The following is a 229,215-nucleotide window of genomic DNA, read 5'->3' as shown; positions in this document are numbered from 1 at the left end:
GTTTCCCTGTAACTCTGTAGGTTTCATCCAGATCCTTCAGCTTCCTCCTACATCCAACACTATGCAGGTTAATGAGTTAATCAACTGCTGTAAACTGCCCCCTGGGTGTAGATGGTGGTGGAAGAATCTGGATTGGGAATGTATGTGGAGAAACACCGCTGGCATTGCTGTAAGAGCCAGCATGGACGTGATAACACCATAAGACACATGAGCAGAATGGGCGATTCGGCCATTGAAGTCTGGTAATTGCCCATTGAAGTCTGCTCTACCATTCCATCATGGCTGATTTGGTATCCCTCTCAACCCCATTCTCCTGCCTTCTCCCAATAATCTTTGACGCCCTGACTGATCAAGAGCCTATCAAGCTCCACTTTAAATATACCCAATGATTTGGCTTCCATAGCTGTCTGTAGCAATGAATTCTACGGATTCACCACCCTGTAGCTAAAGAAATTCCTCCTCATCTGTTCTGTTCTGAGATTGTGCCCTCTTGTCATAGACTCTTCACTATTGGAAACATCCTTTCCATGTCCACTCTCTCTAGACCTTTCAACATTCAGTAGGTCTCAATGAGATTTCTCCCTCATTCTTCTAAATTCCTGTGAGTACAAGCCCAGAGCTATTGAACATAAATCCTTTCAGTCCTGAAATCATTATGAACCTCATCAGGACCTGCTCCAATGCCAGCACACCCTTTCTTCAATATGGGGCCCCCTTTATGGCCTAGTGGTCACCTGCTACATCACAAGAGTATGTGCGAAACACAATCTTCACCATTGACAAGGTGTATTTATAAACTAACTTCAATGCCCAACATGGCAAGGAACCATTGGCACTGACTGTCACGGAGGTGCAGACAGCAGGTGATGGAGCTGGCCAGTGGAGGAGACATTTACTGGAAAGTGCAGTAACTTGGGTTGAAAGAGTAGCACGAGGGTGGTGATACAGGGAAGTAGTAGACCACAGGGAGAGTAAGAGCAATGGAAACCTGTACAGATCTGCATGTGTGATGGGTGCCTGGGACTGAACTGTGGCTGTGCACGAGGATCCAGCCAGGAGACTGAAACATTTACAGATAACAGAAGCCTAAATAAGGACTTTGGCATCTAAACTGGAGGTGTGCTGGACAGTGAAGAGGCTGTCTGATTACAGCAGGATTGAGAACAATTGGGAAATTGGGCCAAGGAATGGAAGATAGATTTTAACTCTGAGTCTGGAAAGTTAACCAAGCCAGGACTTGCACAGTAAACAACAGAGCCCTGGGGAATGTTAGAGAACAGAGAGCTTGGGGTACACCAAAAGTGGTGACACAGGTAGTTAAGGTTGTGAAGAAGCCTTACCTTCACTAGCAGAGGCATTGAGTGAAGCAGTGATGTGTGATGTTGCAGTTGTACTGTATTGATCAGACTGTACATGGAGTATTGTGTGCAGACACCACAGGAAAGGTGAAGAGGGTGCAGGAAATATTCATAAATGTCACTGGGACTGGAGTTAAGAGGAGAGACTGGACAAGCTGGGACTGTTTTCCTTGAATGGAAGGAGACTGAGGGTTGACCTTGTAGAGGTTTATAACATCACGAGGGGCAAAGAAAGGGTAGATAGAAAACCCTCCCCCCCTTTCAATTCCCCACTGCTTCTCACCTGCCTATCACCTCACTCTGACATCCTTTCCTTTCTCCCACAGTCCAATCTCCTCTCCTGTTGTATTCCTTCTTCAGGTTACCTCACATCTTACACCGTCCTCCTCTTCCCTCTCACCTGTCAGCTTTTACTCCTTCCCCTCCCCCTGCTGCCTTGTTCTGTCATCTTTCCATAGGTGCTGCCTGACCCACTGAGTTCATCCAGCATCTCTGGAATCTTCTGCAGGTAGAAAACAGTCTTGTTGGTAGGGTAGGGAGATTAAAACTAAAGAGCAAATGTTTAAGTTGGGAGGGGAAAGGTTAAAAGGAGACCTAAAGAGAAACTTGTTTGCATGGAGTGGTAGGTTTATGGAATGCCAGAGGAAGTATTCAGGCAGGTACAATTACATTATAAAAATATATTAGGATAGGTTCCGAGGAATCTGGGCCAAATGGGACTAACCGGGATGGGTATCTTGGTCAACACAGATGAGTTGGGCTGAAGTGCCTGTTCCTCTGCTGTATAACTGACATGGTTGCCATGGTACTGTTGGAGATGTGTGTCTGCCTTTGCAGTATGTGAGGGATGCTCACCTCAGTTAAGTCCCACACAGAGGTTTGGCCTCAGACAGGTTACACTAAGCCCGAGGGGGGTGGGGATCAGGGAAGAATAAGTGTGATGGGATTGAAGATGATTACTCCAGATTCCCTGGGGAAGGATTGATGGGTGATCTGTTGGCCTTTGTGTTTGGAGGTGGGTGAGCATTGCAATGTATGAGGCTAAATGAATGAGAAGCCGGACAGGTACCCAGGATACCAGTGGGAAGGTTTGCTAATGCTGCACGGTGGGGTTTAAACTAGAGTTGCAGGAGAATGGGAGCCAGCGTGCCAGAGCAGATAGTGGAGAAATTGTGGAGGCATTTGTTGGAAAGACCTCAGAAAAGTCAGGAATCAAAAGGTCATAGGAAAGGCAGATGAGATCAGGGTATGGATCAACACCTGGAATTGTGATGTAGCCATTAGGGAGGGGTAGGACTGACAGCTCAATACTCTGGGGTTCTGTTGATTTAGATGTGACAGAGTGAGAGGTATTAAAGTGGGGGGGAGCGGTTTACTAGTCAGGGAAAATGTCACAGCAGTGCTCCATCAGGACAGAATTCAACTAGTGAGGCGTAATGGGTGGACCTGAGAAGAAAGGTATGACTACATTAGTGGGGCTAAGTGACAGACCACTCAACAGTCCTAGGGATTTAGAGGAACAAATTTGTAAAGAGATGATGAACTGTCGTGAGAAGCAAGGTTGTTATAGTAGGTGATTTTTAACTTCCTACGTATTGACTGAGAATCCAATAGTGTAAAGGACTAAATAGGATAGAGTTTGTCAAATGTGTTCAGGAAAGTTTCCTTCATCAATACAAAGAAGCTCCAATGAGAGAGTGCAATACTGGATCTATTACTGGGGAATGAGATGGGGCAGATGTCAAAAGTTTATGTAGGGGAACACTTTGCATCCAGTGACCAGAATGTCATTAGTTTACAGTAAATATGGAAAATGGTTGTTCTGGTCCACAGGTTGAGATTCTAAATTGGAGAAATGGCTAATTTTGATGGTATCAGAAATGATCTGACAAGCATGGATTGGGACCAGCTGTTTTCTGGCAAAAGTGTACTTAGTAAGTGGGAGGCTTTCAAAAACAAAATTTTGTGAGTACAAAGCTTGTATGTTGTGCCTGTAAGAATAAAAGAAAAAGTGTGGGGAACCTTGGTTTTCAGGAGCTTTTGAGGCCCTGGATAAGAGGGGGAAAAAAGGTATAGGCAGTAGGAACAAAAGAGGTGTTTATCGAGCATGAGGACACTTAATAAAAATCAGGAAGGCTAAAAGAAGGCATGAAGTTGCCTTAGTGGACAAGATGAAGGAGAATCCTAAGGGATTCTACTGATACGTTAAGAGCAAATAGATTGCAAGGGTCAAAATTATTCCTCTGGAAGACCAAAATGTGTCGAGCCCAAACAGATGGGGGGAGATCTTTAATTCCTTGCATCTGTATTTACTCAGGAGATGGATACAGAGTTTATAGAAGAGGCAAAGCGGCATCAACTTCATGGACCCTGTACAGATTGCAGAGGAGGTATCTGATATCAAGTCAAGTCACTTTTATTGTCATTTCGACCATAACTGCTGGTACAGTGCATAGTAAAAATGAGACAACCATGATGCTACATGACACAGTACAAAAAGCTAGACTGAACTACGTAATTAAAAAAAAAACACAGAAAGCTACACTAGACTACAAACTACACAGGACTGCATAAAGTGCACACAAAAAAGTGCAGGCATTTACAATAAATAATAAACAGGACAGTAGGGCAGTAAGGTGTCAGTCCAGGCTTCGGGTATTGAGGAGTCTGATAGCTTGGGGGAAGAAACTGTTACATAATCTGGTCGTGAGAGCCGGAATGCTTCGGAGCCTTTTCCCAGACGGCAGGAGGGAGAAGAGATTGTATGAGGGGTGCATGGGGTCCTTCATAATGCTGTTTCCTTTGCGGATACAGCGTGTAGTGTAAATGTCCATGATGGCTGGAAGAGAGACCCCGATGATCACAGCTGACCTCACTATCCGCTGCAGGGTCTTGCGATCCAAGATGGTGCAATTTTCGAACCAGGCAGTGATGCAGCTGCTCAGGATGCTGTCAATACAACCCCTGTAGAATGTGATGAGGATGGGTGGTGGGAGATGGACTTTCCTCAGCCTTCGCAAAAAGTAGAAACACTACTGGGCTTTCTTTGCTATGGAGCTGGTTTTGAGGGACCAGGTGAGATTCTCCGCCAGGTGAACACCAAGAAATTTGGTGCTCTTTATGATCTCTACCGAGGAGCCGTCGATGTTCAGCGGGGAGTGGTCGCTCCGTGCCCTCCTGAAGTCAACAACCATCTCTTGTTTTGTTCACATTCAGAGACAGGTTGTTGGCTCTGCACCAGTCCATTAGCCGCTGCACCTCCTCTCTGTAAGCTGACTCATCGTTCTTGCTGATGAGACCCACCACGGTCGTGTCATCGGCGAACTTGATGATGTGGTTCAAGCTGTGTGTTACAGCACAGTCATGGGTCAGCAGAGTGAACAGCAGTGGACTGAGCACGCAACCCTGGGGAGCCCCCGTGCTCAGTGTGATGGTGTTGGAGATGCTGCTCCCGATCCGAACTGACTGAGGTCTCCCAGTCAGGAAGTCTAGGATCCAGTTGCAGAGGGAGGTGTTCAGGCCCAGTAGGCTCAGCTTTCCAATCAGTTTCTGAGGGATGATTGTGTTGAAAGCTGAACTGAAGTCTATGAACAGCATCCGAACGTATGTGTCTTTTTTTTGTCCAGGTGGAGGGTGGTGGCAATGGCGTCATCTGTTGAGCAGTTGGGACGGTACGCATACTGCAGAGGGTCCAGTGAGGGGGCAGCAGGGTCTTGATATGCCTCATGATGAGCCTCTTGAAACACTTCATGATGATGGATGTAAGTGCAATGGGACAGTAGTCATTTAGGCAGGACACTGAAGACTTCTTCGGCACGGGGACAATGGTGGCGGCCTTGAAGCACGTTGGAATGGTGGCGCTGCTCAGGGAGATGTTGAAGATGTCAGTGAGAACATCTGCTTGCTGGTCTGCACATCCTCTGAGCACTCTACCAGGGATGTTGTCTGGTCCAGCAGCCTTCCGTGGGTTGACCCTGCATAGGGTTCTTCTCACGTTGGCCATGGTGAGACACAGCACCTGGTCATTCGCAGGAAGGGTGGACTTCCTCGCCGCCATGTCATTTTCCGCCTCAAACCGGGCATAGAAGTTATTCAGCATATCTGGGAGGGAGGCATCACCTGCACAGTCAGGTGATGTTGTCTTGTAATGGGTGATGTCTTGGATGCCCTTCCACATGCGTCGCTGTCCTGAAAGTGGCTGTGGATTAGCTGGGCATGTGCACGCTTTGCCCGTCTGATGGCTCTGGACAGTTTGGCCCTTGCTGTTGTTAAAGCTGCCTTGTCGCCTGCTCTGAAGGCGGAGTCGCGGGACCTCAGCAGCGCATGCACCTCCGCGGTCATCCATGGCTTCTGGTTGGCACGTATAGTGATGGTCTTAGACAGAGTAACATCATCAATGCACTTGCTGATGTAGCTGGTCACTGATGCTGTGTACTCCTCTAAGTTGGTAGAGTCGCCATCAGTTGCAGCCTCCCTGAACATGTACCAGTCAATGTTCTCAAAGCAGTCTTGAAGAGCAGAGATGGCTCCTGCTGGCCAGGTTTTCACCTGCTTCTGAACTGGTCTGGAGCGCCTGACGAGCGGTCTGTATGCTGGGATTAGCATAACAGAGATGTGGTCTGAGTAACCGAGGTGGGGGCAAATATCCTGAGCAAATCAGGGTGGATAAATACCCAGGGCTTGATAAGTTGTTCCCTTGAACCCAACAAGAGGCAAGTGCAGAAATTGCTTGAGCCCTAGCAGAGACACTTAAATAACCCTTAGCAACAAGGGAGGTACCAGAGAATTGGAGAATGGTCAATGTTGTTCTGTGTTTTTTTTTAAAGGTTCTAAACCTAAACCAGGAAACCATGGGCTGCTGAACCTGACATCAGCTTTGGGAAAGTTATTCAAAGGCATTTTAAGGGACTGGATATACAAGTATTTGGATAGACATGGACTGACTAAGGATAATCAACATGGCTTTGTGCATGATAGGTCATGTCTAACAATCGTGGAGATTTTCAAGGAAAGTGGATCAAGGCAAGGCAGTGGGTGTTGCCTGCACAGACTTTAGTAAAGCATTTGTCAAGGTCCACATGGGAGGCTGGTCAAGAAGGTTCAGTTGCTTGTCATTCAGAATGAGGTAGTTAATTGGATTAGACATTTGCATTGTGGGAGAAGTCAGAGTGTGGTAGTGGAGGGTTGCCCCTGACTGGAGACCTGTGACTAGTGGTGTGCCATAGGATTCAATGCTGGGTCTGTTGTTTGTCATCTATATCAATGATCTTGATGATAATGTGGTTAACTGGATCAGCAAATTTGCTGATGATGCCAAGTTTTGGGGTGTAGCAGTCTGTGAGTAAGGCTATTATAGCTTGCAGAGGGATCTGCATCAGCTGGAAAAATGGCAGATGGAATTTAATGCAGACAAGTGCTAGGGTTTGTACTTTGGTAGAACCATCCAGGGTAGGTTTTACACAGTGAATAGTAGGGCACTGAGGAATATGGTAGAATAAAAGGATTTGCGAATTTGGGTCCCTAATTCGTTGAAAGTCTTTATGTACATTGGTTGACATTGACATTGGGCAGCATGATGGGATATGGGGAGAAAGCAAATTGAGGCTGAGAGAAAAATTGGATCAGCCAAGCTGCAGAGGGTGTAGCAGGTAAATCTCGGGATGCAGAGGGATTCTGCGGTCCCTCCATGCAGGACAGCATTGCAGGGGTGTTGGGGAGGATGGGTGGTCATGGTACTAGTGGAGGAGAGAGGAATTACCTTGGTGTGTAGTAGATACAGTGAGTGGCATTCAGGAACCTGCCAGTTTAACCCCTACTGCATTTTGGGGAAATAAGACATAGGAGCAGAATTAGATCATTTTGGCCCATAGACTGCTCTGCCATTTTGTCATGGCTAATTCATTTCAGACTCCATTCTCCTGCCTTCTCCCCATCATCTCTTATGCCCTGGCTGATCAAGAACCTATCACCCTCCACTTTAGATGTAACCAATGCTTTGGCTTCACAGCTGTCGGTAACAATAAGTCCATCACCCTCTGCCTAAAGAAATATTCCTATTCTATATGGGCATTCCTCTATTCTGAAGATGTGCCCTCTGCCCCTAGCCTCACCCACTATAGGAAACATCCACTCTATCAATATTTGATAGGTTTCAATAAGATCCCTCCTCAATCTTCTAAACTCCAGCCAGGACAGGCCCAGATCCATCAAATGCTCCTGATTTGTTAACCAGTTCATTCCTAGGAAAATTCTCATAAACCTCCTCTGGACCCTCTCTAATGCCAACACATCCTTTCTTAGATAAGGGGCCAAAACTGCACATCCACTCCCATGAAGAGTATCAGTGAATGATGGATTTATAAAACCCTGTTGTTTTCATGGTTGCCCATGTGAGGGTACTCCAAATGTAGAGTGGATGTGCAATTTTGGCCCCTTATCTAAGAAGGGATGTGCTGGCATTGGAGAGGGTGCTCCAAATATGGTCTTTATCCCTTACATGGTAATAACCATGAAAACAACAGGGTTGTGTAAATCCATCTTGTTCACTAATGCTCTTCAGGGGAGTGGATGTGCTGTCCTTGCCCAGTCGGGTCAATGTAGCTCCAGATCCTCCTCTGTTGCCACTCCACAGCTGTACCAGTACAATTTGTCAGACTGCATCGGTTCACCACCACAAGAGCATGATGAACAGCAATATTCTGATTCTAACAACAGATGGAGCATCAAAGTTTGAAGTTATATACAACCTTGTGATTCATTTTCTTGTGGACATACTCATTCCACTAACCATACTAGAATCCATGAAAGACTGCACCAACGGGATAGACAGTGTGGAAAAGACAACTGACTGCAAATGCAAAAAAAGAAAAAATAATAATAAATAAACAATAAATATCAAGAACCTGAGATGAGTACTTGAAAGTAAGTCCATAAGTTGTGGGAACATTTCAGTGAAGTTGAGTGAAGTTTTCCCCTCTGTTTCAAGAACCTGATGGTTGAGGGGTAGTAACTGCTCCCAAGCCAGATGATGTGAGTTCTGAGGCTGCTGTACCTTCTACCTGATGGCAGCGGTGAGAAGAGAGCATAACCTGGGTGGTGGGGGTCCCTAATGCTGGATGCTGGTGACCGCTTTGTGTAGATGTGCTCAATAGTGGGGAGGGATATACCCATAATGCATTGGGTTATATCTACCATGTTTTGTAGGATTTCCAGTTCAAAGCTGTTGGTGTTTCTATTACAGGCTATGATGCAGCCAGTCAATATACTCTCCACCACAGCTACAGAAGCTTGTCAAAGCTTTAGATGTCAGTACGCCTAAGGAAGTATAAGTGCTGCCGTGCTTTCTTTGTAATTGCAATTGCATGCTGGGCCCAGGACAGGCCCTCTGAAATGATAACACTGAGGAATTTAAAGTTACTGACCCTCTCCACTGCTGATTTCCCCAATGAGGACTGGCTCATGGACCTCCAGTTTCCACCTCCTGAAATAAATAATCATCTCTTTGGTCTTGCTGACATTGAGTAAGAGGTTGTTACCTCTAACTCAGTTAGATTTTCAATCTCCCTCCTATATGTTGATTTGCCATCACCTTTGATTCAGCCTACAACGGTGGTGTCATCAGCAAACTTGAGTATGGCATTGGAGCTGTGCTTAGCCACACAACAAAAGTGTAAAACAAGTAGAGCAGGGAGCTAAGCACACAGTCTTGTGGTACTCCTGCTGGAGATCGTGAAGATGTTGCCAATCCAAAGTGACTGAGATCTGCAAGTAAGGAAATCAAGGATCAAATTGTAAAAGGAGGTATCTGCTGTGGACATGTTGCGATGGTAGGCAAATTGGCATGGACCCAAGTTGCTTTACAGACAGGAGTTAATATGGTTCATTACCAACTTCTCAAAGCACTTCATCACAATGGATGTAAATGATACTGGAGGGTAGTCACTGAGGCAGATTACCACTTTCTTAAGTACTGGTATAACTGAAGCCTGCTTAAAGCAGGTGGGTATCTCAGACTGTTGAAGCAAGAGGTTAAAGATATCTGTGAACACTCCAGCCAGTTGATCAGCACAGGTTTTCAGTACTCAGCTAGGTACCCCTTCTGGGCTGGATGCTTTCCAAAGGTACTCCAAAAGTCAATAAACTATGTTGTCTTGTTGGCATTGAGGAAGAGGTTACTTGTACCCCTAATGATTTGAAAACTTATATCATGTCTCCTCTCATTCTACATCTACTTAGGCTAAAAAGATTAAATTCTTCCAATCTTTCTTCATAGCTCATATCCCACAGACCTAGAATGAGTCTAACTGACCTTCTCTGGACTCTCTCCAGTGCCTTCACATCCCTCACACAGTATGGAGACCAAAATTGTGCAGAATATTCAAGGTGTGGCCTTACAAATGCATAATACAGTTTAAGGAGAACGTCCCTCCACTGAATACGTTATATAGCCCAACGATCTATTAGCATTCCTATTCTAGGTGTGAAGTCTACCAAGGTGCCCAAATCCCTCTCACACAGCACATTTTCTAACTCAAGACCCCCTACTGTATAGTTACATCTAATATTTCTACTCCCCATATGTAATATTTTACATTTACTTACATTAAATTTTATCTGCCCTTTACCTGCCTACATCTGGATTTGGTTTAGATCTAACTATTGATTCTACCAACTGAATGTTATCAGCCCATCGCCCTAACTTTGTGTCATCAGTAGTAGCCCCAAAACCAATCCCTCTGGAACCCCACCTTTAACATCTTCTGCGTGTGACAGCCTGCCCTTACCTCTGTCATTTGTCCCGACGTGGACAATGACTACTGGATCCTCCCCAGTTCTGGCCAGAAGCTTATCTACTCGTCCAGGAAGATCTGTTGTGTTCTTGAGTAGGTTCCAAACCGTACCAGACTCCTTGTCAGTACACACCTGATTTTCAACTCCCGATAATTGAGTCCTCTACTATCATACCTTCCTTTTTAAGGGGTTTAGGTTTGCAATTAGAGCAGGTCCTATGGGGCTCCTCTGTCCTGCCTACCACCTCAGGTTTCATGGTCATTGTCAAGCATCGCTAGCTGTTCAAAATGGTTGGACATTTCCAACTCTTGAGTTGATAACCCCCGGACAGTGTGCACCTCTTACTCTGCACTTCCTTCCCATGTCCGCTTACTTCTTTCTTTCTGGTCCGGAGTTCTCGAGGTGTTGAATTAGCTAACATTTCTCGCATATGAACACTCCAGGGGAGCAAGTTTCTGAACACAAGGCAAGACTGACATTGCAGGGGCTGCATTAGGGAAGAACTACTGCAGATTCAGTGATAGTATTTAAATGCTGAAAAGTAAACACTTTGCGCTTGATGTACCAGATAGTGCCTAACGTGTGTTTGGACTTTCCCCGGACTTTCTAGATCTGTGTTCTCTAATCAATTCGCTTTCTCCACCGGTAAACTAGACCGCGAAACGACTCGGTCCTGCTTGTTAGGCTACAGCTACTTCACCACTATCTCATTATAGGCTCGCTTTTTCGTCGAAAACATGCTAAGCGCCTCTTTTACTACTAGCGCTAGCGAAATGCTTATGCAAGGGGAAAACAACAGCCACCCAAAATGAGGGAAATTCACGCAGAGAATGGTGAGTATTTGGAACGAGCTGCCAGAGGAAGTGGTTGTGACAGGTACAATAACAACAGTTCAGATACATTTGGATAATTCATAGTTAGGGGTTTAGATGGATACGGGCCAAACGTGGACACATGATCAATGTGGATGGTTTGGGCTGGAGGTAGTGCTGTCTTGTTCTATGACTGTTGTATACCCAGTTCTAGACTAAGGTGGCATTTCAGACACGTGACTATAGGAGATGGACCATGTGGTTAGCATAGGTTTTGTGGTCAGTTCCGGTGCTGTACCGTTCTATGTTGAAATCAATTCAATTAGTAATCAAATGGCTAACTAAAATAATCCCTTCTGCCTGCACAATTCCATTCACGTGCCTATCTGAAGGACTCATAAAGGTCTCTATACCACCACCCCAGACTCCTAGCATTTTCTGTGTGTTTAAAATAACTTGCCCCTCGCATCTCCTTTGAAATTACCTCTTCTCACCTTAAATGCATGTCTTCTAGTATAAGGCATTTCAATCCTTGGAAAAAAAAAAGACAGTGTGTCTGCTGCACCTATGCCTCTCATAATCTTGTGAATCTCTATCAGATCTTCTGCCAGGGAGCCTCGGCCACTCCAAAGAAGACAATCCAAGTTTGTCCAACCTCTCATTCTTGCACAATTCAGGCAACAATCCAATTCCAAATTTCATTGCTTTAGCTGTCAGCTACCTATCTGCTTTCTCCTTCACATAGTCCTTCTTTGACCATTTTCTGGGTCTCTCTGTCTCAGGAATTTCTCACCACAAATGTTCATTACAGCCCCATGGTTATCTCGGTGATTCTTCAATCCTGCCAATCTTTCAGTTCCTCTGACAACATGACATTTCGCACTGTCTTCCTTCCTGATCCATGGCTTCCTCTCTCTATGATGGACAGAGTCCTTCACTCTGCCCTTGCCTGGATCTGGGCCAGAACAGGATTCAGAGTTCCCGGCAGCCTCCACACTCAACAGACTATTCTTTGTGGTTTTTGACATGATTCCCACGTCAGACACATTTCCTTCATCTACCCGTTCGGCATTTTGAAGGGACTTCTCCATCTGTGACTCCCTGGTCAGGCCTTTGTATCCAGTTACATTATGTGTCTTTTGGCACTTTTCCATGCACCCAAGACAATGACACACCTGCGTTATCACCTCTTCCATCCCCCACTACCCAGGGACACGACACCTCCACCAGGTCAGCCAGATTTGATTGCCCTGCTTCCAATCAGGATGGAACACTATAGTACTGAAACAGGCCTTTTGGCCCAGCATGTCTGGACCAATCGTGATGGCATTTTAATCCCCACATCTGGACCAGTCGTGATGGCATTCTCTCTCTCTCTCCCCCCCGCCCCCCCTCCCCCTGGGTGATGTTATACGGCGGTTGGCACCCAGCTTAATGGTGCATTACCGCCACCTTCTGCTCCGGAGTATGCGATGGACTCACATTCTAAATCTCTTCACCCAATCGCACACACACACACACACACTAACCTACATTTTATCCTCCTATCTTTAGCCAACCTAGTACCCTATTCCTGTTCATCCATCATATCCTATAAAAAACCCCTGTACCCCTTAAGAAAGCTAAAAATAGCCTAACCTGTGCTCTCTCACCCATGCCCAGCAACCCTTTTAATGTGAATTCCTCCACCCCCAATTCCCTTAGATTAATTCTCATCATCTCTCTCTGTATCCCATACTTCCTGCAACTCAGAACTACATGTTCTATTGACTCCTCTTCCTGATATTCCTCACACAGTCCTGTCTGGTCTTTCCCTATCATTTTCAGTGTTTTGTTTAGTGCACAGTGTCCCAGCCTTAACCTAGTCTACACAGTTTCCTCTCTTCTGTATCCACTACCTACCCTAGTACCTGCAACACTTTTTTGTATTTGATATAAATGCCTCCCTTTCCTCTCCCTGTCCCATCTTTCTTGCTACATTTGGTTGATTTTTTTCCCAGATTACACACTTAACCTCTGCTTTACTGATACTAATGTGCATTTCTATATTTTCTTTCTTTAACGCTCTCTTTGCCAACTCATCCACCCTCTCATTCCTCTTCACCCCTACATGAGCTGGAACCCATAGAAATTTAACCTGACCTCCCTGATATGCAACTCTTGTGACTGACTAAAGGACTTAATGAAGTATATCTTCATTGTTTGAGTGAAAAGACCTTAAACTTGCTAGAAATGAGGATGAATCTGAGCATATCAACGCTTTGACTTGTCTAGCTTTCTCCACCCATCGCAACGCAACCAACACTGCCAGCATCTCTACTGTATACACCGCTAACTTATCAGATGTTCTGCTGATTGCAATTTCTTTTGCTGGTATAGCCACCCCAAACCCTGTTACTCCTGTTTCAGGTTCCTTAGCACCATTCGTATAAATCTAAGTATAATCGCTATACTTTTCCATCACATGTCAGTTTAATGCACTTACCAAATCAGTTTTACATTTTCCTTTCCTTTTTACCTCCAACAAATGCCAGTCTACGTCAGGCCATACAAGCTTCCATGGAGCTACAACCGGATAAACTACTGAAGGATTTATCCTTAGATCAAACACTCCACATGATCTCGCAATATCATTCCCTACCTGACTAAAGTTTTCCCTCTGAAACCTCCCATTTTCCCAGGACTCCTGCAACACTCCTTAAGCAGGGTGAGAATCATTGTGCCCCTGCAAATTAGCCCAGTAGTTTGCCATCAATTGCATCCTTCTTAATTCCAAAGGCCTTACTCCCATTCCTACCTGCAGGGCTGATACTGGTGATGTTTTAAAAGCCCCACTGCACACTCTCAAAGCCTGAACCTGAGCCTGAATCACATCCAGTTTCCTTATAAGAGACCTAGCTGCTGATCCATATGCTACACTTCCATAATCCAACACAGATCTTACTAAAGCCACATACATTCTCTTCAATGCTGAACAACTTGCTCCCCATTCCCTACCAGTCGAACATCTCATCACATTTATTACTTCTTTACATTTCTCCTCAACTTTCCTGATATGGTCTGCCCATGTTAATCGTGAATCAAATATAACTCCCAGAAATTTAAATGATCCAACTCTTTCTAATTCAAACCCATACATCCTTAACTTCTTCCCTACCTCTATTCTTTTCCTGGTGAAAAATACAGTTTGAGTTTTTCCTACTGAAAATCTACATCCCCAATCATAACCCCACTCTACCACTTCATCAATTACTCCTTGTAGTTTCCTGATCATATGCTCCATGTTCCTGCCTCTTTTCCACAAGGCCCCATCATCCGCAAACAGTGACCTACCTATATCCACTGGTACCTTTGTGATGGCATTTTAATCCCCACATCTGCACCAATCGTGATGGCATTTTAATCTCAACATCTGCACCAATCATGATGGCATTTTAATCTCCACATCTGCACCAATTGTGATGGCATTTTAATCCCCACATCTGCACCAATCATGATGGCATTTTAATTCCCTCATCTGCACCAATTGTGATGACATTCTATTCTCCACATCTGTCTGTGCATGATCCTTATAACCTTGTTTTGATGTTATTTATTTAGAACAGGGTTTCCCAACTATTGTCATGCCATAGAGCCCTCCATGAACCCCTGATTTAGAGATACAGGACACAACAGACCTTCCGGCCCAGCAAACCACCAATTGAACAGCCACTCTAATGAAAGGATCATTTACAATAAGCAATTAACCTTACAGGTACATCTCAGGACTGTGGGAGGAAGCTGGAAACATGTACACAGGAAGAACTTATAAACTTTCTTACCGAGGATGCCCCAAGCTTTAATAGTGCTGTACTAACCGCTACTCTACCGTGCTAATGGAACTGGATGTTTCTGGCTGTCAAACTATAGAGCAGTGCACTACAGTACAGACCTTGTGGCCCAGGATGTGCCAATTCTTTAACCTATTCAAAGATCAATCAAACCCAGGGGTTCTCAACTTTACTTAATGGTATTGGTCCAGGACATTAAAATGGTTGTGAACATCTGATCTAACTGTTCCCTTCTGGACAAATACTGTCTGCATTCACCCTATCTGTACCACCCATGATCTTATACACTTCAAAAGGGTCAAGGATAAAAATCTTTGCCTGTCCAACTTCTCCCTATAATTAACCCTTCAAATCCTAGCAACATCCTTGTAATTCTTCCCTGTGTTCCTCTTTCCATCTGAATGACATATTTCCTATAAAACAGCATAGGCAAAGCTGTCTGCAGTGTTCTAGGTTCAGCCTTGCTAATGTATTGTACATCTGCAAAATAACATTACAACCCCAATATTCAATGCACAACTCTGGGATCAAAAACATAGAATTCACGTCCACAGATCCCTTAAAGTAACTGTGCAAGATGACAGGGTGGTTCAGAAGGCATATGGTGTGCTAGCCTTTAAAGAGTTAAATCACTCCGTCTGCTCCTATTCTATTAGATTGCCAATACTAGTTGATTTTTTATCGGCCAAGGAATTACCTAAGAAAAGATGTGCTAGCAATGGAAAGGGCCCTAGAGGAGGTCCACAAGAATAATTCCAGGAATGAAAAGGATAAGGCGTGAGGAGTGTATGATGGTTCTGGACCTGTAGTCATGGAAATTTAGAAGAATGAGGAGGGATGTCATTGAAACTATTGAATTTCAAAAGGTCCAGATAGAGTGGATGCGGAGAAGATGTTTCCTGTTGTCTAGGGCCAGAGGTCACAGCCTCAGACTAGAAGGACATCCATTTAGAACTGAGATGAGGAGCTTCTTTAGCTGGAAGGTGGTGAATCTGTGGACTTCATTGCCACTGACGGCTGTGGAGGCCAAGTCACTGAGTATATTTAAAGCCGTGGTTGTAAGGTTCTTGATTAGTCAGGGTGTCAAAAGTTATGGAGAGAGAAAAGATGAATAGAATTGAGAGGAATAATAAATCAGCCATAATGGAGTGGTGGAGAAACCGTCATGGGCTTACTGGCCTGACTCTGCTACTATGTTTTATGGAATAGCAGAGGGAATTTAACTAGAGCAGTACAGAAATGGGCTTTTTGGCCCACCTAGTCTATGCCGACCTGCTATTTTGCCTCATCCCATCAATCTCTTACCTGGACCATAATAGCCCTCTAAAACCCTCTCATCCATCTATTTTGGGAAGTTAATCCAGGACACGATTTCCACAGTGAATGAGAGAACCTTGGGAGAGTTGTAGCACACAGACAGGAGTACAAGTTCAAGTTCTAGTTTATTATTATCCAAATGAAACAACATTCCACTGGACCATGGTGCACCCACAAAATATATAACACAATATTGCATAAACCAAAATATTACCATATTAAAATATGGTTATTTTAATATAACCATATAAATATAATATGGTTAGTAAAATATAATGCAAAGTGCATGTAGTGCACAGCACAGATAAACTGTAAACAGCTTGCTGTTCTAGTTGAAAGTTCAAGTAAATTCATTATCAAAATACATTTATGTCACCATATACAACCCTGAGATTCATTTTCTTGAGGGTATATCCAATAAATCCAAGAAACATAATAGAATCAATGAAAGACCACACCCAACCAATGTGCAAGACAACAAACTGTGCAAATATAAACAAGGAAAAAAGAAATGATAATAATAAATAAATAAACAATAAATATCAAGAACACGAGATGAAGAGTCCTTGAAAGTAAGTCCGTAAGTTGTGCAAACAGTTCAGTGATGGGGCAAATGAAATTACCCCACTGGTTCAAGTTTGAGGGTTAATAACTACTTCTGAACTTGGTGGTGTGGGTCCTGAGACTCCCATCCCTTCTTCCATATGACAGCGGCAAAAAGAGAGCATGACCTGGGTGGTAGGGTCCTTCATAATGGATGCTACTTCCCTGCGACAGTGCAGCTTGTAAATGTGCACAATGGTGGGGTGGGCTTTACCCGCGATGGACTGGGCTGTATCCACTACTTTTTGTAGGATTTCCTGTTCAAGGGCATTGGTGTTTCCAGACCAGGCTGTGATGCAGCCAGTCAGTATACTCTCCACCACACACCTATAGAAGCTTGTCAGAGTTTTAGATGTCATGTCAAATCTTTACAAACTTATAAGGAAGAGAAATAATTGAGCAGAATGTTTTCTAAATGGGGAGAAAATCCTAAAATCTGAGATGCAAAAGGATTTAGGAGTCCTTGTGCAGAACACCCTGAAGGTTAACTTGCAGGTTGAGTCAGTGAGGAATGCAAATGCAATGTTAGCATTCATTTCAAAAGGTCTAGAATACAAGAGCAGGGATGTGATGCTGAGGCTTTATAAGGCACTGGTAATGCCTCACCTTGAGTATTGTGAACAGTTTTGGGCCCTTCATCTTAGAAAAGTTGTGCTGGGATTGGAGAGGATTCAGAGGAGGTTCACAAGCATGATTCCAGGAATGAAACGAGGAATGTTTGATAGCTCTGGGTCTGTCCTTGCAGGAATTTAGAAAGTTGAGGGGATCTCATTTCCAATGTTGAAAGGTGTAGACAGAATAGATGTGGAAAGGATGCTTTCCATACTGGGAAATCTAGGACAAAAAGGCATAGCCTCAGGATAGAGGGGGCATCCATCTAAAACAGAGATTCGGAGAAATTAGTCAGAGGTTGGAGAATCTGTGAAATTTGTTACCACTGACAGCTGTGGAGGCCAGGTTGTTAAATGTATTTGAAGGCAGACATTGATAGGTTCTTGATTGGACACGGCATCAGAGGTTACAGGGAGAAGCCGGGGAGTGGGGCTGAGGAGAGGAGAAAAAAGAATCAGCCTTGTTTAAATGCAGAGCAGACTCGATGGGCCAAATGGCCTAATTCCGCTCCTATGTCTTATGGAAACACCAATGATTTAAAGGGAATCTGAAGGGCAGCATTTCCACGTAGAGGCAGTGATGGAGGCAAGTATGATTACAACATTTAATAGAGGTACAGGAGATTGAAAAGATTAAGATTGAAATGGTGTAGATGGGACCCACTCAGCTCACGTTGTGGCTGGCATTAGTAAATTGAGCTGAAGAGCTTGTTCCATGCTCTCTGAACTCAGAGGAGACTTGCTGTAGTTTTGAAGAATAATACCAGGATAATATCATGATTCCAAGTTTTGTTAGAGAAACGGGAGCATGTGGCTTCTTAAGACTGGAGGAATAAAAGCAAATACGGGTCTGAATGGTCTCATGTTACGATGGGTAGGTCTAGTATGGCAGGGAAGAGGCTGAATGGTCTCCTGCTAGTTCGGCGGGGACGGGCCGAATGAACCTTCTCTAGTGTGGGTGATGGTCCCCTGCATTTATAGTGGCGGAACCATGCTAGTACGAGTACAGAAGGGCTGAATTGCCCCTTGCACTCGGCCCTTTAAGAAGCGCCAGGTCGACAGCAAAGTATCGCGAGGCTTGCGCGGGCGTCAGCGCCGATTGGGTGGGGTGCCGCGGGCGGCCGATGCGGATTGGATGAGGGTTTTGGAGGGCGAGGATTGGCTGCGGCGGGCGGGCTGTAAGATGGCGGAGTGGGCACTTTAGACGGACGGAAACACAATAAGAGGGCGGGCGGTGGACTGTGCGGGAACTGTGGCGAGTGAGCGGTGCGGTGCGGTGGGTACCGGGACACTACGGCCGGTAGGCTCAGGTAAGGCTAGTCCGGGCAGTAGGACGTCGCCGGCCGGTGGGCGGACACTGCGGGAATGGCGGAACGGTGGCGCGGCCGAGCGCGGGCCCGAGCCTCGGGCTCTTCTATGGCGCGGGATCCAGCAGCGGGGCCACGGGCGGGAGGCCGCGCATTCCTCGGACGCTCACGGGCGATGCCTGTAGATGCTACGTTTTAGCGCGCTCGCTCCCTCTAAGCCACGGCGCCTGTTTGCGTGCGCGTTCCCGGCTGCACGACGCGCTGACGCCGACCCGGCGGTGGAGCGGCGGCGGGGCCCGAGAAACGGTGGCTCGGTGATAGGCCGCGGGCCTCCCTCGGTGAGTGGCTGCACCTCCTCTCCCGGGCCAGGCTGCAGGTCAGGGAGGGGCCCTGAGTCTCACTTAGAGGCAGATGCGGGTAGCATTCCCCTCACTGCCTCTGAGGCCTCTCCTTCGCCCCACGCCCCCTCTCCTCTATTTTCTCCCCCGCTTTTTTTCCTCTTCTCCCCTCTCCTTTCTCCAGCCCCGTTCTCCCCTGGAAATGGTCCCTATCAGAATCATGAAGCACCGCACCTCACTTGAAATGTCATTAATCTCAAATGTTAACTCTGTCTCCTTTTCATAGACGCTACCTGACTTGCTGAGTATTTCCAGCATTTTCTGTTTTTCTTTCAGGTTTTGAGCAGCTGTAGATCTGTTCTTAATTATTAGTTGTTCACATGTCACTTTCTGTCATTCCTACAACCCCAGCTCTGAACACCTGCTGAACATGTCCTACACCCCAGTGTATCATAGGCCCTACACTCATAGCTCCCATTTTCATCTGCACTCCAACAACCTTCACACTTCCCTGTTTTCTGTTGTATTCTCATTTGTGTCAGAATAATATGATAGAATTTTATCGTAATATGATGGAATTCTCCCTGATAATTGAGAAGGATAAGCTAAAGTCAGATGTATTGGTACTACAGTGGAGTAAAGGGAATTGCAGAGGCATGAGAGAGGAGCTGGACGAAGTTGATTGGAAGGGGGCAGTAGCAGGGATGTTAGCAGAATAGTCATAGCTGAAGCTTTGAGGGCAGTTTGGAAGGCTCAGGATAGATAGTATTCTAAAGGGAGGATGAGGTAATCAAGGGAAGAAAAAGACAGTATAAAAGCAAATGAGTGGACATCTAATAGGGCAAAAATTAGTGGGAAGTTAGAGGATTGGGAAGCTTTTAAAGAAGTAGCTAAAAAGCAGTAAGGAGAGAAAAGATGAAACATGAAAGGGATTTGGCTAATGACGTAAAAGAAGTTACCAAAGTCACATGCACCACGGTAGCAGAGTGGTTAGCACAGGGTTATTACAGCTAGGTGGGTTGGAGTTTGGAGTTCAGTCCCGACATCCTCTGTAAGGAGTCTGTATGTCCCTCCCAGTGAAATGCATGGCTGTCTCCCATTTCTTCCCACTGTCCAGGAAGTACTGGGTAGATGAATTGGTCATTGTAAATTGTCCTGTGATTAGGTTGAGTTGTCATGGGTTGCTGGTGGTGCAGCTCAAAGGACTGGAAGGGCATCTGAAGGCCCGTTACCTGACTTTAGTGGTTGAAAAGATGCTGGAGTTTGTTATGAGAGTTTGGGGTAATTGGGTACATATGATAAAGTCAGTTTTGGATCCTTAAGCAGAAACCTTGCCTGTCAGATCTGGAATTCTTTGAGGAAATAACAGGCAGGATATGCAAAGAAGAGTCGTGGATGTTGTTCATTTGGATTTTTAGAAGGCTTTTGACAGATTGCTTAACAAGGTAAGATGCCCATGGCATTACAGGAAAGATAGGAACATGGATAGAGGGTTGGCTGCTGGTAACCAGTGGTGTTTTGCAAGAGTCAGTGTTGGGGCTGTTTCTTTTCACATTATTTGTCAATGACTTGGATGACGGAATTGATGGCTTTGTGGCCAAGATTGCAGATAATTTGAAGATGGGTGGAGGGGTAGAGAGTGTTGAAGCAGCGAAGCTACAGAAGGACTTGGACTAGGAGAAACTATGCAAAGAAGTGGCAGATGGAATACAGTGGAGTGTACTCTGGTAGGTATCTCCAATTCAGTGAGATGCCCTTGTCTTTTCCTCTTATTATCATGTTCTTGTGCTTCTGCCATTCCTAGAACACAGAACAGTATAGCACATTACAGGCTATTTGGCCCATGATGTTGTGCTGTGCTTTAACCCACTTCAAGATCAATCTAACCCTTTTCTCCTACATAGCCCTCCATTTTTCTGTCATCCATGTGTCTAAGAGTCTCTTAAATGTCCCTAAAGTATTTGCTTGTACCACCACCCACAACCACTCTGTAATAAAAAAATAACTACCTCTGACTTCAAACTGTCCTTGCAATCATCTTAAAACAACACCCCTTGTCCATTTCTGCCTTGTGGCTGTGTACTCAATTGATGCCTCTGGTCTTGTGCATTTCTCACATTCTCCTGTGCTCATCAGTGTCCCCACTCTGACCATCAGTGCATCTTGTAATGTAGAATTGGAAGTGGGATGTGTGACCCCAAGCCTGCTTGGATATTCTGTGGCCTCTTCCAACACCTTGCTCTTTCCCACCTGACAGCATGGCAGACAGGAGCTTAAGTGAGGTGGTCACACCTGAGATGTTGTAGTTCGGGGGGGGGGGGGGGCAGGGAGAGTGCTGTGAGGAAAAGCAGAGGGAATAGGCAGAATGCACAAACCCATCGCTAACAAGCATCTTGTTTTAGACGGTTGGGGGGAGATCTCTTTTTGAGAAGAGCTGTGTTACAAGGACTGGCTCGTACAGTGGTTAAAGTTGGAGACGAGGAGAACTGTGCTGGGGGAGAAGGGGAGGGATTGGCATCAAATAAGTCTGTGTGGCTACAAGCAAAGCTCCATAGTGGTGCATTACCTTCCTGGTGTCACTATCAAGGATGACTCCAATTGGTTGCAGAACATTGAGGTGGAGGGTGAACAGCCACACGTACCAAAGAGTGAATCTAGGGAGTTAGAGCAGAACCTCGGTTTGTCGTCTCTGGGTTACTCTCTGTGCTCCAGACACTCTCACAGTTAAGGACATGTCAAACGAATGTGTGGCTGAGGAGCTGGTGCAGGGCAGAGATTACCTGTATCAGAGGAATAGAATGTAGACCAGTACAGTACAGGCCCTTGTGCTGACCTTTTGACCTACCAGGTGTTCCCAACCTGGTGTTCAAGGACCCTTTGCTTAATGTTATTGGTCCATGGCATAAAAAAGTTGGGAGCCCCTGTTCTAACCCTTCCCTCCCACGTAGCCCTTCATTTTTCTTTCATCCATATGTCTGAGTTTATTAGATGTCCCTAGTCTGCCTCTACTGCCACAGAAGAGGTTAGAACACAACGGTGCACTGAGGCCCTAAGTCCCACAACGGCTGAGCACAATGCCAAATTAAACTAATCCCTTCTGCCTGAATGGGAGCCATCTCCCCCCATTCCTGTACATTTACAGGCCTTTCGAAAGCCTCTTAAATGCTACAGTTTTATGTCTCTCTGTCACCACTACTCACTGTGTATGTTGCAGGCACCTTGAGACTTTCCCTGCAGTATTCTCTACTGTTGGACATCTTTGCCCTGGGGTATTGGTCTTTAATTTATTCTAGAGAAGCAATAGAGAGCAGGCCCTTCCGACCCTTTAAGCCTCGCCAGCAACCCCAATTAACCCCAACAGGATGATTTGCAGTGACCAGGTGACCTATTAATGGGCTGTGGAGGAAACCCTTGTGCACTTGGAAAGGAATGTGCTTACAGAGGATGCCAGAATTGAACTCTGGCACCCCAAGCTATGTAGTTCATGTCACATATACCAAGATACAGTGAAAAGCTTGTCATCAGATCATTGAGGTACAACAATAACAGAATGCAGAATAAAGTATAATAGTTACAGTGGAAGTGCAGTGCAGATAAACAATAAGGTGCAAAACCATAACGAGATCGAGTCCTTATCTTACAACAACTGGTGGGATGTGCTTTTGGGCTTTTGTATCTTTTGCCTGATGGGAGAGGGAGAAGCGTGAATGTCTGGGGTGGTCGTGGTCTTCAGTTACGCTTGCCACTTTACTGAGGCAGCAGGAAATGTTGGCAGTTTATGGAGGGGAGGTTGGTTCCATTGATGTGTTGAGCTTTGTCCACAATTCTGCAGTTGTGCGCAGTTGCCATATGTTGCTTTCTGTGGTGCAGCAATAAATATTGGTAAGAGCTGATGGGGCCGTGCTGAATTTCTTTAGCCTCCTGAGGCACTGGTGAACTTTCTTGTCTGTGGTTAGACCAAGACAGGCTGTTGGTGATGTTCAGTAACAGGAACTTGAAGCTCCCAAACTCAACACCATTGATGTAAACAGGAGCATGTGCACAGTCCTCACCTCACTGAAGATTCTCCCCCCCCCCCCCCCCCCCCCCCCCCCATTAACATTTGAAGGAAAAGGTTGTCATGACATCATGTCAATAATCTTTGTCTCCTTCCTGTACTCTGACTCATTGCTATTTGAGTTACGGCCCACTACTAATGGGAGGCTATTAAAAAGTAGAGCTTGGGGCAAGTTTGGCAGGATTGATGACTGATATAGATGCCTCCTTTTTCTGGTCAGGCCATCTATCAGGTAGAGGTACAGAGATAAAGTGAATCCCTCGAGAGTTGTAGGGAAATTAAGGGCAATAAGCTAACTGCAAATGACAAAGGAGCAGTTAGGAGCAAATGGGTGATGAGGGAAGGATGTGTATTTCTCATCTGTATTTGCTGTGTAGAAAGTTCAGAAACTCAAAGTGTTAAGGTACATGAATAAACACAGGAAATTTTTGACACTGGAGATCCAGAGCAACACACACGATACTGGAGGAACTGAGCAGGTCAGGTAGTTATGGAAATGAATATGCAGTCAATGATTTAGGCCAAGACCTTTCATCAGGACAAGGGCAGAAGTCAGAGTAACAAGGTGGAGGAAGGGGAGGAAGAAGTACAAAGTGGCAGATAATAGGTAAAACCAGGAGAGTAAAGAGTTGGAAAGCTGATAGGTGAAAGAGATAAAGGGCTGAAGAAGGGGATTCTGATGTCAGAAGACCATGGAAGAAAGGGAAGGGGGAGAAGCACCAGAGGGAGGGAATGGGTGGGCAAGGAGATGAGGTGGGGGGGGGGGGGGAGAACAGGACTGGTGAAGGAGAGGGCAATTACCAGGAGTTGGAGAAATCGATGTTCATGTTATCAGGTTGTTGGTGTCTCTGATCAGGTGAATCTCTGGGTCCTGATCAGGTGGGAAGCCAGGGAATAAATTTCCAAGGGCCTGGCAGGAATTGTATCAGTGCAGGGATACCAGAAGACTGGAGGATGGCTAAGCTGCCTGTATTTAATGCTGTGCCTACAGTCCTGGGAACTACAAGTTGGTGGACCTAAAGTCAGCAGTGGGAAAATTCCATGAGGCTTTTCTGAGCATCAGGATTTTAGTGCATTTGGAAAAGCAAGGACTTGGTAAGAGATGGTCAGCATGGCAGTGTCTCTCAAGTTTGACTGAAGTTTTTGAGAAAGATTGAAGGCTGGGTAGTAGATGTTTACATTACAGAGAGCCTTTTGACAAGGACTGGGGTAAACAAGTCTGGTGGTGAGATCTCATGGGATCCTGGGTGAGCCAGCTAATTAGATGCAAACTTTGCTTCCTAGAAGCAGGCAGAGGGTGCCACTGAAGAGTTGTTAGTAATTTTTGAGGCCTGTGATCAGCGTCAAAGGGATCAGAGATGGGTCCACCACTGTTTGGCATCTACATTAACAGTTTGGATGGCACAGTTGTTACCACGGGTAGTAAGTTTGTGGATGACACCAAAACTGAGGTGTGGTTAACAGGATCTCTGCACCAACTGAGTGGGCTAAGGGATGGCAGATGGAACTTAACCCTGATGAGTGAGGTGTGGCATCCAGGACAGGACTTGCACAGTAACTCACATGCCCTTTGGCACTTTTGTAGAATAGAGAGTTGGGGGGGGGGGGGGGTTGCAGATACATAGTTCCCTGAGCATGATGTCACAGGTGGACAAGGAGGTAATTTGGCATGCTCAGCTTCATTGGTCGGGATACTAAATACTGTAAATCATAAACATGAAGTTCTGCAGGTACTGGAAATCCACAGCAACGCACAGTCTATGGAAATGAATACAGTTGATGTTTTGGGCCAAGACCCTTCATCAGTAGTTGGGACATCGTGGTACAGCTCTATAAGTCATTGGTGAGACCACACTAGGGATGTTGAGCATAGTTCTGGTCATCCAGCTGTAGGAAGGATGCCATTAAACTGCAAAGGGTGCAGAAAAGATTCATAAGGATATTGAGGCTGCAGGTATAAGAGCCTGACCAGCTGGAACTGATTTAAGCCCATAAGATATAGGAGCAGAAGTAGGCCATTTGGCCCATGGAGTCTGTTCCACCATTCAGTCATGGGCTGATCCAATTCTTCCAGTCATCCCTACTCCCCTGCCATCTCCCAATATCCTTTGATGCCCTGGCTAATCAAGAATCTATCTATCCATCTCAGCCTTAAATGCACCCAATTACCACAGTTGCTCGTGGCAGCAAATCCCACAGATCTATAGTAATTTCTCCTCATTTCTGTTCTAAATGGATGTCCTTCAATCCTGAAGGCGTGCCCTCTTGTCCTAGACTCCCCTACCATAGGAAATAACTTTGCCATATCTAATCTGTTCAGGCCTTTAACAGTTGGAATGTTTCTATGAGATTCCCCCTCCCCACCCATTCTCCAAACTCCCGAGAATACAGCCCAAGAGTTGCCAGACTTTCCTCATACAGTAACCCTTTCATTCCTGGAATCATTCCCACGAATCTTCTCTGAACCCTCTCCAATGTCAGTATATCCTTTCTAAAATAAGGAGCCCAAAACTGCACACAAGTGTGGTCTCATGGGTGCCTTATAGAGCCTCAACATTACATCCCTGCTCTTGTATTCTGTATCTCTAGAAATGAATGCCATTCACCTTCTTCACTGACTCAACCTGGGTATCCTGCACAAGGACTCCCAAGTCCCTTTGCATGTCTGCATTTTGAATTCTCTCCTCATCTAAATAATAGTCTGCCGGTTTATTTCTTCCATGAAAGTGTGTGACCATATGCTTTCCAACATTGTATTTCATTTGTCACTTCTTTGCCCATTCCCTTAAACTATTTAAGTCTTTCTGCAGGCTCTCTGTTTTCTCAACACTACCTGCTCCTCCACCTATCTTTGTATCATTGGCAAATTTAGCCACAAATCCATTAATCCCTTGGTCCAGATCATTGACATACATTGTAAAAAGCAGCAGTCCCCTGTAGAACTCCACTGGTAACGGGCAGCCAGCCAGAATAGGATCCCTTTATTCCCATTCCCTCCTTTCTGCCGCTCAGCCTAAGCTCCACCCATGCTAGTAACTCCCTTGTAATTACATGGGCTCTTGTTAAGCAGCCTCATGTGTGGCACCCTGTCAAACGCCTTCTAAAAATCCAAGTACACCACATCCACTGCATCTCCTTTGTTTACCCTGCTTGTAATTTCCTCAAAAAATTGCATTAGATTAGTCAGGCAGGATTTTCCTTTCAGGAAACCATGCTAGCTTTGGCCTATCTTGTCATGTGCCTCCAGGTACTCTAATCTCATCCCTAACAATCGATTCCAGCAACTTACCAACGATGAGCCAGGAACCTTAGTGGTGAGATAGTAGAGCTATATAAAATCAGGTGGAACATAGATAAATGGATGGTCAAGGTCTCTTTTCCAGGTAGGAGAGTCAAACTAGAGGAATTGATTTAAGGTGAGAGGGGAAAGATTGAAAAAGGACCTGAGGGGAATCTTTCATCATGACCGGTATCTGGAACAAGCTGCCAGAAGTGGGCAAAATTACAATTTTAGGAGGGATTAAATCAGATGTACAGATATGGCAGGTGAGACTAGGTTAGATGGGCATTTGGGTCAGCATGGGTGGTTTGGGCCAAAAGGTCTGTTTCCTTGCTGTATCTTTCTTTAGTCCTTGATTTTCTTCTGTCAAAAATCAGCTTCCAGTCTTGGCTGTATTTGATGACTGATAGTCCCTGCTGCTTGCAGTAAATATCTAACAGTAGTAAATCAAGGCATCTGGACTTGCTGTATTGTCTGGAAGACATTTCACCACTCATCCAAGAGGCTTCTTCAGTTCTGATCCATGGTGGGTAGTTTTCCGGTTTATAAACTGAATTTAAAGGTATAGCAATCAGATGAGGGTTGTTAAAAGTCAAAGGTAATGAGAGGGTCATTAGTCTTTGCATGAATGGTGGTGAAAAGTCTTGTGGAGACACGGGGTAGAGATGATGGGACTACATTGTAAGTAGCTGATGGGTGGTGTCGTATCCACCCCTTCTGCTCAGGGATGGGTTTTCCAGTTTGACAAAGAAGACTTACCTAACCCCTCTCTCACAACCACTGGTCCAAAATGTGCACTTTGTTATCATCAAAGGAGTGTCCCTTTGATAACAAAACCTCTTCTAGACAACACAACAAGTCCATGACTGAGAACTTCCATAGACAAGTCTGCAGTAAAGAATTGTGAAGCTTCACAAACCCATAACTGTACCCCAGTTCTGTATCCCCCCCCCCCCCCCGAGTGAAACTTTCAGTGTCTGTTAAGATGCTCAGAATTTCATTTTGACAATATAAAGCTTCACATTTGACATACAAGTCCTATCCATTTTGTCCTGGGCAGCCATTTGTGTTTTTGCTGATACAGTTTTATAAAGTCGCCTTGTATTTGAGAATGAGGTGCCAGTGTTGTGCTGTGGCTGGTCTACTAGGATAGTCATCTTTGCATGTATAAAAGGATAAGAGGCCAGTCTGAGCTCTCAATACCTTGTCCAGTATGTCCCACATCGATTTGCCTGTCTTTAGTTGCATAAAATCTGCAAGTGTCTCAATTTAAAAAGAGCGACATGGCACAGACAGTAGGTAGGGATTTCGCAGTTCACGTCATTGTCTGAATGGTGTGATGTTTAGAGACCCATTCCTCAGAATGGGTGAGGGTGCTGTCACCCATCTGAATTTTATTTTGGTTTTAAGTATCTCCTGACATTTTTTTCCAACCCCTAAAAATCCTTGTGATGCGGTGAGTAAGATGTCATCTTCACAGTTCTCACCCAGCGAGAGTGTCTTACCTGGTGGGATGATGTCTTTAAACTTTCATCTTGCTGGAGAGTCTTGCACAGTGGAGTGGTATCTTTGTTGTAAGTTCTGTGCAACTGGGATGTCAGAACTTACACCAAAGCTAATGAGGGCTGGTTGACATAGTAACCAGCAGTTTAGCAGGAGTAAGCCTCCGTATTCCTCAAACCTGCTCTGACACTGTTTTTGTAACTTTGTGTTCCTATCAAGCCCTGATGAGTTTTCACCCCTTGCTCATCAAAATATCAATTTTACTCCCCCTTTCTGTTTTTGACCTTTTGACAATGAAAATGCCAAAGAACCACAACCTGCCTGAAACAAAATTCAGTTTTGTTGTGTAGGAGAGTTCATATTTCTAAATAGCATTAGTCCTAAACCAGGGCTTCCCAAACTCTTTTATGCCATTGAGCCCTACCATTAACCGAGGAGGCTGTGGACCCCAAGTTGAGTCCTCTGTCCTAGACTACAATGCTGACACGACCCTCAGAATCTTGTGTTTCAATCAATTTGTTAAGCAAATGCAGTCCTGGCCTGTGCAAGCTTTCTTCATGAGACAATGTGTCCATTGTCGGGATTCGTCTAACTTCCTGAGATGTTTCCAATACCTTGGCATCTAACTACACAGCTTGATACAATTTGCTGTGCTCCAAATGTACACTCACCTGTGCCCTATATAACTGAGACATAACCTACTTTTGTATTCCATGCCACTTGCAATAAAAGATAATGATGTTCGCATTCCTAATTACCTGGGGTACCTGTATGTAGACCTTTGCAGTTCTGGATGAAATACCTGAATCCGAGCTTTGTAATTTCTCACCAATTAGATAAAGAGCTGATTTCTCCTCCTCCCCCCCCCCCCCGTTCTGGGTCCAGTGTTAGTTGTAGTGGATGGCCATGTTGTCTTTAGTGCCTTGTCATGCCCTTTCCTCTCCATGAAACATTGTAATACTGTCTTCCTGGCTGTTGTACCTCACTCTAGATCTCATTTGCCCAGTCCACCAGAGGTGATTTTGCATGTTAGTTCGCAATGTCCCTGTCTCACCAGGGTATGACTTGTTTAGTTTGCCTACTGAAACTGAATACTGGGGTTCTAATACCCTTCCCTTGGACAACACTGGTGACGTGGAGAGGGGAGACTTGCAGCTTGGGCAGCTGCCGGTCTTCCATATTTAAAAAAAAACACCTTGCCCAGGCTTGCACCCTGAAAACTTTCCAAGGTGCAAATCCATGGCCTATCGAGACTAACAAAGACCTATACACTGGGGGTGTGGCTGCAGTCACATGTAAACAGCTACTTGGGCCATTAGTAAATTCATTCTTTGCATCTGTTTATTTGGAAGACAGATACAGTGTGTATAGAAGTGAGGCAAAGCAGCATCAACTTCATGGACCCTGTACAGATTAGAGGATGAGGTGTTTCCTACCCTGAGGCCAATGAAGGTGGATGAATCACCAGGGCCTGACAAGGTGTTCCTTTGGATGCTATGGGAGACAAGTGCTGAAATTGCTAGGGCCCTAGCAGAGATATTTAAAACATCCTTGGGGACAGGAAAGGTATCAGAGGATTGGGCAGTAGCCAGTGTTGTTCCGCTGCTTAAAAAAGGCTGTAAGCCGAAACCAGAAAATTATATGCCAGTGAGTTTGACATCAGTTGTGGGAAGTTATTGGAGAGTATTCTAAGGGACTGATATAAAAGTATTTGAATAGATATGGTCTAATTAAGCATGGGCAGTGTGGCCCATGGTCATGTCTAACCAATCTTAGATTTTTTGAGGAAGTTATCAGAATCAGGTTTAATATCACTGGCATGTGTCGTGAAATGTGTTCATCAGGAAGTTGAATGAAGACAAAGCAGTGGATGTTGATGTGGACTTCAGTAAAGCATTTGACAAGGACTCGCGTGGGAGGCTGGTCAGGAAGGTTCAGTCACTTAGCATTCTGGATGAGGTAGTTAATTGGATTAGACATTAGCTTTATGGGAGAAGCCAGAGTGTGGTAGTAGAGGGTTGCCTCTCTGACTGGAGGCCTGTGACTAGTAGTGTGGCATGGGGATCAGTGCCTGGTCCTCTGTTTGTCATTTATATCGAGTTGAGGATGTGGTTAACCAGATCAGCAAATTTGAAAATGACACCGATTAAAGGTGTAGGGACAGTGAGGAAGGCAATCCGAGGGATCTGCATCAGCTGGAATAATGAGCTGAAAAATGACAAATGGAATTTAATGCAGCCAAGTGCGAGGTTTTTAGGACCAAACAGGACAGGTCTTATACAGTGACTGGTAGGCCAACGAGGAGTGTGGTAGAACAAGGAGATCTAGGAATTTGGGGAGTGGTGGAATTCATTGCAATGGAGGCCAGGTCACTGAGTATATTTAATGTGGGGGTTGATGGGTTCTTGGCCATGAGAGAATTGTGAACAGACATGATCGGCTGAATGGCCTAATTCTGCTCCCGTGTCTTGTGGTCTAATCAAGGAAATGTTGAAAACATTAATGCCAGTGCTTGAGCAATCTCACTGACTTTACTTTTCAAACCATAGCCTGAAGTCCATCTGGACTGGGCCATACATGATGCACTCAGAAGAAAAAATGTTTAAACCATGTTGTATGTTGAGCTGCTGTAGCTAATGTGTTTAAATTGATGTTATAAACCCAGCACACAGAAAAGCTCAGTCTGCACTTTGGCACATGGCTGATGTGGCTGTGAACTCCTCTGCACCTACCTGCCTTTTCCCCCATAACCCTTAATTGCCCTACTGTGCAAAGATCTACCTAATATGTATTTACTAAAATAGCCTCCACTGCTTCATTGTGCAGAGAATTCCACAGATTCACCATTCGGTGGGGGGGGGGGGGGGGGGAAGCAGCTCCTCCTCATCTGTCCTAAATCTACTCCCTCGTATCTTGAGGCTATGTCCCCTAGTCACCTACCAATGAAAACAACTTTCCTGTCTCTATCTTGTCTATTCCTTTAATAATTTTATAGGTTTCTAGAAGATCTCTCATTCTTCTGAATTCCAGCGAGTACTGTCCCAGGCAACTCAACCTCTTCTCATGTCTAACCTCCTCATCTCTGGAATCAACCTATCAACCTGGTGAACCTCTTCTGCACCACCCCCAAAGCCAGTATATCCTTCCTCAAATAAGGAAACCAGATCTGCAAGCAGTATTCTGAGTGCAGCCTCACCAGTACCCTGTACAGTTGCAGCATCCCTCTAGCAATGAAGGCCAACATTCCATTTGCCTTCTTGATAGCCTGCTGCACCTACAAGCCAACCTTTTGTGATTCGTGCACAAGCACTCCCAAGCCCCTCTGCACAGCAGTATGCTGCAATTTTTTTTACAATTTAAATAATAATCTGCTCTTCTATTTTTCCTTCCAAAATGGATGACCTCGCATTAACACCATTGTACACCATCTGCCAGACCCTTGCCTACTCACTTAACTTATCCATATCTCTCTGCAGACTCACCGTATGTTCTGCATGATTTGCTTTTCCACTCAATTTAGTATCATCAGCAAACTAAGATACACTACAGATTGTTACTGAATATCATGAACAGTTGCAGGCCCAGCACCAACCCCTGTGGCACACCACTCATAATTACCAACTGGAGTAACACCCATGTATCCCAACTCTTTGCTTTCTATTAGACAATCCTCTATCACCCCCAACTCTATGCATCCTTATCTTACAGATAAGTCTTTTAAGTGGCATCTTATGGTTAACATGAGAGGGCACAGTTTTAAGGTGCTTGGAAATGGGTGCAGAAGGGATGTCAGGCATAAGTTTTTTTTTACACAGAGTGGTGAGTGCGTGGAATGGGCTGCTGGTGATGGTGGTGGAGGCGGATGCAACAGGGTTTTTTAAGAGACTCCTGGATAGGTACATGGAGCTTAGAAAGAGGGCTATGGGTAACCCTAGGTAATTTCTAAATTAAGTACATGTTTGGCACAGCATTGTGGGCCGAAGGGCTTGTATTTGTAGTTTTTCTGTGTTTCTCAAATGGTTCTGGAAATCCAAGTAAAGCCACCTGTTCAGGGTCCACGTCTCCCCTGCCCCATCCAAGGTCTATATTGCCCCTCCAGTCCCCGCCTCGTTCTTGGTCCATTACTCCCCCACCCCCAATCCCACTACCCCTGATAGCACATACTGGGTACCTAGCACTCTGTTTTTATGCCTTTTAAGTTTCCCCCTTTCTCCTTAAAGCTATGCCCTCCAGTATTTGTCAAATCTACACTGGGGGGAGGGGGGAAATATTCTGACTCACCCTATCCATGCTGAGCTGCTGCTGCTGCAGAAAAAACAATCCAAGTTTGTCTATGAATGTTTCATCCAGTTTACAAAGTCACCATGGATTTTGTGTGTTAAACTTGTGAATCAGCCTACCACGAGGAACCTTGTTGAAAGTTTTCCTTAGTCAAAGTATATGTATCCATTGTCCTGCCCTCAATATATCACCTCTCCTGTTGGGGAGATGGGAAGAGGGGGCAGGTTGAGAATGGAGGTGTATCCTGTGGCCCTCATAACTGCTTACTATTCTAATTATTTAAGCCCATCACCCCTACTGCCGCATAGGTCGCTCAATGGTTTCATTGCACGTCTGTATTTTGCACTGTTTAATGAACATTTTGGGGTTTTTTTGTACCTTAATGCTTACATTTTGTTTATCTGACTGAGCAACCTTGCAACACTAATTTCCTATGGGATAAATAAAGGTTTCTTATCTTGGGTCAGCCTTTTGCCTAAGATGAAAATATCAAATGCCAGAGGGTTTTCTGTGAGTGGGGGAAAGTTGAAAGATGTGCAGGGTAATGGTTTTAGAGTGCTAGGTCCCTGGAACGTGGTGGAAGCAGATACAGTAGCAGTATTTGGGTATGTGAACAGTCAGGTGGGATTAGTCTAAATTGGCATCTTGGTTGTCACAGACTGTATGCTCTGCTTTCAGGCTCTCCTCAATATTACTGTCAATCACCTGAACATGCTACAAGCTTTCCACTGTTCCTGGTTCCTTTTTCTGAGGTGGCTTCCTAATCAATGTAAGGTATTTAATTAAGTTCCTTCATGTGGCAAATTAAACCTGTCCACCCTCCTGAGCGTTGAACATTTTAACATTGTGACAGACCGAATAGTCATAGTGGAACATAGAATTTAACACAAAGCAGGGCAGAGTAAACATGCTCTCCTTTTAATTCTCAGTCCATTAAACAATCAGATAACCTGGTCAGTGCAAGGTCTCCATGTAGGTGGAAGCATTGAGATGTGGAGTGCTTTGGTTAATTGGTGCAGCAAGGCACTCTTGTGCATCTTTTCATGCACAAACTGTAGCATGTTTACTGAAACTCTTGAAAATCTGTCTTTGACATTTTTGTATTGAAAGCCTTTTAAGTAAGAAACATCTGAGAATTGCTATCTACTACGAAGTTAAACACAATTCTTGGACTGTTTAATTAGCAAGTACAGGAATCTAGAGCATGCAAATCACTTGTAAAAAAAAAACACAAAACTTTTTTTTGAAGGAGCAAGAAACTGGTTTATTCTAGGAGTTTATTGAACTCCTAGAAATCTAGGAGGTTAGAATCACAGAATGGTGATTCCGCAGGACAAGGCCATTCAGCCCACATAGTCTGTGCTTGCCCTTGTAAGTGGAGGAGTTGGGATATCATGTTACACTTGTATAAATCACTGGTTAGACCTCAGTTGGAGTATTATGCATTCTGATACCTTGCTGCAGGAAGCATGTGATTTCCAGTTTGTAATGCCCCTCCTTATTCTTCCTACCAAAATATAACATTTCTCATTCTCCATGATTTTTCATCTACTCATCCACCAGTTGCTTTGTACTGTTGTGTTGAATCTGTGGATTGTGCATTTATTTTCCAGCTTGTTGCTGAATTGTCCTCAATTTAAAGACTTCCCATTGCTAACTCTGTATCTGAACAGTGAAATGTTCTCATTATCATTGACTTCAGTACGTCATTTTTCCGTTTCTACTCATTCACCTTCCCTTATCAGCTGCTCTATAAAAGGGCAGCATGGAGTAACACTGTTTTATTTGGCTGTATTCATGTATGGTTGAATGACAATTAAACTTGAACTTGTGTATCGTAACACTTACTTACAGTGCCAGCAACCCACTGCTATCTGTAGGAATTTGTACACCCTCTCTGTACAAACCCATTCTCCATGTGGGTTTCCTTTGGATGCTCCTGCCTTTCCCAATCTGAGGATTTACCAGTAGGTAGGTTAAGCAGTCACATTGCGTGGCACAGGACAGGCTCATTGGTCAGTTACTGCACTGTATCTGTAAATAAAATGATACTTCCAATATTATAATTAGACATTTCTTCAAGACAGACCTTGATTAATTTCCCATGAAACTGATCTAAATGTGTTGGAGCCCCTGGGATTCGGGGCATATTGGAACCAAAGCTGGCTTGGTAATGATGAGCAGAGGGTGGAGAATTGCTTCAGTCTTTGAAAGCCTGTGACCATGATTACCATGGGTTGGTGGTGTTAACAATGAGGTCAGCACTCTTGCAGGATGATGTTAGTGAGGGGGGCAGAGCAGTGAAAGGTGAGATTTACTGATGAGTGAAGTACTTTGAAAGGATTAGTAAAGGTCAGACAGATGGAATGAAGGTTAACCCCTTTCATTCCCAGGATCATTTTTGTGAACCACCTCTGGACCTTCCATATGCCAGCACATTCTTCGTTGAAACAAGGAGCCCAAAATGGTTCACAATCCCAAGTGTGGTCTGACCAAAGTCTTATAAAACCTATGAATTTGTTTTTAAACTGAGTTACTGCAGCTTTTCTTTCAACAAGCATTTCACATTAAAATCCTGAGACTGATGCCTTGGGCCAGTTTTTTTTTACCATCTTTTTGCAGTCCTGTCTTTTGGGAACCCAGAAGTATATTGATCTTCAAGGAGTGTGGCTTGGATGAGGGGAATTGATATTAGCACATTTATTATGTTTTAATGTTTGTTAAACCTTTGTTTAGGATTACAGGTAAACTGTAACCATGAATAATTCATTGGATAACGCTATGTCGTTTGAAGAGTACATTCGGTTGAAAGCACGCACTATCCCCCAGCACAGAATGAAGGAGTTCTTGGAGTCACTGGCTGCAAAAGGGCCGGAAGCGTTGCAGGAATTCCAGCAGACCACCATGACTGTGTATCAGCAGGGTGGCAACTGCATCTACACAGACAGCACTGAGGTGGCTGGCTCCCTGCTTGAGCTTGCATGTCCGGTCACATCAACTGTACAACAGCAGGAGCACCAGATCCAACAGCAACCACAGCAGATCCAGGTATGGCTCAATGTACATTTCTACTTTATTTAGGACAATACAGGCCCCTTTGACCTTTTTAGTGAGCTAAATTGCCTAATTCTGTTCCTAAATTTTACGTTCTTTCATCAGCCATATATAGAGCCCAAGGGCCTCCAGAGGCAGAATAATGTGTGCAGCACTGTACAAGCCCTTCAGCTCATGATGTGCTGATCTCTTAACCTACTTTAAAAACAATCTAGCCCTTCTCTTCCACATACCCATTTTTGTATCATCCATGTGCCTATCTAAGAGTCTCTTAATGCATGTATCTGGCTCTAGCATCACCCTTGGCATTCCACAGACACCCACCACTGTGTGTGTGTATATATATATATATATATATATATTTTTTTTTTTTTTTTAAAGTCCTCACTTTCCTCCAATTGCCTTAAAATTAGCTTTTTCTCATTAGACATTGCCCCCTCATCCCCCCCCCCCCCCCCCCGGGACATGGTCAGTATAAAGAGGAGAGGGGGAGTAGTAAGGCAGGTGGAGGGGTGAGGGATGATGGATAGGTTGGGGGGGGGTGAGGTTGAGAGAGGGTGCGTGGTGGATGGTCATGGGGAAATGGAGGTAGTTGGCATGCGGTGGAGAAGGCAACAGGAGAGTAAAGGTGTTCAGCTGCTGAAGGGAGGTAAACATGAATACCAGTGTGACACTCTGAGGTGGTAATGGAACCATTTGGAGAGAAGTCAGTGGCAGCTAGAACCAAAACTAGATGGGGAAAGGAAAAAGAAGGAAACCTGAGAGTGAATTTTGCATGTAGTCGATGGTTGGAACAGGGAAAGAAGGCAGTTGTGTAATAGAGCTTTGACCAGTGGCCAGTCGGTATTTAGAATTGAATTAGTAAGAGCAGAGGTTCCGGTGATGTCATCGTCGAGAATGGCAGCTTAAGTCACTAGCTCCTCCAGAAAAATGCATATTAAGCCCTGTTAACCCATCAAATATAATATTTCTTGAAAAATATTTGAACTGAAAAGAGGGGCAAGAATGGGGAAAAGGAATGGAAATTTAAAAAGTGACACTGCGGAGCCTGCGACCGAGAGGAGTGTAGCGAGCGGCTCGCCGACCCGACCGTGTGCTAGCGAGGCGAACACTGGGCCTTGTTCAGGCGAAGCAGCGAATATGTTCGAAATCCTGAAAGAGATAATGAGGTAATCCAGAAAGATGTAAAACAGCAGCTCCATGATATTAAGTCAGAGCTCGCCAGCGTCAATCAAAAAATAGCAGTGGCAGAGACTCGAGTTGAGAAGGTGGAAGATCAAGTTCAAAACGTGGAATGGATACTGAATAAGACAATAAAAATATTACATCACCAAGAAGGTAAACTGCTTGACCTGGAGGGAAGGTCACGGCGGAAAAATATGAGAATCTACAATGTTCCCGAAGGAGCGAAGGGCTCGTCTATGACGGAGTTTGTCGGAAAGTTACTGCGGGACGTGCTGGATCTTCCCTCGGCTATGAAGCTGGAAGTCGAAAGAGCCCACCATGCGCTCGTCCCGAAACCTACCCAGGATAGAAAGCCACACTCAATAATAATCAAATTCCTTCGGTATAGCACCAAGGCGGAGATTCAACGAAGGGCCTGGGGTAAGAAGAGAGTGTTTTTGGATGATAAATTAATATATTTCGACCAAGATTACCCCCCCCCCCGGCGGTCCTGAGGAAATGCAAAGAATACTCCGAAGTAAAGTGAGTACTAAAGCAAAAGAAGATTAGATTTCAAACTCCGTACCCTGCTAAACTTTGAGTGTTTTATGACAATGGGACGCAGTTGTACCAGACAGTGGAGGAGGCGACTACAGACATGAAGGCCAGAGGGTTGCCCGTCAGCATGACCAAAATGAGGGAAAGCCTGACTGAGGAATTACCCCGCTCTGCTTGGGAAATAGTGCGAGAATCAAGAAGGCAGGAGATGGGAGGAGGCCGAGAGAAATATAATCAGGAAGAGACCGGGAGTTTCCCAAAGACAGTCCTCAACCCCTTCAAAAAAGCCATAAGGTTTAGCTAACTTTAAAAATGTTGAGGTGGGGACGTCACGTGATGACGTAGGGTCGAGACGTTGGAAATCCAGCTCCCTCGTAAAAAGTAATGAAATAGGGTTTAAATGAAGAAGAGTTAACTAATATCTATTAGAAATTACTTATAAGCAACTTGGGAATATCTTTTGATATGGCTCCTAAACTGAAACAGAAGAAAGCTATTACTTCGAAGACTGCGCAAATCGGTGGGGGAAAAAGGCCTAACCGCTTCGGTGAAGCATCAGACTCAAGTTGGATCTCCTCCCGGCGAAGTGCACGGTACTTCGGATGATGAGGGGAAGGAAGTTGTAGCAATGTCGGCGGTCTCTAAGAAGAAACGGAAGGAACGCATGTGCGAAAGTATCTATGGGAAGATATCAACAGAACTACAAAGCCTAACTATGGCTGGAAGTGAAATTGGATCGGAATCGGAAGGAGACACAGACTCTTTGGGAAATTCGGAGGAGGAAGAAAAGGAAAAGAAGAAAGAGATTAAAGGAGACATAAAAGATATCCTGAGATATATAATGAATGAATTAAAATCTATAAGAGCAGATATGATAAAAGAATCAAAAGTTACAAGAATAGATATGATGAATGAATTGAAAGCTACAAGAATAGATATGACGAATGAATTAAAAGCTATAAGAACAGATATAAAAAGGATACAGAATACACTTGATAATGTGGTGGAAAAACAAAAGAAGATGGAGAAAGAAGTTAAAGAGATGGAAGTAAAAGTGGAAGAAAATACTGAAAAAATAGAAAATGATAATTCTGTCTGGATAGCAGAAAGAAAACGGATGCTTGAAAAAATGGATGCGCTTGAGAACTCTAGTAGACGAAATAATATTAAAATTGTTGGTCTTATGGAAGGTACAGAGGGAGAAAATCCAATAAAATTCTTTCAAGATTGGATTCCGAAAATTTTGGAAATGAAAGAAGGAAGTCAAGAAATTGAAATTGAAAGAGCACACAGCTTTAAGACCAAGATCTCAACAAGATCAAAATCCAAGATCAATTTTGATAAAATGCTTAAGGTATCAAGATAAAGAAATGATCTTGAAGGCAGCTACTCAGGGTGCCAAAGAGAGAAAAGGGCCATTGATAATAAAAGGGAAAAGAGTTTTTTTTTACCCAGACATAAGTTACGATCTTCTGAAGAGGCGGAAAGAATTTAATCCAGTGAAAAAATCTTTATGGGAAAAGGGTTATAAATTTTTATTGAGCTACCCAGCAAAATTGATAATTTTTCTGGAAAATGGAGAAAAGTTTTTTTTGTTGACTACCGGAAAGCGGAGAAATTTGTACAAGAACTACCCGATGTTCATGAAGAGGGCTAATGAATTATAGAAATGAAATGGACATGATGAAGATTGAAATAAGGTTGGACTTGATGGACATTTATAAAGAAAAAATAGACGAGGAGAATTAATTGGGAGTAGAGATATTAATTATTTTCTTTTTTTTTCTTCATTAATATATATATATGTTTTTTTTTCTTTCTTTTTGCGGGGGAGCTGGAGGAGCTCCTGATCGACGGCTGCGAGTTTCACGTGAACAATCATGGCGATTGCCATGACCCGTAAGATGGGGGGGGGGTAATGTTGTGTTCTTTTCATTCGCAACATTAGTGGGGGGGTATTTTTTTTCTTATATATTAGTTATCTTTTTCATATTTTTCTTTTTTGCCTGGATGGTTGGGGAGAGACTCATAGCAACATGGAGAATTTTAAAGAGTTCCCAAGGTATTATGAATGACTAATTTGCTTAATTTATTAAGTTTTAATGTTAATGGAATTAATGGACCTGTGAAAAGAAAGAGTTTTAACATATATTAAGAAAATGAAAGGAGATATAGCTTTTTTTTTACAAGAAACGCATTTAGCAGAAACAGAACATAAGAAATTAAAGAGAGATTGGGTTGGAAATGTTATTGCAGCTTCATTTAATTCAAAATCGAGAGGAGTTGCAATTTTGGTTAATAAGTTTACCAATTAAAATACAAAATGTAATAATTGAGTCTGGGGGGAGATATGTAATTATACATTGTCAATTTTTTTCAGAATTATGGACTTTTATGAATATTTATGCACCAAATGAAAATGATACAAAAATTATACAAGAAGTCTTTTTGAAATTGGCTGATGCACATGATAAAATATTAATAGGTGGAGATTTTAATTTTTGTTTGGATCCAGTTTTGGATAGGTCAACTAAAGTTGCTACAAAATCAAAAGTAACAAAATTAACTTTATCATTAATGAAAGATTTAAACCTGATTGATATATGGAGAAAAATGAATCCAAGAGAGAGAGATTATTCATTTTATTCAAATAGACATAAAACTTATTCAAGATAGAGTGAAAAGTGTGGAATATAAAGCAAGAATACTATCAGATCATTCTCCCTTGATAATGACAATGATAATGATGGATAAGGAGGAATCGATTTATAGATGGAGATTTAATTCAATTTTATTAAAACATCAAGATTTTTGTGATTTTATGAAAAAACAAATTCAGTTCTTTTTGGATACACATTTACATTCAGTAGAGGATAAAATTGTATTATGGGAAGCGATGAAAGCATATTTAAGGGGTCAGACTATAAGTTATACATCTAAAATCAAGAAGGAATACGCAGCAGAAATAGATCAGTTGGAAAAAGATATAAAGTTAGAAAAAGAATCTCAAAGACACATGGCAGAAGAAAAACGAAGACAACTTGTTAACAAAAAATTACAATATAATACACTTCAGACATATCGTACAGAAAAAGTAATTATGAGAACTAAACAGAAATATTATGAACTAGGTGAAAGATCACAAAATTCTTGCTTGGCAGTTGAAAACAGAACAAGTTTCTAAAACAATAAATGCAATTAGAACAAGTGTAAATAAGGTTACTTATAAGCCTTTAGAAATTAATGAAACTTTTAAAAAATTTTATACTGAACTATATCAATCAGAATCAAAAAATAAGATTACTGAGATAGATAAATTTTTATCACAAATAACCCTTCCAAAATTAAATTTCGAAGAACAGAAAGGATTAGATATGCCTTTTACATTAAAAGAGGTTGAAGAAGCTTTAGGATCACTTCAGAGTAATAAATCTCCAGGAGAAGATGGTTTTCCTCCTGAGTTTTATAAAAAAATTTAAAGATTTATTAATTCCTCCTTTTATGGAATTAATATATCAAGTGGAAAGAATGCATAAACTCCCACAATCTTTTTTAACAGCGATCATAACTGTACTGCCAAAAAAAGATAGAGATCCTTTAAAACCAGCATCATATAGGCCTATTTCTTTGTTGAATACAGATTATAAAATAATAGCAAAAATTTTATCTAATAGAATATCTAAATATTTACCAAAATTAATACATATGGACCAAACAGGTTTTATTAAAAATAGACAATCAATGGATAATATAACCCGGTTAATTAGTATAATTCATTTGGCACAAAAAAGAGAGGAAATGAGTGTGGCAGTTGCTTTGGATGCAGAAAAAGCATTTGATAGATTGGAATGGGATTTTTAATTTAAGGTATTGGAAAAATATGAATTAGGAAAATCTTTTATACAATGGATTAAAATTTTAAATACTAATCCTCAAGCTGAAGTAGTTACAAATGGTCAGATTTCAACACCATTTTGTTTAACGAGGTCAACTAGACAAGGCTGCCCTTTATCACCTGCTTTATTTGTATTGACAATAGAACCATTAGCTGAATTAATTAGAACAGATTCAGATATTGGGGGCTTTAGAGTTAATCAAGAAGAATATAAGATTAACTTATTTGCTGATGATGTTTTGATTTACTTAACAAACCCATTGCAATCTTTGCAAAGATTATCTTTTAGATTGGAAGAATATGGGGAAGTATCGGGTTATAAAGTAAATTGGGATAAAAGTGAAATTTTACCCCTTACCAAAGGAAATTATAATCAATGTCGATTAGCAACTCAATTTTGATGGTCAATAAATGGGATAAAATATTTAGGTATTAGAGTTAATAATGATGTAAAAAAATTTATATAAACAAAATTATTTGCCATTATTAAAAACAATAAAAGAAGATCTTGATAAATGGATGATATTACCAATAACATTAATAGGTAGAGTTAATGTTGTAAAAATGAATATATTTCCTAGATTGCAATATTTATTTCAAACTCTACCAATACAATTACCTCAGAAGTTTTTTCAAGAACTGAATAAATATGTAAGGAAATTTCTTTGGAAAGGAAAGATGTCAAGAATATCATTGGAAAAATTGACATGTAAATTTGATTTAGGAGGGTTACAACTTCCAAACTTTAAGAATTATTATAAAGCAAATCAACTTAGATTTATTGCATCTTTTTTTGATGAAGAAAAACCGGCATGGATTAGAATAGAATTAGATAAGATAGGAGAAAATACGCCAGAAGATTTTGTATATAAATGGGAATCCAAATGGATACGGGGAAAAAAAGAATCTCCTATATTAAGACATTTGATTGATTTATGGAATAAGGTAAATATGGATGATGAGATAAAGAAATCTTTATTAGCAAAAAGGACTTTAATTCAAAATTGGCTTATTCCTTTCACAATGGATAATAAACTTTTACATAATTGGTTTCAAAAGGGGATTAAGTATATAGGTGACTGTTTTGAAGGAGGTACATTGATGTTGTTTGATCAATTAAAAAATAAATATAAAATATCAAATAACACTCTTTTCTGTTATTTTCAATTAAAAGCTTATTTACGAGAAAAGCTGGGACAAACAATGTTGATACCAAAACCTAGTGAAATAGAAATATTAATTCAGAAAGGAAAAATTAAAAAATTTACATCTTGTATGTATAATTTGATTCAAAAGCAGACAATTAAATTAGGAATTCATAAATCGACAAAAATGGGAATCTGATCTGAATGTTAAAATTGATGGAAAAAATTGGTCAAGATTATGTTCTGATAGTATGAGAAATACAATAAATGTTCGACTTAGATTAATACAATATAATTTTTACATCAATTATATATAACACCACAGAAAATAAAAAGATTAAATTCAAATATGACCAATGTTTTTGATGTAAACAAGAAATTGGTACTTTTTTACATTTTACTTGGTCTTGTTCTAAAATTCAACCATTTTGGATTAATTTAAGATTTTTATTGGAACAAATTATTGGAGTACAAATTCCACATACTCCATTGCTATTTTTATTGACATTGAAGGGACAATAATGAAATTTAAATTGAATAAGTATCAGAAAAAAATTATAAAAATTGCTTTGGCAGTAGCCAAAAAAGTTATTGCAGTAACTTGGAAATCTGATTTAAATTTAACTATGGATCGTTGGAATAATGAAATACATAGTTGTATTCCACTTGAAAAAATTACGTATAATTTAAGAAATGAATATGAGATATTTTTGAAAATTTGGTCACCATACTTACGAAAGATAGGATTAGATACATAGGTCCTTTGAAGATAAAATTATAGTAATTGGGGAAAGTGAAAATAAGTATCAATTATTTTGAACTCCATGGAACATGTGGGGATCCTCCGATATCCAGGCAATCTTTCTTCTCTTTTCTTTCTTTTTTTTTTCTTTTTCTTTAGATAAGGGTTAAGGGGGGAGGGTTAAGGGGAGGGGGGAGGGTTAATATACTTACCATTTCATTATTACATTTATTCTTGTAATTTCTAAAATTCAATAAAGAAATAATATTTTTAAAAATGTTGAGAAGCTAAATGAAAGCAGAAGTACACGGTGGTATACCTATCTCGAGAAATACTTATTATAATGTGGATTTTATATTACTTAGTTGTTATTTCTTATTTGCTCACTTACTCCTTTTTCCCCACCAAAATGAGAATATATATATGTATGTAATATGTGTGTGTGTGTGTATATATGTATGTATGTATATATGTGTGTGTGTGTGTGTGTGTGTATATATATATAGTACACAGGGAAATCTTTTCTGTGTAATGGATTTGTTCACTGACTTTTATGAATACTGCAATGGGGGCGCTCAACTCACAAGTAGGAGGGGTTATCCCCCACAGCTAGACATTTCCTCTAGCTCAACGCAGGGTCATCTACTAGAGACCTCAGCCTTGGAATCACACGTTCGTTGCCATTTTTGTTATTATTTGCGTTTCTTGGTTCTTATTTGTTCAGAGAGTAGATCGATTTAAATTTTATTCTAATTTCAATGATACATTGACAGATAAATACAGATGTCTAAGGACAAGGTAAAATTCATTTCTTTTAATGTAAATGGGCTATTAAATCCAATCAAATGTAAGAGAATTTTATCCAATTTGGAACAATTTGATTCATACTGGGAAAAATGGTTTAACTACATAATGCCTCATAGGCCTGATTTTATTCTCACAAATCAATGAATCTGTTGTAAAACAAAAAAATAAATCACTCCCTACTTGTACATAGTTCTTTCCTTTTGCTTGTTTTTTTCTTTCCACTCCTTTCTATAAGTGTGTTCCTCAGATAAATACTTTGTGGAGATTTGTGATGTATATGATATGATATATATGTACAATGTCTGAAATACATCTTATGGAAATGTTTGATGATGAACTTCAATAAAAAAAATTACCAAAAAAAAGAATTAGTAAGAGCAAATTAAAAGAAGGCAGGGGCAAGTGCAGTGGCTGTTAACAGATTGCAGAGACTCAGAAAAAGGCTTTAACTCTTCGAGGCTTCACTCAGAAAGCAGAGGAAAGAAAAGCTCAAGTTTTTCTCCTTCCCTTTATGTCTGCTCGGCTAGGACAGTAGAGATGTCGGGCAGGATAGTGCAATGCTCCTCTTGTGGGATGTGGGAAAGCAGGGAAAACTCCAGAATCCATGACATTACAACTGCAACAGGTACATCAAGCAGCAGCTTCTAACAAACCGCGTTAAGGAGTTGGAACTGGATGGACTCAATCATTTGGGAGGCTGAGGGGTGATAGATGGGACATGGAGGTAGTTACACCCAAGGTGCAGGACACAGGGTGTAACTACCTTTATAATCGTAAAAGGGTTAAGGAGCCAGTGCAGAGTGGCCATCCCCCTCAACAGCACTGTGGGGAAGAGGGGCAGGGGAGTGACCTAACAGAGGAAAGCCACAGTGGTCTGGTCTCTGGCACTGAGTCTACCTCTGTGACTCAGAAAGGAAGAAGAGGCATGCTGTAGTGTTAGAGGATTTATTAGTTACGGGAACTGACAGGAGATTCTGTGTGTGAGAACAAGATTCCCAGATGGTATTTTGCCTCCCAAGTGCCAGGGTCCGGGACATTTCGGATTGAATCCTCAAAATTCTTAAGTGGGAGAGTGAATAGCCAGACGTCATGGTCCATGTAGGTACCAATGACTTGGATAGGATGAATGACTAGGTTCTGCATTTGGAGTTCAGGGAGTTGGGTGCTAAGTTAAAGGGCAGGGCCTCCAGGGTTGTGATCTCAGGATTGCTACCCCTTCCTTGTGCTAGTGAGGCTAGAACTAGGAAGATTATACAGTTAATACCTGGAAGGAGGGCATAAGATTTTTTTGGATCATTGGTCTCTCTTCTGGGGAAGGTGGGACCTGTACAGAAGGGATGGTTTGCATCTGCAATGGAGGGGCAGTAATATCCTAGTGGGAAGGTTTGTTTATGCTGCATGGTGGGGTTTCAACTAGAGTTGCAGAGGAATTGGAACAAGAGTGCTAAGCCATTAGTGGAGAGATTATGGAGGCAGATGTTGGTAAGACCTCAGACCAAGTTGGGAATCAGAAGGCTGATCATAGTGCGACAAAATCTAAAGTGGTGAATACAGGACTGAAGTGTTGTATCTGAATGCACGCAGTATATGGAATAAGGTAGATGAACTTGCGGCACAATTGCAGATTGGCACGTATGTTGTAGCATCACCGAATCATGGCTGAAAGATTATAGTTGGGAGCTTAATGTCCAAGGATACTCAGTTGTTTTGAATGCATAGATAGGAACGCAGAGGGTGCAGCATTGCTTTGTTGGTTTAAAAAAAAAAGAAATCGAATCATTAGATAGTGGTGACATAGTGTTAAAAATTTTTGGGTAGAGCTAAGGAACTGCAAGGGTAAAAACTCCCTGATGGGAGTTGTATACAGACCCCAAACAGTAGTAAGGATGTGGTCTACAAATTACAATGGGGGATAGAAAATGCATGTAAAAGGGGCAGTTACAGTAGTCGTGGGGGACCTCAATATGCAGGTCAGTTAGGAAAATCGGGGTGATGCTGGGTTACAGGAGTGGGAATTTCTAGAATGCCCACAAGATGGCTTTTCAGAACAGCCCGCTGGAGGATCAGCTATTCTGGATTGGCTGTTGTCCAATGAACCAGAATTGATTAGAGACCCTAAAAAGGGTTAAGGAGCCAGTGCAGAGTTGTCTCCTTTGGGGGCAAGTGGTCAAATTCACCCTGAAATTTGAGAAGAAGCTAAAGTCGGATGTATCAGAATTACAGTAGAGAAAGGGAATCACAGAGACATGAGAGAGGAGCTGGCCACAATTGATTGGAATGACAGAGCAGCAATGGCTGGAATTCTGGAAGCAATTTGGAAGGCACAGGGTGTATACATCCTAAAGAGGAAGGAGTATTCTGTAAGAAAGATGATGCACCATAGCTAATGAGAAGTCAAAGCTGACATAAAAGCCAAAGAGGGCATATAATAGAGCAAAAATTTGTGTGAAGTTAGAGGATTGGGAAGCTTTTAAAAAGCAACAGAAGATAATTAAAATGTCATTAAGAAGGTAAAGATGGAATACAAAAGTAAGCTATCCAATAATACAGAAGATACCAGAAGTTTCTTCAGATACAGAAAGTGTAAAAGAGGAGACAGTGGATATTGGACCGCTGAAGAAGTAATGGGGACAACAAAATGGTGGATGAACTGAATATGTATTTTGCATCAGTCTTCACTGTGGAAAGCACTAGCAGTATGATGAAGCAGGTGTTGGGGGCATGATGTGTGTGACGTTACCATAACAAGACTGAAGGTTCTTGGGAAACTGAAAGGTCTGAAGGCAGATAAGTCACCCTGGACCAGATGGTGTGCACTCCAGTGTTCTGAAAAAGGTGGCTGCAGAGATTGTGGAGGCATTAGTAATGATCTTTCATGAATCACTAGAGTCTGGAATGGTTCTGGAAGATTGCACATGTTTCTCCATTCTTCAAGAAGGGAGAGGGGCAGAAGAAAGGAAACTATAGGCTAGTTAGTCTGGCCTCAGTGGTTGGAAAGATGTTGGAGTTGATTATTAAGGGTGAGGTCTCAGGGTACTTGGAGGTACACGAGAAAATCTGCAGATGTTAGAAATCTGAGCAACACACACAAAATGCTGAAGGAACTCAGTAGGCCAGGCAGCATCTATGGAAGAAAGAACAGTTGACATTTGAGCCAAAAGCCTTTGACAGGACTGGGTGGGGGGGGGGGGGGGGGAAGCTGAGTAGATTTAAAAGGTGGGGAGAGGAGAGAGAAACATTAGGTGAAACCTGGAGGGGGAGGGATCCAGCTCTTGACTTCACCCCTCCCCCTCCAGGCTTCACCTATCACTTGGTGTTTCTCTCTTCCCTTCCCACCTTTTAAATCTACTACTTCCCACCTTTTAAATCTACTACTTCCCACCTTTTAAATCTACTACTTCCCACCTTTTAAATCTACTACTTCCCACCTTTTAAATCTACTACTTCCCACCTTTTAAATCTACTACTTCCCACCTTTTAAATCTACTACTTCCCACCTTTTAAATCTACTACTTCCCACCTTTTAAATCTACTACTTCCCACCTTTTAAATCTACTACTTCCCACCTTTTAAATCTACTACTTCCCACCTTTTAAATCTACTACTTCCCACCTTTTAAATCTACTTCTCAGCATTTTTTCTCCAGTCCTGCCGAAGGTTTTCGGCCCGAAGCATCGACTGTTCTTTTTTTCCATAGTTGCTGCCTAGTCTGCTGATTTTAAAAATAGGCCATAGTCAGCATGGCTTCCTCAAGGGATATTCTTGCATGATAAATCTGTTGGCATTCTTTAAAGAATTAAGCAGGATAGACAAAGGAGAATCAGTTGATGTGTGCTTGGATTTTCAGAAGGCCTTTGATAAGGTGTCACACAGGAGGCTGCTTAACAAGCTACAAGCTGATGGTACTACTGGAAAGATTCTAGCATAGCTAAAGCAGTGGCAGGAGGCTGAGTGGGAATGAAGTACTAGCTGGCTGCCAGTGACTAGTGATGTTTTTACAGGGATCTGTGATGGAACTGATTCTTTTCACATTAAATGTCAATAATTTGGTAGAATTGATGGCAAAATTTGTAGATATGAAGACGGGTGGAGGGGCAGGTAGTTTTGAGGAAATGGAGAGGCTTCAGAAGTACTTGAACAGATTAGGAGAACGGGCAAAAAAATGGCAGATGGAATACAGTGTCGGGAAATGTACAGTCATACACTTTGGTAGAAGAAATGAAAGAGCTGACCATTTCTAAATGGAGAGAAAATACAAAACACTGGGGTGCAAAGGGACCTGAGAGTCCTTGTGCAGGATTCCCTGAAAGTTAATAAGCAGGTTGAGTCTTTGGTGCAGAAGGCAAATGCAGTGTTAGCATTCATTTCAAGAGGACTAGAATATGAAAGCAAGGGTGTAATGTTGAGACTTTGAAGCAGTGGTGAGACCTTACTTGGAACATTGTGAACAGTTTTGGGTCCCTTATCTTAGAAATTACTTGCTGAAACTGTAGAGGGTTCAAAGGAGGTTCATGAAAGAGATTTCAGGATTGAATGGCTTGTCATGTGAAGAGCGCTTGATGGCTCTGGGCCTGTATTCACTAGAATTCAGAAGAATAAAGGGTGACCTCATTGAAACCTATCGAATGATGAAAGGTCTAGATAGAGTGGATGTGGAAAGTATGTTTCCTCTGGTGGGAGAGTCTTGGACCAGAGGGGACAGCCTCAGAATAGAGGAGTGTCCTTTTAGAATGAAGATGAGGAGGAACTTGTTTAACCAGAGAGTGATGTATCTGTGGAATTCATTGCCACAGGCAGTTATGGAGAGCATGTCTTTATATTTAAGGCAGAGATTGATAGATGCTTGATTGGTCAGAGCATGAAGGGATACAGGGAGATCAAGGCAGGAGATCAAGGGTGAGTGGAAAATTGGATCAGCCATGATGAAATGGTGAACCAGATGTGATGGGTCAAATGGCCTAATTCTGCTCCTATATCTTGTGAGGGTTAAAGATGGATGATGAGGGTATGGGGGGGGGGCTGGAATGGGGACAATAGGGAGATGCCAGGGTGGGGAGAAGGAAGGGATATCTAAAATTAGAAAACTCCTCTGCCCCCATCCATCATATACCTGCCTCTGGGTCCCAACTCCTCCCCATCTCTGTCCACCGTTCACATTTGTCTCCTGTTTCATCATTCCCTCTCTCCTTTAATGAATAAGTACATTTGATGTCAGAGAAATGCACGCAATATACATCCCAAAATTCTTTTTCACGAATATGCACAAAAACAGAAATGTCCTAAAGAATGATTTACAGTTAAATGTTAGAATCCCAAAGCTCCCCCGTCCCCTACAAGCAGTAGCAAGGCAAAGCCTCCCACCCCCACCAGCAAAAAAGCATTGGCATCCCCCACCGAGCACTCTAGCATGCAGCAAAGCATCAATAAAGACACAGAGCTGCAGTACCACAAAGACTACTCATTCACCCCGTAATTCGACATACCACAGGCTCTCTCTCCCTTTAATAAGGGAGAGAGAGAGGTGTCCCCATTTCATAGCAAGAAGGGAGACATAACAAACATTTTGTTGATTTATAATATTAAGTCTGTTGTGTCGCTTTTTCCAAGGTCTACGTGACAGTTGATGCCAAGGGTCAAGTCTCTGGACACGGCCCACTGCTCCTGATGATCTGTGTTCTCCCACGACGCCTTAGTCAGGCGCATTGGCCTTGAATCAGCCTGTCTCTAGAGCCATGAAAATCCAGGATCCTGAAGGCGTGCTAGTCTTTCAGGTCATGTTCTTGGGATATCAAAAAGCGGCCTGGCCCATTCCTGCAAAGAACCAACATCAAAATGTAACTGCAGGTCAGGGTCTTCAGAAGAACCCTTGAAAGGGAAATGAAAGATAGGAACAGAGCTGTTTCTGAAGATGCAAGCAGAGGAGTCGTCATTTAGTGCCATCATCACTTTGCTCCGCCCTATTAAAAAAAAAGTACAGCAGAGAAACAGGTCCTCTAAATGGAGACCATACCAAACAATTGAAAATTCCTATTCCCAGTGACCTGCACCAGGACCGTAGCCCTCCGTTCTGCCATCCATGTACCTCTCCAAATTTCTTTTAAACATTGAAATTGAGCTTCCATGCACCACTTGTGCTGCCAGCTCATTCCACACTCTCACTTCCTGAGTGAAGAAGTTGCCCCTCATGTTCCACTTAAACTTTTTAACTTTTCACAACCCATGACCTCTTAATAGTCCCATTCAACCTCAGTGGAAAAAGCCTGCTTGTGTTTACCCTATGTCCCTCATAGTTTTGTATCTCTATTATTTCTCCACTCAGTCTTCTATAATTGACGGTATAAAGCCCTAACCTATTCAGTCTTTCCATATAAATCTGATCTTCCAGACCCAGCATCATTGTAAATTTTTTCTGTACTCTTTCAATCTTGCCTACGCCTTTCTACATCTTTCTTGTAGGTAGGTGACCAAAACTGCACAGAACACTCCAAATTAGGCCTCCCTAATTCTTGTACAGCTTCAACATAAATCGCATCTACTGTACTCAATACATTGTTTTATGAAGGACATTTGGCCAAAACCTTTCTATATGATTGTACCAACCTGTGACCCCACTTTCAGTGAATTCCCAGATGGCTTTTTTCTACCACACTACTCAGTGCCCTACCGTTCGCTGTTTAAGACCTATCCTAGTTGGTCCTACTAAAATATAATAACTTGCATTTGTCTGCATTAAATTCTGTCTGCCATTTTTCAGCCCATTTTTCCAGTTGATGCAGATCCCTCTGCAAGTCATGATGGCCTTGCTGATCCAGTTAACCACATTAACATCCAAAGCATTGATACAGATGACAAACAACAAAGGACCCAGCACTGATCCCTGCGGCACTCCACTAGTCAGGCCTTCAGTCAGAGAGGCAACCATCTACTACCTCCGACTTCTCCCTCAAAACCAATGTCTAGTCCAGTTTACTAACTCATCTTGAATGCCGAGCCCCTGAATCTTGACCACCCTCCCTTGTGGGACCTTGTCAAATGCCTTGCTAAAATCCATGTAAACAACATCCACTGCCTTGCCTTCATTCACTTTCCTGGTAACTTCCTTTGGGGGGGGGGGGGGGGGGGGAACTAAGATTGATTGGGCATGATCTGCCACTCACAAAACCATGCTGACTATCCCTAATCAGTCCATGTCTATCCAAATACATGTATAGTCACTCCCTTGGAAGTCCTTCCAATAACGTTCCCACTATTGATGTCAGGCTCACTGGCCTATAATTTCCTGCTTTATTTTAGAACTGTCCTTGAACAGTGGATCAACATGAGCTATCCTCCAATACTCTGGTGGTACTTTTATCTCTGCTAGGGCCCCTGCAATCTCTGCACTTGCCTCCTGTAAGGTCCGAGGGAACACCTTGTCAGGTCAGGCCTGTGGATTTATCCACCCTAATTTGCTTCAAGACAGCAAACACCCTTGTTTGTAGTCTGTACAGGGTACTTGAAGTTGATGCCATGTTTGCCTCACTTCTCTAGACTGTCTGTGTCCTGAGTTTTGGTTACTGCACTAATTTAAATTTATATTTTCATTATGTGTTGCCTAGTACTTATGCTGCAAAACAATACATTTCATGACATGCGCTGGTGATATTAAATCTGATTCCCTGTGCTGATGAAGAGTTTCAAACTGAAATACCAACATTTACAACCCTTTTGACTCCACGAGTCACATCTTAATAACTTGTATAGATTTTCGGAGATGGCAGTGGGTATATGGAATGTGGAAGTGGTGGAGGGTGAGCCCATTACATTTAAAAGGCATTTAGGCAGGTACATTGAGCTGAAAAGCCTGGAAGGAAAGGGTTAAACACACAAGTTGAACTAGCTCTGGGTGGGCATGGATGTCATGGACCGAAGGGCCAGTTTCAATGTTGTATAACTGTGAATTGCTACCACTTCACTTTATTGTCTGCTTCATCACTGATGATTGTTGTACATGTCGGTGTGAGTAAAAGGTTTGGGTGGAAAGGGAAGAAATTATTGCAAGTGGTGGCAGCTTTCCATTTCAGAATTCTTCTAATCCCAGCAGCCAGCTTCCATTTTATTGAACAACGGCTGTTAAAGTAATTAACTGGATCGCTTGCAGAATGAGCCACGTAATGGTTTAAGTTCTGCACTCGTTAAGAAATAGGAATATTTGTCTGTTTAATATTTACAAGTCAAACTCTAAAGAATGTTTGAATATCTAAAAAATCAAGAGTATTTTCTCAGTGATCAAAAAAACATTTATTATTAAAGTGTTTATGCTATAAGCGGCCTTGAGATTCATCTCCTTACAGGCAGCCACAAAACAAAGACGCCCATTAGAACCCATTTAAAAAAAAGACAGTCAAACACCCATGCAGAAAAACGAATTGTGCAAACAATACAAAGTAAACGAGTGCCATTCAGAACTAAAGTTCACAAAACTGAGTTCACAGCATGAAGCGAGTCACAGCTGGTCCTGTTGCAGGCCACAGTCTCATTTTAAGCATTAATAGAACAAAGAATTGAAAATGAGAGTAACTGCAGCAGAGCATAGGAGCAGGAGGAAGAGAGGTAAAGAAGGTGTCACCTCATGATCAGCTCTATTTATACTCAAAGATGAGAAACTGAGGTAATGTGGTGGCCTAGTGGTTAGCCCAACCCTTTGGAATACCAGCGACCCAAGTTCAATTCTGCTTATAAGGAGTTTGTAAGTTCCTCCCATGACCGTGAGAGTTTTGTCCAGGTGCTCTGATTTCCTTCCACAGTCCAAATATGTACAAATGGTAGGTTAATTGGTAAATTGTCCAGTGTTTAGGCTAGAATTAAATTGGGAGATTGCTGGGCAGTGCGTCTCAGGGTAGGAAGGCCTGTTCTGTGCTGTATCTCAATAAATAAGCATTCCAGTCAAATTTGTAGATAAGAGTTAACCAATCAGATACTCTCTTCAAATAATGTAACACCAGAGAGGTGATCTTGTTTATCCAGTATTTGTGTAACTGTAATTATGTAGCTGCAGAAATAGCTAACAATTTTTGTGTCAAAAGCATTTACTTGAACTTTGTATGAGCAGTAATGTATGCAAAATGGTAGACATGAAGATCTCTTCAATAAAGCTAGGAGGCCCAAATTTCCTTGGCCTTTGACTTCAACTTTCAAAAGTTTGGTTAAACCTGTGAACTGCTATTTGTGTCTGGAACACAGCAAAATAACTTCCACTGCCTTTTAAATTCAGTGATTTGAGTTTGTGGTAGGCTAGCCCAGCTTAGACTATGTGTAACCAGCATAAGATTGTTTCAGTTTTTCTGAAAATAAGTTTGACTAATTAGTAATTTTCAAGCCAGGCAACTACAGGCTGGACAGCCTGCCATCAGTAGTGGGGAAGTTACTGAAAGGTAATCTGAGGGAAAGGATCTTCTGATATTTGGATAGACAAACTCTGGGAGTGGGAAGTAGTTTTTAACAAACTTTTATTGAGATTTTTGAAGGGGTAACCAAAAGGGTAGATAAAGATAGCATAGTGAATATTGTCTATTTAGGCAAGCCTCTCTCAACCTTTTTGCCCTGAAGGAACCCTTGAAATTTTCAGCTTTCAGGAAACGCTTGTTTTTTTTAAAAAAAGTAAATTGTATATATTATATATAAAATATCATTAGCATGATTAGTAAGTTGTTAGTTTCTGTTTAAATCAAGAATTTTGTCACTTGAAGTCAATATTTTCTCTGGGGCGTTGCAGACACTTGTTCAACTGGTTGATATAAGTGTGGCTAAGTAGGCTAGTTTCTGTAGCCATTCTTCATCTTCAAAGCACTCAGCAAAATCTGGCTTAATATTTTCTTGAAAGTATTCCTGCAATTCACCTTTTAGCTCAAACACCCTGTTGAGAACTCTTCCTCTGCTAAGCCACTGGATTTCTGTGTGTAGCAGGAGTTTGCTGTGCTCTTTGTCCAGATTTTCAGTTTTTAAAAAAAAAACACATTCTTGAATGAACTGGTCTTTGTATGATAAAGTTAACCTTTTTTTTGTAGCATCATCTAGAACTTTTGCATTTCACCTCCAAGAGTTTTTGACATCAACACCTGAAGAAAGCAGCGTGTTGTGTCAACTTTTACAAAAGAAATGAAACCTCTCATGGAGCCAACCATTGGGGCACCATCGATACAGATGCCAGCACAGTTCCTCCAAGACAGACATTTTATTTACAGATATGAAGACAAAACATTAAATATATCTTGGCTTTTGCTCCTTTCCGCAGCTCTTTGCAACAGAAAGTTTTCTTGAATTTCACTGTTTACAAATCTTACAAATGTCATCTTGCAGCATGACATTTGAGTGAAATCTGTTAACTCATTAACATGGTTAGAAAAACTTTTGTTTCTCAGTTTATCGTACAAACCTCTTCTGTGTCATGTGACGTCATCAATACATAAACTTTTAGTACTGATTGAGAGTGAAACCTTTTCAATTTCTCATACTGCATCTTGTCCTAGCATTTTACCCACTGTTTACATGCTGATATTATTAGTTTCTCACCAACCGTGTGATTTCCCCCCCCCCCCCCTTTTCTGGGTAATAGGTTCTGATGAGTTATGACATGTTTTATATATTTTTTAAAAAATCACCTCTTTAGAATGAAAATTTCCCTCCAATAAGTCAGTCGGGGCTTGTAAGGGGAAGTTGGGGGAGGTAATTCAGAAGGGAGAGGCTGGCATCACAGCCCAAGTTGGGCACGTCCATTCAATGCTTGTAAAATGCACTTCAAGTTCCTCAAAGGCCTACAGTCCACCCCTCGATACAATGCAGCACTCATCAATTATTAATGGCCTCTCCCATCTTTCATCAAAAACTGAGAATGGACAACCAATTAATCACGATACTACTGTGCACTACCATACTGGGCTGAGAGACCTCTTGGTAACGTAACTGCTCGGTCACTGCCCACCATTGCGAGTGCTGGCATAGCATGTTGCGTGAAGTTCAAAAAACAATGCGTTTTTAAAAATTGTGACCTTTCATGGAACTCTGATTGAGAAACCCTGATTTAGACTTTAGCTAGGACTTCAAGGTCCTGCATAATCTGGAAGGTAAGGTCCCATGGTATCCAGGGAGATTCCAAATTGGCTTGGATGATAGAAACAGGGTGCTGGTTGAAGGTTGTTTTGCAGAATGGAGGCCAGTGACTAGTAGCATGTTGCAGGGGTCAGTGTTGGACCCTTGTAATTCATTATGATTTGGATGTAGATGCACAAGACTTAATCAGAAAGTTTGCAGATGCCATGAATTTAAGTTTTGTTGATAGTAAAGGTTATCATAAATTACAGACTGACCTTAATCAGTTTTGTAAGTGGCCCAAGGAGTGGCAATGGATTTCAATACAGATAAGTGTGCGGTAATGCGTTTTGGAAAGTCAAACCATTGTTGGATGTAATAATGAATGATAGGGCACTAGGGAATGTAATGGAACAGACGAACTTAGGAGTACATATGCATAGTTTGTTGAAAGCAGCAACACAGACAAGATGGTGAAAAGGGCATTTGGCATGTTGGCTTTCATGAATCCATAAGACATAGGAGTAGAATTAGGCCATCTGGCCCATCGAGTCTGCTCTGTCATACATGGCTGATACTTTTTTTTTCTGTCTCCTCCTCAACCCTGTTTCCTGGCCTTCTCCCCGTAACCTTTGATGCCGTGTCCATTCAAGAACCTATCAATTTCTGCCTTAAATACTCCCAACAACCTGGCCTCCACAGCTGCATGTGGCAACAAATTCACCACCCTTTGGCTAAAGAAGTTTCTCTGCATCTCTGTTTTGAAAGGGCGCCCCTCTATACTGAGGCTGTGTCTTCTTGTCCTAGTCTCTCCCACCATGGGAAACATCCTTTTCACGTTTACTGTCTAGGCCTTTCAATATTTGAAAGGTTTCGGTGAGATCCTGCCTCCCCACCCCCATCTTTCTGAATTCCAGTGAGTACAGACCCAGAGCCATCAAACGTTCCTTGAATCAAGGCACTGAGTATAGGAGTTGGGACATTATGTTGCAGATTTACTATGTAAGTGGTTGTTGAGACCACACTTGGAACACTGTGTCCAGTTGGTGTTATGGAGAGTTGTCATCGATTATGTGACATGGACTGAGAGTTCAATCTGGAGAAGTGTGAAATAATTCACTTTGGAAGGTTGAATTTGAAGGCAGAATACAGGGTTAATGACAGCATTCTTAGTGTGGAGAAACAGAGGGACCTTGGGATCCATGTCCATAGATCCCTCAGTTGTCATGCAAGTTTATAGGGTTGTTAAGAAGGCATACGGTATGTTGGCCTTGGATGGTCAGTGGATTGAGTTTGAGCTGTGAGATGATGTTACAGCTCTAAATTCCTGGTTAGACCACACTTGAACACCGCATTGTAGAAAGAATGTGAAAGCTTTAGTGCGAGTGCAGAGGAGATTCACTAGTAATGTGGCTCTGTTGGCTTTTCCTTATCCTGTTTTTGTTTTCCATTTTCCTCTTCTCAGCGCTGCAGAGGAGTTGGAAAGTGTTCAGTAGCAGGATTGTAGCCATCATGATCAAGGTGGTTCCATTGAGTAGTCTACTAGTCACTTAGTTCAGATGGACATGCTTTTGGATCAGAAATGGAGGGGCCCTTTGTGAGATGGCAGTTTTAGAAAATTGGAAGTGAAACAGGGCCTTTAGCTGAGGAGCTTCCATTATGCTCTCCATCTGTCTCACTGTCGCTGTCTTGCTCTCGCTTGGCCTGACATTGAGTTCCTGCAGTGTATTGCAGTTTGTAAATTGGTCTGGTTCAGACTGGATTGAATCTCTTCTATAATCTTTCAGGCAGTGCTGTTTAACCACACAAATCAATTTCTTTCTTTCTTTCTGCCAGTGGGTGGAATTACACAAAAGAGCTAATCATTAAACAAAGCTTTCAAAGTTACCAAGGTCATTGTAGAACTGCTGTTTAAATTTTTACTGTGCAGTGACTTGACTTGTTATTTCTCCACTATTATCCTGGCCTGGTTTTTAAAAAAAAAAAATAATAATAATAGACATAGATGTGCTGGGAAGTGCTGTTTTATAAAGTGCCTGTGCTTTTGTGGTCTTTGCAGGTCCAGGTTCAGGTGCAGCAGTCTCCGCAGCATGTGTCCACACAGCAGCTGTCTCCCCAGCTGCACCCATCGCCTGATCAGATTCCAGTGCAGGTGCAGTCACAGCCCGTGGCTGCCCCACAGCAGCCCTCACAGCAGATTCAGACCATGCACAGTCCCAACACGGCACAGCAGCTGCAGGCTGCCCAGATCTCTGTACAGCACATCCAGCCTTCCCAGCAAATGCAGACATCGGAAATATCCGAGGAGCACATTCAGCACCAGCAGATCCAAGCCCAGCTCGTCTCTGGCCAAGCTCAGCAGATACAGATTCAGACAGTGGGTACCCTCTCCCCAACTCAGCCACAGGGGTCTCCCCGTGAGGGGGACAGGCGATCCAGTACTTCAAACGTACTCCAGCCAGTCAAGAAGCGCAAGGTGGACATGCCAATCACTGTGTCTTACACCATTACTGGGCAGCCGGTAGCCACAGTGCTGACTATTCCACAGGGGCAGCAGCAAGGATATGTGTCTCTGAGGCCTGACCTTCTGACAGTGGACAGTGCTCATCTCTATACAACTGCAGCTGGTACAATCACAAGTCCTAGTGGGGAAACGTGGGCCATCCCCGTGTATTCCACACAACCACGTACTGATATCCAGCAGCAACAAACGCCCACACACGTTGCCATCCCTCAGGAGGCCTATAATGTGGTACACGTCAGCGGCTCACCCACCACTGTGGCCGCTGTGAAGCTGGAAGATGATAAAGATAAGCTGGTGACCTCTGTAATGAAGAACTCTCATGAGGAGGTTGTTCACACACTGGCCAACACCATCTTTCCGGCACAGTTCATGAATGGGAACATCCATATTCCAGTGGCAGTGCAGGCAGTGGGAGGCTCATACCAGGCTCAGGCGCAGTCTGTACAACTCTGGGACCCACAGCAACAACAGCAACAACAGCCGCAGCAACAGCAGCAGCCACCACAGCAACTACAGGTAAGGCAGAGTGACAGTGAGCTGTAGCTGACTGTGTATAATGGGCTGTAGGAAAGTAATTACCTCGCTCACCCGTTTCTTCCTGGTCTCTGCGGAGTCAGTTTTTCAGTCAGCTACAGCTTCTTGAATCGGTAACACACCTTACCACAGCCCCACGCCCCTCTACTTACTATCTCCAATTTCCTTTGGTAGCGTAGGAAAATGAGGGGAAGCTTAATAGAAGTAGACAAAATTGAGGGGAATTGATGAGGCAAATGCAAGCAGATTTTTCCATGAATGTTTGGTGAGACTACAGCTAGAGGTCACGGGTTAAGGGTGAATTGTTTAAGGGGAATGGGGGGGGGACTTCACTCAGAGTAAGAGCTACCAGCAGAAATGGTGGGTGCAGGAGAGATTTCAGTGTTTAAGAGAAATTTGGATACGTGGGTGGATGAGAGGGATATGAAGGGCTATGGTCCAGGTTCTAGTCAATGGGACTAAGCAGAATAATAGACATGGTCCAGATGGGCCGAAGGGCCTGTTTCTTTGCTGTAGTGCTCTATGACTCTGCTTCTGACCGACAAAAGAGAAATTAGAGAAGACAACAGACTGCAGATGCTGAACTCTTGAGAACTCAGTGGGTCAAGTGCATCTATGGAGGCAAAGGGTATACGTCATTGTATTGGGTTGAGACCCTGCATCACAGATGTTGAGATACTGAGACAGGTGACTAAGAGATTTTGTGGATTATCTTAAAGAGAGGAAAGATTTAAGGAAGCAATAACAATGAAAGGGAAATCACTGGGACTTGACTGTACCACCAGGTATTTCTCATTTTCATCACTAACCTTCACTGCTCTCGAAGTATTCCCAGTCCTCTCCATGTCTTGGTCAGAACTTTGAAAATTCCCTGTTCTTTGAACCATCCATAGTTGGAAGCAGCTTCTGTCTAAATGCCCTTTTAGCCAGTGAGGACCTTGTGAGCATCAAACAGATCTCTAACAGGACAACCCCTTTCACCTCTCCAATCTTGTAGGTGAAATCCCTCACCTTGCAACCTTTCCATGTCATTTCCTCCCTGACCTCTTTAGAACCTAAACTATTGTGACCAAAATTAGATATGGCATACCAGTCGGGGCTTAACCAATGATTGCGTTCAAAGCAGTCTTGCTATTGTAGTCCAACCCACTATTGTGAGTCCGTAGCTCGTGTTTTAACCGTTCATATCATGCTTAAAGGGCCATGCAAGGAAATCATTAGAGATGAAACTAGCATCAAATTTCAGAATTTCTGATAAATAACTAAACACATCAATTGTAGTAGAGCCACCAGTTTCCAGTTCAGCCTTGCAGTAATTGAATCCAAAGATTTGTTTATATCAAGAATCAACCTTGCATAAAATTACTAACTCTTAATTTAATTGAGGTTTGTTGGTATCATAGAATCATAGAAAATCTACAGCATGTTACAGGCCCTTCGGCCCACAATGTGCCAACCAGCTACTCTAAAAGCTGCCTAGAATTTCCCTACTGCATAGCCCTTTATTTTTCTAGACTCCATGTACCTATCTAAGTGTCTTAAAATACCTTATTATTTCTGCTTCTCCCACCTTCACTGGCAGTGCATTCCATGTACCCTCTACTCTCCGGAGAAAATCTTGCCCCTGACATCCCCCTTGTACCTACTTCGAAGCATCTTAAAACTAAGCCCCTCGTGTTAGCCATTTCAGCCCTGGGTAAAAAAAACCTCTGGCTATCCACACAATCAATGCCACTCATCATCTTACACACCTCTATCAGGTCATCTCTCATCCTTCATCGTTCTATGGAGAAAAGGTCAAGTACATGCAACCTATTCTCATAAGGTACATGCTCCAATCCAGGCAACAATCTTGTAAATCTGCTCTACACTCTTTATAGTATCCACATGTTTCCTGTAGTGAGGTGACCAGAACTGAACACAGTACTCCCAAGTGTGGTCTAGCTAAGGTCTTGCATACTGTAACATTACCTAATGGCTTTTGAACTCAGTTTCATGGTTGATGAAGGCCTATACACCATACGCCTTCTTAACAGCACCGTCAACCAGTGCAGCAGCTTTGAGTGTCTTATGGACATGGACCCCAAGATCTCGCTGATCCTTCACACTGCCAAGAGTCTTACCATTAATATTGTCTTCAAATTTGACCTACCAAAATGAACCACTTCACACTATCTGGGTTGAACTCCATTTGCCACTTCTCAGCCCATTTCTGCATCTTATCAATGTCGCGCTGTAACTTCTAACAACCTTACACAACACCCACCAACTTTTGTGTCATCAGCAAATTTACTAATCCACTCTTCTACTTCTTATCCAGGTCTTATATAAAAATCACAGAGGAGGGGTCCCAGAGCAGATCCTTGGAGAACAACACTGCTCACTGTCCTCCATGCAGAATATGAACCATCCACAACTATCTTTTGCCTTCTGTGGCCAAGCCAATTCTGGATCCACAAAACAAGGTCTCCTTGGATCCCATGTCTCATTACTTTCTGAAGGAGCCTCGCATGGGGGACCTTATAAATGCCTACTGAAATCCACATACACTACATTCACTGCACTACCTTCATCAATTTTATACATTTCAATAAGATCCCCCCTCAATCTTCTAAATTCCAGTGAGTATAAGCCTAGTCGATCCAGTCTTTCTTCATATGAAAGTCCTGCCATCCCAGGAATCAATCTGGTGAACCTTCTTTGTACCCCCTCTATGGCAAGAATGTCTTTCCTCAGATTAGGGGACCAAAACTGCACACGATACTTTAGGTGCGGTCTCACCAAGGCCTTGTACAACTGCAGTAGAACCTCCCTGCTCCTGTACTCAAATCCTTTTGCTATGAGTGCCAACATACCATTTGCCTTTTTCACCGCCTGCTGTACCTGCATGCTCACCTTCAATGACTGGTGTACAATGACACCCAGGTCTTGTTGAACCTCCCCTTTTCCTAATCGGCCACCATTCAGATAATAATCTGTTTTCCTGTTCTTGCAACCAAAGTGGATAACTTCACATTTATCCACATTAAATTGCATCTGCCATGAATTTGCCCACTCACCTAACCTCTCCAAGTCACCCTGCATCCTCTTAGCATCCTCCTCACAGCTAACACCGCCACCCAGCTTCGTGTCATCCACAAACTTGGAGATGCTGCATTTAATTCCCTCGTCTATATCATTAATATATATTGTAAACAACTGGGGTCCCAGCACTGAGCCTTGCGGTATCCCACTAGTCACTGCCTGCCATTCTGAAAAGGTCCCGTTTACTCCCACTCTTTGCTTCCTGTCTGCCAACCAATTCTCTATCCACATCACTAACATACCCCCAATACTGTATGCTTTAAGTTTGCACACTAATCTCCTGTGTGGGACCTTGTCAAAAGCCTTTTGAAAATCTAAATATACCACATCCACTGGCTCTCCCCTATCCACTCTACTAGTTATATCTTCAAAAAATTCTATAAGATTCGTCAGACATGATTTTCCTTTCACAAATCCATGCTGACTTTGTCCGATGATTTCACCTCTTTCCAAATGTGCTATTATCACATCTTTGATAACCGACTAGCATTTTCCCCACCACCGATGTCAGACTAACCGGTCTATAATTCCCAGGTTTCTCTCTCCCTTTTTTAAAAAGTGGGGTTACATTAGCCACCCTCCAATCCTCAGGAACTAATCTAGAATCTAAGGAGTTTTGAAAAATTATCACTAATGCATCCACTATTTCTTGGGCTACTTCTTTAAGCACTCTGGGATGCAGACCATCTGGCTGTGGGGATTTATCTGCCTTTAATCCCTTCAATTTACCTAACACCACTTCCCTACTAACATGTATTTCCCTCAGTTCCTCCATCTCACTAGACCCTCGGTCCCTTACTATTTCCGGAAGATTATTTATGTCATCCTCAGTGAAGACAGAACCAAAGTAGTTATTCAATTGGTCTGCCATATCTTTGTTCCCTATGATCAATTCACCTGTTTCTGACTGTAAAGGACCTACATTTGTCTTGACCAATCTTTTTCTTTTCACATATCTGTAAAAGCTTTTACAGTCAGTTTTTATGTTCCCTGCCAGCTTTCTCTCATAATCTTTTTTCCCTTTCCTAATTAAGCCCTTTGTCCTCCTCTGCTGGTCTCTGAATTTCTTCCAGTCCTCAGGTGTGCTGCTTTTTTTTTGCTAATTTATATGTTTCTTCTTTGGACTTGATACTATCCCTAATTTCCCTTGTCAGCCACGGGTGCACTACCTTCCCTGGTTTATTCTTTTGCCAATTTGGGATGAACAATTGTTGTAGTTCATCCATGTGATCTTTAAATGTTTGCCATTGCATATCCACCGTCAACCCTTTAAGTATCATTTGCCAGTCTATCTTAGCATGAAACTGACAAACACACAAACATAGTAAGCTACCTTTTCATGACTTGATGTCAAACTTCTGCAAACCAAGTTTACCGTAACTTTTTATTTATGGGAAAACTAAGCTGTAAGTGTTCTATAAAATGTCAAGTTATAAAGAAGTGCAAACCATGCTAAACCCCAGAGTGGCCCCACATTTGTTCAGTGCTTTCCAGAATGAAATGTAGCACACACCTATGTTTGCTTGCTTGTGTTTAGGCTTTTTATATTTTTGTGCTTGTTCATGGTGTCAGAGCATTGGAAATGTCTTGTCTTGTTTTTGTTGGGCACTAGGGTCAAGCAGTGCAGGTGGCTGAAGTGGAACCTCAGCCTCCAGCAGCTTCAGAAATGCTTTTGCCAAACACTCTGAAACCGGAGGAAGGCCTTGGCGTTTGGAAAACTTGGGCAGAGACCAAGAACGCAGAGTTTGACAAGGACTCTGAGAACAGACCAGCTCCCATTGGCCGTAAGTACTGTTACAGCTGAATAACCTGTTTAAAGAATGTCTCTGTAGGTAATGCATCAATGTACTGGGCTGTGAGATTTGATTAACTTCAATTCCAGAATATGAGGAAGTGGGGGGAGGAATATATGCAGTCAAAGTTGGTGTTTAGAAGTGGGGTCTATTGAAGAGTGTGACTCCGTCCATCAGATACTGAGATGTACAAGAACGCTTAAAACAAATCTGCTAGACAAGAGCATCTGCAGATGCTGGAAATATAGAGCATCACACGAAATGCTGGAGGAACTCAGCATCTATGGCAATGAATAAACTGTCGGTGTTTTGGGCTCGGACCCTTCAACAGGACTGCAAAGGAAGGGGGAGGATGCCAGAATAAAAAGGTCGGGGATGGGGATAGGAGGACCAGCTAGAAAGCGAAGTGAAGTGGGTGGGAAAGGTAAAGGGTGAGAGAAGGAATCTGATAAGGAGAGATGACTGGGGCATGGGGGGGAGGGGATAGGTGGGTGAGAAGAGGTATGAAGCCTGAGTGGGAATAGAAAGAGGGAAATTTTTATTGGAAGGAGAAATCAGTGATCATGCCATCAGATTGGAGGCTATCCAGACAGAATGAGGTGTTGGTCCTCCACCTTGAAGTGGCCTCATCATGGCAAATTAGGCTATGGACCAACATGTTGGTCTGGGAATGGGGGTAGGAATTAAAATATTTGGCCCCTGGGAAAATCCTCTCTTGGTAGATGGAGCAAATGTGCTTGACAAAGTGGTACCCCAATTTGCGTCTGGTCTCACCAGTGTAGCATTGGGAACATTGGAGACACTAGACCATCCTAATAGATTCACAGGTGAAGTGTTGTCTCGTGTGCAAGGACTGCTTCCAGAAATTTGTTTTTCTTTCTCTAGAAAAAGTTTGTCTAAGAATGTGTGATCACATTTAAGGATTAAGTTGAGCGCTGATATGCGCACTGAATGTGTTCATTTTCTTCATTGCATTAGGGTTAGGGCTATGGCTCAGTGTCTGCACCAGCCACCATGTACCCATCTATATTTATCCCATTTACTAATAATTGTCTGTACCCATCTGTGCCTCAGCAGTTCAACTACTTGTCTGGGTACTTGCATATGGTGAGAGTCTCTACCTTCACTACCCCCTGGCAAACAGTCCCAGATTCCAACCACATCTGAGTGATTCTTTGTACCCCCTCCAAAACTATGTGCTCTTGTTTTGGACACCTGTACTCTAGGGCTTGGAGAATCTGCTTCCTTTGTTCTACACCTCTGGTTCATAGTGTATTGCTTTGTTCACAGGTCAACGTGTTACTTGGTGTAATAGTATTTGATTCACTCGTATATAAAGTTATAAGCAGTGCAGTTGGTGCAGAGTTTAGTATTGATGGTGCTTCCTCAAATTAGGAAATGGTGAAATGGAAAAGTAATAAAGACAAGGTAGTTTTCAGATAAAATAAATATCAACTCTGTGGTGGTCAAATAGACCTGCTTGTGGCTTGGTTCTAAATTCTCCAGGTATGTGCCAGGGCAGTCCTATGATAGTCTGTCCTTTTTATGTGGTGCTTCTATTCAAACACTATTTCACCTGCTCTGTGTAACTGATGTGTTGGGTTAGTCCTGAGTCACAATGAAAGTGAACAGTGCTAGTATGCATGACTGTCATAGCTGTCAAGCATGTTGTTCAACTATTGTTATTTCAATGGGAGCAACTGAGATTAAAATAAACCAAATAGAAAATGCTTCAGGCACAGCACAATCTGCCTGTGCCCTGTAAGAATTAGGCCATTTAGTCAGCTCTGCCATTTAACCCCATTTTCTCACCACATCCCCGTAATACTGAACCTCTTTACCTATCAAGAGTCTCTGCCTTAAATACACTTATGTCTTGGTGGCAACAAATTCTTTATATTCACTGCCCTCTGGCTGAAGAAGTTCTCCATCTCAGTATTAAAGGACTTTTTATTTTAAGGCTGTTGCCTCGGTTCCTGGTCTCTTCTGCTACTGAACAGGTGCCAGGTTCAGGGATGTCTCGGATCATGTCCATGGCATTCTGGAGGCAGAGGGAGAGCAGCTATTTGTCTTGGAATATATTGGTACTGATGACAAAGGAAGAAAAAGCAACAAGGTACTGAAAAGTGAATTCAAGAGCTGGGCAGAAAGCTGAGAAGCAGGACCTCCAAGGTGGTAATTGGACTCTGGCATGGTGCCAGAGGACTGGAAAATTGCAAATGACGCTCCACTCTTTAAGAAAGGAGGAAGGCAGCGGAAAGGAAAAAATAGACCAGTAAGCCTGACCTCAGTGGTTGGGAAGATTTTGCAGTCAGTTGTTAAGGATGAGATTATGGAGTACTTATTGACCCAGGACAAGATGGGACAACGTCAGCATGGTTTCCTTCATGAGAAATCTTGCCTGATGAACCTATTGGAATTCTTTGAGGAGAATTCTTTGTAGGATAGATAAAGGGGATGCAGTGGATGTTGCATATTTGGATTTTCAGAAGGCCTTTGAAAAGGTGCCACACATGAAACTGCTTACCAAGTTAAGAGCCCATGGTTTTACAGGAAAGTTACTGGTGTGGTTAGAGCATTGGCTGATTGATAGTAGGCAGTGAGTGGAATAAAAGGATCCTTTTCTGGTTGGCTGCCTGTGATTAGTGGTGTTTCACAGGGGTCTGTACTGGGACCACTTCTTTTTGTGCTGTATATCAATGATTTAGATGATGAAATAGATGGCTTTGTTGCCATGTTTGCAGATGATACAAAAATTAGTGGAGGAGCAGGAGTGTTGAGGAAACGGGTAGGCTACAGAAGGACTTAGACAGATTAGTAGACAAGAAAGTGGCCAGTGAAATACAATGTTGGAAAATGCATGGTGATGCACTTTGGTAGTAGAAATAAATGGGCAGAGTATTTTCTAAGCAGGAAGAAAACCCAATAATCTGAGCTGCTGAGGGCCTTGGGAGTCCCTGTGCAGAGGAAGGTAAATTTCCAAAGGTCTAGAATACAAGAGCAGGGATGTGATGCTTTGGCTTTATAAGGCACTGGTGAGGCATCACCTTGATCATTGTGAACAGTTTTGGGGTCCTTATTAAAGAAAAGATGTGCTGGGGTTGGAGAGAATTCAGAGGAAGCTCATGAGGATAATTCTGGGAATGAAAGGGTTATCACACAAGGAATGTTTGATAGCTCTGAGTCTGTACTCACTGGAATTTAGAAAGATGAATGGAGATCTCATTGAAACCTTTCAAATTTGAAAGGCCTAGACAGAGCAGATGTGTAAAGGATGTTCCCCATTGTGGGAGAATCTAGGATAAGCCTCAAGGTAGAGGGGCATCCATTTGAAACGGATGCGGAGAAACTTATTTAGCCGGGGGTGGTGAATTTGTTAACACGGGCGGCTGTGGAGGCCAGGCATTGGGTGTATTTAAAGGAGAGATTGATAGGTTCTTGACTGGACATGGCATCAAAGGTTACAGGGAGAAGGCCAGGAAGTGGGGCTGAGGAGGGGATAAAGGATCAGCCATGATTGAATGGCAGAGCACACTCAATGGGCCAAATGGCACAGTTCTGCTCCTGTCTTGTGGTCTACTGGAATCTGGCCCTTTGGCCCAACTGATCCAATTTGACCAAGTTGTCCACTCAATCTCATCCCACTTGCCTGCAATTTGTCCCTATATCCCTCTAAACCAATGGGTCCCAACTTGGGATTCACAGATCCCCTTGGCATTTTTTTTTTAAAAAAAATGGTTGGGAACCCCTGCTCTAAGCCTGTCCTATCCATGTACCTATCCAATATCTAAATATTGTAATCGTACCTACCTCTACAAGTTCCTCATACAAATCGTCCAATATATCACCACCCTCAATGGGGGGAGAAAGTTGCCCTTTCCAGATTTTTCACTTCTGAAGACAGGAATAATGTTCATAGTACATTCCCATTATATCCTGCTGTTGGTCAGTCCCAAGGACAGGCTAGTTTTGACAGAATAAATTTGGAGAAGGTACATTTATGCAGTGCACCAGTGATGATGCTATCTTCTTTCTCGGCAAGGCCGCCAGCCACTGCGCTTCCAGGAAAACCTTCTGTCCTCAGCGGTGGCAGAACTGAACTACGGACTGTGCCTGATGCTGAAAGAAGCCCGCAACCCAGAGGGGGAAGCCTATGATCCAGACATGCTCTACTATATCTGTCTCTGCATTCAAAAGGTATGAAGATTGAGTAAATAGGTCAAAATTTCAAGCAAGCCTGATCTCATTGTGTGCAGTCTGTTTTCATGTAACCTATTGAAGTAAATAAAATACTGCAGAAGTTGAGATTTGGGGGGAAATACAGTAGGAAAAGCTGGAAATACTTGGCATTTGTTGGTAGAGAGAAACAGTCTGTCAAAAGTAGAATACTGAGAAAAGTGAGTTTAGTTGTGCAGAGTGGGAGAAGTTTGTCAACAAGTGGTTGAGTGTCCAGCTAATGAATCTGGGCCTGTAGTGTCCACTGAATTAAACAGTTTTGGATAATCATCCCTTCTGGTATGTCGGAATTGGTAATCCACCTGTAATATCTGTCCATTCCTCTCTCCAGATGCTATCTCACCAATTGTATATTTCCAACAACTTCTCTCCTCCCTCATAGAAACATAGAAAACCTGCAGCATAATACAGGCTCCTCAGCCCATAATGCTGTGCCAAACATGTACTTATTTTAGAAACTACCTAAGGTTACCCATAGCCCTCTGTTTTTCTAAGCTCCATGTACTTATCCAGGAGTCTCTTAAAAGACCCTATTGTATCCGCCTGCACCACAGTCACCAGCAGCTCATTCCACACTCTCATCACTCTGTGTATTAAAAACAAACATTCTCCCAACATCCCCGCTGTACCTTCTTCCAAGTATTTTAAAACTGTGCCCTCTGGTGTTAGCCATTTCATTCCTGGGGAAAAAGCCTCTGACTATCCACGCGATCAATGCTGTTCATATCAATTCTTGTACACCTCTATCAGGTCACCTCTCATCTTTCATCACTCCAAGGAGAAAAGGCCAAGTTCACTCAACCTATTCCCAATTGAGGCAACATCCTTGTAAATCTCCTCTGCACCCTTTCTATGGTTTCCACGTCCTTCCTGTAGCGAGGCAACCAGAACTGAGCACAGTACTCCAAGTGAGGTCTGACCAGGGTCCTGTACAGCTGTAACATTGCCTCTCAGCTCTTGAACTCAAATCCCATGGTTGATTAAGGCCAGTGCACTGTATTCCTCCTTAACCACAGAGTCAACCTGAGCAGCTGCTTTGAGCGTCCTATGGACACAGAACCCAAGATCCCTCTGATCCTCTACACTGCCAAGAGTCTTGCCATTAATACTATATTCTGCCATCATATTTGACCTACCAAAATGAACCACCTCCCACTTACATGGGTTGAACTCTATATGCCACTTCTCAGCCCAGTTTTGCATCCTATCAATGTCCTGCTATAACCTCTGACAGCTCTCCACACTATCCACAACAACCCCAACCTTTGTGTCATTTAGCAAATTTACTAACCCATCCCTCCACTTCCTCATCCAGGTCATTTATAAAAATTATGGGTCCCAGAACAGGTCCCTGAGGCACACCACTGGTGACCAACCTCCATGCAGAATACAACCTGTCTACAACCACTCTTTGCCTTCTGTGGGCAAGCCAATTCTAGTTCCACAAAGCAAGGTTCGCTTGGAATCCATGCCTCCTTACTTTCTCAATAAGCCTTGCATGGGGTACCTTTATCAAATGGCTTGCTGAAATCCATATACACTACATCTATTGCTCTACCTTCATCAATGTGCTTAGTCACATCCTCAAAATTCAGTCAGGCTCATAAGGCACCACCTGCCCTTGACAAAGCCATGCTGACTATTCCTAATCATGTTATGCCTCTCCAAATGTTCATAAATCTTGCCTTTCAGGATCTTCTCCAACCACTGAAGTAAGATTCACTGGTCTGTAATTTACTGGGCTATCTCTACTCCTTTTCTTGAATAAGGAGACAACATTTGCAACCCTCCAATCCTCCAGAACCTCTCCCGTCTCCATTGATGCAAAGATCATTGCCAGAAGCTTGGCAATCTCCTTTCTCTCCTCCCACAGTAGCCTGGGGTACATCTCATCCAGTCCTGGAGACTTGTCCAACTTGATGCTTTCCAAAAGCTCCAGCACATCCCCTTTCTTAATATCTATATGCTCAAGCTTTTCAGACCGCTGTAAGTCATCCCTACAATCGCCAAGATCCTTTTCCATAGTGATTACTGAAGTAAAGTATCCACGAAGTACCTCTGGTTTCATACGCACTTTTCCACTGTCACACTTGATTGGTCCTATTCTGTCACACCTTATCCTCTTGAGCTTCACATACTTGTAGAATGCCTTGGTGTCTTCCTTAATCCTGTCCACCAAAGCCTTCTCATGGCCTCTTCTGGCCCTCCTAATTTCATTCTTAAGTTCCTTCCTGCTAGCCTATAATCTTCTAGATCTCTATCATTAACTAATTGTTTTTTTAACCTTTTGTAAGCTTTTCTTGACTAGATTTCCAACTGCTTTTGTACACCATGGTTTCTGTACCCTACTGTCATTTCCCTGTCTCATTGGAACATGCCTATGCAGAACACCATGCAAATATCCCCTGAACATTTGCCACATTTCTGCTGTACATTTCCCTGAGAACATCTGTTCCCAGTTTATGCTTCCAAGTTCCTGCCTGTTAGTTTCATATTTCCCCTTACTCCACTTAAATGCTTTCCTAACTTGTCTGGTCTTGTATCTCTCCAATGCTATGGTAAAGGAGATAGAATTGTGATCACTGTGTCTAAAATGCTCTCCCACTGAGAAACCTGACACCTGACCAGCTTCATTTCCCAATACCAGATCAAATACAGCCTCTCCTTGTTACTTATCTACATATTGTGTCAGGAAACCTTCCTGAACACACCTAACAAACTCCACCCCATCTAAACCCCTTGCTCTAGGGAGGTACCAATCAATATTTGGGAAATTATAATCTCCTACCACGACAACCCTATTATTATTACCTTTTCAGAATGTCTCCTTATCTGCTCCTTGATGTCCTTGTTACTATTTTGTGTGTGTGTGTGTGTATATAAAAACACCCAGTGGAGTTATTGACCCCTTCCTGTTTCTAACTTCCACCCACAGAGACTCAGTAGACAATCTCCATGACTTCCTCCTTTTCTGCAGCTGCCCCCAATTCTTTTGCCTCCCTCCCTGTCCTTTCTGAAACATCTAAAGCCTAAATCTCATTGGCACTAAAGCCAGTCGTCAGCTGGACAATAGTCTGCATCCTATTGCAGTTACTTGCTGTTTTCCTGTCCTCTGCATCTTGTTTTCTCACTTCTCCAGTTCTCCTGAAATAACAGCTGTTTCTCTCTCTACAGAACCTGCTGAGTGTTCTGTTTTTATTGCGCACAATCATTTATTCCTTTGTGAATACAAAGTTGTAAGTTGATGGATCTATTTGGTGGGGGCAGTCGGTGCCTGTGGAGGGAAAAAACTAGGCTGCTTAATGAACTCTTCAGCTGTATACACATCATACTTGGGGAGCACAGTAGTGTAGTGGTTAGCATGGTAGTCTACAGTACGGGCAACGCAGGCTCAATTCCCGCAGCTGCTTGTAAGGAGTTTGTGTGTTCTCCCTGTGACTGTATGGGTTTCTTCCCGGTGCTCCAGTTTCCTCCCACAATCAAAAGACGTACCGGTTGGCTAGTTAATTGGTTATTATAAATTGTTCCATGAGTGGGCTAGGATTAAATTGGGGGATTCTGGGTAGAGTGGCTCGATGGGCCAGAAGGGCCCATTTTACACTGTATCTCCAAAAAATAAAATAAATTGTCAACCAGTTTCTTTGTGCCCGACTTGCTGGGTGCTTGCTGCTTTTTGTTTCAACTTTCCATCATTTGCAGAGATTCAATACCTGATTTAATGTTAAATTGAAAATTTCTCTAACTTTTTTGCAGTATCTATTTGAAAATGGCAGAGTAGATGATATATTTTCAGATATCTACTATACAAAGTTCACTGAAAAACTGCAGGAAGTGTTAAAGGACTGGCAACCTCAGGTCAGCTCTCTGGGTAAGTGATGCTGTAGGTTCTTCACTACAGCCACATGTGTTTAACCGTTGCCTTATTTTTAGAAACGGGTTGTCACTTGAAATAGTGTATTGCTGTGACATGGAGGGGCTGTGTTCTAACTGAAATTTTCTGTAACGTGATCCCTCTTCTCCAGTGGGTGTACAGATGACAGGCAAGGAAATTCTAATTGTAGGTAGAAGAGAAAGGGTTGTAATTTTAATTACTAGATTGACTTGCAGCTGTTCCATTGCTGGATAAAGTATTGTTGTACAACTGTCAATAGAAGAGATTGCCTTGTCAATTGCCAAAGCAAATCCCTTAAGTGGCTTCCTGCTGTGAACTGGCAGCCTGCAATCATTGCTCTTTCCAAACCAGTTCTTGTACATTTGTGAAAATAAATTTACATAAGAGTGAATTTTACTCAATACTCAATGTTTGGTGTTTTTGTGAATTCTGTAAGTGATTTTTTTTTTTAGCTGTTTTATAACCTTAGTAATCTTATAAATATCTACAAGGTCTCCCCTTGGGATCTGCTTCTCCAAAGAAAATAATCCAAGTTTGTAATCTCTCCTAATAAGCACATGCCCTCTAATCTAGGCAGCATCCTGGTAATTTTTCTCTGTGCTCTCCAAAGCCTCTATGCACTTCCTGTAATGGGGTTACCAGAATTGAATGTAATGAGGCTTAATCAGTTTTATAAAGCTGCAATGTAACTTCTTGACTCTTGAATTCAGTGCCTTGGCTAATGAAGAAAGTACATGTGCTGTGTTTACCACTGTCTATCTGTGCAGACATTTTCAGGCAGCTGTTGACATAAATGTCCACAATGTTCAGCAGAACACCACAAACCAACAAAAGAAGTCCTGTTATTACCCACCCACTCACCCATAATCATGGGCAGTCCTCCAGCTCCAGGACAGATCTCCAGGCTTTGGCAATTGGGTTTCAACTTCCTTTGCCCTTTGGTCTCTGATCTTTGATATCATCCCCAGGGCTAGCTGCTGACAGGACCCGAACTCTAGGTGCTCTGACTGTGGTCCTTGTGTTGTACTTGTTTAGGACCTTGCCCACATCCTCTGCCTCCAGGCATGCTTCCTCCTTTATCCTTGAATGGTCCTGATCCCTCTGTCGTTATTCCTGAATGATAATCATTGCTGACTTACTACCAAAGCATTTAATGTTACCCCTCACTCTCCTATCACCAGTCCTCCACACCATTGTGGGCTTACTGCCCCAGCATTTAGTATTACTCCTCATTCACTTGTCCTGTCACCAGTCGTCCGCAGTCTGGTTTCACATAAACTAAATCATTTTCTGTCTTTGGATGAAAATATACTTTTCCAGAAAGACCACCTGACTACCAGATCCTCGGTTCCCAACTACGTCTTCCATTTTATCTCTCTTCTAAAGTTAACCATCCAGGAACATTCTTGATCTTGGTCACTTTGCAGCTACATCCCTGCAATCATTATTGGATTGCCCCATTCAATTCTATTTGTGAAATTAATTCACCTGCCTGCTTATAAATCGTTTTTTAATTCATGCATTAAAACTGGCCAGTTTGCCTCATTGATTTTTAAGTTTTGTTAAACTTTTGGTTTTAAGCTTTTAGGTGCACTCTACTTCCTATAATTTGTACTTTTGAAAAGTTTAGAAAACAGCTAGATGTTAAAATGTATATCCTGCCTAAATTTTTATACTTCAATCTTTACCAATTTTTTATTTCTAAAGCTTTTTTGATTCATTAGGTTCTATTGTTTCATCCTATCTATGGAAGGGCAAACGTTCCAGACTTAATAAAGTTCACCTTCAAAAACCTAAAAGGGAAGGTGGTCTGGCCTTGCCCAATTTTTGTTTATATTACTGGGCAGCCAACATACGCTTTCTTACTTTTTGGTCTTTCTTTCATAATCAGCCTGACTGCCCAAAATGGGTGGCAATGGAGCTGAATTCTAGTAAGGATTTTTCCATTTCTGCACTTCTTGGATCCGCACTTCCTTGTCATTTGCCTAGACTAATTGTTAGTCCTCTTGTTAGATGTTCTTTGAGAATAAGGGCTCAGTTCAGAAGATGTAATGGCCTTCACGGTTTCTCTCTTTCTAGTCCTATTTTACATAACCATCTTTTTTGACCTCCTATGCAAGACTTAACATTTCATGACTTGTACAGAAAGGGCATTAGGTGCATTGAAGATCTTTTCATTGATAATCGTTCTGCAACTTTTGAACAACTCTGCAAAGTTTAACCTACTTAATACTCATTTCTTTAGATATCTTCAAATAAGACACTCTACTTGCCCTTTAATATCAAACTTTCTTGAGATGCCCGAGAAAAACGTTGTGGACTTGTTTCTTTGTATAAACCCATTGGGCAAAGGTTTAATATCTACTATTCGCGATAGGTTAGTGACCTTGAGGTGTGCCCCCTTTGATAAAATCAGAACTGTCTGGGAGCGTGATTTAAATATTTCTCTGTCCAATGAGGCTTGGGATTCAATTCTTAAATCAATTAACTCAACCTCTTTATGTGCCTTTTGCAGTTCAAGGTTGTACATATGACTCATAGGTCTAAAACTAAATTATCGCGGTTCTATCCTGATATTAGTCCCTTTTGATAAGTGTAAAGGGGGCGAGGTTTCTCTTATTCATATGTATTGTGCCTATCCTAGTTTGGAGAAATTTTGGAGAGATGTTTTTTAACTTTATCCCATATTCTTAATTGCCATTTAGAACCTAACCCTTTGCTCTTTTGGCACCTTAGGTGAAGTTGACATGCATTTGAGTCCGACTAAATGTCAAACATTATCTTTTTCATCTCTTTTGGCTAGACGTTTAGTTCTTGGGTGAAGAGATGTTGCCCCACCCACTCATGCTCAATGGCTTAGAGACATTATGTCCTGTAGAAACTTATTTAAAAAATTAATAAAAAAGAAACGAAAACAGCTAGATGGCAGATGTGCTGAATGGGACATGGGAAGCTTGTTTTACATTGACTACCATTGCTGAGTTCTGATCAGGTTAACTGTCCCTCTTGCTGAGTAACTTGCTCTCAGAAAATCTTAGCTCTGGTTCCCAAGATGGCATTGATGTTCACAACTTAGCCAGAGGCTCTCAGAAGTACTTACTAAATAGCTAGTGTCTAGTCATATAACATTTATAATGTGATGTATTGTTTAATAGGTTACATCATCCCCAGTCACATCACTGAGGAGATGCTGTGGGAATGCAAACAGCTCGGGGCTCACTCGCCTTCCACTCTCCTCACAACCCTCATGTTCTTCAACACCAAGTGAGTACCACCAATGCTGCTATTCAGTGTCTGTTTGCATTTATGGTTCTGAAGCTGATGCCATGAATATAAAGAACTTGTTATGAACCATATTCTTGTGCAAACAATTATGGATAACATGATCCCATGTGCGTTTGGGAAAAGTGTATCTGCTTCACACTGGGAAGTATGCTTCAGTTTTGTCTCCTATGTTTTGGTGCTGAGCTAAAATAATTCTCACCTCCACATAGAGGGGAAGCTCCATTAAATTTTAAAAAATAGTAAATGTAAGTCCTTCATTTGAAAAGGGAGTGGAAGGGAAAGCAAAAATGGATATAAACTTATTGAAAGTTGGTTTTAAAGTTTAGAATTTATCCCACATGAATGGCAGAAACAAATCTGCAATATTCAGGCTGATGTGGTCAACTTCTCTTTTAGGCAGAAATGATTTAAAAAAAGTTAATGCACAGCATTTCAAAGTTCAGGTTAATCAGCAAAGTTAGATGGCTTTGAGAAAAGGAATAGTTTCCAACCAGTTTATTAGAGCTTTTTGAAGAAGTAACACTATGACTCTAAGTGACATGTTGTGGGTGAAGAGGAACAAGCAGATGTCCGCTCACATTTCCATTAGTCATTTGAAAATCTGACATGGCAACAGTTATAGTGGAACAGAAAATTCCCAGGCTCTTTGGTACCATGTTGGTGTGGGTAGGCATGGGGCTGGTGGTGGGGTCTCGGTTTTACAATTTCTATAAATAATATGGATGAGAAGAGCTGAAGGTTTAGCTGTGGACATCACAAAAGACTAGTAAATCAGTAGGAAAGTGAATTGTGAAGATGGCATAAGGAGGCTGCAAAGAGAAATGGGTGAAGTGAGTGTGCAGAGGTCCCTCAAATGGTGTATACTGTAGGAAATGTGATATTATCCACTGTGGCAGCACAAATAAAGTTTATCCAAATACAGAGGGGTGCAGTGTCCTTGTGCATGGTTTGCAAAGAACAAGTATGTAGGTATGGCAGAATATAGTATTAATGGTAAGACTCTTGGCAGTGTGGAGGATCAGAGGGATCTTGGGGTCCAAGTCCATAGGACGCTGAAAGCAGGTTGACTGTGTGGTCAAGAAGGCTACGGTGTATTGGCCTTCATCAACCATGGGATTGAGTTTAGAAGCCGAGAGATAATGTTGCAGCTATATAGGACCCTGGTCAGACCCCACTTGGAGTACTGTGCTCAGTTCTGGTCGCCTCACTACAGGAAGGATGTGGAAGCCTTAGAAAGGGTGCAGAGGAGATTTACAAGGATGTTGCCTGGATTGGAGAGCATACCTTATGAGAATAGGTTGAGTGAACTCGGCCTTTTCTCCTTGGAGTGAAGGAGGATGAGAGGTGACCTGATAGAGGTGTATAAGATGATGAGAGGCATTGATCGTGTGGATAGTCAGAGGCTTTTTTCCCAGAGCTGAAATGGTTGCCACGAGAAGACATAGGTTTAAGGTGCTGGGAAGTAGGTACAGAGGAAATGTCAGGGGTAAGTTTTTTACTCTGGGTGGTGAGTGCGTGGAATGGGCTGCTGGCAACAGTGGTGCAGGCGGATACAATAGCGTCTTTTAAGAGACTTTTAGATTGGTACATGGAGCTTAGTAAAATAGAGGGCGATAGGTAAGCCTAGTAGTTTCTGAGGTAGTGACATGTTCGGCACAACTTTGTGGGCCAAAGGACCTGTATTGTGCTGTAGGTTTTCTGTTTCTATGTATAGCAAAATTTCGTCTTGTTCTCTTCATTCAGGTACTTCCTATTGAAGAGTGTGGAACAGCACATGAAACTGGCCTTCTCAAAGGTGGTTCGACAGACAAAAAAGAACCCAGTCAATCCCAAGGACAAAAGCACAAGTATTCGTTATCTGAAAGCATTGGGTCTCCATCAGACTGGTCAGAAAGGTCAGCACCTACCTGTCTCAAACTATTTGTATGTCATTGGGAAGCAGTTTTCCTGACAATTCCCTCCCTGGGAGTCCTCCACATTTGCACAACAAAGATTGGATGTTTGGTTTCCAAAATTAGTTCCTAAATCTCAGTAAATGCTAAGCATAAATGGTTGTGCAGCTGGAAAACTGGGCATTTGAAACACACTGGTTTGGTAGTTTAAACCTGTTTAAAGTTCATTACTTGTTAGTACTTTGTTCATTGTTTCGCTTCATCCCAGAGATTGCATATGCAACAAGGGGGTGAATCACTGAAACTCTGGAGAAAGTACCTCCAGCTCTAAAGGGAGACATTTACACAAGATGCACACAAGGCTGACAGTTCCTAGTTTATTAAGAATGGTCACAGAACTCAAAGTCAAAGTAAATTTACACTCAAAGTACTTGCGTCACCATATACAACGCTGAGATTTATTTTCTTGTGGTCATACTCAATTCAAGAAATTCAGTAGAATGAATGAAAGACTGCACTCAACAAGAAGGAGAAACAATCAGTGTGCAATAGACAAACTGCAAATACAATAATAAAACACATGATGAGAGGCTTCTTTGAGTCTATAGGTTGTGAAACAGTTCATTGATGGGGTGAGTGAATTTGAAAGAGGTTGTGCTCTTTTGGTTCAAGAGCCTGATGGTTGAGGGGTGATAACTGTTCCTGAACCTGGTGCGCTGATGGCAGTGGCAAGAAGAGAGCATGAACTGGGTGGTGGGGTCACTGGTGATGGATACTGCTTTTCTGCGATAATGTTTCATTTAGATGTGCTCAATGGTGGGAATGGTTTTGCACTCTCTGCCACACATCACTAGAAGTTTAACAAAGTTTTAGATATCATGCTGAATCTTCACAAATTACTAAGGAAGTAGAGGTGCTGCTGTGTTTTCTCCGTAATTGCACTTGTGTGCTGAGCCCAGGACAAGTCCTTCAAAATGATAACACCGAGGAATTTAAAGTTGCTGACCCTCTTCACCTCTGGTCTCCTGATGAGAGCTGGCTCATGGAACTTATGGTTTCCTCCTCCAGAAGTGAATAAACAGCTCCTTGATTTTTTAGTCTCCCTCCTATATGCCAATTTGTCACCACCTTTGATTCAGCATCAGCAAACTTAAATAAGGCATTGGAGCTTCATAAGTATAAAGCAAGTAGAGCAGGAGGGCTAAGTACACAGCCTTGTGGTGCACCTATGCTGATGGAGATCATGGAGGAGATGCTGCTAATCACAAAGATATAGAAGTAGACCATCAGGCATCTCGAGCTGGTCCCACCAGTGATAGAGCTTTACGGGCCTTTTGGCCCAACTTACCCAGTTCCAGCAAGTTGCCCTGAGTTTTCCTGCATTTGGCTCGTATCCCTCTAAGCATTTCATGTTTATATACCTATCCAAATATCTTTAAAATATTATTAGTGCACCTGCCTCTACCACTTTCACTGGCAGCTCATTTCATATACCCACCATTCTCTGTATGAGAGGAGTTGTCCCTCAGGTGCCTTTAAATCTTTCCCCCTCACCTTCAACCTATGCCCTGTAAATTTGCTATATCCTGGGGGAAAGACAGTGAATATACACTTTATCTAGGCCCCTCATGATTTTATTAACTTGTAAGGTCACTCCTCAGCCTCCTCCATTCCAAGAAAAACAGTCCTAGCTTGTTCAGAACTTCAGTCCTTCAATCCTGGTTGACATCCTTGTGAATCTTTCCTGCTAAGTGAATTCCTTCCTATAGTGTGTCTGCCCACAATACTGTTAACTGCAGTCACACCAATGTCTTGTACAGCTGCAACATGATGTCCCAACTCTTGTACTCAGTGACCTGAATGAAGGTAAATATGCCAAGCTCTATCTTCACCATTCTTTTTGCCTGTGTCACCACCTGTGTCTCTTGGTTTCTCTATTATATAACACTCTCCAAGGCCCTACCAGTCACTATGTCCTGGCTTGGTTTAACTTTCCAAAATGTATCAATGGACAAGGACAACATCAATTAACTATCTGGTCTGCAGCCAGGTTCAGAGATTCACAGCTCCATAGAGAAGAAACGCTAACCCAATTCTGAATTAATCTTGGTAAATGAAACCTGCTCTGTTCCTCTCTCTCGTAATCCAGGCACGCTGTTGGAATTGTTGGTGTTGGTCGTTGTATCTGAATTGGGATGACCTGGTTTAAATGTGAAAATGTCTGTTAAGCCTTAAATCTTGTCTTGAGATTGAAGTGCAGTTGCCTTACAGGTCATTCAGCCTTTCCAACATGTTCTGCCTGGATTAGAGAGCGTCCCTTTTGAGGAGAGGTTGAGTGAGCTACAGCTTTTCTCCTTGGAGTGAAGGAGGATGAGAGATGACTTGATAGATGTATGCAAGAGACAAAGATCGAGTGGATAGCCAGAGCTTATTTTCCAGGGCAGAAATGGCTAATATGAGAGGGCATCATTTAAAGTGATTGGAGGAATGCATGGAGGGGAAAATGTCAGAGGTAGGGTTTATTTTTACTGGTGAGTGCATGGAATATGTTGCCAGGGTTGTGGTAGAGGCAGATACATTAGGGACATTTAAGACTCTTAGTTAGGTACATGGATGACTTTAAAAAATGGGAGAGCTATGTGGTGGGGAAGGGATAGATGTTGGAATGGGTTGAAGGATTAGCATAACATTGTGGGCTGGAAGGCCTGTACTATACTGTACCTTTTGATTTGTAGCTGTCTCCTCTCCACTATCTCAATAGTGTTCTTGTTCTCTTTGGATAACCTTGATGCCTTTTGTGTCTTAAAATCCAGTTATCTAATCATCCTGAAGGTCAGTGTACTAAACACCCATTTCACCCTCCTGTCTGCCTTCGTTACTGCTCTCAATGAGCAATGTGCTCTTAAGTTCCTCTTCCATGACATTCCCTAATGCTCTATCATTCATAGTGCAAGTGCAACATTGGTTTGACTTTTCCAAAATACATCCTTCACATTTATCGGTGTTGAAATCTATTTGCCATGCCTCCCCACTTCCCAAATTGATAAGATTCCCTGTAATCTGCAATAACCTTCACTATCAGCAACACTTAATTCCATGTCATCCCCTTTCTATTTAAATAGCAGAACAACTCTTGGGGCCAATTGGTCTGTCGCTGTTTTCTATACTCAGTGGCCATTTTATCATGTACTTCCTATATCTAATAGTTGCCCCTGAGTGTATGTTCATGGTCTTGTGCTGCTGTAGCCCATCCACTTCAAATGTTCAACGTGTCATGTATTCAGAGATGCTCTTCTGCACACCACTTTTGTAATGTATGGTTATTTAAGTTGGTCACCTTTCTGTCAGTTTAAACCAGTGTGGCCATTTTCCTCTGACCACTCATTCAAGGGGCATGTGCACCCATTGAGCTGCCACTCACTGGATGTATTTTTTTGTTTCTCTCATTGTTCTTTGTATACTTCAGAACAGGGCTTTCAAACTTTTTGTGCGATGAAACAATAAACAAGGGTCTGTAAACCACAGGTTGGGAACCCCTATGCTAGAGACTGTTGTGGGTGAAAATCCCAGGAGATCAGCAGTTTGTGAGATGATCAAACCCCTCCATCTTGCAGCAACGATCCTTCTACAGTCATAGTCACTTGGATCACATTTCTTCCCCATTCTGATGTTTGGTCTGAACAACAACTGAATCTGTTGACCATGTCTGCATGCTTTTATGCATTGAGATGCTACCACCTGATTAGCTGTTTACATGTTTGCATTAACAAGCAGGTTAACTTGGCCACTCGGTGTATGTTGATACTGCAGTATCCTCTACTCCCACCTTGGTGCCTCTGATATGGACCCCACAGCTCTCAGAATAGGAGTCACTTGATTAGGGATACTAGAATTGAGGGAAATTAGTTAGGGGACAGAAAACAGAATCAATGCTGGGGGGGGCGGGGGGGTTACTGGTGGGGGTTGGGACTGAATCCTGCCATTTGCAACCTATGCTTAAAGACTCTGATGGAGGACTGAGTGTAGGCTATCCAATTTTATAAAGAAGTGAAGATGGAGGGCAAACTGACAGTAAGAATCCCCAAAGAGAATATAATTGGGAAAGGACAGTGTGGAGTAAATAACTAGGAGCACAAGCTGCCATTTACCACTCAACTCTCTGCACCATTCAGGAAGATTTTGGCTGCTCAAACCTTGCCTTGAACTAAAATGGAGCAGCGCCTGTGGAGGCAGAGGTGTGGTAATGGCCCATGCCAGGACTAAATCAGGATATTGTCCTGATCCATTTACTATCCCTCTGCCTCCGCAGATTCTAATCAACCTTCTAAGTTCCTCCAGCAGTTTGGCTCCAGATTCAAACATTTGTAGTTACTTATGTTTCTCTCCCCTCTCTTTTTTTCTCTCTTCCCCCCCTCTCTCCCCCCCCCCCCCCACCCCCCGTCACCATTCAGCCTGCCCCCACACCGAGACCACCCCTACTGAAGCCTTGGTACTCTCATCCCAAGCTCTTCACCGAGACTGCCCTGCCAAAACCTTGGCACTCTCACCCCAAGCCCTTCTGAGAGCAGACACTTACACTAGAGTTCGCTGTCTCGCTAAACTTCCTCCTCCAACTTGACATTGGACCTGCTAGTAGGTTAGAAGCTGGGGCAAGACAGCAATGGTTTTAGGGGATAGTTGAACAGACTCTGGTAGCATTACTGCCTGTCCCCAGTTGTCTTGGACTTTTCCCAACTTTTTTTTATGCCAAGGCTAATACCAAGGGTTTGTGGACCCCAGATTGGAAATCCCTGATTTGTGTTCAAATACTTTGTTCTCAAAGTGCAGAACATCAGTCCTATGCTGACGTGTAATGTTGATTTGTAATCTGAAATCTGTCTGCGTTTCAGTTACAGATGACATGTATGCAGAGCAGTCGGAGAACCCTGAGAACCCACTGCGCTGTCCCATCAAACTGTATGACTTCTACCTCTTCAAATGGTGAGAATGTTTCTGTAAATGAGGGGCAAATGCCTCCATCCTCAAACTTATTGATGAATTCTCCTATAGCATTCGTGGTTTTTAGCATTGATCTAGCCAGCCACCTGCAGTGGATCAGAGTGATCTCCACTTGGTTGATGCCTGGTTGAATGACACTCAGGGATTGAACTAAACTCTCTTGCACTGTACTTAGAATGAGTTGAGTGCTCTCATGTGACTACCTAGATTTGACAGGGTGGATTCCAGCTGGGTCAGCCAATGAACAGCATTGAGCTATTTCATAGTAATAATTAATTTATTTGTATCAGTGGTTTCCAACTTGTTTTATGCCATGGCCAACAAGCAAGGGGTCTGTGGATCCCACGTTGGGAATCTCTGACATGTATTCAAACAAATACTTTGTCCTCAAAGTGTAGGTGGTCAGTTCTTAGAAACATAGAAAACCTACAGCACAGTACAGGCCTTAAAGTTGTGTTGAATATGTCCCTACCTTAGAAATTACCTAGGGTTACCCATAGCCTTTTATTTTTCTACACTCCATGTACCTATCCAAAAGTCTCTTAAAAGACCCTATCGTATCCGCCTCCACCACCATTGCTGGTAGCCCATTCCACGCACTCACCTCCTCTATACCTACTTCCAAGCACTTTAAACCTGTGCCCTCTTGTGGCAGCCATTTCAGCCTTGGGATAAAGCCTCTGACTATCCACACGATCAATGCCTCTCATCATCTTATACATGTAACACGCTGTAAGGTTTCACTGCTAAGGCTAATGTAATGGCTTCTAAGTAATGTTCCACTGTTAAGGTAATGGTTTCTCTGTAGCAGCAATTTTTGGGTTATGACTAGAGATAATGGGACTTTGGAATTCAGTGGCTATCCAATGGGAGAAATGTTGTTCGTTCTTGTGTGTCTGGGAGCCGGGTTTCTCGCGGTTCTTTTGCTGAGGAGAGATGAAGAGGGAGGACACATGTGGAGAGAGCTGGTAGACCACCGGACAGAGTGGACTGAGATCTGAGGGTCAGAAGGTCGGCGATGTTCGGAGGAGACCGATGGTGGAAGAATGACTACTGAGTGAGCTCCAACGGGGACTTTGGCTCTTTTTGTTTTGTTTATTTTCATTACTAACCCTATATTCAGATTAAGATTCATAAAGTCTATCATTTAATTGCATATGGTGTACTGTCTGATATTTTGCGTTGTGGGTTTGTAACGGGGGGTACATTACACAGCATCCACACAAACGTGATTACCCAGTTTGGTGGAGCCGAAGGCTGATTACCCTAGACGAACACGAGCTGGGCGAGCCTCAGGGTTAAATACACCTCTATCAGGTCATCTCTCATCCTCTGTCGCTCTAAGGAGAAAAGGCCAAGTTCACTCAACCTATTCTCATAAGGCATGCTCCGAAATCCAGGCAACATCCTTGTAAATCTCTTCTGCACCTTTTCTGTGGTTTCCACATCCTTCCTATAGTGAGGCGACCAGAACTGAACACAGTACTCCATGTGTGGTCTGTCCAGGGTCCTATATAGCTGCAACAATACCTCGCAGCTCCTAAATTCAATTCCATGATCAATGAAGGTCAATACACCGTATTCTTCTGTGCTGATTCCATGGCTGGCTGAAAACTGTTCTGCTTTAGGGTCCCTTATCTATAAAAGGATGTGCTGACATTGGAGAGAGCCCAGAGGAGGTTCATGAGAATGATTCTGGGAACGAAAGGGTTGGTGTATGAGGTGTTTGATTCTGGGCCTATGCTTGCTGGAGTTCAGAAGAATGAGGGGAATCTTATTGAAACCTATCAAATACTGAAAGGCCTAGATAGTAGGTATGGAGTGGGTGTTGCCAGTAGTTTGGGGGGGCGGTCTAAGCCTTGAGGGTACAGCCTTAGAATAAAGGGATGTCCATTTAATACTGAAATGATCATCTATTGAGGACAGCCCTTACTATTGCTCATGGTGACGTAGGGTTGTCATGAACTCCCTGAGGACCTGGCACCAGTTGCCTGGACAGTTGTGATGAGTGTGCTCTCACCTGGTGACTAGTGCCAATGGAGGGGGTGTCTAGGTATGACCTAGGTGACAGGCATTGAATTCTTATTAAATCTGTTGCAAGTCTTACAAGATTGATTTTCCCAAATAACCTGTGATATCTTGTTCAGTCCCCAGAGTGTGAAAGGCAGGAACGATACCTTCTACCTGACGCCCGAGCCTGTGGTGGCTCCGAACAGTCCGATCTGGTACTCAACCCAGCCCATTAGTAAGGAGCACATGGAGCAGATGTTGACTCGGATTCTGACCGTGCGAGAGATCCAGGAAGCTTTTGCCATTGCTGCTGCCAACCTGCACTGAAGCCCAGCTGTGAAGGCGGGCGCACGCACACTATGTGCACTACAAGGGACACTAAGGCCTTTCCGCTGTGTTTCCGTGGAGGCTTCAGGCGGAACCATCGATTGTATATCTTTGGATAATTTAGTATAATATGGTTTCGCTCCAGATACGAGGAGTCTGGCAGTTGCCTTTCTCAAGTGGCAGATTTGATTTCTACTTTATTTTTGATGCGTGGCAGCATTTTGTGCAGCGAGAGGGTCTGCTGACCTCTGGAAACTGTCATGAACTCCAGTGTGAGGACTGCTGAAACCCCTCAGGACGAACTCATCATGTGATTGGTGTGAGACGGATGTATTTGTAATCTTTCTGCCAATTGCTGGCGTAAACCTGGCCTCCACTGAAGAGAATTTAACCTGGACGAGAGAATAGAACGCTGATGAAGGGTTATATAATTAAATGTTTTTCAATACTTAAAACAAAAATAATGTTTTTTAGACTGACTAGAACTGAAGACTTTTCACACATCTGGCCTAGTGTGAGGCCTTAACTCCAGGCAAGATGCAGAGCAAAATAATTGTAATATACTCGTTTACCATTATAAAGAGACCTTTGTTTTTCTGTGTTCTGTTCTGATAGTCTGTGCGACACAGCAAAAATTTCTCGGCCTTAGAAAAATGTGTGAGGTTTTCATTGTAGTTGAGTGAAGTGCATGTGAAATGGAGGGAGGTCCACACCCTGCACTTGTTCACTGCCCTGTGAACACAGTTGCTGCTCTGACAGCCTGGTGTGGTCTGATCATTGTTAAATGGCTGCCAGGTGAAATCATTTCACTTCTGATCACTAATTCCATTGGCTTGTAGTCACGTCTGTGCACTGATGTCGAGGTTAGGCTGTGGCACTGTTGATAATATGACTTTAGGAATACAGTAGTGTTTATTGTGGTAGCTAATAGTCATGGTGTAGACACTAACTTTATTTTGGATAATTTCTGACTATACTTTGTGCTAGAAGGGTGATATTTGTAATTGCCATATTGCGATACTTGGGGTGTCAGGTTGTCCAGGGTGTGACGTATTGCCCATTGCGAGCCACACATATAAAGTTGAATCACAGTCCACACCCACAATGATAACAGTGAACTTGTGCGTTACCCACAGGGGAACCAGATTTCCACAAGGTTCCTTGTTAGTTTGAATTAAACAGCCTAGCTGAACTAGCGTTAGGCACTACATGTTCAGAGTACAGCATGCACTTATCAGTCTTTGATTAGTTTGGTAAAGGGTAACATATCTGGCCCTTGGTGTAGCACGGCTAAGATATGTTTATTATTGCCTTAGTATGACTGCCTGCTCAGGTTCTAGTTTACTCTGCACTGAAGCGTGCTGTTCACCATTCCAGATTGCTGAGAAAACTGCAGTGCCACCAGCTGACTGGACAATCTAGTGATTAGTGTTTCAGAGGACACTCTGTGGTGCACTCTCGGTGAACCTCTATTTTTGGTGTCCCAGGACAGCCCATTCACATTTGGCATGTTGAGTTTTTCCTTTTAATTTGAGTAGCTGGTTGCAGACATTTTTAATTTAGTGATAGAGATGGCCTGTGACCATTGATTGTGGAAGGTGATAAACTTTAATTCATTTTCAGTGACGATAAAGGATCTGCTCCTGTGACAACACATTCCCTGAGCCACCTGCAAGAAACTGTTGGACACCGGGCGGTGGGAAACTCGCGTGCACTGTCACTGTGATTGATGGTGGTTCTCAGTTTCATCACAGTGCAATGGAAATTGCAATGAAGTAGTGTATGTGTGTCTCTCCATTTCCACAGAGCTGACAAGAAAAGCACAGTGCTGGAGAGCAGCTCATTATCACCCACCGCTTCCCTCTGTCCCACACTACCCTTGCACTTCACTCTTTTGCCCAGTAGTTTAGCAGCCATTGTTAAAATCCTGTTTAAAAGAATTGGGATTCAGGGAAAGTTCAGTTTTACTTACCAGAGTTCTCTTTTGCTGAACATGAGGCAGATATCAGAATTAGGTTTAATATCACTGGCATATTCTGTGATATTCATTTTTTCAGCACACGTGAGGCTGCTTAACAAGATAAAATTCTATGGTGTTACAGGAAAGATACTGGAATGGACAGAGGAATGACTGACGGGCAGCAGGCAACAAGTGGGAATAAAGGAGACCTTCTCTGGTTGGCTGCCAGTGACTAGTGTTCCTCAGGGGTCAGTATTAGGACTGCTACTTTTCACATTGTTTGTGAATGATTTGGATAATGGAATTGATGGTTTTGTGGTAAAGTTGGCAAATGACATGAAGATAGGTGGAGGGGTAGGTAGTGCTGAGGAAGCAATGCGATTACAGCAGGGCTTAGACAAATTGGAAGAATGGGCAAAAAAAAGTCAGATGGAATGCAGTGTTGAGTAATGTATGATAATGCATTTTGGTAAGCGGAACAATAGTGTGGAGTACTATCTAAATGGTAGAGGTTCAAATAGGTGCAGTGGGACTTAGGAGTCCTCGTGCAAGACTCCCGGAAGGTTGATTACAGGTTGAGTCTGTGGTAAAGAAGGCAAATGCAATGTTGGCATTTATTTCAAGATGATGAGGCTTTATAAGGTTTATAAGTCAGGCTGCACTTGGAATATTGTCAACAGTTTTGACCCTTATCTCAAAGGATGTTCTCTCATTGGAGAGTCCAGAAGAGGTTCACAAGGATGATTCCAAGAATGAAGGGGTCAACTTATGAGGAGCATTCAGCAGCTTAGGGCCTGTACTCACTGGAATTTAGAAGAATGCAAAGGGATCTCATTGAAACCTACCAAATGTTGAAAGGACTAGATAGGGTGGTTGTGGAGCAGATGTTTCTTCTGGTGGGGGTATCCAGAACTAGAGGGCACAATCTCAAAATTGAGGGGTGATCTTTTAGAACAGAGGTAAGGAGGAATTTTTTGAGCCAGAGAGTGGTGAATCTGTGGAATGTTCTGCCACAGACTGTAGTGGAGGCAAAGTCCATGGGTATATTTAAGGTGGAAGTTGAGTTTCTTAATCAGTCAGGGCATCAAAGGATATGGGGAGAAGGCAGGTGTATGGGGTGGAGTGGGATCCAGGATCAGCCATGATGGAATGGCAGAGCAGACTCAATGGGCTGAATGGCCTAATTCTGCTCCATGTCTTGTGATGCAATGCAATACATAATAGAGGGAAAAATTAGTCTTTATATTAAATAGTTAAATAAGTAGTGCAAAGAAAAGTAGTGAGATAAAGTTTATGGATTCAATGTCCATTCAGAGGGAAAGAAGTTGGATGATTCTGGAAGATTTCAGCACTAACCATGTTGCTGCCTTTGATCTAAGTTCTGCCTCTCTAGAACACTACATCAAAGCCACTAACAACTGCTGTTTAAAAATTTTTAACCTAACATGTTTTATTCAAATATTCTGAAGACTTTGTTTTGATTGTAGGGTTTATAAATTCAAGACCCCCATAAAGTATAAATGCCCCCTTTAGCAAATGTTCCTGTTAACACAGATTGCTTCCATCCAAATTCCTTTGAATTCCTATCCAGTACAACTCCAGACTGTTCCTGAGCAATCAGTGTGTCCACTGGAACATAACTGTGTTCCCCTTTCACCTGCCACTACGGAGCACAGTAGGTAGCTGTTTGTTTCTGGCCCTTGAAGTGTTGGTATGTTTGACACTAGTTCCCTCACCAACACACCCCTTATCACTGCTCTCATTCTTTCATTTAAAACTTCAACCAGCTGCCCATATCTGTATGAGGAAATGCCTTCTGAACAGGACTGTGCTACCAGAGGGGATGGTTTCCATAACAACTAATCCTATGTAGTGATACAGCAGAGTCGGGCCATTTGGCCCCTCTGGTATGAGCTGAACGATTACTTTGTCAAGACCCATCAATCTGCACTCAGACCATAGCCGAACCCCTCCCTCCATATACCTGTCCGAGTTTCTCTTAAATGTTGAAATCAACCCTGCATCCATCATTTCCACTGGCAGTTAATTCCACACCACCCTCTGAGGGAAGAAGTTCCCCTTTAAATATTTCATCTTTCACTCTTAACCCATGACCTCTAGTTCTAGTCTCTCTCAATCTCTGTGGAAAAAGCCTGCTTGCATTGACCTTATCTATACCCCTCATAATTCTGTGTACCTTTATCAAATCTCCCCCTATTCTCCTTTGCTCCAGAGAATAAAATCCTAAGCTATTCAACCTTTTCCTATAACTCGGGGTCCTCTACCTGGAATGGTTTGGGAGCAGTGGCCACTTCAATCCCTGCAGTCCAGGGAATTGTGCTGATCTCAGCCTGCCCATCCTGACCCCAGTGTCTGAACTGAAGGCAGTGCTCCAACCAGTGCAAGATGTTGCACTTCAGTATGACCAAACGGGTAGGGCACTGAGGAGAGTGGTAGAACAAAGGGATCTGGGAATACGGGTCCATAATTTGTTGCATCACAGGTAGATGTTGTAAAGAAAGCTTTTGGCACATGAGCCTTCAAAAATCAATGCATTGAGTACAGAAGATGGGATGTTATGTTGATGGGGCCTAATTTGGAGTTTCGGTCACCTATCTACAGGAAAGATGTAGTTAAGAGTGCAGAGAAAATGTACAAGCAAGTTGCTGGGTCTGGAGGGATTGAGTTATAAGGAAAGACTGAATATGTTAGGACTCTAGTCTTTAGAACTAAGAAGACTGAGATTTCATAGAGGTATACAAAATTATGAGGCGTATAGATGGGGTTAATGCAAGCATGCTTTTTCCAGAGGTTGGGTGGGACTACAACCAAAGGTCATGGGTTAGGGGTGAAAGGTGAAAAGTTTAAGGGAAACAAGAGGGGAAACCACTCAGAATTGTGAGATTGTGGAATGAGCTACCAGCACAAGTGGTGCATGTGAGCTTGATTTCAGTGTTTAAAAGTTGTTTGGATGGTAGAAATATGAAGGGTTATGGTTCTGATTCAGGTCAATGGGAGGAGGCAGTTTAAATAGCTCCAGCATGGGCTAGATGGGCCAAAGGGCCTGCTTCTGCGCTGCACTTCTCTATGACATCCTCTCACCATGGCTTCTGGCTGATCCCTCTCCCTCAGCCATGGCTGAAGGAGTTTTTAAACCAGTGCTTCAGCCACAGATTGTGCAGTGGATGAATGCTTCAACCCCACATGCACCCTGGTTTACTGTGAGACACACCCCAACCAGGGAATATTGTTCCCATCACCCATTTCATCCTCTTCAAACTGCCTTGACACTGAGAATTTCTGAAACTCTTGCTTTCCCATCATCCTAAAGCTATTAAATTATCTGTAAACGGGTTGGTAATCCTGTCTGCCGTATAACCAGGAGAGTTGTCTGTGGCTCTTTAGAGATTGCCTACAAGGTGTCAGGTCCACACCTGATTCTACCATTCTGGGGCAGTGACTGGTGGTCCCACCAAATCAAGTCTCTGCTCCCCTCACAAACAAGAGAAAATCTGCAGATGCTGGAAATCGGAGCAGTACACACACAATGCTGCAGGAACTCATCAGGCCAGGCAGCATCTACAGAAAAGCCTTGCCAAAGGGTCTCGGCCTGAAACGTTGACTGTACTCTTTTCCATAGATGCTGCCTGACCTGCTGAGTTCCTCCAGCATTTTATATGTGTTGCTCTCTGCTCTCCTACTTGCTGGTCCACTGCGTGGAAGGGATCCTCGATCCCACCAAGAATCTTCAATCGGGGCACCTCCCTGCTCAGAGTGGCTGCTCCTACAAGTCAATGGGGGGAAATGCACAGATCTAGACATCTTAACGCTCCCTCTCCAGAACAATAATCAGCTTCCCTGACTGATGCAGTTCAGTCCCTGCCCAAAAATCTGGAATCATCCCACTATCTCAGTCCATGTATTGATGGACTGTCAATACAGGGCTATACTTGCCCTCTCTCTTCTCTCCTGTCCCTGTCCAGGATCACCCCATTGTCTCAGTCTGGAGTGATTGATCCCGAGAGATTGTCAATATAGGGCTGGACTCGTCTCCACATCCACCTCCACCCAATCCAGAATCTCCCTACTGTCTCAATCCATGGTGATCAGTCCTGATGGACTGCCGATACAGGGTTAAACTCACCCCCCTCCTCCCTCCCCCCAGTCCAGAATCTCCCTACTGTCTCAGTCCATGGGGATTGGTCCTGATGGACTGCCCATACAGGGCTGGACTCCCATCATTAATTTTTTTTATCCAACAGAATGGGGAAGTTTTTACTTGTAAAATATTCTTTTGCTTATTTTATTTGTGATACAGTTTCAAGTATTTTAAATAAAAGTTAAAGATTAACTTGTTTTTTTAAAGAAACAATCCATTTGTGGAAATGTACCTTTGGGGAATTTCATTGGGGAATGACCTTCACCCTCGTTCTGCTCAGTCAGGTTAACTCAGACATTCTATTTCCAGTTCTGTACTTACGACAGACGTTGGTATAAATACCACTGTTGTTCATCAGAAAATGATCCCCTGCTGAGGTTTGTAAATCTGGGAGGCAAGTATGTTTGTCTCCCATTGGGGTGAACTTAACTGTTCACAGCAGTTCAGGAATTTATTGGCTCTGAATGTTGAATGTTTTCTCCCATCTCTTCAAGCAGGTGATAATGACCTTTTTGCTTTACATTCCTGTCATGTTTCCCTGAGCAGAAGGGAGCTATCCAGGGCAGATGGGAACAGTCGGAGGTGCCCAGTTGTTCAAGGGACAGGGATGCTGGGTGTTTCTTCACTATGTTCATCATGGCAATTTGTGTAGTTCCCTGCTGTGGATTACCTGTATCCCTGACCTTAACAAAACTGTTCAGATGGAGATGATTTGCTATTAATCATGGATGAGTTGTAGATTTGTTTAATCAACAAATTTCATGCTCTGTCAGTGATATTAAACCTAATTCTGATTCTGAAGAACTCTGCTCAACCTGCTCCTGGAGGTGGTAGTCAGGGTGATACAGAAGGTGACAGGGCTTTGACACCTCGCCTCTCCCTCCCCAAATCTTCCCTTCTACAAGTTGGATGAGTTTTTAACCCCAAGCTCCACAACTCACTCACCAGGCAGTGAGTCTCCACAAAAGTTACAGGGTGCATTCATGGCATTAAAAGTGACCAAGTCTGAAGTCTGACCAGCAGAAGGGAGTTGCTGTGTAGTGGATTGGTGGCAACCTTCAGCATTGCGCTAGAGGGCAGAACTGGCTGGGATAACTACATGGAGGTACCATCCCCTCCTGCACTGTTTCAGCAGTTTGCTCAGTGCCTGCAAGCTGCTTAACAACATTGTTTTGATGCAGTCTGTGGTGACTTTACACTTAATGATACTCAATATCATATGTTCTCCCAATGACCCAACTTGTCCACGTGCCTACCTGAGCAAGTATCTTTTAAATGCTGTAATTATACCTGGCTCACTGGTGTCCTTTCGCAGTTCTTTCATACCTCCACATTCTGTATGAGGAAAAAGTTGCCTCTCAGATCCCTTTTTAAATGTGGGGAAAGGAAGGAACCATTCATCTTATCTATGTTCTTTCTATGTACTAGAGCTACAGTACATACTTGCAGCCCTAGGTCTCGGTCCTTTAGCACTTCCCAGGACTCATCATTCACTATGTAACTCCTGCCCTGGATTAACTTGCCACCGCACACTCAGAGGTTAAGTTCCATCTGCCATTCCTTGGCCCACTTCCCCAGTTGATCTTGGTCCTTTTGTAATTTTCATTCACTGTCTATTACACCCAACAATTTTGGTGTAATCTACAAACTTAGCACTGTGCCATCTGCATTCTCATCCAAATTCTTAATGTAGATAAATAAGTAGACCCAGCGCCAATTCCTGTGGCACATGTCTGGTCACAGGCATCGAGTCTGCAAAACAGCCCTCCATTACCACCCTCTGACTCCTTGCACCAAACTAATTCAACATCAGCCTGCTCACTCTGGATCCCATGTGATTAACATTCTGGATCAGACTACCATGTAGGATAGAACCACAGAATACTACAGCACAGAAAGTGGGCCATTCGGCCCTTCTAGACTGTGCCGAAACTTTATTCTGCTAGTCCCATTGACCTGCATCCAGTCCATAACCCTCCAGACCTCTCCCATCCATGTATCTATCCAATTTGCTCTTAAAATTTAAGAGTGAGCCCACATTTACCACATCAGATTGCAGCTTGTTCCACACTCCCACCGCTCTGAGTGAAGAAGTTCCCCCAAACTTTTCCCCTTTCACACTAAAGCCATGTCCTCGTATTTATCTCTCCTAATCTAAGTGGAAAGAGCCTACTCGCATTTACTCTGTCCATACCCCTCGTGTAAGCCTCTATCAAATCTCCCCTCATTCTTCTACGCGCCAAGGAATAAAGTCCTAACCTGTTCAATCTTTCCCTGTAACTCAACTCCTGAAGACCCAGCAACATCCTAGTAAATCTTCTCTGTACTCTTTAAATCTTACTGATATCCTTCCTACAGTTCAGTGACCAAAACTGTACACAATACTCCAAATTTGGCCTCACTGATGTCTTGTACAACCTCACCATAACATCCCAACTCCTATACTCAATACTTTGATTTATGAATGTCAGGATGCCAAAAGCCTTCTTTACAACCCTGTCTATCTGTGATGCCACTTTCAGGGAATTATGTATCTGAACTCCCAGATCTCTGTTCCTCCATACTCCTCAGTGCCCTACCATTTACTGTGTATGTCCTACTTTGATTTATCCTTCCAACATGCAACACCTCACAGTTGTCTGCATTAAATTCGATCTGCCATTTTTGGCCCATTTTTCCAGTTGGTCCAGATCCCTCTGCAAGCTTTGAAAGCCTTCCTCGCTGTCCACAACGCCTCCAATCTTAGTGTCATCAGCAAACTTGCTGATCCAATTTACCATATTATCATCTAGATCACTGATATAGACAACAAACAACAATAGTCCCAGCACAGATCCCTGAGGCACACCACTAGTCACAGGCCTCCAGTCTGAGAAGCAATCATCCACTACCACTCTGTCTTCTTCCACATAGCCAATTTTGAATCCAGTTTACAACCTCTCCATGGATACCTAGCATCTGAACCTTCTGAACTAACCTCCCATATGGGACCTTGTCAAAGGCCTTACTAAAGTCCATGTAGACAACATCCACAGCCTTTCCTTCATCTACTTTCTTGGTAACCTCGAAAAACTCAATAAGATTTGTTAAACACGATCTACCCCACGCACAAAGCCATGCTGACTATCCTTAATCAGCCCTCGGCTGTCCAAATACTTGTATATCCAATCTCTCAGAACACCTTTCAATAACTTACCTACTACTGATGTCCGGCTCACCGGCCTGTAATTACCTGATTTACTTTTGGAGCCTTTTTTAAACAACGGAACAACATGAGCTACCCTCCAATCCTCCAGCACCACACCCGTGGCTAAGGACATTTTAAATATTTCTGGCAGGGCCCCTGCAATTTCTACACTAGTCTCTCTCAAGGTCCGAGGAAATGTCATATCAGGCCCGGGGGATTTATCTACCTTTATTCGCTGTATAGCAGCAAGCACCTCCTCTTTAATCTCTGTTCCATGACACTACTGCTTGTTTCCCTTCCTTCCAGTATGCCAGTTTCCTGAGTAAATACTGATGCAAAAAACTGTTTAAGATCTCCTCATCTCTTGAGGCTCCACACATAGATGACCACTCTGATCTTCTAGGGGACCAATTTTGTCCCTTACTATCCTTTTAATATACTTGTAGAAACCCTTCGGGTTTACCTTCACATTATCTGCCAAAGCAACCTCATGTCTTCTTTTGCCTTCCTGATTTCCTCCTTTAGTATTTTCTTACATTTTCTATACTCTTCAAGTACCTCATCTGTTCCTTGTGCCCTATACCTGCTATACATCTTTCTTTTTCTTAACCAGATCGCCAATATCCCTTGAAAACCAAGGTTCCTTATGCCTGTTAACTTTGACTTTAATCCTGCCAGGAACATGCAAACTCTGCACTCTCAAAATTTTGCCTTTGAAGGCCTTCCACTTACTGAACACATCCTTGCCAGAAGACAACTTATCCCAATCTACTCTTCCTAGATCCTTTCTCATTTCCACAAAATTGGCCCTTCTCCAATTTAGAACTTCAACTTGAGGACCAGACCTATCCTTATCCATAATTAACTTGAAACTAATGACATTATGGTCACTGGACCCAAAATGTTCACCTACACATACTTCTGTAACCTGATCTGTCTGTCTGGAGATCAAGTATTGCATCCCCTCTCGTAGGTACCTCTATATATTGATTTAGAAAACTTTCCTTAACACATTTGACAAACTCCAAGCCATCTAGCCTTTACAATGTGGGAGTCCCTGTTAATATGTGGAAAGTTAAAATCCCCTACTATTACAACTTTTTCTTACAGCGGTCTGCTATCTCTCTACAGATTTGCTCCTCCAATTCTCTCTGACTATTGGGCGGTCTATAACACAACCATATTAGTGTGGTCACACCTTTCCCATTCCTCAGCTCCACCCATATGGCCTCTGTAGACAAGCCCTCCAGGCTGTGCTGTTTACGCACAGCTGTGATATTTTCCCTGACTAGTAACGCCACTCCTCCCCCTTTCATCCCTCCCCCTCTATCACGTCTGAAACATCGGAACCCCAGAATATTAAGCTGCCAGTCCTGCCCCTCCTGCAACCAAATCTCACTAATAGCAATAATGTCGTCATCCCACGTGCCAATCCATGCCCTAAGCTGCCTTACCTACAATACTCCTTGCATTGAAATAGATGCACACGAGAACATTTCTATTATGTACAAACCTTTGATTTCTGTCTATACAAGCAGTCCTTGCATGACCTTTATCCTCCTCCACCTCACTATCTGCTCTCACACTCTGGTTCCCCTCCCCCTGCAAATCTAGTTTAACCCCCCCACCCAGAGCAGCACTAACAAATCTACCTGCAAGGATGTTAGTCCCCCTCCAGTTCAGGTGCAAACCATCCTGTCAGAACAGGTCCCACCTTCCCTGGAACAAAGCCCAATTGTCCAGAAACATGAAGCCCTCCCTCCTGCACCATCTCCTTAACCATGTATTTAGCTGCATTATCTTCCTATTTCTAACCTTACTAGCACGTGGCTCAGGTAGCAATCCTGAGATTGCAACCCTGGAGGTAATTATCCTCCAACTTTGCACCGAACTCCCTAAATTCTCTTTGCAGGACCTCCTCCTCCTTCCTATCCAAGTCATTGGTCCTTACATGGACCACAACATCTGATTGCTCATCCTCTGTCCTGAAAATACTGAGAACTTGATCTGAGATATCGCGGACCCTGGGACCAGGGAGGCAACAGACCATCCGGGATTCTCGATCTCTCTCACAGAACCTCTTATCTGTCCCCCTAACTATCAAATCCCCTATCACTGCTGCTCTCCTCTTTTCCCTCCTTCCTTTCTGAGCTGAGGGTCCAGTCTCAGTGCCAGAGATGTGACCACTACAACATGCCCCTGGAAGGTTGTCCCACCAACAGTATCTAAAACAGTATACTTATTGTTGATGGGAATGGCCACAGGGGTGCTCTGCTCTTTCTGTCTAATCCCCTTCCCTCTCCTGACTGTCACCCAGCTACCTGTCTCCTGACTTTTAGGGGTGACTGTCTGCCCGTAACTCCTGTTCATTTCTGCCTCCTGAATGATCGGAAGTTCATCCAGCTCCAGTTCCTTAACTCTTGTTTGTCAGAAGCTGCAGCTGGATGCACTTTTTACAGGTGTAGTCATCAGGGACAATTGTGCTGTCCCTGACTCCCCACATACAGCATATGGAGCACTCGACTGCCCTAACTGCTGCCTCCATTACCTACTCCTAAGTTAATTAAATTAATTAAAGGAACTTACCCAGCCTTACCTCACTTGTAACAAACTCGTTCTCAGCCTCTTGAGCCAAAGCCTCAAAGCTCCACTCCTACCCTGAGCCACTCACACACTGGCCGCTCCTCTTCAGTTACCTCTCCTTTTATTTGTCCCTGCCAACTATCTCAAGTACTCACTCCCTCTAATCAACACTGTTTAACCCTTCAGTTGCCCTCCACACTCCTTTTAAAGCACACTCACCTCAGCTCCTTCCCAGCACTCAGTACTCACCTGAGCCCCTCGCTCCTCCCCCTGCTGCGACAGTCCAGCGATCACACTCCAATAAGTCCCTTCAACCCTTGGAGCAATGGAGGATGAGAGGTGACCTGTTAGAGGCATATAAGATGATGCATTGATCGTGTGGATAGTCAGAGGCCTTTTTCCAGCGCTGAACTGGCTAGCACGAGAGGGCACAGTTTTAAGGTGCTTGGAAGTAGATACAGAGGAGATGTCGGGTAAGTTTTTTTTTACGAAGAGAGTGTTGAGAGTGTGGAATGGGCTGCCGTCGATGGTGTTGGAGGTGGAAATGATCGGGTCTTTTAAGAGACTTCCTGGATAGGTACATGGAGCATAGAATAATTGAGGGCTATGGGTAACCCTAGGTAATTTCTAAAGTAAGTACAAATGTTTGTACATGCTTGGCACAGTATTGTGGGCTGAAGGGCTTGTATTGTGCTGCAGGTTTTCTATATTTCTAACACTTCAATTCTCTCAAGTTCAATTTTGACTTTGTTCATCAATGGGACTGGTATAGGCCTTGCTGTGGTCAAAGAAAAGGGCATCACTCTTTGTCTCATTTGGGTAAGGTTCTCTTTTTTCAGTACCCCCAGGACTGTGAACAACTTCTCCTGCCACTAAACATTGTTTAGTGAACCCAGCCTTGCAGAGGTTCAGCATATTGTCGTCCCAGTAGTGGTGAGAAGAGATTCTGAATAACACAGGCATCCTTTTTTAACTGTCTCACTTGGTATTCCTTTCACACCAAGTATGTGTCTCCCTGGCCCCATGTAAACATTTTTCATCGGGTTTAGCATAAAGCCTGATTTTTTTTCGCCCATTTTGTTATCAGACATTCGGGAATGGCTGTGGCATCTGCCCCAGTGTCCATTTTTAACATCACTGCTTCATTTAGCAACTGAACCACAGAAAAACTGCCTTGTCTATTTCAATCTAGAGCACCAAGTAAAGCTCTTTCTGTCTAAATCATGGTCCTCTTTGACCCCCTGAAGAACTGTCCTTGACATTGGCTTTTAAAATGGCTAACTCTATTGCCATTTCACTTCTTTTGCTGGACGGAGTTCTTTGACGTGGAACGACGACTTGCTACATCTCCTGCAGATGTTTTTATCTGCTCTGTTTCACTTGTCTGCTTTGTTTGGTCTGAACTCTACTGTCCCTTCTTTCCGACTGCACTTTGTTTCCTTTTGTATCACATTTTGCTTTCCTGTGAAATAGTCTTTGAATTTGTCCTGTAGTTTTGTACTCCTTTCCCTGAGCATCTGTCAGTCTTGATTCACCCATAATGTCATCTGCGTTGTTGCCCATGCAGTATATCAGTGTACTTGGTTGATGCAGTTCTGAAGCCTGAGTGATGTTGCCTGAAACCCTAAATCTCTCAAAGCGTCTTAGCCATCTCTCAAAGTTCCCTGGTTTAGAGAAATTAAATGTCTCAGGGTGTAGATGTAGGTAATGCAGGTATTTGCTCCATTTCCCTGCTTGTTTATTTATGAGGATTACAAATGTCGTCTTTTCCCTCTCCGAGAGTTTGACTGACTCCTCTGCTGTGTCTGTGTCTCTGTGCACTTCCCCAGGCTAGTGGCCCACAAATTATTGCAATGAATCTATCTTTGGGTGTAGCTCAAAGATGTTGCCTAGCAACCCTGGCCAGGTCTCAGTTCGCAATTAGCAACTAGCATAGGCAGTCCAAGCTGAGAAGTCCCTGGACACCTCCCAGAGATGTACTGTATATGAACAAGAATAGTCTTAACTGCAAATTCTTTCTTGTTAGAGATGTACTCTGGTCCATAGCCTGAATTCAGTTTGATAATCAAATTTATTATCAGCAGCATGTGACGTGAAATTCATTAACTTAGCAGCAGCAGTTCAATGGAATACATAATCTAGCAGAGAAAATAATAATAAATAAGTACATCAATTATATATATCGAATAAATTAAAAATGTGCAAAAGTAGAAATACTGTATATTTTTTTCAAGTGAGTTAGTGACCAAAGATTCAATGTCCATTTAGGAATCGGATGGCAGAGGGGAAGAAGCTGTTCCTGAATCGCTGAGTGTGTGCCTTCAGACTTCTGTACCTCCTACCTGATGGTAACAGTGTGAAAAGGGCATGCCTTGGGTGCTGGAGGTCCTTAATAATGGACTCTGCCTTTCTGAGACACCACTCCCTGATGATGTCCTGGGTACTTTGTAGGCTAGTGCCCAAGATAGAGCTGACTAGATTTACAACCTTCTGCAGCTTTTTTCTGACCTGTGTAGTAGCCCCTCCATACCAGACAGTGATGCAGGCTGTCAGAATGCTCTCCGTGGTACAACTATAGAAGTTTTTGAGTGTGTTTGTTACCAAGCCAAATCTCTTCAAACTACAGCCGCTGCCTTGCCTTCTTGATAACTACATTGATATGTTGGGACCAGGTTAGATCCTCACAGATCTTGACACCCAGGAACTTGAAACTGCTCACTCTCTCCACTTCTGATCCCTCTATGTGGATTGGTATGCGTTCCTTCGTCTTGCCCTTCCTGAAGTCCACAATCAGCTCTTTGGTCTTACTGACACTGAATGCCAGGTTGTTGCTGTGACACCACTCCACTAGTTGGCATATTCACTGAGGATCGAATGATGAATGAATGATCTTTATTGTCATTAATCATGGATACAATGAAACTCTGTTTGGCTTCCTCTCAGGCAATTAAATAAAGTGGTAGATAAGAACAAGACAGTAATAGAAAAACAGTATTAAATAGATAAGTAGCAGACTAAGTTGCAGCAGCACCAGAATATCACAGTAATGCACAAAGCGCTGTTAGTGCAAGTATTTGAGTCCTTGTGTGTGCTCACGGTTTTAGTCATTGTTCTGTGGGAGTGATGTGATGGAGGCCACAGCTCTGTCTGTTCCTCAGTCTATTTGTTCTGGCTTTTAGTGTCCTGAACCTTTTGCTGGACGGCAGCAGATCAAACAGTGAGTGGCCGGGGTGTGTGGTGTCTCTGGTTATGCTGATTGCTTTCCTCCTGAGTCTGCTGGAATAGATGGTGTCCAGTCCTGGGAGCTCCATCCTGACAATTCGCTGGGCCGCCTTCACCACGCGATGCAGGTCTTGTCGCTTCTGGAACATGTGTGTTCGATATTGAGGGGTAGTGCAGAGAGCAGAGCGGCATGCAGGCTAATCAACTGAACTACATTCAATCGCGTGCTTGCACAGGAAGTGAACTCCAGCCAAGTGGGAGTGGCTGTGGTTTAACCAATTAATTACCACAACACAAACCAGAGCAATCCAAGGAGCACACACAAAATGCTGGAGAAACACAAGCATGCCAAGATGCTCTATGGAAAAGTATAGTTGACGTTTGGGTCGAGACCCTTTCACAACTACCACAACGTTCTTCAAGGGACCCAACATCACCTCCGTTCTAATCTCAAAATGCTTTGTGTAAATGCCACCATGCTCTACACACTGGTATTTGTGGATGGCGCAGAGGCTGTTAGCAGTTGTCAAAATTAAATATTAGCACCATACACACAACAGCGATGCCACAGGAAACAATCTTCCTTCGTCCATCGGACAGGGCCACCTCCAAGCTCATCTCTGATCCCGAGGCCACTGCGTGGAGCAGGATGAGGTGACCCTTCAGCCGGAGGGGGTTGAGGGTTCTCCTAGCTGCTCAGGTCGAAGGTCAGCAGTACCGTACCATCACTCCCCCCACATCTTCCCTCCTCCCTCTCAGCCCTCACTTTCCCCTACCCCATTCACTCCTCCCCTCCCGCTCCCTATTGGATACCTTGTGGCGCCGGATATCCGCCGGAGAGTCACGTTGTGGCGGCGATGGCGGAGCCCGGGGCCGAGTTTCTCATCAGCGGCGGCACCGGCTATGTCCCGGAGGACGGGCTGAGCAGTGCGCAGCTCCTGGGGGCCGGAGACGGGCTGACCTACAAGTGAGTGCCGGGGTATGGGGAGAGGGGGCAGGTGGTTGAAGATCGGGAGACCTGAGCGGAGACGCTGGGAGATGGAGGGAGGGTTGTGGGGAATAAAGTGTGTGTGGGAAGGTAAAGCTCAGGGAGTGGGGGCGCGGGTCGCCCGGCGGGAAGGGGGGGGGGGGAGGGAGGGGGGGTCGCCCGGCGGAGCGGTGGCGGGAAGGGGGGGGAGGGAGGGGGGGTCGCCCGGCGGAGCGGTGGCGGGAAGGGGGGGGGAGGGAGGGGGGGTCGCCCGGCGGGAAGGGGGGGGAAGGGAGGGGGGGGGTCGCCCGGCGGAGCGGTGGCGGGAAGGGGGGGGGAGGGAGGGGGGGTCGCCCGGCGGGAAGGTGGGGGAAGGGAGGGGGGGGGTCGCCCGGCGGAGCGGTGGCGGGAAGGGGAAAATGGCCCAGCGTTGTGGGAGTTGGGAGGGTGGGTGGGTGATGGGTGGACATGTGGGGGTAACAATGCAGTTATGTTCTGCCACGATATAACAATCACTGAAACTATAGGCCATGTGCTCGGCGATGGATCAGTATGAATGAAGAGGGCCGGTTAGTCTGTTGGACTCTTTTCCGGGGGGAGGGGTAGTAGCTGATACGTGGGGGTTGAGGAGATTGATGGCAGGCTGAAGGGGGTGACTGTGCTGAAATGATCTCAGATTCCCTTCTCTGTGCATCTGTGTGGAATGCGATGGGCCAGCACTGTGGGGGGGGGGGGGGGTGTCAGGTGTTCAGCAACCATAGTGTGAAGGGTTTGGCTGTAATAGGAGCTGGTTCCTTAGGATCAGTTGTCACCAGCTGTGTGGGTAGTTGAAGAGGTTCAGAGCTGTTATTCAACTGAGGCTGTGGCGATGTGTAGGGACATTGTCAGCTCCGTCTCCTGACAGGCAGCTGACCCAGTCCTGTGATTCTCTAGCAACCAGGTTCCTCATTTCTCTTCATTTGGAACAGCCCCTTTCTCGCCGCCCTTAACCCTGGGAGAGGAGTGGAGAGATGGAGCATGAGGTTTGTGCTCCAGGAGAGGTGTGCAGATGTGATGAGGACATGTGTGGGTAAGGATATTGTCACCTGTGGGAATGGACTGTCCCTCAGTACAACATGTCACTGTGAGGGGAGGGTATCCTGGTCGGTGGGGGAGTGGGAAGAGGAAATACAAGTGTTGGTGTTAGGAGCTGCAGTTTTTCACAGCTGAGTAGATCAGCAATGTGCTGTAGGTTGGAAAGCTGATGGGGGGGGGGGGGTTTGATTAACTGTGCTTGGATGAGCTGAGAGTTTTATTGAAAACATCTGATTTTTAATTGAATTAGCGTGGACTGAGGAGTGGAGCGTAAATGTTCAATAAAATTAAGTTGAATTTTGGCAGTGTGAACCAGCCATTCATTGAGATTGGACAGATGCCTCAAAGCAAGATTGTCATCTGAGACAGAATTCAGACCACAGTGTGTAGTCGAAGGGTCTCTGTGCTGCTCCACCCCAACGTTCCAACGTATTGACCTGAGGATTTGTGCTTGAAGAAACTCAGGTTCCTGGGCAGGTGCCTCCCTAAAAGGATTCTCATCTGCAGAAGCTAAAGAAACTCGATGAGGACTGATGTGTGCCCCCACAACTTCTCTCTCCTGAAGTCTACAATCAACTCTGTGGCATTTGCATTCAGTACAAGGTTGCCTTTCCAATGCTACTTAATCAGGCTATCTTTCTCACTCCTGTATGCCTCCTCATCACCATCTGAGATTTTGACAACAGTTGTTGGTAAATTTATAGATGGCATTTGGGCTGTGCCCAGCCACACAGTCATAGGTGTAGAGATACACCTATGGTTTAACCCTGGTTTTGGACTTAGTTGACTGGAGCTGAGAGTATGATTGTGTTGAACGCTAAGCTGCAATCAATCAACAGCATTCTGGTGTAGGTATTGCTGTTGTCCAGGTGATTCAAGGCTGAGTGGAGAACCAGTGAAATTGCATACACTGTAGACCTATTGTAGCATGTCCAAGTCCTTGCTTAGACGGGAGTTGTTTTCAGCCACGATCAAACCCTCACAGCACTTCATCACAGTAGGTGTGAGTGCAACTGGGCAATAGTTGTTGAGGCAAATCACCCTGTTCTTCTTGGACACTGGTCTGATTGTTCTTTGAGAGCAGGTGGGAACCTTCAGCTGCAACAGTGTAAGATTGAAGATTTCCATGAACACTCCTGCCAGTTGGTTGGCACAGATTTATAGTGCTCCAACAGGTACATTATCAGGACCTGATGCCCTGCGAGGTTTCATCCTCTTTTTTAAATTTTTTTTATTAAATTTTCAAATAGGATACATAAGATAGAAAAGAATAGTAAATAATATCAACCCTCCCCCCTCCCCTTAACCCTTCCCCCCTAATATGTCCTTATATATAAAAAAGGAGAAAAAAAAGAAGAAAGAAAAAAAAAGAAAGAAAGACTGCCTGGATATTGGAAGATCCCCACATGCTCCATGGAATTCAAAAAAACTTTAATATATATATTTATTTCTTTCCCCAGATAACCAATAACTTTATCTTCGGAGCACCTATATATTTAATCCTATCTTTTGTAAATAAGGGTGCCAAATTTTCAGAAATATGTCATATTTATTTCTTAAATTATAAGTAATTTTTTCAAGTGGAATACAGCTAAACATTTCATTCTTCCAATGATCCGTACTTAAACATGAATCTGATTTCCAAGTAACTGCAATAGCCTTTTTGGCTACTGTCAATGCAATTTTTATGAATTTTTTCTGATATTTGTTCAATTTAAGTTTTGGTTTAATCCCTTCAATATCACCTAGTAAAAATAATATTGGATTATGTGGAAGTTGTGTTCCAATAATTTGTTCCAATAAAACTCTTAAATTTGTCCAAAAAGGTTGAATTTTAAAACAAGACCAAGTAGAATGTAAAAAAGTACCAGTTTCTTGATTACATCAAAAACATTGATCAGATAAATTTGGGTTTAATCTATTTATTTTTTGTGGTGTAATATATAATTGATGTAAAAAATTGTATTGTACTAATCTAAGTCGGACATTTATTGTATTTGTCATACTGTCAAGGCATAGTCTTGACCAACTTAGTTTCATCAATTTTAATATTCAAATCAGTTTCCCATTTTTGTCTTGATTTATGAATTCCTTGTTTAATTGTCTGTTTTTTAATCAAATTATACATACAAGAAGTAAATTTTTTAATTTTTCCTTTTTGAATTAAAGTTTCTATTTCATTAGGTTTCGGCATTAACATTGTTTGACCCAGTTTATCTCTTAAATAAGCCCTTAATTGGAAATAACAGAAAAGAGTATTATTTGATATTTTATATTTATTCTTTAATTGATCAAATGACATTAATATACCTCTTTCAAAACAGTCTCCTATATATCTAATCCCTTTTTGAAACCAGCTATATAAGAGTTGGTTATCCATTGTAAAAGAAATAAGTCTATTCTGAATTAAAGGTCTCTTTGCTAATAAAGATTTCTTTATCTCATCATCAATATTTATCTTATTCCATAGATCAATCAAATGTTTTAATATAAAGGATTCTTTCTTTTTCCATATCCATTTAGATTCCCATTTATATACAAAATCTTCTGGTATATTTTCTCCTATTTTATCTAATTCTATTCTAATCCATGCCGGTTTATCTTCATTGAAAAAAGATGCAATAAATCTAAGTTGATTTGCTTCATAATAATTCTTAAAATTTGGGAGTTGTAACCCTCCTAGGTCAAATTTCCATGTCAATTTTTCCAGCGATATTCTTGACATCTTACCTTTCCAAAGGAACTTCCTCACGCATTTATTTAGTTCTTGAAAAAACTTCTGCGGTAATTGTATTGGTAGTGTTTGGAATAAATATTGTAATCTAGGGAATATATTCATTTTTACAGCATTGACTCTATCTACTAATGTTATTGGTAACATCATCCATTTATCAAGATCTTGAATTTTTTTCAATAATGGCAAATAATTTAATTTATATAAATTCTGTAAATCGTTGTCAACTCTTATACCTAAATATTTTATACCATTTATCAGCCATCTAAATTGACTTACTAATCGACATTGATTATAATCTCCTTTAGTAAGGGGTAAAATTTCACTTTTATCCCAGTTTACTTTATACCCTGATATTTTCCCGTATTCTTCCAATCTAGATAATTTACGCAACAAATACAATGGGTTTGTTAGATAAATCAGAACATCATCAGCAAATAGGTTAATCTTATACTCCTCCTGATTAACTCTGAAATCCGTAATATCTGAGTCAGTTCTAATTAATTCAGCTAATGATTCTATCGCCAATACAAACAAAGCAGGTGATAATGGGCAACCTTGTCTAGTTGACCTTGTTAACTGAAATGATGTTGAAATTTGGCCATTTGCCACTACGTTAGCTTTGGGATTAGTATTTAAGGTTTTAATCCAATTTATAAAAGATACTCCTAATCCATATTTTTCCAATAAAAAATCCCATTCCAATCTATCAAATGCTTTCTCTGCATCCAAAGCAACTGCTACACTCATTTCCTCCCTCTTATGTGCCAGATGAATTATGCTAAGTAACCGAGTTACATTATCTGCCAATTGTCTGTTTTTAATAAATCCAGTTTGATCCTTATGTATTAATTTTGGTATTTAGATAATCTGTTAGATAAAATCTTTGCTATTAATTTATAGTCTGTGTTCAACAAAGAAATAGGCCTATATGATGCTGGCTTTAAAAGATCTCTATCTTTTTTTGGCAATACTATTAAAATTGCTGTCAAAAAAGATTCTGGAAGTTTATATGTTCTTTCCGCCTGATGTATTAACTCCATAAAAGGAGAAATTAATAAATCTTTAAACTTTTTATAAAATTCAGGCGGAAAACCATCTTCTGGAGATTTATTACTCTGAAGTGATCCTAAAGCTTCTTCAACCTCTTTTAATGTAAAAGGCATATCTAATCCTTTCTGTTCTTCTGAATTCAATTTTGGGAGAGTTATTTGTGATAGAAACCTTTCTATCTCAACAATATCATTTTGTGATTCTGATTGATATAATTTAGAATAAAAACTTTTAAAAGTTTCATTAATTTCTGAAGGTCTATAAGTAATTTTATTTACACTTGTTGTAATTGCATTTATCATTTTGGAAGCCTGATCTGTTTTTAACTGCCAAGCAAGGATCTTGTGTGATCTTTCACCTAGTTCGTAATATCTCTGTTTACTTGTCATAATTGCTTTTTCTGTTCGGTATGTCTGAAGTGTATTATATTGTAGCTTCTTATTAACAAGTTGTCTTCGTTTTTCTTCTGTCATGTATCTTTGAGATTCTTTTTCTAATTTTGTAATCTCTTTTTCCAATTGATCTAGTTCTACCATATATTCCTTACTTTTAGAAGTATAACTTATTATCTGGCCCCTCAAATATGCCTTCATCGCTTCCCATAATACAAATTTATCATCAACTGAATGTGAATTTGTATCTAAAAAAAATTGAATCTTTTTTTATAAAATCACAAAAATCTTGACGTTTTAATAATATTGAGTTAAATCTCCATCTGTAAATCGGTTCCTCCTTATCCATCATTATCATTGTCATTATCAAGGGAGAATGATCTGACAATATTCTTGCTTTATATTCCATATTTTTCACTCTATCTTGAATATTTGTTGATAATAGGAAAAAATCTATCCTTGAATAAGTTTTATGTCTATTTGAATAAAACGAATAATCTATTTCTCTTGGGTTAATTCTTCTCCATATATCAATCAAATTTAAATCTTTCATCAATGATAAAGTTTATTTTACTACTTTTGATTTTGTAACAACCTTTGTTGACCTGTCTAAAACTGGGTCTAGACAAAAATTAAAGTCTCCACCTATTAGTATTTTATCATGTGCGTCAGCCAAGTTCAAAAAGGCTTCTTGTATAAATTTTACATCATTTTCATTTGGTTCATAAATATTCATAAGAGTCCATAATTCTGATAAGATTTGACAATGTATAATCACATATCTCCCCGCAGAATCAATTAATACATTTTGTATTTTAATTGGTAAAGTTTTGTTAACCAAAATTGCAACTCCCCTTGCCTTTGAATTAAATGAGGCTGCAATAACATTTCCGACCCAATATCTCTTTAATTTTTGATGTGCTATCTCTGTTAAATGTGTTTCTTGTAAAAAAAAAGCTATATCTATTTTCATTTTCTTAATGTATGTTAAAATTCTTTTTCTTTTCACCGGTCCATTAAGCCCATTAATATTAAAACTTAAAAAGTTCAGTAAATTAGTCATTATTTTTAACAGGGTTACTTCAATCTATAACAATACATAATATTTCAACTCTCGTAGTATCTTGGGGAATCTTTTTAAAATTCTCCATGTTGCTATGTGTCACCACCCCCCCCCCCCCCCCCCCCCGATCATCCAGGCAAAGAAAGAAAGATAAAAGAAAAATAGATTATAAAGAAAAAGATAACAAAATACCCCCCTACTAATGTTGTGAATGAAAAAAACTACAACATTACCCCCCCTCCGTTGTATGGGTCATGGCAGTCGCCAGGATTACACACGTGAATCCTGTAGTGATCGATCAGAAGTTCCCCCAGCTCCCCCGTAATGAACAGAAAAAAATATATGTAAGAGAAGAAAAAATAATACCACTACTCCCGATTAATATTCCTCAAATTTTTACCTTTCTCCCCCTCTATCACATATTTAACAGTATATTTATATATTCTTCTGTCCTTAAATATCCATCAATTCCATTCACTATCTCAGTCTTCATCTTTAATCCGTTTCGCTTCCATAGAATCTTAGCTGTGTCTGGCGACTATTTGGGAGTTCTTGTGCGAACTCCTCCGCCCTCCGATAATCAGTAAAAGATCTTTTTTCGTCATCCAAAAAAATTATCAGTGTTGCCGGGTGGCGCAGTGTAAAATATAACCCTTTTCCCATAAGACTTTTTTCACTGGGTTAAATTCCTTCTTTCTCTTCAAAAGGTCATAACTTATATCAGGATAGAAAAGAACTGTTTTCCCTTCTATCTTCAATGGCCCGTTTCTCTTTATGGCACATTGGGCAGCCGCCTTCAGGATCCTTTCTTTACCTTGATATCTTAAGAATTTTATCAAGATTGGTTGCGGGTTTTGATCAAGTTGACGTTTTGGTCTTAAGGCTCTGTGAGCCCTTTTGATTTCAATTAACTGACTTCCCTCTTCCATTTCCAAATTTTCTGGGATCCATTTTTGAAAATTTTTTATTGAATCTTCTCCCTCTGTACCTTCTTTAAGACCAACAATCTTAATATTATTTCGTCTGCTAAAATTTTCAAGCTCGTCCATTTTTCCCAACAACCGTTTTCTTTCTGATGTCCAGGCAAGGATATTATCTTCCATTTTGTTCACTCTATCCATGGTGTCTCCCGTTATTTCTTCCAACTTTTTAACTTTCTTATCCGTTTTCTCCTGTTTTTTCACAACTTTATCAAACATAATTTTCATATTTTTAATATCCATTTTTATTACTTTTAATGTTTTCAATTCTTTTAATTCATGTATTATTTGCACCAAGGCTTTTCTTATATCTTCAGGAAATCTTCCACTTCCAACCTCTACCTGCTGTTCTTTTTTTTCCTCCTTATCTTCATCTGTGTTGTCCAGAGAATCCGACTCCGCTTCCGATTCACTTTCGCTTTCAATCGTAGCTGGGAATTGTAGTTTAATTTGCTCCTGTTTGTGCATGCCCATTTCTTGCATGTGCAGTTCCTGTTGCTCCTTTTTAGAAACTGTTGATATTGCCGCAGTTTCCTGCTCTGCATCGCCGGATGCGAAATGCACCTCGCCAAGAAGAAGTCCAACCTGAGCTCGAGGCTCCGCCATAACGGTTGGCCTTGTTTCTCTTTGAACTCGTGCTGTCTTCAAAGTAGTAGTTTTCTTCTGTTTATAAGACATGACTAAAGACAATCCTGAGTAGTTTGTAAGTAATTTTTAGAAAGTATTTACTAACTTTTCTTCATTTAAAAATTACTTTACTAGTTTTTTATGGGAGAGCTGGATTTCTACGTCTCGATCCTACGTCATCACATGACGTTCCCAGGTTTCACCCTTTTGAAAGATTTTCTGATGTCGATTTCCAAGTCAGAGATCACAGAGCCATCAGCTGCACAGGTGTAATTTTATTCACCCTTTCAAAGCAAGCATGAAAGACGTTGAGCTTACTGAAGAGTGAAACATCACAGCCATTCATGATGTTGGGTTTCACCTTGTACGATGTAGTGGCCTGAAAACCTGCCAGGGCTGTCGTGCATCTGAATCCGTCTGTTACTTCAATCAGAATTGCTTTTTCATTCTCACGGTGGCTGCCTGTACATAGGTTTCTTGGAGGATCTGGGTCGCCGGTTTTGAATGCCATAGATCTTGCCCTCAGAAGACCGCATCTCCAAGTTCCTCCAGGGCTTCTGGTTTGGCTATGTCTGGTATGGACTGGAAGGCACATATTCATCCATACAGGTATTGATGAAGTTGGTGAAACTGTGGCATATTCATTCAGATCCGAAGATGAATCCTTGAATATGGTCCAGTCCACCGATTCACTGTATACAAGTAGAGGAATGAGCCAAATCAGGATCAACTGCCTCCAGTCCAGTCCTGACTTACAGATTTAGTCATGAAGGGCATGGGTCAGGTAAATGCACACAGCCTTTTTCCTAAGGTTAGGGAATCGAGAACTGGGAGAATGGATTTAATGTGAGATGGGAGAGGTTTAATAGGAATGTTAGAGGCAACTTTTTCACCCAGAGGATGGTGAGTATATGGAACGAACTGCCAGAGGAAGTGGCTGTGGCAGGTACAATAATCCTGTTTAAAAGTAACTCGGCCAGGTACGCGAGCAAGAAAGACTTAGAGCCAAATGCAGGCAAGAGGGACTAGCTCAGGTGGTCATCTTGGTCAGCGAAACACGAGCGTTATTCTTCTCGTGAGGAACATGCTGTTAACACCATTAGTCCTGTCCCCTTACAGGCGTTTATGTTAGTGTTTTTACTGAGAGGGAGATTGTGTTCTGCTAGGGTGTTTGCTTAATATTAAGTTGCTGAATTTTTTTGTCTTTCAGTGATTTTCTGATCTTGCCAGGATACATTGATTTCACCTCCGATCAAGTGGTGAGTTTCACAATTAAAGTCCTCAGTGTATTGAGATGGGGACAGCACGAGGTAACTGTCTCACCCAACTGCCCTTTCCACTCTATCCCCTACTGCCTCAAAACACCTGTTGTGTTGCTCATAATTTGTTTCCTCCTGCATTACTGGTGTCCCACAGCACTGCAATGTGTGGCTGGAAAGTGGCACTTTACAATGAAAATGGATTGAAGTTCGATTCTCATTGCAGTCTGTAGAGCTTGTACATCCTCTGGTTTCCTCCCACATTCCAAAGATGTTAATAAATTGTTAATAAAAATAAACTTGGCTACACAATCACGGGTGTACAGTGAGTACAGCAGGGGGCTGAGTACACAGCCTTGTGGGGCACCGGTGCTCAGAGTGATTGTAGAGGAGAGCTTGTTCCCTATCTTTACAGCCTGGGTCCTGTCTGTGAGGAAGTTGAAGATCCAGCTGCAGATCTGAGTGCTAAGACCCAGGTTCCGGAGCTTAGGAATCAGTTTATTTGGAATGATGGTATTAAAGGCAGAGCTGTAGTCAATGAAAAGGAGCCTTACATATGCGTCTTTATTCTCCAGGTGCTCTAAGGAGGAACGTAGTGCCAGAGAGATGGCATCTGCCATTGACCTGTTGCTCTGGTAGGCTAATTGCAAAGCGTCGAGGTTGACCGGTAGGTTATGGTTGATGTGTGCCATAACCAATAGCTCGAAGCACTTCATAGCAATTGTGTTAGAGCCACAGGTTGACAGTCATTCAGGCATGCCACCTTGCTTTTCTTCGGCACCGGGATTATCGTTGCCTTCTTAAAACACGAGGGGATCTTAGACTGAAGCAGGGAGCAGTTGAAGATGTCAGCAAACACTCCAGCTAGCTTGCCTGCACAGGCCCGGAGAACCCGTCCCAGGTCGCCATCTGGGCCCGTTGCCTTCCTTGGATTTATCTTCAGGAAGGCTCTTCTAACGTCTTCCTCGGTGACAATGAATCTCAATGCCACCAGGTCAGGTTCATCCAGAGGGGGCGGGACGCTCCTCTTCTGTCCGAATCTTGCATAGAATATGTTAAGTTTGTCAGGAAGAGAACACTACAGTTATTGATATTCCCAGCCTTTTCTTTGTGCCCCATGATCTCATTTAGACAGTCATAGCCTACTGGTATCCCTCTGGTTAGCCTGGGCTTCCAACTTGGCTTGATATTGCCTCTTGGCGCCCTTAATGACTTCCGGAGTTCACGCCTGGATTCCATGTAGCAACTGGTATCTCCAGACCTAAAAGCCGCAGCTCTAGCCTTCAAAAGGGACTGGACCTCATAATTCATCCAAGGCTTCCGGTTAGGGAATACCCAGATCGTCTTGCAAGACACACAGTCCTCTGTGCATTTCCGGATAAAGTCCGTGACAGCTGAGGCATACTCATCGAGGTTAGCTGCCGAGTCCTTGAATACTAACCAGTCCACCGATTCAAAGCAGTCACGGAGGACCTCATCCGTTTCCTCTGTCCAACGCGACACCACTTTTGACACCGTGACCTCCCGCTTCAGTTTCTGTTTGTAAGCCGGGAGGAGGAGTACGGCCTGATGGTCCGATTTTCCAAAGTGAGGTCGTTGGACAGAACGGTAGGCATCCTTGACTGCTGTGTAGCAATGGTCAACTATATTCGGGCCTCTAGTGGAGCAGGAGACAAGTTGGTATAATTTTGGCAGCGCTTTTCTGAGGTTGGCTTGGTTAAAGTCCCTGGCTGTAATGAGCAAAGCCTCCAGATACCTGGTCTCAAGTTCACTGATGTTGGCATACAGTGTATTCACAGCACATTCCACGTCCGCCTGGGGGGGAATGTAGACCGCTGTCAGTATGACCGAGGTGAATTCCTGTGGCAGATAATAAGGACGACACTTCACCGACAGGTGTTCCAGGTCCGGACTGCAGGAGCTTGTCAGTGCCACTAAGTCCGAGCACCACGCAGTGTTGATCAGTAGGCAGACACCACCTCCCTTCGTCTTGCCCGAAGGCGCCGTGCGGTCCATCCGATGGATCGAAAATCCCTCTGGTCGGATGGCACAGTCGGGGGTGGCAGGGGAGAGTCAGGTCTCTGTGAAACAGAATACACAGCAGTTCTGCATCTCCCTGCAGTAGGTGAGTCTCCCTTTAAGATCATCCACCTTGTTCTCTATGGCTTGCACATTAGCTAGTAGGATGGTGGGCAGAGGGATCCTAAAGCCCCTCCGCTTCAATCTGACCAGCAGCCCAGCTCTTTTCCCACGCTTCCTCGGTAATTTTGTGCATCTTTCCAGATTTCCATCGATGCAGTGTGTTGTTGGCAGCTCTTTGAGGTTGGTGGACACGTCCCGCGGGGATCGATCGGCAGGTCGCGTTGTCAGGTGCTCCAGGTTGGGCTGAGTGACAGGGGAGGCTCTGCTGCCACTTCCAACTGTCAGGGGCCCGGGCTGTCAATCGGGTCGGGCTCCGAAGCCGACGCTTAATCCTGGAGGGCCGGGCTGCCGGCTGAAACAAGTCCGTGAACTGTGTCACGGTTGCGGAGGCCTCCGCTCCAGCCGAGCCCCGGGCTCGATTTCCGAGGTCAGCGGCGGAGGCCTCACTTCAGGCAGCTGTGGATGGCCACCAACGAGGCTCTACAGTGGTCGCTCCAGGGAAGCGCCTGGGGTATCTTGAGGTCTCCAACATCACTTCTGTGTGCTCGTTAGCTTCGGAGAGGTGCTGGTTGGAATGGGTCGTGTCTCCAGGCGCTCCGACACAGTAGCAGGCCACAGGTCTCCGGGAACATGGTGGACCTCGGACCAGGCCTCGACAATTGGGTCCAGATAAGGTCTGGAGTTGAAGCAATTCTGGCGCGTCGATGATCTCCAGCTGGGTCAGTAACTTGGCCAGGGTGTTGTTGATCTTGCTAGATGTAGCAAATTGGAGGTTTAGAAGGGTTTCTCGGGTATAGGATAGTGTAGAGGACAGTTTGCTTGGCAGAGCACACGCAGAGTCGCTAGTTACCGGCGCCAGCTTAAATACTATCTTATGATATGAGGTGCTGTTCCTGCACCATCTGCTCCCATGGCTTTATGTGACTCTGATCAGGGGGGCTAAGCAGCTGCTACACCCTGCCCAAGGGTGACCTGCAGGCTAGCGGAGGGAAGGATCACCTCACACCTCCTTTGGTAAAGATGTATCTCCACCCTGTCACCCAGAGAGGTGGTATAGGGGTGTATATAATCATGAGGGGCATGGATTGGATGAATGCACTCAGTCTTTTCCCCAGAACCGGGGAATCAAGAAATGGAGGCCATAGGGTTAAGGTGAGAGAGGAAACCTTTTTACGCAGTTGGTGGTATCTATATGAAATGAGCTTCTATAAAAAGTGGTTGAGGCTGGTACAACAGTAATTTTTAAATGCCATTTGGACAAGTACACAGGATAAGTTTGGGAGGTTGGACAGAGTAGATGTGGAAAGGCTGTTTCCCTTGGTGGGTGAGTCCAGGACAAGAGGTCACAGTCTTAGAATTAGAGGGTACCTATTTAAAACAGAGATGAGGAGAAATTTTTTTAGCCAGAGGGTCATGGATTTATGGAATTCGTTGCCACATACAGCTGTGCAGGCCCAATCATTGAAGGTTTTTAAGGAGGAGATTGACAGGTATCTGATTAGTCAGGGTATCAAGGGATATGGGGAAAAAAGCCGGAAATTGGAACGAGACAGAATAGTTTAGCTCATGGTGGAGTGGTGGAGCAGACTCGATGGGCCGAATGGCCTACTTCTGCTCCTTTATCTTGTGATCAACCTGAGAGTGGCCTCATCTTGGCAGTAGAGGAGGCCATAGACCAGCATATGGAAATTGGGGGTGGGGGGAAGGGGGATTGGAGTTAAAATTGTTGGCCACTGGAAAATCTGCTTTTTTGCAGCTGGAGCAAAGGTGCTCAACAATGTATAATATTTGAACAAAGTGGATTTTTTTCTTTTTCGCACCTATGTGCAAATTAATTTGTTAACCCTGCCTACTTAAGAATATAAGACCATAAGACAAAGGAGCAGAAGTCGGCCATTCAGCCCATCGAGTCTGCTCTGCCATTTCATCATGAGCTATTCCAATCTCCCCTTTAGTCCCATTCCCCCACCTTCTCACCATAACTTTTGGTGCCCTGACTACTCGGATACCTATCAATCTCTGCCTTAAATACACCCAATGACTTGGCCTCCACTGCCACCCGTGGCAACAAATTCCATAGACTTCACCTACCAAAACCCCAAAACCATCTGGGTTTCATGATAGGTAGCTAGAAGAGGAGATAGACTGAAGGTGGGATGGGGGAAGGGAGAGGGAGGAATTACCGGAAGTTGGAGAATTCGATGTTCATACCAAGGGGCTGGAGATTACCCAGACGGTAGATGAAATGTTGTTCCTCCAACCGAAGTTTGGCCTCATCGTGGCAGTAGAGGAGGCCATGTATGGACATATCCGAATGGGAATGTGAAGGAGAGTTGAAGTGAGTGGCAACCAGGAGATCCTGTCTCGTGGTGGACGGAGCGTAGGTGCTTGACGAAGCGGTCCCCCAATCTGCGTCGGGTCTCGCCGATGTAGAGGAGGCCGCACTAGGATCACCGGATGCAATAGATCACCCCAACCGATTCACAAGTGAAGTGTTGCCTCACCTGGAAGGACTGTTTGGGGCCCTGAATCGTGGTAAGAGATGAGGTGTAGGGACAGGTGTAGCACTTACGCTTGCAGGGATAAGTACCAGGTGGGAGATCTATGGGGAGGGACGTGTGGACCAGGCAGTCGTGGAGGCAATGATCCCTGCGAAAAGCAGAGAGGGAAAGATGTCCTTAGTGGTGGGGTCCTGTTGAAGGTGGCGGAAGTTGCGGAGGATAATATGCTGGAGCCAGAGGCTGGTGGGGTGATAGGTGAGGACAAGGGGGATACGGTCCCTGTTGTGGTGACGGGAGGATGGGATGAGGGCTGAAGTGCGGGAAATGGAGGAGATGTGGGTGAGGGCATCATTGATGACGACAGAAGGGAAACCACGATTCTTAAAGAAAGAGGACATCTAGGATATCCTAGAACGGAAAGCCTCATCCTTGGAGCAGATGCGGCGGTGACGGAGGAACTGGGAATAGGGGATAGAATTTTTGCATTTGGCAGGGTGGGAAGAGGCATAATCAAGGTAGTTATGGGAGTCAGTGGGTTTATAGAAGATGTCAATGGACAGTCTATCTCCAGAGATGGAGACCGAGAGATCGAGAAAGGGGAGAGAAGTGTCCGAGATGGACCAAGTGAATTGGAGGGCTGGGTGAAAGTTAGAGGCAAAGTCAATGAAATTGACGAGCTCAGCATGGGTGCAGGAAGCAGCACCAATGTAGTCAATGTATCGAAGGAAAAGTTGGGGAGCAGTACCGGTATAGATTTGGAGCATAGACTGTTCCACATAACCCACGAAGAGGCAGGCATAGCTGGGGCCCATACGAGTGCCCATAGCTACACCCTTGGTCTGGAGAAAGTGGGAAAAGCCGAAAGAGAAGTCATTAAGTGTGAGTACCAGTTCCGCCAACCTGAGGAGTGTGGTGGTGTTGGGGAACTGGTGAGGTCTATTGTCCAGAAAGTAGCGGAGGGCTTTGAGGCCTTCTGGATGGGGAATTGAAGTGTATAAGGATTGGACATCCATTGTGAAAATGGATTGACATTGACATCACTTGTGAGTCTGTTGGGGTGATCTATTGCATCCGGTGATCCTGGTGCGGCCTCCTCTACATCGGCGAGACCCGACGCAGATTGGGGGACCGCTTCGTCAAGCGCCTACGCTCCGTCCACCACGAGACAGGATCTCCTGGTTGCCACTTACTTCAACTCTCCTTCACATTCCCATTCGGATATGTCCATACATGGCCTCCTCTACTGCCATGATGAGGCCAAACTTCGGTTGGAGGAACAAGATCTCATCTACCGTCTGGGTAGTCTCCAGCCCCTTGGTATGAACATCGAATTCTCCAACTTCCAGTAATTCCCTCCCTCTCCCTTCCCCCATCCCACCTTCAGTCTGTCTCCTCTTCTAGCTGCCTCTCACCTCTCATGACTCTGCCTTCTTCTACTACCCATAGTGCTTTCCCCTTAGATTCCTGCTTCACCTCTCCTGCCTTTCCCCTCCCCCTCCCCTTGATCTTTCCTCTGATTGGTTTTCCACCCTCCCCCCACCTTCTTTATAGGGCCCCTGCCCCCTCCTTCTTTAGTCCTGATGAAGGGTCTCGACCCGAAACGTTGACTGCTCCTTTCAACGGATGCTGCCCGACCTGCTGAGTTTATTCAGCTTTTTTGTACATCTTGAAACAAAACATACACATGCATTCAAAATGGTGAGAAGGGGGAAAAAAACAGTCATTAAAAGAAAGCACATTTTTAGACCAAGACCCTGAACGACAAGTCCTGCTAATTGATGGTTCCTGGCAGTCTAGCCTGTAATCCCACCAATCCAATGCTGGAGGGCAGTACCGATGGGAGAGGCCACCCCCAACTGGGCCCAGATGCTACAACACAAGCCTGAGGCCCAGTCCTCACTACAACAGGGCCCAGATGCCACGCTACAACACAGGCCTGAGGCCAAGTCCTCATTACAACCGAGGCAATGCTGCTGCCTCATCGCCTGTTTTGACACCAAATAAGGGAAGCGGGCCTGCAGCAATCAATGTCCAACAGGGTCTTGTGATTGCAAAAGAAATAGTCTAAGACAGTCATGGTTTCACTGCACGCCGGCTGGGCACCAACTCCAGTGCCTGCCTCAATCCACTCCTCATGCAATCTGACTTGACTCTCAGCCGGATGGAGTGACTCGCCTTCTCTGAATTGCTCCCCCCCCCCACCCGACAGCTACTCCAATCAATAATCAGTTCATTGATGTGGTAAACCTGCTGTAAGTGTGGTTACTGGAGTCAAAGATAGTCTTACTATGTATAAATACATATTTAATAAAGAGAAAGCACCTTTAGCTGACCCCCGTAAGGCCGCTGTGTATATACACGCTGCCAACTTACCAGAGGAAACCTGCTGACTATTGAAAGACCTAGCTAGAGTAGATGTGGAATGAATGTTTCCAATAGTGGGAGAGTCTATGACCAGAGCACACAGCCTCAGAATAGAGAAACATCCATTTAGAACAAAGTTGAGGAGGAATTTCTTTAGCTAGGGGGTGGTGGATCTGTTGAATTTATTACCACAGACGGCTATCGAGGCCAAGTCATTGGGTATATTGAAAGAGGAGGTTGACAGGTTCGTGGTTAGTCAGGGTATCAAAGGTTACAGGGAGAAGCAGAAAATGGGATTGAGAGGGATAATAAATCAGCCATGATGGAATGGTAATGCAGACCTGATGTCCTGATTCTGTTCCTATCTCTGATGGTCTTGCCGACACAGATTCATATGGGGAGGTTTTGTCTTGGAGATGGGGTGGGTGAGGGTGGGGTTTGGTAGTGTTGAGTACCAGCACTGTATAAAATCCGTGTCTGATGCCATGTGCTGGTGTTTGCATCAGCCCCAGACCATAAGACATAGGAACATCTTTCGGCCATTTGGACCATTGAGTCTGCTCTGCCATTTCATCATGGCTGATCCAATTTTCCTCTCAGCCCCAATCTCCTGCCTTCTCCCCGTATCCCTTCATGCCTGATCAATCAAAAATCTATCAACCTCTGCTTTAAATATACATAAAGACTTTGTCTCCACAGCTGCCTGTAGCAAAGAATTCCACAGATTCACCACTCTCTGTCTAAGGAAATTTCTCCTCATCTCCATGCTAAAAGGATGCCCCTCTATTCAGAGAGCTGGGATTTGATTCCAGCCTGGACCTCCAGGCCTCTCTGGATGACTGATTGCCTTGTGTACGTGGATCACACGGAGATTGGACTGGTTTTAACACGGTTCAGTCTGGAATGAATGACATTACAGGCGGATGTTTATTTGTGCACAGGTCTGTATTGTAGCTGAGAGGTCTGGTGTGATATAAGTTCCTGTTCCTGTATAGGAGACTTTAGGGATCAATTGGTATTTGGGGTTGTATCTCCATGCATGGGTTCTTCCATTATTGCTGGTCTCAGAAGAGAATTGAAAGTGGCTCGGCCCAGTTCAGGCTGTTGGGTAAACACGCACACTGATTCAGTTCCTGTCTCTGTGCACAGGACCTTACCTCTGCCCTCACCAAGAAGATCACACTAAAGACACCTCTGGTCTCCTCCCCGATGGACACAGTGACTGAAGCCAATATGGCCATTGCGATGGCGGTGAGTGAACTGGATGGGGGTGGGGGGGGTTGCTGGGTTGGGTGAGGAAGCCCCTCAGTTAGTTTAGTAGTGTATCACCCCAAGGAGCCACATGAATTGCAACAGTCCTGTTGGTTTTCCAGTGGAGTAAAGGGAATTAGAGACATGAGACAGGAGCTGGCCAAAGTTGATTGGAAGGGAGCACTACCAAGGATGACAGCAGAGCAGCAATGGCTGGAGTTTCTAGAAGAAATTCAGAAGGTGCAGGAAAGATACATTCCAAAGATGAAGTATTCTAAAGGGAGGATGAGGCATCCGTGGCTGATGAAGGAAGACAAAGACAACATAAAGCAAAAGAGAGGGCATATAATAGAGCAAAAAAGTAGTGGGAAGCTTGAGGTTTGGGAAGCTTTTAAAAACCAACAGAAGGCTACTAAAAAGCAATAAGGTGAGAAAAGATGAAATATGAAGGTAAACTATGCAATAATATCAAAGAAGATACCAAAAGGTTTTCAGATATATAAAGAGTAAAAGACAAGTGGGAGTGGATATTAGACTGCTGGAAAATGAAGCTGAAGAGGTAGTAATGGGGGACAAAGAAATGGCAGTCATACTTAATAAGTACTTCATGATGTTCTTCACTGTGGAAGACAATAGTAGTATACCAGAAATTACAGTGTGTCGGGCAGAAGTGAGTGTAGCTGCTATTACAAAGGAGAAGGTGTTTGGGAAACTGAATGGTCTAAAGGTAGGTTGGACCAGATGGTGTGCACCCCAGGGTTTGGAAAGAGATGGCTGAAGAGATTGTGGAGGCATTAGTAATGAAAATTCAAGAATCACTGGAATCTGGAATGGTTCCAGAGGAATTGAAAATTGCAAATGTCACTGCATTCTTTGAGAAGTGAGGGAGGTAAAAGAAAGGAAATTATAGGCCAGTTAGTCTGACTTAAGTGTTGGGAAGATGTTGGAGATCATTATTAAAAATGAGGTTTTGGGGTACTTGGGGCACATGATAAAATAGGCCAAAGTCAGCTTAGTTTCCTTAAGGGAAATCTTGCCTTACAAATCTGTTGGAAATTTTTAAGGAAGTAAGAGGCATGATAGACAAAGGAGAATCAGTTGATGTGGTGTACTTGAATCTTCAGAAGGCCTTTGACAAGGTACCACACATGAGGCTGCTTAGCAAGAGTTCATGGTATTGCAGGAAAACATCTAGCTTGGTTAGAAGATTGGCTGAGTGGCAGGAGGCAGAGAACGGGACTTAAGGGGCATTTTCTGATTGGCTGCCAGTGACTAGTGGTGTTGCACAGGGGTCTGTGTTTGGAACTCTTCATGTTATATGCCAATGATTTGGACACAGGAATTGATGGATTTGTGGCCATGTTTGCAGGTGATACGAAGACAGGTGGAGGTGAGAGTAGTGCTAATGAAATAGGGAGTCTGTAGAAGGACTCGGACAGATTGGGAGAATGGGCAAACAAGTGGCGGGTGGAATAGAGTGTTGGGAAGTACGTAGTCATGCACGTTGGTAGAAGGAATAAAAGCAAATGGAGAGAAAGTTCAAAAATCTGAGGTGAAAAGAGACTCGAGAGTCTTTGTGCAGGATTCCCTGCATGTTAACCAACACCCAATATTACTTCCATGTTCAAAGGAGGTAGATGGATGGTGGGGAACGATGAAATTTAAGACCCTGAGCTGAGATGCATGCTTTTGGGGAATCAGGGTCTGGGTGAGCTTGTCCATGGACACTGACTGCTGTCAGATGTTGGGATGGCAGGGTGATGCAATGGGTGTGGTGTGTTGGGGTACAGGATAGGTTGTTGGGGGGATGTTGGTGTGCTTATATGTCAGGGTAAGGGGTGTTGGGATGGTGTTGGTGTGTCAGGGTGAGGGTGTTGGGCTGACATTAAGATGTTTTGTGCAGGGTTTGTGTCTGATGGTCTCTTTTCTTTTCCCCTCCCCTCCCTTCTCTGCCCACAGCTGATGGGAGGAATCGGTTTCATTCACCACAACTGCACCCCTGAGTTCCAGGCCAACCAAGTGCGCAGGGTGAAGGTATGGACACTTTCCCCAAGGTGGGGGTGTCTCGGTGAAGGCTGCTCCGTTAGGGAGGGGGTGGTGGGGATGAGGGGGATTGGGGTCCTGGTGAAGGGGTGGGGCTTGTTCATGAATGGTGACCAGATATGAGGTGTGGTGGGTGCCATTTAGTGACAGTGGGGGTATTGGGGTCATATGAGATCAGGGTAGGGTGATTTGGGTCAGAGGTTAGGTTGGTGTCAGAGACCAGATGGAGTTGCGAGTTGGTTCGGAGGTTGGGATTGTGGTGAGGGTCTGGGCTTGGGTCGAAGGTGGAGTCAGGTTGGGGTTTTGATAAGGGGTGGATGGTCAGGCTGTGTGACTGGCTAACTGTGATGGGGATTTCCAGAAATATGAACAGGGATTCATCACGGACCCAGTGGTGATGAGCCCCCGGGATCAGGTCCGCGACGTTTTCGAGGCAAAGGCTCGGCACGGGTTCTGCGGGATTCCCATCACCGATTCTGGAAAGCTGGGGGGGAAACTGGTTGGAATCATCTCATCCCGAGACATCGACTTTCTGACACAGGAGAAGCACGACCTCCCGCTGGCTGAGGTATGTGGAGGGGCTGCAAGGCCGAGATGTGGGAAGAGGTAGCTGGGTTCAGACACATCCTACAGCTGGGGTGGGGGAATTAGCCCAGGGATAACCCAGTGAAGGGGGCCATTGGCTGTGGAAGTGGTTACTGGGCTGTGATGGCAGAAGTCCTCTTGCACTGTCATTCAGTGAAGATCCACTGTTCATTCCCACTTTTTGGTTGGGGTCAGGGGTTTGGAAGGCTGGGCGATGCCAGACTGAGGAATTCAGGCATTCCTGGGGTCAAGGCTTGGCATTGGGCATTGTTCAGGGTCAGCGGTCAGATGTCGACAGGGTAGGCCATTGTGGGAGTCCGTTATTGCCATGGTTGAAGGTTGGGGTGTCGTGGGTGATGAGGGTCAGGTGTTGGGGGTTACTGGGGTCAGATTCAGGCATTGCCAGGGTCAAGGTTTGAGGTGCATTGAGGATTGGAGGTCTAGCATTATCAGGGTCTATGATCGGGGTGGGGCCTACTGACCTCTGACCCTCTGCTGCAGGTGATGACGAGGAGGGAGGACCTGGTCGTGGCTCCAGCGGCCATTACCCTGAAGGAGGCCAACGAGATCCTGCAAAGGAGCAAGAAAGGTGCTGATGGCTAGTGACCACTGGTGACTATTACTGACTGCTGGTGATCATTAACGACTGCTGCCAGCCGTTCCTGACCACTGGTGATAGCTACAGACTGTGGAGGGGTCCTGAGGTAGGGGGTGGAGAACCAGAAACACTGCACCCTTTACTGTGACCCCTCGGTAAGAGGAGTGGGGAGTAGGGATGGGGTGGAGCGTGATCTTTAGGAGTGGGTGAAGTGTGAATCACCAGCTGAACTCTGCCCCACCCACTTCCCCCAGGGAAGCTCCCAATTGTTAATGAGGACGACCAGCTGGTGGCCATCATCGCTCGGACCGACCTGAAGAAGAACCGGGACTACCCCCTCGCCTCCAAGGACTCCCGCAAGCAGCTGCTGTGTGGGGCAGCCATCGGCACCCATGCTGACGACAAATATCGGCTCGACCTCCTGGTGCAGGCAGGGGTGGACGCTGTGGTCCTGGTGAGTATCCCATTCTCACTGACAAACTGGCACTATTTGTGGCGCCGTCCCATCGTGAGAGTCAGTGTGGTTTGGGGGAGGGAAGAGATTTATTTGACCATGTGGGGAAGAGGAGGGCAAAGAATCGATCATGTGGGAGTCAGTATACCTCCTCCCTTTGTTTTCTGCAGGATTCCTCGCAGGGAAACTCCATTTTCCAGATCCACATGATCCAGCACATTAAAGAAAAGTATCCGGACTTACAGGTTATTGGCGGGAACGGTGAGTGAACTCAGTGTCCGGGTGTTGGCAGCGTTCTGAAAGAATCCCTGCAGAAACCTATGGTTCTGTGTCCATGATCCACGTGCGGTTTGGTGCTGACATGGATTCCCACAGTCTGTTGCGCTGTTGGTGTGTGTCTTGTCTGCCCTGTCTTCCCCTAACCACCTGCCTGCCTCACTTCCCACATCTCCCACAGCGTGGTTATGTACAGCTGGTTTTATCTGACAGTTCTGGTTTTATCCTCGTTAACCCCCCCCCATACACAGTGGTGACGGCAGCGCAGGCGAAGAACCTGATCGACGCTGGGGTGGATGCTCTGCGAGTGGGGATGGGCAGCGGCTCTATCTGCATCACACAAGAAGGTAGGATCGGAATTCCTGAGCACTGGGGTTCCTCTGTGGGATATTCTGCTTTCCGTCTCCCTCTGACCCATGTCTGCCCCTTGATGGCACTTTATTCCTGGCTCCCTAAACACTGCCCCTCCCCTTCATCCGTGGCACTGCTTGTTCCCTGGTCATTTACTTTTGTCCTCTCTTGCTCTCTGGAACAAACAGCATAGGAACAGGCCATTTGGCCCAACACATCTGTGCTGACCAAGATACTGAATTCCTTCTGCCTGAACAGGGTCCCTGCCCCTCCTTTACCTGCCTGACCATGCGTCTGTCCAATGGCCTCTGAACTACCATTGTCGTATCTGCCTACACCACTACCTCTGGCAGCACCCACCACTCTGTGTGTGATGAAAGATAGAAATCTCACTGCCTCTCTCACTCTCTCAGGTGTAGGGTATGTGGGACCAGTAATTGTTCTGTGAAGATTACTTGCCCACCTTCAGCTGAGCTCTCACCTTTGCGGCTGCCCTGCATCCTTGGGGTTACACAAACGAGGGCTTGAGATTCAGCTTCCTATGCAGGTACTGGGTAAAAGGTAACCACACCAGTGGGTGTGTGCAGGGTCTGGAGGAGGTACTACAGCTCAGAGCCAGGGCCCTGATATTTGACAGTCAGGGTTAATGACTGATAACTGGACTGTCAGTGCCATTAGACCGTACAACATAGGAGCAGAATCAGGCCATTCAGCCCATTGAGTCTGCTCTGCCATTCCATCACGGCTGATATATTATCCTACTCAACCGTATTCTCCTGCCTTGTCCCCGTAACCTATGACTCCCTGACAAATCAAGCACCTATCAATCTGTGTTTTAAATATACTTAAAGACTTGGTCTCTACAGCTGTCTGCACCAGTGAATTCCACAGACTCACCATCCTCTGGCTAAAAAAAATTCCTCCTCAGCTCTGTTCTAAATCAACATCTCTTTATTCTGAGGCTGTGCACTGTGGTCCTAGACTCCCTGACTATAGGAAACATCCTCTCTAGGTCAGTGACATGTTTGCTGCTGATGCAGGAGATGCTGAGGTGGGGAGAGGGAGTGGCATGGGCACAGTGAACAGGCAGAGTGAGGGTGGGAAGCATGATGCACCAGTTTTAGAATATTGGGATTCAGGGACCGGAGTGGAGATACGGGAAGGTGGGGTGGGGGGGACAGTAGCAGATGCAGAAATCTGAAGCAAGACGCAGTCAACTGGGTAGGGGACAGTGGGTGGTTGGGGTGGAGGGGGGAGAGGGACTTGGCCCAGAGTTTAAAAGGACAAGGGGAGAAACGAGTGGACAGTCTGGGTCTGAGAAATGTTCCGTCTGCTTGGGGCAAATGACGGGGAGATGGGTCAGTAGAATTCCCTCTGGTCTCTGAATCTGGGAATATTTATCCTAAGAAGCTGATTGTGGGCCATTAGTAAGGGTGAGGGAGAGTTGCTAATGGAGGATGTGGGAGTGGGAAGGGTGTTCCCACTGGGTACATTATGTTGGTGACCATGTCAGTGAGGGCTGGTGGGAGCAGTGGGATAATGGACCTGGGAAGGTGGGGGAATGGTGCCTGTGGGTTAGATGTGACCTCCGGTCAATCTTATGATGGGTCTTTTCTCACCTCCAGCTCTCCTCTCTTCCCTCTCTGCACTCACTGTAACACCCGCCCTTTCTTCTCTCTTTCTCTCTCCACACTCTGATTCAGCTGCACCCAAGATTCCTCCAGACATAAAGTCTCTCAGCCCCAAACTCCCGTCGACTGTGTCGGGCTCCTTTAGTAAGTGTTTCTTCGGGTGCTGGGCCGTGACTGTCTTCTGTTTGCTCCCCTCCCTGCTGCACCCAACCCCATCACTGGCTCTCTGTCCTGTGTGGCTGCACGTCACTAACCCAAGTGCCTGCAACACCAGCCTGTGTGTGACTGTGTGAGTGAGATGAAGTCTGTGAGGAAACACAATGGGTAGTGAGGAGGAGTGATGAATGGACAAGTCTGAAGGTGACAGCACAGGGTCACGAGATGAGGAAAGTGTATATGTTCTGGCAAGGCATAGCAGGGAGGTTCTGATAAATCTTTGCAGAAGTCATAGCTGGGATACCGTGTGTAGTTCGACAACATAGAACAATACAGCACAGGAACAGGCCCTTCAGCCCACAATGTTGGGCCAAATTAGTAATCAACTGACCAACTAAACAAATTCCTTCTGTCTATACAATGTCCATATCCTTCCATTTCCCTCACAATCACGTGCCCTTTCTAAATGTCTGTAATGTATCTGCCTCTACCACCACCCCAAACTGCACATTCCACATACCCACCACTCTGTTTTTTAAAAAAACTTGCTCCTCACATTTCCGCAAAGTTCAAAGTAAATTTATTATCGAAGTACACATATGTCACCATATACAACCCTGAGATTCATTTTCTTGTGGGTATTCTCAGTAAGTCCAAGAAACACAATAGAATGAATGAAAGACCACACACAAAAGGACGGACAGCAAGCTATGCAAATACAAAAGACAATAAAAAAATACTAAGCAATAAATATCAAGACCATGATATGAAGAGTACTCAAGAGTGAGCCCGTAGGTTGTGTTAATAAGTTGAGTGAAGTTATCCCCTCTGGTTCAAGAGCCTAATGGTTGAGGGGTAATAACTGTTGCTAAACCTGGTGGTGTGAATACCGAAGCTCCTGTACCTTCTTCCTGATGACAGCAGCAAGAAGAGATCCTGGCCTGGGTGGTGATGGATATTGCTTTCCAGTGACTGTGCTCCCTGTAGATGTGCTTAATGGTGGGAATGCTTTACCCATGATAGACTGGGCTGTATCCATTACTTTTTGTAGGGTTTTCCGTTCAAAGACATCGGTGTTTCCGTACCAAGCTGTGATGCAGCCAATCAATGTACCCTCCACCGCACATCTATAGAGGCTTGTCAGAGTTTTAGATGTCACACCAAATCTTTGCAAACTCCTAAGAAAGTAGAAGCGCTGCTGTGCTTCCTTCATAATTGTACTTGCATGCTGGGCCCAGGACAGGTCCTCTGAAATGATAACACCAAAGAATTTAAAGTTGTGGGCTCTCTCCACCTCTGATTTCCTCATGAGGACTGGCTCATGGACCTTTGGAAGTCAATAATCAGCTCCTTGGTCTTGTTGACACTGAGTAAAAAATCGTTGTGGCACCACTCAGCCAGATTTTCAGTCTCTCTCCTTATGCTGACTCATCATCACCTTTGATTCAGCCAACGACAGTGGTGACCTCAGCAAACTTAAATATGGCAATGGAGCTGTGCTTAGCCACACAGTCATAAGTGTAAAGCAAGTAGAGCAGCGGGCTAAGCACACAGCCTTGTGGTGCACCTATGCTGATGGAGATTGTGGAGATGTTGTTGCGAATCCAAACTAACTGGTTTCAGGTGAGGAAATTGAGGATCTAATTGCACAAGGAGGTATTGAGGTCAAAGTCTTGAAGCTTACTGATTAGTTTTGAGGGGACGGTAGTATTGAATGCCGAACTGTAGTCGATAAAGAGCATCCTGATGTATGCTTCTTCACTGTCCAGATATTCCAGAGTTGCGTGAAGAGCCAATGAAATGGCATCTGCTGTTAATTTCTGTTCCAGTAGGCAAATTGGAGTGGCAGGAGTTCATCACTAACCTCTTAAAGCACTTCTTCACAGTGGATGTTAGTGCTACTGGACGATAGTCATTGAGGCCTGCTTGAAGCAGGTGAATATCTCAGACTGCCTGAGTGAGAGGTTAACGATCTCAGTGACACTCCAGTCAGTTATCAGCACAGGTCTTTAGTACTCGGCCAGGTTCCCCATCTGGGCCGGATGTTTTCTGTGGGCTCACCCTCCTGAAGAATGCTCTCATGTTGGTTTCAGAGACTAAAATGGCAGGGTCATCGGGGGCTGTGGGAGTTCGTGAAGGTTCCTCCATGATTTGACACCTTAAATGCAAGCCCTCTGGTATTAGTTATTTTGACCCTGGGGGAGAAAAGATATTGTCTATCTCTTCCATCTATGCCTCTCATAACCTTAGAAACTTTGAACAGATCTTCCCCTCAGCCTGTGTCACTCCAGAGAGAACAACCCAAGTTTGTCCAACCTCTCGTTATAGCCCATGCTCTCTAATCCAGGCAGCATTCTGGTGTTATTTGGTTTACTGGAGATCTTCCTCAGGATGATCTTACTGGGGATGGAGTGTGTCAGTTATGTGGAGAGATTGGATAGGCTAGGGCTGTTTTCCGTGGAGTGAACAAAGTTGAGGGGTGACCTTATAGAGGTTTATAAATTCACAAGGGGTGGAGTTAGATGGTGGTGAATCAAAAACCAGAGTGCAGAGATTTAAGGTGAGAGGAGAAAGATTTAACTGAGGATTGGGGTGGGGGCTATGGACTGAGCTGCCAGAGGAAGTGGGAGAGTTGGTACAGCTGTTACGTTTGGAAGATATTTGTGTAACGATGTAGATCAGAAAGATTAGAAAAGACGAATGAGACTGACTTGGGTAGACATGTGGTCAGCATCAGAAAATGTGCTGATGGACCTGTCTTTGTGCTGTGTTTGACTCTGTAAGCGACATATACAGAATGGGTGGTGAGAAATGCTTCCCCACAGCAGATGTGTATAAACCTAGAGGTCACAGCTGCAAGGTAAGGGGGAGGGTGTTTGGGGTAGAGTATTTTCCCTGGGACACTGGGGTGGGGGGGTGGTTTGGAATCTGGATAGCACTACCTAAGGGGACCATGGAAGCAGAGACTCTCACATCATTTATCTGCATGGGGACTTATTACCCAGGTGGAGATGTGTACAAACTGAATGATGCTCCTTTAGATTCGTCTAGATGGGTCCTGGATGGTTAGTGTGTACATGACAGGCTGAAGGGCCTGTTCCTTAGGCACTGATTATTGGACGTTGATGCCCAGCGAGTGTGTGAAGTGAATGAAACTTCTGTTTTCATCTAAATTTCCTTTTATTTGCTCTTATCTGAGATGTACTGGAGTGTGTGGAGGGATCTTCACTTTATGTCTGGCACCAGGAGAGCTTGGATCAGCAGCCATTCAGATGTTGGAAATTTTGAGAGGATAGGACTTCAGTTAGGTCCACTACCCAAGTACAAAAGGTAGCAGCGGATCATTACAGCGAAAAAGAACTTTGACCAGCAACCATTGGGAGTTTAGGATTGTTTAGCAAAGAGCAAATTAAACAAAGGTGGTGGCATGCTGCAGCCCTTGTCTGAGTGGGCAGAATCAGAATGGTGATCTTGGCATTAGCTGTTGGAGGCTTCAGTCAGAGAAAGCAAAGAAAAGAAAAACTCTAGGTTAAGTTTTTCTCCCTTCCCTTCTATATATCTGCTCAGTTAGGACAGCAGAGATGCCAGGCAGGATAGATGAATGCTCCTTCTGTGGGATGTGGGAAGGCAGGAAGACCTCCTGCGTCCCTGACAACTACAACTATGAGACGTGCATCCAGCTGCAGCTCCTTACAATCCACATTAAGGAACTGGATAAACTCCGGATCATTTGGGAGGCTGAAGGGACATGTAGAGAGGTAGTGATACTCAAGGAGCAGGGCACAGGAGCAAGAGTGACAGTCAGGAAGGGGAAAGGGGTTAAGGAGCCAGTGCAGAGTACCCCTGTGGCCATTCCCCTCAGGAGCAGCAGGTATATCACTTTCATTACTATCTGGAGGCGGTGGGGAGGTGGTGATTGACCTAACAGAGGAAAGCCACAGTGGTTGGGGTCTCTGCCTCTGTGACTGAGATGGAAAGGAGAAAAGGCACGCTATAGTGATGGGGGATTCGTTAAGGGAATGGATAGGGGGTTTTGTGGGTGGGAACAAGATTCCCAGGTACCAGGGTCTGGGGATATCTCTGATCGAGTTCTCAGCATTCTAAGTGGGAGAGTGAACAGTCAGAAGCCGTGGTCCATGTAGGTACTAATGAAATAGAATGAGTGACGAAGTTCTGCATGGGGAATTATGTGCTAAGTTAAAGGGTAGGACCTCCAGGACTGTGATCTCAGGATTGCTAACCGTGCCACGTGCTAGTGAGCCCAGAACTAGGAAGATTATACAGTTTAATATGTGGCTAAGGAGTTGATTTCGGAGGGAGGACATAGATTTTTGGATCATTAGGCTCCTTTCCATTGGGATCATTGGGACCTGTACAGAAGGGATGGTTTGCACCTGAACTGGAGGGGGACTAATATCCTATCAGGAAGGTTTGTTAATGCTGCATGGTGTAGTTTAGAGTTGTGGGGGGGGGGGGGGGGGTGATGGGAACCAGAGTGTCAGAACAGTTAGTGGAGAGGTTGGAAGTTTGGTTGATCTCCGAGCTTGGCAAAATTTTGGCTCCAATCAAGAAGCCATCATCAACGCACAGTGAAAGTGTTGACTCTTCCGGGGTCTGAATGGATATTGATGTGGTTGGCTGATTCAAAACACTGAACAGTTTAGCAGTAGAGGTTCCTAATTGGCTAGCTTTGAGGGAGGTCCGCTGGAAGTGTTTGCTTCGCTGTACAGATTCCGAGAATATTGGTGATACATTGATTGTTGATGTCTTTTCTGTGTACGGGTTCATATACCTGATCTGTGTCGAAGTGTTTGTTGACGAATCCTTCTGTAGAGATCCATGCTTCCGAGAAATTCTCATCGTTGTTCTAGCTTGAGTCAAGACTCTGGCTGTCATATGGTTGAATTGGTGACTTCCTTCATTTTCATGAGCTGATACTAGCAAGATGGGTCATGCCTTCTGCTCGCTAGCTGACGCTTGTGTAGCCTGATTGATAGTTTGACCAACATAGTACTTCTTGTGTTGCAGTCACTATACTGCAGATAACATTTGTTCTATCAGTGACGTCTTGTTCTTTGAGTTTTGATGAGTTCCTCCTCGAAGTTGCAGTCGGTTTGTGAGCAACTGTGATGTTGTTTTGCTGAACCAGTCTTGCTGTCAATTTCAAGACGTTTTTTATGTACGGCAATACAATTCATTTATTCATCGTTTGTGTAGTTTGTATATTTGGTTTCTGACTGAAGCACCTTCGAATGAAGCTTTGTGGATATCCATTCTATTGGAAGGTCTTCCAGTTTTGTGTCTGTGGTGTTGCAATGGGACTCAATCACAAGACCATAAGGCATAGGAGCAGAAATAGGACATTTGCCCATTGAGTCTGCTCAGCCATTCAATCATGGCTGATCCTTTCTTTCCCCTCCTCAGCCCCACTCCCCGTCCTTCTCCTCGTAACCTTTGATGCTGTGTCCAGTCGAGAACCTCTCAGTCTCTGCCTTAAATACACCCAATGACCCGGCCTCCACAGCTACCTGTGGTAATAATTACCACAAATTTACCACCCTCTGCCAAAAGAAATTTCTCCACATCTTTGTTTTAAGTGGGCGCCCCTCTATCATGAGGCTGTGCCCTCTTGCCCTAGACTCCCCCACCATGGGAAACATCCTTGCCACATCCTCTGTCTAGGCCATTCAACATTTGAAAGGTTTCAGTGAGATCCCCTCTCATCTTTCTAAATTCCAGCGAGTACTGACCCAGTGCTATCAAACGTTCCTCATATGATAACCCTTTCATTCCTGGAATCATCCTTGTGAACTTCCTCTGAGCCCTCTCTAATGCTGGCATGTTTTTTTTTAGATGGGCTTGTGCACAATACTCAAGGTAAGGCCTCACCAGTGCCTTATAAAACCTCTACATCACATCCCTGTTCTTGTATTCTAGTCCTCTTGAAATAAATGTTAACATTGCATTTGCCTTCCTCACCACCAGCCCTACCTGCAAGTTAACCTTTAGGGTGTCTGCACATGAACTCCCAAGTCCCTTTGCCTCACAGAATTTGGATTTTCTCTCCGTTTAGAAAATAGTCTGCACACTTATTTCTACTACCAAAATGCATGACCATGCATTTTCCAACATTGTATTTCATTGGCCACTTTCTTGTCTATTCTCCTAATCTGTCCAAGTCTTTCTGCAGCCTACCCATATCCTCAGCACTACCTGCCCTTCCACCAATCTTTGTATCATCTGTAAACTTGGGAACAAAGCATCTATTCCATCATCTGAATCATTGATATGCAGCATAAAAAGATGTGGCCCCAACACTGACCCCTGCGGAACACCACTAATCACTGGCAGCCAACCAGACAAGGTTCCTTTTTTCCCCACTCACTGCCTCCTACTAATCAATCAGTGGTCTAATCATGCCAGTAACTTTCCTGTAATACCATGGGCTCTTAACGTGGTAAGCAGCCTCGTGTGGCACCTTGTCAAAGGCCTCCTGAAAATCCAAGTATACAACGTCCATTGCATCCCTTTCATCTTTCCTACTTATAATCTCTTCAAAGAATCACAACAGATTTGCCAGGCAAAATTTTCCCATAAGGAAACCATGCTGACTTTGTCCTATCTTGTCCTGTGTCACTAAGTACTCTGTCACCTCATCCTTAACAATTGACTCCCAACATCTCCCAATCACTGAGGTCTGGCTAACTGGTCTATAATTTTCCAGTCCACATCATGCCAGAGTCCAATGATTTTTGAAAGAAAATTGCTAATACCACCATAATCTCTAATGCTACCTCTTTCAGAACCTTAGGGTGCAGTTCATCTGCTCCAGGTGACTTGTGTACCTCTAATGTCTTTCAGCTTTCTGAGCACCTTCTCCCTTGTAATAGTAACTGCACCCACTTCTCTTCCCTCACACCCTTCAAGATCTGGCACACTGCTAGTGTCTTCCACAGTGAAGACTGATGCAAAATACTCATTTACTTAATCAGCCATCTGCTTGTGCACCGTTATTATTCCTCCTGCTCATTTTCTAGTGATCCTATGTCCACTCTCATTTCTCTCTTATTTTTTACATACTTGAAAAAGCTTTTAATATCCACTCTAATATTGTTTGCTAGCTTGCTTTCAAATTTCATCTTTTCCCTTCAATGATTCTTTTAGTTGCTCTCTTCAAAGGTTTTTAAAAGCTTTCCAATCCTGTGTCTTCCCACTAATTTTTGCTTTGTTGTTTGCCCTCTTTTTTGGTTTTACATTAGCTTTGACTTCCCTTGTCAGCCATGGTTGTATAATTTTGCCATTTAAGTATTTCTTTGTATTTGGAATACACATGTCCTGCACCACCTTCATTTTTCCCAGAAACTCACGCCATTGCTGCTCTGCTGTCATCCCTGCCAGCATCTCCAATTTACTTCTGTCAACTCCTCTCTCAGACCACTGTAATTTATTTCATTCTGCTGTAATACTGCTACAGACTTTACTTTCTCCCTATCAGATTTCAAGTTGAACTCAATCATATTGTGATCAGTGGTTCCTAAGGGTTCTTTTACCCTAAGCTCCCTATACAATATGTAACCTCGGACATTCAGCTCCCAGCTACAAACATCGTTCAGCCACGATTCAGTGATGGACACAACATCGTACCTGACAATCTGTAATAATGTAACAAGGTCATCCACCTTATCTCTTGTACTCCATGCATTGAGATATAACACTGAGTGCTGCATTTGCTATCCTTTTTGATTCTGCATCCCTAATGCACTGATACTCACCCTGCTGGCTGCAATTTTGTCCTATCATCTGCCTGCCCTTCCTGACAGTCTGACTGCACCACATCTTTGTTTCTTCACCATCCGTCCTATCCTGAGTCTCTTCATTCCAGTTCCTATCCACCTGCCAAATTAGTTTAAACCCTCCCCAACAGCTCTAACAAACCTGCCTGTGAGAACATTAGTCTCCCTCAGGTTCAGGTACAACCCGTCACTTTTGAACAGTCATACCTCCCCCAGAAGAGATCCCAATGAACCAAGAACCTGAAGAACTGCCCCTGCACCAGCTTCTTCCACCAGACCCATCAGACTGATACACTTAACGCTGATACAATTGTATTTCTATGCTACATTGACTGTCCTGTTGTACATACTATTTATTACTAATTACTGTAAATTGCACATTTAGACAGAGATATAATGTAAAGAGTTTTACTCATGTATGTGAAGGATGTAAGAAATAAAGTCAATTCAATTGAATCTGCCAAATCATCCTGCTTTCACCCTCACTGGTAGGTGGCACAGGTAGCAATCCAGAAATTACTACAACACACACAAAATGCTGGTGGAACACAGCAGGCCAGGCAGCATCTATAGGGAGAAGCGCTGTTGACGTTTCGGGCCGAGACCCTTCGTCAGGACTGAAATTACTACCCTCCCTTTTCTCTCAGCTTTCTGTCTAGCTCTCTAAATTCATTTTTTGGGACATCTTTACTTTTCCTTCCTGTGTCATTAACTAATCCTCTTGTTAGTGGAGAGGCTGTGGAGGCAGATGCTGGTAAGACCTCAGACAAAGTTAGGATTCAAAAAGGTTGAGCATGGTGTGACTAGTGTCCTGAGCTGCATATATTTCAATGGAATATGTATCGTAAGAAAGGCAGATAATAGTGCTGAAGATGAGGTAGCTAGTTTACAAACAGGCAATGATTAGTGAGGAGAGATAGGGCAAAATTGCAGTCAACAGGTTGAGTTACAACGTAAAAGGTGGAAAAAATCAAGAAGGGTGAATACAGGACTGAAGGTGCTGTATGTGGATATGTGCAGCATATGGAATAAGGTAGATAAACTTGCTGCACAGTTACAGATTGGCAGGTATGATGTAGGCATCACTGAATCATGGCTGGAAGAATATTAGAGCTGGGAGCTTAATGTCCATTGTATCAAAAGGACAGGCAGGAAGGCAGACGGGGTGGCGTTGCTCTGTTGTTTTAAAAAAATGAAATTAAGTCATTAGAAAGAGGTGACATAGGGTCGGAAAGTGTTGAATCATTGTGGATAGAGATAAGGAACTGCGAAGGTAAAAACACACTGATTTTGTACACAGACCCCCAAACAGTAGTAAGGATGTGGCCTTCAGAAAACAACGGGAGATAGAAAATGCATGCCAATAGGGCAGTGCTAAATAGTCAATATGCAGGTAGATTGGTGCTAGATTCCAGGAGGGGAGTTGCTAGAGTGCCTATGAGATGGCTTTTTAGAACAGCTCATTCCAAATGTGCAATTCTTGTAGAACTGCACTGTGACCTGCCAACTCCTGTACACTGCACTGACTGACTAAAGGCCAGTGTGCCAAATACCTCCTTCAATATCCTGTCCAACTGTGATTCCAGGAGGGTGCTCAGTGCTGAGGAGTCACGGGAGACGCTGGCTCTCTTCTTCTTGGAACGGACGGGGTTAAGGGTATATGACTGAGAGATATAAAGAGGAATTGATAGTGTTGACTGCAGAAATGTCTTTCCCATATCGATCAGGAGTAAATACAACTAGAGTGTATAGCGCAGTCTTACCAAGGGCTGGGGAGTCCGAAAGTAGAGTGGCCAGAGCAGAGAGATTTAAAAGTGACCTGAGAGGGAACTTGCTTACACAGAGGATAGTTTAATGAACTGCCACAGGAAGTGGTTGAGGTGCGTACAATTGCATCGTTTAAGAGGTATTTGGATTGGTACATGGAGGGCAGGGGCTTGTACAGTTATGGGTCAGGTGGATCAAAGTGTCTGTTCTCATGTTGTTTATGTTTAGTTCCTGTCTCTTGACCCAGTTTACCTGGCAGGGTTTGTCTTCTAATGTCTTAAAACAGTTGCGCAAAGATGTTTCTCTCCTGCCAACCCATCTGTCAAGATGTGGGAGGAAACCAGTGAAACCCAGTGGTCAGAGGGAGAACACAGAAGCATACAGCAGTACAGACCCTTCAGCCCACTATGTTATACCTACTTCAAGATCAATCTACCCTTCCCTCCCACATAGCCCTCCATTTTTCTATCATCCAAGTGCCTATCTAAGAGTTTCTTAAATGCCCTTAATGCATCTGCCTGTACCAGCATCCCTGGCAGGGTGTTCACACCTCTGTATATTAAAAAAACCTACCTCTTGACATCCCCCCATACTTCCCTTTGAACACCATATTTGCCCTTTCATATTAGCCATTATCCTGCGAAAATGTCTCTGGCTGTCCAATTGATCTATCATCATGCACTCCTCTGACAATCTTTTCTCCCTTCCCCTCAGTGCTGGCAGTCGGGAGGCCGCAGGCTACAGCGGTATACAAGGTGGCTGAATACGCCCGGCGTTTTGGGGTGCCTGTCATCGCTGATGGAGGGATCCAGACAGTGGGACACATTGTCAAGGCTCTGGCGCTGGGAGCATCCACAGGTAGGTTGGAGCCAGATATGGGTGGAGGTGGCAGGTACAGAGAGAGGGTCGCACTGAGGGACGGACGAAGTTGTGTGAGCTCTTAGAAAAAGTTGATTTATTTGGGAATTAAACCCTGAAGAATGGTTCAGGAGAAAGATGTTTCAACTTTGGCAGAGAACTGCAGCAGTTTTATTCTTGGAGGAAGGGGAAGGCTGGTTTGCCGAGTTTTGTTGAGTCCGTGCTCAGGCTGTGGCAGTGACAGTGGGTGACGGCTTGCCAAGGTTCAGGAATGCAATTTTTACTGGGTACTGGGATGGATTTCTCTTGACTGTTAACGTTAGTAAACCCTTTCCTACCTGGAGTACTTGGCCCAGGACGGCTGGGTAAAAAGTTCTGCAGCGACTCCTTGGGACTATCGCTTAGACGGAAGAACATTGAGTGGCCAGGCTGTGCGCCGGGAGAGTCAGCTGTGGGGTTTCTTCACCTGCAATTCCCTGTCTAGAGGGGACTCCTATCCCTTCTTCAAAAGGCTGTTAAGTGTTGTGACTGAGTTAATTCAGTAGAGTTTGAGAGGTACAGCTCCAAAATGGCCGAACCCAGTTACTTCTCGGGAGCCGTAGCTTCTGGTGAAGGAATTCCTGTAGAGCCACCGCCTTTCAGACTGATAACTAACAATGCGATATCGTGGCACCCCTAAGTGCTGAGAAGAAGTTCTCTCTCATGGTTGTGTGTGCGGTTGGGAGTGGAAAGAGGCACCAAAAGTCCCTTTTCTATCTGTGGTCCACTGGAGAGGTGTCCCTGGCCCTGAGAGGGGGGGGGGGGGGGGGGTGGCGGGTAAATGTAGAAGGGGTCTTTGTACCAGTAGAAGGAAGGAAGTTGTACAGGAGGGGTATATTGGAGGAAGGTGACCCTCAGTAACGTGCAGCTTCACCTCCACGAAGTAAACCTCCTTCCTCACCTGTGTTCTTTGGATGAGGTGAGGTTGCTAGTCACCTATATACTGTTTCAGACAGATGGAGGTCATTTTGGGAATGTGTATACCCTCTGTCGTGAGGTATTCATGGAGCTGGAATGGCCAGGGGATGCTGAGGGGGATTTTCACGTGTGTCATGGGAGAATTACTGGGTGCCTGAGCTACGGATTGGCTGCAGCACCATGCCTGCAAGGAGCTTGGGAATATTTGTAGGAATTGCCCTAAATGTCAGGCTGTTAACTCCACCATGGCAGCACAGGAGGCCTCTGCAGGCCTTCTCCCCCACCACCCCCCTCCACCCCCGCTGCCCCTATAACTGTTCTCCCTCACTAAACCCCACCCCTGGTCCTTCCTGAGCTTGTAGTGGATACAAAAGTGGCACAGTTAGTGAGGAGCAGTGGGTTAAGGTAAAGAGAGGGAAGGCTAGGAGGAAGAAGAAAATTCTCCAAGCATCTCTGCCACAGATGAGGAACCAGGGCTTTCCATTAGTACCAGTCTGGAGGGAATATCTCTGACAGTAATCGTTAATGAAGTTTGCTCATTTTATGTGATCCTGTTTTCACCGGAATTGACAAATGAGGAGTGCAGGGAGCGCAGTGGGAGGATCTGTTAAAGGTTGTCCCTGAGCCTGCCCAGCAGCAAGAGAAACTGACCAGTGCCCTCAACCAGCTACGGGAGGCAAGTCCCGGCGGTTGGATGGGTTGACTGTGGAATTCTGCCAGGCCTTCTGGGACATTCTGGGTGCTGACTACATGGACGAAAGCCTGGCGACAGATGAGATGCCCCTTTCTTGGCTTAGGATTGTCATGCTCCTGCTGCCGAAGGTGTTTCTTCACTGCCTGAGGATTTGGTGCATGGTGTCTCTCCTGTCCACCAGACAGTTGCCTGGGTTCCAAGCTGTCCTAAATGATGCACCCATTCCAGTCCTTCACAATCCTGGGCTGGTCCGGTCCATTCAGGACAATATCCACCTCATCTGGGTCCTGATCCATCTGTCCCGCGTGAGGCTGGCCTGTCACTCACTCATCAGGATAAGGTGTTTGACAGGGTGTATTGTGACTGCGACCATGTCTGTCTGTTATACACTGCCATGGAGTGACTGATAGATCCTTGTCTGTGCCCTTTTGGTTTCCGAAGCAATTGACAGGACTAGTTCTGCACGAGCCGGAGATGAAGATAGTCCTCTCAGCCTATGCTGACGATGTTCTCCTTACGATCACCAACCCTGTCGACCTACAGGGGATACGAGACTGTCAATGGGTTTTCTCGGCTGCATCCTCTGCCACGGTCAATTGGAGAAAGTGTCCTGGTCATTTAGTGGGTCAGTGGGAGATAGACTCTCTATCAGAAGAGCTAAGACCATTAGTGTGGAGCACCACACTCCTCTATCTGGGCTTTACCTAAGCTCCTCTGTGGGACAAAAGTCTCTGCCCGGCTGGGACGCCGGTTGGGTCTACTCTGCACAACCTCATACCGGGGCAGGGCATTGGTCATCAACCTGCTGGTAGCCTCTATGCTTCGGTATTGGCCACTGTATTGTCACCGTGACCTAGAGGAAGATGGTGGACGACTTCTGCGGCAACGGGAGACATTGGGTTCTCTGCGGTCCTGAGTCTTCCAATTGCAGAGGGCAGTCAGTCACCGCCTCTAGAAGGGTATGCGGCTTCCCAGGGCCATTCTCCTATGTGGGAGTTGCCAGGTTTTTATTGGAAGCTACTGCGTGTCTTGGGGGGGTGGGGTGCTCCTGGGCCTGCAAGGAGCAGGGCTTATACTGCAGGGGAGGATGTTTCCCATCCTGTCAGGATGGGTGTGAGGTTTGCTTTGGAGGTATGGAGTGTTCAGCTGATGGAGATCCCCAAGATCTCCTTCGGAAGCCAGTCCCATACAGCATGAGCTGCCTCATGGAGATACCCACTATGCCGTTCCGCAACATACTCAAATCGATCCTGTATGGGCTGCTCTTGCACACTTCACTTCATTGCCCTCGCCTGCCATTGTGACACTGTGACGGTCTGTCTTACCTTTAGGCAATGAAGGAGGCCCCTGGTGAAAGTCTCTTTAAGCAGGCGCCTTCCTCCTGTACATTGGTGACCTGGGGTGGAAGGTGTTGTACAGAGCAGTACCATGCACAGGTTTTTAAGCAGGTTCCCTGGTGCTCTGTCTACCTGTTCTATTTGGGACCTGGAGGAGTCGGTGTACTCTGTCTACCTGTTCTATTTGGGACCTGGAGGAGTCGGTGTACTCTGTCTCCCTGTCCATTCTGTGCCTGGGGAGAGTCAGTGTACCAGAGCAGGTTCACTGGTGCCCCGTCCACCTGTTCTATCTGGGACCTGGAGGAGTCGGTGTACTATGTCTACGTGGAAGGTGAGAGGTTTGAATATCTGAAGAGGGTGGTTCTCAGGTTCTGGCTGCATTTCAGCCCCACTCTCCTGGTTTGTAAGCACCATGTAAGGGGTGGGGGGGAGCGAGCCACTTGAAGGATGTCCTGGTAGGCTTGCTCTTGGGCCTGACCAAGATGGCCATCCATGGGTCCAGTCAGTGGGCTGTTGAGGGCTCTGTCCAAGCCGACTGCCTGTCCCTCTTCCGGAGGTACATTCATGCAGGGAGTCCTTAGAGAGGGAACATGCAAACATTATGGGTACAGTGGGGGTGTCTCTGGGAATGGTGGCCCCCCCCAGGAATTGAGTGCATTATAGATGATAACTGTATTTTAATTTGTATTCATTAACTATTGTAACTCCTGACCTTTGTATTTGAATGAAGTTTTGTACGTTTGTTTGAAAAAAGGGTGTTGTCAAGGGAGAACCATGTTGCAGGAGGGGTGATTTTGTTTTCTGGCTCTGCTGACTAACATTCCTCACTTCTCCCCCAGTGATGATGGGATCCCTCCTGGCTGCTACGAGTGAAGCGCCCGGTGAATATTTCTTCACCGATGGGGTGAGGCTGAAGAAATACCGTGGGATGGGATCAGTTGATGCAATGGACAAACATGTTGGCAGCCAGAGTCGCTACTTCAGGTTGGTGTGTCTATGTTTGGCTGGGGATTACACCAACCCACCCTCCCTCCCTCCAGATGGGATGTCTGCACTCTTGGCCCTGAACTGTCACACTTCTGCCTCCAACTTCAGCGCAAAATGACCAAGCTCCTCACGGGACAAGCAGATACTGAGGTAGCAGAGTCTCCTTGGGGTCTGGGCAGGCTGAAGTTAAGTGCCTGTCTCTAATGGCTCCTGGTGTAGGTAAGGGAGGAAACATAAACCACTGCAGTCCATATAGCAAAGGGGAGGGGAGGTCCAAGGCTTGGACCCAGTGGCAGTGAAGGGACAGAGTGGTTCAATTGGTCATTGGACTGTGGCGGCCATTGGAATAGAGGGCAGCTGGGTGGGTGGATGGGTCTTCAGCTGGAGGGTACAACATCAGTGTCAGGGAAGGAGGAACTCATTCTGACCGATGCCCCGGGGTAACAGTGAATATGGGAGAGCAGCAGTGTCTGATTCAGATATCTCCCTCCCCCAGTGAGTCGGACAAGATTAAAGTGGCTCAGGGAGTGTCTGGTGCTGTCCAGGACAAGGGTTCCATCCATAAGTTCGTCCCGTATTTGATTGCTGGAATTCAACACGGCTGCCAGGACATCGGAGCTAAGAGTTTAACACAGCTTAGGTATGGACATCCCTCTTTCTTTGTCTCCCATTCATCCTCTTCTATGCTTACCACTCCCACACCCTCCCTGTCTCCCTCTTCATTTCCCATTTCTGAGCTCTTCCCCTTCTGTCAGCTGCTGTTACTGATGCTCTGCTCTTTCTAGAGTGATGATGTACTCCGGAGAGCTGAAGTTCGAGAGGAGGACGCTGTGTGCTCAGATGGAAGGAGGAGTCCATGGGCTGCATTCGTAAGTTTCACAACCACCCCCACTTCCTCTCTACCCTGGATGTTTCCCTGCCTCGCTGTTCTCAGGAATCTGATGTGTGCGCCTCTTAGTATACCTGCCAGAAATCACTGGGGAACATAAAGATTCCTTCAGCGAAATGTACCCTTAATTCCAGCCCTCTCCCCTTACACTATGGGGAACGGTGACATACGATGGCTGGTTCAGTTCTGTATTTGTTTGACACCCCGATACCTCCCAGACTTGAAGCTTTGGGTGATGGGACTGACCCACTGATTTCTGGTTACTTTGCAGGTATGAGAAGAGACTTTTCTGAATCCTGTGGGGACCTCTCTCCGGGCCTGTCCAGACAAACTTCCAGATCCACTTTGCCTTCCACTCACAGTCATGAACTCAGGACTGGGATTTGAAGCCTGATTCTGTGTGGCTCACCTTGTGAATTCTTCAGAGGAATGTTTTATTTGTTGGTAAACAGGATTGGAAACCTGTGTGTGCGAGCTATAGCTGTCCCTGGTTTACACTCTACACCCAGTATTGACTACTGTAGGCTGCAGCTGAAACCACTCTGCACAGGGTGCGATGAACTTTTTTTTAATGTGGAATGCGTGTGCAGCAATCCATCTGACCCAGAAGGTCCTTGTTTACAGAATAATGAATGGTTCCCAATGTTTTCAGGTGTCTTTATTTACCACCAATTCCCATTTCCCAACAGCATGCACCACCATTTCCTTCCCCACCTAGCGGCGGCTGAACGGGAGCCGTAATTGAGGATAAAGGCAGGAACATGAATGGTTTGGACCACTCCACCCCCAAAACCATTCTCCAACAGCTGCCTGCATCCCTGTGGAGGACTAGCAAGACATTTCCTAACCGGGTGGTCTCTGGTAGGCCCATGTTCCAGCTGGGCTGAGGCTGTGATGCTGGAGGGGGGCATGTTCACCTTCATCCTGGCTCCTCGCAATGAGCTGTTGTTACTGGGAGAGGCCAGTGACTCCTCCCGATCTGTCTCCCATTAATCTCACACTGTATAGGGATGACAAGAGGACCATGAAGAGAATTCCTCCTGTGATCTTCACACAGTTTATTCCATACCACTCACGGGTGGTTTTGTTGTGGCTCCTGCTACTGGTGGGTCGGGATGTTTTTTGGAGGAATCAGGGCAGCTGCTACGTGTGGTCGTTCACTCAGCAGGAAGTTAAAGGTGGCACAGGCATTAGGCTTGGGAAAGAAGGATGATACAGTGGCATTAATGTCATTGCCCATAATCACATGAAAGAGTTCATCACTGTGCTAGCAGAGAGGTAAAATTTAAGCCCCAACACAGTAACCATGGCATTGGAAGCATAAAACAAACCTGCTGTGTCAGTCTGAAACGCAGGGGAGGGTGGCTCCTGGGTGCTGCCAGGGGTAGTGGTGACACCAGAAGTCGGCAGCTGTACACAATTTGTTTTGGGGGGGGGAGGGTCAAGGGATTCTGAATCCGAAATGTTGAGTGTCCATCATCTTCCACAGATACTGCCTGACCCATTGAGTTCCTACAGCCCTCACTGCCGATGGGATAGAGTGGAGGGAACACAAAGCTGACACACAGATGGAGGGTTTCTCATAAGAAAGGAAATGAGTTAAACAAATCAGAAGCAACCTGATTGAAATGGAAAATGTTCTGGGGTTGACAAGATAGATACAGGAAGATTTCCCCAGGTTGAGATAGAGAGACAGGAGTTACTGTGACACAAAAAAAAAATCACAGGATAGATTGGCCTGTGGGAACAAATCAGGATTTAAAAAAAATATATAGCCAGAGTGCTGAACCTTCACAAGTTCTGCACAAAGTTGGTGTCGACAAATAAGTATGATCTTACCAAACAGCAGAGCTAGAAGAGTTGAATGGTCTTGGTGAGGTTCAGAGTACGTGTGGGACCGTACTCCAGTGAGGGAGAGGATGTGTCTGTGTGTGGGACTGTCCCCGGTGAGGGTCATTGCATGTGTGGGATCATTGCCTTGATGGAGGGAGTAGAGGGGTTGATTCCCAGATTCAATCTATCACTCACCGTGTCCAGTATCTCCAGAGCAATCCCCTTGGTTTTCATGAATGCCCGTACCTCGGGATCCAGTCTCTGAACACTCTCTCCCAAACCCAGCACCAGAATCTCTGCAACACAACACAGATGAGTGTACAAGGAGGAAGAGCCAGTGGGTGGATTTCCACTGTAAAGCATCAGGAACACCTGAGTTTCACAGAAACCATTTAACCACAGCAATGTGGGAGAGGCGACAGCCTCATTCAGTACAGGCTTCAACAACCAGGTCAGTTTTACACTGTCAGTCAAGGGAACTGGCCCAAACATGGGGTGAGTGCCCCATCCCCAAAGCACCATCCTGCAGACCACCCTCAACCCAACTGGAACCCAGTTCAGTGTGACTGAACACACACTATCAAGTGTCCTACAGCAATGGCAGCCAGGTTGGTGTGGTCATATCTGGTGGCATCACTGCTTGAAAGGCTCTAGATTCTATTCAGTCCACTAAAGAAATTCAGCCATGTTCACACAAGGTCTACAATTTAACCCATTAAAATCCACACACTGAGATTCCTACCTATTTTGGGTTCCAGCAAGTAGAAGGCGGCCAGACTGTCTGCACTGATGTCTTTGTAGCTCTGAACCTAGACAGAAACAAAACTCAAAAGATTAGCATTCCACACTCCTGAGTGTCTCTGCACCATCTCTACTGTTCCAAGCCTAGAAAAGCATTCACTAAACACTATGATATGGATAACCTGATTAACTAGATCAACAAATTTGCGGATGACACCAAGATTGGGAGGGTGCAGTGTTCAGTGACAAAGACAGCCATCCAGAAAAGGCTCCCTTTACTCCCAGTCTGCCTCCTGCCAGTCAGGATGGATCTTCCACCAATACCAGAATCTTTCCTGTAAATCCATGGGCTCTTATCATGTGAAGCAGCCTCATGTGTGGCACCTTGTCAAAGTCCTGAAAATCCAAGTAAACAACATCCAAAGGACTCCTTTGTCTATCCTGCCTGTTATTTCCTTAAAGAATTCCAACAGATTTGTCAGGCAACACTTCCACTTATTGACCATGCTGACTTTGCCCTATTTTGTCATGTGTCTCCAAGTACCTCAAAACCATATCCTTAATAATGGATTCCCAACCACTGATGTCAGGACAACTGGCCTAGAATTTATTTTTTTCTGTCTCATTTCTTAAAGAGTGGAATGACTTTTGCAGTTTTCCCGTCTTCTGGAACCATTCCAGAATCTGTTGATTCTTGAAAGATCCATTACTAATGCCTCCACATTTTCTTCAGCCACCTCTTTCAGAATCCTGAGATGTACAGTTATTAAACCTAGCTGATTAATCTACCTTCAGACCTTTCAGCTCCCTGACACTTCTCAATTTCTGGCATACTAGAAGTGTTTTCCACAGTGAAGGCTGTTTAAAATGTCCTTAGCCACAGGTGAGGTGCCGGAGGATTACAGTAGCTAATGTTCCACGGTTTAAGAAAGGCTCTAAGAACAAGCCTGGAAATTTTAGGCTAGTGAGCTTGACATTGGAATGTATTCTGAAGGACTGGAGATAGACAGGGACTGATTAGTAAACATGGCTTTGTGCATGATAGGTTGTAACATACTTATCACAGTGTTTCAGGAAAGTTGATGAAGGCAAGGCAGTAGATGTTGTCAACATGGACTTTAGCAATGCATTTAACAAGGTCTTGCATTGGTTGGTCAAGAAGGGACAGCAACTTGGCATTCAAGTTAAGGTAGTAAATTCAATTAGACATTGCCTTTGCATGAGAAGACAGTGGTAGTAGATGGATGCCTCTGACTGGAGGGAGGCCTGTCACTAGGGGTCATATACAGTGGCATGCAAAAGTTTGGGCACCCCTGGTCAATATTTCTGTTACTGTGATTAGCTAAGCAAGTAAAAGATGACCTGATTTCCAAAAGGCATAAAATTAAAGATGACACATTTCTTTAATATTTTAAGCAAGGTTACTTTTTTATTACCATCTTTTACAGTTTAAAAATAACAAAAAAGGAAAAGGACCTGAAGCAAAAGTTTGGGCACCCTGCATGGTCAGTACTTAGTAACACCCCCTATGGCAAATATCACAGCTTGTAAATGTTTTCTGTAGCCAGCTAAGAGTCTTTCAATTTTTGTTTGGGGGATTTTCACTCATTCTTCCTTGCAAAAGGCTTCTAGTTCTGAAAGATTCTTGGGCCAACTTGCATGCACTGCTCTTTTGAGGTATATCCACAGATTTTCAATGATGTTTAGGTTGGGGACTGTGAGGGCCATGGCAAAATCTTCAGCTTGCACATCTTGAGGTAGTCCATTGTGGATTTTGTGGTGTGTTTAGGATCATTATCCTGTTGTTGAAGCCATCCTCTTTTCATCTTCAGTTTTTTTACAGTGTGATGTTTGCCTCCAGAATTTGCTGGTATTTAATAGAATTCATTTTTCCCTCTACCAGTGAAATGTTCCCCGTGCCATTGGCTGCAACACGAGCCCAAAGCATGATCGATCCACCCCCGTGCTTAACAGTTGGAGAGGTGTTCTTTTCATGAAATTTTGCAACCCTTCTCCAAACATACCTTTGCTTTTTGCAGCCATGAAGTTCTATTTTAATTTCATCAGTCCACAGGACTTGTTTCCAAAATGCATCAGGCTTGTTTAGATGTTCCTTTGCAAACTTCTGATGCTGAATTTTTTGGTGAGGAGGCAGGAAAGGTTTTCTTCTGATGACTCTTCCATGAAGGTCATATTTGTGCAGGTGTCGCTGCAAGTAGAACAGTGCACCACCACTCCAGAGTCTGCTAAATCTTCCTGCCTTTTGCAGTCAAACGGGGGTTTTGATTTGCCTTTCTAGCAATCCTACGAGCAGTTCTCTCGGAAAGTTTTCTAGGTCTTCCAGACCTCAACTTGACCTCCACCATTCTTGTTAACTGCTATTTCTTAATTACATTACGAACTGAGGAAACGGCTACCTGAAAACGCTTTGCTATCTTCTTTTAGCCTTCTCCTGCTTTGTGGGCATCATTTATTTTAATTTTCAGAGTGCTAGGCAGCTGCTTAGAGGAGTCCATGGCTGCTGATTGTTGGGACAAGGTTTGAGGAGTTCAGGGTATTTATAAAGCTTTGAGATTTGCATCACCTGGCCTTTCCTAATGATGACTGTGAACAAGTCATAACAAGCTCATTAAGGTCTAAGACCTTGGTAAAAGTTATCTAAGAGCACAAATCTCTTGGGTGCCCAAACTTTTGCATGGTGCTCCTTTTTTTTCCCCACTCTAAAATTGTACAAAACAAAAAGAATAGACTAATCTTGCTTAAAATGTTGGAAAGAATATTTCATCTTTAACTTTATGGCTTTTGGAGATTAGTTCATCTTCTACTCACTTAACTATTCACAGTAAAGGAAATTTTGACAAGGGGTGCCCAAACTTTTGTGTGCCACTGTATATCTATGATCTGGATAACTGGATCGGCAAATTTGCAGATGACACCAAGATTGAGATTCTAGTGCATAGTGAGAAAGGCTATCATGGCTTGCAGAGGGATCTGGACCAGCTGGAATAATGGCAGATGCAATTTTATGCAGACAAGTGTAAGGTGTTGCAATTTTGGGAGGAACAACAAGAGTAGGAAGTGCTGGTTACTGGACTTTGAGGCAGTAAGGACACCTGGGCATCTGAGTTCAACTGAGATAAACGACAGCACAGGATAACCAACACAGAGTGACTATCAGTGAGGGGTCAGGTCAAGTACAGACTATCCTTATCTAACATCTAATGCTTTGATCATTGTGGGGAGCTCATCTCAACTATGTGACACGCATCCTGTTGATGGACATTTGCTCTCTGAGAACAATTCTGCAGTTGCTGGGAATCTGAGATAAAGACTGAAAATGAAAGAAATATCCATTAGGTTGAGCAGCATCCACAGGGAAAGAAAGATGGGGGTTATTCTGCACAGCTGATCTTTCTCAGGCACTGAAGTGTTAGTTCTTCACACACTGTCTTGCTCATATTTGAAACATGTTTGGAAAGGGATTGAGACTGATCACCAGGAATTCTCTGACCAGAGCCACTCCAAGTGAAGGTGGAGCATTCAGGACAGTTTTGAGAATCAAGAGGCCATGAGTTAAATGCACTAAGTCTGGGTGGCACAAACGGAGTGCAGCACCTCACAGCAAACCAAAAGGTGAATGAAATCATGAGAAAGACGGTGAACCAAAGGGCACAGATTTAAGGTTAGTTTTATTCACATCTGAGGGGCTACATTCAGGAAATGGAATGAAATGCCAGAAGAAGTGTTTGAGGCAGATACTTGGACAGATATATGGATAGGAGGTACAGAGGGATATGGTCCAAACTCAGGCAAATGGAACAAGCTTAGATGTGAATCTGGGTTATCATGGACCAGTTGGGCTGAATGCCTGACTGCCCCCTACAGAACATCACTAGTCACTGGCAGCCAAAACAAAACAGCCAGTGGGCAGAGCAGAGACAGTTGGCTGGTGGTGTAGTGATATCTGCACCAGACTTCAAGGCCCCAGACTCCCTGAATGCTTTTCGGCAAGGTGTTTCTTTAGAAGCCACAGGGCGCGGAGAGGAACAATGCACCAATGGGAAAAAATCCTCATCCACTCAACCTGTCAATAATTCAGACCCTGAAGTGCTGGCAACACCCCCATAAATTTCCTCAGCACTCTTTCTACCCATGAGGTCTCTGCATTAATCCTCCCCACCTTCGAGCTCCCCTGTCTCAGCTCTACCCACCAAAAACAATAAAATTTAAGAGTAGATTGTGGACTTCAGGAAGGGTAAGACGAAGGAATACATACCAATCAATCCTCAGGTGGATCAGAAGTGGAGAGAGTGAACAGTTTCAAGTTCCTGGGTGTCAAGATCTCTGAGGATCTAACCTGGTCCCACCATATTGATGCAGTTATAAAGACTGGCTATACTTCATTCGGAGTTTGAAGTGATTTGGTATGTCAACAAATACACTATCCTCCCCACCCTCTCGAGGCTCCCTATCTGTCTCTGCCAACCAGACTTGCCTGTTCTATATTCTACATTGGAATTGCATCCCTACCTGCCAAAGTCATCCCAGGTCCAAACCAACTGTCTCAGTGGTTTAACCACTCCCACTGAGCAAACCTCCCAGCAAGGAGACTGTTCTCCATCCAGTTCAGATGCATCAGGTCATTCCCCCACTCCCTGGTGCATAACACTTCCATCAGTGGTAAAAATTCTCATCTCCACTGTTCCTGCTGGTGAACTACTCTATGAGATCCAGTAGCAACCACTCCCTCTTCTCCTCCTGTGATGTTTACCCTATTCCCTACCTCACACCTGTTCACTATAACAGCATTACAGAGCATGTTTACTGAACAACCTAGAGCCTTTCTCTTTGGAGTGAAGGACGATGAGAGGTAACTTGATGGAGGTGTACACAATAAGAGACATAGATTGAATGGACAGCCAGAGACTTTTTCCCAGGATGGAAATGGCTAATACAAGGGGCAAAATTTTAAGGTAATTTGGAGAAAAGTAGTTCAGAAGTTGTGTTTTTTTTTTGCACACTAGGAGTGCTAGGTCTGGAATGTGCAGCCTGATGTAGTGGTAGAGGCAGATACATTGGGGGCATTTAAGATAGGCACATGGATGATAGAAAAACGGAGAGTTATGTGGGAGGTAAGGGTTAGATCTTACGACAGGTTAAAAGGTTGGCACAACATTGTGGCTGAAGGGGCCTGCTTCATCCCTTTGTCACAGTCTCTGCATCCGTCACATTCTCATCTCAAACCTTAGGTGAGACTCAGGACAGGACTATATTCCCTGGAGTGAGGAAGATGGAGAGGTGGAGACACATGAACCTGGAGTAACACAATCTACTGAAGGAACTCAGTGGAACAAGCAGCATCCTTGAAAAGAAAGGAACTCAATGCTTCGAGTCAGCAGGAGATTGAGGGGATGATCTGATACAGGTACATCAGATCAGGAGAAGCGTAGACAAGTGCACAGTACTTTTTGCTAAAAGTACAGGGTGACACATCAAGGTGAGGAGCAGCTTCTTCACACAGAGGGAAGGGCATTTTGGAACGAGCTACCAGAGGAAGTGCTTGAGGTGGGCATATATTTTAAAACTTTCTACAAAAGCATATGGATAGGGGAGCAAAACACACAAAAAGTTGGAGGAACTCAGCAGGCCAGGCAGCATCTATGGGGAAAAGTACAGTTGCATCTGCAGATTTCCTGTTGTTTGTGACTGGATAGGGGAGGTTTAGAGATTTATGGATCAAACAGGGAGCAGACCAGACTTAAAGGCAACAGATGGAACGAGCTGAAGGGACTACCTCATCTGTGACTGCAGGAAAATGACCCTCACAGCCCTCTGCCCAAACGATCCCAAACCCCAACCCTCTGTCCCCACCACTCGGATACTCACGTCCCAGTGCAGGAGGGCACGCGGGATCAGTGCACAGGGGCCCAGTACCCGGTTGCCACCGATAGTGAAGCCTTGCTGGCTGTAGGAGTCAATGAACAGTGTGTCCTGGGACTCCCGTTCCAGGGCGTTGACCGTGGTCCGCTGGTACAGCTCGTCATCTGCCGGAGTTGTCCGGTGACCACGGGACAACGGCCTGCGGGATCAATTATAGGGTTACAGCTAGTCGTCACCCCTGAACCCCAACTTCCCTCCCGCTAACACCTCGCATGTACCCTACTCTCTAATACAACCACCAACTGACCAATCCCCTCCCTCCAGTCACTCTATACCTACACCCCTCCCTCCCTCCTTAGTCACTCAACACCCCATTCCTCCCTCCCTCGTCGCTCTATACCTACACCCCTCCTTCCCTCCTTAGTCACTTTATACCTACACCCCTCCATCCCTCAACACCCCATTCCTCCCTCCCGAGTCACTCTACACCCCATCGCTCCCTCCCTCACTGACCTGCCGACGAACCGACCGCACGTCGTAAGCAGTCGGCAGAGCGTTGCCATAACTTTAAGCGAAAGTGACGACGAGATGAGCCAAGCGGAAAGAGCGGCGCCAGATGAGGATCGCCGGGACAGCGCTGCAATTGCCCCCTGTGGCCACTCCTGGAAACTGCAGCGCCGTCACTCAAGCGACTCTGCCCCACGTGGTCTTCAGAGGGCGGGCATGAAGCCGACAATCACAGGCGGGTACTTTACAAACACAGAGACATCGTGTCCGTGGACCGGTCAGAAATCTGATGACCGCGGGTAAAGGCTTTGAATCTGAAACTCTGTTGTCCAGACACCTATCCGAGACAGTGACCGGTCCGGACGCGTATCCAGGGCAGAGCTTGTTCCCAGACATCATCAGTGTGTGGAATCCGTGACCGAGTGTCTGCATTCCGCTGGTGATTTGAATTGACTTTATTTCTGACATCCTTCCCATACATGAGGAGTAACGTTACGTCTCCATCTAAATGTGCAACGTGATATCGTAGTAATTTACGATAAATAGAACAGTCAATGTAACATAGAGTACACTCAAATCAGCATGAGTTAATCAGTCTGATGGCCTGGTGGAAGAGCCTATTTATTGGTCCTGGCTTTTAACTACAGATGCGCTGGGCAATCCACACCACTCTCTGCAGAGTCCTGCGATTGAGGGAAGTACACTTCCCATACTAGGCAGTGATGCAGCCAGTCAAGATGCTCTCAATTGTGCCCCTGTAGGAAGTTCTTAGGACTTGGGGGCCCATACCAAACTTCCTCAACCGTCTCAGATGAAAGAGGCAGTGAATTCCAAACATTCACCACCTTCTGGAAATTTCCTAAACATCCAGAGCAGTGAATTTCCTCAGTGTGACACTGTACAGACATATACCGCCCAGTCCAGAAACGGTTTGAAAATCTGACAGATCTGAAGTGAAACATTTTTTTTGCAGAATGCTCTTCGTCAGTACCAAACATTCTTCTTCCCGAAGAACAGCTTTGTACAAGAAATTGGGAGTCGAAAAAGTGTTTTTTAAAAAATCATATTGATAACTTGAAATGTATTTCCTAGATGTGGTGACAGATTCTGGCCTCTGTTCCAGAACTCTAGGTAACCACGGTGGTAATGCACCCTCCAGTTTCCTATCACCCGTGTGCCTGTCTAAGAGTTTCTTAAATCTTCCTAATGTATCTGTCTCTACCATCACCCCTGGCAGGGCATTCTACACACCCACCACATTCTGTAAGAAAACTTACCGGACATACTCCCCTAAATTTCCCTCCACTCATCTTAAACGGATGTCCTCCAGTATTTAAGGAGAATTCACTGAAACCCGAGTCAGCTCAGGGGCTGTTTACGTCTCAGTGGAGTGTTGTACACTGGTATACAGATCACTCGGCGCGGTTCTTGCTCACCAGGACCTGAGCCGCAGAGCAGGGCACCTTCAGTATCTCCCGCCTAGCTGTGACCGTGTAGGACAGAAAGTGTGGGCCCTGTTGGCTCCAACCCCAGGAGTTAGGGTGCAGAACCCATGGGATCACGCGAGCGTGTTCTGTGGATGTGGCTGAGGGGAGACTTCATTCAGTGGTAGGAATGACGGGGAGAGAGAGACAGCGAACTGGAGGATGTAGAAATCGGACACGGAATTAGGAGACGATTGAGGAAGATCTTTATCATTCTAGAGGTAGGTCACGAACACACTGTGTGAGAGAGAGACTCTCATCACATCACTTGTGAGAAACAGGTCCTTGGACACATTAGTCTCAGCTGCATGTGGACTGTAAAGATTAGTTTTATTTGTCACGTGTACATTGAAATTACAGTGAATTGCGTTGTGTCTGAGGATTGCTGGGAGTTCCACAAGTGTCAGCGTGATTCTGGCACCAACATAGCATTCCCACAACTAACCTTAAACCTTACGTCTTTTGAATGTGGTAGGAACTTGGAGTACCCGGTGGAAGCCCACGCATTTACAAGGAGAATGTATAAACTCCATACAGACAGTGGTGGGAATTGAACCCTGATCTCTGGCACTGTAAATTATTACACTAGCAACTAGCCTGCCACCCTGGACGGTGGAGTTGGGCTCCGCAACGTTTCTTTAACCAGTAAGACACACTAAATGTCTCCTGTGCTAAGGTTTCCGACTGCTGACGGTGGTCAGTAGTAAGGGTGTCAAAGGTTACAGGTAGAAATCAAAATGGAGCAAAGACGTCTGCCATGATGCAATGGCAGAACAGACTAGATGAGCCAAGTGGCCTAATGATGTCCTATATCTTTTGGTAAAGGTTAGCATTCAAGTAACCTCTCTGATGAATGGACCCACATTCATTCCCAGGACATCTAGGCACCCTGTGCCACTGAATCTGACAGAAAGCAGAGAATGCCAGAGCCTCCTAGAGTGATGAGCAGTCTCAGAATGAAGGCAGTCTCCTGGTTCTCCTCACCCACAGCCACACCTGACAGAAAACTGCCTCTCCCTCTGTCCCATCGTAAACAATTCCAGCACGACAAAAGGAACCAGTGAGTCAGGTTTAAGTTATTTTTTAACTTTTCATGTTCTGTACATCATCTTCAAGTTCCAACACCAAACAATGACAGAATGACAGGGAGCCTGATAGCTCCATCACCCCTCCTTCTTGCTCACAGGCGCAGCCAGTACATGGCACTCCTGATCCTGTTGTAATCCGGCAGCTGTTCGATGGGGCCTGTTGGGGAGACAGCAGAGGGTCAGTTACTATAAAGTCAGAGATCCAACACAGAAATGGGCCCTCAGCCCACAGAGTACATGCTGGCCAGCAAACACCCATCTATATCCAATTTTACGCCCATTTCTTTGTTACACTCTCGCCACAATCCCTACAACTCCCCAGGGGCTTATTCACACACCCACCAGATCAAGGAAGAATGGGCAGACCCCACACAGAGAGCACCAGAGGTCAGACACAAACCCAGGTCTCTGGCACTGAGAGACAGTGGCTTTAGCTGCAGTGTTAGTGTGCTGCCCAGGATATGGAGGATGGTGGCAGGAGTGGGAGGTGCAGGAGGCACTGGGCTTGGGGCAGAACAACACCCTCAGAGTTTGCTTGCCACTCAGAGGAGGGGCTACATCATGTCAGCATGCTAGCCCCAGTCCCCACAACACCATCACACCTAACAACAATTGCACCCTGAATTGGCTTAATAAAAACAGATCAGCAAATGACACAAATCCTAGCAACATTGCCAGAGAAACACTAAATCCTGTGACCTTGCCCCAGACAATTCCCACATCCTGGCATCATGCCCTGGACAAGCCAGGGCTGGAGCCCTTCATGGTGACTCCACAGCCCAGGCTGATAGACTCAGGGAGTATGTCCGGGGTCAGGCACAAACTTCCCAAAACTCCAGCTGCAATGATACTAAAATAGCAGATTTGGGGAGGACGGACTCCAGCAGGCGGAGATTCGGGGAGGAAGGACTCCAGCAGAGATTTGGCGAGGTCAGTCTTCGGCAGGTGGAGATTCGGGGAGAATGGACCCCAGCAGGTGGAGATTCGGGTAGGACGGACCCTGGTAGGTGGAGATTTGGGGGATAATGGTCATTGCCAGGTAAAGATTTGGGGAGAACGAACATCAATAGATACTCACCTATTGCGGCAATAGCAGGACAGTGGTCGTAGATGTACCGACTGCAAACGTCCCGCAGAATCCGGGCATCAACCGCCTGCACCAACAGACACACCAATCAGTTACACACACACACAGCACACTGCCCAGGTCACAACGCACACACCCACCTAACCTAACCAGGGGATGATCCCACACACACACTAACCCTCACTGGATTTAAGGTTATTGTCAGTCAACAGTATACATGTATATTGTCAAACAAAACAACGTTCTGGACTAGCTGCACAACACAGTGCAGATACTCAGTTGCCATTTTAGTAGGTATGTCCTGTTATGTTCGTGTATATTCATGGTCTTCTGCTTCTGAAGCCCACCCACTTCAAGATTTGATCTGTTGTGCATTCAGAGATGCTCTTCAGCACATCATTTGTAATGCGTGGTTATCTGAATTACTGTCACTTTCCTGTCAGCTTGAACCAGCTGGTTGTTCTCCTTTAACCTCTCATTAACAAGGCATTTTTTGCCCACAGAACTGTCACTCACTGGATGCTTTTTTTTGGTTTTTGCACCATTCTCTATGAACTCTAGAGAGTACTGTGTGTGAAAATCCACAGAGATCAGCAGTATCTGAAATACTCAAACTACCCTGTCTGGCACCAACAATCATTCCGTGGTCAAAGTCACATTTCTTTCCTATTCTGATGTTTGTTCCAAACAACAACGGAACCTCTTGACCACGTCTGCATGCTTTTATGCACTGAATTGCTGCCACACAATTGAAGATTGTAGATATTTGTAGGTGTACAGGTGTAACTACTAAAATAGCCATTCACACATATTAAGTAATATTACCACATATAAGTTAACAATTAATAAAACATATTCTAGAAGATTGACATAAGGTGCTTTTACGACCCATGTTAAAAAGTAAACAGTGCAATGTGACTGGTGAGAAGACCTGGTTGGTGGCAGGGTATACAGCAGTCTCACGACCTGGGGGAAGATGATGTTTCCCACCCTAACAGATCATGTCCTTCCTCCCACACACACACTGACCCTCAATGGGGACGGTTTGCACGCCACCCCCCGCCCACACACATACACACTGTTACACCCAAGTCAGTAGTGAGCTGTCCCACAGCAAATTTTCACCTCTACGTACATCGATCTTGTCATTCCACTCGGCTAATGAGATCCGTCGCCCATGTGTAAGGATTTGTCGGCCGATGTCAGCACACGATGGAGTGGTTCCTGTGTAAGACACAGTCAGCTTGTTATAAGGTGAGCAAAGAGGCTGCTGGAAACTGTCTTCATATATCAGTGAGTGGGGGAAATGGAGGAGGGGGGGTGTGGGCAGTTTTTAGGATCTAGGGAGAATCATCTCTCTCCTCACCTGGTTCCACCAATCACCTATTAGCCCTTATCTCACTCCTCCCTCTCATCTCTTTATTCTGCCCATAGAAAGCATCCTTTACTGTATAGATGCATCACAGCTTGGTTTGGGTACTGCTCTACCAGTGAATGCAAGAAACTGCAGAAAGCTGTGAACACAGCTCAGCACATGATGGCAACCAGTCTCCTCCCCTCCATTGCCTCTGCCTCAGTAACACAGCCAGTATAATCAAAGACACCACCCACCCTGGACCCCCAAGATACAAAAACAAGAAAGTACGTAACACCGGTCTCAAGGACAGCTTCTACCCTTCTGTTTATGAATATTGAATGGTTTCTTAGTACAAGATGGACTCTTGACCTCACAATTTACCTCATTATGTTCTACCTTATTCTCTGTCTACACTGCACTCTAACTGTTAACATTCTGCATTTGGTTATTGCTTTACCTTGTATAACTGGCATGCCATCTAAAACTTTGGCAAACACAGTGAAGAGTATCCTGAGTGGTTGCATCATGGCCTGGAACAGCCCAATCCATCACAGGCAAAACTCTCCCTACCACTGAGTGTCACAAGGAGCACCACCACAGGAAAGCAGCATCCATCATCACATATATCCCTCACCATCCAGGCCATGCTCTCTTCTCACTACCACCATCAGGCAGGAGGTACAGGAGCCTTAAGTCCCACACCACCAGATTCAGGAACAGTTATTACCCCTCAACCATCAGGCTCCTGAACTGGTGTGGATAACTTCACTACCTAAACACTGAACTGATTCTATGACTTACACTTTTCAAGTACTCTGCAAATCATGTTCTCAATATCTTTTACTGCACAATTTACTCACACTACGGAGAAGTGTGAGGTGGTACACTTTGGAAGGACAAACTCCAAGGCAGAGTACAAAGTAAATGGCACAATACTTGGTAGTGTGGAGGAGCAGAGGGATCTGGGGGTACATGTCCACAGATCCCTGAAAGTTGCCTCACAGGTAGATAGGGTAGTTAAGAAAGCTTATGGGGTGTTAGCTTTCATTAAGTCAAGGGATAGAATTTAAGAGACGCGATGTAATGATGCAGCTCTATAAAACTCTAGTTAGGCCACACTTGGAGTACTGTGTCCAGTTCTGGTTGCTTCACTATAGGAAGGATGTGGAAGCATTGGAAAGGGTACAGAGGAGATTTACCAGGATGCTGCCTGGCTTAGAGAGTATGGATTATGATCAGTGATTAAGGGAGCTAGGGCTTTACTCTTTGGAGAGGAGGAGGATGAGAGGAGACATGATAGAGGTGTACAAGATATTAAGAGGAATAGACAGAGTGGACAGCCAGTGCCTCTTCCCCAGGGCAACACTGCTCAGTACAAGAAGACATGGCTTTAAAGGGAGGGAAGTTCAAGGGGAATATTAGAGGAAGGTTTTTCACTCAGAGAGTGGTTGGTGCGTGGAATGCACTCCCTGAGTCAGTGGTGGAGGCAGTCACACTAGTGAAGTTTAAGAGACTACTAGACAGGTATATGGAGGAATTTAAGGTGGGGGGTTATATGTGAGGCAGGGTTTGAGGGTCAGCACAACATTGTGGGCTGAAGGGCCTGTAATGTGTTATGTTCTATAATTTGTATTTGGCACATTGGTAGGTCAGTCTTTATTTATTGTTTTCATATATTCTACTGAATTTCTTTATTTTCCTGCAAGAAAATGAATCTCAGGGTAGTATATGGTGACATCTACAGTGGTGCTAGAAAGTTTGTGAACCCTGTAGAATTTTCTCTATTTCTGCATAAATACAACCTAAAATGTAATCAGATCTTCATGTAGTAAGTCCTCAAACTAGATAAAGAGATCCCAATTAAAAAATAACAGAAAACATTATACCTGTTCATTTATTTGAGGAAAAACAATCTAATATTACATGTATTTGTTGGAAAAAGTATGTGAACCTTTGCTTTCAGTAACTGATGCGAGCCCCTTGTTCAGCAATAACTTCAACCAAATGCTTCTAGTAACTGGTGATCAGTCATGCACATCGTCTTGGAGGAATTTTATGCCATTCCTCCTTACAAAACTGCTTCAATCTGGGGTGTTGGTGGGCTTCCTTGCATGAACTACTTGCTTCAGGTTCTTTCACAATATTTCTATAAGATTAAAATCAAGACTTTGACTCTGACATTCCAAAATACAAATGTTCTTCTTTTTAAACCATTCTGTTGTTGATTTACTCTTGTCTTTCAGATCATTGTCTTTTGCATTATCTAACTTGTATAAAGCTTCAGGTAACGGACTGCTATCCTGACATTCTCCTGTAAAATGCCTTGAATTCATTGTTCCTTCATCAATTGCAAGCTGTCCAGGACCTAAGGCAGCAGAGCAGCCCCACACCATGAAGCTCCTTCCACCAGACTTCGTGGCTGGGATGAGGATTTGCTGTTAGTGTGCAGAGCCCTTTTTCCTCCAAACATAGCAGTGTGCATTTATGCCAAGAAGTTCAACTTTTGTCTCATCTGTCCACAGAACATTGTCCCAAAAGCATTGTAGAACATCTTGTAGAACTTCCAGGTAGTCTTTTGCAAACTTGAGACGTGCAACAATGCTTATTTTAGAGAGCAGTACAGTCGGCCCTCCTTATCCGTGGGGGATTGGTTCCGGGACCCCTTGCGGATACCAAAATTCGCGGATGCTCAAGTCCCTTAGGCAACCTGTCTCAATCCGGTGGACCTTAGGACCCAGCGGAACTCCAGACCTTACTTAACCTGTCTCAGTGCGGTGGACATTAGGACCCGGTGCCAGAGCTCTGAATGCGCAGTGTTTCTGTTCACGAAAATAATCACGATCGCGATTGAAAATAAAGTGGAAATAATAAAGCAATCGGAAAGAGGTGAAACGCCATTGGTCATTGGAAAAGCGTTAGGCTACGTCAGTCAACTATCGGAACAATTTTAAAGGATAAAGTGAGAAAGGCTCTGTCCCGATGAAAGCTACAATTATTACTAAGCAACACAGTGGTTTAATTATTGGGCTTTGGGGTTTTGGGTTTCTTATCCTCACATCAACCCAGCATGGTGGAAAGCGCACTTGGGAACGATCTGTCCCGAGTCCCGAGAACTTCCGTTCCCAAGCCCAGCGCTGAAACATACGTTCTTAAGTGTTTTATATGCATAGAAAGGTAAAATATATACTATATACTAAGACAAACGTTTGACTAACTGACGCTAAATAATACTGGTTGTACCTGTTCTGACTTACCTAGTAAGAGAACTTCTGATTTTTTTCGATCCCGATGCACAATAATTCACGCACATCCTCCTGCATACTTTAAATCATCTCTAGTTTACTTATACCTAATACAATGTAAATACTATGTAAAATGGTTGTTATACTGCATTGTTTAGGGAATAATGACAAGAAAAAAAAGTCCGTACATGCTCGAACAACAAGTACTGGAAGAGCACTTCCGGGTTTTCACGATCTGCGGTTGGTTGAATTCGCAGATGTGGAATCCACAGATAAGGAGGGCCGACTGTAGTTTCCTCCGTGGCGCCCTTCCATGAACACCATTCTTGTGTTTTTCTTATAGTGGACACATGAACAGAGACTTCAGCAAGTTCTAGAGATTTCTGCAGGTCTTTTGCTGTTACCCTTGTGTTCTTTTTCACCTCCTTTAGCATTGCATGTTGCGCTCTTGATGTGATCTTTGCAGGATGCCCACTCCTAGGGAGAGCAGCAACAGTACTGAGTTTCCTCCATTTGTAGATGATTTCTCTTACTGTGGACTGATGAACATTCAGGTGTTTAGAAATGCTTTTGTAGCCTTTTCCAATTTCATGCATCTCTACAATTCTTCTTCTAAGGTGCTCTGAAAGTTGTTTTGATTGAGGTGTGGTGCACATAAACAGATCTTTCTTGAGAAGAGCAGGCTCTATCAATAACCTGATTTTGTGTGTCATTTTTATAAGGCAGGGCACTTCTACAACTCACACCTCCAATCTCATTACCCCAGAGGTTCACATACTTTTTCCAACAAATATATGTAATAATGGATTATTTTTCTCAATAAATAAATGAACAAGTATAATGTTTTTGTGTTATCTATTTAATTGGGTTCTCTCTACCAAGTTTTAGGACTTGCGTGAAGACCTGATCACATTTTATGTTAATACTTATGCAAAAACAGAAAATTCTATAGGGTTTGCAAATTTTCTAGAACCACTATACACACCTTGATAATAAAATAAAATACTTTAAACTTTGTTCTACCTCACTGCATTGTGTATCAAATTTATCTGTGTCAATGGTATGTAAGATATGTTCCACTGTACTTCAGTACACACAATAATGATAAACTGAGTTACTGGACTTTCTCGGCTCCTTCACCACAAAGTCTGTCTCCTCTGTCACTTGTATCTTCTGGGCTCACACACAGTTCATCTGTTTCACTAACAACCCTCTTAGAGCACTACAGCACAAAAACAGGCCATTCAGCCCATATAGTCCACGCTGAACTAATAATCTGCTTATTCCCATTGACCTGCATCCACAACTTGTGCTGGCAGCTCATTCCACACTCTTACCACTCTGAGTGAAGATGGTCCCTTCATGTTCCCCTTAAATATTTCATCTTCCACCCTTAACCTGACCTATAGATGTAGTCTTACCCAACCTCAGTGGAAAAAGATTGCTTGCATTTACCCTATCTATACCCCTCATATACCTCTATCAAACAAGACTACAAAACATAGGAGCAGAATTAGGCCATTTAGCCCATCCAGTCTGTTCTGCCATTTCATCATGGCTGATCCATTTTCCAATTTAGCTTCAATCTCCTGCCTTCTCCCTGTATCACTCCATGCTCTGATTAATCAAGAATCTATCAACCCATGCCTTAAATATACATACAGACTTGGTCTCTGTAGTTGCCTGTGGCAACAAATTCCACAAATTCACCACTCTCCGGCTAAAGAAATTCCTCCTCATCTCCATTGTAAAAGGATGCTCCTCTATTCTGAGGCTGTCCTCTGATCTTAGACTCAACGATAGGAAACACCTTCTCCATATCCACTCTATCAAGGCCTTTCACCATTCGCTAGGTTTCAATGAGGTCACCCCTCATCCTTCTGTATTTTTTTGTAATTTATTTTTTTATCGAAGTTCATCATCAAACAAACATTTCCATAAGATGTATTTCAGACATTGTACCTATATATCATATAATCATATATATCACAAATCTCCATGAAGTATTTATCTGAGGTATACACTTATAGAACAGAGTGGAGAGAAAAAACAAGCAAAAGGGAAGAACTATGTACAAGTAGGGAGCGATCTTTTGTATTTACAACAGATTCATTGATTTGTGGGAATAAAGTCAGGCCAATGAGGCATTATTTAGTTAAACCATTTTTCCCAGTATGAATCAAATTGTTCCAAATTGGATAAAATTCTCTTATGTTTGATTGGATTTAATAGCCCATTGACATTAAAAGAAATGAATTTTACCTTGACCTTAGCCATCTGTATTTATGTGTCAATGTATCATTGAAATTAGAATAAAACTTAATCGATCTACTCCCTGAACAAATACGAACCAAGAAACGCAGATAATAACAAAAATGGCAACAAACGTGTGATTCCAAGGCTGAGGTCACTAGTAGATGACCCTGCATCGAGCTAGAGGAAATGTCTAGCTGTGGGGGATAACCTCTTCCAACTTGTGAGTTGAGGGCCCCCAATGCAGTATTCATAAAAGTCAGTGAACAAATCCATTACACAGAAAAGATTTCCCTGTGTACTCCTCCTATATATACATATATATATAACCATATAACAATCACAGCACGGAAACAGGCCATTCCGGCCCTCCTAGTCCGTACCGAACTCTTAATCTCACCTAGTCCCACCTACCCGCACTCAGCCCATAACCCTCCACTCCTTTCCTGTCCATATACCTATCCAATTTTACCTTAAATGACACAACTGAACTGGCCTCTACTACTTCTACAGGAAGCTCATTCCACACAGCTATCACTCTCTGAGTAAAGAAATACCCCCTCGTGTTTCCCTTAAACTTTTGCCCCCTAACTCTCAAATCATGTCCTCTCGTTTGAATCTCCCCTACTCTCAATGGAAACAGCCTATTCACCTCAACTCTATCTATCCCTCTCAAAATTTTAAATACCTCGATTAAATTCCCCCTCAACCTTCTACGCTCCAATGAATAGAGACCTAACTTGTTCAACCTTTCTCTGTAAGTTAAGTGCTGAAACCCAGGTAACATCCTAGTAAATCGTCTCTGCACTCTCTCCAATTTATTGATATCTTTCCTATAATTCGGTGACCAGAACTGTACACAATATTCCAAATTTGGCCTTACCAATGCCTTGTACAATTTTAACATTACATCCCAACTTCTGTACTCAATGCTCTGATTTATAAAGGCCAGCGTTCCAAAAGCCTTCTTCACCACCCTATCTACATGAGACTCCACCTTCAGGGAACTATGCACTGTTATTCCTAGATCTCTCTGTTCCACTGCATTCCTCAATGCCCTATCATTTACCCTGTATGTTCTATTTGGATTATTCCTGCCAAAATGTAGAACCTCACACTTCTCAGCATTAAACTCCATCTGCCAATGTTCAGCCCATTCTTCTAACCGGCATAAATCTCCCTGCAAGCTTTGAAAACCCACCTCATTATCCACAACACCTCCTACCTTAGTATCATCAGCATACTTACTAATCCAATTTACCACCCCATCATCCAGATCATTTATGTATATTACAAACAACATTGGGCCCAAAACAGATCCCTGAGGCACCCCGCTAGTCACCGGCCTCCATCCCGATAAACAGTTATCCACCACTACTCTCTGGCATCTCCCATCTAGCCACTGTTGAATCCATTTTATTACTCCAGCATTAATACCTAACGACTGAACCTTCTTAACTAACCTTCCATGTGGAACTTTGTCAAAGGTCTTGCTGAAGTTCATATAGACTACATCCACTGTCTTACATCAACATTCTTCGTAACTACTTCAAAAAATTCAATAAGGTTTGTCAAACATGACCTTCCACGCACAAATCCATGCTGGCTACTCCTAATCAGATCCTGTCTCTCCAGATAATTATAAATACTATCTCTAAGAATACTTTCCATTAATTTACCCACCACTGATGTCAAACTGACAGGTCTATAATTACCAGGCTTACTTCTAGAACCCTTTTTAAACAATGGAACCACATGAGCAATACGCCAATCCTCCGGTACAATCCCTGTATATATATATATACACACATACATACACACACACAAATATATATACACACACATATACATACACACAGACATTACATAGGTGTATATATATATATATATATATATATATATATATTCTCATTTTGGTGGGGAAAAAGAAGTAAGTGAGCAAATAAAGAATAACAACTAAGTAATATAAAATCCACATTATAATAAGTATTTCTTGAGATAGGTATATGACCGTGTACTTTTGCTTTCATTTAGCTTCTCAACATTTTTAAAGTTAGCTAAACCTTGTGGCTCTTCTGAAGGGGGTGAGGACTGTCTTTGGGAAACTCCCGGTCTCTTCCTGATATATTTCTCTTGGCCTCCTCCCGTCTCCTGCCTTCTGGATTCGCGCACTATCTCCCTAGCTGAGCGGGACAGTTCCTCAGTCAGGCTTTCCCTCATTTTGGTGACACTGACGGGCAACCCTCAGGCCTTCATGTCTGTAGTCGCCTCTTCCACCGTCTGGTACAACTGTGTCCCGTTGTCATAAAACACTCAAAGTTTAGCAGGGTACGGAGTTTGAAATCTAATCTTATTTTGCTTTAGTACTCGCTTTACTTCAGAGTATTCTTTGCGTTTCTGCAGGACCGCGGGGGGGGGGGGGGGGGGGGTAATCTTGGTAGAAATATATTAATTTATTGTCGAAAAACACTCTCTTCTTACCCCAGGCCCTTTGTAGAATCTGCGCCTTGGTGCTGTACCAAAGGAATTTAATTATTATAGAGCGTGGCTTTCTGTCCTGGGTAGGTTTCGGAACCAGCGCGCGGTGCGTCCTCTCGATTTCCAGCTCCATAACCGAGGGAAGATCCAGCGCGTCCTGCAGTAGCTTTTCGACAAACTCCATCATAGACGAGCCCTCCACTCCTTTGGGAACGTTGTAGATTCTGATATTTTTCCGCCTTGATCTTCCCTCCAGGTCAAGCAGTTTACCTTCTTGGTGATATAATATTTTTATTGTCTTACTCAGTATCCGTTCCATGTTTTGAACGCGATCTTCCACCTTCTCGATTCGAGTCTCTGCCACCGCTATTTTTTGATTAACACTGGCGAGCTCTGCCTTAATATCCCGGAGCTGCTGCTTTATTTCTTTCTGGACCTCCATTATTTCTTTCAGGATTTTGAAAATATTCGCCGCTTCGCCTGAATGAGGCCCAGTAGCCGCGGTCGGGTCGGAGAGCCGCTGGCTGCACTCCTCTCAGACGCAGGCTCCGCAGTGTCGCTTTTTTTATTTCGGTTCCTTTTCCCCATTCTTGCTTCTCTTTTCAGTTCAAATATTTTTCAAAAAATATTGTATTTGATGGAATAACGAGGCTTAATACGCATTTTTCTGGAGGAGCTTGTGACTTAAGCTGCCATTCTCGACGATGATGTCACCAGAACCACCCCCCCCATCCTTCTGAATTCCAGTAAGTAGAGGCCCCCGCTGTGTCTCCTCACTTTCCTTTGTAAATAGTCCATACAAATTTTATCTGCCAAACAGGCCAACCCTTTACTTGCACTCTCTGTATTTTCAGAAGGCATTTGATAAGGTTCCACACATGAGGCTGTTTAACAAAATAAAATCCTATGGCATTACACTAAAGATACTGGCATGGATAGAGGAATGGCTGACAGACAGGAGGCAGCAAGTGGGAACAAAGGGGGCCTTTTCTGGTTGGCTGCTAGTGATTTAGTGGTGTTCTTCAGGGGTCAGTATTGGGACTGCTACTTTTTACATTGTCTGTCAATGATATGGATAACGGAATTGATGGCTTTGTGGCAAAGTTTGCAGATGATACGAAGACAGGTGGAGGGGTAGGTAGTGCTGCAGGACATAGATAAATTCGAACAACAGGCAAAAAAGTGGCAAATGAAATATAATGGGGGAATGTATGATAATGCATTTTGGTAAAATGAACAATAGTGTGGACTATTATCTAAATGGGAGAAAATTCAAACTTCGGAGGTGCAGAGAGATTTAGAAGTCCTCATGCAAGACTCCCAGAAGGTTAATTTACAGGTTGAGTCTGTGGTCAAGAAGGCAAATACAATGTTGGCATTTATTTCAAGGGGAATAGAAAAGCAAGGAGGTAATGCTGAGTCTTTATAAGACACTAGTCAGGCCACAGTGGAGGTATTGTCAACAGTTGTGGGCCCTAATATCTCAGAAGGGATGTGCTGTCATTGGAAACAATCCACAGGAGGTTCACAAATGGTTCAGGGAATGAAGGGGTTAACATGCGAGTAGTGTTTGGCAGCTTTTGGCCTGTACTCACTGGTAATTAGAAGAACGTGGGGGGATTTCATTGAAACCTACCAAATGTTGAGAGGACTAGATAGGGTGGATGTGAAGAAGACGTTTCCTTACGGTGGAGTATCCAGAACGCACAGCCTCAAAATTTAGGAGCGATCTTTTAGAACAGAGGTAAGGAGGAATTCTTTTTACCCAGAGAATAGTGAATCTGTGGAAGGCTCTGCCATAGACTGTGGTGGAGGCCAGGTCTGTAGTCCATATATTTAAGGCAGAAGTTGATAGCTCCCTGATAGGTCAGGGCATCAAAGGATATGGTGTGAAGGCAGGTGTATGGGGTTGAGTGGCATTCAGATCAGCCATGATGGAATGGCAGAGTAGACTCAATGGGCTGAATGGCCTAATTCTGCTCCTATGCGCTGTGGTCTTATCGTCTATCCAATCCTTAACACCAGGGTTCCCTATACTTGTCCTCTTGGCTACTAGCTGTTCAGGAACAAAGTGGGCCTGACCTGGTTGATAAGGACTGTGGCAAGATACCATGTAAACATGGACCCCGGCCACCCAGTTTGGACGACGGACTGCAATGAACTCTTCCCATTCCCCATCTCCTTACCATCCAGCTGGGCGACCAGATGGGTCTTGAGGATGTTCTTAGCCCTGGTCACCTCACTCTCGGTTACACTTGTGCAGAGCCGCATCCTAAGCATAAAGTATAAAACATGAGGAAGGAACAAGAAGCAGATGAAACCACCCAGCCCAGAGCCTGTACTCACCCTCCCACCATCTAATGACACAGTGACCCAGCCCTGAGTCCGTACTCACCCTCCCCACCATATAATGCCAGTGACCCAGCCCTGAGCCCGTACTCCCCCTCCCACCATATAATGCCAGTGACCCAGCCCTGAGCCTGTACTCACCCTCCCACCATCTAATGTCACAGTGACCCAGCCCTGAGTCCGTACTCACCCTCCCCACCATATAATGCCAGTGACCCAGCCCTGAGCCCGTACTCCCCCTCCCCACCATATAATGCTAGTGAACCAGCCCTGAGCCCATACTCCCCCTCCCCACCATATAATGCCAGTGACCCAGCCCTGAGCCGGTACTCCCCCTCCCCACCATATAATGCTAGTGACCCAGCCCTGAGCCCATACTCCCCCTCGCCACCATATAATGCCAGTGACCCAGCCCTGAGCCCATAATACCCCTCCACCATATAATGTCAGTGACCCAGCCCTGAGCCCGTACTCCCCCTCCCCACCATATAGTGCCAGTGACCCAGCCCTGAGCCTGCACTCACCCTCCCCACCATATAATGTCACAGTGACCCAGCCCTGAGCCCGTACTCCCCCTCCCCACCATATAATGCCAGTGACCCAGCCCTGAGCCTGTACTCACCCTCCCCACTATATAATGCCAGTGACCCAAGCCCTGAGCCCGTACTCGACCTCCCCACCATATAGTGCCAGTGACCCAGCCCTGAGCCTGCACTCACCCTCCCCACCATATAATGTCACAGTGACCCAGCCCTGAGCCCGTACTCCCCCTCCCCACCATATAATGCCAGTGACCCAGCCCTGAGCCTGTACTCACCCTCCCCACTATATAATGCCAGTGACCCAAGCCCTGAGCCCGTACTCGACCTCCCCACCATATAATGCCAGTGACCCAGCCCTGAGCCCATAATACCCCCCCACCATATAATGCCAGTGACCCAGCCCTGAGCCCGTACTCACCCTCCCCACCATATAATGTCACAGTGACCCAGCCCTGAGCCCGTACTCCCCCTCCCCACCATATAATGTCACAGTGACCCAGCCCTGAGCCCGTACTCACCCTCTCCATCATATACTGTCAGTGACCCAGCTCTGAGCCCGTACTCACCCTCCCCACCATATACTGTCAGTGACCCAGCCCTGAGCCCGTACTCACCCTCCCCACCATATAATGCCAGTGACCCAAGCCCTGGGCCCGTACTCCCCCTCTCCACCATATAATGCCAGTGACCCAGACCTGAGCCCATAATACCCCTCCACCATATAATGTCACAGTGACCCAGCCCTGAGCCCGTACTCCCCCTCCCCACCATATACTGTCAGTGACCCAGCCCTGAGCCCATAATACCCCCCACCCTATAATGTCACAGTGACCCAGCCCTGAGCCTGTACTCACCCTCCCCACCATATACTGTCAGTGACCCAGCTCTGAGCCCGTACTCACCCTCCCCACCATATACTGTCAGTGACCCAGCCCTGAGCCCGTACTCCCCCTCCCCACCATATAATGCCAGTGACCCAGCCCTGAGTCCGTACTCACCCTCCCCACCATATAATGCCAGTGACCCAGTCCTGAGCCCATAATACCCCTCCACCATATAATGTCACAGTGACCCAGCCCTGAGCCCGTACTCCCCCTCTCCACCATATAATGCCAGTGACCCAGCCCTGAGCCCATAATACCCCCCCACCATATAATGTCACAGTGAACCAGCCCTGAGCCCGTACTCCCCCTCTCCACCATATACTGTCAGTGACCCAGCCCTGAGCCCGTACTCACCCTCCCCACCATATAATGCCAGTGACCCAGCCCTGAGACCATAATACCCCTCCACCATATAATGTCACAGTGACCCAGCCCTGAGCCCATAATACCCCTCCACCATATACTGTCAGTGACCCAGCTCTGAGCCCGTACTCCCCCTCTCCACCATATAATGCCAGTGACCCAGCCCTGAGCCCATAATACCCCTCCACCATATAATGTCAGTGACCCAGCCCTGAGCCCGTACTCCCCCTCCCCACCATATACTGTCAGTGACCCAGCCCTGAGCCCATAATACCCCCCACCCTATAATGTCACAGTGACCCAGCCCTGAGCCCATAATACCCCTCCACCATATAATGTCACAGTGACCCAGCCCTGAGCCCGTACTCACCCTCCCCACCATATAATGCCAGTGACCCAGCCCTAAGCCCGTACTCACCCTCCCCACCATATAATGTCACAGTGACCCAGCCCTGAGCCCGTACTCACTCTCCTCACCATATAATGTCACAGTGACCCAGCCCTGAGCCCGTACTCACCCTCTCCACCATATAATGCCAGTGACCCAAGCCCTGAGCCCGTACACACCCTCCCCACCATATAATGTCACAGTGACCCAGCCCTGAGCCCGTACTCACCCTCCCCACCATATACTGTCAGTGACCCAGCCGAGCCCATAATACCCCCCACCCTATAATGTCAGTGACCCAGCCCTGAGCCCGTACTCACCCTCCCCACCATATACTGTCAGTGACCCAGCCCTGAGCCCATACTCACCCTCCCCACCATATACTGTCAGTGACCCAGCCCTGAGCCCGTACTCACCCTCCCCACCATATAATGCCAGTGACCCAGCCCTGAGCCCGTACTCCCCCTCCCACCATATAATGCCAGTGACCCAGCCCTGAGCCTGTACTCACCCTCCCACCATCTAATGTCACAGTGACCCAGCCCTGAGTCCGTACTCACCCTCCCCACCATATAATGCCAGTGACCCAGCCCTGAGCCCGTACTCCCCCTCCCCACCATATAATGCTAGTGACCCAGCCCTGAGCCCATACTCCCCCTCCCCACCATATAATGCCAGTGACCCAGCCCTGAGCCCGTACTCCCCCTCCCCACCATATAATGCTAGTGACCCAGCCCTGAGCCCATACTCCCCCTCCCCACCATATAATGCCAGTGACCCAGTCCTGAGCCCATAATACCCCTCCACCATATAATGTCAGTGACCCAGCCCTGAGCCCGTACTCCCCCTCCCCACCATATAATGCCAGTGACCCAGCCCTGAGCCCGTACTCACCCTCCCCACCATATACTGTCAGTGACCCAGCCCTGAGCCCGTACTCACCCTCCCCACCATATACTGTCAGTGACCCAGCCCTGAGCCCATAATACCCCCCCACCATATATAACCATATAACATATAACAATCACAGCACGGAAACAGGCCATTCCGGCCCTCCTAGTCCATGCCGAACTCTTAATCTCACCTAGTCCCACCTACCTGCACTCAGCCCATAACCCTCCACTCCTTTCCTATCCATATACCTATCCAATTTTACCTTAAATGACACAACTGAACTGGCCTCTACTACTTCTACAGGAAGCTCATTCCACACAGCTATCACTCTCTGAGTAAAGAAATACCCCCTCGTGTTTCCCTTAAACTTTTGCCCCCTAACTCTCAAATCATGTCCTCTCGTTTGAATCTCCCCTACTCTCAATGGAAACAGCCTATTCACGTCAACTCTATCTATCCCTCTCAACATTTTAAATACCTCGATCAAATCCCCCCTCAACCTTCTACGCTCCAATGAATAGAGACCTAACTTGTTCAACCTTTCTCTGTAACTTAAGTGCTGAAACCCAGGTAACATCCTAGTAAATCGTCTCTGCACTCTCTCTAATTTATTGATATCTTTCCTATAATTCGGTGACCAGAACTGTACACAATATTCCAAATTTGGCCTTACCAATGCCTTGTACAATTTTAACATTACATCCCAACTTCTGTACTCAATGCTCTGATTTATAAAGGCCAGCGTTCCAAAAGCCTTCTTCACCACCCTATCTACATGAGACTCCACCTTCAGGGAACTATGCACTGTTATTCCTAGATCTCTCTGTTCCACTGCATTCCTCAATGCCCTACCATTTACCCTGTATGTTCTATTTGGATTATTCCTGCCAAAATGTAGAACCTCACACTTCTCAGCATTAAACTCCATCTGCCAACGTTCAGCCCATTCTTCTAACCGGCATAAATCTCCCTGCAAGCTTTGAAAACCCACCTCATTATCCACAACACCTCCTACCTTAGTATCATCAGCATACTTACTAATCCAATTTACCACCCCATCATCCAGATCATTTATGTATATTACAAACAACATTGGGCCCAAAACAGATCCCTGAGGCACCCCGCTAGTCACCGGCCTCCATCCCGATAAACAATTATCCACCACTACTCTCTGGCATCTCCCATCTAGCCACTGTTGAATCCATTTTATTACTCCAGCATTAATACCTAACGACTGAACCTTCTTAACTAACCTTCCATGTGGAACTTTGTCAAAGGCCTTGCTGAAGTCCATATAGACTACATCTACTGCCTTACCCTCGTCAACATTCCTCGTAACTACTTCAAAAAATTCAATAAGGTTTGTCAAACATGACCTTCCACGCACAAATCCATGCTGGCTACTCCTAATCAGATCCTGTCTATCCAGATAATTATAAATACTATCTCTAAGAATACTTTCCATTAATTTACCCACCACTGATGTCAAACTGACAGGTCTATAATTGCCAGGCTTACTTCTAGAACCCTTTTTAAACAATGGAACCACATGAGCAATACGCCAATCCTCCGGCACAATCCCTGTTTCTAATGACATCTGAAAGATCTCCGTCAGAGCTCCTGCTATCTCTACACAAACTTCCCTCAAGGTCCTGGGGAATATCCGGTCAGGACCCGGAGATTTATCCACTTTTAAATTTCTTAAAAGCGCCAGTACTTCCACCCCTTTAATTGTCATAGGTTCCATAACTTCCTTACTTGTTTCCCACACCTTACACCATTCAATATCCTTCTCCTTAGTGAATACCGAAGAGAAGAAATCGTTCAAAATCTCTCCCATCTCCCTCGGCTCCACACATAGCTGACCACCCTGATTCTCTAAGGGACCAATTTTATCCCTCACTATCCTCTTGCTTTTAATATAACTGTAGAAGCCTTTCGGATTTACTTCCACCTTATTTGCCAAACCAAACTCGTAACTTCTTTTAGCTTTTCTAATCTCTTTCTTAAGTTTCCTTTTACATTCTTTATATTCCTCGAGCAATTCCTTTACTCCATGCTGCCTATATCTATTGTAGACATCCCTCTTTTTTCGAACCAAGTTTCTAATATCCCTTGAAAACCATGGCGCTTTCAAACCTTTAACCTTTCCTTTCAACCGAACAGGAACATAAAGATTCTGTACCCTCATAATTTCACCCTTAAATGACCTCCATTTCTCTATTACATCCTTCCCATAAAACAACTTGACCCATTCCACTCTCTCTAAATCCCTGCGCATCTCCTCAAAGTTAGCCTTTCTCCAATCAAAAATCTCAACTCTAGGTCCAGTCCTGTCCTTCTCCATAATTATATTGAAGCTAATGCTATTGTGATCACTGGACCCGAAGTGCTCCCCAACACATACATCTGTCAGCTGACCTATCGCATTCCCTAACAGGAGATCCAACACTGCCCCATCTCTAGACGGTACTTCTATGTATTGTTGCAAAAAGCTATCCTGCACACATTTCACAAACTCTAAACCATCCAGCCCTTTTACAGAATGAGCTTCCCAATCTATGTGTGGAAAATTAAAATCTCCCACAATCACCACCTTGTGTTTACTACAAATATCTGCTATCTCCTTACACATTTGCTCTTCCAACTCACGCTCCCCATTAGGTGGCCTATAATACACTCCTATCAGTGTTACTACACCTTTCCCATTCTTTGCCTCTTGCCAATCAGCCATTGCTTTACGATGCAGAAATCTTTCCTATAATACCATCTGTTTGTAGCTTGTTAAGCAGCCTCATGTATGCTGTCTTGTCAAAGGCCTTCTGAAAATCCAAGTACACAACATCAACTAAATCTCCTTTGTCTAACTGTGGCCTCGTTTATCATGCGCCTCCAAGCACCCCAAAGACCTTCAAACCTCTAGACTAACTGGCCTTTAATTTCTTTTCTTCTGCCTCTCTCCCTTACTGAAGATTGGAGTGATATTTGCAATTTTCTAGTCATCTGGAACCATTTCAGAATCTAATCATTCTTCAAAGATCATTACTAATGCCTCCACGATCTCTTCAGCCACCCCGTTCAAAACAGGGGTGTTCACCATCTGGTGCAGGTGACCAGACCTTTCAGTTTCCCAAGAACCTTCTCTCTAGTTATGGTGAATTCACACACTTCATGCCCCCTGACATCTGGAACTTCCACCATACTACTAGTGTTTTCCACAGTGAAGACTGATACAAAATATTGAGTTAGTTCGTCCGCCATTTCATTGTCCTCCATTATTTCCTCTCCAGCATCATTTTCCAGCAGTCCATTACCCACTTTCACCTCTCTTTTATACTTTATGTATCTGAAGAAACTTTTGGTATCCTCTTTAATATTATTGGCTAGCTTACTTTCATGTTCCATCTTTACCCTCTTAATGACTTTTTAGTTGCTTTCAATTTGTTTTTATAGGTTTTCCAATTTTCTAACTTTGACACAAATTTTTGCTCTATTATATGCCCTCTTTTCTTTCAGTTAGTCCTGACGAGGGACCTTGGTCTGAAACGTCGACTGTACTTCTTCCTATAGATGCTGCCTGGCCTGCTGCGTTCCACCAGCACTTTGTGTGTGTGTTGTTTGCTTTTATGTTGGATTGGACTTCTCTTGTTAGTCATGGTTATGTCATCTTTCCTTTAGAATACTTCTTCCTCTGGGATGTATATATCATGTACCTTTCATATTGCTTCCAACCATTGCTGCTCTGCCGTCATCACTACCAGTGTTCTTTTTCAATCAATTCTGGCCAACTCCTCTCTCATACCTCTGTAATTCCCTTTACTCCACTGTAATACTGATACATCTGACTTTAACTTCTCACTCTCAAATTTCAGGGTGAATTCAATTACTTTATGATCATTTGCTCCTGAGGGTTATTTTACCTTAAGGTCTCTAATCAATTCTGTTTCATTGCATGACACCCTCTGAGCTGATCCTCTGGTGGGCTCAACCACGAGCTGCTCTAAAAAGCCATCTCTTCGGTACTGTAGAAAATCCACCCCCCCCCCCCCACCCCCGGAATCCAGTACCAACCTGATTTTCCCAATCTACGTGCGTATTGAAGTCCCCCGTGACTACTGTAACACTGCCCTTTTGGCATGCATTTTCTATCTTCTGTTGTTGCTTGTAGGCCACATCCTTACTACTGTTTGGGGTCTGTATACAATTCTCATCAGGGTCTTTTTATCCTTGCAGTTCCTTAGCTCTAGCCACAATGATTCAACACCTTCTGACCCTATGTCACCTCTTTCTAATGATTTTTAACCAACAGAGCAACCACCTGCCTGTCCCTTTGATACATTTCCTTGGACATTAAGTTCACAGCTATAATCTTTCACCCCTGATTCAGTGAAGCCTACATCTTATCTGTCAAACTGCAACTGTGCTACAAGTTCATCTACCTTATTCCATATACTGCGCACAAATATGACACCTTCAGACCTGTATTCACCCTTTTCGATTTTGTCCACCTTTTACGTTGGAACTCATCCTGTTGACTGCAATTTTGCCCTATCAACAGCCTCTCCTCACTACACATTGCCTCTGTTTGTAAACCAGCTACCTCATCTACAGCACTATTATCCACCTTTCCTACAATACTTCTTGCATTGAAATATAGGCCGTACAGGACACTAGTTGCACCATGCTCAACCTTTTGATTCCTAAATTTGTTTTTGTTTATGGTCTTACCAACATCTGCCTTCAGAACCTCTCCACTAACTGTTCTGGCACTCTGGTTCCCATGCCTCTGGAACTCTAGTTTAAACCCAACCGTGCAGCATTAACAAACATTTTCGCTAGGATATTAGACCCCTCTAGTTCAGGTACAAGCTGTCACTTTTATACAGGTCCCACCTTCCCTGGAAGAGAGCCCGATGATCCAAAAATCTTATGCCCTCCCTCCTACACCAACTCCTTAGCCATGTATTAAACTGTATAATCTTCCTAGTTCTGGCCTCACTAGCAGGATTACCTCAGGTGGCAATCCTGAGATCACAACCCTGGAGGTCCTTCTCTTTAACTTAGCACTTAACTCCCTGAAGTTCCTATGGTGAACTTTGTCACTCATCCTACCCATGTCATTGGTACCTACATGGACAATGACTTCTGGCTGATCACCCTCCCATTTAAGAGTGCTGAGGGCACGATGCCAGATACCCTGGACCTAACACCTGGAAGGCAACATACTATCCATGAACCTCATTCTTGCCCACAGAATCCCCTGTCTGTTTCCTACTTAACGAATCTCCTATCACCACAGCGTGCCTCTTTCTACCCCCGCCCCCCCCCACTTCACTTCTGAGTCACAGAGCCAGACTCAGTGCCAGAGACTCGCCCACCGCAACTTTCCTCTGTTAGGACACGCACCCCCCCCCCCCACCCCCCGACAGTATCCAACACAAGTGGTCAACATCATATCACTGAATATCTACGGCCATTCACCAGACTTTTCCATCATAGATTCCCTGTTCATTACTCTGTTCCACTGAACTATCCCCTCTCCAGGAGTGATTAACTGAGCTGAGAGGTAGAGGGGGAATGCATGCACTGCTGGAGTTGGAGCAACACACACTCACCACTCTCCCTGGGTGAAATGCAACATGTCTTCAATGTTCAGTCCATCACACACCAGCTGTATTCCCCAGAGCCCTGTGTCCGAGTAACACGTGTTAAAGGAGCGGAAACTGTGAGCCAGCTTATTCTCCACTGCAATCTTGGCCAAATGACTCGAGTGATTCTACAGAGGAGAGAAAGCAGGGTTAGAGAGAATGAAATAATCTCCTGCAAGATCCTGTCACACACTCCCTGGACAGGGAGAGCAGGGTCAGACAGCATCTACGTAAAGACTACAGTTGACGGATTGGGCCAGACTCCTGGTGATAAAAAAGCTGAGGAGTAGATTTAAAAGATTGGGGGGGGGGGAGGGGAGAGAAAAACACGAGGTGATAGGTGAAACCTGAAGAGGAAGGGATGAAGTAAAGAGCTGGGAAGTAAGTTGGTGAAAGAGACAGGAGGCCGTGGAAGGAAAGGGGGGAGGAGCACCAGAGGGAGGCGATGGGCAGGCAAGGAGATATGGTGAGCGAAGATGGGAAACCACCTGCAAGGTCTGTCACACACTCCCAGGACAGGGTCACTAGGGTCAAAGAGAGTAAGTTCCCTAAGCAGATCAACAAGTAAACATTCTAGCACGATAATCTATCAAAAATCAATATATATGAAGAGGAACAGACGGAGAGAGGCACAGGAACAGACAAAGATAGTGACAGGGTGGGAGACAGACAGCAGACATTCAGGGAGGGGAAGAGGGAGAGGGAGAGAGAGGTAAAGTCAGAGGTAGGGAGAGGGATAGATAGATAGAGAGGTGTTGGGAGGGCATACCCAAGTTTTAAGGGGCTTGAAAAGGCACCATTATCATTTGTGGGGCAGTAGGAATTCTGGAATAAGTAAATGTCCAGATGTGGAGTCAGGAATTCTGGTAGCTTACCAGATTGCTGGAGGTTACAGGAGAATGAGGGGAAACTGAGAGAGATATGGACATGCTGACAAGAGACACTGAGGGGCCAGTAAGGGTCAGCGGTGAGAACAACCATCATGTAACTCTGTTGTCTGGGCTGTGCCTGACACTGGTCAGTATGGCCACAAGATGGAGAGATGTATACATACAGCTACTCACCACTCCCCCGCCATACGTCCGATCCCAGTTTCCAATCAATGTGCTGGCAATAGAGAGGGGGACCATGTCACTGCTGCTGGCTCGAGCCCCCTCCACAGCAATGGCAATGTGGGCCAACGGCATGGCGTCATCCCGCAGCAGGATCTGTAACCAGACATAGGCACGGTCATTCTCACTGAGCTGCTGCAGTTACAGAACGAGGACAACCCAGACACCTACCCTATCCACCACCCTCCCCCACCGCCACATCCAGAATGTGTCCGGGAATCGGGCAAGGCAGTGCAACATGGAGCTAGAAAGGCATGAAGTCTACTGATGACCCACACAGGTCTTCTCTCCCACTTTGTGAAGTTGACCAACACTTTATGCAACTTCAGTTCTAGACGCAAAGATTGTACTGATATCTATCATCTTCTTGGCCCTCAGAATCACAGAAATGCAGCCTAGTTGGGAGGACATTCATCCCCTCGTGCAATGCAAGCCCTCTTTTTGGAGTTCTTCTACCTCAGTGTCCGTCTAACTCCTATTTCTGCTGATCTCTGATAACTCAGCGCACTCACCAAAAGAGACAAATTCTTCTGTCAGAGACCTCAGTCACCCTGACTTTTCCCAGCCTCTGTCAGCTCAGGGATGATATTGGAAAACCTTCCAGTTGCTGAAGTGCAGGCAGGCACTGAGATGCACATTCATTGCTCACAGCAGAGGATTATCAAGCTAACAAATGGAAGGGGTGGGCTTCCTACTGAAGAACAGGCTGGCACTGAAAGTGGTGTAAGGTTGTCTTTGGCACTCTCTTTCTCAGGGGAAGCAGAGGAGCTGAAAGTTAATGGTAGAGGCAACTCAGAATGTGAAAGCAGATGAGAGAGGGCAATAGATTAGCCATAATTTAGTTAAACGATGGGGCAGGATTTATTCCTGCTCCCAATTCATCTGCTTGCACACACAGAGATCCACAGCCCAGTGTCTCCGCTCCTCCACTTATAACCATAACAACATGGAAACAGGCCATCTTGGCCCTTCTAGTCTGTGCCGAACGTTTACTCTGACCTAGTCCCACCTACCCACAGTCAGCCCATAACCCTCCATTCCTTTCCTGTCCATATACCTATCCAAATTTTTTTAAATAGACAATAGACAACAGGTGCAGAAGTAGACCATTCGGCCCTTCGACCCTGCACCGCCATTCTGAGATCATGGCTGATCATCTACTATCAACACCTGGTTCCTGCCTTGTCCCCATATCCCTTGATTCCCCTATCCAAAAGATACCTATCTAGCTCCTTCTTGAAAGCATCCAGAGAATTGGCCTCCACTGCCTTCTGAGGCAGTGCATTCCAGACCCCCACAACTCTCTGGGAGAAGAAGTTTTTCCTCAACTCTGTCCTAAATGACCTACTCCTTATTCTTAAACCATGCCCTCTGGTACTGGACTCTCCCAGCATCTGGAACATATTTCCTGCCTCTATCTTGTCCAATCCCTTAATAATCTCATATGCTGCAATCAGATCCCCTCTCAATTTCCTTAATTCCAGCGTGTACAAGCCCAGTCTCTCTAACCTCTCTGCGTAAGACAGTCCGGACATCCCAGGAATTAACCTCGTGAATCTATGCTGCACTTCCTCTATAGCCAGGATGTCCTTCCTTAACCCTGGAGACCAAAACTGTACACAATACTCCAGGTGTGGTCTCACCAGGGCCCTGTACAAATGTAAAAGGATTTCCTTGCTCTTGTACTCAATTCCCTTTGTAATAAAGGCCAACATTCCATTAGCCTTCTTCACTGCCTGCTGCACTTGCTCATTCACCTTCAGTGACTGATGAACAAGGACTCCTAGATCTCTTTGTATTTTTCCCTTACCTAACTCTACACCGTTCAGATAATAATCTGCCTTCCTGTTCTTACTCCCAAAGTGGATAACCTCACACTTATTCACATTAAACGTCAACTGCCAAGTATCTGCCCACTCACCCAGCCTATCCAAGTCACCCTGAATTCTCCTAACATCCTCATCACATGTCACACTGCCACCCAGCTTAGTATCATCAGCAAACTTGCTGATGTTATTCTCAATGCCTTCATCTAAATCGTAAACAGCTGTGGTCCCAATACCGAGCCCTGTGACACCCCACTAGTCACCACCTGCCATTCCGAGAAACACCCATTCACCGCTACCCTTTGCTTTCTATCTGCCAACCAGTTTTCTATCCATGTCAATATCTTCCCCCCAATGCCATGAGCTCTGATTTTACCCACCAATCTCAATCTCCTATGTGGGACCTTATCAAATGCCTTCTGAAAATCGAGGTACACTACATCCACTGGATCTCCCTTGTCTAACTTCCTGGTTACATCCTCGAAAAACTCCAATAGATTAGTCAAGCATGATTTGCCCTTGGTAAATCCATGCTGGCTCGGCCCAATCCTATCACTGCTATCTAGATATGCCACTATTTCATCTTTAATAATGGACTCTAGCATCTTCCCCACTACTGACGTTAGGCTGACAGGAGGATAGTTCTCTGTTCCCTCCCTCCTTTCTTAAAAAGTGGGATAACATTAGCCATTCTCCAATCCTCAGGAACTGATCCTGAATCTAAGGAACATTGGAAAATGATTACCAATGCATCCGCAATTTCCAGAGCCACCTCCTTTAGTACCCTAGGATGCAGACCATCTGGACCTGGGGATTTGTTAGCCTTCAGTTCCATCAGTCTACTCATCACTGTTTCCTTCCTAATGTCAATCTGTTTCATTTCCTTTGTTACCCTATGTCCTTGGCCCATCCATACATCTGGGAGATTGCTTGTGTCTTCCCTAGTGAAGACAGATCTAAAGTACTTATTAAATTCTTCTGCCATTTCTCTGTTTCCCATTACAATTTCACCCAATTCATTCTTCAAGGGCCCAACATTGTTCTTAACTATCTTCTTTCTCTTCACATACCTAAAAAAGCTTTTGCTATCTTCCTTTATATTCCTGGCTAGCTTGCGTTTGTACCTCATTTTTTCTCCCCGTATTGCCTTTTTAGTTAAGTTCTGTTGTTCCTTAAAAATTTCCCAATCATCTGTCTTCCCACTCACCTTAGCTCTGTCATACTTTTTTTGTTAATGCTATGCAATCTCTGAGTTCCTTTGTCAACCACTGTGGCCCCTTTCCCCCCTTTGAATCCTTCCTTCTCCGGGAGATGAACTGATTTTGCACCTTGTGCATTATTCCCAAGAATACCTACCATTGCTGTTCCACTGTCTTTTCTGCTAGGATATCCGTCCATTTAACTTTGGTCAGCTCGTCCCTCATGGCTCCATTGTCTCCTTTGTTCAATTGCAACACTTGCACCTCCGATCTGCCCTTATCCTTCTCAAATTGCAAATCGAATAAATGACAAAATCAAACCTGCCTCTACCACTTCTACTGGAAGCTCGTTCCACAGCTACCACTCTCTGAGTAAATAAGTTCCCCCTTGTGTTACCCCTAAACTTTTGCCCCTTAACTCTCAACTCATGTCCTCTTGTTTGAATCTCCCCTACTCTAAATGAAAAAAGCCTATCCATGTCAACTTTATCTATCCCCCTCATAATTTTAAAAACTTTTATCAAGTCCCCCCTCAACCTTCTACGTTCCGAAGAATAAAGACCTAACTTGTTCAACCTTTCTCTGTAACTTAGGTGCTGAAACCCAGGTAGCATTCTAGTAAATCTCCTCTGTACTCTTTCTATTTTGTTGACATCTTTCCTATAATTCAGTGACCAGAACTGTACACAATACTCCAAGTTTGGCCTCACCATTGCCTTGTACAATTTTAACATTCCATCCCAACTCCTATACTCAATGCTCTGATTTATAAAGGCCAACATACCAAAAGCTTTCACCACCACCCTATCCACATGAGATTCTACCTTCAGGGAACTATGCACCATTATTCCTAGATCACCCTGTTCTACTGCATTCCTCAAAGCCCCTACCATTTACCATGTATGTCCTATTTTGATTAGTCCTACCAAAATGTAGCACCTCACACTTAACAGCATTAAAGTCCATCTGCCATCTTTCAGCCCACTCTTCTAACTGGCCTAAATATCTCTGCAAGCTTTGTAAAGCTACTTCATTATCCACAACGCCACCTATCTTATTATCATCTACATACTTACTAATCTAATTTACCACCCCATCATCCAGATCATTAATGTATATGACAAACAACATTGGACCCAGTACAGATTTCTGAGGCACACCACTAGTCACCAGCCTCCAATCTGACAAACAGTTATCCACCACTACTCTCTGGCATCTCCCATCCAGCCGCTGTTGAATCCATTTTACAACTTCAATATTAATACCTAACGATTGAATTTTCCTAACTAACCTTCCATGTGGAACCTTGTCAAAGGCCTTACTGAAGTCCATATAGACAACATCCACTGCTTTACCCTCGTCAACTTTCCTAGTAACCTCTTTAAAAAATTCAATAAGATTTGTCAAACATGACCTTCCATGCACAAATCCATATTGACTGTTCCTAATCAGACTCTGTCTATCTAGATAATATACCATCTCTAAGAATATTTTCCATTAATTTACCCACCACTGACACCAAACTTACAGGCCTATAATTGCTAGGTTTACTCTTAGAACCCTTTTTAAACAATGGAACCACATGAGCAATACACCAATCCTCCAGTACCATCCCCATTTCTAATGACATCTGAAATATTTCTGTCAGAGCCCCTGCCATTTCTACACTAACTTCCCTCAAGGTCCAAGGCAATATCCTGTCAGGATCTGGAGATTTATCCACTTTTATATTCCTTAAAAGCGCCAGCACTTCCTCCTCTTTAATCGTCATAGTTACAATAACTTCCCTACTTGTTTCGTTTACCTTACACAATTCAATATCCTTCTCCTTAGTGAATACTGAAGAAAATAAATTGTTCAAAATCTCCCCCATCTCTCTTGGCTCCACACATAGCTGTCCACTCTGATTCTCTAAGGGACCAATTTTATCCCTCACTATCATTTTGCTATTAATATAACTGTAGAAATCCTTTGGATTTATTTTCACCTTAATTGCCAAAGCAACCCCGTATCTTCTTTTAGCTTTTCTAATTTCTTTCTTAAGATTCTTTTTAAATTCTTTATATTCCTCAAGCACCTCATTTGCTCCATGCTGCCTATATTTTCCGAACCAAGTTTCCAATATCCCTTGAAAACCATAGCTCTCTCAAACTTTTAACCTTTCCTTTCAACCTAACAGGTACATAAAGATTCTGTACCCTCAAAATTTCACCTTTAAATGACCTCCATTTCTCTATTACATCCTTCCCATAAAACAAATTGTCCCAATCCACTCCTTCTAAATCCTTTCGCATCTCCTCAAAGTTAGCCTTTCTCCAATCAAAAATCTCTACCCTCGGTCCAGTCCTATCCTTCTCCATAATTACATTGAAACTAATTGCATTGTGATCACTGGACCCGAAGTGCTCCCCAACACATACCTCTGTCACCTGACCTATCTCACTCCCTAACAGGAGATCCAACACTACCCCTTCTCTAGTTGGTACCTCTATGCTTTGCTGCAAAAAACTATCTTGCACACTATTTACAAACTCCAAACCATCCAGCCCTTTTACAGTATGGGCTTCCCAGTCTATGTGTGGAAAATTAAAATCTCCCACAATCACAGCCCTGTGCTTACTACAAATATCTGCTATCTCCTTACAATTTTGCTCCTCCAATTCTCGCTCCCCATTAGGTGGTTTATAATACATCCCTATAAGTGTTACTACACCTTTCCCATTCCTCAATTCCACCCAAATAGCCTCCCTAGACGAGCCCTCTAATCTATCCTGCCACAGCACTGCTGTAATATTTTCTCTGACAAGCAATGCAACATCTCCCCCTCTTGTCCCTCCGATTCTATCACACCTGAAGCAACAAAATCCAGGAATATTTAGTTGCCAATCACACCCCTCCTGCAACCATGTTTCACTGATAGCTACAACATCATATTTCCAGGTATCAATCCATGATCTAAGCTCATCCACCTTTCTTACAATGTTCCTAGCATTAAAATAGATGCACTTAAGAAACTCTCCACCTCTTAATCCCTGTTTATCCCTAATGGTGTAAACAACTTTATCATCTTTTTCTTCCTTCTCCCCTACATCTTCGGTCTGAGTGCTCCCCTTCTCTGTCACCTGCCTATCCTCCCTCACACACCAGCTTTCTCTATTTGTGAACTAAGCTCCTCTCTCCCAGTCTCTTCAATTTGATTCCCACCCCCCAACCATTCCAGGACAACTTTGCCATTTCCAGGAGATCAACTTCCTACAGAACCCAGCACACAGCCTCTCTACACTGGTCTGAATTCCACTGACTCATTCCAACACCTCCTGACCCTGTCACCACACGAGGACCTCTGCACCAACGATTAGGCAGGCCCCACATTAGGGACCAATGGATCCAATGTTGCTTTTGGTTCTATTTGGTAATTCCATCCAAATTTGGCAATCCTTAAATAATTTCACTCACCACCCCATCCCATTGCAACTGACCAGTCGCCTGCCTCAGACAAGAGAAAATCTGCAGATGCTGCCTGGCCCACTGAGTTTCTCCAGAATTTTGTGAGTCATCTACCTACTCCTTGACAGTGATCAGCTGGGACTCTCATGACTAAACACCACACAATGGAGGAAAGGAGCTGCGAAACACCACACAACCTTGGGGCACTGCAGTCTGATAGACCAGGATTCCTGGTCTTCATTGGCTGATCTGGTGTCCTTCCCGGGGGGGGTGGAGGTTTTAACGCATGAGCTCAGCTCTTGCCTTCTCCACACACTGATCAGTTTTGCCCCTTTCTCCAACCTGGCTCTTTCAGAGAAGCTGATGAATGCAGGGGCAGACCATTATGTCTGAGACTGCCCACCCTGTATGTGACACAGATGTAAACGACAGAGTGAGTAGACGGTCACCAAATAACAGCAATTAACAGCACTGACCTGGCTGCCAGTGAAGCGACATGGAGACAACACTGGGACCACATCCTCTTCGTACTTGCAGGAAATCCCTCCGAGATGTTGGCGAGCCAGTCCCACCAGCTCATCATGGTGAACACCTGAGGGGTCAGAAGGTTAATCTGCACCATCTACACCTCGAATATCACACTTCACCAAGACACAGACATCATCTCCAAAACCATCAAACCATCCATCACCAGTGACCACACTGCACAATCTCACTTCACTGAGACACAGACATCATCTCCAAAACCACCCAACACCAGTGACCACACTGCACAATCTCACTAGTGAGGCACAGACATCATCTCCAAATCCATCCAGCACCAGTACACATTTAAATATGAAATCCCACTACCCAGACTATTTGGCCCATCTCATCAGTACTAACTCATCAAACGAGCACTCCAATTAGTTCAACAGGTCTATCTGTTCTCCAGCTTGCTCTCACAGCCCTCTCACACACTGATTCTGCATCACATCTCAGAGGGACAACATACAAAATAGGCTCTTGGACAGGCAGCTGCCAGAATACTGGAAAATCCTTGTTCTAACAGCAATTGTAGGGATAAACCTCACAAACATTGGTGAGTTTAAACTTGGTGGTGGAACTTTTGGAAAGAATATCCAGGGAAAAAATAGACAGTCACTTGGAGATGTGAGTTAATTAGAGAAAATCAGCTGATAAAGTACAAGTTAATGGGAGGAATGGTACTCTATGAAAAAGCCACATCAACAGATTTTACTCAGGAGTGCCACTCAGGAAAGAAAAGGTTTGTAGTATGTGGATGGAAAATTGTCTGAGACAGGAAATAAAGAGAAAGATTGTTACTCAGACCGGAGGAAGGGTGTAGAAAGTGCCCCCAAAGGAGGAGGGGTCAGGGCCTGGGGACAGAGCATGACAGAGTCTAGGAAATAACAAGGGAAGTAAGTGGAAGGGACATGGAATATGCCTCTAGTGGCTGATTCAATTGCAACATGACAAAGGAACTGGATTGATGAGGTCGCTCGGTAACATAAGACACCAAGACACAGGAGAAGAACTAGGTCATTTAGCTCATTGAGTCTGCTCTGCCATTCCATCATGGCTGATTTATTATCCTTCTCAATCCCATTTGGCAGGCTGCAATCATCACGAGAAGTTGAAGTTGGAATGGTGGGGCAGATTTGATGGGCTGAATGGCTAATTCTGCTCCTAAGTCTTATGGCCTTCTCCTCTGTAATCTTTGATGACCTTACTAATCAGGGGCCTATCAAACTCTAATTATATCCAAAGTCTTCCCCACAGCCATTTGTGGCAACCAATTTCACAGATTTACCACTCTCTGGCTAAAGAAATACCTCCTCATCTCCGTTCGGACATCCCTCTATTCTGAGGCTGTGCCCTCTGGTCCTAGATTCCCCCACTATAGGGAACATCTTCTCCAATTCCATGCTTGTCAGTATTTGGTAGGTGGTTGTGACCTCAATGATGGGGGGAGGGGGTGAATGGGTAGTTGGTTGCCATTTCACACTGCTGGTTCAGACTCACCACTCCTACTGCTGTAACTGTCAAAGACCCTGCTTCTTTTCTCCACTGACCCTCTCCTTGTGTACTCCAGTCACTGGAAACAGGATATCCTCAATCAACTGTGCCCCTTCACGGATTTCAAACACCTTCTTCAGATCCCTACCAACCCAGCCCTGCTCCCACTCTTGCTCCCTAAGACTGACAAGCCTTGCCCCTGAGATCGCTGTACTCTCTCCTAGACCTTGACTTCTTCTCAGAGTGCACCCAGGCCCCCAGGGACTATGGGATCAGTACTCACCTCCTGATGCTGCCAAAACTATCCGGGGTGCCTTGTAATGAGTAGCCATGAACTCAGCAAGATCACTACCATTCAGAGCCCTAAGCAGCAACAAGACAGAGGTTAGTTCAAAGAGGAATGATGCCTGCTTTAGAAGAATAGTTAAAAGCAGTTTGCTAATATAGTAAGCACACTATACCAATGACACAGAGCAGACCTGACTGATAAGTACCCAGACACACACACACAGGCGCAAGCACACATAGATACATTAGGTGTGCGCGGGTACACAGGTACATCAAATACACAGGTACACATACAGACACATCACACACACACAAGAACTCAAGGGCTGTAGTTGGAATAATCTGAGTTTTTCTTACATCTGACTGGGTCGGTGACATAGTAGAAACACACATACAGCACGTGAACAGACCATTACAAATCAAAGCGTCAACGCTGACCGCGATTCCTCTCTATATGAACCCTATCGGCTTCACCTTTTCCTACCCATGCACCTAACCAAACAATGTAGTTGTATCTGTCTCCACCACCTTCTCTGGTAGCTCATTCCATGCATTCACCATTGCGTGTGTGGAATATCTTGAGTTCGTTACCCCTTTAGATTGCTCCTCTCTAAACTCACCTACGCAAGAAAAAAAACATCAATCTTGTAATTAGATAAATCTCTGAGTGTCCTACACTATCCATCACGCCAGGCAACATCCTGAGTATGGCATCCAGTGATATACCCAGTACTTCGAGTACAGTCTAACAAAGCCTAAACCAATAAAGGCAGGCGTTGCAAATGCCTTTTTCACTGCTCTACCCACCTGTGTCACCATTCTCTATACATCAACTCCTGAGAATCCTGCCATTTACTGTACACTTTCCTCTTGTATTTGACCTCCCAACTTGTAGCATAGTGGTCACCAACCTTTTTAAGCCCAAGATCCCCTACCTCAGCCTTAGTGAAAGGCAAGCTCGACCCTAAATTGGTTAGTCACACGCATGTGCACTAGGCAGAAAAGACCAGAAGTACAACCCCGCAACCCGGAAGTAGAAATAATGTATGACACCAGGGGTCACCAACCTTTTTTGCACCGCTGACAATTGACAATAATCTTGTTAACCAGCTGACGGGGGGGGGGGGGGTGGATTTAATCACGACCGGAATACAGAGATACTCGAAGGAGGTTCCTTATGTCCAGTCTATTCCGCAATTTATTTTACGTGGCTATCAGCACCTGCTTCTGTCCTGCTTGCTCACGTTTTTTCCGCTGAAAATACTCAAGTGGGTTTGTCTTTAAGTGCAGGGTGCTTGGACTCAGGATACCAAAGCAGTTTTGAGGGCTTCATTGCCTCATTAGACAGCTTCCGGGCCCGAACTCCAGCCTCCCGCCACCCACCGCCTTAGCCAGGTGCGGCTGGTCGTGGTAGGGTGAGAGGACAAGGTAAGGGCTGGAGGTCCCCGTGTCAGGGTTGCAGTCCAGAGAGAGCGACCGACTGACCAAGCGAGGAGTGCGACAGGGTCCACGCCTGCCCCCCCTTATAGGATCTATTGGCCGAAAAAAGTTTGGCTCGAGGGATGACTTTCAGTAGATGGCAGTGAGGTAGCTGCTCTGCTATTTGCCAAACCCTGAGCACAAATTAGGTTGTCTGTGAATATTTTAGCACCGGGTTCTCCACAAACATTCGGTGTGGTAAACAGGTTTAGAGCTGGTACCCATCTGTTTGGGCTCCAGGCCAGTACCAACAGCACTTCCCACCGGCCGCGCGAGGCGACTGGTTACCTGAGGCAAATCAGTGATCCCTGGCTCAAGGGTAACACTGCGGTTAGGCGACTGATGACCTCACGTGCGTTCAAGTTTAAAAGTGGGCGTGACAGGGAATGAGGAAAGGTGCAGCTGACTCATATCATTTCCTTGTGGCCCAGTGGTTGGGGACCACTATAGTAGTGTGTAGTGCATGGCGGGGGAGCTACACACATGCGCAGAAAGAACGGAACTAAAACCCCGCGACCCGGAAACAATCTCTCAACAGTATTTATGTATTTATTTTTCTTTTTTTTCAGGATCTACTGAGAAAGTCTCAAAGATCGACCAGTCGATCACGATCAACGGGTTGGCGACCACTAGTGTAGCAGCTCAAACTTGTCCAGATTAAACTCCATCTGCCATATTGCTGTCCACATTTCCAACTGATCTATATCCTTTTTTTAAAATATTATTTATTTATTGAATTTTAGAGATTACAAAGAATAAATGTGATAAAATAGTAAGAAAAATGATATTAACCCTCCCCCCTTAACCCTTATCTAAAGAAAGAGAAAAAAAGAAAGAAAGAAAAGAGAAGAAAGATTGCCTGGATATCGGAGGATCCCCACATGCTCCATGGAGTTCAAAATAATTTTGATATTTATTTTCACTTTCCCCAATTACTATAATTTTAATCTTCAAAGGACCTATGTATCTAATCCTATCTTTTGTAAGTATGGTGACCAAGTTTTCAAAAATATCTCATATTCATTTCTTAAATTATACGTAATTTTTTCAAGTGAAATACAACTATGTATTTCATTATTCCAACGATCCATAGTTAAATTTAAATCAGATTTCCAAGTAACTGCGATAACTTTTTTGGCTACTGCCAAAGCAATTTTTATAAATTTTTTCTGATACTTATTCAATTTAAATTTCGTTATTGTCCCTTCAATGTCTCCTAATAAAAATAATAATGGACTATGTGGGAGTTGTACTCCAATAATTTGTTCCAATAAAAGTCTTAAATTAATCCAAAATGGTTGAATTTTAGAACAAGACCAAGTAAAATGTAAAAAAGTACCAATTTCTTGTTTACATCAAAAACATTGGTCAGACATATTTGAATTTAATCTATTTATTTTCTGTGGTGTTATATATAATTGATGTAAAAAATTATATTGTATTAATCTAAGTCGAACATTTATTGTATTTCTCATACTATTAGAACATAATCTTGACCAATTTTTTCCATCAATTTTAACATTCAGATCAGATTCCCATTTTTGTCTTGATTTATGAATTCCTAATTTAATTGTCTGCTTTTGAATCAAATTATACATACAAGATGTAAATTTTTTAATTTTTCCTTTCTGAATTAATATTTCTATTTCATTAGGTTTTGGCATCAACATTGTTTGTCCCAGCTTTTCTCGTAAATAGGCTTTTAATTGAAAATAACAGAAAAGAGTGTTATTTGATATTTGATATTTATTTTTTAATTGATCAAACGACATCAATGTACCTCCTTCAAAACAGTCACCTATATATTTAATCCCCTTTTGAAACCAATTATGTAAAAGTTTATTATCCATTGTGAAAGGAATAAGCCTATTTTGAATTAAAGTCCTTTTTGCTAATAAAGATTTCTTTATCTCATCGTCCATATTTACCTTATTCCATAAACCAATCAAATGTCTTAATATAGGAGATTCTTTTTTTTCCCATATCCATTTGGATTCCCATTTATATATAAAATCTTCTGGTATATTTTCTCCTATCTTATCTAATTCTATTCCAATCCATGCCGGTTTTTCTTCATCAAAAAAAGACGCAATAAATCTAAGTTGATTTGCTTTATAATAATTCTTAAAGTTCGGAAGTTGTAACCCTCCTAAATCAAATTTACATGTCAATTTTTCCAATGATATTCTTGACATCTTTCCTTTCCAAAGAAATTTCCTTACATATTTATTCAGTTCTTGAAAAAACTTCTGAGGTAATTGTATTGGTAAAGTTTGAAATAAATATTGCAATCTAGGAAATATATTCATTTTTACAACATTAACTCTACCTATTAATGTTATTGGTAACATCATCCATTTATCAAGATCCTCTTTTTTTTAATAATGGCAAATAATTTTGTTTATATAAATTTTTTACATCATTATTAACTCTAATACCTAAATATTTTATCCCATTTATTGACCATCAAAATTGAGTTGCTAATCGACATTGATTATAATTTCCTTTGTTAAGAGGTAAAATTTCACTTTTATCCCAATTTACTTTATAATCCGATACTTCCCCATATTCTTCCAATCTAAAAGATAATCTTTGCAAAGATTGCAATGGGTTTGTTAAGTAAATCAAAACATCATCAGCAAATAAGTTAATCTTATATTCTTCTTGATTAACTCTAAAGCCCCCAATATCTGAATCTGTTCTAATTAATTCAGCTAATGGTTCTATTGTCAATACAAATAAAGCAGGTGATAAAGGGCAACCTTGTCTAGTTGACCTCGTTAAACAAAATGCTGTTGAAATCTGACCATTTGTAACTACTTCAGCTTGAGGATTAGTATTTAAAATTTTAATCCATTGTATAAAAGATTTTCCAAATTCATATTTTTCCAATACCTTAAATTAAAAATCCCATTCCAATCTATCAAATGCTTTTTGCATCCAAAGCAACTGCCACACTCATTTCCTCTCTTTTTTGTGCCAAATGAATTATACTAATTAACCGGGTTATATTATCCATTGATTGTCTATTTTTAATAAAACCTGTTTGGTCCATATGTATTAATTTTGGTAAATATTTAGATATTCTATTAGACAAAATTTTTGCTATTATTTTATAATCTGTATTCAACAAAGAAATAGGCCTATAAGATGCTGGTTTTAAAGAATCTCTATCTTTTTTTGGCAGTAGTTATGATCGCTGTTAAAAAAGATTGTTGGAGTTTATGCATTCTTTCCACCTGATATATTAATTCCATAAAAGGAGGAATTAATAAATCTTTAAATTTTTTATAAAACTCAGGAGGAAAACCATCTTCTCCTGGAGATTTATTACTCTGAAGTGATCCTAAAGCTTCTTCAACCTCTTTTAATGTAAAGGGCAATCTAATCCTTTCTGTTCTTCCAAATTTAATTTTGGAAGGGTTATTTGTGATAAAAATTTATCCATCTCAGCAATCTTATTTTTTGATTCTGATTGATATAGTTCAGTGTAAAATTTTTTTTAAAGTTTCATTAATTTCTAAAGGCTTATAAGTAACCTTATTTACACTTGATCTAATTGCATTTATTGTTTTAGAAACCTGTTCTGATTTCAACTGCCAAGCAAGAATTTTATGTGATCTTTCACCTAATTCATAATATTTCTGTTTAGTTCTCATAATTACTTTTTCTGTACGATATGTCTGGAGTGTATTATATTGTAGTTTTTTGTTAACAAGTTGTCTTCGTTTTTCTTCTGTCATGTATCTTTGAGATTCTTTTTCTAACTTTATAATATCTTTTTCCAACTGATCTATTTCTGCTGCATATTCCTTCTTAATTTTAGATGTATAACTTATAATCTGACCCCTTAAATATGCTTTCATCGCTTCCCATAATACAATTTTATCCTCTACTGAATGTAAATTTGTATCCAAAAAAAATTGAATGTTTTTTCATAAAATCACAAAAATCTTGACGTTTTAATAGAATTGAATTAAATCTCCATCTATAAATCGATTCCTCCTTATCCATCATTATCATTGTCATTATCAAGGGAGAATGATCTGACAGTATTCTTGCTTTATATTCCACACTTTTCACTCTATCTTGAATATTTTTTGATAGTAAAAAAAAATCAATTCTTGAGTAAGTTTTATGTCTATTTGAATAAAATGAATAATCTCTCTCTCTTGGATTCATTTTTCTCCATATATCAATCAGGTTTAAATCTTTCATTAATGATAAAGTTAATTTTGTTACTTTTGATTTTGTAGCAACTTTAGTTGACCTATCCAAAACTGGATCCAAACAAAAATTAAAATCTCCACCTGTTAATATTCTATCATGTGCATCAGCCAATTTCAAAAAAACTTCTTGTATAAATTTTACATCATTTTCATTTGGTGCATAAATATTCATAAAAGTCCATAATTTTGAAAAAATTTGACAATGTATAATTACATATCTCCCCCCAGAATCAATTATTACATTTTGTATTTTAATTGGTAAAGATTTATTAACCAAAATTGCAACTCCTCTCGATTTTGAATTAAATGAAGCTGCAATAACATTTCCAACCCAATCTCTCTTTAATTTCTTATGTTCTGTTTCTGCTAAATGCGTTTCTTGTAAAAAAGCTATATCTCCTTTCATTTTCTTAATATATGTTAAAACTCTTTTTCTTTTCACAGGCCCATTAATTCCATTAACATTAAAACTTAATAAATTAAGCAAATTAGTCATTCATAATACCTTGGGAACTCTTTAAAATTCTCCATGTTGCTATGAGTCTCTCCCCAACCATCCAGGCAAAAAAGAAGAAAAATATAAAAAAGATAACTAATATATAAGAAAAAAAACGAAATACCCCCCCACTAATGTTGCGAATAAAAAGAACACAACATTACCCCCCCCCCCCCATTTTACGGGTCATGGCAGTCGCTATGATTGTACATGTGAAACTCGCAGCCATCGATCAGGAGCTCCTCCAGCTCCCCCGCAAAAAGGAAAAATATATATATATATATTAATGAAGAAAAAAAAGAAAATAATTAGTATCTCTACTCCCAATTAATTCTCCTCGACTATTTTTTCTTTATAAATGTCCATCAAGTCCAACCTTATTTCAATCTTCATCATTAGTCCATTTCATTTCTATAATTCTTTAGTCCTTTTCATGAACATCAGGTAGTTCTTGTACAAATTTCTCCGCTTTCCGGTAGTCAACAAAAAAACTTCTTTCTCCATTTTCCAGAAAAATTATCAATTTTGCTGGGTAGCTCAATAAAAATTTATAACCCTTTTCCCATAAAGATTTTTTCACTGGATTAAATTATTTCCACCTCTTCAGAAGATCGTAACTTATGTCTGGATTAAAAAAAACTCTTTTCCCTTCTATTATCAATGGCCCTTTTCTCTCTTTAGCACCCTGAGTAGCTGCCTTCAAGATCATTTCTTTATCTTGATACCTTAAGCATTTTATCAAAATTGATCTTGGATTTTGATCTTGTTGAGATCTTGGTCTTAAAGCTCTATGTGCTCTTTCAATTTCAATTACTTGACTTCCTTCTTTCATTTCCAAAATTTTCGGAATCCAATCTTGAAAGAATTTTATTGGATTTTCTCCCTCTGTACCTTCCATAAGACCAACAATTTTAATATTATTTCGTCTACTAGAGTTCTCAAGCGCATCCATTTTTTCAAACATCCGTTTTCTTTCTGCTGTCCAGACAAGATTATCATTTTCTATTTTTTCTATTTTTTCAGTATTTTCTTCCACTTTTACTTCCATCTCTTTAACTTCCTTCTCCATCTTCTTTTGTTTTTCCACCACATTATCAAGTGTATTCTGTATCCTTTTTATATCTGTTCTTATAGCTTTTAATTCATTCGTCATATATATCAGGATATCTTTTATGTCTCCTTTAATCTCTTTCTTCTTTTCCTCTTCCTCTTCCTCCGAATTTCCCAAACAGTCTGTTTCTACTTCCGATCCAGATCCACTTTCTCTTCCAGCCGTAGTTGGGATTTGTAGTTTTGTTGATATCTTTTCATACATACTTTCGCGCATGCATTCCTTCCGTTTCTTCTTAGAGACCGCCGACATTGCTGCAACTTCCCCTCATCATCAGAAGTGCCATGCACTTCGCTGGGAGGAGATCTAACTTGAGTCCAATGCTTCGCCGAAACAGTTAGGCCTTTTTCCCCACCGATTTGCAGAGTCTTCGAAGTAGTAGCTTTCTTCTGTTTCAATTTAGGAGCCATATCAAAAGATAATCCCGAGTTGCTTATAAATAGTTTCTAATAGATATTTGTTAACTCTTCTTCATTTAAACCCTATATCATTACTTTTTACCAGGGAGCTGGATTTCCAACGTCTCGACCGTACGTCATCACGTGACGCCCCCTGATCTATATCCTTTGACAACCTATCTCACTAACCAAAGCTCCACAAACTTTCACGTCACCGGCAAACCTTCCATCAAAATTTTCATCCAAATCATTCATATATATCGTAAACAACAAAACTCCCAGCTCAGATCCCTGCAGAATACCACTGGTCAGAGACCTCCAGTAAGAGAAACACCCCTCTGTCACTGGCTTGTCCATGACCAAGACAATTTTGAATCCAATTTATCAGGTCTTCATGCATCCATATACATGCAGTCTTTTGGGCCAGGAACCATGTCAAGCACTTTACCAATGTCAACATGCACAATATCCCTGCTCTCCCGTCAATCGTCACTGCCACTTCCTCATTGAGTTTGAGAAACAGGATGCCCCACAGAGTCACACAACACAACTGTCTTCAGTTTCAGTTATCTGAAACTGCATTAAACATGAAACAATTTGCAGGGACAGTGACTTCAGGAAGTGAGGATGTCTGTTAGCTTTTAGCCAACTGCTGAGCAGAGACGTCATTAACTATAGGTGACCTGGTCACCTAGAATAGTTCATCACAGTTTGCAAATCTACTGCTGAGCAGAGACATCGTTAACAATAGGTTAACTGGTCACATAAGAAATAGGAGCAGGAGTAGGCCATCTGGCCCATTGAGCCTGCCCGTCATTCAATTAGATCGCGGCTGATCTGTCTATAGACTCAGCTACATCTACCTGCCTTTTCCCCATAACCCTTACTTGCCCTATGTAAAAATCTATCTAACTGTATCTTAAATATATTTATTGAAGAAGCCTCAACTGCTTCCCTGGGCAGAGAATTTTACAGATACACCACTCTCTGGGAAAAACAGTTTCTCCTCATCTCCATCCTAAATCTTCTCCCCTGAATCTTGAGGCAATGTCCCCTAGTTCTAGACTCACCTACCAATGGAAACAACTTTCCTACTTCTATCTTATCTATCCCTTTCAAAATTTTGATTGTTTCTATAAGATCCCGCTCATTATTCTGAATTCCAGAGAGTATAGTCCTAGGCAACTCAATCTCTCCTAATAGGTTAACCCCTTTCATCCCTGGAATGAACCTGGTGAACCTCCTCTGCACTGCCTCCAAAGCCAGTATATCCTTCCTCAAGTATGGAGACCAGAACTGCACACAGTACTTGGAGCGACGGAGGATGAGGGGAGACCTGATAGAAGTGTTTAAGATGTTGAGAGGCATTGTTCGTGTGGATAGTCAGAGGCTTTTTCCCAGGGCTGAAATGGTTGCCACAAGAGGACACAGGTTTAAGGTGCTGAGCAGTAGGTACAGAGGAGATGTCGGGGTAAGTTTTTTACTCAGAGAATGGTGAGTGCATGGAATGGGCTGCCGGCAAAGGTGGTGGAGGCAGATATGATAGGGTCTTTCAAGAGACTTTTGGATAGTTTCATGGAGCTTAGAAAAATAAAGGACTATAGGTAAGCCTAGTAATTTCTATGGTAGGGACATGCTTGGCACAACCTTGTGGGCCGAAGGACCTGTATTATACTGTAGGTTTTCTATGTTTCTACTCCAGGTGCGGTCTCCCAGTACCCTGTACAGTTGCAGCATGACCTCCCTGCTCTTGAATTCAATCCCTCTATCAGTGAAGGCCAATATTCCATTTGCCTTCTTAATAACCTGTTGCACCTGCAAGCCAACTTACTACAATTCATGCACAAGCACTCCCAAGTCTCTTTGCACAACAGCATGCTGCAATCTTTCACCATTTAAATAATAATCTGCTCTTCTATTATTCCCATCAAAGTGGATGATCTCACATTTACCAACATTATATTCCATTTGCCAGACCTTGGCCCACTCACTTAACCTATCTATATCCCTCTGCAGACTCTCCACATCCTCTGTACAATTTCGTTTTCCATTTAGTTTAGTGTCATCAGCAAATTTTGCTACGCTACACTCAGTCCCCTCTTCCAAATCATCAATGTCACCTACAGTAATACACCAGTTTGCAAATCAGCTAAACATTATTAAAGTTACAACACATGGAACAGTATAGGCCCTTTGGTCCATGATGTCATCCAAACCTTATAATCTACTCTAAGATCAATCTAACCCTTCCTTCTACATACAGTCATCTATATTTTTTGTCATCTAATTGCCTATCTAAGATTCACTTAAATGTCTCTAATGTATCTGCCTCCACTATCACCTCGGCAGTGCGTCCCACACACCCAGTATTTTCAGTGTAAAAAAAAAACTAACTCCAACATCCTCCCTATACTTCCCTTTAATCACCTAAAATAATGCCCCTACATATTAGCCACTTCAACTCTGAGAAAGAGACTCTGGCTGTCCATTCGACCTATGCCTCTGATCATCATGAACACCTCTACTAAGTCACAACCCATCCTCCTTTGCTCCAAAGATACAACCCCAAGCTCACTTAACCAATTCTCACAAGACAATAATACCCGAAACATGACAGACCATAGTATGGAGGCTCGTAAGCTGCTCCGTACACATCTGCCCTTTACATCTGTGATAATGGTTCTAGCTCAATGCATTTTGTAATGATCTAATCTGCATGATCACTACAAGTGACATTAATACGACAATTCCAATTCCCTATCCATGCAAGAGCTTACTTGATGTTCTTGGTGGGTCCCACCACAGTGTGTGCAAGCGGAGTTCCCTGGAACGCAGTGGTATGAAGGTAATCGAACATGACCTCCTCCAGGCAGCTCTCCATCTCCTGCAGCTCCTGCAAGATTAACTTGCGGCTCGACTCAATGTCAGCATCTGAGAACGATCTATTCTGAATCAGGTCACCCAGAAGTTCCACAGCTACAAAAGGCCAGAGCAACATTTCAACAAGGAACGGGCATCAGTTCAGCACAATGGGCAGAGATGCTAACGTACAGTGTAACTGGTAATGGCAACAGTAACCAGGGCAAATTATAACCAGATAACAGCAAAAGTAACCAGGTAACAACAACAGTAACTAGGGCAGAGTGTAACCGGGTAACTGTGAAGGTAACCAGGGCAGAATGTAACCGGGTAATCGCAACAGTAACCAGGGCACAGAGTTTAACCGGGTAATGGTGATGATAACCAGGGCAGAGTTTAACCAGGTAATGGAGATGGTAAACAGAGCAGAGTGTAACCGGGTAACAGTGATGGTAACCAGGGCACAGAGTGTCACCAGGGAATGGTGACAGCAATCAGGCAAGAGGATAACGTATAGACTGTTCACCCTGTAATGGGGTTTATAATGAACAGTGAGGCAGTGATGGGATTTATAATAAATATTTACCCTGACTGTTGGACAAAAGAAATGAAGATCATATGTATTGTACCTACCCAAATCTCAGATATGATTTTGAAGGAAATATACAACTCAGAATAAACTGTAAGTGCCCAATACCTGTTGGCAGCTCTGTGGACAGAGCCTTCACATAATAAGCAGTCTGCTCTCGAGAGGTGTAGGCGCTCAGGTGAGCACCTCTCCTGGCTACTTCCTGCTCCAGGGCCATCTGTGAATGTTTCTTGGTCCCCTGAACACAACAACATTCAACATTTCAATTACGCATGTGCGAGCAAAAACAACTGAGTTTCCATGACTCCGAATATTCACAGCTACCATGTGCAGTTCTACATCCAGTCTGTGCAGTGTGAGGGCAGTATCACAAAGGGTAACTGGGATGTTGGAAACTGTTCTGCAGAGAATAGGAGGGTTATATCATCTAAGGGTTTCATCCAGTCGTTTACTGTGAGGGCAGTGTCACGTTGGGTAATTGTACAGTAGAGTTATGTTAGGTCTTTGTACTGTGGGGACAGTCTCATGTTGCGTCATTGTAGTGCGAGTGCAGTGTCACATTGGGTCACTGTAGATTAGGATCACATTGGGTGCACCGCCACCTGATGTGCGCGTCGGACCCAGGTCTCGGGAGACTACACGGGAGAGGGTCCCACACAATGTCTCACAGGGTTTCCCACCAAGCTATTCCGCAACACTCTAAAGCTCTTTTTGTATGGGCTGCTTGTGCACACCTATCACTTCCTTGCATTCGTCTGCCAACCTAACTCGTCTTAGTGGTCCGTGTTACCTTCTGGAAGCACAGGAGGTCCCAGTGAAGTCTCTTCGCAAGGGTGCTTCCCCTGTACTTTGGGGACTTGGGGTGGAAGTCATTGCATTTGGCAGTACTGTACAATAGATTCTTGAGCACCCCATCCAGCTGCCCATTCTGTGGGCAGGAGCAGTCAGTGTACCACACATTTACAGAATGTGAGAGGTTGCAGCCGCTTCTTGAGTTTCTCAGAGTGCTGCTGCTGAGGTTCTGGCTGTACTTTAGTCCCATGATCTTCACCTATAGGCATTCAGTTCAGAAGGGCGTGAGGAGGATCTACTGGTGGCTCGATCCTGGGCCTGGCCAAGATGGCCATTCACGGGTCTAGGCGGCAGAAGGTGGAGGGTACTGGGTCGAATGCCTGCCCTTTTTCCAAGGATACGTCCATACCCGCCACGCAATTGTGGTGGGTACTTTGGGGGATTTACCTGAGCAGTGGTCCCATAGTGGTATTGACTGTTTTATAGACTGTAGTAACCATATAGCAATTTGAGTATAGCTACTGTCTTGTAAATATTGATTGTGTACCTTTGTGTATATGTGTTATAAATAAACTCTTATAGTTTTGATATAAAAAAATTGAAGCGTGAGAAGTGTCATGTTAGGTCATTGTAGAGTAGGGTCATGTTGGGGCATGGTAGAGCAGGGTCACAATGGGTCATTGTAAGGTAGAATCATGTTGGGTGATTATAGTGTAAGGACTGAATTACGTTGGGTCATTTTATGCAAACAGTATCACATTGCGTAATTGTATAGTTGGATCACAAGTCATTGTAGAGTAGGGTCCATTTTATCTATGCCTTTCAGAATTTTAAACATTTCTCTAAGATCGCCTCTCATTTTCCTAAGCTGCAAGGTATACTCAGTCTGGCCAACCTCTCCCTATAACATGTCCTCTAGTCCTGGCAACATCCTCATAAATCCCTTCTGCACTCTTTCCAGTATAACTGTGTCAGTACTCCAAATACAGCCTCATCAACAGTCATTGCCCCTCAACCATCAGGTTCTTGAAACAGCATGGATAACTTCACTTGCTCCAACAATGAACTAACTCCACGACTTATGGACTCAGTTTCCAGGACTTGACAACTCATGTTCTCAACGTTATTTATTATTTATTCATTTATTATTATTTGCTATCACTTTTTATATTTGCAGTTTGTCTTCTTTTGCACATTGGTAGTTTGTCAGTCTCCATTTGTGTGTAGTTTCTCATTTATTCTATTGTGTTTCTTTGTATCTACTGTGAATGCCTGCAAGAAAGTTAATCTCAGGTTGACTTATACAGTTGCAAGTAAAAGTTTTGAACCCATTGCAATTACCTGGTTTTCTGCATTAATTACTCATAAAATGTGGTGTGATCTTTATCCAAGTCACAATAATAGACAATCTGCCTAAACTAGTAACACAAAACAATTCCACTTTTCATATCTTTATTGAACACAATAATTATTCACAGTCATGTGGGAAAAAAACGTGAACGAATCCTTGAATTTAATATCTGATAGAACCGCCTTTAGCAGCAATAACCTCCCCCAATTGTTTCCTGTAGCTGCTAATCAGACTTGCACAACAGTGAGGAGGAATTTTAGACCATTCTTCCATACAAAACTGTTTCAGTTCATCAATATTACTGGGATACCTTGCATACCTTGGACCTACCTGGAGAGTACCTGAGGAGGAAGGTAAAGCTGCGCAAGCGCTGGTGATGTCAGCGGCGAGCGCGAGCTTTAAAAAGCGACCCACTTTCAGGAGCGGGCAGCGGAGTGCGCAGGAGCAGAGTGCTGGGCTTTGGCTCAGCAGGCTTCGGCGCAAGTGGACTTCGACAAGAAGCCTGTTTTTCATTTATTCCGACTAATCTAGGATCAGGCAATGGGGGAGACAGTTAGAGCAGTGGTGTGCTCCGTATGCAGTATGTGGGAGGTCAGGGTCAACACAGTTGTTCCTGATGACCACACCTGCAATAGGTGCATCCAGCTGCAGCTCCTATCAGACCGAGTTAGGGAATTGGAGCAGGAGCTGGATGAACTATGGATCATTCGGGAGGCAGAGGCAGAGATAGATAAGAGTTATCGGGAGGCAGTCACACCGAAAAGACAGGAGGTAGGCAAATGAGTGACAGTCAAGAGAGGCAGGGGGAACAGACAGAGAGAGAAGAGCACCCCTGTGGCCGTTCCCATCAAAAATAAGTATACCGTTTTGGATACTGTTGGTGGGGATGACCTACCAGGAACAAGCTGCAGTGGTCCTGTCTCTGGCACTGAGGTTGGACCCTTGACTAGGAAGGGGAGGAGGGAAGAGAAGAGAGCGGTATTGATAGGGGATTCTATAGTCAGGGGGGCGGACAGGAGATTTTGTGGGGAAGATCGGGAGTCTCGGATGGTACGTTGCTTCCCTGGTGCCGGGGTCTGAAACATCTCAGATTGGGTGCAGGTTATTCTCGAGAGGGAGGACAAGAATCCAGATGTTGTGGTCCATGTAGGGACCAATGACGTGGGTAGGATGAGTGAGGGGGTCCTGAGTAGGGAGTTAGGTGCGAAGCTGAAGAGCAGGACCGCCAGGGTAACAATCTCAGGATTGCTACCTGTGCCACGTGCGAGTGAGGCAAGGAACAGAAGGATTATAAAGATTAATACGTGGCTGAGAGGATGGTGCAGGAGGGAGGGCTTCAGTTTTGTAGATAATTGGGCTTTGTTCCAGGGAAGGTGGGATCTGTTCCGAAGGGACGGTTTACACCTGAACTGGAGCGGTACTAATATTCTTGCAGGGAAGTTTGCTAGTGCTTCTTGGGGGGGCTTAAACTAAATTTGCGGGGGGCGGGGATCCAGAATGTGAGAGAGGATAGCGAGAGGAAGAACAAAAGACAGGCGGGGACTACACGGTTCCGGAATATTAAGTGTGTAGTAGAGGAAGGTGGGGCGGAACAAGTGATAAGGAGGACTCATGTACAGAGGGATGGTCTGACAGAACATGGAGTTAAATGTGTTGAAAGAATAAGTAAATTTAGGAAGGACAACAAAATTCTAGGGGCGTATAGCCCAATGGGAGTTCAGGGAGCTGGGTTAAGCACAATGGGCAGCGATTCAAACAGAGAGAGGAGAAATGGGCTAAAAATCCTATATCTGAATGCACGAAGTGTCAGAAATAAGGCGGATGAGCTTGAAGCTCAGGTGCGAATGGGTAACTATGATGTTGTTGGGATAACGGAGACACGGCTGCAGGGAGATCAGACCTGGGAAATGAATGTACAAGGGTATACGTGCTATCGTAGGGACAGAAATGTGGGCAGAGGGGGTGGGGTGGCCCTGTTGGTGAGGAATGAGATTCAGTCCTTTGCAAGGGGGGACATAGGGTCAGGAGAAGTAGAGTCTGTGTGGATAGAACTGAGGAACAGTAAGGGCAAAAGGACCCAAATGGGTGTTGTCTACAGGCCACCAAACAGTAGCATGGATATTGGGTGCAAGTTGAATAGGGAGTTAACATTGGCATGTGGCAAAGGTAATGTCGCAGTAGTTATGGGGGATTTCAACATGCAGGTGAACTGGGAGAATCAGGTTGGTGCTGGACCCCAGGATAGGGAGTTTGTAGAGTGCCTACGGGATGCATTCTTGGAACAGCTTGTACGAGAGCCGACCAGGGACAAGACTATTCTGGATTTAGTGTTATGTAATGAACAGGATTTGATAAGCGATCTTGCAGTAAAGGAGCCATTAGGAGGTAGTGATCACAATATGATAAGCTTTTATCTGCAATTTGAGAAGGATAAGGGCAGCTCGGAGGTGTCAGTGTTGCAGATGAACAGGGGAAACTATGGAGCCATGAGGGAGGAGCTGGCCAAAGTTGACTGGACGGATAGCCTAGCAGAAAAGACAGTGGAACAGCAATGGCAGGTATTCTTGGGAATAATGCACAAGGTGCAAAATCAGTTCATCCCCCAGAGAAGGAAGGATTCAAAGGGGGGAAAGGGGCCACAGTGGTTGACAAAGGAAATCAGAGATTGCATAGCATTACAAAAAAAGGAAATATGACAGAGCTAAGGTGAGTGGGAGGACAGATGATTGGGAAGTGTTTAAGGAACAACAGAACTTAACTAAAAAGACAATACGGGGAGAAAAAATGAGGTACGAACGCAAGCTAGCCAGGAATATAAAGGAAGATAGCAAAAGCTTTTTTAGGTATGTGAAGAGAAAGAAGATAGTTAAGAACAACGTTGGGCCCTTGAAGAATGAATTGGGTGAAACTGTTATGGGAAACAGAGAAATGGCAGAAGAATTTAATGAGTACTTTAGATCTGTTTTCACTAAGGAAGACACAAGCAATCTCCCAGATGTATGGATGGGCCAAGGACATAGGGTAACAGAGGAAATGAAACAGATTGACATTCGGAAGGAAACGGTGATGGGAAGACTGATGGGACTGAAGGCTGACAAATCCCCAGGTCCAGGTGGTCTGCACCCTAGGGTACTAAAGGAGGTGGCCCTGGAAATTGCGGATGCATTGGTAATCATTGGAGAATTCAGGGTGACTTGGATAGGCTGGGTGAGTGGGCAGATACTTGGCAGATGGTGTTTAATGTGAATAAGTGTGAGGTTATCCACTTTGGGAGTAAGAACAGGAAGGCAGATTATTATCTGAATGGTGTAGAGTTGGGTAAGGGAAAATACAAAGAGATCTCGGAGTCCTTGTTCATCAGTCACTGAAGGTGAATGAGCAAGTGCAGCAGGCAGTGAAGAAGGCTAATGGAATGTTGGCCTTTATTACAAAGGGAATTGAGTACAAGAGCAAGGAAATCCTCTTGCATTTGTACAGAGCCCTGGTGAGACCACACCTGGAGTATTGTGTACAGTTTTGGTCTCCAGGGTTAAGGAAGGACATCCTGGCTGTAGAGGAAGTGCAGCGTAGATTCACGAGGTTAATTCCTGGGATATCTGGACTGTCTTACGCAGAGAGGTTAGAGAGACTGGGCTTGTACACGCTGGAATTAAGGAGATTAAGAGGGGATCTGATTGAAACATATAAGATTATTAAGGGATTGGACAAGATAGAGGCAGGAAATATGTTCCAGATGCTGGGAGAGTCCAGTACCAGAGGGCATGGTTTGAGAATAAGGGGTAGGTCATTTAGGACAGAGTTAAGGAAAAACTTCTTCTCCCAGAGAGTTGTGGGGGTCTGGAATGCACTGCCTCGGAAGGTAGTGGAGGCCAATTCTCTGGATGCTTTCAAGAAGGAGCTAGATAGGTATCTTATGGATAGGGGAATCAAGGGATATGGGGACAAGGCAGGAACCGGGTATTGATAGTAATTGATCAGCCATGATCTCAAAATGGCGGTGCAGGCTCAAAGGGCCGAATGGTCTACTTCTGCACTTATTGTCTATAACAGCCCTCTTCTGGTCTTGCCACAGTGTCTCTATTGGGTTAAGAAAGCACGAATTTTCTTCTTTTTAAACCATTCTGTGGTTGATTTACTCATGTTTCAGGTCATTGTTTTGTTCCAACTTCTATTAACCAAAGTTCAAAGTAATTTTTTTTCAGGTGATAGACCACTATTCTAACATTCTCCTGTAAAACGGCCATGCTTCACAGTTGGGCTGATGTTTTGGTTTTGGTGTGCAGTGCTTTTATCCCTCCAAAATAAGTGTGCATTTCTGCCAAAAAGTTCAACTTTTGTCTCATCTGTCAACAGATGATTGTAGAACATCCAGGTAGTCTCTTGCAAACTTAAGATGTACAGCAATTTTTTTTTTTTGGAGAGCAGTGGTTTCCTCCATGGTGTCCTTTGATGAACACCATTCCTGTTTTTCTCATAGTGGACACTTGAACAGTGACTTTAGCAAGTTCTAGGGATTCCTGCAGGTTCTTTGCTGTTACCCTTGGGTTTCATTTCCCCATCTCCTTCTACATTGTACTTTCTACTCTTGGTGTCATTTTTGCAGGACGTCCACTTCTAGGGAGAGTAGCAACAGTACTGAGTTTCCTCCATTTGTACACAATTTCTCTTACCATGGACTGATGAACAGTTAGGTCTTTAGAAATGCTTTTGTAGCCTTTTCCAGGTTGGATAGATTTTTGCATAGTAGGTGAATTATGGGTTATCGGGGAAAAAGCAGTTTGGTGGAGATGAGTCCATGGCCAGTTCAGCCATGATCTTATTGAATGACGGAGTAGGTTCAACGGGTCAGATGGCCTACTCCTGCTCCTATTTCTTATGTTCTAGTTTCATGCAACTCCACAATTCTTCTTTTTAGGTCCTCTGAAAGTTGTTTTGATCAAGGCATGATGCACATATACATATTTTTCTTAACAGTTGGCTCTATCAGTATACTGACTGCATGTCTTTTTTTAAAGGGCAGGGTACCTCTTCTACCCACACTTCCAATCTCTTCTCATTGTTGGAATACCTGACTCCAAATAGTCTTTGTAAAAGGCATTACCCTAGAGTTCACATTTTTTTAATCTTGAGTGTGATTGTTTAAATGGTGTACTCAGTATTGACAAGAAGTAATACAATTGTTTGTGTGTTGTTAGTTTAGGCAAATTGTCTTTGTCTGTCATTGTGACTTAGATTCTGAGTAATTAATATATAAAACCAGGTAACTGCAAAGGGTTCACAACTTTTTCTAGCAACTGTACGTACTTTGATAATAAATTTACTTCAAGCATTGTGTACAATTGCAATATAATGTTGCAGCTCCTGTACTGTGTCCTGATGTGGAGGGAACCTGGTGGTGGTGGTGAAGTGCCCATACCTATGATGCTTTGTCCTTCTCAACCATCGCTGTCACAGATTGGGAGGAGACAGGCCACAATTAGTTTTATATGATCTAAATTGTTAAGTTACTGGCCATGGGAGGTGGGCAGGAAGATGGAGAGAGGGAGTTTTAGGGATCAGTCAACTGGACTGCCATGATGGTGTTGAATTTATTGAGTTGTTGAAGCCGCACTCCTCCAAGCAAGGGGAGACATTCCAACAAGCTCCTAACTTTCCTTGGTTTAAGGACTAGGCTGAGGCCAAACACCCTAAGGAAAGTGCGCCCCATGGTTCAGCAGCTCTATGACCCCGGCATCCGGCGGAGCAGCTCAGGGATGTCACCTACCTTCAAAATCAAGTGCTGGAGGAAGTTTGTGACTCCGTTATTTTTCTCGTTCTCATAGCGGCTCCCGTGATCCACCCAAACTCCGACCTGCAGGAGCAAGGAGAGGGGATAAGAGTGGAGCTGAGGGAGGGGGTGAGAGCGTGGCTGAGGGAAGGGGGTGTGGGAGTGCAGCCAAGGGAGGGAGAAGAATAGGGCAAGGGAAGGGATTGCGAGTGGGGCAAAGGAGAGGACAGTGGCATGGTAGGGGGGAAGTGTGGGGGCAGTGAAAGGGAGAAGGGTGCTGCGGCAATGGGGGAGACAGAGGAACGTGGGGAAGATGTGCAGTGGGGAGAAATGGGGAAGAGTGGTGGTGGTGGTGAAGGGGAAAGGGGGGCGAAGGGGGAGAGACAGAGGAAGAGGAGTCAATGGGGGAGACAGAGGAAGGGGGTCAATCAGAGAGAGAGGGGAAGGGGAGCAATGGGTGAGACTGAGAAAGGGGCGACGGGGAGACTGAGGAAGGGTGATGGGGGAAACAGAAGGGGGTTGGTGGGGGGATGATGGAGGTGACAAGGGGATGGAGGGGAGAGGGTGGTTGGATGCAACAAAGGGGAAGGTATGAAGGCATGGGCAAAGGAGGGTTTGAGGGCAGGTGCAAAGGACTGAACAATCAGCATCAGGGGTGAGTGAAAAAAAACTACCTTTTAACCAGGATGGCAAACAAGATTTCAAAGGCAGTTTCGTGGCAGTTTATCTGAGTTGAGGAGTGACCAATCAACATAAGGGATTCATTGGCAAGGCCCTATAACAATAACAAGTACCAGTGGAGCAGCCATTCCTTTGAGTGTATCAGTGTTTAGAGCGGCATTGGTTCATCAGGCTTAGACGAGGTAAAGAATCTGGTAAGTTTCTCCCTTTCTGTTGTTAATTGTTCATTCCTCATCTGTTAGGGCAGTGTTTTGTACTGTGTGTGGGAGGTGGGAAGTCTGAGAGACCATCAGTCTCCCATATAAACACATCTGCACCAAGTGCACCACAAAACCATAGAACACTACAGCACAGTACAGGCCCTTCAGCCCTCCATGTTGTGCCGACCCATATAATCCTTAAAAATAAGTACTAAACCCACACTACCCCATAACCCTCTATTTTTCTTTTATCCATGTACATGTCCAAGAGGCTCTTAAATACCCCTGATGTTTTAGCCTCCACCACCATCCCTGGCAAGTCATTCCAGGCACTCACAACCCTCTGTGTAAAAAACTTACCCTTGATGTCTCCCCTAAACTTCCCTCCCTTAATTTTGTACATATGCCCTCTGGTGTTTGCTATTGGTGCCCTGGGAAACAGGTACTGACTATCCACCCTATCTATGCCTCTCATAATCTTGTAGACCTCTATCAAGTCCCCTCTCATTCTTCTACGCTCCAAAGAGAAAAGTCCCAGCTCTGCTAACCTTGCTTCATATGACTTGTTCTCCAAACCAGGCAACATCCTGGTAAACACGAGGAAATCTGCAGATGCTGGAAATTCAAACAACACACACAAAACACTGGTGGAACACAGCAGGCCAGGCAGCATCTATAAGGAGAAGCACTGTCGAAATTTTGGGCCAAGACCCTTCGTCAGGACTAACTGAAGAGAAAGATACTAAGAGATTTGAAAGTAGTGGGGGGAGGGGGAAATGCGAAATGATAAGACAAGACCAGAGGGGGTGGGATGAAGCTAAGAGCTGGAAAGGTGATTGGCGAAAGTGATACACAGCTGGACAAGGGAAAGGATCATGGGACGGGAGGCCTCGGGAGAAAGAAAGGGGGAGGGGGGAGCACCAGAGGGAGATGGAGAACAGGCAGAATGATGGGCAGAGAGAGAGAAAAAAACAAACAACTAAATATGTCAGGGATGGGGTAAGAAGGGGAGGAGGGGCATTAACGGAAGTTAGAGAAGTCAATGTTCATGCCATCAGTTTGGAGGCTACCCAGCCAGTATAAAAGGTGTTGTTCCTCCAACCTGAGTGTGGCTTCATCTTGACAGTAGAGGCCATGGATAGATATATCAGAATGGGAATGGCACATGGAATTAAAATGTGTGGCCACTGGGAGATCCTGCTTTCTCTGGCGGACTGAGCGTAGGTGTTCAGCGAAACGGTCTCCCAGTCTGCGTCGGGTCTCACCAATATATAAAAGACCACACCGGGAGCACCGGACGCAGTATACCACACCAGCCGACTCAGAGGTGAAGTGTCGCCTCACCTGGAAGGACTGTCTGGGGCCCTGAATGGTGGTGAGGGAGGAAGTGTAAGGGGGCCCCCTCTTTCTGCTTTCCGCAGGGATCACTCCCTACGCAACTCCCTTGTCCACTCGTCCCCCTCATCCCTTCTCACCGGTCTCCCTCCTGGCACTTATCCTTGTAAGCGGAACAAGTGCTACACCTGCCCTTACACTTCCTCCCTCAGGAGGAACTAGTGCAGGAACCAGAGGTTTGGATTTATGGATCATTGGAATCTCTTCTAGGGAAGGTATGACTTGTACAGAAGGGATGGGTTACATCTGAACCCAAGGGGGTCCAATATTCTCGCGGGCAGGTTGGCTAGTTTTGTTCGGGTGGGTTTAAACTAATTTGGCAGAGGGATGGGATCCAGAGTGATAGTGCTGAAGATGAAGTTGTTGGTTTACAAACAGAGGCAATGTGCAGCGTGACTCCTAGTAAGAAGCTGATGATAGGGCAAAATTGCAGTCAACAGGATAAGTTGCAACGTAAAAGGCGGACAAAATAGTTAATGGTGAATACAGGACTGGATGTGTTATATTTGAATGCGCACAGTATACGGAATAAGGTAGATGAACTTCTCGCACAGTTACAAACTGGCAGATATGATGTTGTAGGCATCACTGAATCATGGCTGAAAGAAGATTATAGATAGATAGATAGATAGATAGATACTTTATTCATCCCCATGGGGAAATTCAACTTTTTTTCCAATGTCCCATACACTTGTTGTAGCAAAACTAATTACATACAATACTTAACTCAGTAAAAAATATGATATGCATCTAAATCACTATCTCAAAAAGCATTAATAATAGCTTTTAAAAAGTTCTTAAGTCCTGGCGGTAGAATTGTAAAGCCTAATGGCATTGGGGAGTATTGACCTCTTCATCCTGTCTGAGGAGCATTGCATCGATAGTAACCTGTCGCTGAAACTGCTTCTCTGTCTCTGGATGGTGCTATGTAGAGGATGTTCAGAGTTATCTATAATTGACCGTAGCCTACTCAGCGCCCTTCGCTCAGCTACCGATGTTAAACTCTCCAGTACTTTGCCCACGACAGAGCCCGCCTTCCTTACCAGCTTATTAAGACGTGAGGCGTCCCTCTTCTTAATGCTTCCTCCCCAACACGCCACCACAAATAAGAGGGCGCTCTCCACAACTGACCTATAGAACATCTTCAGCATCTCACTACAGACATTGAATGACGCCAACCTTCTTAGGAAGTACAGTCGACTCTGTGCCTTCCTGCACAAGGCATCTGTGTTGGCAGTCCAGTCTAGCTTCTCGTCTAACTGTACTCCCAGATACTTGTAGGTCTTAACCTGCTCCACACATTCTCCATTAATGATCACTGGCTCCATATGAGGCCTAGATCTCCTAAAGTCCACCACCATCTCCTTGGTCTTGGTGATATTGAGACGCAGGTAGTTTGAGTTGCACCATATCACAAAGTCCTGTATCAGTTTCCTATACTCCTCCTCCTGTCCATTCCTGACACATCCCACTATGGCCGTGTCATCAGCGAACTTCTGCACATGGCAGGACTCCGAGTTATATTGGAAGTCTGATGTGTACAGGGTGAACAGGACGGGAGAGAGTACGGTTCCCTGCGGCGCCCCTGTGCTGCTGACCACCGTGTCAGACCTACAGTCTCCCAACCGCACATACTGAGGTCTATCTGTCAAGTAGTCCACTATCCAATCCACCATGTGAGAGTCTACTCCCATCTCCGTTAGTTTGTGCCTTAAGATCTTGGGCTGGATGGTGTTAAAGGCACTAGAGAAGTCAAGGAATGTAATCCTCACAGCACAACTGACCCCCTCTAGGTGAGAGAGTGATTTGTGCAGCAAATACGTGATAGCATCCTCCACTCCCACCTTCTCCTTATACGCAAACTGAAGAGGATCCTGGGCGTGCCTGGTTTGTGGCCTCAGATTCTGTATTATCAGCCGCTCCATGGTCTTCATAACGTGCGACGTCAAGGCAACAGGTCTGAAGTCATTCAACTCCTTTGGTTGTGGTTTCTTCGGTACCGGGACAATACAGGATGTTTTCCACTGTCTGGGTACTCTTCTCTGCTCCAGGCTCATGTTGAAGATGCGCTGTAGTGGTTCTCCCAGCTCAGTCGCACAGGCCCTCAGTAATCGTGGGGAAACTCCATCCGGTCCAGCCGCCTTGCTGGTACAGATCTTCCTCAGTTGACCTTCCACCTGTGCAGCCGTAATCCTGGGCGTGGGCAAGGTCTCCTGTGAGTGGCTATTTTCCTGTGAGGGAAGTAAGCCTGGTGTGGATTTCTGCGGTGAGGATGAGATTGAGCTGTCGAACCTGTTGAAGAAGTTGTTCAGCTGGTTCGCTTTCTCCACATCTCCACTTATGTTCGCCCCCCGCTTTGCACCGCATCCGGTGATGATCTTCATCCCATCCCACACCTCCTTCATGCTTTTTTTCTGCAGCTTTTGTTCTAGCTTCCTCCTATACTGCTCCTTTGCCCCCCTTATCTGTACTCTGAGTTCCTTCTGAACTCTTTTAAGCTCCATCTGATCACCATCTTTAAAGGCCCTCTTCTTCTGGTTTAGGAGGCCTTTGATGTGACTAGTGATCCAGGGCTTATTATTGGGATAGCAGCGAACACCTCTAACAGGGACAACTGCATCCACACAAAAGTTAATATAGTCCGTTGTGCATTCAGTGACCTCCTCAACGCCCCCACAGAGCCCCCCTTGCAGTACATCCCAGTTAGTAGTACCGAAGCAGTCTCTCAGACTGGGACTTTAATGTCCGAGGATGCACACTGTAGTGAAAGGACAGGCAGGAAGGCAGAGGGGGAGGCATTACTCTGTTGGTAAAATATCAAATCATTAGAAAGAGGTGACAGAGGGTCATAGGTCTTGAGTCACTGTGGATAGAGCAAAGGAACTGCATGGGTAAAAAGACCCTGATGGGAGTTGTAAACAGACCCTCAAACAGTAGTAACAATGTGGTCTACAAATTACATCGGGAGAAAGAAAATGCATCCCAAAAGGGAAATGTTACAATAGACAGGGGGGATTTAAATATGCAGGTATATTGGGAAAATCAGGATTCTAAGAAGGGTATTTCTAGAATACTATGAGATGGCTTTTTAGAGCAGTTCATAGTTGAGCCCATTAAGGAATCAGCTATACTGGATTGGGTTGTGCAATAAACTGGAATTGATCAGAGAGCCTAATGTAAATGAACCCATAGGGCCAAGTGATCATAATATGATCAAATTCACCTTGAAATTTGAGAAGAGGCTAAAGTCAGATGTATTAGTGTTATAGTGTAGAGGAAATTACAAAGGTATGAGAGGAGTTGTCCAGAATTGATTGGAAAAGAACACAGGCAGGGATGACGGCAGAGCAGCAAAGGCTGGAATTTCTGGAAGCAATTTGGAAGGCACCGGATATATACATCCCAAAGAGGAAGAGGTATTCTAAAGCAAAGATGACACAACTATGGCTAACAAGAAAAGCCAACATAAAAGCCAAAGACAGAGCATAAAATAGAGCAAACATTAGTGGGAAGTTAGAGGATTAGGAAGCATTGGGAACCAACAGAAGGTAACTAAAAAGTCATTAAGAAGGTAAAGATGGAACATGAAAGTAAGCTAGCCAATAATATTAAAGAGGATATAAAAAGTTTCTTCAGATACATAAAGCACAAAAGAGAAAAAAAGAGACAAGAGACGGAAGCGCTGGAAAACTATGCTGGAGAGGTAGCAATGGGGGACAAGGAAATGGTGGATGAGCTGAATAAGTATTTCACATCAGCCTTCACTGTGTAAGACAACAGCAGTATGGTGGAAGATCCAAGTATCAGGAGTGATGAAGTGTGTGAAGTTACTGGGGAGAAGGTTCTTGGGGAACTGAAAGGTCTGAAGGTAGATAAATCACCTGGACCAGATAGTGTACACCCCAGATCTTCTGAAAGAGATGGCTGAAGAGATTGTGGAGACATTAGCAATCATCACTAGGTTCTACAATGGTTCCACAAGACTGGAAAATTGCAAATGTCATTTCACTCAAAGAGAAAGAGGCAGAAGAAAGGGAATTACAGGACAGTTACTTTGACCTCAGTGGTTGGGAAGATGTTGGAGTCAATTATTAAGGATGAGGTCTCAGGGTACTTAGAGACACTTGATAAAATAGGCCATAGTCATCATGGCTTCCTTAAGGGAAAATCTTGTCTGATAGATCTGTTGGAATTCTTTGAAGAAATAACAAGTGGGATAGACAAGGAGAATTGGTTGATGTTGTGTACTGCAATTTTCAGAAGGCCTTTGACAGGGTGCCACACATGAGGCTGCTTTAACAAGCTACAAGCCCATGCTATTACAGGAACAATTCTAGCATGGATAAAGCAGACCACACACAAAATGCTGGTGGAACACAGCAGGTCAGGCAGCTTCTATAAGAAGCACTGTCGACGTTTCGGGCCGAGACCCTTCGTCAGGACTAACTGAAGAGAAAGATACTAAGAGATTTGAAAGTAGTGGAGGGAGGGGGAAATGATAGAAGACCGGAGGGGGTGGGATGAAGCTAAGAGCTGGAAAGGTGATTAGCGAAAGTGATACAGAGCTGAAGAAGGGAAAGGAGCAAAGGGATGGATAAAGTAGAGGCTGATTGGCAGGAGGCAAATAGTGGGAATAAAAGGGAGCTTTTTCTGGGACTGATTCTTCTATATTGTATGTCAATGATTTGAATGAATGAATTAATGGCTTTGTTGCAAAACTTGCAAACGATACAGATAGGTGGAAGGGCAGGAAGTATTGAGGAGGTAGAGAGGCTACAGAAGGAATTAGACAGATTAGAAGAATGAGCAAAGAAGTGGTAGATGGAATGCAGTGTTGGGAAGTGTATGGTCATACACTTTGGTGAAAAAAATGAAAGGGTTAACTATTTTCTAAAAGGAGAGAAAACACAAAAATCTCAGGCCCAAAGGGACTTGGGAATCATTGTGCATCATTCCCTAAAGACTGATTTGCAGGTTAAGTCCAAACTGAGGAAGGCAATGTGATATCAGCATTCATTTCAAACTGACTAGAATATAAAAGCAAGGATGTAATGTTGGAACTTCATTGATGAAGCCTCTCACTTGGAGTATTGAGAGCAGTTTTGGGCCCCTTATCTTTGAAAGAATGCGCTGACACTGGAAAGGATACAAAGGATGTTCATGAAAATTATTCCAGAATTAAATGGCTTTTCATACGAAGAGCATTTGATTGCTCTGGGCCTGTCAGAAGAATGAGGGGTGACCTCACTGAAACCTATCAAATGGTGAAAGACCTTGATAGAGTGGATGTGGAGTGGATGTTCCCTATGGTGGGAGAGTTTAAGACCCAGGGACACAGCCTCAGAATAGCGGGGCACCCTTTTAGACAGAAATGAGGAGGAATTGCTTTAGCCAGAGTAGTGAATCTGTGGAATCCGTTGTAACAGATAGCTGTGGAGGACAAGTCTTTAAATATATTTAAGGCAGAGGTTGATAGATTCTTGATTAGTCAAGACGTGAAGTGATATGAGTGGGACTGAGAAGGAAATGGACCAGCCATGATGAAATGGCGGAGCAGACTCGATGGGCCAAATTGCCTAATTTTTATGGTCATATGGACTGGAGGAGGGCAAGGTTTCTCCTCACTCCACAACCCTGAAGCAGACTCACCGTACAAGTGGGGTGATCAGATTCTTCTGTCGCCACACGCAGCCCATTGTCTAGCGTCGTCAGCTTGGTCTCTGGAATGTTCTCGATGGCCTGAGCATAGGAGAGGGTGCTCTGCAAACGATGGGCTCCCAGCAAGATGGGCTAAAGCAATGAAACACAGGGCGCTCAGCAACACCAGTATAGAACACCTCAAACCAGAGTCACCATCCCAGTAAACAGAGATATCCCAGGCTCACTGTAACACCACTACAGTACACCTCAAACCAGGGTCACTAGCCCAGTAAACAGAGATATCCCAGGCTCACTGTAACACCACTACAGTACACCTCAAACCAGGGTCACTAGCCCAGTAAACAGAGATATCCCAGGCTCACTGTAACACCACTACAGTACACCTCAAACCAGGATCACCATCCAGGTAAACAGAGATATCCAAGACTCACTGTAACATCAATACAGAACACCTCAAACCAGGGTCACTATCCCAGTGAACTGAGCTATCACAGGGTCACTGTCCCAGTAAACAGAGATATCTTGGGGTCACTGTAACACCAGTATAGTACACCTCAACCCAGGGTCACTGTCACAGTAAACTAAGATTTCCCGGGGTCACCGTCCCAGTAATCCGGGATCACTGTATCACCAGTACTGTACATGGCTCACAGACAGGAGGCAACAACTGGGAATAAAAGGGGCCTTTTCTGGTTAGAAACACAGAAAACATACAGCACAATAAAGCTGTGCCGAACATGTCCCTAACTTAGAACTACCTAGGCTTTACCCATAGCGTTCTATTTTTCTAAGCTCCATGTAGCCATCCAAGATTCCCTTAAAAGACCCTATCATTTCCGCCTCCACCACTGCCGGCAGTCCATTCCACACACTCACCACTCTGCGTTTTTAAAAAAAACTTACCCCAACATCTCCTCTGTACCTACTTCCAAGCACCTTAAAAACTCTGCCCTCTCGTACGAGCCATTTCAGCCTTGGGGAAAAGCCTCTGACTATACTCACAATCAATGCCTCTCATTATCTTGTACACCTCTATCAGGTCACCTCTCATCCTCTGTCACTCCAAGGAGAAAAGGCCAAGTTCACTCAACCTATTCTCATAAGGCAAGCTCCCCAATCCAGGCAACATCCTTGTAAATCTTCTCTGCACCCTTTCTATGGTTTCCACGTCCTTCCTGTAGTGAGGTGACCAGAATTGAGCACAGTTCTCCAAGTGGGGTCTGACCAGGGTCCTCTATAGCTGCAACATTACCTTTCAGCTCTTAAACTCAATCCCACAATTGATGAAGGCCAATGCACCATATGCCGCCTTAACCACAGAGTCAACCTGCGTAGCAGCTTTTAGTGTCCTATGAACATGGGCCCCAAGATACCTCTGATCCTCCACACTGCCAAGAGTCTTACCATTAATACTATATTCTGCCATCGTATTTGACCTGCCAAAATGAACCACCTCACACTTCACTGGGTTGAACTCCATCTGCCACTTCTCAGCCCGGTTTTGCATCCTATCAATGTCCCATTGTAGCCTCTGACAGCCCTCCACAATACCCCCAACCTTTGTCATCAGCAAATTTACTAACCCATCCCTCCACTTCCTCATTCAGGTCATTTATAAAAAATCACAAAGAATAGGGGTCCCAGAACAGATCCCTGAGGCACACCACTAGTCAAAGGCCTCCATACAGAATATGATCCATTTACAACCACTCCTTGCCTTCTGTGGGCAAGCCAATTCTGAATCTACAAAGCATTGTCATGATGGATCCCATGCCTCCTTACTTTCTCAATAAGCCTTGCATGGGGTACGTTATCAAATGCCTTGCTAAAACCCATACACAGTCGGCCCTCCTTATCCGTGAGGGATTGGTTCTGGGACCCCTCGCGGATGCTCAAGTCCCTTATTCAACCTGTCTCAATGCAGTGGACCTTAAGACCCAGCGGAACCCCAGAACTTATTTAACCTGTCTCAGTGTGGTGGACATTAGGACCCGGTCGGGCAGAGCTCTGAATCCGCAGTGTTTCTGTTCATGAAAATAATCATGATCACGATTGAAAATGAAGTGGAAAAAATAAAGAGATCGGAAATGGGTGAAACGCCAGCGGTCACTGGAAAAGCGTTAGGCTACAGTCGGTCAACAATCAGAACAATTTTAAAGGATAAAATGAGAAAGGCCCTGCCCCGATGAAAGCTATAATTACTAAGCAACGCAGTGGTTTAATTATTGGGTTTTGGGTTTTTGATCCTCAATCCAGCACAGATTTCACGAGCCCGGAGCTGAAACATACGTTGCTTAAGTGTTTTATATGTATAGAAAGGTAAAATATATACTATATAACTAAGACTAACTGATGCTAAATAATACCGGATGTACCTGTTCCGACTTACTTAGTAAGAGAGCTTCCATTTTTTTTCCCGTTCCAGATCCACGGTTACCTACACACATCCTCCCGTATACTTTAAATTAGTGGTCACCAACCTTTTTAAGCCCAAGATCCCAAGGTGTGGCTGATCATGGGTGGGGTGATAGGACAAGGTCAGGGCCGGAGGACCCTGACAGAGCAGGTCTGGAGAGAGCGACCGACCAAGCGAGGAGTGCAGCAGGACGCGCGCCCGCCCTCCTTGTAGGATCTATTGGCCAACAAAAGTTTGTTTCAGTAGATTGCAGCGAGGTAGCTGCTCTGCTACTTATGAAACCCTGAGCCCAAATTAGGTCATCTGTAAATATTTTAGCACCAGGTTCCCCACGAACATTCGGTGTGCTGAACAATTTTAGAGCTGGCGCCCATCTGTCCTTGCTCCAGGCCGGTACCAACGGCACTTCCCGCTGGCCGCACAAGGCGGCCAGTTACCCGAGACCAACCAGTGATCCCCGGCGTGAGGGTAACACTGCGGTTAGGCGACTGATGACCTCGTGTGCATTCAAATTCAACAGCGGGCATGACAGGGAATGAAGAAAGGTGCAGCTGACTCATATCATTTCCTCGCAGCCCGGTGGAGCAGAGGTGCTTGACGAAGCGGTCCCCCAATCTGCATTGGGTCTTGCCGATGTAGAGAGGCCGCCGCACCGGGTGCACCGAATGCAACAGATGACCTCAACAGAATTACAAGTGAAGTGTTGCCTAATGTAGATTGGGGGACCGCTTCGTCGAGCACCTCCACTCCGTCCACCACAACAGACAGGATCTCCCGGTTGCCACCCACTTCAACTCTGCTTCACATTCCCATTCGGATATGTCCATACATGACCTCTTCTACTGCCATGATGAGGCCAAACTCAGGTTGGAGCAGCAACACCTCATATACCGTCTGTGTAGTCTCCAGCCTCTTGGTATGAACATTGAATTCTCCAACTTCTGATAATTCCCTCCCTCTCCCTTCCCCCATCCCACTTTCACTCTGCCTCTTCTAGCTGCCTATCACCTCTCTCATGATTCTGCCTTCTTCTACTACCCATAGTGCTTTCCCCTTACATTCCTTCTTCACCTTTCCTGCCTATCCCCTCCCCCACCCCTTGATCTTTCCTCTGATTAGTTTTTCACCTGGCACCTACCAGCCTTCGTCGGTCTCTGCCCGAAACGTTGACTGCTCATTTCAACGGATGCTGCCCGACCTGCTGAGTTCCTCCAGCTTGTTTGTACGTGTTGATTTGACCCCAGCATCTGCAGTGTACTTTGTGTTAAGTAAGAAGAGGTGTCTGACAATTGTTGACTGGCATCAGCAAGGTAGAGGTCAGTCAACCAGACAAGAGGTGATTCTGTGGAATTCATTGCCACGGGCAGCTGTGGGGGTGAAATCTTCATGTATATTTAAGGCAGAGGCTGATACATTCTTGTTTAGTCAGGGCATGAAGGGATACATGGGGCGAAAATTGGATTAGCCATGATAAAATGGCAGATCAGAGGGACCTTGGGGTCCGAGTCCATAGGACACTCAAAGCTGCTGTGCAGGTTGACTCTGTAGTTAAGGCGGCATACAGTGCATTAGCCTTCATCAATCGTGGGATTGAGTTTAGGAAACAAGAGGTAATGTTGCAGCTATATAGGAACCTGGTCAGACCCCACTTGGAGTACTGTGCTCATTTCTGGTCACCTCACTATAGGAACGATGTGGAAACCATAGAAAGGGTGCAGAGAAGATTTACAAGGATGTTGCCTGGATTGGGGAGTATGCCTTATGAGAACAGGTTGAGTGAACTTGGCCTTTTCTCCTTGGAGTGACAGAGGATGAGAGGTGACCTGATGATGAGAGGCATTGATGGTGTGGATAATCAGAGGCTTTTCCCCAAGGCCGAAATGGCTAGCATGAGAGGGCACAGTTTTAAGGTGCTTTTAAGCAAGTACAGATGAGATGTCGGGGGTAAGTTTTTTACGCAGATAGTGGTGAGTGCATGGAATGGGCTGCCGGCAACAGTGGTGGAGGCAGATGTAATAGGGTATTTTAAGAGACTCTTGGATAGGTATATGGAGCTCCGAAAAATAGAGGGCTACAGTTAACCGTAGGTGATTTCTCAGGTAAGGACATGTTCGGCACAGCTTTGTGAGCCGAAGGGCATGTATTGCAATCACTCGGTCCCTCACCTCATTCCTCTCCCCGCCGGCTACTTTGCCCCAGTTCCCTCACCAGTGACCACGGGCTTCTCAACGCGTACAAACAAGCTGGATGAACTCAGCAGGTCGGGCAGCATCCGTTGAAATGAACAGTCAACGGATGCCGCCCGACCTGCTGAGTTCATCCAGCTTGTTTGTACGTGTTGGTTTGACCACAGCATCTGCAGTGTACTTTTGTGTTTACCACGGGCTTCTCGCCCGCACACGGTCCTGTCTTCACTCCTGTTTCGGGGATGTGTCCCAGGGATTCCTTTCGGAACTCGAGAATCCGTCCGTCCTGCTCCGGCCGCCGGGCCCGAGCTCAGCGGATCTACCGGACTTCGCCGTTCCCGGAGCAGCCGCACTCGTACATCCCGAGGACATTGTCCCCGACCCCTGCAGGGCCACTATCCCGACAAATACCCCCAACCCACCATACTCCCGGTCCCAAGATTCCGCTTTCTCTCAACCATCCCTCTCCCCGCTTTCGGTCCTGGTACCAGGCCCCATCTCCTTCCCCGAATCCGCCACCTCCCGACCCATGGCCCGTTTGACCTTCCCGTGTCAGGCCTTTGTCTCTGATCTGGAGCCAATCCCCTGGCTCGCTCCTAGCGCCTTCACCCCCTGCCGGAAACCTCCTGCCTTCGTTGCGGAGCAGCCTCAGCCTCGGTCCTCACCCTGCCGGCCCGGAGGAGCGCATTCGCCGCTCGGTAAGCCGCCGCCATCTTTGCCCTCGGTGCGTAACCTCCAGCTGCAGCGCCGTTCCTGCCCCGGCTTGGGGGAGTCCGACCTCCCGTGACAGCGCCGCCTCCGGCTTGGCGGAGTCCGAACTCCCGTGACAGCGCCACACCCGACCTAGCGAAGTCGGTCCTCCCACTGCAGCGCCGTTCGGCGTTTGTGGAAGGGCGACGAAGTCAACGCTTCAGATCCAAGATCTTCCTCAACAGTAGGGAAAGATGTTTGATGCTCCAGGGAGAGAGAGTCTGGAATGAGAAGATGGAATATTTGTGAAAAGACCTAAGCCAAACTGTTCCAAGGTGACAATTCCTAAAATTAGAGTCGTTACATCACTAAGAACTGACCAAGCTGGAGTTTCTGAAAACGTCTGATGTTCTGGCCGATATGCTCACACCAGACAGCCTGACACAACATATTAATTGCAGCCTGAGATCCGGGTAGATGCAGCCCACAGGCACAGGAACATGAGTCACCAGATAGTGGGGGTCTGGGTGGAGGAACAGGGACCCTCCTCCCAGGACAACGAGAGGGTCGTGGTCACCTTCGACCATAGTCCTCCTGACCCAAGGTGACACAGGCTGAATCAGAATTAGATTTATTATCACTGATATTGGATTTGAAACTTCTTGTTTTGGGACAGCAGGGCAGTGCAAAGACATAAATTAGTATAAATTATAGAATTTAAACAAAATAGTGCAAATGAACGGCATGATGGGTAGTATTGGTGCGTTCATGGACCACTCAGATATCTAATAGCGGTGGGGTAGAAGCTGTCCCTGTAACATTGCTTGTGGGTCTTCAGGCTTCTGTACCTCCTCCCTGATGGCAGTAATAAGAAGAGGGCATAGGGTCGTAAATTTAAAAAACAGCACAGACACAAGTGATTCGGCCTATCTAGTCCATGACAAAACAATTTAAACTGCCTACTCCATCAACCTGTACCAGAACCATAGCCCTCCATATCCCTACCATCCATGTACCTATCCAAACTTCTCTTAAATAATGAAATTGAGCTTGCATGCACCAATCGTGGTGATTCCACACTCTGATGGCCCTCTGAGTGAAGATGTTTCTTCTCATGTTCCCCTTAAACTTTTCACCTTTAAGCCATGACCTCTGGTTGTAGTCCAACCCAACTTCAGAGGAAAAAGTCTGCTTGCATTTACCCTATCTGTACTCCATGTAATTTTGTATACATCTACCAAATCTCCTCTCAATGTTCTTCGTTCTAAAGAATACAGTGCTAACCTTTTCAATCTTTCCTTACAACTTGGGTCCTCCAGACCCGGCAACATCCTTGTAAAAAAATTTTCTGTACTCTTTCAACCTTATTTACATCTTTCCTGTGGTTAGGTGATCAAAACCGCACACAATATTCCAAATTAGGCCTCACCACCGTCTATACAACTTCAATATAACATCCCATCTCCTGTGCTCAAACCTTTGATTTATGAAGGCCAATGTGCCAAAAGCTTTCATTATGACCCTGTCTACGTGTGATGGCACTATCAATGAATTATGGATCTGTATTCCCAGTTCTCGTTGTTCTACCACACTCCTCAGTGCCCTACCATTCATTGTATAAAGCCTATCTGGTTGGTCCTACCAAATTGGAAAATTTCACAATTGTCTGCATGAAATTCCATCTGCCATTTTTTCCAGCTGATCACATCCCTCTGCAAGCCACGATAGCTTCCTCACTGTCCACTATGCCCCCAATCTTGATGTCATCTGCAAATTTGCTGATCCAGTTAACCTTGTAATCATCCAGATCATTGATATAGGTGTCAAACAACAAAGGACAGGGCACTGATCCCTGCAGCATACCACCAGTTACAGGCCTCCAGTCGAAGAAGCAATCCTCTACTAACACTCTCTGGCCTCTCCCATAGAGGCATTATCTAATCCAATTTACTACCTCATACTGAATGCCGAGCAACTGAACCTTCTTGCCCAACCTTCCTTTCAAGTCCTTGTTAAGTGCCTTACTAAAGTCCAAATTAGTCCATGCATTCGCCATCCAGTGTCTTGCCTTCATCCAATTTCCTGGAAACTTCCTCAAACTCTGTAAGATTGGTTAGGCATGACCTACCATGCACAAAGTCATCTTGACTATCCTTACTCCGTCCACATCTATCCAAATACTTATATATCCTGTCCCTTAGAACACCTTCCAATAACTTTCCCACAACTGATGTCAGACTCATCGGTCTATAATTTCCTGGTTTATGATTAGAGGCTTTTTTGAACAGTGGAACAACTTTGGCTATGCTCCAATCCTCTAGTACCTCTCCTGTCACTAAGAGTGACATATATTAAATATCTCTGCTAGGACCCCGGCAAGTTCTGAACTTGCCTCCCACAGGGTCCAAGGGAATACCTTGTCAGGCCCTGGGTATTTATCCACCCTGATTTGCCTCTGGGTAGCAAACACCTCCTCCTCTGTAATCTGTACAGTGTCCATGAAGTTGATGCCACTTTGCCTCACTTCTATAGACTCTGTGTCCATCTCCTGAGTAAATACCGATGCAAATATTGCATTTAAGATTTCCCCCATCTGTTTTGGCTCCACATGTGGATTACCATTCCGGTCTTCCAGAGGACCGATTTAGAGCCTTGCAATCCTTTTGCTCTTAACATATAACCATATAACAATTACAGCACGGAAACAGGCCATCTCGGCCCTTCTAGTCCGTGCCGATGCTTACACTCACCTAGTCCCACTGGCCCGCACTCAGCTCATAACCCTCCATTCCTTTCCTATCCATATACCTATCCAATTTTACTTTAAATGACAATACCGAACCTGCCTCTACCACTTCTACTGGAAGCTCATTCCACACAGATACCACTCTCTGAGTAAAGAAATTCCCCCTCATGTTACCCTTAAACTTTTGCCCCCTAACTCTCAAATCATGTCCTCTTGTTTGAATCTCCCCTACTCTCAATGGAAAAAGCCTATCCACGTCAACTCGATCTATCCCCCTCATAATTTTAAATACCTCTATCAAGTCCCCCCCAACCTTCTACGCTCCAAAGAATAAAGACCTAACTTGTTCAACCTTTCCCTGTAGCTTAGGTGCTGAAACCCAGGTAACATTCTAGTAAATCTTCTCTGTACTCTCTCTATTTTGTTGATATCTTTTCTATAATTTAGTGACCAGAACTGTACACAATCTGGAGAATCCCTTAGGATTCTCCTTCACTTTGTCTGCTAGAGCAACTCGTGTCTTCTTTTAGCCTTCCTGATTTCTTTCTTAAGTGTTCTCTGTATTCACCTCATCTATTTCATTTTGAAGGCCTCCCACTTTCCAAGTACACCTTTGCCAGAAAATAGTCTGTCTGTATCCACACTTGCCAGATTGTTTCCAATATTATCAAAATTGGCCTTTCTCCAATTTAGAATCTCAACCTGCAGACCAAACCTATCTTTTTTTCTGTTTGCTTTGAAACTAATGCCATTGTGTTCCCTAAAACAAACTTCAGTCAGCCGCCCTGTGGAAAGCGGTCAGTGAGTGAGTGGGCCAGTGAAGGAGTGGAGATTTGAGGCTTTGACTCGAGAGATTCAGGCAGTTTTGGCAGTTGGACTGTGCCGACTAGGGGGAATGCCATACTAGATCTAGTATTAGGTAACGAACCGGGTCAGGTCACAGATCTGCCAGTGGGTGAGCATCTGGGGAACAGTGATCACTGCTCCCTGGCCTTTAGCATTATCATGGAAAAGGATAGAATCAGAGAGAACAGGAAAATTTTTAATTGGGGAAGGGCAAATTATAAGGCTATAAGGCTAGAACTTGTGGGTGTGAATTGGGATGATGTTTTCGCAGGGAAATGTACTTTGGACATGTGGTTGATGTTTAAGGATCTTTTGCAGGATGTTAGGGATAAATTTGTCCCAGTGAGGAAGATAAAGAATGGTAGGATGAAAGAACCATGGGTGACAAGTGAAGTGGAAAATCTAGTCAGGTGGAAGAAGGCAGCATAAATGAGGTTTAGGAAGCAAGGATCAGATAGGTCTATTGAGGAATATAGGGTAGCAAGAAAGGAACTTAAGAAGGGGCTGAGGAGAGCAAGAAGGGGGCATGAGAAGGCCTTGGTGAATAGGGTAAAGGAAAACCCAAAGGCATTCTTCAATTATGTGAAGAACAAAAGGATGACAGGAGTGAAGGTAGGACCAATTAGAAATAAAGGTGGGAAGATGTGCCTGGAGGCTGTGGAAGTGAGCGAGGTCCTCAATGAATACTTCTCTTCGGTATTCACCAATGAGAGGAAACTTGATGATGGTGAGGACAATATGAGTGAGGTTGATGTTCTGGAGCATGTTGATATTAAGGGAGATGAGGTGTTGGAGTTGTTAAAATACATTAGGACGGATAAGCCCCTGGGGCCTGACAGAATATTCCCCAGGCTGCTCCACAAGGCGAGGGAAGAGATTGCTGAGCCTCTGGCTAGGATCTTTATGTCCTCGTTGTCCACAGAAATGGTACTGGAGGATTGGAGGGAAGCGAATGTTGTCCCCTTGTTCAAAAAAGGTAGTAGGGATAGTCCGGGTAATTATAGACCAGTGAGCCTTACGTCTGTGGTGGGAAAGCTGTTGGAAAAGATTCTTAGAGATAGGATCTATGGGCATTTAGAGAATCATGGTCTGATCAGGGACAGTCAGCATGGCTTTGTGAAGGGCAGATCGTGCCTAACAAGCCTGATAGAGTTCTTTGAGGAGGTGACCAGGCATATAGATGAGGGTAGTGCAGTGGATGTGATCTACATGGATTTTAGTAAGGCATTTGACAAGGTTCCACATGGTAGGCTTATTCAGAAAGTCAGAAGGCATGGGATCAGGGAAGTTTGGCCAGGTGGATTCAGAATTAGCTTGCCTGCAGAAGGCAGAGGGTTGTGGTGGAGGGAGTACATTCAGATTGGAGGGTTGTGACTAGCGGTGTCCCACAAGGATCTGTTCTGGGACCTCTACTTTTCGTGATTTTTCTTAACGACCTGGATGTGGGGGTAGAAGGGTGGGTTGGCAAGTTTGCAGACAACACAAAGGTTGGTGGTGTTGTAGATAGTGTAGAGGATTGTCGAAGATTGCAGAGAGATATTGATAGGATGCAGAAGTGGGCTGAGCAGTGGCAGATGGAGTTCAACCCGGAGAAGTGTGAGGTGATACACTTTGGAAGGACAAACTCCAAGGCAGAGTACAAAGTAAATGGCAGGATACTTGGTAGTGTGGAGGAGCAGAGGGATCTGGGGGTACAAGTCCACAGATCCCTGATAGTTGCCTCACAGGTAGATAGGGTAGTTAAGAAAGCTTATGGGGTGTTAGCTTTCATAAGTCGAGGGACAGAGTTTAAGAGATGTGATGTAATGATGCAACTCTATAAAACTCTAGTTAGGACACACTTGGAGTACTGTGTCCAGTTCTGGTTGCCTCACTATAGGAAGGATGTGGAAGCATTGGAAAGGTTACAGAGGAGATTTACCAGGACGCTGCCTGGTTTAGAGAGTATGGATTATGAGCAGAGATTAAGGGAGCTAGGGCTTTACTCTTTGGAGAGAAGGAGGATGAGAGGAGACATGATAGAGGTGTACAAGATATTAAGAGGAATAGACAGAGTGGACAGCCAGCGCCTCTTCCCCAGGGCAACACTGCTCAGTACAAGAGGACATGGCTTTAAGTTAAGGGGAGGGAAGTTCAAGGGGGATATTAGAGGAAGGTTTTTCACTCAGAGAGTGGTTGGTGCGTGGAATACACTGCCTGAGTCAGTGGTGGAGGCAGACACACTAGTGAAGTTTTAGAGACTACTAGACAGGTATATGGAGGAATTTAAGGTGGGGGGTTATATGTGAGGCAGGGTTTGAGGGTCAGCACAACATTGTGGGTCGAAGGGCCTGTAATGTGCTGTACTATTCTATGTTCTATGTCTTACTCCCTAATAGCAGATACAGTATTGTATGTTCTCTCATTGTGACTTCTACGTACTGATGAAAGAAACTTTCCTGAAAACTTTATCCCATCTCGTTCCTGTACAGGATGGGATTTCCAGTATCAATTCCTTAGTTTTGCTGACATTGAGTACAAAGTTATTGTTGTGACACCAGTCAGTCTTCTGATCTATCTTGCTCCTATAAGCAGGTGTGCTTAGAGCATGGATCAGAACTTGGAGGTGACCTGATAGAGGTGTACAAGATGATGAGAGGCATTGATCATGTGGATAGTCAGAGGCTTTTAATACGCAGCAGGTATTAATATGCAGCAGCCTCTCCGGACTCTGGATTTGGGGATTACCAAATGTTATGTGGATTTTCTGGTGTAGTCTGTTTTGTCGTGTGCTTTTGTGATATCATTCTGGAGAACGTTGTCTCGTTTTTTAACTACATTGCATTTGTGGTTTCTAAATGACAATAAACTGAAACTGAACTGAACTTTTCCCAGGGCTGAAATAGCTAACATGAGAGGGCACAGTTTCAAGGTGCTTGGAAGTAGGTACAGAGGAGATGTCAGGGTTAAGTATTTTATGCAGAGAGTAGTGAGTGCATGGAATGGGCTGCCGCCAACGGTGGTGGAGGCGGATACGATAGGGTCTTTTAAGAGACTCCTGGATAGGTACATGGAGCTTAGAAAAATAGAGGGCTACAGGTAACCCTAGGTAATTTCTGAAGTAAGTACATGTTTGGCACAGCATTATTGGGCGAAGGGCCTGTATTGTGCTGTAGGTTTTCTATGTTTCTATACAGTCTCAGTGCACCATCTGAGATTCTACAATCAACAGTTACTTCACTGGCAAATTTAGAGAAGGTGTTTGAGATGTAATCCACTGCACGTTCATCAGCGAAGAGAGAGTAGACCCATAGGGCACCCGTGATGAGCACCCAAGGTCAGGGATTCTCCGACCCAGCCAAGTCCCGATCTGTTCCTGGGTAAATGTGGGTCCAGTTACTACTGGAAACACGGGGATGGCTGGTGGAGTGGGTGGAGCGGGTTATATCTAGACATGAAAGATTCAAACATCAGGACAGGGCAGGAGAGCCAACTCTGACAAGGAGTCTGCAAATGCAGGAAATCTGGAGCAGCATACACAAAAGTGAAAGGAACTCAGCAAGTCAGACAGATTCTATGGAAGCAAATGAACAATCGATGTTTCGAGCTGAAGAATTGGCACAGAGGGGTAGGGAAAGGAAGAGGGTGGCAGCAGTGATGGGGGACTGTATAGTTAGGGGGTCAGACAGACAATTCTGTGGACTCAGGAAAGAAGCACAGATGGTAGTTTGCCTTCCAGGTGCCAGCATCCGGGATGTTTCTGATCACGTCCAAGATATCCTGCAGTGGGAGGGAGAACAGCCAGAGGTCGTGGTACATATTGGTACCAATGACATAGGCAGGAAAAGGGAAGAGGTCCTGAAAGCAGACTACAGGGAGTTAGGAAGGAAGTTGAGAAGCAGGACCACAAAGGTAGTCATCTTAGGATTACTGCGTGTGCCACATGACAGTGAGTATAGGAATAGAGTGAGGTGGAGGATAAATGTGTGGCTGAGGGATTGGAGCAGGGGGCAGACCAATGGTTTGAGATGCGTCTATTTTAACGCAAGGAGTATGAACAAAGCGGATGAGCTTAGAGCGTGGATCAGTACTTGGAGCTATGATGTTGTGGCCATTACAGAGACTTGGATGGTGCTGGGGCAGGAATGGTTACTTCGAGTATCAGGCTTTAGATGTTTCAGAAAGAACAGGGAGGGGGGCAAAAGAGGTGGGGGCGTGGCACTGTTGAACAAAGGTAGTGCCACAGCTGCAGAAAAGGAGGAAGACATGGAGGGATTGTCTACGGAGTCTTTGTGGGTGGATTAGGAAAAGGAAGAATTCAATAACCCTACTGGGTGTTTTTTATAGACCACCCAATAGTGACAGGAACATTGAGGAGCAGATAGGGAGACAGATTCTGGAAAGGTGTACTGATAACTGGGTTGTCGTGATGGGAAATTTTAGTTTCCAAAATATTGTTTGGTATGTCCCTAGAGCGAGGGGTTTAGATGGGGTTGAGTTTGTTGGATATGTCCAAGAAGGTTTCTTGACACAATATGTAGATAAGCCTACAAGAGGAGAGGCTGTACTTGATCTAGTATTGGGAAATGAACCTGGTCAGGTGTCAGGTCTCTCAGTGGGAGAGCATTTTGGAGAAAGTGATCACAATTCTATCTCCTTTACCATAACATTGGAGAGGGATAGGAACAGACAAGTTAGGAAAGTGTTTAATTGGAGTAAGGGGAAATAAGGGGCTATCAGGCAGGAACTTGGAAACATAAATTGGAAACAGATGTTCTCAGGGAAATGTATGGAAGAAATGTGGCAAATGTTCAGGGGATATTTGTGTGGAGTTCTGCATAGGTACGTTCAAATGAAACAGGGAAAGGATGGTAGGGTACAGGAACCATGGTGTATAAAGGCTGTTGTAAATCTAGTCAAGAAGAAGAGCTTACAAAACGTTCAAATAACTAAGCAGTGACAGAGATCTAGAAGATTATAAGGCTAGCAAGAAGGAGCTTAAGAACAAAATTAGGAGAGCCAGAAGGGGCCATGAGAAGGCCTTGGTGGACAGGATTAAGGAAAACGGCAAGACATTCTACAAGTATGTGAAGAGCAAGAGGATAAGACGTGACAGAATAGGACCTATCAAGTGTGATAGTGGGAAAGTGTGTATGGAACCGGAGGAAATAGCAGAAGTATTTAATGAATACTTTGCTTCAGTATTCACTATGGAAAAGGATCTTAGTGATTGTAGTGATGACTTGCAACAGACTGGAAAGTTTGAGCATGTAGATATTAAGAAAGAAGATGTGCTGGAGCTTTTGAAAAGCAGCAAGTTGCATAAGTCATCGGGACTGGACGACATGTGCCCCAGGCTACTGTGGGAGGCAAGGGAGGAGATTGCTGAGCCTCTGGTGATGATCTTTGCATCATCAATGGGGGATGGGAGAGGTTCCGGAGGATTGGAAGGTTGCGAATGTTGTTCCATATTCAAGAAAGGGAGTAGAAATAGCCCAGGAAGTTATAGACCAGCAAGTCTTACTTCAGTGGTTGGTAAGTTGATGGAAAAGACCCTGAGAGGGAGGATTTATGAACATTTGGAGAGGCATAATATGATAAGGAATAGTCAGCATGGCTTTGTGAAAGGCAGGTCGTGCCTTACGAGCCTGATTGAATTTTTTGAGGATGTGACTAAACACATTGATGAAGGTAGAGCCATAGATGTATTGTATATGGATTTCAGCAAGGCATTTGTTAAGGTAGCACATGCAAGGCTTATTGAGAAAGTAAGGAGACATGGGATCCAAGGGGACATTGCTTTGTGAATCCAGAACTTGCCCACAGAAGGCAAAGAGTGGTTGTAGTTGGTTCATATTCTGCATGGAGGTCAGTCACCAGTGGTGTGCCTCAGGAATCTGTTCTGGGACCCCTGCTCTTTGTGATTTTTGTAAATGATCTGGATGAAGAAGTGGAGGAATGGGTTAGTAAATTTGCTGATGACAAAGGTTGGGGTGTTTTGGATAGTGTGGAGGGCTTGTACATATTGTAGACCGTGAGAGGGACTTGGATTTATACACTAGACAAGGTGAATATTGTAGACTGTGGGAGGGAGATGGGATTTGTACTCTGGACCATGTACATATTGTAGAATGTGGGTAGGGTGAGGATTTATCCTCTGTAAAAAATGTCTAACCTGAAGAAACTGCAGAAAATGTGTATGAGCGAGAGAATATTTATTAACTCTTCAAAAGTCATCAATCGACCATCACAAAATAAATCTCTAAAAGAACAGATCCCTTTATTTCTCCAACAATATTTATCTAAGTTTCCATATTTGCAAGAATCTGATTTGTTGGATACCATTTTGAAGTTGAATTCTTTGTGAGAGGTTCTGTTAGCAGAATTTATAAGTTACTTTTGTTACAAAAAGAAGATTAAACAAGATTGAGAGAACTTAATATGACCTTTGTTAATGAAGATTGGTTGTGAGTTTTGAAAAACGTAATTTCTTCCTCTATATGTGCCAATCACTGTTTAATTCAGTTTAAAATTGTTCACCGTTATTATTTAACAAAGGAGAGACTATCTAAAATATTCCCTAGTGTAGATAACCACTGTGATAGATGTAAAACTGAAGTAGCTACTTTGTCACTTAGTTTCTGGTCATGTTTTTTATTAAAACCATTTTGGAAATCTTTATTTTCTACAATTTCTAAAGCTCTTAAAATTAATTTACAACCTAACAGATTGACTGTTCTATTTGGAATTGTTCCGCATCATATTCAGGGTATTTCATCTTCGGATCATCATGTAATTGCACTTGTTACATTATTGGCAAGAAGGGCTATTTTATTAAAATAGAAAGATATTTCTGTCCCTACATTGATTGAATGGTTTTCTCAAGTAATGTTATGTCTCAGTTTGGAAAAAAATAGAAGTAGAACTTTTGATTCCCGATTCAACTTTGAGAGAAGATGGGGCTCTTTTGCCAAATATTATCATTTAATTTGAATTATTTGATATGGTTTCCTTCCAATTTTATTTTATAAACTTGGTGGTGGGTATTTTGAACGTTTTCTAGTTCCTGGCTTCCATCATTCCTTAAAGTGCCTGACCTTTCACCAGAAACAGGCCCTTTGGTCTGACTCATCCATGCTGACCAACAAGTTGATCTGGATGGATCAGTGTTTCGATGTTCTGATGGAGAGTTGTAATTTCCCTTTATTTTTTAAGCTTGCACACCAAGCCCAGCAAACAAACTTTGGAACAAAGACTAAAGATTTAAGTTTTCACTACAGATTCGGCAAGTTCTTTTAAGCAGTAGTGGGGGAGTAAGAGATCAGCTTTGGCCTTGACATTGGAGCCTAGTGATTGTGTCGTTTTGGGTCCCTGGAGGTTTCACAACACTATATTTTACTCAGAGTGCTGGGTGCCTGGAACGAGCTGCATGGGGTGGTGGTAGCAACAGGTACATTTGGACTTTTAAAAGGCGTTTAGATGGGCACGTGAATGTGAGGAAAATAGAGAGATAGTTTAGTTGTCCATTTGTTTATTAATTGAATTGACACAACTTTGTGGGCCAAACTGTGTTCCTGGGCTGTACTGTTCTATTTCCTCTGCTGCAGTTCAGGGACTGCTTATTGACATTCAGTCATTTTGTTTATTATGAACTCAGTGTTTTAAGGCCAATTTAATTGGTCCCGTTTCTCAGATTGACACATCCATAGAGGTTTTGTTAAGAATGGAGGCTGAAACCTGCTGAGACAATCAGCCACAAGATCCAGTCCCTTCCCAACCTACCAGGTGAACATTTCCATCATGATTTGAGGATTGACGAATGAGGTTGCTATCCCCTCAGACTCGGAAATTGCACACGTTACCTTTGTTCTTCAGGAATGTGAAGGTTTTGTTAATTTCTTTGGAGTTTTATTTATTTTTGTGATACGGGAAGAAACCAGAGTGTTCCTGAATAAAGAAAAGCAACTTGTACATTGTAAATTGACGCTTTGTCCTCTTCTGACTGTTTGCTTGCTAATAACTGTTGATTAATATTGGACTGACTAAAGATCTGAATTTTACACTGCTCTTGTGGAATTCCCACATACTAGAACCAATGGTGATGAAAACAAAAGGGACCACAGACATGGGTATCTGGAACAGCAACAGATCATTGAAAGGATAGTGTAGCAAGTATTGGAAATGGATGTTTCAGGTTGAAATCCTACATCAGGTTTTACTCAGAATCTTATAAATCTTTATTAGGTTTCCCTTCTGCCTCCAGCGCTTCAGAGAAAACACAGTCTGTCGAACCTCGCCTTATGGCTTATGCCCTCAAATCCAGGCAGCATCCTAGTGAACTTCTTCCGAACCCTCTCCACCTCCTTCCTGTAACAAGGAGACCAGAACTACACACAATTCTCCAAATGTGGCCCACGAAAAGTTTTATACAGCTGCAGCATGGTGTGTTGACTCCTACACTTGCCCTTGGGAATAAAGGCAAGCATGTCATCTTCTTTGCCTACAACCCTAACTTTGAGATTTTCACTCAAGATCACTCTGTAGACCATTGCTTCCCAGGGTTTAGCCTCCATCCCACCCCAGTTCCCTCTGCCCACCTTCTTAAGCTAATCACCTCTCCTGGGGCATAGGCTGCCAACAGCAATGTGCCAGAGTTCTATATCCTGGGCCAGTCTTTCAAGTTATCCCCAGGGTGTATCCATCTGCTTTCCTCTCTCAGGGATGAGGTCCTTGGAGTTTCTGTAGCTCTGGGTTTTATGGGATGGAATTGTTAGCCCCATGCCCAAACCCCCTCCTTTCACAGCTAGGCTTGGGACTGTCCATGGTGCTTGTACTTATCACCTTCCTCCCCCCCCCCCCCCCCATCCTAGCTGTATCATGGAAATTTGTGCTTGCAGTCATGACTGATACTTTTTCCCTCTGCCAATGCACCTCAGTCCACTTAGTTCTTCCAGTGACTTGGCCTTCTTAAAAGCAACTGGTAAATAATCTAAACTGGCAATTTGGGAAATCACTTGGAAGACAGTGGTAGCAATTGCAAAGTTATCTTCATTAATAAGATCAATTGATAAATTGTCTTCATTAGTACACACACCCACTCACACATATGCTACAGAGGAGATAACAGCCAGTTAAGCTACTGACCACGTGGTTGGGATGTGAGAGGAAACTGGAGCACCTAGAGGAAACTCACCAGGAAATGTTTAACAATGATATCAGTTCCTGTTTCTTATGCTCTGTTGGAAGCTGGAATTTGAAGGAAGCCTGCAAGTTTATTTTTAAAGTCACAGCGGTGCAAAATAATTTGTATATTGTAACAACAGACTCAGTCTCATGTTGAAGGTCAGTTTGCAGGGACGTTAACCCCTTCCACAGGAAGCTAACAGGGACGTTAACTCCTTCCACAGAAAGATAACAGGAACGTTAACCCCTTCCACAGGAAGATAACAGGGACGTTAATCAGTCCCTACCTTTCAACGTGGAAAAAAATCCAGTACCTTAATCTCCTTCACCAACTTCCCTACTGCTAATGGTAGGATCACAGTTTGCCTCTGGACAAGGAGACAACACCAGCCGTCCTCGGTCTCTCCCACAGCCAATGAAGATGCAAAAATCTCCATCAGTGCTTCAGCAACCTGCACTGTTGCTTCACCTAACAGGATAGATCCCATCCTGCCCTGGGGATTTATCTGCCATTCAGGTTCTCTGGTTTCCTCCCACAGTCCAGACACAGTTAGGGGGTTGTGTGTTGTGTGTTGCTTGAATTTCCAGCATCTGCAGATTTCCTCGTGTTAGGGGGTTAATTGGTCATTTTAAAGTTGACTGATTAGGCTCAGGTTAAATAGGTGGATTGCTGGGAGGCCCATTCCACACTGTATCTCTAAATAAGATAATCTGCTCCAATGACTCAAACCTTTTCCTTCCTGATACAGACTCTTAGCCAACAGCACAGAAACAGGCCATTCAGCCCAGCACATCTGTGCCAAGATGCCAATTTAACCCAATCCCACCTGCCTCATATCCCTCCATTCCCTGCCCATCTGTGTCACATACATCTCCACCATCACCATGGCAGCACATTCCAGACACTCACCACTCTGTGGGGGGGGGGGGGGGGGAGAAATCCCTTTCATCTTAAACCTAAGCCTTCTAGTATTTAACATTTTTATCCAGACAGAAAAATTCTGTCTACTGTATGTATACCTCCGATAATCTTATAAACCTCTATCAGGTCTCCCCTCAGCCGCTCCAGAGAAAACAACCCAAGTTTGTCCAACCTCTCATTGTAGCCCATGCTCTCTAATCCAGGCAGCATTCTGGTATCCAACACTCATATCTCCGACTACACACACACAGAAATAGAGATTTCAGATCTTTCCTTCAGTGTCCTCTTGCTTCTAATAGAGACTCAAGAGTTACAGATTTTTATTTGCAGTTTGTCTTTTGCACATTGATTGTTTCTCAGCCTTTGCTTGTGTATACTTTTTCATAAATTATATTATATTTCTTTTTTCCTTGTAAATGCCTGCAAGAAAATGAATCTCAAAGTAGTATATGGTAACATATACATACATGTGACAATAATAAACCAATTCAGAGTATTTCAGCAGCTGTTGACCTCATCAGCGTGGCTGTCATTAACACCTACAGCACACGGTAACCCATCACAGAGTCTGTGTCCTTGGCAGTAAGATCCTGGCTTCAGTAAAGTGATTAACACTGATCAAAGTCACACCCCCTTCAGTGGGGGAACGAGGGGCAGCAGTGATTCCACAGTCATCACCATCTCCCAGTAACCACCGGTTACTGTGGCCACCACAGCACCTGATACTCATAGAAATCTTTGGATGTGAAATACTGTTTAAACACTGTCCCTGCAGAGGGGCTTCAGAGGGAACAGCAACTGGAGAGGAGAGGAGAGAAGGGCGGATGTGCCCTACAAACTGTCATCACAGGAGCAGAGCGAGCACCAGAGAGAAGAGAAGGCTGAGAGCGCAGGGCAGGATTCGTGGCCCAGTGCTCTGTCCAGTGCCACACCGCTGACCGGACCAGCCCCGGAAGCAGTGGCATTCAAAGTCTTCCTGAAGCCGCAGCTTGTCGCTGTGAGTCAGGGCCCCAGTGACATGGAGCTTAGCCTTCTCATCAGGGCTCTTCTTGATCTGGAAACTGTCTGGGTTGAGGTGCAGGTAGGTCTTAGCCTCACTGTCCCGTCGCACACACCTCCCGTGGCCTGCACACAGGTACTGACTACAATACTTAGTCGCTGTGCTGACATTCAGGAGGTAATGGCCAAAGACTCCTTCCACATAATTCTTCATCATCTGACAGTGTTCCTGTGTGCACATCCATAGCATCATCAGCACACAACTCCAATTCTCACCCCGGCCCACCCCGAACCCCAATTCTCACCCCAGCCCACCCCGACCCCCAATTCTGACCCTGACCCTGCCCAATTCCAACCCATTTCAATCCAAACCAACATGCCTTCTATGCCTGATGGGATCCCTCCCAGACTGACCTTTGACCCACACAATCCTCAACCCTCAAGATATCGTCTAACCCTAACCCATACCACCGCTCTGCTGTTTGTGATATACATGCTGGATTAAAATGTAAGCGGCTGGGTTCATAAACTTTCAGGTGATACAAAGATCAGTGGTGTTGTGGATAATGTTGAAGACTGGTAAAGAATACAGTGGGAAACAGATCAGTTGCACACCTGGGTAGAAAAATGGCAGTTGGAGTTTAACCCATCTAGATGTTGCACCTAGGTAGGTCGAATGTAAAGAGGATGTACACTGTTAATAGCTGGAGCCTCAACGGTGTTGATGTACAGAGGGGTCTTAGAGTTCTAGTCCGCAGCTCCCTGCAAACAGCTGCACAGGTTGACAGGGTGGTAAAGAAGGAATATGGTAAGTAATTAAGTTCAAAAGTCTGAAAGTTATGTTGTAGTTCTATAAAGTTCTAGTTGCATCTGGAGTATTGCATACGGTTCTGGTCGCTCAGAATGATGTTGAGGCTTTGGAGAGGGTGCAGAAAAGGTTTGCCAGGATGCTGCATGGATTACAGGGCATGTGCTATCACAAGAGGTTAGAAAAACTTGGGTTGTTTTCTTTGGAGCACCAGAGGCTGAGGGGATATCTGACAGAGGTTTATAAGATTATGAGAGGCATAGATAGATTGGACAGGGAGTATTTTTTTCTCAGGGTTGGAATGTCTAATACCAGAGGACATGTAATTAAGGAAAAAAGGGGCAAGTTCAAAGGAGATGTGAGGGGCAAGGTTTTTCTTTAAAAGACTCAAGAGTGTTGTGTATATGGAATACGCTGCCTGGGGTAGTGACAGAAGCAGGTACAATAGGAGCATTCAAAACACTCTTCAATAGGCAGGTGGATATGCAGAATATGAGGGATCTGGACCAAGTTCAGGCAGAAGGAATTAGTGTCG

The 229,215-nt window shown here is 44.2% G+C and overlaps 4 protein-coding genes across 9 annotated transcripts; 2 read left to right on the top strand and 2 right to left on the bottom strand.

The window, feature by feature from the left end:
• Window positions 1–18,469: 18,469 nt before the first annotated feature.
• Window positions 18,470–83,695, top strand: LOC140741682 (transcriptional regulator QRICH1-like). 4 transcript variants are annotated; one of them, XM_073071955.1, is made up of 11 exons: window positions 18,470–18,631; window positions 32,766–32,856; window positions 34,824–35,135; window positions 56,579–57,559; window positions 62,274–62,445; window positions 66,497–66,651; window positions 70,444–70,558; window positions 73,738–73,846; window positions 75,611–75,762; window positions 80,649–80,739; window positions 82,905–83,695. In XM_073071955.1, exons 3-11 carry the CDS (start codon window positions 34,845–34,847, stop codon window positions 83,092–83,094), a joined length of 2,256 nt encoding a protein of 751 aa, XP_072928056.1. In that variant the 5' UTR covers window positions 18,470–18,631; window positions 32,766–32,856; window positions 34,824–34,844; the 3' UTR covers window positions 83,095–83,695. The 4 variants fall into 4 exon arrangements, with proteins under 4 accessions (XP_072928056.1, XP_072928058.1, XP_072928055.1 ...); XM_073071957.1 differs by having other exon boundaries at window positions 32,766–32,861; XM_073071954.1 differs by lacking the exon at window positions 32,766–32,856.
• Window positions 83,696–99,016: 15,321 nt separating this feature from the next.
• Window positions 99,017–138,635, top strand: impdh2 (IMP (inosine 5'-monophosphate) dehydrogenase 2). 3 transcript variants are annotated; one of them, XM_073071959.1, is made up of 15 exons: window positions 99,017–99,172; window positions 108,306–108,354; window positions 116,511–116,612; window positions 118,572–118,646; window positions 119,017–119,223; window positions 119,742–119,829; window positions 120,093–120,292; window positions 120,463–120,553; window positions 120,820–120,915; window positions 122,623–122,694; window positions 132,981–133,124; window positions 136,952–137,096; window positions 137,596–137,739; window positions 137,885–137,968; window positions 138,260–138,635. In XM_073071959.1, the coding sequence occupies exons 1-15, from the start codon at window positions 99,063–99,065 to the stop codon at window positions 138,279–138,281; spliced, it is 1,629 nt and encodes a 542-aa protein (XP_072928060.1). In that variant the 5' UTR covers window positions 99,017–99,062; the 3' UTR covers window positions 138,282–138,635. The 3 variants fall into 3 exon arrangements, with proteins under 3 accessions (XP_072928060.1, XP_072928062.1, XP_072928061.1); XM_073071960.1 differs by lacking the exon at window positions 99,017–99,172 and adding an exon at window positions 100,155–100,241; XM_073071961.1 differs by lacking the exon at window positions 122,623–122,694 and having other exon boundaries at window positions 99,018–99,172.
• Window positions 138,632–147,112, bottom strand: ndufaf3 (NADH:ubiquinone oxidoreductase complex assembly factor). Its single transcript, XM_073071963.1, has 5 exons — window positions 146,956–147,112; window positions 146,449–146,641; window positions 140,564–140,630; window positions 140,017–140,117; window positions 138,632–139,183 (listed from the first exon to the last, which is right to left on the bottom strand). Exons 1-5 carry the CDS (start codon window positions 147,003–147,005, stop codon window positions 139,088–139,090), a joined length of 507 nt encoding a protein of 168 aa, XP_072928064.1. The 5' UTR covers window positions 147,006–147,112; the 3' UTR covers window positions 138,632–139,087.
• Window positions 147,113–149,498: 2,386 nt separating this feature from the next.
• Window positions 149,499–213,328, bottom strand: LOC140741684 (cytochrome b-c1 complex subunit 1, mitochondrial-like). The gene is made up of 13 exons (XM_073071962.1): window positions 213,173–213,328; window positions 207,894–208,034; window positions 199,966–200,052; window positions 192,167–192,296; window positions 191,388–191,586; window positions 180,893–180,972; window positions 179,067–179,182; window positions 172,071–172,214; window positions 170,974–171,134; window positions 162,125–162,210; window positions 151,744–151,832; window positions 150,600–150,675; window positions 149,499–149,678 (listed from the first exon to the last, which is right to left on the bottom strand). Exons 1-13 carry the CDS (start codon window positions 213,218–213,220, stop codon window positions 149,614–149,616), a joined length of 1,422 nt encoding a protein of 473 aa, XP_072928063.1. The 5' UTR covers window positions 213,221–213,328; the 3' UTR covers window positions 149,499–149,613.
• Window positions 213,329–229,215: the final 15,887 nt, after the last annotated feature.

The sequence above is a fragment of the Hemitrygon akajei genome, chromosome 19 (genome assembly GCF_048418815.1).
Source record: "Hemitrygon akajei chromosome 19, sHemAka1.3, whole genome shotgun sequence".
Taxonomy (NCBI): domain Eukaryota; kingdom Metazoa; phylum Chordata; class Chondrichthyes; order Myliobatiformes; family Dasyatidae; genus Hemitrygon; species Hemitrygon akajei.
The sequence above is the reverse complement of the archived record's forward strand: the minus strand, read 5'-3'. Positions and strand labels throughout refer to the sequence as shown.

Coding starts and splice junctions, on each gene's coding strand:
- LOC140741682 (XM_073071954.1), top strand. CDS start 34,845: ATGAATAATTCATTGGATAACGCTATGTCGTTTGAAGAGTACATTCGG. Junction 62,446..66,496: donor CAGACCAGCTCCCATTGGCC/GTAAGTACTGTT, acceptor TTTCTCGGCAAG/GCCGCCAGCCACTGCGCTTC. Junction 80,740..82,904: donor GACTTCTACCTCTTCAAATG/GTGAGAATGTTT, acceptor TATCTTGTTCAG/TCCCCAGAGTGTGAAAGGCA.
- LOC140741684 (XM_073071962.1), bottom strand. CDS start 213,220: ATGGCGGCGGCTTACCGAGCGGCGAATGCGCTCCTCCGGGCCGGCAGG. Junction 162,211..170,973: donor CATTTCACCCAGGGAGAGTG/GTGAGTGTGTGT, acceptor CTTTATGCTTAG/GATGCGGCTCTGCACAAGTG. Junction 150,676..151,743: donor AGTGGAATGACAAGATCGAT/GTACGTAGAGGT, acceptor CTGTTGGTGCAG/GCGGTTGATGCCCGGATTCT.
- ndufaf3 (XM_073071963.1), bottom strand. CDS start 147,005: ATGGCAACGCTCTGCCGACTGCTTACGACGTGCGGTCGGTTCGTCGGC. Junction 140,631..146,448: donor GTGCCCTCCTGCACTGGGAC/GTGAGTATCCGA, acceptor GTTTCTGTCTAG/GTTCAGAGCTACAAAGACAT. Junction 139,184..140,016: donor CTCTGGAGATACTGGACACG/GTGAGTGATAGA, acceptor TTCTTTCCCAAG/CCTAATGCCTGTGCCACCTT.
- impdh2 (XM_073071959.1), top strand. CDS start 99,063: ATGGCGGAGCCCGGGGCCGAGTTTCTCATCAGCGGCGGCACCGGCTAT. Junction 108,355..116,510: donor ATTTCACCTCCGATCAAGTG/GTGAGTTTCACA, acceptor CTCTGTGCACAG/GACCTTACCTCTGCCCTCAC. Junction 119,830..120,092: donor CCTGCAAAGGAGCAAGAAAG/GTGCTGATGGCT, acceptor CACTTCCCCCAG/GGAAGCTCCCAATTGTTAAT.